Below are 277623 nucleotides of genomic sequence, written 5' to 3'. Positions count from 1 at the left end.
CAACAGCTTGCATTTATATAGCACCGTTAACATGTCCCAGAGCCTCACAGATGAAACAAACTACTTGCTCTGTTGTGCAAAATAATTGGTGGGGAAAGAGTGATGAAGACTCCCAATGCTGAAGTGATTGGATAAATGCATTCACTTCAGCAGCATCTTCCAAACCCTCGACCACTACCATCTAGAAGGACAAGGGCAGCAGATACCTGGGAACCCCACCACCTGGAGGTTCCCCTCCAAGTCACTCACCACCCTGACTTGGAAATATAATCGGCCGTTTCTTCCCTGTCGCTGGGTCAAAATGTGGAGCTCCCTCCCTAACAGCACAGTGGGTGTACCTAGACCACGTGGACTGCAGCGGCTCAAGATCACCTCTCAATCTTCTAAACTCCAGTGGGTATAGCCTCACCTTTTTCCATGGGAATAGCCCCTTCATGCCTGGAATTAGTTGAGTAAATCGTTGAGCTACTCCCAAGGCAATTATATCCCTTTTTGAATGCCCCCCGCCCACACTCATCTGCTACCCCCTGAACGAACCCACTCATTCTCGCCCGAGTCATATGCACCCTGTGCACCACCTTAAACTGTATCAGGCTCATCCTTGCACAAGAGGAGGTCCCGTTTACCCTTCGCAGTGCCTCACTCTATACTCCCCAATTGATCTCCATTCCCAACTCCGCTTCCCATTTCTCCTTGATCTTCACCACCCGCTCGCCTCCCTGCTCCCCCAGCCACTTACATATATCCCCAATTCCACATCCGGAAGCAGCAGTTGCTCCAGCAGGGTGTATCCTGGCAACCCAGGGAACCCCTTCCAGACCTTTGTGCAAAGTCCCTAACCTGTAGATACCTGAACTCACTACCCCTTGGCAGCTCTACCCTCTCCCTTAGCTCCTCCAGACTGGCGAACCCTTCCTCCAAATACAAATCCCTCACCTTGACCAGTCCCACTCCCTCCACCTCCTGTATACACTATCCATCCATCCCCCCCCCCCCGGTTCAAACCCATGATTCTCGCACAGCGACGTTAGCACCGACATCCCTTCCACCCTAAAATGCCTCCTCAGCTGATTCCATATCTTCACCGTGGACTGCACCACTGGGCTCCCTGAATACCTATTCGGAGCCATTGGCAATGCTGCCGTCACCATAGCCCTCAAACTAGACCTCTTACAAGATTCCTCCTCCATTCTAACCCACTCTACCCCTTCTCCTTCCCACCAACGCCACATCTTGTCCACATTCGCCGCCCAATAATAATGAAGCACGTTTGGCATCGCCAACCCCCCCTGCTGTCTCTGCCTCTGTAGCAGGGTCCTCCCCACCCTCGGCACCTTCCCCGCCCACACAAAGTCAGGGATGATTGTGTCCACTTTCCGAGAAAAGGCCCTTGGTATAAAGATTGGGAGAGCCTGAAAGATAAACAAGAATCTCGGCAGAATATTCATTTTCACCACTTGGACCCACACTGCCAACGTTAAGTGCAGTGCATCGCATCCCACCTCTTAAGATCCTTCCTGGCCTCCTCCCCCAGCTTCGTTAAGTTCCACTTATGGAGCCCCGTCCATTCCCTCGCTACTTAAATCCCCAAGTACCTAAACCTATCCCTCGCTACCATAAATGGCATCCCCCCCTAAATTAGCCCACTGTGCCAGCTCATTCAGCGGGAATACCTCGCTTTTCCCTACATTCAGCTTGTATCCCGAGAACCCTCCAAACCTCCCCAACAGCCCATAATCCTTCCCATACACTCCAACGGATCCGAAACCTACAGAAAGAGAGCAACACCCGATGCTCCCTCTGTCCCCTCATTATCCCCTGGCACTCTGCCAACCCCCTGAGAGCCATCGCCAATGGCTCTACGGCCAGTGCAAACAGCAGCAGCGACAGCGGGCACCCCTGCCTCGTACCCCTGTGTAAGTCAGAGCTCATATCATTTGTTCTCACCCTCGCTCTTGGCCCAACATACGGCAAGCGCACCCATGCCACAAATCTTGGCCCAGACCCGAACCTTCCCAAAACTTCGAACAAGTACCGCCACTCCACCAGATCAAATGCTTTCTCCGCGTCCATGGACACCACCACCTCCGGTACCAGAGCTCTCGACGGATTCATTACCACATTCATCAGCCGTCTTATATAACCCGCCAGCTGCCTGCCCTTCACGAAGCCTGTTTGATTGTCTGCAACCATCCCCAGGACCAAACGGGTCTTAATGACCCAGTTGCAACCACTTAGTGGGCCCGACATCCTAATCTCCGGCCCTCCGTGATTCTCCGGTTCCCTGGGCCGCGAGTCAGGTGGGTGGGGATTACTACGTGAGCCTGTTGTGGTGGTCCCCGCGGTGGGCCAAGGGGGTTTCTCCTCAAGGGAGTTGCCCCCAAAGTCCATCCAAGGACCACCCTTAACCCCGCCCCATAAAACATGACCTTCCCACCTCACCTCTATCAGAGACCCCCCCCCAACTTCACAACCCCCTCCAGAGACCCCCTAAGATGGGAGATCCACCCAAGAGACCCCTCAATAGGGAGACCCCCCAGGAACCCGCTACCTAAAGAAACCCCCCCCTCAGAGACCCCCTAACTAGAGAGACCCTCTTTGGGACCTCTTAAAACAAGAGACCCTCCCATAGACTCCCCAGGCGGGATTCTCTCAGGCACGTCTCCGTTGTGGCTTGGCCCGTGATTGGGGCCTACCGATCGGCGGGCTGGCCTCTTGGGCTGGAGGCCTCTCTTGCTCCGCACCTTGCCCCTGTAGCCCTACGCCATGTTGCGTCGGGGCCGGCGCGGAGAAGGGAGCCACTGCGCTGGTATCGGTATCAGTGCCGTGCTGGCCCCCTGTAGGGGTCAGAATCGCTGCTCCTGGGGCCAAGTTTATGCCGTCGTGAAACTCGACTGCATTTATGACGGCATCAACACTTAGCCTCAGGATCAGAGAATCCCGCCCCCTTAATGGGGAGACCCCCCCCCCCCCCCCCCATGGATTCCCAACTGAAGGAACCTCCCCACAGAGACCCTCCTTAAATAAAGGAACCCCCCCCCCCTCCCCCCGGGGACCTGCCACAGAGACCCCCTAACTAGAGGGACCCATCACAGAGACCCCCCTAACTAGAGGGACCCATCACACAGACCCCCTAGCTAGAGGGATCCCCCATATGGACCCCCCCAAAATAGAGAAAGCTGCCAACGCCACCCACCTGTAAGGAGAAATAAATATCTCGCTGCTATTTGCTAGCACTCTTGCCCGGGTCTGTTGAGTCGGGGGGTTCATGTCCTTCGCCACAGATCTGAGCACACAGTCCAAGCTGACAATCTCAGAGAGGTACTGAGGAGTGCTTCACTGCCATCATTTGGACGAGATGTTCAACTGCTTTCTCTGAGGTGGGCATAACTATTCGGGTCACTGTTCAAAGAAAAAGGCAGCTCTCCCCAGTGTTTGGCCAATATTTGTGCCTCAGTTAAAGCCTAAACACGTTGCCGGGTCCTTAATCTCTTGGCTGTTTGCTGGGATCCTGCTGTGCGCAAATTGGCCGCCGCCTTTCCAACATCGCAACAGCGACTGCACTTTGAAAGTATTTCATTTCCTTTGGCGGTTACGAGAGGCGCTATAGAAATGCAGGCCCTTTTATTTTATACCTCCCAGCTGCTGCAGATGTCGCTGTCACTGGTTTGAAGAGTTAGATGGTCTGATCAGTTTTTGCTCTCCCCACCCCACAGTACTTGATCGGCTGCGAAAAGATTCCGACTCTTCCCGTTATCACCTTCACGGTCGGAGGCAAAGGCTTCTCACTGACGGGGGAGCAGTATGTGTTGAAGGTAAAGCGGGCCTAGCGATTTAATTATCTGGGGCTTTGCGGTTTGATTTTAATTTGTTTTTTTGTTGAATTTTTTTCCCCCCAATTAAGGGGCAATTTAGCGTGGCAATCCACCTACCCTGCACCTCTTTGGGTTGTGGGGGGGGTGAATCCCACGCAGACACGGGGAGAATGTGCAAACTCCACGTGGGCAGTGACCCGGGACCTGGATCGAACCTGGGTCCTCGGCGCCGTGAGGCAGCAGTGCTAACCATGGCCCCACACGTACCTTCCTAGCCGCTCCGATTTTGGAAGGAACACTTGGTGCGTTTGAGTCCGCCTTATCTGTATTTCTGTTTTCACTTCCCTGCACAGACTACCCTGTGTTCTGGGCGAGGTGTTTTCAGAACCCCAAAATGTATCATGGAGTTCAACCAACCTCTCCCTTTAATGGATTTGTTGCTTTTCCGAGCACACGGCTTGTTCCCTAGGTGTGGGATTACAATTATGGACACGTGGGTTTTTAAACACAAAACACTGTTTATTCCATGAACTCAACTTAACATCTTAAATAAACATTGGATTTCTTAACACCCCTTACTTGCATGACACCTGTGACAATGGGATCGGCCCACTCACAGTTGAGCTTTGGGTGACCATTCCAGGGCCTTGACAACCCACAGAGATGCCCCCTTTCCATCCGCATGGGCTGAGTTGGAATCCAGAGTGAAATGTCAAAGTCGATGGCCCTTAGCCATCCTCGTCTGTACCCTCTCCAAGCCCCAAACTTTGATCAAATCACCCAGATCTCTGGGAGCTGACAAGGATGGGGTAGGTGAATTTCACCAGCCTGCGGTTACCTGAGCTGAGGTTTTGTTTTTTGGGGATTTGTTAACAGTAGTTACTATTTGTCCCTCGCACAGTGGGATCGATCCATGGTCAATCCCTCCCTTTTTTTCCCCCTAACCTTTTCCCTTCTATCTTTCCCCCCCCTCCCGCAGATCAGCAAGTTCGGGAAAACGATTTGCCTCAGTGGATTCCTGGGCATGGACATTCCTCCGCCCGCTGGGCCGCTCTGGATTTTGGGTGACGTGTTTATTGGCCGCTATTACACCGTCTTCGACCGCGCCAGCAACCGAGTGGGCTTTGCCGATGCTGTGTAGGGCCTTCTCCGATGCAAGGGACACCTCAACCCCTCCTCCGCAAAAATCGAGACCATGTCCCTTTCCCTTCCCCCTTTTATCAAATTTGCATGGGTCTGATTTAGATCGCGATAGAGTGAAATAACGAAGCTCGGTTCTTGCTGAAACTCAACCTGAACATCACCTCGCTACACTCCCGGCACCTTAACGTTGCTGAACACGCGCAACCTTGGTACATCTACGTGGTTAACCCTCAAGCGAAGCAGAGATCTAACCCTGTTTGTCAGCCATGCTAGATCATTCCGAGCAGTCGCCTATCGGATCCCGATACCTTTTATTATGGCAATGCAAATAACTCCCTGTGAACTGTAGCTTTTTCTTCAGGGACCCCCCACCCCCTTAACACGTCTTCCGAGACCCACCCCCCGTCCGCCAGTGGCTCCATTTTTATTTGTCCTGATGCCACCTGGTGGTGGGTCCTGCTCAGTGCGCCCTGGTCGCATTTCTTCGTGGATGCAAATCCATCGCCCCTGGCCGGTTTTAGCAGGCAATGTCTCATCGCCGTGGTTACTTTGCTCTCAACCGTTCACCATAAGGCGCTCCTCACATCGCCGCCCCTCAGCCGGGGGGCAGTGGTGAAGTAATTGCCATTTCTCTTCACGGCACAGTGGTTAGCACCGCTGCCTCTCAGCGCCGGGGACCCGGGTTCGATTCCGCCCTTGGGTCACTGTCTGTGCGGAGTCTGCACATTCTCCCCGTGTCTGCGTGGGTTTCCTCCGACAGTCCAAAGATGGTTAGGTGGATTGACCACCATAAATTGCCCCTTAGTGTGCAGGGATGTGCAGGTAGGGTTATGGCGATAGGGCGAGATAAGTGGGGAACTGGACCGGGGTAAGGTGCCCCTTCGGAGGGCTGGTGCAGAATGGGCTGAATAGCCTCCTTCTACACTGTGGGCGTTCTGTGATGCAATGATTCTGTTGTACTGAGCCAGAAGGTGTTTGCCCTCCGCAGTAGGCCCTGTAACGTTAGAGGGTCATCCTAAAGAGTTTCCACGCAGTTTGATAAAGCAAAGGGGGGGAAATTGTCTCTTTAATTTTAGATGAAAGTAAATTTTGTTTAATGGCTTATAGTTAAATGGATTAGCGTTGAATCCTCGCTGGACCCTGTCGTTTCACCACTCCACCGTAACATGGTGGAAACCTTTCTCTACTCCATTCAATCTTGTGGCTTCCTGGGGGGGGCAGTGGTTAGCACTGGGACTACAGCGCTGAGAATCCGGGTTCAAATCCCGGCTCTGGGTCACTGCAAACTCCACACGGACATTCTCTCCGTGTCTGCATGGGTTTCATCCCCACAACCCAAAGATGTGTAGGGTAGGCGGATTGGCCACGCTAAATTGCCCCTTGGGGAAAAAAAATAATTGGGTATTCTAAATTGATTTTAAAAAATCTTGTGGCTTCCAAAGCAAGTTGCCAATGGATTTAATTCTTGGTAGCACGGAACTTGAATGTTGGGTGGGAATTTCCTCGGAAATTCCTGCTCAGCATCAAGGAACCTTTTAACCGTCCATTAAATTGTCCCTCCCACCCGCTCCAGTTTCCAGGGTGGGTGGAAGTGGAGATTGAAATGAGAGCGATGTTGCTGAAGCTCTTCATCGTGCACCCATCAGGACAAACACAAGAATACCAAATTTCAAACAATCACAACAATTTATGGTGGGGAGAAAAGAGTGCTGATTGGTTGAACAGTCGATATGATCAACCAGTCGGGATGCCAACCAATCGGCCCCTTTTCCTCCTGTCGTATAAATTGTTATTGTTTGAAATTTGGTATTCTTGCATTTGTCTTGATTAGTGAAAGATGAGAAGCTTCGGAAACACGTCTCTCTCTCTGCAGCAATATTCAATTCTTAGAACCTCTCGTAGAGTGGCTCAGATAATGAATATCCCCCCCCCCCCTCTCGCTTGTCTCTCCCTCCCTCGTCAGTCGGCGGGTCAGCCGTTCTGATGAGGGGACCGCCTTCGGTCTATCAAGACACCAGCCTTGCGGGGTCTCCTGGTTGTCCAAGCTTCCTCATTCCTTGACAGAAGGTGATGAAGGGATAGTAGAGAGATGTCCTTCCCCCAGTCGGCCTGCAGATTGTGCCTCCCATTGCCTAGTCGTGGTTGGTGGCGACTGGGGCAGCCTCTCTGTCCGGACACCTCCGGACTCCGTATCAAAAAGGTTTACCCCAACCCCTCTTCCCCAATCAGCAAGTCAATGGGAGCTGGAGCAATTGTACCCGACTAAATGGAGTCATAGATTTTACAGCATGGAGACAGGCCATTCGGCCCAGCTTGTCCATACCGCCCAGTTTCTATCACACAGCTAATTTTACCCAAAAGTGCTCCTGTCATTGGGGCACCGCTGCATCCCGGCCTGTCGTTGCCGAGTTCTCCCTCTGGTTGCGGGCGGTTTCTCAATTTGCGTTCGGTTTGCCCTTGAGAGATGTGCTGTCTAACAAAGCTGCTTCTGGAGTATGGAGTAACGGGAGGGTCTCGAGATGAGGGCAGGAGGCAGGATTTAGCTCCTCGGTGTTGGGTCAAACCGAAATGCAGCAATACTCCATCCCTGCCACTAGAGGTCAGTCTACAAGCAGTTCCACAGACTCACCGGGCTTGATTTTAACTCTGTAACTCCTGCCGGCGCAAGATGGCTGCCCGTGGCATAGACGCTTGTCAGCGCCACGGGCAGAACCCAGCTACGTCATTCGCAGGAACCGCAAATCCACCCCCCCCCCCCCCCCCGGAAACGGCGGTAGCTTAACTTTCGGCAGTCTTCGAGCTTTTAATAATGAATCTTATTTCATTGTCCGTGTGGGCCCCCCCCCCAAAAAAAAGTGGTTTCTTCCGATAATTCACCTTTTAATAAATTTCTGAAAAGACGCCAACTTGGCGGGTTGGGGGCTGGGGGGGGGGGCGGTGGGAGGAGTGGGTCCCATTTTCCGCTTGCCCTTTGCAGCCCTGTCTGTGAGGTTTGGGGTGGGTGGAGGCGAACGGTTCCAAGTGTTGACTTGTTGGGTTCCAGCGCTGTAATATTTTCAATTGCGGGGCCTGTCGTGAGTGCCCCCCCCCGCACGGTAAAAATGGCAAAACGCAGCCGGGATTTAACCCATCGAATAACCCCACCCAGTGGCGGAGTCACAATTGGGCCCCGGAGTCTACAACAGGCCGAAGCGGTCCGTGGTGTCGTATATGCCCCATGTGAGAGTCCTCCTTCCGCCCGACAACATCCAGAACCTTCCAATTTTTCCTCCCTCGGGTAGTTGTCTAGGTTTCTCCAAATGCCTGTATGATGTTCACGCCAAATCCTCCTTGTGGTAGCGAGATTCCATTTCTGGGTGAAGATGTTTCTCCCGAATCCTCCCAACGGGAGGATTATCTTCTATCAGTGATTATCTATCAGTGATTATCTTCTATCAGTGATTATCTATCAGTGATTATCTTCTATTTATTGTCTCTTGTTTTGACCTTGACTACAAGTGGAAAAAACTTCTCTCTGAGTCAACTCTTATCAACCCCTTGCACCATCTTGTGGACCTCTATCGGGTTCCTGGGTAATGTAAGAGGCAGAGAAAAGAGAGTCACTTTATGACGCGGTTCAGGCTGTACTAATATTTCCCCTTGTTGACGTGTATTAAAAAAAAAAACAAATAAAATAATTGGATTGTGAATCTTTGGGAGGCCTGCAGGTTTGCTCCTGAACACCGTGTTGTCAGTGTGAAGAAGGTGTTACGGGGAAGGCGGGTAACGGGCGGGTGTGTGTTAGGCCAGCGGTCCTTTCCCAGAGAGAAATGGGCCTCCGGAATGTTCTGCGGGATGAGGTGGAGGGTGCTGACACCCTGCCTTCCAGAGGGAGTTGGACCAGTTCCTGATTGGGGTAGAGACTTCTGTTTCAGCGAAGAGGGGTGGTTGAGAGGTCTGCTACATTAGTGTGGTGGAGTGGTCACTGGACTAGTAATCCCGACTAATGAACTGGGGACGTAGGCCCAAATCCCACCACAGGGCTGGTGGCATTCAGATTCAATTCATAAAATCCGGAATATCAAGCCAGTCTCAGTAATGTTGACCATGAAACCGTTGTTGATTGTCGTAAAGCCCCATCTGGTTCACTAATGTCCTTTTAGAGGGGGAAATCTGCCGTCCTTACCCGGTCTGGCCTACATGTGACTCCAGACCCACAGCAATATGGTTGACTCTTAAAATGCTCTTGAAATAGCCTAGCGAGACACTAAAGTTTAATTTAGTGTTAATTAAGGATGGACACAAAATGGTGACCTTACCCAGCAACGTCCACATCCCATGAAAGACTAAATAAGGTGGGGGTGGGGGGTGGGGGGTGGGGGGTGGGGGGTGGGGGTCCACCTGTCAGCAGGACCGGAAGCTCCGGCTGACTGGGAAGGCCAGAAACCTTCGGCCATTTAGTGTGTTTCACCCGCCGAGAACAGTGGATCCAGAGAACAGAGCCTCTGACTTTCAAAGCTCTCCACCTCTGGACATACCTCGTGTTTCAGTTGTTGTAGATTCGTTGATAGACAATAATCACTGAGACTAGTCAATAACGTCATTATCATTGCACCACGCGACTGGCAGCGTGGAAGTGGGTGAACTAAATGGAACTTTGGCCTCGCTTCCATCCATAATTTGGCACAATCAATTTTATAACCGGTCTGTCCCAAAGTGCAAACTTCAAAAGGGAGTCGGAGGAGGAACATTAAAAAGGGTGGAACCATTGTTCTGGGCGAGGCGTTTTCAGAACCCCAAAATGTATCATGGAGTTCAACCAACCTCTCCCTTTAATGGATTTGTTGCTTTTCCGAGCACACGGCTTGTTCCCTAGGTGTGGGATTACAATTATGGACACGTGGGTTTTTAAACACAAAACACTGTTTATTCCATGAACTCAACTTAACATCTTAAATAAACATTGGATCTCTTGACACCCCTTACTTCAAAGATAACTCAGAAAATATTGCAACAGTAAATAATTCCTTAAAATGTTCCTTCAAATTTCCAAGAGACTTAACACCTTTAAACAGTATCACATCAGGTTAAAGGATATATATAGTTTCTGTAGAATGGCAGAGATATATTAGCTTGGTTGGCTTCAGCTCCAGCAAAACAGCCAGGCACTTTTAAACTGAAACTAAAAACCTGCAAATTGGCTCACCTAAAGCCCAGCCCCACCTACTCTCTGACATCACTGTTTTCTTAAAGGTACATTGCTTACACATCCATTTCTTAAAGGCACTCTTGAATGACACCATTAAGGCAGCTTTTTCCAGCTGCCAGATCGCCCTCTTGCAGTAGCATTGCTTTGACAACACATTTCAACCTCGTGACCTCTACCAGCTGGAAGGATAAGGGCCAGCGGGCACCTGGGAACACCAGCGACGTCAAGCTCACCTCCAAGCCACTCACCAAAATGACCCTGAACTATGATCGCCGTTCCTTCGCTGTCGCTGGGTCCAAATGCTGGAACTTCCTCCCTAACAGCACGGTGGGTGTACCTACACCACATGGACTGAAGCAGCTCAAGAAGGCGGCTTGCCACCACCTTCTCAAGGGGGCAATTAGGGGTGGGCAATAAATGCTTGGCCTATCCAGTGAAAGAATTTTTTAAAATTCTCAATCTGTCTGAGAGTAATGGGAAGGAATGTCTCGGGCCTTGACTGATACAGCAAGTCTGGTCTGCAAGTATGTCCAAGGTTATACTGGGTAGGGGTTTGCTACCCTAATGGCTCTGTCGCAAAGCCCATCCAGAGAGAGTGCAAATCCCATTGTGACAGTCTGAGGAATTGAATCCAGTTTTGAATGAAAATGACTGACCCAATTGGATTGTTGTATAAAAAAACCCATCGGGTTTCCTTGGGAAAGAAACCTGTGGTCCTTTGCTAATTGTGCCTAGGTGACTCCAGTCCCACACCAACGTGCTTGATTCTTAACTCCCCTCTGACATTGGCCAGAATATTCTTTACGCAGCACAAGGAAGTGCTGAGGGTTTTGGCAAAGGTTAGGGTTAGGGTTAGGGTACAGGCTTGGAGGGCCGAAGGGCCTGTTCCTGTGCTGTATTGGTCTTTGTTCTTTATTTTGGCCATTTCCGGCGGAAGCGTACCACCGTCCTCGGGTGGGGTGGTTTCAATTGGAAATCCAGCCCATTAATCAATACAGGCACATCCAGGATGTACCAATGACTTTGGGCATCAGAGGAGGGGATCGAGATACTCAGTGGAGGAAATGTCATCCGAAAAGGCGGACGACACAATCGTTAAAGGCCTCCGCAACCTGAAGCGCGCTGACCGACAGGCCATTGATTCCCCAATGGCCCGGGATTCCCAATCCGATTTCGCCACCGCCCAAAATCCCATCCCCTGGGGCGAGACTGGAGAATCCCGCCGGAGCGGACAGATGCAAATTCCGGCCAATGATCCGATGTTAGGGCAGCTCGGTGGCGCAGTGGTTAGCACTGCAGTCTCACGGCGCCGACGTCCCAGGTTCGATCCCGGCTCTGGGTCACTGTCCGTGTGGAGTTTGCACATTCTCCCCGTGTTTGCGTGGGTTTCGCCCCCACAACGCAAAGATGTGCAGGGTAGGTGGACTTGGCCACGCTGAATTGCCCCTTAATTGGAAAAAATGAATTGGGTACTCTAAATTTATAAATTTAAAAAAATGTTCTGATTTTAAAATTCTCACCTGGCTTTTAAACCCACCCATGCCCCCCCCCCCCGACGCTGCGGCCTCCTCCAGCCCTTACAATCCCCGTCCACTGCCGATTCCGGCCTCTTGACAATCTCTGATTTTAATGTCTCCGCAACCCGTGGCTGGGCCTTCAACTGGCTGGGCTCCCAGCTCTGCAATTCCCTCCTTAAATCTCTCCACCTCTTTCCCCCGCTTCTTCTTTAACACCCTACTCAGATCCTACCTGTTGAACAAACTGCCCGACACCCTCCTTATTTGGCTCCGTGCCAGGTGTTGTTTGGCTATTTGGACCCGTGAAGCGCTTTGGGGTTGGGTTAAAGGCGCTACATCAGTGCAAGTTGCTGGACGGGACGCAGGCACAGTACAGAGTGAACCCCCACCCCCTCCCCGAGTGGGCACGGTCACAGGATGTCCAACAACTGTTGCCTCGAGATGATGATGATATTCGAGCAGGGGCTCTATAATCGAGTTGTAATTCCCAGTGCAATAATATTGCATTAATTCAGCAGGTTCTCGTGAAAAAAATCAATTAAAACTGTGAAACTCGAAAGAATATTTTAGCAAAAGGCTCTGCCTATCCAGAATTCCCTGCTAAATATAACCCGTTGTGTACTATTTTGAAAATCCGTGATGCACCAGAGACCAGAATTGAAGGAGCGCAGAGATCTGCAGGTTTGGATGGCTGGAGGAGGCTGCGTGAATAGAGTGGTGGGGGGGGGGGGGGGGGGGGGCTTTGAACACCAGGGTGAGAATTCTAAAATAGTCACAGTGCCAGGTCAGATGTCAATCTGGGTCAGCGGGTTTGCAAGCATTTAGGGATTCCCGCACGGTAGCACAGTGGTTAGCACCATTGCTTCACGGCGCCAGGGCCCCGGGTTTGATTCCCGGCTTGGGTCACTGCCTGCGGGGAGTCTGCACGTTCTCCCCGTGTCTGCGTGGGTTTCCTCCGGGCGCTCCGGTTTCCCCCGACAAGTCCCGAAAGACGTGCTTGTTAGGTGAATTGGACATTCTGAATTCTCCCTCAGTGTACCCGAACAGGCGCCGGAATGTGGCGACTAGGGGCTTTTCACAGTAACTTCATTGCAGTGTTAATGTAAGCCTACTTGTGACACTAATTAAAATTATTATCATTAACTCCCCTGCTCTTCCAGATAGTGGCCACAGGGTCTATTATTCCACCTGCGAGATTAGGCGGAGCCTCAGTTTAACATCTCATCACCAAGGTAACACCCCTCGTGCCGCAGTTCCTCCCTCAGTTCTGCACTGGGGGGGGGGGGCATTTTAGATTTTGCCCTCAAGCCCTTGAGTGGGACACAAACGCACAACTTGTTGAGTCCGAGGTGAGAGTGCAGCCCACCGAATCACAGCCAACTAAGTTGAGGGGCTCCTCCGGTCGACTCCCCCTCACCAAGAAATGATTTCTGAACATCTGCTTGCGAGGAACTCTCATCGTTTCACATTCTGAGGAGCTGCCATCGCAGATCAGACAGAGGTAAATGATAACTGACTGAACTGGAAAAGGCTTACTGGACATAAGCAGTGAGGCAGCCCTGAGCTCAAACTGAACAGTGTTGGCAAAGGCCATATTTATTATAAATAGATGGAATGACTGACTGACAGTCGACTGACAGACTGACTGACCGACCGACAGGCTGGCCCACAGACAAGCCGATAGACGGACAGGTTGGCCCACAGACAGACAGACAGGCCGAGGGACAGACAGACCGTCAGTCTGTCAGACAGACCGGCAGACAGATACACAGATGCATTGACCGACAGGTGGATAGACAGACAGACAGATAGATAGATAAGCAGACAGGTAGAAAGATTGACAGATGGATAATTATATTATTGATAAATTATCATGGGAGTAAATACTGACTTGTGATGACAATACATACGAAAAAAAGTGATTATAATTTATGACAATCGTGAACAATTAAAAAAGTATAAAATATAAAAGAATTGTAGAATTATAATTCATTTACAGAACAGATATAGTGGTGACCTGCACTCTGTATTTATATTGATCTTTATAGCATACAACCGCTTACGTCACAACATCTCAAAGCACTTTGCAGACAATGAAATATCTTTGAACTTTAGTCACTGATGTAATGTAGGAAATGTGACAGCTAATTCTTGCACAGCAAGATCCCAGATACAGCTATTTCATATTGACCAGATCTTGCATTTTCTTTTAGTGATTTTGGTTGCGGGCTTAATATTAGAACCAAGAACAATAGAGCACAGGAACAGGCCCTTCAGCCCGCCAAGCCTGTACTGGATGGACATGATACCACCCTTGGCCAAATCCCTCAGTGTGATATGGTACGAATTAAGTAATGGCATGATGGGAAAACTGGTCAATGGGAAGACTGGTCAAAAGGTTTGAGACAATACCAGATAGACTGAAACTACTCATTCCAGCTCCCCAGGCCCAGGTAAAGAATGCTGCTCTAACCATTTTCAGAGCTGTATGGCCGTAGGCCAACTCTGCATAACTTGAAGTCTGAAAAGATCAGCGAAGGTTGAGCCATTCCAAAACACCGGACCTCGGCAACTCCTGATAAAACTAACTCGTCATAACCCAGGGCCGTAGGAATTTAAAACAAAGATAAGTTCAGGAAGAAACAAGTCTATTCTGACCTTTCAATGTTCCCTCCGAGGACTAAATAACGGTATGAGTGATGTGACCAAACATGGCCTGGTCTTTGCTTCCGTTTGTATTTCCGATCAAACTCCTGACCATACTGTTGTCACATAATCTTGATAAAGATAATGTATAAATATTGAACTAATTCTCTGCGAAAGCATGGAACTTGTGAAAGACTCAGCAGTTTTGTTGACTGCTCTCTGACTTCAAGTTTCAGCCATTACTGCAAGCAGTTGTTTTCGAAAACAAAGCTTGTTATTCTGTCTTAACGAGTGTGTTGTATCTTTCTACGACAGAAGCGGGAAAATATTGACTTTGACATCAGCACTTCCTAGTGATGTGTCCCTTGATACCCATCCTATCCATGTATTTGTCGAAATGCCTTTTGAACGCCGTTAATGTATCTGCTTCCACAACCTCCCCTGGCAACGCGTTCCAGGCACTCACCACCCTCTGTGTAAAAAATAAAGCCTGCCTCGCACATCTCCTCTAAACATTGCCACTGGGCACTGGGGAGAACACCTAACCTCCTCAGAAAGAGCAATCATGGGAATTTTGACTTCCACCTGAGAGGGTTGAAGTCTCATCCACAAGCCAACATCTCTGACTTGGCAACATCCCCTCAGTACGGTGCTAAAAGCGTCAGCTTAGAGCATGTGTTCAAATCTCAGGGGTGGGGCTTGAACCCCCAACCCTCCGAATCGGGCGCCGCCGCTAACCTTTGTTTGAGTCTACGAGGGGCCTGAAGCAAAGCTGGCTGTGGCCTGAGTGAGGACGCGGAGCCTGTCAAATCCAAAGAGGAGGCCCCATCAACAACTGACAGGTTTGGAGCAAGGCTTTTGCATCTTTGGAGACCCCTCCCCCAGCTCACCCCCGGCCCTACCCCTCCACACCCCTCGATCGCTGATGCTGACAGACGCAACCATCCCTTGTCATCGGAACTGGTTGCATTTCACAACAGCCCTGCCCCCGAGATCAGCTGGAGCGTTATCCAGAATTCCAACAAATCCGGGTGCTGGAATTTGACGTTCGCTGCAGGCTTATCGCTCTGGGAGTCCGGCTGCAAACAGGCCCTTCACATCGGCGACCAATGTACTTACTGGAGAAGAGAAAGATTTCAGGGTGTTGGAATTGAGCTGCTTAAGATGATAAAAGGATTTGGAGGGACACCATTTATTCTGGTGGGGGTTACCCAGAACAAGGGGGAATAAACTTAAATTAAGAACTAGGCCATTCAGGGGTCATACATCTCTTCAAACAGTGGAAATCTAGAACTTTCTGTCCAAACAAAGTGGGCAAGGGTAAGGTGCTCTTTCAGAGGGTCGGTGCAGACTCGATGGGCCAAATGGCCTCCTTCTGTACTGTAGGACTTCGAGGGTTCTATGGTAACAGATGGCATCCATAACAGTTTGGAGTCTTGCTCTGTAATTGTCAATTTTTGATCAGTATGAAGGGGGTGGGTGGGAGGGGGGGGGGGGCGGGGACTGGTTCCACTAATCAATTGGAACATGGCTGCTCTTGGTTTTTACTTCCACCTGTCCACCTTAGCTCCATAGAGCCCCTCAGTTACATTCCAAATTGTACCCGCAGTGCCAGGTGTCCATTATAAACCTCCCAAACTTCTCGATTGGATTTGAACCTGTAACTGACTCCCGGGTATCTGTTATTCTATATATAAACCACCCCGATACCCTTGAATAGATTCCAGTCAGTAGCTCATTCCTGGATATCTATTATTCCATGTAGAACCCCCCCCACCGAACCACGCGATTAGATTCCAGTCTGTATTCACTCCCGGGTATCAGGAACAAAGAACAAAGAAAAGTACAGCACAGGAACAGGCCCTTCGGCCCTCCAAGACTGCGCCGACCATGCTGCCTGTCTAAACTAAAATCTTCTGCACTTCCGGGGTCCATATCCCTCTATTCCCATCCTATTCATGTGTTTGTCAAGATGCCCCTTAAATGTCACTATCGTCGCTGCTTCCACCACCTCCTCCGGCAGCGAGTTCCAGGCACCCACTACCCTCTGTGTAAAAAACTTGCCTCGTACATCTCCTCTAAACCTTGCCCCTCGCACCTTAAACCTATGCCCCCTAGTAATTGACCCCTCTACCCTGGGAAAAAGCCTCTGACTATCCACTCTGTCTATGCCTCTCATAATGTTGTAGACCTCTATCAGGTCGCCCCTCAACCTCCAAATATAAACCATCTGTTATCTGGTATCTGTTATTCTGTATATAAACCACCCTGAACCCCTCGATTAGATTCCAGTCTGTAACTCACTCCCGGTTATCTGTTATTCTATATATAAACCACCCCGAACCCCTCGATTAGATTCCAGTCTGTAACTCATTCCCGGGTATCTGTTACTCTATATATAAACCACCCTGAACCCCTCGATTAGATTCCAGTCTGTATCTCACTCCCGGGTATCTGTTATTCTATATATAAACCACCCAGAACCCCTCGATTAGATTCCAGTCTGTAACTCACTCCCGGGTATCTGTTACTCTAAATATAAACCACTCCAAACCCCTCGATTAGATTCCAGTCTGTAACTCACTCCTGGGTATCTGTTATTCTAAATATAAACAACTCCAAACCCCTCGATTAGATTCCAGTCTGTAACTCACTCCTGGGTATCTGTTATTCTATATATAAACCACCCTTTACCCCTCGATTAGATTCCAGTCTGTATCTCACTCCCGGGTATCTGTTATTCTATATATAAACCACCCCGAACCCCTCGATTAGATTCCAGTCTGTAATTCACTCCCGGGTATCTGTTACTCTATGTATATATATATATATATATATATAAACCACCCTGAACCCCTCGATTAGATTCCAGTCTGTAACTCACTCCTGGGTATCTGATATTCTATATATAAACCATCCCGAACCCCTCGATTAGATTCCAGTCTGTATCTCACTCCCGGGTATCTGTTATTCTATATATAAACCACCCCGAACCCCTCGATTAGATTCCAGTCTGTAACTCACTCCCGGGTATCTGTTACTCTATATATAAACCATCCCGAACCCCTCGATTAGATTCCAGTCTGTATCTCACTCCCGGGTATCTGTTATTCTAAATATAAACCACCCCGGACCCCTCGATTAGATTCCAGTCTGTAACTCACTCCCGGGTATCTGTTATTCTATATATAAACCACCCTGAACCCCTCGATTAGATTCCAGTCTGTAACTCACTCCCGGGTATCTGTTATTCTAAATATAAACCACCCAGAACCCCTCGATTAGATTCCAGTCTGTAACTCACTCCCGGGTATCTGTTATTCTATATAAAAACCACCCTGTACCCCTCGATTAGATTCCAGTCTGTAACTCACTCCCGGGTATCTGTTATTCTATATATAAACCACCCTGAACCCCTCGATTAGATTCCAGTCTGTAACTCACTCCCGGGTATCTGTTATTCTATATATAAACCACCCTGAACCCCTCGATTAGATTCCAGTCTGTAACTCACTCCCGAGTATCTGTTATTCTATATATAAACCACCCTGAACCCCTCGATTAGATTCCAGTCTGTAACTCACTCCCGGGTATCTGTTATTCTATATATAAACCACCCTGAACCCCTCGATTAGATTCCAGTCTGTAACTCACTCCCGGGTATCTGTTATTCTATATATAAACCACCCTGAACCCCTCGATTAGATTCCAGTCTGTAACTCACTCCCGAGTATCTGTTATTCTATATATAAACCACCCAGAACCTCTCGATTAGATTCCAGTCTGTATCTCACTCCGGGGTATCTGTTATTCTGTGAGGTTGGCCCAACGCCTCTTTCAGTCCACCAGTTGCTCTGTCAGGTGAGCAATGTGGACTGTATAAATTCCACAGTTTGGAGCTTTCCTACAATTTCTTTCCCTCCCCGAGGTCTGCATTTTAGTGTCCAATATTCTATTTCAACCTGTAATTGATTGAAATCGTTCCCATACCAATTAGTTCCAAGGTGAACTCTGCTTTTGTTTCTCTGAGTTGCTCTGTTGTTTACACCCATTGTTACTGTAAAACTACAATTTGAGATACTTGGTGCTGTGGGCTCTGGGAGTAGAATTGCCTCGAAATGGAAGCCGGAGAGTCAGAATGAAATCTCTCTTCCCACAGGACTGGTCGAGTGAAATATCAGGACACAGGTTGGCCCATTCGAGCTGGGTGAGGAGTATGTCACAAAGACAGGTCGCGGCTAGGTCAGTCACAGCCTGATTGAAGGGCCGGCAGGGCGGACTTTGAAGGGCTGAGCGGCCTCCCCTCCTGTTCCTATGTCCCTTCACAAAGCCAGAGAAATAGGCCAATTGGTTCAACACGCCACGTTGCGTACACTCCTTCTGCCACTCCTTTTGAGCATCACCTCTTTCGATTACCTCTCTCCACCCTGCTGTACAATTTCTTTCTTGTTTAAGTCTGCATCCAACCTCCGTTTTAAATACGTCAATGTTTCAGCCACTCCATGTAGTCTTAACGTACGCTCAACTGCTGAGCTGCCTGATGTAAGGTTTGTTTTTTGGCAATCTTGGCTTTGTTGTTGAAAATGGCACTGCCTGTTGTTTTTCCTCCTTTGTTTTTTGGATTGCAAGATTATTTTTACACACTCCTTTTCCCAGAGCAGTCCTTCCGTGACAGCTGGGGTTTTTTGGGGACTTGAAGGAGGCACATTCCTCAATGTGAGAATTTCCCGGCGCGTTTCCGTGAAATGAAGGAAGGACCTGCATTTCGAGAGCACCTTTCCTGACCTGAGAATGTCCCGAGGTGCTTACCTGCCGGGGAAGTGCTTCTGGAAGGGCAGTCACTGTCGCAATAGTGGGGGGGGGGGGGGAGGCGGCACGGTGGCGCAGTGGTTAGCACCGCTGCCTCACGGCGCCGAGGACCCGGGTTCGATCCCGGCCCCGGGTCACTATCCGTGTGGAGTTTGCACATTCTCCCCGTGTCTGGGTGGGTCTCACCCCCACGACCCAAAAATGTGTGCAGGTTAAGTCGATTGGCCACACTAAGCTGCCCCTTAATACCTATCCCTGATCTCCTTGCCTACTTGCTCCTCCTCCCTTTCTTAACAGATAAAACCCCTCACACTTCCACCTCTTTCCAGTTCTGAAGAAGTGCCGTACAGACTGTTCCTCTCTGCACAATCGCTGCCAGGCGTGCTGGGGTTCCCCCAGCTTTTTCTGTTTTTGACCCCCATTTTTCTTCCTTTTTTCTTCCATATTTCGGATTTACTCTCGTTTCACTCTTACGTTTGCTTTCGGGCGACGGAATGAACATGCTGCTGCTATTCGCACCTCCTCTAGGCACATCTTTTGTTTCCTCGCTTGTCTCATTGCCACTCTCTTTGACCGCTCGCCACAAACTCCTGTGTCACTTATGCCGGAATATCCATTCCCACTGCTGCGATCGGGAATCCTGATCTCATTGGAGCTATTTCGCGTGTCATTGGCAGGCTTGACGCACCACCCACAAGCCAGGTGGGATGGTCCAGGGCCCCCCTCCCCCTGCAGCCAAGACTCTCGCTAGCGTGAATTGGTGCAAGTCTTGAAGAGCGTGGACCTAGCGGCTTGCAATCCGACAGTGGCAAGGTGATAGACAGTCCCCCAACAATTGCCATCAGGGTGCCGAGGGGGGTCCTTCTTGGGCGATGGGGGTCAGGGGGGCTTGTGCTGGGCTGGTGGGGCTCAGGTCGGGGGTCTTCCCTGGTTGGGGCTGCCCCCCATCGGCAGCCATTAAACCCATTCAGCAGTTAGCCAGTGTGTAAAAGTTAAAGTTTTCCCATAATAAAGTGAAAATGTTCTCCTCTGTACCCCTAAACCATTTAGACGATCACTCGTTTTCTTATAAATACACATCCCTAACAATGAAGTGAAAGTGTTCTTATCTGCACCCCTAAACCCTTTAAACAGTAAGTCAGTAGATAAGAAATAATGTTTTCTTATAATAAAGTGAAAGTGTTCCCATCTGTATCCCTAAACCCTTTAAAGGGTCTGTCAGTACGTCACGTTTAAAGGCCTGTGAGATGAAAGTGAAAGTTATGCCTTTAAAGTGGCGCAGACCTTTGAAGTGGTTTTCACACTGTCAATTTCATTGACTTTTGAAGTATTGAAATCAGTGTGTATGGCTAGGAGGCTGAATGCTTTGAACTGGATTGTTTACATTAAAATTGGCACTCCATTATCTGCGAAAAGCATTGTGATTGTCAGCTCACTGGAACTTCAAAGGGTAGAATCAGAATGTTTCTTTTTGTAGCTCTGCGGAAATCCATTACGTCAGTGTAGCTGCTGTTTCTCCAACTGCATTTATTTTAGGAGTCTGCCTCTTTGCCCTAGAGGAGAGGACAGCTGTAGGGGCTGACTTTCTATGAAGCACTCGAGAACAAAGAGGCAGACTCATAAATAAATTTGGACTGCAATGTGCCAGGCTGGCATTGCCATAGGGTGGGGCCTGAAGAGAGGAATGGAGGGGGGGGGGTGCAGAGGGGATCTGCGGGGGTGAGGGGGGCTGAATTGGTGGCCTGAGGGTACTGAAAGGGGGTTCTGAGGAGGGGGCCTTGCCAACGATGAGGGTGGGGTGGGGTGGGGGAGGATGCCCTGCCTGCATCCCGGACTTGGGTGGGGGTGGGGGGAGAGGCTGCAGCAGCTCATGGGAATCGGAGTGGGGGAGTCATGGATCTTTACAGCACAAGAAGAGGCCCTTCAGCCCATCATGTACGTGCTGAGCTCTTATCTATTCTAAATGCAGTTTACCAACACTTGGTCCATAGCCTTGTCTGCTGTGACATTTCAAGTGCTCATCGAAATGCTTCTTAAATGTGAGTTTTCCCTGCCAGGCAGCGAGTTCCAGACTCCCACCACTCTCTGGGTGAAAAAGATTTTCCTCAAATCCCCTCCAAATCACCTTCCCCTGAACTTAAATCTATGCCTCCTTGTTATTGACCCCTTGATTAAGAAGAACGTTTTCTTCCTCTCCGCCCTATCTACACCCCTCATAATTTTAAATACCTCGATCAAGTCCCTCCCCCTTCTCTGCTCCAAGGAGAACAGCCCCAGCCTCTCGCCACAGCTGAGACGCTCCAGCCCTGGCATCATCCTGGGCAGTCTCCTCTGCACCCTCTTTGGCGCAATCGCATCCTTCCTATATTGTGGGGACTATAACTGCACACAGTACTCGAGCTGTGGCCTAACGAGCGATTTATACAGCTCCATCGTAACCTCCCTGCTGTTATAGTCTATGCCTCGGCTGATAAAGTAAGAAGTCTTACAACACCAGGTTAAAGTCCAACAGGTTTGTTTCAAATCACTAGCTTTCGGAGCGCTGCTCCTTCCTCAGGTGAATGAAGAGGTGGGTTCCAGAAACATATATATAGACAAAGTCAAAGATGCAAGACGATACTTTGAATGCGAGCATTTGCAGATAATTAAGTCTTTACAGATCCAGAGAGAGGGGTAATCCCAGGTTAAAGAGGTGTGAATTGTCTCAAACCAGGACAGTTGGTAGGATTTTGCAAGCCCAGGCCAGATGGTGGGGGATGAATGTAATGCGACATGAATCCAAGGTCCCGGTTGAGGCCGCACTCATGTGTGCGGAACTTGTCTATAAGTTTCTGTTCGGCGATTCTGCGTTGTCGCGCGTCCTGAAGGCCGCCTTGGAGAACGCTTACCCGGAGATCAGAGGCTGAATGCCCTTGACTGCTGAACATAGAACATACAGTGCAGAAGGAGGCCATTTGGCCCATTGAGTCTGCACCAACCCACTTAAGCCCTCACTTCCACCCTATCCCTGTAACCCAATAACCCCTCCTACCCTTTTTGGTCACTGAGGGCAATTTATCATAGTCAATCCACCTAACCTGCACGTCTTTGGAGAAGGAGGAAACCGGAGCACCCGGAGGAAACCCACACAGACACGGGGAGAACGTGCAGACTCCGCACAGACAGTGACCCAGTGGGGAATCGAACCTGGGACCCTGGCGCTGTGAATCCACAGTGCTATCCACTTGTGCTACCGTGCTGCCCTAAAGTGAACATCTCAGCTAATAAAGGCAAGTATCCCATATGCCTTCTTAACCAATATTAAATACTTTTCCTTCTGTCTCCAGGGACCTATGGGTATGAACCCCAAGGTCTCTCTGTACTCCCTAGTGTGCAACCGTTCATTGTATATTCACTTGCCTGGTTGTTCCTCCCAAAAAGCATCACCTTTTCAGGGTTAAATTCCATTTGCCACTGTTCTGCCCATGTGGCCAACCCGTTTATATCAAATGTAATTTAAGACTTTCCTCCTTGCTGTTTGCCACATTCTTACTACAACTCCACAGGGCATTGGTGAGACCACATTTAGGGTATTATGTTCAGTTTTGGTAGCCTTTGTTCAACTCTGAAAGAACAATTTACCTAGGCCCATGCCCCAGCCCACCCCACCTATCCCGGTAACCTGACCTGCACATCCCTGGACACTAAGGGGCAATCCAGCATGGCCAATCCACCTAACCTGCACATCTTTGGACTGTGGGAGGAAACCGGAGCACCTGGAGGAAACCCACGCAGACACGGGGAGAACGCGCCGACTCCGCACAGACAGTGATCCAAGCTGGAATCGAACCTGGGACCCTGGCGCTACGAAACCATAGTGCTAACCACTGTGCTACCGTGTCTTTGAAAAATCTGGCCATGGCTCATCCATCTGGAACATTATGAAGGCTCGGACAATATTGACCTTGGAGGCTGTGACTTTCTTTACAGGTGTCTGTGGCCCTTTAAGAGCAAGCCGCAGGCATTTAAAGGGCCCGTGCTAATCCAGCCCCTCTGCATTGTGGTGCTCCCCATACAAGCTTTAATTGGTGAGCAAACCTGTTTAAAATCTATTAATCAGGTCAGTGTGCACAATTGCAAACATAAGCTGCTCTCTCCATCAGCATCCTGGGATTCCGGTGACACAATTGCTGAGATAGTTGGATCGGCTCCGATTCACCTTAAATCATTAATACAATTCCCACACCTAGCTCATTCCCAGATATCCATCATTCTATTTTTAAACCACCCAAGCCCCTAATTAGATTCTAGTCTACAACTCTCTTCCAGATAATGATTATGTTTTGTATATATAAATACATACAGGCGTCCCGGTTGGATTAGATTCAGGTTGCAGCCATAGTCCAGGTCGCTATTATTTTTCAAACAATCAGCAGTAACTCAGAGGGTAATACTCTCACATTGAGACGGACAGTCATGGCTTCAGGCTCCTCTACAGGGACTTGGGGTCATTACCTAGGCTGATGACTCCAGTACGGTAAGGTTGGAGGTGCCCCCTCTCATGTGATGACCATGGTCTACCTCTTGAATTGGTGTAAAAGGATCTGCTGCACTATCTTGAAGAGGTATCTTGAAGAGTCCCCCCCCCCCCTTCCCCCCGGCCACTATTCCTCCCTCAGCCAATGGGATGAGCTCGTCATTGTCACATTGCTGTTTGTGGGAGCTTGCTGTGCATAAATTGATTCCTGCCTGTCCTACAATAAGGAATACATTCCGGAGTACTTAACGATGCCCTGAGGGAGGGCAGCACGGCGGAGCAGTGGTTAGCACTGGGACTACGGCGCTGAGGACCCGGGTTCGAATCCCGGCCCTGCGTCACTGTCCGTGTGGTGTTTGCACATTCTCCCCGTGTCTGCGTGGGTTTCACCCCCACAACCCAAAGATGTGCTGGTTCGGTAGTTTGGCTAAATAAATTGCCCCTTAATTGGAAAAAAAATAATTGGGTATTCTAAATTTATTTTAAAAAAAGGATGTCCTGAGGCGCCAAATAAATGAAAGTCTTTTTTCTTTCCAAAATCCCGAAATCCCCCTCGATCAGATTCCAAACTCCAACTTGCTTAGAGTGCAGAGTAAGGAGCCTTCAATTCTTGTAATTAAACTTGTGCATGAATCATACTTGTACTGTAGGGTTTGGGCTGATGTTGAACAGGAGGGTACTTTCTCCCTGAGGCCCCATGGATTTAGCCTTTGGTTTGTGAACATCTGCTGCTCCGGCCTAGCTCAGGCTTGCTTCCTCTTCAGGCCCCTAGGCCCATTCTTGCTCTGCAGAAGGGGACATCAGTGAGTGACAAGAGTAACATTCAAATAGCTCTCACTGTGTGTCGGTGGACAGAGGTTGAAACTGCCCTCAGTGCCTCAGGATAGAGAAGGTGGAAAGTTAGTCAAGGTTTCCGATCTTGATCATTGTGCACTGCTGATTGAGAAATCAGCCAGAGCTCTCTCTCTCTCTCTCGCTCCTGTCCAACCAGTAACAGCTAATAATAATCATCATCTTTATTGTCACAAGTAAACTCACATTATTACAGCAATGAAGTTATTGTGAAAATCCCCTCGTTGCCACATTCCGGCACCTGTTTGGGTACACAGAGGGAGAATTCAGAATGTCCAATTCACCTAACAGCACGTCTTTCGGGACTTGTGGGAGGAAACCGGAGCAGCCGGAGGAAACCCACGCAGACACGGGGAGAACGTGCAGACTCCACACAGGCAGTGACCCAAGCCAGGATTCGAACCCGGGTTCCTGGCACTGTGAGGCAGCAGGACTAACCACCCAAGTTTCACATCTTTGGACTGTGGGAGGAAACGGGAGCACCCGGAGGAAACCCACGCAGACACAGGGAGAACGTGCAGACTCCACACAGGCAGTGACCCAAGCCAGGATTCGAACCTGGGACCCTGGTGCTGCGAAGCCATAGTGCTAACCACTATGCTACGTGCTGCCCTTGTGCAGTCTTTGAAAAATCTGGCAATGGTTCATCCATCTGGAACATTATGAAGCCTCGGACAATATTGACCTTGGAGGCTGTGATTTACTTTATAGGTTGCTGTGGCCCTTTAAGAGTGAGCCCTTCGCCCCCGGGAAATGCCTTTAGATATATGCAGGTGAGGGCTTTTGTGAGGTGACAGGTGAGGGAATTCCCGTTGCTCCCGGCACAAGAAGTTCAAGACAGGGTGATCTCGGGTGTATGGGTCGGGGAGGGCAAGGTGTCGGAAATACACCAGGAGTTGAAAGAAGAGGGGGAAGCGCTGGTAGAAGAGTTGAAGGGTAAATGGGAGGAGGAGCTGGGGGAGGAGATTGAGGAAGGTCTGTGGGCTGATGCCCTAGGTAGGGTTAATTCCGCCTCCTCATGTGCCAGGCTCAGCCTGATACAATTTAAGGTGGTCCACTTGACGGGGGCGAGGTTGAGTAGGTTCTTTGGGGTAGAGGACAGATGTGGAAGGTGCTCAGGGAGCCCAGCGAACCATGTCCATATGTTTTGGTCATGCCCGGCACTGGAGGGGTTCTGGAGAGGAGTGGCGGGAGCAATATCTCAGGTGGTGAAAGTCCGGGTCAAGCCAAGCTGGGGGCTAGCAATATTTGGAGTAGTGGACGAACCGGGAGTGCAGAAGGCGAAAGAGGCCGGCATTCTGGCCTTTGCGTCCCTAGTAGCCCGGCGAAGGATCTTGCTAATGTGGAAGGAGGCGAAGCCCCCCAGCCTGGAGGCCTGGATAAATGATATGGCTGGGTTCATAAAGTTGGAGAGGATTAAGTTCGCCTTGAGAGGGTCTGCGCAGGGGTTCTACAGGCGGTGGCAACCGTTCCTAGACTATCTCGTGGAGCGTTAGAGGAAGGTCGGTCAGCAGTAGCAGCAACCTTGGGGGGGGGGGCGTCCTGGGAGGGGGGGGGGGGAGGGAAAGGGGGGACTGCCTGGGAGGGTGGATGAGCAAGAGATAACATGAAGGGTTGGGGAAACTGGCACGTACGGGTGAGGGCCAGTGTACAAAGCTGTGTAAATATATCATTTTGCCATGTATATATCTTGCTCTGAGCGATTTCTCATTTTTTTTTGTTACGAAGGTGGGGGGTTATTGTTTGTAAGGGAGAAAAATTGTGTTAAAGAACTTTAATAAATATATTTTTTTTAAAAAGTGAGCCCTTCGGGACTTGTGCCCTTTCACCTGTTGGGAAAGTATGAATGTGTCAATGTCGGCTGAGGATAAGTGAGATTCGATGACGACGCTCCCCATATCTGAACATTCTTCAGGGGCAAAGGACTGGACCCAGACAAACCACACACACAAGGTGGCTAGCACTGTCGCTTCACAGCTCCAGGGTCCCAGGTTCCATTCCCGGCTCGGGTCACGGTCTGTGTGGACTTTCTCCCCGTGTCCACGTGGGTTTCCTCCGGGTGCTCCAGTTTCCTCCCACATTCCAAAGATGTGCAGTTTAGGTGGATTAGCCATGCTAAATTGTCCCTTAGTGTCCAAAAAGTGGGTAGGTGGGGTTACTGGGATAGGGTGGAGGTGTGGGCTTGGGTAGGATGCTCTTTCCAAGGGCCGGTACTGACTTGATGGGCTGAATGGCCTCCTTCTGTACTGTAAATACTATGAGGAAGAGGGGAAGTCACCTCTTGCAGCTCCCCAGGGAACACTGCTCAGTCAGGGACACAGGAAATTGACCTCAGCTGGTGGAATGGCGGTTGAGGCACATCCAGTGGCCCAGCCTAATGCTCTGGAGACATGAGTTCAAATCCCACCCCGGCAATTAAATTCAATTGATAAATCTTGAATATAAAGGTCAGTAATGCTGACCATTAAACTGATCGATTGTTGCTAAAATCCCACCTGGTTCACTAATAGGGAAGGAAATCTGCCCTCCTTACCTGGTCTGACCCACATGTGACTCCAGACCCACACTGAAGAAGGTTGACTTGTGACTGCCCTCTGAAATGGCCTGGCAAGCCCCTCAGTGCAATTGAGGATGGGCAATAAACTCTTGGCCTCGCCCAGTGACACCCGCAGCCCAGGAAAGAATAACGAATCTGGGCAGAATGGTAAAGAGGCAACTCAAGGCAGCAATTTAAGACCGGACGGAGATTCTTGCTGCTGATCGCTCCGTGTGTTGGAAATAGAATGAAAGAGAGGGAAAAAAAGGTGTATAATTCAGGTCAGTTATTAAATGTTTAATATTAAGTAATACACGAGATTTAATTTTCCTTCATCTCCTCCAAGGCAGGAGTGGAAATCGCCTCGGCGTCCACTCACATCAGACAATATTTGACTCCCTTCAATACCCCATCCCTCAGGCCTCACTCCATCGGGCAATTCAACTACGGCAGGCATCACAATTTGATCTCTGACTAGATCCACAACCCTAATTATCAGCGGTTGGTTTAGCACAGGGCTAAATAGCTGGCTTTGAAAGTAGACCAAGGCAGGCCACCAGCACGATGCAATTCCCGTACCAGCCTCCCCGAACAGGCGCCGGAATGTGGCGACTAGGGGCTTTTCACAGTAACTTCATTTGAAGCCTACTTGTGACAATAAGCCATTTTCATTTCGATTTGTAGGGGGGGGGGGGTGATTTGGGGGGGAGAGGTTACTAATTGAACTGAGCAGATCCATCCCCCCCCCCCCTCAAATAATTCCTGTCTGCAACGTGAGGATTAAAACTGAGAGCATCTTCCAGGGGCTAGCAGCTATTACTCAGCTCGGTGTGAAAGCAAGGGGCGATGAATCTGCAAAAAAAAAGAGCACCTTGAGTGGTTGTGACAGTGAAGAGTGAGCGAATGCATCCATCTTTTCATTCAACTGATTGCTCTTTTAATAATAAACCAGCCCACTTAAATCCTCCCTCTCTCCATCACCACGTTTACCAGGCACCTCAAAGCCCCCGGGAGTCTAGAGGAGGCTCCAGGTGGACCCCCCTCTCTCTCCCTGTGAATCAGGTACAAAGTGGTTGAATTGAACCCACTCCGGGTGAGCTAGCGTCCTGCATTGTCTTGTGGAGGAGCTGAGCACACAGGGTTGGGAAAGGGGGGAGTCTCCCAGTCTGCAACTGCCCACCCCACCGGGGAGAGGGAGGGCTCCTATTGATAAAACAAGGCAACTTGTGTCTGAAGCAAAAATCCATCCAGTTACGTCATGAAGAACTCTGCCGCAGAATTAGCAGCTCTAGATTTCAATTGCAGGCAACCTTCTCCCCAGTCTCTCTCACTGTGAGTTTGAACGGCAGAGTAAAGTATATGAGTGTGTGTGTGCGTTAAATATCTCTCTCTCTCTGGCCCTCTCTCTCTCTCTCTTTATCTATCTCTCTCTCTCTCTATATATATATATATAACCTTTTTTTAAAAACAAAAAGGAGGAATTGAGTTCAAGGACAAATCTTTTGGCTGTCAGATGAAAAGAGGCCTGTGAAATTATTTCCTGGGATTTTTTCACCCCCCCCCCCCCGCCAGTGTGTGAGTGGCGTGTCAGCGGTGTGTGTGTGTGTGTGAGAGAGAGAGAGTGAGAGATAGATAGAGTGAGTGAGAGAGATATAGAGAGAGATGCAGTGAGAGAGAGATAGAGAAAGGTACAGTGAGAGAGAGAGAGAGAGGGAGAGAGAGGAGACCAAATAGCGAGGAAAACCTTTTTTGTCACTTTCCTGAAGCTGTCGATTACAAGAGACCAAAGGAAGCAACATTTTTGGCTGAATTCTGGCAGTTTCAGTGAGTACCACTCTCTCTGTGCTTTTATATATTGAAGACCCTCTTCGGCATACATATATATATAGATATATATATTTAAATTTAAAACCGAGCTATGTTGTAATAGAATGCAACCCCCCCCCCCCCCCCCCGTCGCGGGGCAAGGAAGCAACCGCAATAAATAAATAAATAAAAGTGAATGTTGGAATAGAATATTATATAACTGGCTGGAGGCAAGGATTTTGCTAGCAGCCTTGCCCCTGACAGTGAGCATCTTCGAGGCAGCTGCTCCATTGATGTTGTGCTGCCGTTCTTGAGCCATAACCATCGATCGGTACCGTGTAGATCGCGGGTACACAAGATTATAAACAGGATATTTGCACCCCCCCCCCCCCCCACCCCACCACCACCATCTCCCTCTCCTGGCTGCAAACCTTTATTTCAAAACAAAATTTGCAATATTGTGCTTGCTGCAGCTACTGTAGTGCAGGGAGGCTGGCTTCATTGGGTTTTAGTGTTTGAATTGCGGTCCTTTTTGCATCTATTTTAATTTTGAAAATGTGTTTGCATTCAGTGTTTGCAAAGGCACCGATTACAGACCCCCCCACCACCACCTTCTGTTAACGTGACAGTCTGGAGCATTTATTGCAAAAACAAAATACAGGAGCAAACTCCAGCCCAGGTCAGTTTTACCCCCCTTCCCCCCCCCCCCCCCCCCCACCCCTTGTTGCAACATTCACAGGCGTCTGCATTTGAAAACAAAAGCAAAACCCCCAACACCCAGCGGCAGATATTGCCTCAGCTTCTGAGCACCCAAGCAATTGCTGCTCAGGGACTGATCTTGTCTGTCTTGACTACTTGTCTCTTTCCCCATCACTCTTATTTTACCCAGCCCTCTCCACCTTGTTGCCCAGTCTAACCTCCCCCCCCCCCTCAGTGTGTCTGCCTCATTCACCTATCCCACTTTCTCGCCCCCTGCCCCATCAGAGAGGGAACTGCACCGCCGCCACTGGCCGGAGAGTAAACTGCAGCGTGACGGGTTTACATAGGCAGTTTTCATTCTAGATGTCCACATGGCATCATTTCTGCTGCCCATGGGTCAGCCCCCCCTCCTCTTGCTCTGGCATCGGTCTCGATCTTTGCCCCTCTCTACCTGTAGTATTTCCCTATCTCTCCATCTTGCGCTGTAGAATCATCGAATTTGCAGTGCAGAAGGGGGCCATTCGGTCCATCATGTCTGCACTGGCCTTTTGAAAAATAAATTTAGCGTACCTAATTCATTTTTTTCCAATTAAGGGGCAATTTAGCATGGCCAATCCACCTAGCCTGCACATCTTTGGGTTGTGGGGGCGAAGCAAACACGGGGAGAATATGCAAACTTCTCACGGACAGTGGCCCAGAGCCGGGATCAAACCTGGTACCTCGGGGACTGTGTGAGGCAGCAATGCTAACCACTGCACCACCGTGCTGCCTGTAGAGCACCCTACTTAAGCCCGCATCTCCACCCCCTTAACCCCGTAACCCAGCCTAACCTTTTTGGACACTAAGGGGCAATTTAGCACGGCCAATCCAACTAACTGCACATCTTTGGACTGTGGGAGGAAACCGGAGCGCTGTCGATATTTCATATGGTGTCAGACTCAACAGCATTAGATGCAGGGGGATGAAATGTTAGGAATGACAAACCGTTAGTCTCAAGGAGGGGTTTAAATAAACCTGGAGAACAAATGTTACACAGGCAATTTGAGTCTTCAAATTCCCAGTTAAGAAAGGGCTGGTTTAGCACAGTGGGCTAAACAGCTGGCTTGTAAGGCAGAACAAAGCCAGCAGGTAGGTTCAATTCCCATATCAGCCTCCCTGAACAGGTGCTTGAATGTGGCGACTCAAGGCTTTTCACAGTAACTTCATTGAAGCCTACTTGTGACAATAAGCGATTATTATTATTAAATTTTGACTCCCCCCCCCCCCCACATTTTAGAATAGATACAGCATTCTTAACAATCAGATCTATATTCAAGAGTTAAAGTATGATTGAACAAGATTTAATTTAGTAATGTTGCCTGCATATAGCCACATCATCTTAAAATATCTTACATCTACTTTCTGTCAATTTTCATTACAAATTCCTATGTCAACCTTTTTCATGGAAAGTGCCTAAACTTGTCAAAATATTACACCCTCCTTCACAGCACTACCATTTACAGGAAGGAGTAATTATACCTTGATGAGTTTACATAGATTTCCATCATAAATATGGACATATGGATTTGTAATAGCAATTCTGATAGATAGATGGATAGATAGATGGATAGCTAGATAGATAGATAAAGGTTAGCACTGCTGCCTCTCCACATGTCTGTGTGGGTTTCATCCCCACAACCCAAAGATGTGCAGGCAGGTGGATTGGCCACGCTAAATTGCCCGTTAATTGGAAAAAAACTGGGTACTCTAAATTTATTAAAAAAAGATAGGTAGATCAGAATGTATCATTTAAATTGGAGACTGGGTTGGGACATTGACCTGCTACCCCCAGGCACCACAACATTGCATGTCTGCCTGGCCATCCTGTTAAATTCTCCTATCGTAAATTCACACCTCCTCATTTATAATCAAACCAGCCCTATGTAAGCATGTCACGCTGTAGTCACATCCTCCCACCGCCAGGAGCACCGTTTCAGATGATAAGTACAGACATAGGAATTTATAATTGAAGCAGCAAAAGCAAGGACAGGATGTTTGACTTTAAGATGGAGTTATCCTGGCCCTTTGGTTCAGCTTCACCAGATTTGGTCTTGATGCACGTAGCCTCTACAAAAGTAATGAGTTATCGAGAATTGAGCACTCTGTAAATCAGCTCTGTTCTTGAGCAGTAGGCCTTCCTTACCAAAGAGTTATCTGAAAAGTAAAAGAGGTTAAACCGAGATGACACCCATTATGCAGTGATCTCCTAGGCAAGTGCATTTGGTTGTTTTATGTTTAATGCATGTCTCTGAATGAGGAGATAGCCATTTAGATTCTTAGCAGAAATTAGCCAGAAGGAAATGTTGAGACACTAACATGGCATATACACACACACGTGTATACACACAATCAAAATTTAACGTATATATATAGATATACACACACACATACACACTGATGTATGCACACAGGCCATACACACAATCATACAGATCCTCATAAAGACATATAAATATATGTACACACAAAGATATACCCTAATATAATAATCTTTATTAGTGTCACAGGTAGGCTTACATTAACACTGCAATGAAGTTACTGTGAAAATCCCCTAGTCGCCACATTCCGGCGCCTGTTTGGGTACACAGAGGGAGAATTCAGAATGTCCAATTCACCTAACAAGCTTATACACACAGGCACACATACATGCCCTGATGTATGCACACACATTCATACGGATATTTCATATATATATACACAGAAATATATTTACACATACACATGCATACATACAATATGCGCACAAATAAAGATACACACTCATATACATACACAGATAGACACTAATATATGCACACAAGCATTAATACATGCCCTGATATACACACACAGCACAAACCAATTCAGATACTTACATATACACATAACACCCATATACATATTTATATACACATATATATGCACACATATACACTACTATATACACAGGCACACGCGTGCATATAGATACAAATGCACACACATGTTCACAGAGATGCACACATTGCTGACATATACACAGAGACATTATTTGATATGCACAAAAGCACACACATCGCTGACACACAAACAGATATATACAGGGTCACAAATACTCAAAAATAGATGCTGACTGTCACATACACATATACACATCTCCAAACGTATTCACAGGCTTACACACACAGATATACATATCGACACAAGCATACACTCACAGATATACACAGGCAGACACAGACGTTCACACACTCAAACTTACACATCTACTGCTGTACCAAACGAATCCATTCACTTGCACACCCACTCAGTCAGACCTCATGTGCCCAACATTCCGACAAAGTCACCAGCGGTCACACACTCAAATTCACTTCCTTACCTAATTGCGCCTGCACACAATTAAAGGCCCACGCTTGTACACCCAGAGATGTATGTACACACATATTCAGGAACTATCCGCACACTCCTACTTAATCGCAATCACACAGACACACTCACAGTCTCTCTCTCTCTCACTCACTCCAGTCACTCTCTGTAAGCCGACGGGACACTGACTGTCAATGAGAAAACGCTGATATTATCCCTAAAATCGTTTCCAATCGCCATTTAATTTGACTGGGGGGGGGGGGGGGTGTAGAAAACTATTCCCCCAGCGCTTGTTTCCTGAATAAGAAGCAGGGGCTGCTTTGCAAGGTCCAGTAATCCTCGCTACCCCCTCCTAACCCCAATGTGAAAACCTCCCCACTTCTAAAAGAAATTCCAAAATATCATCTAGTCACATTTCCAATTGCCAACATCAGGACTACACTGACCTGCAAACCACAGCACCGCCTGCACACACAAAACTGAATGGAGACCCAAAAAACTATTTTTGCACAGAAATTGGTCCTCGCCACTAAATTTTGACTAATTAATAAAAAAAAAGAGAAGGGACATGTTTAACTCAGCAGACTCTGCCAGTTCAAAAGGTTATCGAGGATTTAAGAAAAAAAATGTCAGTGGCCCGGGTGTGAATGTTTAAATAAAACATGTATTTGATGAAGCTATAATGCTCAAACCCTTTATAAAACGCAGCAATAAACGTCGACAATGCCAAATCGTCCAGACAAAATCGTTGGAAATTAATGCAAAATGAAAAACATTTTTTTTTAGTGTTGTTTTAAAAATGTGCTGCAGTGCTGCTTTTTGCTGGCTTTGCAGGTTTGTAAGTGCTGACGCGAGGGAACTGCAATCAGGTTCCCGGCGCTTATTCCCTCTTAGTCCCTTCTTCAGTTCTCCAAATTTCACCAAATGCAAAAACAACCCCCCTCCCCCCCCCCAAAATAAATAAATCAGAAGCCACGACATTGAAAAAAAACCGAATCAACTGATCTCTCCAGTGAGGGGTGAGGAGAGAGATCCCCTCCTCCCCCCCCCCCCCCCCCCCCCCCCCCCCCCCCCCCCCCCGCCTCCACCCCAGATCCCCTCTCCCTCCAGCCCCTATCACTGGCAACATTTACTGACAACATTGCAATTGACATTGTTTCGAGACTTGAAGCTTTGGAGATCTTTGCCATCTCCCCATCTGTCACAATGTGTGACTTTTTAGTTCAGCCCGTGCATGCAGAGATTGTAAATATAAATCAACCAATCCAGATTTGGACATACAGAGAGCCATTCACCCACTCTTGTCATAAAGGAATAAGATCTCACTCGAAATCAAATCAAGTTCACCTTTGTTTCCCCTTTTGTTGGCTGCAGGTTTTCAGGAGGAAAAAATAGAAGAGGCAAGAAGGTCCAGGAAACTTTTGCTTCGTGAACAGCAACCAAAAAGGACAAAGCACTTTAAGCATCCAACCTCCTCTTGTGTTGGTCAATCGCTCTCCTTCTCTCTCTCTCTCTCTCATTCCCCCCCCCCCAAAAAAAAAAACAGTTGACTTCAAGCTCTTAGCTGCAACGCAGATCCTCGCTATCCACAATCTCTCTCTCCCCAACACCCAAGTCTCATCTCTCAGCACACAGAGCGAGAAAGAGAGAGAGAGAGGAAAAGAGGGAGGGAGAGAGAAAGTGGAGAGGAGGGAGGGATAAATAAGGCAATGAGAAGGGACACCTGACTCCATCTGCATCTGCGATTCGAAGAGGGAACTCGTGCTTTGGTTGGGGGTTGGGAAGGGTGGGTGGGGGGGGGCGGGGGTGGGGGAGGGAAACTGACACCCAGGCAAAAAAAAATCCCATATGATAAGTTCAGTTTGCGTGTCCTCTTTCCGTGGGAGAAAGTCGGGAAGCAAACCTCCTTCCAAGTCATGTTTGAAAGGAGATATGGGCAGGAACGAGGAGAGCGACAAGATTGTCATCAATGTTGGAGGCATCAGGCATGAGACTTATAGGAGCACCCTGAAGACCTTACCGGGGACCAGACTCTCCTGGCTCACCGAGCCAGATGCCTTTAGCAACTTTGACTACGACCCCAAGACGGACGAGTTCTTCTTCGACAGGCACCCCTCGGTCTTCGCCTATGTGCTGAACTACTACAGGACGGGCAAGCTGCACTGCCCGGCCGACGTGTGCGGTCCCCTGTTCGAGGAAGAGTTGGCCTTCTGGGGCATCGACGAGACGGACGTGGAGGCATGTTGCTGGATGAACTACCGGCAGCACCGGGACGCCGAGGAGGCGCTGGACAGCTTCGAGAGCCCGGAGCCCGAGCCGGAGGAGGACGGTGACCTCAAGAGGCTGTGTCTTCAGGAGGACTCCAACAGGAAGCTGGGCTGGTGGAAAAAACTCCAGCCCAAGTTGTGGGCTCTCTTCGAGGACCCCTACTCTTCCAAAGCTGCCAGGGTAACGTGTGTGTGTGTGTTTGTGTGTGTGTCATTTCACAATGGGTTTCAATTCCCTGTTGTCTTTTCTTACTTATACTGAATAATCTTCGGTTCCCCCCCCCCCTTCTATTTTGGGGTCCTGTATTATCCCGGGGTCCTGGATTGGAGGGGAAGGAAGCTGTGAGAGAGGAAAAAAAGAGGAAAATGATGGAATAAGTCAGACCCAGAAAGAGGGGGGAAAAATAGACCCACTTGCTCTGCAGATCCAGAAATTAATGGCATTAACTGGGGAAGATTGTATCTGAGGTGTCCCCCATTAGGAGTGAAGATACAAGGGGAGGGAAGGAACGGGTTAAAAATTGGGCAGAATGAAAAGCAGGACGAGGAATTGTTTGTAGGCGTTAAAATGAATTAAACCTGAGAGGGCAGGGAGAGGAGGAGGTAAAATTGGGGAGAGCAGCAAATCTGGAATGGGGAAAGGTGGAATTGAGGTAAGCGGGATAAAGCCTCTCTCCAGGTAGAGCAAGCCAACCCCTGCAATTGCAGATGTAGATTGGATTTTTTTGGGGGGTGGGTTGCAGAAGACGCATTTCAATTCGGCCGCGGGCCGGCAGGGGGCAGGACTGCGCCGTTGCAGAGCGGGAGGTTGCGGCAAGAATTTTAGCAGCGGTAGCATTTCTGCCCCAGGATTATCACAGCGCCAGCAGATTTCGCCAACTGAGCTGGAGGAGAGGGGACAGATCCCTCACTCCTCACAGCATAATGCAGAGAGAGGGGGAGCTGCAGCCCCCTCCACCCCCAACCCCCGCACCAGGACAGGGGGCATCTCACTCACTCACTGAGTCACTCACTCACTCACTGATTAACCCACTCACTCACTCACTGAGCAACTCACTCACTCACTGAGTAACTCACTCACTCACTGAGCAACTCACTCACTCACTGAGTAACTCACTCACTCACTCACTGAGTAACTCACTCACTCACTGATTAATCCACTCATTCACTGAGTAACTCACTCACTCACTGAGTAACTCACTCACTCACTAACCCACTCACTGATTAACCCACTCACTCACTGAGTAACTCACTCACTCACTAACCCACTCACTCACTGTATAACTCACTCACTCACTGATTAACCCACTCACTCACTGAGTAACTCACTCACTCACTAACTCACTCACTCACTGAGTAACCCATTCACTCACTCACTGAGTCACTCACTCACTCACTGAGTCACTCACTCACTCACTGATTAACCCATTCACTCACTCACTGAGTAACTCACTCACTGAGCAACTCACTCACTGAATAACTCACTCACTCACTGAGTCACTCACTCACTGAGTCACTCACTCACTGAGTCACTCACTCACTGAGGCACTCACTCACTGAGTAACTCACTCACTGAGGCACTCACTCACTGAGGCACTCACTCACTGAGTAACTCACCCACTCACTAACCCACTCATTCACTAAGTGACTCACTCACTCACTGATTAACCCACTCACTCATTCACTCATTAACCCACTCACTCACTCATTAACCCACCAACTCACTCACTCACTCACTCATTAACACACCCACTCACTCACTGATTAACTCACTCATCAATTCACTCACTCACTCATTTAAATTTTTTTTTCGAGTATCCAATTCATTTTTTCCAATTAAGGGGCAAGTTAGCCTGTTCAATCCACCTACCCTGCACATCTTTGGGTTGTGGGGCCGAAACCCACACAGACACGGGGAGAATGTGCAAACTCCACACGGCCAGTGACCCAGAGCCGGGATCGAACCTGGGACCTCAGCGCTGTGAGGCAGCAGTGCTAACCACTGCGCCGTCATGCTGCCCCTTCTCACTCACTCATTCACCTACACACTCATTAACCCACTCACTCCTTCACTCACTCACTCACTTACTGATTAACTCAATCAGTCACTCACATTAACTCACTCACTGATTAACCTACTCACCCACTCACTCACTCATTAACCCACTCACTCACTCACTCATTAACCCACTCACCCATTAACCCATCACTCACCCATTAACCCATCACTCACTCACTCATTAACCCACTCACCCATTAACCCATCACTCACCCATTAACCCATCACTCACTCACTCATTAACCCACTCACTCATTAACCCACTCACTCACTCACTGATTAACTCAGTCAGTCACTCCCATTAACTCACTCACTCACTTATTAACCCACTCACTCATTAACCCACTCGCTCACTGATTAACTCAGTCAGTCACTCACATTCACTCACTCACTCACTCACTCACTTATTAACCCACTCACTCATTAACCCACTCACTCACTGATTAACTCAGTCAGTCACTCACATTAACTCACTCACTCATTCACTTACTCAATCACTTAGTAACCCACTCACTCATTAACCCACTAACTCACTGATTAACTCGCTCACTCACTCACTCATTAACCCACTCACTGATTAACTCAGTCAGTCACTCACTCGCACATTAACTCACTCACTCATTAACCCATTCACTCATTAACCCCTCACACATTAACTCACTCATTAACGCACACTCACTCACACTCACTCACTCATTAACTCACTCACTCATCAACTCACACTCACTGATCAACACTCACTCTTTCACTCACTCACTCACTCATTAACTCACTCACTCACTGATTAATCCGCTCACTCACCCACTCACTCACACACTAACTCACTCATTAACTCACTCGCTCACCTTTCCAATCCCATTGCCATCCCCACAGACAGGTTACCTGCCTCCACTTACAGATTGGCATGTAGTGGGGGGGGGGTAAATCCATTTTCCCACCGAATGAAAATGCCAGAGACCTGGGGGCCACCGTCCTTCAGCAGAGAGGACAAGGGCGACCCATTGGAGCTGCGTTAGAATCCAGGACGTCTGGGCACAGAGACAAAAACCTTTCTGCTGCTGGCGAAGCTGGTCAGAGAGACCCCGGGGTGGTCAATCTGTGTTAGTCACCGCTCTGTCCAACAGGGGTATCGACTCCGGGGGATCTTGTGCTCCAGAGAGTGGCGAGGACCTGGAACGCACTCCCGCAGGGAGTGAATGGAGACAAATAACATCGATGCATTTACAGGGTGGACAACAGCAGCCAGGGAGAAAGGAGAGAATTATTTCAATGGGTGAGATGAGGGGGGGGATGGTAAGGATAAGGCTGCCAGGGGTCACCGGCACTGGCACTCAGCAATGGCCTGATTCTGTCCACTCTGATTATACTTGTTCACAGAGTGGGCTAGCACTGTGGTATGGGGGGACCAGGGCAGAGTGGGCTCGCACTGTGGTATGGGGGGACCAGGGCAGAGTGGGCTAGTACTGTGGTATGGGGGACCGGGGCAGAGTGGGCTCGCACTGTGGTATGGGGGAGTAGGGCAGAGTGGGCCAGCACTGTGGTATGGGGGGACCAGGGCAGAGTGGGCTCGCACTGTGGTATGGGGGGACCAGGGCAGAGTGGGCTAGTACTGTGGTATGGGGGACCGGGGCAGAGTGGGCTCGCACTGTGGTATGGGGGGAACCAGGGCAGAGTGGGCTAGCACTGTGGTATGGGGGGACCAGGGCAGAGTGGGCTAGCACTGTGGTATGGGGGGACCAGGGCAGAGTGGGCCAGCACTGTGGTATGGGGGGACCGGGGCAGAGTGGGCTCGCACTGTGGTATGGGGGGACCAGGGCAGAGTGGGCCAGCACTGTGGTATGGGGGGACCAGGGCGAGTGGGCTCGCACTGTGGTATGGGGGGACCAGGGCAGAGTGGGCCAGCACTGTGGTATGGGGGGACCGGGGCAGAGTGGGCTCGCACTGTGGTATGGGGGGACCAGGGCAGAGTGGGCCAGCACTGTGGTATGGGGAGACCAGGGCAGAGTGGGCTCGCACTGTGGTATGGGGGGGCCAGGGCAGAGTGGGCTAGTACTGTGGTATGGGGGGACCGGGGCAGAGTGGGCTCGCACTGTGGTATGGGGGGACCAGGGCAGAGTGGGCCAGCACTGTGGTATGGGGGGACCAGGGCGAGTGGGCTAGCACTGTGGTATGGGGGGACCAGGGCAGAGTGGGCTAGCACTGTGGTATGGGGGGACCAGGGCAGAGTGGGCCAGCACTGTGGTATGGGGGGACCGGGGCAGAGTGGGCTCGCACTGTGGTATGGGGGGACCAGGGCAGGGTGGGCTAGCACTGTGGTATAGGGGGACCAGGGCAGAGTGGGCCAGCACTGTGGTATAGGGGGACCAGGGCAGAGTGGGCTCGCACTGTGGTATGGGGACCAGGGCAGAGTGGGCAAGCACTGTGGTATGGGGGGTCCAGGGCAGAGTGGGCTAGCACTGTGGTATAGGGGGACCAGGGCATAGAGGGCTCGCACTGTGGTATGGGGGGACCAGGGCAGAGTGGACTAGCACTGTGGTATAGGGGGACCAGGGCAGAGTGGGCTCGCACTGTGGTATGGGGACCAGGGCAGAGTGGGCTCGCACTGTGGTATGGGGGGACCAGGGCAGAGTGGGCACGCACTGTGGTATGCGGGGGACCAGGGCAGAGTGGGCCAGTACTGTGGTATGGGGGGACGAGGGCAGAGTGGGCTAGTACTGTGGTATGGGGGGACCAGGGCAGAATGGGCTCGCACTGTGGTATGGGGGACCAGGGCGAGTGGGCTCGCACTGTGGTATGGGGGGACCAGGGCAGAGTGGGCTAGCACTGTGGTATGGGGGACCAGGGCAGAGTGGGCTCGCACTGTGGTATGGGGGGACCAGGGCAGAGTGGGCTAGTACTGTGGTATGGGGGTCCAGGGCAGAGTGGCATGCACTGTGGTATGGGGGGACCAGGGCAGAGTGGGCCAGCACTGTGGTATGGGGGGACCAGGGCAGAGTGGGCTAGCACTGTGGTATGGGGGGACCAGGGCAGAGTGGGCACGCACTGTGGTATGCGGGGGACCAGGGTAGAGTGGGCTAGCACTGTGGTATGGGGGCACCAGGGCAGAGTGGGCTAGCACTGTGGTATGCGGGGGACCAGGGCGAGTGGGCTCGCACTGTGGTATGGGGGGACTAGGGCAGAGTGGGCTCGCACTGTGGTATGGGGGACTAGGGCAGAGTGGGCTAGCACTGTGGTATGGGGGACTAAGGCAGAGTGGGCTAGCACTGTGGTATGGGGGACTAGGGCAGAGTGGGCTCGCACTGTGGTATGGGGGTCCAGGGCCGAGTGGGCTAGCACCGTGGTATGGGGGTCCAGGGCAGAGTGGGCTAGCACTGTGGTATGCGGGGGTCCAGGGCAGAGTGGGCTAGCACTGTGGTATGCGGGGGTCCAGGGCAGAGTGGGCATGCACTGTGGTATGGGGGGACGAGGGCAGAGTGGGCTAGCACTGTGGTATGGGGGGACTAGGGCAGAGTGGGCTAGCACTGTGGTATGGGGGACCAGGGCAGAGTGGGCTAGCACTGTGGTATGGGGGACTAGGGCAGAGTGGGCTAGCACTGTGGTATGGGGGGACTAGGGCAGAGTGGGCTCGCACTGTGGTATGGGGGTCCAGGGCAGAGTGGCTCGCACTGTGGTATGGGGGACTAGGGCAGAGTGGGCCAGCACTGTGGTACGGGGGACTAGAGCAGAATGGGCTAGCACTGTGGTATAGGGGGAGCAGGGCAGAGTGGGCCAGTACTGTGGTATGGGGGACCAGGGCAGAGTGGGCTCGCACTGTGGTATTTGGGACGAGGGCAGAGTGGGCCAGCACTGTGGTATGGGGGGACCAGGGCAGAGTGGGCTAGCACTGTGGTATGGGGGGGACCAGGGCAGAGTGGGCTCTCACTGTGGTATGGGGGACCAGGGCAGAGTGGGCCAGCACTGTGGTATGGGGGGAACCAGGGCAGAGTGGGCTCGCACTGTGGTATGGGGGACTAGGGCAGAGTGGGCTCGCACTGTGGTATGGGGGGACCAGGGCAGTGTGGGCTAGCACTGTGGTATGGGGGACTAGGGCAGGGTGGGCTAGCACTGTGGTATGGGGGGACAAGGGCAGAGTGGGCTCGCACTGTGGTATGGGGGGACCAGGGCAGAGTGGGCTCGCACTGTGGTAAGGGGGGACTAGGGCAGAGTGGACAAGCACTGTGGTATGGGGGGACCAGGGCAGTGTGGGCTAGCACTGTGGTATGGGGGACTAGGGTAGGGTGGGCTAGCACTGTGGTATGGGGGGACAAGGGCAGAGTGGGCTCGCACTGTGGTATGGGGCACCAGGGCAGAGTGGGCCAGCACTGTGGTATGGGGGGACCAGGGCAGAGTGGGCCAGCACTGTGGTATGGGGGGACCAGGGCAGAGTGGCTCGCACTGTGGTATGGGGGGACCAGGGTAGAGTGGGCTAGCACTGTGGTATGGGGGACCAGGGCAGAGTGGGCCAGCACTGTGGTATGGGGGGACCAGGGCAGAGTGGGCCAGCACTGTGGTATGGGGGGACCAGGGCAGAGTGGGCTCGCACTGTGGTATGGGGGGACCAGGGCAGAGTGGGCTAGCACTGTGTTATGGGGGTCTAGGGCAGAGTGGGCTCGCACTGTGGTATGGGGGGACCAGGGCAGAGTGGGCTAGCACTGTGGTATGGGGGACGAGGGCAGAGTGGGCTCGCACTGTGGTATGGGGGGACCAGGGCAGAGTGGGCTCGCACTGTGGTATGGGGGGACCAGGGCAGAGTGGGCTAGCACCGTGGTATGGGGGGGACCAGGGCAGAGTGGGCTCGCACTGTGATATGGGGGGACCAGGGTAGAGTGGGCTAGCACTGTGGTATGCGGGGGACCAGGGCAGAGTGGGCTAGCACTGTGGTATGGGAGACTAGGGCAGAATGGGCTAGCGCTGTGGTATGGGGGGACCAGGGCAGAGTGGGCTAGCACTGTGGTATGGAGGGACCAGGGCAGAGTGGGCCAGCACTGTGGTATGGAGGGACCAGGGCAGAGTGGGCCAGCACTGTGGTATGGGGGGACCAGGGCAGAGTGGGCTAGTACTGTGGTATGGGGGTCCAGGGCAGAGTGGCATGCACTGTGGTATGGGGGGACCAGGGCAGTGTGGGCTAGCACTGTGGTATGGGGGGACCAGGGCAGTGTGGGCTAGCACTGTGGTATGGGGGTCCAGGGCGAGTTGGCTAGCACTGTGGTATGGAGGACTAGGGCAGAGTGGGCTAGCACTGTGGTATGGGGGACCAGGGCAGAGTGGGCTAGCACTGTGGTATGGGGGACTAGGGCAGAGTGGGCTAGCACTGTGGTATGGGGGGACTAGGGCAGAGTGGGCTCGCACTGTGGTATGGGGGTCCAGGGCAGAGTGGCTCGCACTGTGGTATTTGGGACTAGGGCAGAGTGGGCCAGCACTGTGGTATGGGGGGACCAGGGCAGAGTGGGCTAGCACTGTGGTATGGGGGGACCAGGGCAGAGTGGGCTCTCACTGTGGTATGGGGGACCAGGGCAGAGTGGGCCAGCACTGTGGTATGGGGGGAACCAGGGCAGAGTGGGCTCGCACTGTGGTATGGGGGACTAGGGCAGAGTGGGCTCGCACTGTGGTATGGGGGGACCAGGGCAGTGTGGGCTAGCACTGTGGTATGGGGGACTAGGGCAGGGTGGGCTAGCACTGTGGTATGGGGGGACAAGGGCAGAGTGGGCTCGCACTGTGGTATGGGGGGACCAGGGCAGAGTGGGCTCGCACTGTGGTAAGGGGGGACTAGGGCAGAGTGGACAAGCACTGTGGTATGGGGGGACCAGGGCAGTGTGGGCTAGCACTGTGGTATGGGGGACTAGGGTAGGGTGGGCTAGCACTGTGGTATGGGGGGACAAGGGCAGAGTTGGCTCGCACTGTGGTATGGGGGACCAGGGCAGAGTGGGCCAGCACTGTGGTATGGGGGGACCAGGGCAGAGTGGGCCAGCACTGTGGTATGGGGGGACCAGGGCAGAGTGGCTCGCACTGTGGTATGGGGGGACCAGGGTAGAGTGGGCTAGCACTGTGGTATGGGGGACCAGGGCAGAGTGGGCCAGCACTGTGGTATGGGGGGACCAGGGCAGAGTGGGCCAGCACTGTGGTATGGGGGGACCAGGGCAGAGTGGGCTCGCACTGTGGTATGGGGGGACCAGGGCAGAGTGGGCTAGCACTGTGTTATGGGGGTCTAGGGCAGAGTGGGCTCGCACTGTGGTATGGGGGGACCAGGGCAGAGTGGGCTAGCACTGTGGTATGGGGGACTAGGGCAGAGTGGGCTCGCACTGTGGTATGGGGGGACCAGGGCAGAGTCGGCTCGCACTGTGGTATGGGGGGACCAGGGCAGAGTGGGCTAGCACCGTGGTATGGGGGGGACCAGGGCAGATTGGGCTCGCACTGTGATATGGGGGGACCAGGGTAGAGTGGGCTAGCACTGTGGTATGCGGGGGACCAGGGCAGAGTGGGCTAGCACTGTGGTATGGGAGACTAGGGCAGAATGGGCTAGCGCTGTGGTATGGGGGGACCAGGGCAGAGTGGGCTAGCACTGTGGTATGGAGGGACCAGGGCAGAGTGGGCCAGCACTGTGGTATGGGGGGACCAGGGCAGAGTGGGCTAGTACTGTGGTATGGGGGTCCAGGGCAGAGTGGCATGCACTGTGGTATGGGGGGACCAGGGCAGTGTGGGCTAGCACTGTGGTATGGGGGGACCAGGGCAGTGTGGGCTAGCACTGTGGTATGGGGGGACCAGGGCAGTGTGGGCTAGCACTGTGGTATGGGGGTCCAGGGCGAGTTGGCTAGCACTGTGGTATGGGGGACTAGGGCAGAGTGGGCTAGGACTGTGGTATGGGGGACCAGGGCAGAGTGGGCTAGCACTGTGGTATGGGGGACTAGGGCAGAGTGGGCTAGCACTGTGGTATGGGGGGACTAGGGCAGAGTGGGCTCGCACTGTGGTATGGGGGTCCAGGGCAGAGTGGCTCGCACTGTGGTATGGGGGACTAGGGCAGAGTGGGCCAGCACTGTGGTACGGGGGACTAGAGCAGAATGGGCTAGCACTGTGGTATAGGGGGAGCAGGGCAGAGTGGGCCAGTACTGTGGTATGGGGGACCAGGGCAGAGTGGGCTCGCACTGTGGTATTTGGGACTAGGGCAGAGTGGGCCAGCACTGTGGTATGGGGGGACCAGGGCAGAGTGGGCTAGCACTGTGGTATGGGGGGACCAGGGCAGAGTGGGCTCTCACTGTGGTATGGGGGACCAGGGCAGAGTGGGCCAGCACTGTGGTATGGGGGGAACCAGGGCAGAGTGGGCTCGCACTGTGGTATGGGGGACTAGGGCAGAGTGGGCTCGCACTGTGGTATGGGGGGACCAGGGCAGTGTGGGCTAGCACTGTGGTATGGGGGACTAGGGCAGGGTGGGCTAGCACTGTGGTATGGGGGGACAAGGGCAGAGTGGGCTCGCACTGTGGTAAGGGGGGACTAGGGCAGAGTGGACAAGCACTGTGGTATGGGGGGACCAGGGCAGTGTGGGCTAGCACTGTGGTATGGGGGACTAGGGTAGGGTGGGCTAGCACTGTGGTATGGGGGGACAAGGGCAGAGTGGGCTCGCACTGTGGTATGGGGGACCAGGGCAGAGTGGGCCAGCACTGTGGTATGGGGGGACCAGGGCAGAGTGGGCCAGCACTGTGGTATGGGGGGACCAGGGCAGAGTGGGCCAGCACTGTGGTATGGGGGGACCAGGGCAGAGTGGCTCGCACTGTGGTATGGGGGGACCAGGGTAGAGTGGGCTAGCACTGTGGTATGGGGGACCAGGGCAGAGTGGGCCAGCACTGTGGTATGGGGGGACCAGGGCAGAGTGGGCCAGCACTGTGGTATGGGGGGACCAGGGCAGAGTGGGCTCGCACTGTGGTATGGGGGGACCAGGGCAGAGTGGGATAGCACTGTGTTATGGGGGTCTAGGGCAGAGTGGGCTCGCACTGTGGTATGGGGGGACCAGGGCAGAGTGGGCTAGCACTGTGGTATGGGGGACTAGGGCAGAGTGGGCTCGCACTGTGGTATGGGGGGACCAGGGCAGAGTGGGCTCGCACTGTGGTATGGGGGGACCAGGGCAGAGTGGGCTAGCACCGTGGTATGGGGGGGACCAGGGCAGAGTGGGCTCGCACTGTGATATGGGGGGACCAGGGTAGAGTGGGCTAGCACTGTGGTATGCGGGGGACCAGGGCAGAGTGGGCTAGCACTGTGGTATGGGAGACTAGGGCAGAATGGGCTAGCGCTGTGGTATGGGGGGACCAGGGCAGAGTGGGCTAGCACTGTGGTATGGAGGGACCAGGGCAGAGTGGGCCAGCACTGTGGTATGGGGGGACCAGGGCAGAGTGGGCCAGCACTGTGGTATGGGGGGACCAGGGCAGAGTGGGCCAGCACTGTGGTATGGGGGTCCAGGGCAGAGTGGGCTCGCACTGTGATATGGGGGGACCAGGGTAGAGTGGGCTAGCACTGTGGTATGCGGGGGACCAGGGCAGAGTGGGCTAGCACTGTGGTATGGGAGACTAGGGCAGAATGGGCTAGCGCTGTGGTATGGGGGGACCAGGGCAGAGTGGGCTAGCACTGTGGTATGGGGGTCGAGGGCAGAGTGGGCTAGCACTGTGGTATGGGGGTCCAGGGCAGAGTGGGCCAGCACTGTGGTATGGGAGACTAGGGCAGAATGGGCTAGCGCTGTGGTATGCGGGGGTCCAGAGCAGAGTGGGCTAGCACTGTGGTATGCGGGGGTCCAGGGCAGAGTGGGCTAGCACTGTGGTATGGGGGGACGAGGGCAGAGTGGGCTAGTACTGTGGTATGGGGGGAATTAGGGCAGAGTGGGCTCAACTGTGGTATGGGGGGACCAGGGCAGTGTGGGCTAGCACTGTGGTATGGGGGACTAGGGCAGAGTGGGCTAGCACTGTGGTATGGGGGGGGGTCCAGGGCAGTGTGGCATCGCACTGTTGTATGGGGGACAAGGGCAGAGTGGGCCAGCACTGTGGTACGGGGGACTAGAGCAGAATGGGCTAGCACTGTGGTATAGGGGGACCAGGGCAGAGTGGGCCAGTACTGTGGTATGGGGGACCAGGGCAGAGTGGGCTCGCACTGTGGTATTTGGGACTAGGGCAGAGTGGGCCAGCACTGTGGTATGGGGGGACCAGGGCAGAGTGGGCTAGCACTGTGGTATGGGGGACCAGGGCAGAGTGGGCTCTCACTGTGGTATGGGGGACCAGGGCAGAGTGGGCCAGCACTGTGGTATGGGGGGAACCAGGGCAGAGTGGGCTCGCACTGTGGTATGGGGGACTAGGGCAGAGTGGGCTCGCACTGTGGTATGGGGGGACCAGGGCAGTGTGGGCTAGCACTGTGGTATGGGGGACAAGGGCAGAGTGGGCTAGCACTGTGTTATGGGGGTCTAGGGCAGAGTGGGCTCGCACTGTGGTATGGGGGGACCAGGCCAGAGTGGGCTAGCACTGTGGTATGGGGGACTAGGGCAGAGTGGGCTCGCACTGTGGTATGGGGGGACCAGGGCAGAGTGGGCTCGCACTGTGGTAAGGGGGGACTAGGGCAGAGTGGGCTAGCACTGTGGTATGGGGGGGACCAGGGCAGAGTGGGCTAGCACTGTGGTATGGGGGGGACCAGGGCAGAGTGGGCTCGCACTGTGATATGGGGGGACCAGGGTAGAGTGGGCTAGCACTGTGGTATGCGGGGGACCAGGGCAGAGTGGGTAGCACTGTGGTATGGGAGACTAGGGCAGAATGGGCTAGCGCTGTGGTATGGGGGGACCAGGGCAGAGTGGGCTAGCACTGTGGTATGGGGGTCCAGGGCAGAGTGGGCTAGCGCTGTGGTATGGGGGAGTAGGGCAGAGTGGGCCAGCACTGTGGTATGGGGGTCCAGGGCAGAGTGGGCCAGCACTGTGGTATGGGGGTCCAGGGCAGAGTGGGCTAGCACTGTGGTATGGGGGTCCAGGGCAGAGTGGGCATGCACTGTGGTATGGGGGTCCAGGGCAGAGTGGGCCAGCACTGTGGTATGGGGGTCCAGGGCAGAGTGGGCATGCACTGTGGTATGGGGGTCCAGGGCAGAGTGGGCCAGCACTGTGGTATGGGGGTCCAGGGCAGAGTGGGCTAGCACTGTGGTATGGGAGACTAGGGCAGAATGGGCTAGCGCTGTGGTATGGGGGAGTAGGGCAGAGTGGGCTAGCACTGTGGTATGGGGGAGTAGGGCAGAGTGGGCCAGCACTGTGGTATGGGGGAGTAGGGCAGAGTGGGCTAGCACTGTGGTATGGGGGTCCAGGGCAGAGTGGGCTAGCACTGTGGTATGCGGGGGTCCAGGGCAGAGTGGGCTAGCACTGTGGTATGGGGGTCCAGGGCAGAGTGGGCTAGCACTGTGGTATGGGGGGACGAGGGCAGAGTGGGCTAGTACTGTGGTATGGGGGAATCAGGGCAGAGTGGGCTCAACTGTGGTATGGGGGACCAGGGCAGTGTGGGCTAGCACTGTGGTATGGGGGACTAGGGCAGAGTGGGCTAGCACTGTGGTATGGGGGGGGTCCAGGGCAGTGTGGCATCGCACTGTTGTATGGGGGACAATGGCAGAGTGGGCTAGCACTGTGGTAAGGGGGGACCAGGACAGAGTTGGCTAGTACTGTGGTATGGGGGGACCAGGGCAGAGTGGGCTAGCACTGTTGTATGGGGGGACTAGGGCAGAGTGGGCTAGTACTGTGGGAAGGGGACCAGGGCAGAGTGGGCTCGCACTGTGGTATGGGGGGACCAGGGCAGAGTGGGCTCGCACTGTGGTATGGGGGGACCAGGGCAGAGTGGGCTCGCACTGTGGTATGGGGGGACCAGGGCGAGTGGGCTAGCACTGTGGTATGAGGGGACCAGGGCAGAGTGGGCTTGCACTGTGGTATGAGGGGACCAGGGCAGAGTGGGCTCGCACTGTGGTATGGGGGGACCAGGGCGAGTGGGCTAGCACTGTGGTATGAGGGGACCAGGGCAGAGTGGGCTTGCACTGTGGTATGAGGGGACCAGGGCAGAGTGGGCCAGCACTGTTGTATGGGGGGACTAGGGCAGAGTGGGCTAGTACTGTGGTATGGGGGGACCAGGGCAGAGTGGGCTAGCACTGTCGCATGGGGGGAACCAGGGCAGAGTGGGCTCGCACTGTGGTATGGGGGACTAGGGCAGAGTGGGCTCGCACTGTGGTATGGGGGGAACCAGGGCAGAGTGGGCTAGCACTGTGGTATGGGGGACTAGAGCAGAATGGGCTAGCACTGTGGTATGAGGGGACCAGGGCAGAGTGGGCTAGCACTGTGGTATGGGGGACTAGGGCAGAGTGGGCCAGCACTGTGGTATGGGGGGACCAGGGCGAGTGGGCTCGCACTGTGGTATGGGGGGACGAGGGCAGCGTGGGCTAGCGCTGGGGTATGGGGGGACCAGGGCGAGTGGGCTCGCACTGTGGTATGGGGGGACCAGGGCAGAATGGGCTAGCACTGTGGTATGGGGGGACCAGGGCAGAATGGGCTAGCACTGTGGTATATGGGACTAGGGCAGAGTGGGCTAGTACTGTGGTATGGGGGGACGAGGGCAGAGTGGGCTAGCGCTGGGGTATGGGGGGACCAGGGCGAGTGGGCTCGCACTGTGGTATGGGGGGGACCAGGGCAGAGGGGTAATCACGGTGAAGGAATTTGCCACTTACTGTCTCTGACAAGTGTCCAGGATCCCATTGGCGTGCAGTGTGTATTAGTGAAGATAGCCTCACTCATTCAGCCTCAGCCATTCTCTCCGAGGTTTAATCCCGATAGTCTGAGCATATTCCCCCCCACCTCAAATTAAAATCCTGATTGACTGTGGGCCGGACCTGTCATATTATTATTTTGATTGGGGTACGTTGGTGTTACTCTCATTGACTGTGCCGTTAGAAAGAAACAAGAGAGACTCCGAGAGCTTGGGAAAGGCAGCCCCCCCCCCCTCCACTAACATTGGCTGCGACAATAGGGGATGACTCCCCTCTGCTCTTCTTCTGAGGAAGAACTGCAGCAAAGTCTTCCCTCTCTACCCGACCCCAGCAGATTTTGGGGGGGGGGGCTGAGGGGAGGATTCAGTTGAATGTTTCACCCTGATGGACAGCACCTCTGGTAGTGCAGCACTCCCTGGGCGCTGGAGTGTTAGCTCAGGTTGCAGACTCCGGTGACTCGAGCGGACCTCGATCCATTCACCGTCTAGCTCAGAAAGAATAGGTCAATGTGTGTGTGGGAGGGGGACTATGTGTAGGGTGGGGGGGGCTGTGTGTGTAGGGGTGGGGCTGTGTGTGTGGGGGCGCTGTGTGTGTGTGTGTGTGGGGGGGGTGGGGGGCTGTGTGTGTGTATGTGTGTGTGGGGGCTGTGTGTGTGCATGTGTGGCGGGGCTGTGTGTGTGTGGGGGTGGGGCTGTTTGTGTGTATGTGTGGGGGGGCTGTGTGTGGGGGGTGCTGTGTGTGTGGGAGGTGGGAGGGCTGTGTGTGTGTGTGGGGCTCTGTTGGGGGGCTGTGTGTGGGGGTAGGGCTGTTTGTGTAGGGGGGCTGTGTGTGTGAGGGTGGGGCTGTTTGTGTGTATGTGTGGGGGGCTGTGTATGCGGGGGGGCTGTGTATGCGGGGGGGGCTGTGTGTGTGTGGGTGGGGCTGTGTATGTGGGGGGGCTGTGTGTGTGTGAGGGTGGGGCTGTTTGTGTGTATGTGTGGGGGGGGCTGTGTGTGTGGGGGGGGCTGTGTGTGTGGGGGGGCTGTGTGTGTAGGGGTGGGGCTGTGTGTAGGGGTGGGGCTGTGTGTAGGGGTGGGGCTGTCTGTGTGTGGGGGGGGCTATGTGTGTAGGGGTGGGGCTGTTTGTGTGTGGGGGGCTGTGTGTGTGGGGGGGCTCTGTGTGTGGGAACGGGCTGTGTGTGTGTGGGGGGGGGGACTGTGTGTGTGTGGGGGGGGCTGTGTGTGTGTATGTGTGTGGGGGGGCTGTGTTTGGGGGGGCTGTGTGTGTGCATGTGTGGGGGGGCTGTGTGTGTGGGGGGGCTGTGTGTGTGTGGGGGGGGCTGTGTGTGTGTGGGGGGGCTGTGTGTGTGTGGGGGGGCTGTGTGTGTGTGGGGGGCTGTGTGTGTAGGGGTGGGGCTGTGTGTGTGTGGGGGGCTGTGTGTGTGTGTATGTGTGTGGGGGGGCTGTGTGTGGGGGGGGGCTGTGTGTGTGCATGTGTGGGGGGGCTGTGTGTGTGTGTGCATGTGTGGGGGGGCTGTGTGTGTGTGGGGCTGTTTGTGTGTATGTGTGGGGGCGCTGCGTGTGTGTGGGGCTGTTTGTGTAGGGGGCTGTGTGTGTGGGGGGTAGGGCTGTTTGTGTGTGTGGGGCTGTGTGTGGGGGGGGCTGGGAGTGAGTGTGTCGGTGGGGGCTGGGAGTGAGTGTGTGTGGGGGGCTGGGAGTGAGTGTGTGGGGGGTGCTGGGAGTGAGTGTGTGGGGGGGGGTTGCTGTGTGGGTGGGGGCTGGAGGTTTGTGTGTGTGGGGGGGTTGCTGTGTGTGGGTGGGGGGCTCGGAGTGAGTGTGTGTGTGGGGGGGTGCTGTGTGGGTGGGGGCTGGGGGTTTGTGTGTGTGGGGGGGTTGCTGTGTGTGGGTGGGGGGCTCGGAGTGTGTGTGGGGGGGTGCTGTGTGGGTGGGGGCTGGGGGTTTGTGTGTGGGGGGGGTTGCTGTGTGTGGGTGGGGGGCTCGGAGTGTGTGTGGGGGGGTGCTGTGTGGGTGGGGGCTGGGGGTTTGTGTGTGTGGGGGGTTGCTGTGTGTGGGTGGGGGGCTGGGAGTGAGTGTGTGTGTGTGGGGGGGTTGCCGTGTGTGGGTGGGGGGCTTGGAGTGAGTGTGTGGGGGGGTTGCTGTGTGTGGGTGGGGGGCTGGGAGTGAGTGTGTGTGTGTGGGGGGGGGGTTGCTGTGTGTGGGTGGAGGGCTGGGAGTGAGTGTGTGTGTGGGGGGGGGGTTGCTGTGTGTGGGTGGGGGGCTGGGAGTGAGTGTGTGTGGGTGGGGTGCTGTGTGTGGGTGGGGGGCTGGGAGTGAGTGTGTGTGTGGGGGGGGTGCTTTGTGGGTGGGGGCTGGGGGTTTGTGTGCCTGGTTACTGCGGTTGTGTTGTAGTTCCCCCTACCACCAACATCTTAAAAGAAAGTGTCACTTTCGGACCGAACTCCAATAATGAAATGGAGCGCAGTTATAGACTACTTCTCCCCAATGTTATGGCCAACTTTCATCCATCTGCCCAACATCACCTAAAAAAAAGTGCCCTGGTTATTATTACTTTGTGGTCTGTGGGATCTTGCTGTATACATTAATTAATTGGCTTTAAAGTGCTTTGTAATATCCTGAGGTCATGTGTGTTATGGAGATACAATTCTTACTTCAGTGAAACTCTCTTACTTCACAATCTGGATCGGCGCAGGCTGGTTGGGCCGAAGGGCCTGTTCCAGTGCTGTAATTTCCTTTGTTTCTTTGTTTATTTCACACTCCCTCTCGCCCAGACAGATTCTGTCCTCAATGCAGTTGGGCGCCTTTTCTGTCCGCTGGGAATCCAGTACAGAATATCTCTCTCTCTCTCTCTCTCCATCTCTCTCTCTCTCACTCCATCTCTCTCTCACTCTCCACCTCTTTCTCTCCATCTCTCTCCATCTTTTTCTCTCCGCCTCTTTCTCTCTCTCTGTCTCTCTCTCTCTCCATCTCTCTCTCACTCTCTCCATCTCTCTCTTTATCCGTCTCTCCCTCTCCATCTCTCTCTTTCTCTCCATCTCTCTCTCTCTCCACCTCTCTCCATCTCTCTCTCTCTCCATCTCCCTCTCTCCATCTCTCTCTCCCTCCATCTCTCTCTTGAAGTCTCTCTCTCTCTCCCTCCATCTCTCGCTCCATCTCACTCTCTTCATCTCCATCTCTCTCTCTCTCTCTCTCTCTCTCACTCCCCCCATCTCTTTGTCTCGCTCTCTATCTCTCTCTCTCCACCTCTCTCTCTTTCTCTCTCTCCATCTCTTTCTCTCTCTCTCCATCTCTCTCTCACTCTCTCCATCTCTCTCTCCATCTCTGTCTCTCTCTATCTCTCTCTCTCCACCTCTCTCTCTTTCTCTCTCTCCATCTCTTTCTCTCTCCATCTCTCTCTCACTCTCTCCATCTCACTCTCTTCATCTCCATCTCTCTCTCTCTCTCTCACTCCCTTCATCTCTCTCTCCATCTCTTTCTCTCTCTCTCTCCACCTCTCTCTCTTTCTCTCTCTCCATCTCTTTCTCTCTCTTGGAGTCTCTCTCTCACTCTCTCCATCTCTCTCTCTCTCCCTCTTTCTCTCTCTCTCTCCCTCCTCTGCAAATCCAGCAACTTGTAAAACTACAACATCCCTGACCATGTGAATCTATAACATCCTCCGCTCCCAGCCTCCTCCCTCACTGAGCTCAGCCTGGAGAACTCCACCGAAAAATAAATTATTCAGCTTGATAGCGTGGGGGTGGAAGTTATTCAGGGAACAGAATGCTATTAGACTTGTGACCCTGTGTTGCAGCAACACTGTCGTCTCGCCCCTGAGATCAGCGTGCGTTCTCTGATGATCACACCTCTCAAAGACCTTCTGATCCGCAATCACAGCGGTGTGCCCAGCCAGTGTTAGAAATAATCCTGCCCGTTCCTGTGTACAAGGGAATGTGTGCAGCAGCCCTTGGGTGTGTACAAGGAAATAACCGCTGTGTATATCATGAAGAGTAGAGTCCCCTATGTAAATGATGGAGAATAGCTCTCCTATTGGTGTACATTAAATGAGATTACAGGGCTGTGTTTCCTGGCATTTAGAAGAATCACGGTTGATCCCAACGTGGGGGCGTGCCGTTCGCTCGTGGTGGGATTCTATCTTCCCGCTGCTTGCCAATGGGATTCCCCATCAAAACCACCCCACGCCACCGCAAAACCAGAGGGGGGAGTGCGTTATCAGCAGGAAAAGTGAATTCCGACGATCAGAGATATCTGGCCCTGTAGCATTCTGAGGGGACTTGACAGTGTAGATCAGTGATGGGCAACCTCGGCGAGTGAGTGGGTCGCATGAGTGACCCTCTTCCATCTCAGTGGGCCGCAAGATTTAAATAGGGCTGCTTCGCTAACTATGACCCAACGGTTATGATTCAATGCAGTGAGGCAGCACGGTGGTACAGTGGTTCGATCCCGGCCCCGGGTCATTACCCGTGTGGAGTTTGCACATTCTCCCCGTATCTGCGTGGGTGTCACCCCCACAACCCAAAGATGTGCAGGGTAGGTGGATTAGCCACGCTAAATTGTCCCATAATTGGAATAAAAATAATTGGGTACTTAAAAAAAAAATTAAATACAGTGAATATTTCAATAAAAAAAAATAAATTGAGAGTATCCAATTATTTTTTTCCAATTAAGGGGCAATTTAGCGTGGCCAATCCACCTAATCTGCACATCTTTGGGTTGTGGGGGCGAAACCCACACAAACATGGGGAGAATGTGCAACCTCCACACGGACAGTGACCCAGAGCCGGGATTGAACCTGGGACCTCGGCGCCGTGAGGCAGCAGTGCTAACCACTGCGCCACCGTGCTACCTCACTGCATTGAAACTTACCGTTGGGTCATGGTTAGCGAACCAGCCCTATTTAAATCTTGCGGCCCACTGAGATGAAGGAGGGTCACTCATGCGGCCCACTCACTCGCCGAGGTTGCCCATCACTGATCTACACTGTCAAGTCCCCTCAGAATGCTACAGGGCCAGATATCTCCGATCGTCAGGATTCGCTTTTCCTGCTGATAACGCACTTCCGCCCGCAGGTTTTGCGGCGGCGTAGGGTGGTTATGGAACATTCTTAATCTTTACATATTAATAGAAGTGTCAACAACTTCAAATGGTAAAGCAAAATAAATCATCACACTTTGGACACAGAGGGAGCGCACGGCTCTCAGTCAATGTTGTGAGCAATCAGCACATTCCTTACTCCACTCGCCCTAGCTTTACGTGCGCATCACCTTACCTGTGGTAGGAGAAAAGCGAAATGGACAGAAACAAATGGAATGTGGCGACCCTGCGCATGGGCAACAGTCAACAAAATTTCGCGTGAGCCCCACTCAGAACCCAGATGGGCCACAAGCGACCCCCAGGCTGGAGATTGGCCACCTCTGGCGTAGACGTTAAGAGGCTTCTTCCCCCTGGCTCGAGAGTCCAGAATGTGGGCTCGCATGAGGGAGAAATCTCCCCACTCGGAATTCACTGCCCCAGAGGGCTGTGGGTGGTCAGTCATTGAGTATATTCAGATTCGAAGGGAATCGAAGGCTATGGGAATAGGGCGGGGAGAGTGGAGTTGAGCCCCGATCAGCCAAGATCTTACTGAATAGTAGAGAATTCTCGACGGGTAGAATGGCCTATTCTAGCTCTTACTCCTGAAAAACAAAAAGCAGCCCTGTGCCGGACCGGGGAGGCAGTGGGGTAGAGGTATTGTCACTGGTTTGTAATTCCGAGACCCGGGACGATACTCTGTGAACCTGTTCAAATCCCGACACAGCAGATGGTGAAATCTGAATTTAATAGAAACCTGGAATTAAAGGTCAAAAACTGAAACGATTGTTGTAAAAACCCATCTGGTTCACTAATGTCCTTTAGGGAAGGAAATCTGCCGTTCCTACCCGGTCTGGCCTACACGTGACTCCAGACCCACAGCAACGTGGTTGATTCTTAAATTCCCTCAAGGATGGGCATTAAATGCTGGCCCAGCAATGCCCACATCCCCTGAACAAATTGAAACAAATAAAATAAAACAATTAAGGGATACCAGCCAAAGCGTATGTCACAGGACACTATAGCACCTACAATAAGAAGCAGACATTATAAGATAAAGTCGCCATAGTCACAGTTGACTATAGGCTGCTTTCCCCTTTGAGGGGAGCGATGTTGGGTGGGGGTTTAACCTGTGGGTCCCTGTGGGTCATCCACAACTCAGGTGAGGGGCAAGGTTGAGAAGGCGGGACCTTTGTGAATAACCTTGGGTCTAAAAAGAATTACAGCTAAGTATACGTTCTAGAGAATAATAACTGGTCTGTATATTATGAGAAAATCACTCTGTACATTGTACGAAATGTAAGTCTCTGTGTATATTGATGATTATTGCAGTCCCCGTGCATGTTCTAAGGAATAGCGGCCCATGTGTATATGATAAGGTATCATACTGCAAACTGACATAATGGCTATTATAGGAAATATTCCCAGGGTGTATTTTAGATTTGTATCCTTATGAAGAATGTTGGTGTATGTGTTTGGACATGTACCTGTGGGGGTTACAATCATGTTTAAGAATTCATTCTGGCTGGGCCATAATTTAGTTCACCTCTCACTCTTCTGAACTGCAATGGGTCGAGGGCTACCTGCTCAATCATTGCACATAAGCCCACCCACCCCTTCCTCCCTGGAATCAGCCTAATGAACGTTCTCTGGGAAATGGGATTTCCCATTGAAGACACCCCGTGCCACCGGGAAACTGGGGCTGCGCTGCCGGCGACGGGAGAATTACAACCCTGAACTACCCCCGATCTAGGGGCAGCACGGTAGCACAAGTGGATAGCACGGTGGCTTCACAGTGCCAGGGACCCGGGTTCGATTCCCCGCTGGGTCACTGACTGTGCGGAGTCTGCACGTTCTCCCCGTGTCTGCGTGGGTTTCCTCCGGGTGCTCTGGTTTCCTTCCACAGTCCAAAAACGTGCAGGTTAGGTGGATTGGCCGTGATAAATTGCCCTGAGTGACCAAAAAAGGTTAGGAGGGGTTATTGGGTTACGGGGATAGGGTGGAAGTGAGGGCTTAAGTGGGTCGGTGCAGATTCGATGGGCCGAATGGCCTCCTTCTGCACTGTATGTTCTATGTTCCCCCACCCCTTACACAAGGAGACCAAAACTGTATGCATTATTCTGGGTGCAGTCTCACAAATACCCTGTTATTGAGGCAAAACCTCTCTACTTTTATGCTTCAAACCCCTTGCAGTAAAGACTAACAATGCTATTGCCTTCTTAATTACCAGCCGTATCGACATGCTAACTTCTGGATTTTAAGTACAAGGACGCCCAGAGCCGTCTGTACTGTTGCATTCTTAGGTCTGTCTCCAGATAATATTATGTTTTTCTATTCTTCCAGCTAAATGAACAACGTCACATTATCCCACATTGTATTCCATCTGGAAACTCTTTTCCCCTCTGATTCTACCTATCTATATCCCTTTCCCAGACTTGTTCCTGCCCGTCACACTTGCTTTCCCACCTATCATCTTTGGATCATTGTCAGAGGCGGCGGCGTAGTGGTATTGTCGCTGGACGAGTAAATGAAAGAGACCCAGGGAAATGCTCTGGGGACCTGGGGTCACCATTGCCGGTGGTGGAATTTGAATGCAATAAAAAAATCGGAATTGAAAGTCTACAGATGACCATGAAACCATTGTCATAAAAACCCACCGAGTTCACTAATGTCCTTCAGGGAAGGAAATCTGCCGTCCTTACCCGGCCTGGCCTACACGTGACTCCAGACCCACAGTGGTTGACTCTAAACTGCGCCCCCTCAAGGACAATTAGAGATGGGCAATAACTGCTGGCCAAACTTGCAACGCCCACAACACTGAACAAATAAAGTAAAAAGCAAACTTGGCTACAATATCATGAATGTAGATTGATCAATAGTTGAGGCCCCAGTGCTCACATCTGTGGCACTTCACTAATTGCAGTTTTCCAAATTGAAAATGACCCATTTATTTTCTGTTAGTTGACAAATCCTCTCTCTATCTGAACATATGTATCAGGGGCAGGAGGAGGCCATTCGGCCCCTCAAGCCTGCTCAGACCATTCAATAAGATCATGGCTGGTCTGATTGTAACCTCAACCCCACGTTCCAGTAGTCCCCCCCCCCCCCCCCCCCCCCCCCCCCCCACACACATCCGGCCCTCCCCCGGTAACCTTTCACCTCCTGGTCAATCAAGAATCTAACTAGCTCAGCCATAAAAATAGGGCAGCACGGTAGCATGGTGGTTAGCACAATTGCTTCACAGCTCCAGGGTCCCAGGTTCGATTCCTGGCTTGGGTCACTGTCTGTGCGGAGTCTGCACGTTCTCCCCGTGTGTGCGTGGGTTTCCTCCGGGTGCTCCGGTTTCCTCCCACAGTCCAAAGATGTGCAGGGTAGGTGGATTGGCCATGCTAAATTGCCCTTAGTGTCCAAAATTGCCCTTAGTGTTGGGTGGGGTTACTGGGTTATGGGGATAGGGTGGAGGTGTTGGCCTTGGGTAGGGTGCTCTTTCCAAGAGCCGGTGCAGACTCGATGGGCCAAATGGCCTCCTTCTGCGCTGTAAATTCTGTGATTCTGTGATCCAAAGACTGCTTCCACTACCTGTTGAGCAAGAGAGTTCCACAGACTCACCCCTCTCTGAGAGAAAGAATTTACAAAGCAGAGACACACAGATAATAACCTCCTGATTACTTCCTGAGAAATCGGTGACTCGCCAGAGGTTAAATAAGACCAGAGAGTTGAGTGCGCGTGGCTCAAAGACTGGTGTGGGGGAAAACGGGGACCTGGCACCGGCATTGGGGGAAAGGCGGAGCTGTTCCGCTGGGACAAGCTTCACCTCAATCGGATTTGGGACCAGTGTCCTGCTGAATCGTACAGCTAGGACTGTAGAGAGGGCTGGAGAATGACAGCATTGTAAATGATTCTCCAGGAAAGAGTGATCACCATGTGATAGAGGGCAGGACAGTATTTTTTGAACAGTGACCCCCTAGTTCTAGATTCTCCCAAAAGAGGAAACATTCTCTCCACATCCACCCCGTCAATACCCGTCAGGACCGTCGAGGTTACGATCAAGTTTCCTAATATAATACCCGTAACACCATGAGCTCCTATCGTGGGCAGTAACCTTATACGTGGTACCTTATCAAAAGCCATTTTAAAATCCAAATACACCACATCAATTGGTTCCCTTTGTGCGCTCTGCTTGTTCCATTCTCGAAGAATTCTAATTAATAAATTTGCCTTACACAGGATCCCTTTCATACAATGAAGCAGAGTTCATGTTGTTTTATAGTGAATGTCTAAATGTCCTGTTACTACTCCTTTTACAGTGGATTCCAGCATTTTCCCAGTAATAAAAATGTTGGGCAAACTGGTCTTTATTTTCCTGCTTCCCTTTCCCTCCTATTTCAAAAAGGGGTGACATGTGGTTGCCACTTTCCAACCAGCTTGGGGACCTTTTCAGGATCCACAGGTTAAAAACAATGGATCCACTTTCACTGAAGCCACTTCATTTCAGGCACGAGGATTCGGGTCCAGGGACTGGCCTGTTTTCCTTTCTGCCTTCATACCCATGCTATTGTCTTTAGTTAAATTTAAACACTAGTTTCAGACCCATGTTTCTCACTCGCAAACTGATTGTGAAATTCTGGCCGGGATTCCGCACCTCTGGGGGCTAGGCCGGCGCCGGAGTGGTTGGCGCCACGCCAACCGGGTCCGGGAGTGCCAGCGTGCTGTGGCACATGCGCAGAACCACTGGCGTGGTCCCAGCGCATACGCAGGGGGTTTCTTCTCCGCGTCGGCCATGGTGCAGCCTTAAGAGGCCGGCGCGGAGGGAAAGAGTGTTCCCGCGGCACAGGCCCGCCCGCAGGTCGATGGGCCCTGATCACGGGCCAGGCCACCATGAGGGCCCCCCCCCCCGCCGGATACCCCCTCCCGCGCCCCCCCCCGAGGACTCCGCAAGCCGCCCTCAGAGCCAGGTCCCGCCGGTATGGACCTTGTGTATTTCATGCTGGCGGGGCCGGCCGAAAACGGGCAGCCGCTCTGCCCATCGGGGCCCGGAGAAACGCCGGGGGGGGGCACTGGCAACGGCCCCCAACCAGCGCGATGTGATCCCCGCCCCCGCCTAAAAACAGCACTGGAGAATTCGGCAGCCGGCGTCATAGCGGCGGGGCGGGATTCACGCCGCCCCCCCCCCCCCCCCCCCACCCCGGCGATTCTCCGACCTGCGGGGGTCGGAGTGAATCCCGCCCTCTATCACATGGTGATCACTCTTCCCTGGAGAATCATTTACAATGCTGTCATTCTCCAGCCCTCTCTACAGTCCTAGCTGTACGATTCAGCAGGACACTGGTCCCAAATCCGATTGAGGTGAAGCTTGTCCCAGCGGAACAGCTCCGCCTTTCCCCCAATGCCGGTGCCAGGTCCCCGTTTTCCCCCACACCAGTCTTTGAGCCACGCGCACTCAACTCTCTGGTCTTATTTAACCTCTGACGATTCACCTATTTCTCAGGAAGTAATCGGGAGGTTATTATCTGTGTGTCTCTGCTTTGTAAAGCACAACATTTTGGAAAGGTTAGTGGCAGCCAATGAAAATATTAGGAACCAGCAAAGGATGATAAAAAGAAACAAGAGGGAAAATCGATTACTGGAGCAAAGCAGCAATAACTTGGCAAGTGGACCCTTCCCCTCCCACTCCAAGTTCCCCTCCAGCCATGTGGAGATGTCTATAAACCTTAAACCAGGTGGGCAACATTTTATAAAATTCATATACGGGATGTGGGCGTCGCTAGTTAGGACCAGTGTTTATTGCCCATCCCTAATTGCCCTTCAGTAGGTTGTGGTGAGCTGCCTTCTTGAACTACTGCAGTCCCTGAGGTGTAGGTACACCCACAGTGCTGTTAGGGAGGGAGTTCCAGGATGTTGCCCCAGTGACAGTGAAGGAACGGCCGATATGTTTCCAAGTCGGGGTGGTGGGTGACTTGGAGGGGAACCTCCAGGCGGTGGGGTTCCCAGGTATCTGCTGCCCTTGTCCTTCTAGATGGTAGAGGTCGTGGGTTTGGAAGGTGCTGTCTAAGGAGCCTTGGTGAGTTACTGCAGTGCATCTTGTCGATGGTACACACGGCTGCGTGTCGGTGGTGGAGGGTTCGAATGTTTGTGGGAGGGGGAGATTTTACCAAGGTAAACAAACGTTGCCAGTGGCAGAAATATCGTGAACCAGAGGGTGCAGAAAAGAGCCAGGGGGGGGCGATGAGGAAGAAAAATAATGGGCGGGATTCTCCGCCGGCGGGATTCTCTATCCGCTGGTAGTGCACCCGCGCCCATGGCTTTCCCGGCGGCGTGGGGGGGCCACAATGGCTGGTGGACGGAGAATCCCGTTCAATGTGTGCGGCGAGTAACGATGGTCTGACACTGCTATCTGAAATGGCGTTGGAAGCACATTCGGTGGTGACGTTAAAAATTGTATATTTTTCTCAAAAACATCTTTGTTTAACAATATAATGTAAAACAGGTGCTTCACATTACAATATAAAAAGAACACAATTAATCAGTTAGGAACACATCCCAAACCTAACCCCCCCCCCCAACAATAAACTCAAAACCCCCTTAACAACCAACGGTGAGGAAGTAACTCTTTGACAAAGGAAATGAATGGCTTTCATCTCGAGTCGAACCCCTCGACCAATCCCCGAGTGGCGCATCTGACCTTCTGCAAATGCAGAAACGCCATGAGGTCACCCAGCCAGGCCGAGGCCCTGGGTGGGGAAGGAGAACTCCACCCAAGCGGAACTCGCCTCCGGGCTATTAACGGGGCAAAGGCAAGGGTATTCTCCCAAGCCCCCTAAATTCAGCGGTAACTTTGATGAGGGAAAAGTGAAACCTTAAGGGGGTGATTCTCCGAGCCCCACTCCGGGCCGGAGAAACACCGCAACCGCGCCACGACGCCGGCGTGCGATCCACCCCCCCGGGCTTACTTTCCGGCGCGGCCGGCCCCCGAACACCGACCCCCATGTTGGGTCGGGGCCGGCGCACGTAAGAAGTTCCCCGCGCATGCGCAGGATGGCACGGCCCAACTGCGCATGCGCAGGATTGAGCTGGCCCAACTGCGCATGCGCGGGTTAGCGCGGCACTCATTTGGCGCCGCGTAAGGAGGCTGGAGCGGCGTGAACCGCTCCAGCGCCGCGCTGGCCCCCTGTGGGGGCCGGAATAGGTCGTGCCCGGGCCCTGTTCGCGCTGTCGTGAAACGCGACGGCGTTCACACGTGGCCTCCATATCGGCGAATCACCCCCTAAATGGGAAAAGAGCGGGAGAGTGGGACTCGTTGGATAGCTCTGGCCGAGAGCCAGGCCTGGCTGGATGGGCTGAAGGGCGTCCTGTATTGTACCGTTCTGCAGTTCTATCGTGGGACCTGTGTATATTATAGAACGCTAGCATTTATTTATGTACCATACGAACAAAGGCAGTCAGGTGAGACGACCTTCTGGCTCACCGGCTGTTCCAACACAATGGAGCACTTTGTGAATCGCAATAGAGACCCAATTCTAAAATCACCTTCTAAAAGCGGGTGATCTCCTGAGAGAGCCAATTAATAACCCCAGGCCAATTTGAGGTGACGATAAATTGGGAAATTTCTCTCCGGCATATCTACGTGGTCGACAATAGTTCAGGAAACCACTCTGGCCCTGAATTTCCTGGTTACAGATCTGACCTCGGCCAACCCCCGCGACCTCCAGGGCTTGTTCCTTGTAGGTGGTGAGGACTCTGATGCACCCCGCCGTCCCTCTGGGCTGCTCCCGCCTGTTGTAGGCCAACGTCTCTTGCGGATGGGGGCTTCGTTAGCCGCACGGGTCATTCATCGCGGGGTGGGAGGGCGGCCCTGTGCTCGACAGGGGGGGGGGGGATCTGATGAGGGGAAAATGGCCCATATGATGGGGGGGGGGGGGGAAATGGGGAGTATGGAGGGGGCATGGCGTGGTCGGCACTGATGGTCATGGATGGACAAGGAGCGGCGCTGGGCAGGGGCGATGCCAGGCGCATACTCATGGTGGTTTGGGGGGGGTGGTGGTTGGGGGTCCGGTGACAACTCAACCCTGCGGCCCAGTGGAGCGTTGATCTTGCAGCACTGGATGCCGGTCCTCCTGGTCAACCCCCGAGCTGACGGCCGCTGCCACTTCCTGGCATGCCCTGTGGCCGACCCGCCAAGACCCTCGGGGGAACAAGGCGTCCCATGTGACCTCGACCGCGTCCAGTAATCTGCCCTGGTTGGCCCCCCCGAATCGTGGGGTTTGCCTTTGCAGCGCTTTATAGCAATGAAGGTCTCGCCGAGCCAAGCATCGGGAAGCTCGCGACAGTTCCCGCTCGCTACCGCACTCAGAAATCTTTTGGTTAAATCGCGCCCAATATTTCAATTGAGGCCTGAACAAGATTTTGAACAAGGCCACAATAGTAAGCCTTGTCTTATAATCAATAGTCCTGGGAATGGACCCCAAAATCCTTTTCTTTCTCATCGTCGCTTCAGGGTATCGTTCATGAATGTTTGAAAGATCTGTAAACAAGAACGCCATGACCTCTTTTATTCTCAACCTTCTGTAACGCTTTTCCCCTGAAGGGCCTGTGAATGATAAGCCGAACACTGCACTTAACTAAATTAAACATTATTTTCCAGCTTTGAGCAGCATCTCCCAAAACATTGCAACCGACCCGAGGTTCTTGAGCACCGTCGATCTTCCAAACGCTCGCACAGATCTTAGTGTGAACTTGTCGATTGTGCCGCCAACACCGACATCACCAGCGTTATAAAAAATAGTAAAGAATAATACAAAAACGTAATAGGTGACTGGTTTCTCCGGCCACCCGGCCTTGTGTTTTGTAGCAGCGCGTTGTTCGCTGGTGGGTTGACACATGCCGCCCGGAAACCCACGGTGTGAGAATTCAGCTTCGCCGCAGTGAAGATGACCCCCGTTCCTTCCACAAAAAACAAATTGGCCCAGCCCTGACCCTGGCACGCACTGACCTCATGAGAATGTGGGGGCAGAGAGGAAATAGGCTGCCAGGAGAGACACCACGGATGCCCACTGGGAGAATGCCCCCAGACACCACTACCTAACGATACACTGTGTCCGTATTATCAGAGGTGCATCAAAGGCTGCCTTTAATGTGCCATTGTCTCCGAGTGTCTGCTGTATATATATATTGCTATGTGAGATACTGTCGGGAATAGCTGCTCCTGTGTACATTGTGGAGAATAGCGGCTCCTGTTTACATTGTGGGGAATAGCAGCTCCTGTGTACATTGTGGGGAATAGCTGCTCCTGTGTATATTGTGGGGAATAGCTGCCCCTGTGTATATTGTGCGGAATAGCTGCCCCTGTGTATACTGTGGGGAATAGCTGCTCCTGTGTATATTGTAGGGAATAGCTGCCCCTGTGTATATTGTGGGGAATAGCTGCCCCTGTGTATATTGTGGGGAATAGCGGCCCTGTGTATATTGTGGGAAATAGCTGCCCCAGTGTATATTGTGGAGAATATCTGGCCCTGTGTATATTGTGGGGAATAGCTGCTCCTGTGTACATTGTGGGGAATAGCTGCTCCTGTGTATATTGTTGGAAATAGCTGCCCTGTGTATATTGTGGGGAATGGCTGATTCTGTGTACATTGTGGGGAATAGCTGCCCCTGTGTATATTGTGGGAAATAGCTACTCCTGTGTATATTGTGGGGAATAGCTGCCCTGTGTATATTGTGGGGAATAGCTGCCCTGTGTATATTGTTGGAAATAGCTGATTCTGTGTATATTGTGGGGAATAGCTGCTCCTGTGTACATTGTTGGAAATAGCTGCTCCTGTGTATATTGTGGGGAATGGCTGATTCTGTGTATATTGTGGGGAATAGCTGCTCCTGTGTACATTGTGGGGAATAGCTGCCCTGTGTATATTGTTGGAAATAGCTGCTCCTGTGTATATTGTGGGGAATGGCTGATTCTGTGTATATTGTGGGGAATAGCTGCTCCTGTGTACATTGTGGGGAATAGCTGCTCCTGTGTATATTGTGGGGAATAGCTGCCCCTGTGTATATTGTGGGAAATAGCTGCCCCTGTGTATATTGTGGGGAATAGTTGCTCCTGTGTATATTGTGGGGAATAGCTGCCCCTGTGTATATTGTAGGGAAATAGCTGCTCCAGTGTATATTGTAGGGATTAGCTGCCTGTGTATATTGTGGGAAATAGCTGCTCCTGTGTACATTGTGGGGAATGGCTGCCCTGTGTATATTGTGGCGAACAGCTGCTCCTGTGTATATTGTGGAGAATAGCGGCACCTGTGTACATTGTGGGGGATAGCTGCTCCTGTGTATATTGTGGGGAATAGCTGCCCTGTGTACATTGTGGGGAATAGCTGCCCTGTGTATATTGTTGGAAATAGCTGCCCCTGTGTATATTGTGGGGAATAGTTGCTCCTGTGTATATTGTGGGGAATAGCTGCCCCTGTGTATATTGTGGGAAATAGCTGCTCCTGTGTATATTTTGCGGATTAGCTGATTCTGTGTACATTGTGGGGAATAGCTACGCCTGTGTATATTGTGGGTAATAGCTGTCCTGTGTATATTGTGGGTAATAGCTGCTCCTGTGTATATTGTGGGGAATAGCTACGCCTGTGTATATTGTGGGTAATAGCTGCTCCTGTGTATATTGTGGGGAATAGCAGCTCCTGTGTATATTGTGGGGAATAGCTGCCCTGTGTATATTGTGGGGAATCGCGGCTCCTGTGTATATTGTGATGAATAGCTGCCCTGTGTATATTGTGGGAAATAGCTGCTCCTGTGTATATTGTGGGGAATAGCTGCCCCTATGTATATTGTGGGGAATAGCTGCTCCTGTGTATATTGTGGGGAATAGCTGCCCTGTGTATATTGTGGGGAATAGCTGCTCCTGTGTATATTCTGGGGAATAGCTGCCCCTGTGTATATTGTATGGAATAGCTGCCCTGTGTATATTGTGGGAAATAGCTGCTCCTGTGTATATTGTGGGGAATAGCTGATTCTGTGTACATTGTGGGGAATAGCTACGCCTGTGTATATTGTGGGTAATAGTTGTCCTGTGTATATTGTGCGTAATAGCTGCTCCTGTGTATATTGTGGGGAATAGCAGCTCCTGTGTACATTGTGGGGAATAGCTGCTCCTGTGTATATTGTGGGGAACAGCTGCCCTGTGTATATTGTGGGGATTAGCGGCTCCTGTGTATATTGTGGGGAATAGCGGCTCCTGTGTACATTGTGGGGAATAGCTACTACTGTGTGTATTGTGGGTAATAGCTGCCCTGTGTATATTGTGGGGAATAGCTGCTCCTGTATATATTGTGGGGAATAGCTGCCCCTGTGTATATTGTGGGGAATAGCTGCTCCTGTGTATATTGTGGGGATAAGCTGCTCCTGTGTATGTTGTGGGGAATAGCTGCCCCTGTGTATATTGTGGGGAATAGCTGCCCTGTGTATATTGTGGGAAATAGCTGCCCCTGTGTATCTTGTGGGGATGAGCTGCCCTGTGTATATTGTGGGGAATAGCTGCCCTGTGTATATTGTGGGAAATAGTTGCACCTGTGTATCTTGTGGGGATGAGCTGCCCTGTGTATATTGTGGGGAATAGCTGCCCTGTGTATATTGTAGGGAATAGCTGTTCCTGTCTTTATTGTAGGGAATAGCTGCCCCGGTGTATATTGTGGTGATTAGCGGCTCCTGTGTACATTGTAGGGAATAGCGGCTCCTGCGCATATTGTGGGGAATAGCTGCCCTGTGTACATTGTGGGGAATTGCTGCCCCTGTATATATTGTGGGGAAACGCTGCCCTGTGTATATTGTGGGGAATAGTTGCCCCTGTGTATATTGTGGGGAATAGCGGCTCCTGTGTATATTGTGGGGAATAGCTGCCCTGTGTATATTGTGGGGAATCGCGACTCCTGTGTATATTGTGGGGAATAGCTGCCCAGTGTGTATTGTGGGAAATAGCTGCTCCTGTGTATATTGTGGGGAATAGCTGCCCTGCGTATATTGTGGGAAATAGCTGCTCCTGTGTATATTGTGGGGAATAGCTGCCCCTGTGTATATTGTGGGGAATAGCTGCTCCTGTGTATATTGTGGGGAATAGCTGCTCCTGTGCATATTGTGCGGAATTGCTGCCCTATGCATATTGTGGGGAATAGCTGCGCCTGTGTATATTGTGCAAATAGCTGATTCTGTGTATATTGTGTGGAATAGCTGTCCTGTGTATATTGTGGGAAATAGCTGCTCCTGTGTATATTGTGGGGAATAGCTGCCCCTGTGTATATTGTGGGGAATAGCTGCTCCTGTGTATATTGTGGGGAATAGCTGCTCCTGTGCATATTGTGCGGAATTGCTGCCCTATGCATATTGTGGGGAATAGCTGCGCCTGTGTATATTGTGCAAATAGCTGATTCTGTGTATATTGTGTGGAATAGCTGTCCTGTGTATATTGTGGGTAATAGCTGCTCCTGTATATATTGTGGGGAATAGCAGCTCCTGTGTACATTGTGGGGAATAGCGGCTCCTGTGTATATTGTGGGGAATAGTGGCTCCTGTGTACATTGTGGGGAATACCTACTACTGTGTATATTGTGTGTAATATCTGCCCTGGGAATATTGTGGGGAATAGCTGCCCCTGTGTATATTGTGGGGAATAGCTGCCCCTGTTTATATTGTGGGGAATAGCTATTCCTCTCTATATTGTAGGGAATAGCTGCTCCTGTGTATATTGTGCAAATAGCTGCCCCTGTGTATATTGTGGGAAATAGCTGCTCCTGTGTATATTGTGGACAATAGCTGCCCTGTGTATATTGTGGGAAATAGCTGCCCCTGTGTATATTGTGGGGAATAGCTGCCCCAATGCATATTGTGGGGAATAGCTGCCCCTGTGTATATTGTGGGGAATAGCTGCTCCTGTGTATATTGTGCAAATAGCTGCTCCTGTGTACATTGTCGGGAATAGCAGCTCCTGTGTACATTGTGGGGAATAGATGCCCCTGTGTATATTGGGGTGAACAGCTGCTCCTGTGTACATTGTCGGGAATAGCAGCTCCTGTGTATATTATGCAGAATAGCTGCCGTATGCATATTGTGTGGAATAGCTGATCCTGTGTATATTGTGCAAATAGCTGATTCTGTGCATATAGTGGGGAATAGCTGCTCCTGTGTACATTGTGGGGAATAGCTGCCCCTGTGTATATTGTGGGGAATAGCTGCTCCTGTGTATATTGTGGGGAAAAGCTGCCCTGTGTATATTGTGGGAAATAGCTGCTCCTGTGTATATTGTGGGGAATAGCTGCCCCTGTGTATATTGTGGGGAATAGCTGCTCCTGTGTATATTGTGGGGAATAGCTGCCCTGTGTATATTGTGGGGAATCGCGGCTCCTGTGTATATTGTGGAGAATAGCTGCCCTGCGTATATTGTGGGAAATAGCTGCTCCTGTGTATATTGTGGGGAATAGCTGATTCTGTGTACATTGTGGGGAATAGCTACGCCTGTGTATATTGTGGGTAATAGCTGCCCCTGTGTATATTGTATGGAATAGCTGCCCTGTGTATATTGTGGGAAATAGCTGCTCCTGTGTATATTGTGGGGAATAGCTGATTCTGTGTACATTGTGGGGAATAGCTACGCCTGTGTATATTGTGGGTAATAGCTGCTCCTGTGTATATTGTGGGGAATAGCAGCTCCTGTGTACATTGTGGGGAATAGCTGCTCCTGTGTATATTGCGGGGAACAGCTGCGCTGTGTATATTGTGGGGATTAGCGGCTCCTGTGTATATTGTGGGGAATAGCGGCTCCTGTGTACATTGTGGGGAATAGCTACTACTGTGTGTATTGTGGGTAATAGCTGCCCTGTGTATATTGTGGGGAATAGCTGCTCCTGTATATATTGTGGGGAATAGCTGCCACTGTGTATATTGTGGGGAATAGCTGCTCCTGTGTATATTGTGGGGAATAGCTGCCCCTGTGTATATTGTGGGGAATAGCGGCTCCTGTGCACATTGTGGGTAATAGCTGCCCTGTGTATATTGTGGGGAATAGCTGTTCCTGTCTATATTGTAGGGAATAGCTGCTCCTGTGTATATTGTGGGGAATAGCTGCTCCTGTGTCTGTTGTGGGGAATAGCTGCCCCTGTGTATATTGTGGGGAATAGCTGCCCTGTGTATATTGTGGGAAATAGCTGCCCCTGTGTATCTTGTGGGGATGAGCTGCCCTGTGTATATTGTGGGGAATAGCTGCCCTGTGTATATTGTGGGAAATAGCTGCCCCTGTGTATCTTGTGGGGATGAGCTGCCCTGTGTATATTGTGGGAATAGCTGCCCTGTGTATATTGTGGGTAATAGCTGTTCCTGTCTTTATTGTAGGGAATAGCTGCCCCTGTGTATATTGTGGGGAATAGCTATTCCTGTCTATATTGTTGGGAATAGCTGCCCCTGTGTATATTGTGCGGAATAGCTGATACTGCGTATATTCTGGGGAATAGATCCTCCTGTGTATATTGTGGGGAATACCTGCCCTGTGTACATTGTGGGGAATAGCTGCTCCTGTGTATATTGTGCGGAATAGCTGCTCCTGTGTATAGTGTGAGGATTACCTGCCCCGGTGTATATTGTGGTGATTAGCGGCTCCTGTGTACATTGTAGGGAATAGCGGCTCCTGCGCATATTGTGGGGAATAGCTGCCCTGTGTACATTGTGGGGAATTGCTGCCCCTGTATATATTGTGGGGAAACGCTGCCCTGTGTATATTGTGGGGAATAGTTGCCCCTGTGTATATTGTGGGGAATAGCGGCTCCCGTGTATATTGTGGGGAATAGCTGCCCTGTGTATATTGTGGGGAATCGCGACTCCTGTGTATATTGTGGGGAATAGCTGCCCAGTGTGTATTGTGGGAAATAGCTGCTCCTGTGTATATTGTGGGGAATAGCTGCCATGCGTATATTGTGGGAAATAGCTGCTCCTGTGTATATTGTGGGGAATAGCTGCCCCTGTGTATGTGGTGGGGAATAGCTGCTCCTGTGTATATTGTGGGGAATAGCTGCTCCTGTGCATATTGTGCGGAATTGCTGCCCTATGCATATTGTGGGGAATAGCTGCGCCTGTGTATATTGTGCAAATAGCTGATTCTGTGTATATTGTGTGGAATAGCTGTTCTGTGTATATTGTGGGTAATAGCTGCTCCTGTATATATTGTGGGGAATAGCAGCTCCTGTGTACATTGTGGGGAATAGCGGCTCCTGTGTATATTGTGGGGAATAGTTACTCCTGTGTACATTGTGGGGAATACCTACTACTGTGTATATTGTGTGTAATATCTGCCCTGGGAATATTGTGGGGAATAGCTGCCCCTGTGTATATTGTGGGGAATTGCTGCCCCTGTTTATATTGTGGGGAATAGCTATTCCTCTCTATATTGTAGGGAATAGCTGCCCCTGTGTATATTGTGCGGAATAACTGATACTGCGTATATTCTGGGGAATAGATCCTCCTGTGTATATTGTGGGGAATACCTGCCCTGTGTACATTGTGGGGATTAGCTGCTCCTGTGTGTATTGTGCAAATAGCTGCCCCTGTGTATATTGTGGGAAATAGCTGCTCCTGTGTATATTGTGGACAATAGCTGCCCTGTGTATATTGTGGGAAATAGCTGCCCCTGTGTATATTGTGGGGAATAGCTGCCCCAATGCATATTGTGGGGAATAGCTGCCCCTGTGTATATTGTGGGGAATAGCTGCTCCTGTGTATATTGTGCAAATAGCTGCTCCTGTGTACATTGTCGGGAATAGCAGCTCCTGTGTACATTGTGGGGAATAGATGCCCCTGTGTATATTGGGGTGAACAGCTGCTCCTGTGTACATTGTCGGGAATAGCAGCTCCTGTGTATATTATGCAGAATAGCTGCCGTATGCATATTGTGTGGAATAGCTGATCCTGTGTTTCTTGTGCAAATAGCTGATTCTGTGTATATTGTGGGGAATAGCTGCTCCTGTGTACATTGCGGGGAATAGCTGCCCCTGTGTATATTGTGGGGAATAGCTGCTCCTGTGTATATTGTGGGGAATAGCTGCCCTGTGTATATTGTGGGAAATAGCTGCTCCTGTGTATATTGTGGGGAATAGCTGCCCCTGTGTATATTGTGGGGAATAGCTGCTCCTGTGTATATTGTGGGGAATAGCTGCCCTGTGTATATTGTGGGGAATCGCGGCTCCTGTGTATATTGTGGAGAATAGCTGCCCTGCGTATATTGTGGGAAATAGCTGCTCCTGTGTATATTGTGGGGAATAGATGCCCCTGTGTATATTGGGGTGAACAGCTGCTCCTGTGTACATTGTTGGGAATTGCAGCTCCTGTGTATATTATGCAGAATAGCTGCCGTATGCATATTGTGTGGAATAGCTGATCCTGTGTATATTGTGGGGAATAGCTGCTCCTGTGTATATTGTGGGAAATAGGTGCTGCTGTGTATATTGTGGGGAATAGCTGCCCCTGTGTATATTGTGGGGAATAGCTGCCCTGTGTATACTGCGGGGAATCGCGGCTCCTGTGTATATTGTGGAGAATAGCTGCCCTGCATATATTGTGGGAAATAGCTGCTCCTGTGTATATTATGGGGAATAGCTGCCCCTGTGTATATTGTGGGGAATAGCTGATCCTGTGTATATTGTGGGGAAAAGCTGCCCTGTGTATATTGTGGGGAATAGCGGCTCCTGTGTATATTGTGGGGAATAGCTGCCCTGTGTACATTGTGAGAAATAGCTGCTCCTGTGTATATTGTGGGGAATAGTTGCCCTGTGTATATTGTGGGGAATAGCGGCTCCTGTGTATATTGTGGGGAATAGCTGCCCCGTGTATATTGTGGGAAATAGCTGCTCCTGTGTTTATTGGGGGGACTAGCTGCCCCTGTGTATATTGTGGGGAATAGCTGCTCCTGTGTATATTGTGGGCAAAAGCTGCCCTGTGTATATTGTGGGGAATAGCGGCTCATGTGTATACTGTGGGGAATAGCTGCCCTGTGTATATTGTGGGAAATAGCTGCTCCTGTGTATATTGTGGGGAATAGCTGCTCCTGTGTATATTGTGGGAAATAGGTGCTCCTCTGTATATTGTGGGGAATAGCTGCCCTGTGGATATTGTGGGAAATAGCTGCCCCTGTGTATATTGTGGGGAATAGCTGCCCCTCTGTATATTGTTGGGAATCACTGCTCCTGTGTATATTGAGCAAATAGCTGCTCCTGTGTACATTGTCGGGAATAGCAGCTCCTGTGTACTTTGTGGGGAATAGATGCCCCTGTGTATATTGCGGTGAACAGCTGCTCCTGTGTATATTGTGCAAATAGCTGATTCTGTGTATATTGTGGGGAACAGCTGCTCCTGTGTATATTGTGCAAATAGCTGATTCGGTGTATATTGTGGGGAATAGCTGCTCCTGTGTACATTGTGGGGAATAGCTGCCCCTGAGTATATTGTGGGAATAGCTGCTCCTGTGTATATTGTGCAAATAGCTGATTCTGTGTATATTGTGGAGAATAGCTGTTCCTGTGTATATTGTAGGGAATAGCTGCTCCTGTGTATATTGTAGGGAATAGCTGCTCCTGTGTATATTGTGCAAATAGGGGCTGTTTAGCACAGGGTTAAATCGCTGGCTATGAAAGCTGACCAAGGCAGGCCAGCGGCACGATTCAATTCCCGTAACAGCCTCCCCAAACAGGCACCGGAATGTGGCGACTAGGGGCTTTTCACAGTAACATCATTGAAGCCTACTTGTGACAATAAGCGATTTTCATTTTCATTTCATTTCATTTTCAATCGCTGATTCTGTGTATATTGTGGGGAATAGCTGCCCTGTGTATATTGTGGGGAATAGCTACCCTGTGTACATTGTGGGGAATAGCTGCTCCTGTGTCTATTGTGCAAATAGCCAAACCTGTGTATATTGTGGGGAATAGCTGTTGTGTACATTGTGTTGAATAGTTGCTCCTGTGTATATTGTGGGTAATATCTGCCCTGTGTATATTGTGGGGTATAGCGGCTCCTGTGTATATTGTGGGGAATAGCTGCCCTGCGTACATTGTGGGGAATAGCTGTTCCTGTCTATATTGTAGCGAATAGCGTCTCCTGTGTATAATGTGGGGATTAGCTGCCCTGTGTACTTTGTGGGGAATAGCTGCCCTGTGTATATTGTGGGGAATAGCTGTTCCTGTCTATATTGTAGGGAAATGCTGATACTGCGTATATTCTGGGGAATAGATCCTCCTGTGTATATTGTGGGGAATACCTGCTCTTTGTACATTGTGGGGGATAGCTGCTTCTGTGTATAGTGTGAGGAATACCTGCCCCTGTGTATATTGTGGTGATTAGCGGCTCCTGTGTAAATTGTGGGGAATAGCGGCTGCTGCACATATTGTGGGGAATAGCTACCCTGTGTATATTGTAGGGAATAGCTGCCCCTGTGTATATTTTGGGGAATAGCTGCTTGTGTATATTGTGGGGAATAGCTGCCCTGTGTATATTGTGGGGAATAGCTGCCCCTGTGTATATTGTGGGGAATAGCTGCTCCTATGTATATTGTGGGGAATAGCTGCCCCTGTGTATATTGTGGGGAATAGCTGCTCTGTGTATATTGTGGGAAATAGCTGCCCCTGTTTACATTGTGGGGAATAGCTGCGCCTGTGTATATTGTGGGGAATAGCTGCTCCTGTGTGTAATGTGGGGAATAGCTGCCCCTGTGTATATTGTGGGGAATAGCTGCCCTGTGTATATTATGGGAAATAGCTGCCCCTGTGTATATTGTGGGGAATAGCTGCCCTGTGTATATTGTGGGAAATAGCTGCTCCTGTGTATATTGTGGGGAATAGCTGCCTGTGTATATTGTGGGGAATAGCTGCCCCTGTGTATATTGTGGGGAATAGCTGCCCTGCGTATATTGTGGGGAATAGCTGCTCCTGTGTCTAATGTGGGGAATAGCTGCCCCTGTGTATATTGTGGGGAATAGTTGCCCTGTGTATATTGTGGGAAATAGCTGTCCCTGTGTATATTGTGGGGAATAGCTGCCCTGTGTATATTGTGCAAATAGCTGATTCTATGTATATTGTGGGGAATAGCTGTTCCTGTGTATATTGTGGGGAACAGCTGCTCCTGTGTATATTGTGCAAATAGCTGATTCTGTGGATATTGTGGGGAATATCTGTTCCTGTGTATATTGTGCTTTTTAGCACAGGGTTAAATCGCTGACTTTGAAAGCAGACCAAGGCAGGCCAGCAGCACGGTTCAATTACCGTAACAGCCTCCCCGAACAGGCGCCGGAATGTGGCGACTAGGGGCTTTTCACAGTAACTTCATTGAAGCCTATTTGTGACAATAAGCGATTTTCATTTCATTTTATTTCATTTCATTTTCAATAGCTGATTCTGTGTATATTGTGGGGAATAGCAGCCCTGTGTATTGTGGGGAATAGCTGCCCTGTGTATACTGTGGGGAATAGCTGCCCCTGTGTACATTGTGGGGAATAGTTGCCCGTGTGTATATTGTGGGAAATAGCTGCTCCTGTGTATATTGTGGGGAATAGCTGCCCTGTGTATATTGTGGGGAATAGCTGCCCCTGTGTATGTTGTGGGGAATAGCAGCTCCTGTGCGTATTGTGGGGAATAGCTGCTCCTGTGTATATTGTCGAAATAGCTGCCCCTGTGTATATTGTGGGGAATAGCTGCTCCTGTGTGTAATGTGGGGAATAGTTGCCCCTGTGGATATTGTGGGGAATAGCTGCCCTGTGTATGTTGTGGGAAATAGCTGCCACTGTGTATACTGCGGGGAATAGCTGCCCTGTGTATATTGTGGGAAATAGCTGCCCCTGTGTATATTGTGGGGAATAGCTCACCTGCGTATATTGTGGGGAATAGCTGCTCCTGTGTGTAATGTGGGGAATAGCTGCCCCTGTGTATAATGTGGGGAATAGTTGCCCTGTGTATATTGTGGGAAATAGCTGTCCCTGTGTACATTGTGGGGAATAGCTGCCCTGTGTATATTGTGGGAAATAGCTGCTCCTGTGTATATTGTGGGGAATAGGTGCCTGTGTATATTGTGGGAAATAGCTGCTCTTTTGTATATTGTGGGGAATAGCTGCTCCTGTGCATATTGTGGGGAATAGCTGCTCCTGTGTATATTATGCAGAATAGCTGCCCTATGCATATTGTGGGGAACAGCTGCTCCTGTGTATATTATGGGGAATAGCTGCTCCTGTGTATATTATGCAGAAGGGCTGCTCCTATGCATATTGTGGGGAATAGCTGCTCCTGTGTATATTGTGCAAATAGCTGTTCCTGTGTATATTGTGGGGAACAGCTGCTCCTGTGTATATTGTGCAAATAGCTGATTCTTTGTATATTGTGGGGAATAGCTGTTCCTGTGTATATTGTGGGGAATAGCTGCTCCTGTGTATATTGTGCAAATAGGGGCTGTTTAGCACAGGGTTAAATCGTTGGTTATGAAAGCAGACCAAGGCAGGCCAGCAGGACGGTTCAATTACCGTAACAGCCTCCCCGAACAGGTGCCGGACTGTGGCGACTAGGGGCTTTTCACGGTAACTTCATTAAGCCAATTTGTGACAATAAGCGATTTTCATTTTCATTTCATTTTATTTCATTTCATTTTCATTTCATTTTCAATAGCTGATTCTGTGTATGTTGTGGGGAATAGCAGCTCCTGTGTATATTGTGGGGAATAGCTGCTCCTGTGTATATTGTGGGGAATAGCTGCCCTGTGAATATTGTGGGAAATAGCTGCTCCAGTGTATATTGTGGGGAATAGCTGCCTGTGTATATTGTGGGGAATAGCTGCCCCTGTGTATATTGTGGGGAATAGCTGCCCTGCGTATATTGTGGGAAATAGCTGCCCCTGTGTATATTGTGAGGAATAGCTGCCCCTGTGTATATTGTGGGGAATAGCTGCCCTGTGTATATTGTGGGGAAAACAGCTCCTGTGTACATTGTGGGGAATAGCTGCCCCTGTGTATATTGTGGGGAGTAGCTGCCCTGTGTATATTGTGGGAAATAGCTGCCCTGTGTATATTGTGGGGAATAGCTGCTCCTGTGTATATTGTGGGAAATAGCTGCTCCTGTGTATATTGTGGGAAATAGCTGCTCCTGTGTACATTGTGGGGAGTAGCTGCCCTGTGTATATTGTGGGGAATAGTTGCTCCTGTGTATATTGTGGGGAATAGCTGCTCCTGTGTACATTGTGGGGAGTAGCTGCCCCTGTGTATATTGTGGGGAATAGCTGCTCCTGTGACTATTGTGGGGAATAGCTGCCTTGTGTATATTGTGGGGAATAGCTGCTCCTGTGTATATTGTGGGAAATAGCTGCTCCTGTGTATATTGTGGGAAATAGCTGCTCCTGTGTACATTGTGGGGAGTAGCTGCCCTGTGTATATTGTGGGGAATAGCAGCTCCTGTGTATATTGTGGGGAATAGCAGCTCCTGTGTATATTGTGGGGAGTAGCTGCCCTGTATACATTGTGGGGAATAGCTGCCCTGTGTATATTGTGGGGAATAGCTGCCCCTGTGTATATTGTGGGGAATAGCTGCCCCTGTGTATATTGTGGGGAATAGCTGCTCCTGTGTATATTGTGGGGAATCGTGGCTCCTGTGTACATTGTGGGGAATAGCTGCCCTGTGTATATTGTGGGGAATAGCTGCCCTGTGTATATTGTGGGGAATAGTTGCTCCTGTGTATATTGTGGGGAATAGCTGCCCTGTGTATATTGTGGGGAATAACGACTCCTGTGTACATTGTGGGGAATAGCAGCTCCTGTGTACATTGTGGGGAATAGCTGCCCTGTGTATATTGTGGGGAATAGCTGCCCTGTGTATATTGTGGGTAATAGTTGGCTCCTGTGTATATTGTGGGGAATAGCTGCCCCTGTGTATATTTTGGGGAATAGCTGCCCCTGTGTATATTGTGGGGAAAACAGCTCCTGTGTACATTGTGGGGAATAGCTGCCCTGTGTATATTGTGGGGAATAGCTGCCCCTGTGTATATTGTGGGGAATAGCTGCCCCTGTGTATATTGTGGGGAATAGCTGCTCCTGTGTACATTGTGGTGAATAGCTGCCCCTCTGTATATTGTGGCGTACAGTTGCTCCTGTGTATATTGTTGGGAATAGCTGCCCTGTGTGTACTGTGGGGAGTATCTACCCCTGTGTTTCTTGTGGGGAATAGCTGCCCTGAGCATATTGTGGGGAGTAGCTGCCCTGTGTATATTGTGTGAAATAGCTGCTCCTGTGTATATTGTGGGAAATAGCTGCTCCTGTGTATATTGTGGGGAATAGCTGCCCTGTGTATATTGTGGGGAATAGCTGCCCCTGTGTATATTGTGGGGAGTAGCTGCCCCTGTGTATATTGTGGGGAATAGCTGCTTCTGTGTATATTGTGGGGAATAGCTGCTCCTGTGACTATTGTGGGGAATAGCTGCTCCTGTGTATATTGTGGGGAATAGCTGCTCCTGTGTATATTGTGGGAAATAGCTACTCCTGTGTACATTGTGGGGAGTAGCTGCCCTGTGTATATTGTGGGGAATAGCTGCTCCTGTGTATATTGTGGGGAATAGCTGCTCCTGTGTATATTGTGGTAAATAGTTGCTCCTGTGTATATTGTGGGGAATAGCTGCTTCTGTGTATATTGTGGGGAATAGCTGCCCCTGTGACTATTGTGGGGAATAGCTGCCCTGTGTATATTGTGGGGAATAGCTGCTCCTGTGTATATTGTGGGGAATAGCTGCCCTGTGTATATTGTGGGGAATAGCTGCTCCTGTGTATATTGTGGGGAATAGCTGCCCTGTGTATATTGTGGGGAATAGCTGCTCCTGTGACTATTGTGGGGAATAGCTGCCCTGTGTATATTGTGGGGAATAGCAGCTCCTGTGTATATTGTGGGGAGTAGCTGCCCTGTGTACATTGTGGGGAATAGCTGCCTGTGTATATTGTGGGGAATAGCTGCCCCTGTGTATATTGTGGGGAATAGCTGCCCCTGTGTATATTGTGGGGAATAGCTGCCCCTGTGTATATTGTGGGGAATCGTGGCTCCTGTGTACATTGTGGGGAATAGCTGCCCTGTGTATATTGTGGGGAATAGCTGCTCTGTGTATATTGTGGGGAATAGTTGCTCCTGTGTATATTGTGGGGAATAGCTGCCCTGTGTATATTGTGGGGAATAATGACTCCTGTGTACATTGTGGGGAATAGCAGCTCCTGTGTACATTGTGGGGAATAGCTGCCCTGTGTATATTGTGGGGAATAGCAGCCCTGTGTATATTGTGGGGAATAGTTGCTCCTGTGTATATTGTGGGGAATAGCTGCCCCTGTGTATATTGTGGGGAATAGCTGCCCCTGTGTATATTGTGGGGAATAGCAGCTCCTGTGTACATTGTGGGGAATAGCTGCCCTGTGTATATTGTGGGGAATAGCTGCCCCTGTGTATATTGTGGGGAATAGCTGCCCCTGTGTATATTGTGGGGAATAGCAGCTCCTGTGTACATTGTGGGGAATAGCTGCCCCTCTGTATATTGTCGGGAACAGTTGCTCCTGTGTATATTGTTGGGAATAGCTGCCCTGTGTGTACTGTGGCGAGTATCTACCCCTGTGTTTCTTGTGGGGAATAGCTGCCCTGAGCATATTGTGGGGAGTAGCTGCCCCTGTGTATATTGTGGGGAATAGCTGCTCCTGTGTATATTGTGGGGAATAGCTGCCCCTGTGTATATTGTGGGAAATAGCTGCCCCTGTGTATATTGTGGGGAATAGCTGCCCCTGTGTATATTGTGGGGAATAGCTGTTCCTGTGTATATTGTGGGGAATAGCTGCTCCTGTGTACATTGTGGGGAAGAGCGGCTCCTGTGTACATTGTGGGGAATAGCGGCTCCTGTGTACATTGTGGGGAATAGCGGCTCCTGTGTACATTATGGGGAATAGCGGCTCCTGTGTACATTGTGGGGAATAGCTGCCCTGTGTATATTGTGGGGAATAGCTGCCCCTGTGTATTTTGTGGGAAATAGCTGCCCCTGTGTATATTGTGGGGAATAGCTGCCCCTCTGTATATTGTGGGGAATAGCTGTTCCTGTGTATATTGTGGGGAATAGCTGCTCCTGTGTACATTGTGGGGGATAGCGGCTCCTGTGTACATTGTGGGGAATAGCGGCTCCTGTGTACATTGTGGGGAATAGCGGCCCCTGTGTACATTGTGGGGAATAGCGGCTCCTGTGTACATTGTGTGGAGTAGCTGCTCCTGTGTATATTGTGGGTAATAGCTACCCTGTGTATATTGTGGGGAATAGCTGCCCCTGTGTATACTGTGGGGAATAGCTGCCCCTGTGTATACTGTGGGGAATAACGGCTCCTGTGTATAATGTGGGGAATAGCTGCCCTGTGTATATTGTGGGGAATAGCTGCCCCTGTGTATACTGTGGGGAATAGCTGCCCCTCTGTATATTGTGGGGAACAGTTGCTCCTGTGTATAATGTGGGGAATAGCTGCCCTGTGTATATTGTGGGGAATAGCTGCCCCTCTGTATATTGTAGGGAATAGCTGCCCTGTGTATATTGTGGGGAGTAGCTGCCCTGTGTATATTGTGGGGAATAGCTGCCCTGTGTATATTGTGGGGAATAGCTGCCCTGTGTCTTTTGTGGGGAATAGCTGCCCTGTGTACATTGTGGGGAATAGCTGCCCCTCTGTATATTGTGGGGAATAGCGGCCATGTGTATATTGTGGGGAATAGCAGCTCCTGTGTACATTGTGGGGAATAGGTGCCCTGTGTATATTATGGGGAATAGCTGCCCTGTGTATATTGTGGGGAATAGCTGCCCCTGTGTATATTGTGGGGAATAGCTGCCCCTGTGTATATTGTGGGGAATAGCTGCTCCTGTGTATATTGTGGGGAATCGTGGCTCCTGTGTACATTGTGGGGAATAGCTGCCCTGTGTATATTGTCGGGAATAGCTGCCCTGTGTATATTGTGGGGAATAGTTGCTCCTGTGTATATTGTGGGGAATAGCTGCCCTGTGTATATTGTGGGGAATAACGACTCCTGTGTACATTGTGGGGAATAGCAGCTCCTGTGTACATTGTGGGGAATAGCTGCCCTGTGTATATTGTGGGGAATAGCTGCCCTGTGTATATTGTGGGTAATAGTTGGCTCCTGTGTATATTGTGGGGAATAGCTGCCCCTCTGTATATTTTGGGGAATAGCTGCCCCTGTGTATATTGTGGGGAAAACAGCTCCTGTGTACATTGTGGGGAATAGCTGCCCTGTGTATATTGTGGGGAATAGCTGCCCCTGTGTATATTGTGGGGAATAGCTGCCCCTGTGTATATTGTGGGGAATAGCTGCTCCTGTGTATATTGTGGGGAATCGTGGCTCCTGTGTACATTGTGGTGAATAGCTGCCCCTCTGTATATTGTGGCGAACAGTTGCTCCTGTGTATATTGTTGGGAATAGCTGCCCTGTGTGTACTGTGGGGAGTATCTACCCCTGTGTTTCTTGTGGGGAATAGCTGCCCTGAGCATATTGTGGGGAGTAGCTGCCCTGTGTATATTGTGTGAAATAGCTGCTCCTGTGTATATTGTGGGAAATAGCTGCTCCTGTGTATATTGTGGGGAATAGCTGCCCTGTGTATATTGTGGGGAATAGCTGCCCTGTGTATATTGTGGGGAGTAGCTGCCCCTGTGTATATTGTGGGGAATAGCTGCTTCTGTGTATATTGTGGGGAATAGCTGCTCCTGTGACTATTGTGGGGAATAGCTGCCCTGTGTATATTGTGGGGAATAGCTGCTCCTGTGTATATTGTGGGGAATAGCTGCTCCTGTGTATATTGTGGGAAATAGCTACTCCTGTGTACATTGTGGGGAGTAGCTGCCCTGTGTATATTGTGGGGAATAGCTGCTCCTGTGTATATTGTGGGGAATAGCTGCTCCTGTGTATATTGTGGTAAATAGTTGCTCCTGTGTATATTGTGGGGAATAGCTGCTTCTGTGTATATTGTGGGGAATAGCTGCCCCTGTGACTATTGTGGGGAATAGCTGCCCTGTGTATATTGTGGGGAATAGCTGCTCCTGTGTACATTGTGGGGAATAGCTGCCCTGTGTATATTGTGGGGAATAGCTGCTCCTGTGTATATTGTGGGGAATAGCTGCCCTGTGTATATTGTGGGGAATAGCTGCTCCTGTGACTATTGTGGGGAATAACTGCCCTGTGTATATTGTGGGGAATAGCTGCTCCTGTGTATATTGTGGGGAATAGCTGCCCTGTGTATATTGTGGGGAATAGCAGCTCCTGTGTATATTGTGGGGAGTAGCTGCCCTGTGTACATTGTGGGGAATAGCTCCCCTGTGTATATTGTGGGGAATAGCTGCCCCTGTGTATATTGTGGGGAATAGCTGCCCCTGTGTATATTGTGGGGAATAGCTGCCCCTGTGTATATTGTGGGGAATCGTGGCTCCTGTGTACATTGTGGGGAATAGCTGCCCTGTGTATATTGTGGGGAATAGCTGCTCTGTGTATATTGTGGGGAATAGTTGCTCCTGTGTATATTGTGGGGAATAGCTGCCCTGTGTATATTGTGGGGAATAATGACTCCTGTGTACATTGTGGGGAATAGCAGCTCCTGTGTACATTGTGGGGAATAGCTGCCCTGTGTATATTGTGGGGAATAGCAGCCCTGTGTATATTGTGGGGAATAGTTGCTCCTGTGTATATTGTGGGGAATAGCTGCCCCTGTGTATATTGTGGGGAATAGCTGCCCCTGTGTATATTGTGGGGAATAGCAGCTCCTGTGTACATTGTGGGGAATAGCTGCCCTGTGTATATTGTGGGGAATAGCTGCCCCTGTGTATATTGTGGGGAATAGCTGCCCCTGTGTATATTGTGGGGAATAGCAGCTCCTGTGTACATTGTGGGGAATAGCTGCCCCTCTGTATATTGTCGGGAACAGTTGCTCCTGTGTATATTGTTGGGAATAGCTGCCCTGTGTGTACTGTGGCGAGTATCTACCCCTGTGTTTCTTGTGGGGAATAGCTGCCCTGAGCATATTGTGGGGAGTAGCTGCCCCTGTGTATATTGTGGGGAATAGCTGCTCCTGTGTATATTGTGGGGAATAGCTGCCCCTGTGTATATTGTGGGAAATAGCTGCCCCTGTGTATATTGTGGGGAATAGCTGCCCCTGTGTATATTGTGGGGAATAGCTGTTCCTGTGTATATTGTGGGGAATAGCTGCTCCTGTGTACATTGTGGGGAATAGCGGCTCCTGTGTACATTGTGGGGAATAGCGGCTCCTGTGTACATTGTGGGGAATAGCGGCTCCTGTGTACATTATGGGGAATAGCGGCTCCTGTGTACATTATGGGGAATAGCGGCTCCTGTGTACATTGTGGGGAATAGCTGCCCTGTGTATATTGTGGGGAATAGCTGCCCCTGTGTATTTTGTGGGAAATAGCTGCCCCTGTGTATATTGTGGGGAATAGCTGCCCCTCTGTATATTGTGGGGAATAGCTGTTCCTGTGTATATTGTGGGGAATAGCTGCTCCTGTGTACATTGTGGGGGATAGCGGCTCCTGTGTACATTGTGGGGAATAGCGGCTCCTGTGTACATTGTGGGGAATAGCGGCCCCTGTGTACATTGTGGGGAATAGCGGCTCCTGTGTACATTGTGGGGAGTAGCTGCTCCTGTGTATATTGTGGGTAATAGCTACCCTGTGTATATTGTGGGGAATAGCTGCCCCTGTGTATACTGTGGGGAATAGCTGCCCCTGTGTATACTGTGGGGAATAACGGCTCCTGTGTATAATGTGGGGAATAGCTGCCCTGTGTATATTGTGGGGAATAGCTGACCCTGTGTATACTGTGGGGAATAGCTGCCCCTCTGTATATTGTGGGGAACAGTTGCTCCTGTGTATAATGTGGGGAATAGCTGCCCTGTGTATATTGTGGGGAATAGCTGCCCCTCTGTATATTGTAGGGAATAGCTGCCCTGTGTATATTGTGGGGAGTAGCTGCCCTGTGTATATTGTGGGGAATAGCTGCCCTGTGTATATTGTGGGGAATAGCTGCCCTGTGTCTTTTGTGGGGAATAGCTGCCCTGTGTACATTGTGGGGAATAGCTGCCCCTCTGTATATTGTGGGGAATAGCGGCCATGTGTATATTGTGGGGAATAGCAGCTCCTGTGTACATTGTGGGGAATAGGTGCCCTGTGTATATTATGGGGAATAGCTGCCCTGTGTCTTTTGTGGGGAATAGCTGCCCTGCGTATATTGTGGGGAATATCTGCTCCTGTGTACATTGTGAGGAATAGCTGCTCCTGTGTATATTATGGGGAATAGCTGCACTGTGTATATTGTGGGGAATAGCTGCTCCTGTGTATATTGTGGGGAATAGCGGCTCCTGTATATAGTTTGGAGAATGACTGCCGCTGTGTATATTGTGGGGAAAGCGACTCCCGGTGTGTATTTTGGAGAATGTCCCCCCCTGTGAATAGGGTCCCTGTGTTCTTGAGAATGAGATTTTAACACATGGAGAGTCCATACCGAGTAAGGTAAAGAACAGAGATGTGTTTACAATACGGTGTATAAACGGCCTGGTAGATCCTGACCGGATTACTCTGCAGGGTTGGTGCCTTACTGCCTGATCCTTTATACAACTGTTAATAGAGTTCCTCCAGTTGGGGAGCCCATCCTCTGCAAAGATCACGGGGAAGACAATCATTCCCATTCTGTGAGCCGTGTGCCGGATGTTACACTCTCCTACCCCCAAAGTCCGAAGAGCATCTAGACAAACGATGAGGAGGAGAAGGAGGAGCCATTGGAGGATGCCGGACTCCCTGTGGTTCCGACTTATTGTTGTGTACCTGACGTGCCGGATCAGTCGGCGTATACCTCACTGGTCAACATCGTCTGCGGCAAGGGCGCCGGTGGTGGACGATCGGCAGGCGGCGGCTGAACCTTCGGATGGTCGAACGAGCCCCCAGATGTCCGCGTCTCCATTTCGCAGTCGGGAGATGTGACGTCGGGCACGCTGGTGTCGGGATAGGCTGGAGGCGTCGCCGCGGGCTGGCTTGGCAATGGAGTTGGAGGATCCAGGACTGGTTTCCGCCGAAGAGCCTCAAGAGGGAGCAACCTCTCTGAGCGAACGTGATCCAAATTCAGCAACGCCCTTGCAAATCTTGGTTACGGCCCAACTTTGCGACAATGTCAGGGGGAAGCAAACTCAGTTGGGTCCGAAGCCTACGACCCATTAACATCTCAGCTGGGCCAACTCAGTTGCGTGTGGTGCTGGATGAGAATAAAAACCATGGTGTCCACTGCGCCCGAAGTCTGCTTCTTTACCCACCGTTTAACCATCCGCACTGCCCTCTTTGCCCAGCCACCCCATGGTGGATGGGATGAGGTAGTGCAGACATGCACTGAAAAAATGTTCCCTGATGGTGGAGGAGTCCAGAACTAGGGGTCATAGTTTGAGGACAAGGGGTAAACCTTTATGGACTGAGGAGAAATTTCTCCACCCAGAGAGTGGTGAATCTGTGGAATTCCCTCCCACAGAAAGTCGTTGAGGCCAAAACGTTGTGTAATTTCAAGAAGGAATTAGATACAGCTCTTGGGGCTAAAGGAATCAAGGGATACGGGGGGAAGGCGGACACAGGATATTGGACTAGATGATCAGCCATGATTATAATGAATGACGAGCAAACCCGAGGGGCCGAATGGCCTCCTCCTGCTTCTACTTTCAATGTCTGTTTCTATGTTTGCCCAATTCCATTGCTTTTCACAAAAGCTGCAAACTCTTCAAAGAACAAAGAACAAAGAAATGTACAGCACAGGAACAGGCCCTTCGGCCCTCCAAGCCCGTGCCGACCATACTGCCCGACTAAACTACAATCTTCTACACTTCCTGGGTCCGTATCCTTCTATTCCCATCCTATTCATATATTTGTCAAGATGCCCCTTAAATGTCCCTATCGTCCCTGCCTCCACTACCTCCTCCGGTAGTGAGTTCCAGGCACCCACTACCCTCTGCGTAAAAAACTTGCCTCGTACATCTACTCTAAACTTTGCCCCTCTCACCTTAAACCTATGCCCCCTAGTAATTGACCCCTCTACCCTGGGGAAAAGCCTCTGACTATCCACTCTGTCTATGCCCCTCATAATTTTCTTCATTCGTGGAAGCGGCCCTGTTATCGGTTATGAGCACCCCAGGGATTCCCCGGGTGGGAAAAGGCAAAAGCAATCGCTCGATGGTCTCCCCGGGAGGTGATCGGCGCCATCTTGTGGACATCCAGCTACTTGGAGTGGGCGCCCACCAGGACGCGAAGCATCAAACCCAAGAACGGACCGGCGAAATTGGCGTGTTCGCGAGCCCAAGGGAGCTCCAGCCACACCCAAGGGTGTAGGGGTGTTACCGTGGGCAGCCTCTGGCGCTCTTGACAGATGGAGCGCTGTCGGGCTAACGTCTCGATATCCATGTCCAAACCCAGTCACCAGACGTATCGCCAGCATCTCCACTTTGGACACTCCGGGTTGCCTGGTGTGAAGGTCCCTGAACACGATTGCCTGGCCCCTTCGCCATAACAACAACCATGTGTCCCACAGGAGGGTACCGTCTTCTACGATCAGCTGCGAGAACTTTGAGGGAGAAAGTCTTCAACTCTCCTGGTAGCTGTCGATGCTGTCACCGTATGTCGCACCTTGGCCAGTACAGGGTCGGTTTGCACCCAGTCTCGGACACATGACGCAGTGACGCACAAGGAACCCACGCAGTGTGGTGGGGGGGGAGGTTGCGGAGTCAGTCAGCATGCGCAATCTGGGTCCCTGGGTGGTGCCCTAAAGAGTATTCGCAATGCACAGCGCTGAATCCTTGTGGATCCTAGGTGGGATCGCCTTGTCTTCACGGAAGAGGCCCCGCAACGGCTTGTGATCCGTGATGATAAAGAAATGGCGGCCATTGACGCACTGCTGAAACCGCTTTACACCAAATACAACCACCAGTCCTTCTTTTTCGATTTGGCCGTATTCTCTCTCAGCCGTAGCCAGCGTCCGGGAGGCAACGGCGACTGGACGGTCACGGCCATCGCTCTACCGATGAGACAGGACTGCCCCAATCCCTTACGACAAAGGTTCAAAATGCATGAACTCTCCTGAAGCGGACAAGTGCTGGTTCACCTTCCGAAACGCCTCATCCTGGGCTTTGCTCCATTCGCGAGGGTGGGGCTCCTTGAGGAGCAAGTGGAGGTCATTTGCCAAATTCGGAATGAACCTGCCATAATAATTGACCATTCCGAGAAAAGGGGGAAGCTCGGTGGCATCTCGTGGGCTGCCAGACACTGCCCACGGTAACACCCCTACACCCTTGGGTGTGGCCGCAGGTGGACCCCATACTCTGAAAAATGTTTCAGCACCGCCTCAAGGTTCTGCAAATGTTCTTGTTCCGTGGTGACTGTGACTAGCATAGTGCCTAAATAAACCGCAACGCACGGGGATCCGTGCAGGATGTTCTCTATGACTCGCGGAAAGACTGCACAGGCCGAGGATACCCCAAATGGGAGCCTGGTGTACTCATTGCGTCCCATTTGCGTACTGATCATGATGTACGTCTGTGATGAGTTATCAAGCACCAGCTGTAGATAAGCGTTGCTCGTGTCCAATTTCGTCAATGTCCAGCCACCGACCAACGAAGCATAAAGATCCTCGATGCGCGGTAAAGGATAACAGTCGAAGTTGTAGTCACCGCTAATTTATAGTCACCGCAGAGGCGGACTGTCTTAACCTGCTTCATGACGGGGATCACCGGCGTCGCCCAATAGCACAGGTCCAATGATGCCCAAACACTCCCAAGCGGCGAAGTTCGGTTCTCGACTTCCTCCACTACAGCGTAAGGAACCGGGCGGGCATGTGAATATCGGGGCTGCGCCTACGGGCCCACCTGGATCTTGGCTGCGGCCTCTTTATTGTGCCCAATCCTGGCTCGAAACCTCGGGGAACTTGCTCAGAACTTGCTCAGATAGCAGCATCGACAGTCGAACCAACTTACTCCTCATCGCCGGTTTAATAAGGACAAGGGAAGTCTACATGGAGATAATTAAAGAACGAAGACTTATTTGCAAGACGGTATATACAGTCCGGTAGATCCTGACCGGGTTCCTCTCTGCAGGTCGATGCCTTATTGGCCGATGTTTTATCCAATGGTTGGAGTTCACCCAGCCCTACCTGTAGAGCGGCGCGGCCACTGCCTGCCGCCGTGCGCATGCGCGACCAGGGACCCGGCAATCCTCCGGGGAAGCTGGGAGCTCAACGCTGCCTTCCGGCTAGGCCCCCGGCAAAACGAGGATCGGTGGCCGATTTACGCCTGTGTCCGGCGACGCCACAGTCGGGCGGGAGCCGTGCTGCTGGCCGGGGGGGGGGGGGGGGGGATTCGGCGAGGGTTGGGGTGACCGGTGGCGGGTGTCCAGGGGGTGGCGGGGTGGGGGTGGGGCTGTGTGACGGGGGAGGTGGGGGTGCCCAGGGGACACTATTTGGCCGGCCGGGTCCGCGTGCGGCAGTCACCGTGTTGTACGGCGTGACCGCTGCAGGTCGCGGTGCGCATGCGAGGCCACGGACCCGTCAATTCTCTGGCTGGTTATGTCGGGAACGCCGGGAGGTTTACGTGGAGCGGCTGCTCGCCCCTCACCCGGCCGCCATTTTCATTGTAAAACTAGACCCTTCCCCCAGACATAGCTTCAAAATCGGAGGATCCAGCCCCCTGTGTTTATGATGGAGAATTCCTGCCCTTGTGTTTATGGAGAATAGCTGCCCCACACAGAATCATAGAATGGTTACAGCACAGGACGAGGTCATTCCTGTATAATATGGTGAGGTGTTCAGATATTCTTCCCTGTTTCGATTGCTCTGTGCAGAGTTAGAGCAGTTCACTGCTGGTGGAAATGTTGCTGCAGTATGGAGATCTGCTGACGCACACACTTCACATGCTCGAGCTCATTGTGATCTCTCAGCTCATTAAACCAGGCAGCTCTCTCTGCTCAATCCCACCTGCCGACAGCGTCGCGCTAGGGCTGCTTGAGTCAGTTTCTGCAAATAGAGCAGATCTTGCCACGATTGTCTCGGGAGTGTCGCCTGGTCAATGATCAGAAAGCTGAATGGGATGTCGAGTGGGGACGCTTGCCTAGTTAGCGTTCCAGCTTCCTGCTGCGGCGTCTCTGATGGAGGCTGTTACGTTGAACCACGGAACAAAGCCAAGAGAGACCTACATTTTCTCAGCTCTGATCACAACCCTCCAAGACCAACAAGCGCTTTGCAGGCTCTGTTGTAATCTGGGAGGCTCACAGCAAGATGTTGCTGACATCAGTGTGATGGGGACTAGAGGACAGGGTGGATACTTCATTGCTCGACACCACGATCGGGATTCACGCTTGGGCGGAGAACGGAGCAACCCCTGAAAAAAGGGTATGGTGCCCGCCCCCCCTCCCCCATTATGCATCGCCCCCCCCCCACGATAAAATCCACCAGATGGTACCAATGTGCCCAGGCGTGACCCCGACACCGTGGGTTCCGAAGGTTTGTCAAAGGGGTCAGTGCATAACTGAGCTGCCCTCCCAAATCCCATCGGATGGTCCCCCTCCCCCCCCCCACATTGCAAATCCGCCCCCCCCCCCACCCCCACCTGACAAGTAGAGTCATCTTCACACCCCCACCATGGGAATAACCGGCCACATCCCCCACCCACACCAGGCATGCAGCAAAGTGCTTTCTACTGTGAATAAGAAGAAGTGAGATGACTTGTGATGTGGTGGGGAGCTGTCAATCATAGCAAGAGAGTTTATGAACATTGTGGTTAGCATAAAAACAGATTAACTAAGATGCATTCAAGTGTGATGGGAAAGATAGATAACCAATCCACTGAGCACCTGCCTCTGGACCAATAATACTGTCAATCATTGCGTAATGGCTGTGTAAAATTGAATGGAAGATTTGCATTTCAAAGGCTGCCGGGGGGATTTGAAGGCCTTTCAAGTGTTTTCGACGAAGCCTCTGACACTTGTCACAGCTGCTGCTTTAAACAGTTGTCTGAGGCAGCAGCTGTTAGGGAAGGGTAAGTGAAAATGCAGTGACCTTTCAGTGTACTGCCTGGACGGCTCTGCAGCTTTAAGGCAGGGGTGACTGATGGGGGTCTCTGATGGGGTGACTGATGGAGGGTTCGGTGGGGGGATCGATGGGGAGGGAGCCGGGTCACCCTCATGCATTTTGCTGTTGGTGACGATGACCCATTACTTCCCGTGGTGGGGGTGGGGGTGGGAATTGCCCCTCCTTATTAACCGGGCAGTGGGGGGGGGGGGGGGGGGGGGGGGGCCGGCTGCCAGACCTCAGGAACGGGCCCCCACACCAAATGACGGCCCAATCCTGGGATTCCGACGGAGAGGCGGGAGAGCTACCTGCAGCTGACATCAGAGTGAGAGAGCGAGGGGCTTTAAATTCTTCCAACTGGCTGAGGTTCGAACACATATTTTAGAACTCAGAAGGCATTCGGAGTAATCCATGGCCTGGCATCGCATGTTACACCGTGGAGGGCGGTAGCAGAGTGGTAACACCAGTAGACTAGTAAATCCAGAGATATGGGGTGGGATGCGAATCGCTGTTCCTGCCACAGTCAATGGGAATTCCCATTGAAGCCACCCCGCGCAGCCGGGAATCCCTCGGATGGGAGAGCGCTGCCGGCGGAACCAGAGAATCCCGCCTCCAGCGAACGGTCGGAGAATTCCGGCCCAAGAGTTGAAATCCCACCGTGGCAGCGGCAGGAAATTTAAATTCAGTGCATGCACCCTGTTAGTGCGCCAGCTACGCGGTGCACCGCAACAACTCATCGAGGCTCCTTCGACACCGCCTACCTAACCCGCGGCCTCGACCATCTAGGAGGACGAGGGCAGCGGACACATGGGAACCCTCACCCCTTGGAGGTCCCCCTCCGAGTCACTCACCCTCCTGACTTATTAGAAATTATAAATCTGGGATAAAAAGTTATTGCCGTCACTGGTAATCATGAAAATATCCCCGGTTGTTGTAAAAACCCATCTGGTTCACTCATGTCCTTTAGAGTGGGAAATCTGCCGCCTTTACCTGGTCCGGCCTACTTTATTGAAAGGTACAAAATCCTGAGGGGGTATTTTCGGGGGTGGATGTGGAGAGGATGTTTCCTCCTGTGGGAGAATCTTGAACGAGGGGTTTAAAAAAGTAAGGGGTCGTCCATTTAAGAGGCGGACGAGGAGATTTTTTCCTCCCAGAGAGTCGCGTCTCTGGGACTCTCTCAAATGGTGGTGGAATCAGAGTCTTTGAATAATTTTACGGCGGAGCTGGATTGAATCTTGATTAACGAAGGGGCAAAAGGTCATCGGGGGGGGGCGGGGTGGGGTGGGGGGGGCGGGGTGGGGTGGGGGGGGCGGGGTGGGGTGGGGGGGGCGGGGTGGGGTGGGGGGGGCGGGGTGGGGGGGGGGGAGGGGGGGGGCGGTGTCAGCAGGAATGTGGCATAAGACTGACCTACAGGGCAATCGGAGGATATTGGGGCCACAATCAGACCAACCACGATCATACTGAACGGAGGAGCAGACTCGAGGGGCTGAATGGCCTCCCCCTGCTCCTAACTCGTACGTTTGAACGTTTACATGCTCCTCGAAACCTGACCAGGTTTCTGGCCATCAGCCCGAACATCTTCTGTAACTAGTGTCTAATTTTGCTTTATAATGCTGCTGTAAAGGGGTTTGAGACATTGTAACGCCCCAAAGGTTGCTGTTATCCTCATGTCTGCAAACTATCGCAGCGATCGCTGGATGGAGATTAGGACGAGGAGCGCTGGTTTAATAAGGACACGGAGAGTCCATACTGAGTGAAGTAAGAAACAGGGGGCGGGATTTTCCATTGCCGACGCCGACGGGAATGGCGATCGAGTGGAGAATGGCGGCCGAGGTTGAAATCACGGCAGGCGCTGGTTTGACGGCAGGCCTCGAAGCTCCGCCCCCTCCAAATCGGTGTCACCGAGACGCGGTCGTGCGCCGTCGCACCCCCGTCAGGATGTCATTACCGGGCCCGCCCGCGGGGCTCCGCCTCCGATGGGCAGAGTTCCCGACGGCGTGGGCCACGTCTGGTCTCAGCGGTTGTGAGCCTGGCGTGGCGGAGAGAGAGAGAGAGGGAGGGCGTGTGGACCGCCACACTCAGCCGAGAGCCATGCCGCTGCTGGCCGGGGGGGGGGAGCTTCCGCCAGGGCTGCGGGGAGTAGTGGGGGGAGGCCGGGAGGTGGGCAGTGGGGTTAGTATGGGCGGGTACGCGGTCCAGCACAAGCTGTGCCGTCCTTTCCAGCGCGGTTGGTGTGTGCGCCGGGGGTGTAGGCGTCCGCGTGGCTGCAGCTTGTCCGCCTTGCGCGTGTCCAACACGGACCCGGCGATTCCCGCACCGTTTTCCGCGAGGTCCGCGGGTGTTTCACGCGGTGCCAGCCCCTCAACGGGAGCGGAATCGGCGCGGGTGCGGCGCCGATTTTCCCGTCATGAACCACCCCGGATCCTCCGTTGACGCCAGGAACGGAGAGCTCAGCCCAACGTTTTATTTACACAAACGATACGCACGCTTTCCGGGAGATCCCAACCGGGTTCCTCCTGGGCGGTACCTTACTGGCTGGCCTTTTATACACTGGGTAATTGAGACACCCGCCCGTGTGCGGGGGAGCTCGTACTCCGCAAGGAGCACGGGGAAGACGAGCGTTCCCATTCCGCAGGCCCTCTGTGGGATGTCACACCTCGACCCACCACTCAAAAGTGCAATGAAATTGAGGCCAATTGTCGCGGAGCTCTAGGCTGAGGTCCGTCCGCAGCCAGGCCAGAAACTGGATCGGGAGGCCCGCTCCCCCTTCGCTGACTCAGTTCGGATCAGTGCTCTCGCCATCGGGGTCGCAACGTCGCGGGTTCAATCCCCACTCCAAAGTAGAGGATCCAGGCCGACATTCCAAAGAGCGAGTGCCAAGGGACGTGCTGCGTTGTCAGAGGTCCTTTAGGTGAAACATTAAAACCCTCTCAGCTGGGTGTAGGAAATCTCATTTCAAAGAAGAAAAGACTCTGCACCCCCCCCCCCCCCCCCCCCGAGGCGCTGGTCAAAGCTTGTCCATTAATCAATACTGCTCAAAAAAAAAACCAGGTTATCTGCTCATTATCCCATTGCTGTTTGCGGGATCTTGCTGTGCACAAAATGGCCACGTCATAACATTTCAGCAACTTACATCCTAAGGTCAGGAAAGGTGCTATATAAATGAAAGACTTTCAAAACAGCCATTGGACCCAATCACAGGGCTAAATCACTGGCTTTTAAAGCAGACCAAGGCAGGCCAGCAGCATGGTTAAATTCCCGAACCAGCCTCCCCGAACAGGCGCCGGAATGTGGCGACTAGGGGCTTTTCACAGTAACTTCATTGAAGCCTACTTGTGACAATAAGCGATTTTCATTTCACTTCATTTCAGAGAGAGAGAGAGAACTTTGGGACCAGTTCCCTCCTGGTGGGCCGCACAAGGTCAACCCATTTGGAGCTCTGGTGTCCTCTTGTGTCTCAATCAGGTATTGCAGCAAAAATAGCAAAATGCCGTAAAATCTCAGCCGGTCTGACAGCATCTGGGGAGGGAGAAGGGAGCCAGCGCTCCGAGTCTGGATGACGCAGGGTCCTCCGGACCTGGAACGTCGGCTCCGTCCCGCTCTCCGCACAAGCTGTCGGACCTGCTGAGATTTTCCAACATTTTTGTGTTTTGTTTCGGATTCCAGCATCCGCGGTAATTTGCTGTTATCCACGCATTGCCACTTCCTGGTAAGGGGGTTATACTGAGGATGCAGATTGTACCCTCGGACAATCGAGTCCCACTGTTCCGCCCGGATGTTCTGCAGCCCTGTGTCAGGTCGGAAGTATGAGGACAGCTACCATAGACGCAGCTTGTCTTCCCTTGGGTATAGGAAGGCCGGAGGTTCATCAGATTGAGGCTTTCGTAGTGTTAAAAGGATTTGATTACTGAGAAACTATTGCCTCCGAGGTTGTTATGGACCAGGGTTTAGAGAACCCCAAAGTGTATCATGGAGTTCACCTGACCCACAACTTTTCCTAGATTGTGGTATGGGCAGTCACGGCCCACTCTACAGTGGTACAGCTGAAATGGAAAAGTATTTTTTAAAGCAAAATAATGTTTATTCTATGAACTCAAGTTAACCTTTTTAAAACGTACAGTGAACAGCTTAGCAACCATTAATTCAAATACAACTCCCAAAGAATACAACACTAAGTAATTCATAAGCTGTCCTTTTAACATCCAGAAGACTTAAAACACCTTTTACCAGAAGCACATCAGGTTAAAGTCACTACTGTTATTAGTTTTAAATCCCCAGGATCAATTTACAGTCTTTAGATTACAGAGAGAGATTCATACACCTTCTGGCTGTGACTGCAGCTATCCAGCTCTGAAAATTAAACTAAAACACACCCTTCAGCAAACGGCCTAAAATGAAAGTAAAAAGCTGACAGACAGCCCAGCTCCACCCACACTCTGACATCACTGATAAACACCCATTTCTTAACGGTAGTCTCACATGACAAGGGGGAAATCAAGAACAAGAGGGCATAATCTTTAAACTGGAGTCAAGGTATTTAGGAGAGAATCTGAAAACACATTTTCACTCAATAAGTAGCAAAGATCTGGAAGTCACTTCGCCCTGTTGATTCTGGATCAATTGTGTGGTGTGTTGGCTTTCATTAACAGTTTAAGAGTCGCGAGGTTTTGCTGCAGCTTTATATAACCCTGGTTAGACCACACTTGGAATATTGTGTCCAGTTCTGGTCGTCTCATTATAGGAAGGATGTGGATGCTTTGGAGAGGGTACAGAGGAGATTTACCCGGATGCTGCCTGGACTGGAGGGCATGTCTTATGAAGAAAGGTTGAAGGAGCGAGGGCTTTTCTCATTGGAGCGAAGAAGGCAGAGTGGTGACTTGATAGAGGTGTACAAGGTGATGTGAGGCATGGATCGAGTGGACAGCCAGAGACTTTTCCCCAGGGAGGAAATGGCTGTCACGAGAGGACATAATTTTAAGGTGATTGGAGGAAGGTATAGGGGAGATAACAAAGAACAAAGAACAAAGAAATGTACAGCACGGGAACAGGCCCTTCGGCCCTCCAAGCCCGTGCCAACCATACTGCCCGACTCAACTACAATCTTCTACACTTCCTGGGTCCGTATCCTTCTATTCCCATCCTATTCATATATTTGTCAAGATGCCCCTTAAATGTCCCTATCGTCCCTGCTTCCACTACCTCCTCTGGTAGCGAGTTCCAGGCACCCACTACCCTCTGCGTAAAAAACTTGCCTCGTACATCTACTCTAAACCTTGCCCCTCTCACCTTAAACCTATGCCCCCTAGTAATTGACCCCTCTACCCTGGGGAAAAGCCTGGGGAAAAGATGTCAGAGGTCGGTTCTTTACACAGAGAGTGGTGGGTGTGTGGAACGCACTGCCAGCAGAGGTGGTGGAGTCAGAGTCATTAGGGACATTTAAGCAACTCTTAGACAGGCACATGGACAGGAGTAATTTGAAGGGGTGTAGGCTAGGTTGATCTTATATTAGGATAAACGGTCGGCACAACATTGTGGGCCTGTACTGTGCTGTACCGTTCTATGTTCTATGTGCTAATTAAAATTTTCAAATCTGATAGATTTTTGCAAGAGTGAGGGATGATGGATCTGAGCATTTAGGTTGGCGGAGGCTTGGGAACAAACCCCATCTACTCCAGCAGCCCACGGCCACATTACGCAGGGGCGGGGGGGGGGGGGGGGGGGGGGGGGGGCGAGGGGCCGAATTGCCTCCTCCAAGCAGGTCAGTAAGCGTATGCAGAGAGAAAGAGGGCCAACATCTTGGTTTTTATTGTCAGAGTTGGGAAAGGTTAGAGAGGCTTTGAGCAAGATTGCGGACGCATGGAAGGTGGGGGAGGCTAGGGGCCAGAATGAATGTGGAGGCCCGTGGATACGGTGGAAGGGGGAGGGGGATGATGGTGCCAGGCAAAAGGGAGCAGCAGTGGGACAAGTAGACCAATGAAAGATGGGAAGGTAACGGTCACAAGCAGCATTCGTTCTTGGACCAGCGTCTGAGGAAGTGGGGGCGGATCTGAATCTGCTGAACTCCGCGATGGGTGTGGGAGCTTGCTGTGTGCCAAGGGGCCACTGTGTCTGCAATTGAAAAACTAATGAATTGGCTGACGATCGCTTTGGCATTTCCTGAGGTTGCGTTGGGTGCTTTCCTGATGGGCCGAGTGGCCTTATTTCATTCTTGTCCTAGATGGTTTAAATCAGCCTTGATGAATCATGGGGGGGGGGGGGGGGGGGGGAATGGGAAGAAGGACTTGGTGATGAGTGAAGCTGTAATCGGCAATTATTGCATTTACTACATTGGCGACGAGGAAAAATAACCGATTCAGAGCGCACAAAGAAAGAATTTTGGAAAGCAAGTTCGGATGCAAAAGTTGCAGAGCATGTCCAATCAGGTCCAGCCGGATAAACAAGCAAAACGTCGTCATGTCACTCTTTGGAAAATTCGAAGCTTTCAATGCTGCTACAGAAGACTGAAAATGTGGAGCATTTAGATGATTTTTTTCCAGGCAAATGAAATAGAGGAGGATATGAAGAAAGTTATATTGCTGACTGCATATGTAACCCAGGCGTATAACTCGATCTGAAGTTTAATATCCCTGGACCTTCCCGACAAGAAGAGCTCATTGAGCTATCAATGGGGCATTACCATCCGAACAATATTACAAAGGTGCGAATGTAACTCCACAGGAAGAAGCACAGCGGAGACCATTGCACCCTTTCTAGCAAGGTTAAGACAAATCGTGGAGCATTGCGATTTTGGGTCAGCATTGAATGACATGTTGAGAGACTGATTGGTGTGTGGTGTAAACTGTGCAGCTATGCAGAGAAAATTGTCAGCTGAATTGGAGTTAACCTTTAAAAAGGTGCTGGAAGTGGCAGTAGCGATAGAAAGCGGTGAGAAGGGTACCCACTAGCTGCAAAGATCACAGAGTGATGAGGTCCACCAGTTAGGGCGGGAAGCTGTGAGCAGCAATGGCGCCAGGAGTGAAGGTGCTACTTTAAGTAGAGAGAATAAGGCAGAAGCCAGAAGAGCCACAACGTAGAGAAGATCTAAAGAACAGTCAAGGAAGGAATAATGAATGCCATTGGTGCGGGGGAAGTCACTCCCCAGGAACGTGTAGGTTTAGAGAAGTGGAGTGCTTTGTGATTGAGGCTCAAGTGTAAAAATGAGCAGGGCCTACCCAGTACCAGCAGAGTAAATAATTCAGCCCTGGTGCGTAGCATGGAGGATTGCCCAACGGGTGAATGGAACACTTTGGTGTTGAATATTGTGAGACCAAGCAAGGTAGCCCCCATCAAGGTAGCTTCCTACGGGCGGCACGGTAGCACAGTGGTTATCACTGTGGCGTCACAGCGCCAGGGTTCCAGGTTCGATTCCCCGCAGGGTCACTGTCTGTGCGGAGTCTGCGCGTTCTCCCCGTGTCTGCGTGGGTTTCCTCCGGGTGCTCTGGTTTCCTCCCACAGTCCAAAGACGTGCAGGTTAGGTGGATTGGCCATGCTAAATTGCCCTTAGTGTCCAAAAAAGGTTAGGACGGGTTATTGGGTTATGGGGATAGGGTGGAAGTGAGGGCTTAAGGGGGTCGGTGCAGACTCGAAGAGTCAAATGGCCTCCTTCTGCACTGTATGTTCTATGTCTATGTTCTATCACAGCGGTGCTCTCAGTGAATGGCCAGCCACTGAAGATGGAAGTTGACATTGGGGAGAGGGGGGGGTGGGGGGCATCAGCTACTGTCATGAGCAAACACATCAACTGGTATCTCCAAGAAGGGGTTCAACCCCTGTGGTTGACGAGTACTACAGCTAGACTGAAATCATAGGGGTGACCATGACTTCAGCCAAGTGCACAGTTACCATTGATAGGGGTATTGGGCCAGGGATCGGGTTTAATGGGGAGCGATTGGCTCCAAGGGATCACATTGAACTGGCTGGAAATGTTTTAATTGAAAGAGGGGGTGCCTGCACAAAGTTATTTAAAAAATGTCTAGATGTGTCCTGGGAGGAAGTAGGAAAGATCAAAGGATTGCAGGTAGGAAAATCCATGTGGACCCGGAAGACACCCAAGATTTTTTAGAGCAAGATCTATGCCCTGGGCATTAATAGAGAACTAAAATGACTGGAAGACTTTGGCATCATTAGACCCATACAATTCGTAGAGTGGGCAGCACCCATTGTGCCAGTAGTCAAGCCAGACAAGACCATTCGCATTTGCAGAGGTTACAAGCTGACGGTAAATCAGGCCACAAAACTAGATAGGTATCTCGCCCTCTAAATAGAGGATCTTTACACCAAGTTGGACATGAGCCACGCTTACCAACAGTTGGAACTGAATGATGCATCAAGAGGATATGCCACCAGAAATACTCATGAGGGTTATACCAATTTGCACGTCTGCCATTTGGGGTTTCTTCGGCTTGTGCCATCTTCCAGTGAACTATGGAGATTTTGCTTTGCGAAATTTCATGGTTTGCCCAGGGTTGTCATTTATTTGGACAACATTTTGATAACAGGATCCACTGAAGGAGAGGAACATCCAGCCAATTTGGACAAGGTTTTGAGGAAATTTCAGGAGGAGGGAGTGGGTTTGAAAAGAGATGAGTGCACCTTCCAAGCAAACAAGGTGGTTCATCCTGGTTAGCGGGCGGATACGCCGAGGTTACATCCCGAAGATGACAAAGCGAGAGCGATTAAGGAGGCACCGACCTCTAGGGACACCTCAGAACTCGGGGGCGAAATTCTCCCCCAACGGCGCGATGTCCGCCGACTGGCGCCAAACACGGCTCCAATCAGATGGGCATCGCGCCGGCCCAAAGGTGCGGAATGCTCCGCATCTTTGGCGGCCTAGCCCCAACATTGAGGGGCTAGGCCGACGCCGGAGGGATTTCCGCCCCGCCAGCTGGCGGAAACGGCGTTTGTTGCCCCGCCAGCTGGCGCGGAAATGCGGCGCATGCGCGGGAGCGTCAGCGGCCGCTGACAGTTTCCCGGCGCATGCGCGGGAGCGTCAGCGGCCGCTGTCAGTTTCCCGCGCATGCGCAGTGGGGAGAGTCTTCTGCCTCCGCCATGGTGGAGACCGTGGCGGAGGCGGAAGGGAAAGAGTGCCCCCATGGCACAGGCCCGCCCGCGGATCGGTGGGCCCCGATCGCGGGCCAGGCCACCGTGGGGGCACCCCACTGGGTCAGATCGCCCCGCGCCCCCCCCAGGACCCCGGAGCCCGCCCACGGCGCCTGGTCCCACCGGTAAATACCAGGTTTGATTTACGCCGGGGGGACAGGCAATTTCTGGGCGGGACTTCGGCCCATCCGGGCCGGAGAATCCAGCGGGGGGTCCCGCCAACTGGCGCGGCCCGATTCCCGCCCCTGCCCAATCTCCGGTACCGGAGACTTCGGCGGGGGCGGGATTCACGGCGGCCTACGGCCATTCTCCGACCTGGCGGGGGGTCGGAGAATGATGCCCCTGATCTTTCCTTGTGATGGTCAACTATTATGGGAGACTCATAGAAACATAGAAAATAAAAGCAGGAGGGGGCCATTCGGCCCTTCGAGCCTGCTCTGCCATTTATTATGATCATGGCTGATCATCAAGTTCAATACCCTGATCCCACCTTGGCCCATATGCCTTGATCCCTTTAGCCCTGAGAGCTATATCTAATTCCGTCTTGACATTATTCAAAGTTTTGACCTCAACTACCTTCTGTGGGAGTGAATTCCACAGATTCACCGCTCTCTGGGTGAAGAAATTTCTCCTCACCTCAGTCCTAAAAGGTTTACCCCCTTATCCTCAAACTACGCCCCCCTAGTGCTGGACTCCCCCACCATCCGGAACATTCTTTCTGAATCTACCCTGTCTAATCCTGTTAGAATTCTATGAGTTTCTATGAGATCCCCTCTCACTCTTCTAAACTCCATTGAATATAATCCTAACCGATTTAGTCTCTCCTCATATGACAGTCCCGCCATCCCAGGATTCAGCCTGATAAACCTTCGCTGCCCTCCCTCCATAGCAAGAACATCCTTCCTCAGATAAGGACACCAAAACTGCCCACAATACTCCAGGTGTGGCCTCACCAACGCCCTGTACAACATCCCTATTCCTAGCCTCAAATCCCCTCGCTATGAAAGCCAACATACCATTTGCCTTCTTTACTGCCGGCTGCACCTGCCTCCCTATTCCTCCCCAATCGATCCACATTGCTGGCGCTGTTGCATGTGCTGTCAAAGAAGGGCCAGAGATGAGGTTGGAAAGCACCACTGGAAGAGGCTTTTAATCAAGTTAAACAGGCGCTTCAATCTTCATGCTTTTTGCTACATTACAACCCTTGTTAGAAGATAGTACGTACATGCGATGCATCACCGTACGGCGTAGGGGCTGTGTTATCCCAGGCAATGGGGGACGGATCCGAGAGACCCATTGGGGACTTATCAAGAAGCCTAACAGACAGAGGAGTAAGAGGAGGCTCCCAAATAGTAAAAGGAGGCCTGGTTATTATCCACGTCATCAAGACGTTTTATGTGCATATACGGGAGGCATTTTACTCTCATCATCGACCACAAGCCACTTTTAGGGCGCTTCAAGGCTATTCCACCATTTGTTTCTGCTGGGAGACAGCGCTGCCGCTTTTCTTACCGGCTGACGAATATACCTTCGGACATCGGTCAGGAACTCCCACAGTCAATGCAGACGTCTTAAGTCGCCTTCCGTTACCAGAAAGCACACCACCCCCTCTAGTACCGCAAGAGATGGTAATAAACTTTCTGGACTCTTTACCTGGGACAAGGCAGCACGGTAGCATTGTGGATAGCACAATTGCTTCACAGCTCCAGGGTCCCAGGTTCGATTCCCGGCTTGGGTCACTGTCTGTGCGGAGTCTGCACATCCTCCCCGTGTGTGCGTGGGTTTCCTCCGGGTGCTCCGGTTTCCTCCCACAGTCCAAAGATGTGCGGGGTAGGTGGATTGGCCTTGATAAATTGCCCTTAATGTCCAAAATTGCCCTTAGTGGGGTTACTGGGTTATGGGGATAGGGTGGAGGTGTTGACCTTTGGTAGGGTGCTCTTTCAAGAGCTGGTGCAGACTCGATGGGCCGAATGGCCTCCTTCTGCACTGTAAATTCTATGATCTATGATCTATGAAGGCAGCTAATTAAGTGCTGGACTAATAGAGGCTTATCGGAGGTTAAACATATCGATACTCCATGGATGGTGGAATGAGAAAGCTTCGGAGGAAATGAAGCCCTATCAGCTCAGGAAAGGTGAGCTTAGTTGCGAGGATGGTGTCACCGTTTGGGGGACGAGAGTGGTCGCCTTCATATCAGGAAGAGAATTACTGCTTGCAGAATTGCATAGCGCCCGTTTGGGTGTATCCAAAAGGCAAATGCTAGCGAGAAGCCACGTTTGGTGGCCTGGCATTAAAGCTGATTTAGAAAGGGTTGTGAAACAATGTGACCAGTGCCAGTTAGACCAGAGGTTGACAGCTGCAGCTCCCTTGCACCCTTAGGGAATGGCCGGGTGGACCATTGGGTGACCATGTTGGCCCATTCACGGGCGTTATGCTCCTGTTGCTCGTGGATGCCCATTCAGAGGGCATTTGAAATGAAGTCCACACCTTCATCCGTCACAGTTGAGAAACTGAGCCAATGTTTCGTCACCCACGGCGTACCAGAAGCACTTATCTCGGCCAATGGGACGGCGTTCAGAAGTGCGCTATTTCAGCCGTTCATGACTGTAATGGAATAAAACATATTCGGACCGTACTATTTAACCCCCATCAAATGTGTTGGCTGAACGCGCTGTTCAGATGTTCAAGGCAGGTCTGAAGAAGTAAAGGGAGGCAGTGCCGCAGTGGTATTGTCACCAGGGCAGTTGGTGGGATTTGAATTCAATTAAAAATAGGTGTAATGACAACCATGAAACCATTGTCAATGGTCGTTACAACCCATCTGGTTCACTAATGCCCTTTAGGGAAGGAAATCCGCCACCCTTACCTGGCCTGGCCTATATGTGACTCCAGACGCACAGCAATGCTGTGTTTAGCACGGGGGGCTGGTTTAGCACAATGGGCTAAACAGCTGGCTTGTAGTGCAGAACAAGGCTGGCAGTGTGGGTTCAATTCCCATACCAGCCTCCCTGAACAGGCGCCAGAATGTGGCGACTAGGGGCTTTTCACAGTAACTTCATTGAAGCTTACTTGTGACAATAAGGGATTATTATTATTATTATGTGGTTGACTCCAGGGATGGGCAATAAATGCATCACAAGGAACCAAGATATCACGGCTCCTGTGGCCTCCAGAACAACCCCAAATACCACTGCTGGCGTGGATGCAGCTGAGCTGCTAATGGGTCGACGCTTGAGAACCAGGTTGAGACGGGCAGTTCCAAATTTGGTGGAGATGAGGCGGAGTTCCCAGAAAAGGAACGGCGATTGGACAAGTGCTGGAAGAACATTTGAGATAGACGCTCCGGTTTTTGTGAAGAATTTTGGACGCGGACCAAGTTGGGTCCCGGGACTTGCAGTGGCCAAGACGGGGCCAACGTCCTATGAAGTGAAAGCGGGGGGGGCACGTTTTCGAAGAAAGACATAGATCGCTTGCGGAGATGGGAGCAGTGCTGCTGGCGGATCCAATTGTGCCAGTGAGTCGGAGAGAGGCGGCCAATCAGCCAATGGCAGGTCAAAGTGCTGCTACCGGTGAAACCGTGAGAATATTGGAAAGTGGTGTGCTGCTACCGAGAGAGAGTTCCAGTGAAGCAGGTCCAACCAAAACCAACTCGACAGCAGAACCTCAACCAAGGTTGAGCAACATCGAGCCCAGAGAAAGAGAAAGCCCCCGCGGGGAAGGGCTGCGTTTCTGACTAACCGTGTCAGAATTTGCTCATTATTGTTGATGATTTGGAAGTTGTATATGTTGATGATTTGGAAGTTGTATATGTTGATGATTTGAAAGTTGTATATGTTGATGATTTGGAAGTTGTATATGTTGATGATTTGAAAGTTGTATATGTTGATGATTTGAAAGTTGTATATGTTGATGATTTGGAAGTTGTATATGTTGATGATTTGGAAGTTGTATATGTTGATGATTTGAAAGTTGTATATGTTGATGATTTGGAAGTTGTATATGTTGATGATTTGGAAGTTGTCTATGTTGATGATTTGGAAGTTGGATATGTTGATGATTTGGAAGTTGTATATGTTGATGATTTGAAAGTTGTATATGTTGATGATTTGGAAGTTGTATATGTTGATGATTTGGAAGTTGTATATGTTGATGATTTGGAAGTTGTATATGTTGATGATTTGGAAGTTGTATATGTTGATGATTTGGAAGTTGTATATGTTGATGATTTGAAAGTTGTATATGTTGCTGATTTGAAAGTTGTATATGTTGATGATTTGAAAGTTGTATATGTTGATGATTTGAAAGTTGTCTATGTTGATGATTTGGAAGTTGTCTATGTTGATGATTTGGAAGTTGTATATGTTGATGATTTGAAAGTTGTATATGTTGATGATTTGGAAGTTGTATATGTTGATGATTTGGAAGTTGTATATGTTGATGATTTGAAAGTTGTATATGTTGATGATTTGAAAGTTGTCTATGTTGATGATTTGGAAGTTGTCTATGTTGATGATTTGGAAGTTGTATATGTTGATGATTTGAAAGTTGTATATGTTGATGATTTGGAAGTTGTATATGTTGATGATTTGGAAGTTGTATATGTTGATGATTTGGAAGTTGTATATGTTGATGATTTGAAAGTTGTATATGTTGATGATTTGAAAGTTGTATATGTTGATGATTTGGAAGTTGTATATGTTGATGATTTGAAAGTTGTATATGTTGATGATTTGAAAGTTGTATATGTTGATGATTTGAAAGTTGTATACGTTGATGATTTGGAAGTTGTATACGTTGATGATTTGGAAGTTGTATATGTTGATGATTTGGAAGTTGTATATGTTGATGATTTGAAAGTTGTATATGTTGATGATTTGGAAGTTGTATATGTTGATGATTTGAAAGTTGTATATGTTGATGATTTGGAAGTTGTATATGTTGATGATTTGAAAGTTGTATAAGTTATCAGTGCTCAATGTAACAAGGGATTTAAAGGGGGTGGGATGTTGTCGCTCGCCCCTTTGAGGGGGCATGCATTTGAAGGGTCATGTGACCCGAATGGCCAATGGGGAAGGAACGTGGGGGGTGGGGGGGTTCTTGGTGTGGAGAGCTAGGCCGGAATTCTCCAATCCCACGGCCAAGTTCTGACGCCGGCATGAAAAACGGTGCGAGCCACTCCGGCGCCAACGGGCCTCCAGGCCCAGGTATTCACCCCTTCCTCGGGGGCTAGTACGGCACCGGAGTGGTGTCAGCTGCTCCGGTGCTCGAAAGCCGGAGCACCATGGCCGGCGTGAGTCCGCGCATGCCCGTGGGTTCCCGTCCCCGCGCCGGCCCCCGGGTAATATGGCGGAGCGCTACTGGGGCCCGGCGCAGACGAACATGGGCCCCTCCACGGAATTAGCCCGCCCGCTGATCGGTAGGCCCCGATTGCGGGCCAGGCCACCGTGGAGGCCCCCCCCCGGGGTTGGATCTCCCCGCCCCCCCCCCCCTCTAAGACGGCCCCCGCAGCCTGAACTCCGAGGTCCCGCCGGGTGGGACCATACGTAGCCCACGCCGGCGGGAATCGGCCGAAATCGGCGGAGAATCGCCGGGGGGGGGGGGGGGGGGCGCTTTCAACAGCCCCCAACCGGCACGCCGGAGATCCCGCGGGTGCCCGAGAATCGGCATTGTAGAATTGGCGGGCAGGCATCGGAGCAGCGTGGCGTGATTGTCACGCCCCCCCCCCTCCCGGCGATTCTCCGACCCGGCGCGGGGTCAGAGAATGCTAGCCCTGGCTCCTGCAGCCAGTTGTGATACTCGTGCTGAGAATGAAGACATGGGTTATATTTGGTTTTATAATAAAGCCTTCATTGTTGGTTAGATAACTGGTGGCGCCAATTGTTGCATTTACCACAGAAGCAGGGACAAGACAAGATGCCAAACGGGCTTGGAATTAGCTGAAGGTCCAGTAGTCAGTGGTAGGGAAATTACTGGAGAGAATTCTTCGAGACAGGATCTACTCCCATTTGGAAGCAAATGGATGTATTAGTGAGAGGCAGCATGGTTTTGTGAAGGGGAGGTCGTGTCTCACTAACTTGATAGAGTTTTTCGAAGAGGTCACAAAGATGATTGATGCAGGTAGGGCAGTGGATGTTGTCTATATGGACTTCAGTAAGGCCTTTGACAAGGTCCCTCATGGTAAACTAATACAAAAGGTGAAGTCACACGGGATTAGGGGTGAGCTGGCAAGGTGGATACAGAACTGGCTAGGTCATAGAAGGCAGAGAGTAGCAATGGAAGGATGCTTTTCTAATTGGAGGGCTGTGACTAGTGGTGTTCCGCAGGGATCAGTGCTGGGACCTTTGCTGTTTGTAGTATATATAAATGATTTGGAGGAAAATGCAACTGGTCTGATTAGTAAGTTTGCAGACGACACAAAGGTTGGTGGAATTGCAGATAGCGATGTGGACTGTCAGAGGATACAGCAGGATTTAGATTGTTTGGAGACTTGGGCGGAGAGATGGCAGATGGAGTTTAATCTGGACAAATGTGAGGTAATGCATTTTGGAAGGTCTAATCCAGTAGGGAATATACAGTGAATGGTAGAACCCTCAAGAGTTTTGAAAGTCAGAGAGATCTAGGTGTACAGGTCCACAGGTCACTGAAAGGGGCAACACAGGTGGAGAAGGTAGTCAAGAAGGCATACGGCATGCTTGCCTTCATTGTCTGGGGCATTGAGTATAAGAATTGGCAAGTGATGTTGCAGCTGTATAGAACCTTAGTCAGGCCACACTTGGAGTATAGTGTTCAACTCTGGTCGCCACACTACCAGAAGGATGTGGAGGCTTTAGAGAGGGTGCAGAAGAGATTTACCAGAATGTTGCCTGGTATGGAGGGCATTAACTATGAGGAGCGGTTGAATAAACTTGGTTTGTTCTCACTGGAACGACGGAATTTGAGGGGCGACCTGATAGAGGTCTACATAATTATGAGGGGCATAGACAGAGTGGATAGTCAGAGGCTTTTCCTAGGGTAGTGGCGTCAATTACTAGGGGGCATAGGTTTAAGGTGCGAGGGGCAAGGTTTAGAGTAGATGTACGAGGCAAGTGTTTTACGCAGAGGGTAGTGGGTGCCTGGAACTCGCTGCCGGAGGAGGTGGTGGAAGCAGCGACGATAGTGACATTTAAGGGGCATCTTGACAAATACATGAATAGGATGGGAATAGAGGGATACGGACCCAGGAAGTGTAGAAGATTGTAGTTTAGTCGGGCAGCATGGTCGGCATGGGCTGGGAGGGCCGAAGGGCCTGTTCCTGTGCTGTACTTTCCTTTGTTCTTTTGTCCTAGTCGTTCCAATATCTCACTTTATACCATTTCTGCCACAGGTTCAGGTGAAGGAAAGTTGGATATTTCAGTCGAGTGCATTACCCCCTCGAGGCAGTTTCACATTTGTCATGCGCGCCCTTGTCTGTGAACAGCAAGTAATTACAGACAATTTGCAAATTCCTGGCCCACTCTCTCAACACAAACAACGGAAAACAAGGAACAAAAACACAGATTACACCTAGGTGTGATTAGACTGCTAAAGAGGCTTCTCTGGCACAGGGTGGAAAGGGAACAGACTGTGCCTAATGGGGAAGAATCCAGACGACTTCCGAGTTGGCGAGAATTCACAGATTTGGAGCAGTCGACATTTTGGTTCCATTTGTGCGACTTGAGTTTGAATCAGTCTGAGGCAGCTACGCTAAATTGGACAAAGAGAAGATCGGATCCAGAGCCAGTTCGTGTCTTCTTTTTGCCGGCCTTTTGTGTTTGAGAATAAATTCAGCCTGTAAGAGTGTGGCTGGCACTCTGTAGCTGGCGGGTGCTGCGTAACCCAGATTCAAAAAATGTACATTTAAATTGGGACCCGATTGTTTGACTAAGTTGGTGAAAACTAATTTCTAATAGGACAATGGGCTGCACGGTGGCACAGTGGTTAGCACTTCTGCCTCACAGCGCCAGGGTCCTGGGATCAATTCTGGCCTTGGGTGACTGTGCGGAGTCTGCATGTTCTCCCCGTGTGTGCGTGGGTTTCCTCCGGGCGCTCCTGCTTCCTCGCACAGTCCAAAGATGTGCAGGTTAGGTGGGGTTACGGGGATAGGGCGGGGGAGCGGGCCTAGATAAGGTGCTCTTTCAGAGGGTCGGTGTAGACTCGATGGGCCAAATGGCCGCCTTCTGCACTGTAGAAATTCTATATTCTATCCTTGCAAATGAATGAGTGGCAATTTAGCTAATTGGGGTCCAAACCACGAAAGCAATTAGAAAGACTATGGGCACTTTGAATTTCTCTGCAAGAGAATTGGGCGGCACGGTGGCACAGTGGTTAGCACTACTGCCTCACAGCACCAGGGACCTAGGTTAAATTCCGGCCTCGGGTGACCGTCTGTGCGGAGTCTGCACATTCTCCCCGTGTGTGCGTGGGTTTCCTCCGGGTGCTCCCACAGTCCAAAGATGTGCCGGTTAGGCGGATTGGCCAAGATAAATTGCCCCTTCGTGTCCAAAAGGTTAGGTGGGATTACTGGGTTACGGGGATAGTTAAGGTGCTCTTTTCAGAGTGTCGGTGCAGACTCGATGGGCCGAATGGCCTCCTGCTGCACTGTAGTGATTCTATGATTCGATGAATTGATTAAGAAGCGCTTTGATCAATTGGGATTTTAAACAATGGTGGTGAATGAGAAGAGATTTGGGCCATTCATATATCATGGAAGAGATTAGGAAGATGTTTGCTCCATTGGCACGCTATCTAATGGGCATGGGTATGGAAGGTTGGGTACCATTGACATTTTAAACAGTGGAAGTGAATAGAAAGTGGACGGATAAAAGTGAATCGCGGCGGGATGCTGGAATCTGAAACAGAAAATGCTGGACACTCTCAGCAGGTCGGACAGCGTCCATGCAGCGAGAACGGAGCCAACGTTTCCAGTCTGGGCGCCTCTTTGTCAAAGGGTTGGATGGAGTCCATTGGGATTCCATGAACGTGAGCAGGACTTTAGTCCTTTGGAATTCTAGCTTGGCAATAGACAACCTCAGCGAGCGAGTGGGCCGCACGCGAGACCCTCCCTCACCCCAATGGGCTTCAAGATTGAAATCGGGGCCTGTTCACTAACCACAACCTCGTGGATAAGATTAAACTCATTTAATACACACCAAATATTTCATAACGAGTTGTAGAAAATGCTTAATCATTTACATTTTAATAGAACTGTCGTCAACTTCAAATGGTAAAAACTAAAGAAATATTTACATTTTGAAGACAGAGAGGGCAATCAGCACGCTCCTCACTTCACTCGCCCTCCCTTTACGCGCGAATCACCTCAGTCATACCGGTGGGGAAAAAACTACACGGACGGAGATCAGCGGAATGAGTTGAGGGTCTCTGCCTCCATCACCAATCCGGGTAGCAAATCCCAGACACCCACCACCTGCTGAATGGAAAAAGCTTTTCCTAATATTCCCTCTAATCTTTCTCCCCACCGGGCTGGATATTTCGGCCCCGCCCGCCACGAGCTTGCCACAGACGGGGACCACGTAAAGGTCCGTTGATCTCGAGCGGGGGCGTCCGAGAAATCCCACCCCTCATCTTAAATCTGGGCTTGCCGGTAATTGACCTCACTGCCGGGGGGTGGGGGGGGGGGGGGGGGGGAGAGACAAGTCCGGCTCTAACTCCTCTAACCAGGCCTCTCGCCATTTCGTACGCCCCAATCAAGTCAGCCGCCAGCTAACCCTAACCTTTCCCCATGGCTGCAGTTTTGCTACCCCTGCAACATTGCGGTAAACCTGCTGATGGGAATGAATGGGACAATCTCTCTCTCACTGGTATCACTCCGCAGTGGGAATAAATAGGAGAGAGGTTAACTTTTTTGGGTTCTGTAAAACGGAATGGGGGTGTTGGTGAGGGACGTGTCCAAAATGTGTCACTGCTCAACGTCCTAATGTTTTGGAAAAAGGAGATCACGTCCGTATTGCACTCTTATGGCCTTCACAAACATCCCAAAGTGCGATAAATTGCAGCCCCCCACCCCCCCCCCACTTGTTTTTAAGGTCCCCCCTGTAAGTCAGAACCGATAGCAGTCAATCATCCAGGGTGCAGTGAGGTACGGCACGTTTGCCTGCCCTGTAACCAAAGACTGGAAACAACCTGATTCAAAATTCCAGACTTCTCTTTTAAATGCTTCCGAAGGAATTGACTCCCCCTCACAGGGAGGTGATAGCTTACAAGTGGCGGGCATTTTCATACCAGGACTTTGGTCGAAGCTTGTAGGGGAGTATGGAAGGTGAAACAACATAGAGAAGATGGCTTACTGAACGACATGGATTTTTCTACAAAACAAACCCCTTTTGAACCAGCCCGATGTGTAAACGAGCACTGGTCATGTGATAGCCACGTCATAGTCTTGTGGTAGCCATGGCTAAGAGTTGGTAGCCATCTTGCCTCAAGTCCCACCTAGAATCATAGAAAGGTTTCAGTGCAGAAGGAGGCCCATCTTGTCCATGCCAGCCCGAGAACACCCAAGCGCCCTTTCTAGCCCCACCTTCCTGCACCCTGACCGTAGCCCTGTAGCTTACAGCACTTAAGATGCAGATCCAGGTACCTTTTAAATGAGTTTAGGGTCTCTGCCTCCACCACCAACTCGGGCAGCGAGTTCCAGACTCCCACTGCCCTCTGCGTAAAAAAGGTTCTTCCTCACGTCCCCTCGACACCTTCTGCCACTTGTCTTGAATCTATGGCCCCTGGTTCTAGAATTCTCCACCAAGGGAAACAATTGTATCCTGTCCACCCGATCTCTTCCCCTCATAATTTTGTCCACCTCAATTAAGTCACCCCTCAGCCTTCTTTGTTCAAAGGAAAATAACCCCAACCTCTCCAATCTCTCCTCGTAGCTACACTTTTCTAGCCCTGGCAACGTTCTTGTAAACCTCCTCTGCACTCTGTCCACAGCAATAACATCCTTCCTGTAATGTGGTGACCAGAACTGCACACAATACTCCAGTTGTGGCCTCACCAGTGTTTTATACAATTCCAACATTATATCCTTACTTTTATATTCTATAGCGACACGGTAGCACAGTGGTTAGCACTGTTGCTTCACAGCGCCAGAGTCCCGGGCTAGATTCCCAGCTGGGTCACTGTCTGTGGAGTCTGCACGTTCTCCCCGTGTCTGCGTGGGTTTCCTCCGGACACTCCGGTTTCCTCCCACAAGCCCTGAAAGTTAGGTGAAATGGCGCCGAACAGGCGCCGCAGTGTGGCGACTAGGGATTTTCACAGTAACTTCATTGCAGTGTTAATGTAAGCCTACTTGTGACAATTAAGGGGAGCATTCCATTTGCTTTCTTAACATAGAACATAGAACGGTACAGCGCAGTACAGGCCCTTCGGCCCACGATGTTGCACCGAAACAAAAGCCATCTAACCTACACTATACCATTATCATCCATATGTTTATCCAATAAACTTTTAAATGCCCTCAATGTTGGCGAGTTCACTACTGTAGCAGTTAGGGCATTCCACGGCCTCACTACTCTATGCGTAAAGAACCTACCCCTGACCTCTGTCCTATATCTATTACCCCTCAGTTTAAGGCTATGTCCCCTCGTGCTAGCCATTTCCATCCGCGGGCGAAGGCTCTCACTGTCCACCCTATCTAACCCTCTGATCATTTTGTATGCCTCTATTAAGTCTCCTCTTAACCTTCTTCTCTCTAACGAAAACAACCTCAAGTCCATCAGCCTTTCCTCATAAGATTTTCCCTCCATACCAGGCAACATCCTGGTAAATCTCCTCTGCACCCGTTCCAAAGCCTCCACGTCCTTCCTATAATGCGGTGACCAGAACTGTACGCAATACTCCAAATGCGGCCGTACCAGAGTTCTGTACAGCTGCAACATGACCTCCTGACTCCGGAACTCAATCCCACTACCAATAAAGGCCAACACTCCATAGGCCTTCTTCACCACCCTATCAACCTGGGTGGCAACTTTCAGGGATCTATGTACATGGACACCTAGATCCCTCTGCTCATCCACACTTTCAAGAACTTTTCCATTAGCCAAATATTCCACATTCCTGTTTTTCCTTCCAAAGTGAATCACCTCACACTTCTCTACATTAAACTCCATTTGCCACCTCTCAGCCCAGCACTGCAGCTTATCTATATCCCTCTGTAACCTGCTACTTCCTTCCACACTATCGACAACACCACCGACTTTAGTATCGTCTGCAAATTTACTCACCCACCCTTCTGCGCCTTCCTCTAGGTCATTGATAAAAATGACAAACAGCAACGGCCCCAGAACAGATCCTTGTGGTACTCCACTTGTGACAGAACTCCATTCTGAACATTTCCCATCAAACACCACCCTCTGTCTTCTTTCAGCTAGCCAATTTCTGATCCACATCTCTAAATCACCCTCAATCCCCAGCCTCCGTATTTTCTGCAATAGCTTACCGTGGGGAACCTTATCAAACGCTTTGCTGAAATCCATATACACCACATCAACTGCTCTACCCTCGTCTACCTGTTCAGTCACCTTCTCAAAGAACTCAATAAGGTTTGTGAGGCATGACCTACCCTTCACAAAGCCATGGTGACTATCCCTGATCATATTATTCCTATCTAGATGATTATAAATCTTGTCTCTTATAATCCCCTCCAAGACTTTACCCACTACAGACGTGAGGCTCACCGGTCTATAGTTGCCGGGGTTGTCTCTGCTCCCCTTTTTGAACAAAGGGACCACATTTGCTATCCTCCAGTCCTCTGGCACTATTCCTGTATCCAATGATGACATAAAAATCAAAGCCAATGGTCCAGCAATCTCTTCCCTGGCCTCCCAGAGAATCCTAGGATAAATCCCATCAGGTCCCGGGGACTTATCTATTTATTAATATTATCTTATGTATTAACAACCTTGTCTACCTTGAACTGCTGTCTTTAGGGACCTGTGTACCTGTACGGCAAGATCTCTCACTTCATCCACCCCTCTTAGTATATTCCCATTTATTATGTACTCCCTATAACTGTTCGACCTCCCTAAATGCTGACCTCACACCTCTCGGTGTTAAATGCCATCTGCCATTTTATTGCCACTCCACCAACCCACCTATATCATTTTGGAGATTATAGCTATCCTCTACACTGTCCAAAACTCGGCCAATCTTTGTGTCGTCTGCAAATTTCCCAATCGTGCCCCCCACCTTCACATCCAAATAATTAATATGTAGCACAAACAGTGAGGGTCCCAACACCAAATTCTGGGAAACACCCAACTTTCCAATTGCATCGACCGTTACCCTGTGTTTCCTGAGGCAACTTTCTATCCAGTTTGCCACGGTGCCCTGTATCCCAATGGGCTTTCGCTATCTTGACCAATCTGGGACTTTGTCAGACGCCTTGCTAAAATCCACTTCAGAGACTTGAGCACATAATCCAGGTGTGTACTCCCGGTCCAGGTATCGTCTGTTTTTGAGCTGCTGTACCGAGGCCCTCTCAACTCTCCCAGGTGATATAAAAGATCCCACGGCCCCTATTTCGAAGAAGAGCAGGGGAGTTCTCACAGGTGTCCTGGGCCATTATTTATTACCCAATAAGATCACAAAGATTTCTGCTTGTGGGAACTTGCTTTGTGCAAATTGGCTGCCGTGTTCCCTACAGGGACTGGAAAAGTATTCCATCGGCTGTGAAGCACTTTGGGCCATCCTGGGATCCTTGTTCAGTCACCCCGCACAGTAAAGGGGAGGCGGTGGGATAGTGGTGCTATGTCACTGGAGACCCAGGGTAATGATCTGGATTCAAATCCCACCCATGGTAGACGGTGAAATTTTGAATTCAAATTTTAAAAAATGCCGAAATCAAAAATCAAACGATGATTATAAAACGATTGCCGACTTAGGGAAGGAAATCTGCTGCCCTCACCTGGTCTGGCCTACATGTGATTAGCGACCCACAGCACTGCGATTGTTAGGCCATACACGCCTCCCAGATCAAGGGCATTTAAGGATGGGTAATCAACGCTGACTTTGCCAATCAATTTTGATGATGCCATCTAACCTTGACACCAATTCTCTTCTTTCAGGTAATGCCAGTATCAAAGCTCTAAAACAAACGCACCCAGATTCAAATTGGATTTGTAATTATACAGGTGCACACGCCAACTCCTCTGATATCTCTCCTCTATCGCGCCATCCACGTTGATAGGATGTCCCGAAGCACGTCGCCACCAACGAAATGCTTCCAAAGCAAAGTCGTTCCTGTGACGTAAGAAACGTGGCGACAAAAGACAGAAATGTGATTGCCTATTTCAGTGACGTTGCTTTCTTTTTGCTCTTCCAATGGGGTGTGGGCAGCACTGGTATTTATTTTCCAATTCCAATTCTCTTCCCACACCTGGCGGTGCACTAAGGCAGACTTTTGTCTGTTTCCGTAGCGGGTAATTCCAAGAACAGGTCGCTAATCTGTCGCCAGGGAGCTTATGGCTTGAGGGGCGCCACTCCGCACCAAGTGTGGTTGACCAGGTGTCTCTCCCACTCTTACCGCCATTGGCGTGTTCGGAAGGACTTTGCAGGTTGACGCTCCACCTGTTTTGGCCGCGTTAGGAACGCACCTTCCTTGGCAATCGAATCCTGGGGCGGGACTCAAACCCGAAGCTTCCAGCTCAGAGGCAGGGAGGCTAACCCACTGCCTCACGAGACCCCCCCAGTGTTTATTACCCGTCCCCAATTGTTAAAACTGAGTGTCTCGCTCGGGCCATTCCAGAGGGCAGTTAAGAGTCAACCACATTGCTGTGGGTCTGGAGTCACATGTCGGCCAGACCGGGTAAGGACGGCAGATTTCCTTCCCTAAAGGATAATAGTGACCAGATGGGTTTTAAAAAAATTAGAATCACTGATGCATTTGCAGTCAGCGTGACAGAGACGACTCCAGATTTTTAATTAATTAGTTGACGTTAAATTCCCCCAGCTGCCATGATGTGTCTGACCTTCAATTCAAACTGGCTTCCTTCAGCCTCCCGGACCCACTCCTCGCTAAACATGCCCCTTGATAGCTAACTTTCTGACAAAGCTTTATGTGGCCTGATATTTTCCCTTTGCACATTGGTATCAAATTATGTTTGGTAATCGCTCCAATGAAGCACCTTGCATTGTTTGACCACGTGAAAGGTGCTTTATAAATGCAAGTTGTTGTTGTATGGCATATGATTTCGCCAGCACTTGCTGAGGTGGAGTCCAGAAGTGAACAGGCAAAATCGCCAATGCCGGCGGTGAAAGAGGACACCTCCGCCACGTGTCCCCAGTTAGCAGAAAGCAAGCCCTCAAATAGATCCACTTGTAAGTTGTAAGTTCCACTTGTAAGTTCCACTTTGTAAAGCTGGGAAATGAAAGGGGTCAGGCCGCTATAATAGCTCGCGGGTCACATGGGGGTGACCAACGAAACCCTTTCACACCGACCCAGTTATCCCCGTGCATCTTATGGAGCACCAAGTCACTCGGGGCCCTTCGACAGCGCCTTCCAAACTCTCAACCTTCGAAACTATTTACTCGTGGGGATGTGGGCGATGCTAGCTACGCCGTCCCTGATTGCCCCTTGAGTAGGTGGTGGTGAGCCGCCTTCTTGAACCGCTGCAGCCCATGTGTTGTAGGTACACCCGCCGTGCTGTGAGGGAGGGGAGCTCCAGGATTGTGACCCAGCGAAGGGTCAAGGGCAGCAGGTCCGCGGGGACACCGCCACTTGCAAGTTACCCATCCAAGCCATACGCCACCCCGACTTGGAACTATATCGGCGTTCCTCCACTGTCGTTGGGCCCAGCTCTCGGAACTCCCACCCTAACAGCACTGTGGGTGCACCTACGCAACGCGTTGATTGCAGCGGTCCAAGAAGCTCACCACCACCATCTCAAGGGGCAAATAGGGATGGGCAACAAACGCTGGCCTTGCCAGCGACGTCCACGCCTCAGAATGAATTAAACAAAGCAGGCCAGAACCGCTGCAAACTGCTATCGATAGCAAGGGCTGCCAACTAACGTTGGATTGTATACTGGGGGGGCGGGGGGGGGGCTCATCTCAAAATTGCCATCTCCAAGAAAACACCTAAACCCCCTCCCCCCTGGTTAATTGCTCAATTAATGCTATTAATTACTCAACATGTCAACCAGTCAATGGCGGTTGCGATACCCAGAATTCCCTTGGGCTGCCAGAAACCGCTCGATCTAACCTGTGGTTTGACGGGAAGGCTCAGGGATTGGCGTCCAAACTCCAGACTCTCTGGAATTCTCGTCCTCAAAAGGCGGCGGAAGCAGAGCCTTTGAATGTTCTCAGGGCCGAGCCGGACAGATCTTTGAGAAGCGGCACGGTGGCACAGTGGTTAGCGCCGCTGCCTCGCAGCACCAGGGTTCCAGGCTCAGTTTGGGCCTTGTGTGAACGTCCGTGTGGAGTTTTCACCTTCTTCCCCGTGGCTGCGTGGGTTTCCTCCGGGCGCTCCGGTTTCCTCCCACAGTCCAAAGGTGCGCAGGTTAGGTGGACTGGCCACGCTAAATTGCCTCTTAAGTGAACAAATATGTGCAGGTTGGGGGGGGGGGGGTTATGAGGATAGGGTGGGGGGAGTGGGCCTGAAAAGGGTGCTCTTTCAGAGGGTCAGTGCAAACTCGATGGGCCGAATGGCCTCCTTCTGCACTGTAGGAGTTCTATGGTTCTAAGCAAAGGGTGGAGGTGGGGGGGGGGGGGGTGGAGGTGGGGGGGGGGGGGGGTGAAAGGTTACTGGGGGGTCGGCTGGAATGTGGGGTTGAGGTCCCAATCAGAGCAGCCATAATCTTATCCTGAGTGGAAAAGGCTCAAGGGGCCCATTGGTTTGGTTTGTCTGTTTGTATTTCTCCTCTTCTCAGCCCCTATTGACGAGCCCTTGATCCCGAGACTGCGATCCGTGTTCCAGATTCCCAAGGCAGAGGAAGCCACCGCCAGGTATCTACAGCCAAGCCACTTGGGAATGGTGTATGCTTCAATGGGGTCTCTTGTCTTTCGAAACACCACAGAGTATCGGCCAGCACCCAGCCATTAACCCAAGAGTGAGCTCGGGACTCCTGTAATTTGAATATTATTTCAATGGTGAGATGGTTCCTGAGAACACATTAGCTACCTCATTCCAAAAGGGACTTGCAAAAACCACCGTCGCCGTGTAATCTTTCCTTCGAATTGACTTTGAGATCTCGATTGACATCTTCCCTTGGGCAAGTAGCTTCTGATATGAGGAAAAGTGGACATTGGTGATGGAGATACCTGGGGCGGGATTCTCCTTTCCGGGGACTAAGTCCCCACGCCGGCGGGAAAACCGGCGCAACTCACTCCGGCGTCGACAGCCCCCGAAAGTGTGGAATTCGGAGAGGTTGGCACCGCGCCAGCCGGCGCTGAAGAGACTGCGCCGAAGGGCTGGCGTGATCCCTACGAGAGATCCTCTCTTCTCCGCGCCGGCCATGCTGGATCCCTCCAAGGGCCGGCGTGGAAGGAAGAAGTGCCCCCACGGCACAGGCCCGCCCGCAGTTCGGTGGGCCCCGAGTACGGGCCAGACCACCGTGGGGGCTCCCACCGGGGTCGGATCCCCCCCGTGCCCCCCCCCCCCCCCCTCCGAGGACCGCCCCCAGCTGACTTCCCTGCCAGGTCCCGCCGTGTGGGACCATGTCTAACCCACGCCTGCGGGACTGGTGAAAAACCGACGGCCGCTCGGCCCATCAGGGCCCGGAGAATTGCCGGGGGGGGGGGGGGGGGGGTGGCGCTGGCAGCGGCCGCCGACCGGTGTGGCGTGAACCCCGCCCGAAAAACGGCGCTGGAGAATACGGCGGCGGCGGGGCGGGATTCGCGCCATCCCCCGGGGATTCTCCGTCCCGGCGTGGGGGTCGGAGAATCCCGCTGCTGAAGTGTAATTTCCCCTTGAGTGATGTTAAAAAACCCGGCAATTTAAAACTTGGAGCAAAGGGAGTTCAGGGGAGAATTCCTGTCTGGAATTATGGAGGGTGTTGACAGAGTAGTTCGGGAGAGACTGTTTTCTCTGGCAGGAAGGTTGCTCGGCAGTGGACTCAGGTTCAGGACAGTTGGTAAATTGGACGGGAAGGTGGGTTTTGTTTCGTATAACGTGAGTTACCACAATCTGGAGCATTCTATCTGAAAGGTAGGTGGATGTAGAATCAACTTTCTTTTCAGAAAGGAATTGAATACATATTTAAACGGGAACGATTCACAGGGCTAGGTGGAAAAGGCTGGGGACTCATAGAGTCAGAGATGCTTACAGCATGGAAACAGGCCCTTCGGCCCGGCTGGTCCATGCCGTCCACTTTCTATCACTAAGCTAGTCCCACTTGCCCGCATTTGGCTCCTATCCCTCTATACCCACCCTGCCCATGTAACTGTCTAAATGTTTTAAAGGACAAAATTGTACCCGCCTCTACCACTGCCTCTGGCAGCTCGTTCCAGACACTCACCACCCTCTGTGTGAAGACATTTCCCCTCTGGTCTTTTTTGTATCTCTCCCCTCGCACCTTAAACCTTTGCCCTTTTGGAAAAGATGTCGACTCTCTACCTTATCGATGCTCCTCATTATTTTATAGACTCTATAAGATCACCCCTAAGCCTCCTACACTCAAGGGAAAAAAGTCCCGGCCTATCCAGCCTCTCCTTATAACTCAGACCATCAAGTCCTGGTAGCATCCTCGTCAATCTCTTCCGCACTCTTTCTAGTTTAACAATGTCCTTCCTACAATAGGGTGACCAGCACTGAACACAGTGTTCCAAGTGTGGTCTTACCAATGTCTTGTACAACTTCAACAAGACGTCCCAACTCCTGTATTCAATATTCTGACCAATGAAACCTAGCATGCCGAATGCCTTCTTCATCACCCTGTCCACCTGCGACTCCACCTTCAAGGGGCTATGAACCTGTGCTCCGAGATACTTTGTTCTGAAATTCTCCCCAACTCCCTACGATTGACTGAGTAGGTCCTGCCCTGATTTGATCTACCAAAATGCATCCCCTCCTGTTTATCCAAATCAAACTCCACCTGCCATTCGTCAGCCCTCTGGCCCAATTGGTCAAGAGCCTGTTGCAATCTTATATAACCCTCTTCATCATCCACTGTGCCACCAATCTTGGTGTCATTGGCCAGTGCAGGCACAATGCCCTCCTTCAGCGCTGTACAACTCTTTGCCGGTTTAGCTGAGTGGGCTGGACAGCTGGTTGGTGATGCAGAGCGAGGCCAGCAGCGTGGGTTCAATCCCCGCACCGGCTGAGGGTACCCATGAAGGCCCCGCCCTCTCTGCCTCGCCCCCTCGCCGGAGGTGTGGTGACCCTCAGGTTAAATCACCCCCAGCCAGCTCTCCCCCGCTCGAAGGGGAAAGCGGCCTATGGTCACCTATCACCACCATAATTCAAACTATAGTGGCAAACCTAGCCCTATAAATTGTTCCCCAGAGGTCCAAGTGCTCAGTGTTGCCGTGGTGATGCGTTGGTGCTCTTGGTTCTGTTTTTTTTATAACTCCTCTCTATTGTTGTTTGCTTATTTCTTACAGTACGTGGCGTTTGCTTCACTGTTCTTCATCTTGATCTCCATCACCACGTTTTGCCTTGAGACCCACGAAGCATTCAACCATCTGGTCAACAGGACCGAGACTGTCACCACGGGGAACGTCACCAATGTGGTGGAGGATGTGGAGATTGAGACTGAGGCGTTCCTCACCTACGTGGAGGGCATGTGTGTCATCTGGTTCACCTTTGAGTTCCTGATGCGCATCTTGTTCTGTCCGGACAAGAAGGAGTTCATCAAGAACACCCTCAACATCATTGACTTTGTGGCCATCCTCCCTTTTTACCTGGAGGTTGGTCTGAGCGGACTCTCATCCAAGGCCGCGAAGGATGTCCTGGGCTTCCTGCGTGTTGTGCGTTTCGTCCGCATCCTCCGCATCTTCAAGCTCACCCGCCACTTCATCGGGCTGAGAGTCCTGGGCCACACGCTGAGGGCAAGTACAAACGAGTTCCTCCTGCTGATCATCTTCCTGGCTCTCGGGGTCCTGATCTTCGCCACCATGATCTACTACGCGGAGAGGATAGGGGCCGACCCTGAAGACATTACGGGCAGCAAGCATACCACCTTCAAAAACATCCCCATTGGCTTCTGGTGGGCGGTGGTCACCATGACAACCCTGGGCTACGGGGATATGTATCCTGCGACCTGGTCTGGGATGTTGGTGGGGGCTCTCTGTGCTTTGTCTGGTGTGTTGACCATCGCCATGCCCGTACCTGTTATTGTCAATAACTTTGGCATGTACTATTCCTTGGCCATGGCCAAGCAGAAGCTACCAAAGAAGAAGAACAAACACATCCCTCGGGCTCCCCAGCCGGGTTCTCCGAACTACTGCAAGCCTGACATCAAGTCCCCCCAGAGGAGTTCCCAGGGTGATTCCTGCCCATTAGCTCAGGAGGAGATCATCGAAATAAACAGGGCAGGTAGGCCTTCCGCTGTGGGCAAAGGCCCCAGGCTCAAACTGCTTCAGAACTCGGTTGAAATAGCCGACGGGCAAAGACTACTGATGGTTCAGTGAACTCAGCCACTGGGTTATTGGAGCCGACACGGTCCTGGGCTCAGTCTGTTTTTGGGTTAACGGATCTGTGCCGGGGTGGAGGCCTCGGCTAGCCTCAGAACCCTGCCGGGTAAGAGCAGGGAAAACCCCGGAGCTCCTGCTACCTGGTGACCTTAGTTGGAGGCTCACGTGTCAGGGATTGGTAGTGAGGAAAATGAAATGAAAAATGAAATGAAATGAAAAGTAGGCTTCAAATGAAGTTACTGTGAAAAAAACCCTAGTCGCCACATTCTGGCGCCTGTTCGGGGTGGCTGGTACGGGAATTGAACTGTGCTGCTGGCTTGCCTTGGTCTGCTTGCAAAGCCAGCGATTTAGCCCTGTGGGGACAGGTCTGGTTTAGTTTGGTGCTCGATTGTTGTGTATTTGTCACACTCTGCCACGGGCTGCCCATGAGCTCTGGACACTCGGTCCAAAGTAGCTGAGGATGGTCTCCATCGTCAAACAACCCTCTGAAACTCAGTAGCTGAGCTGCCCTTGGGTGCATCGCTGGAGAGGAGCTGGTGCCTGAGGAAGGGTGTCCTGTCAACAATAGGCAGACAAGCAAATGCTCGATAATCTCCAGAAATGCCCGGCGTAGAAAATAAGGGAAATGTGTGTTTTTTTTTCTAGCTTTGGATGAACTTCTGCTTAATAAGCTCTCGCACAAACTACACTGGATGTCGAGATTCAGTCAGAAATAGACTCAACTTCATGCAAGTCACCCAGTCGACCAACCTATGATTAAATGTTACTTTATAAATAAGCATGGAATCCTTTAACCTGTTGTGTAGGGTATAAGCTACCATCATAATAGGAGCAGAGGAACTTTATTGGACTGGCCAGTGCTTTATACCTTTGTTAACTGGCCAGTGTTACACATGGGTCCCGGATGAACGAGGCAAGATTTTCTTAATGAGTAACACAGGGGTCTGTGGTCTAAATGTATATTTTGAAGAGTTAATATAAGTGGCCAATGTGGGAGCGTCTATGGATGTTATCCTTCCAGAAGGCTCTTGATAAAGTGCATCTTAAGAGGCTGTTAGCCAAAGTTGCATCTCCTGGGGGTCAATCAAACTATTAACCCTGGTTAGGAAATTGATCGAGCGGGGGAGGCGGAGAGCAGGGAGAATGGGAAGGCAATCTAATTGGCAGGATGTGATTAGCGGTCACCTTCAAGGACCTGTGTCGAGGCACCACTCTATTCATGAACAACTTTGATGATGGGACTGAAAGCAAGGCAGCCGCGTGGTTAAAAACGGATTGGTGGTACTGTAAGCAGCACAGATGGAAATACAACATCTCAAAGTGTTATTAGTCGATGAAGTAAATCCTCACAAATGTGGCGAGTGGGTTTCAACAGACGCAGAGGTGAGGTCACCCACATCCCAACCTAAAAAGAATAGAACCGGGTACTTTCCAAGTGGCAGGAAGCAAGAAATGGGGAAGGCCACGGGGAGACTTGGGGTCCAGGTAGATGGGGCATGAAAATACCATTGCCCAAGGCAGCAAATAATTGAAAACAGCTCATGGACTGCTGGAGGACTACAATATAATGGGAAGTTGTAGAAGTTGTGCTTCAGCTGCACAAGGCCCAGATTAATCCGTTGCTGGAGTTGAGGTGAGCAGCCCCGGGCAGTGGGCCTCAGGACAAATAGATTGGTGATAATTCGGGGAGGCTGGTACGGGAATTGAACCGTGCTGCTGGCAATTGTGAGGCCGCACTGCCTAAATTTGGGTTCGGTTCCCTGAAATTGAGAAGGTTAAGGAGTGATTTGCGCCACATGTTCAAGAGGGGGAAAGACAGGCGCGATAGGGACAAACTATTTTTGACGGGGTGGGAAAGCCGGGACTAGAGACTATTGTGTAAAACTCCGAGCCGTACCTGACAGCAGTGAAATCAGGAAAGGCTTCAACACACCGAGGGAGGCACAGGTTTGGTAGTTATTGCGAGATCATTTTAAAATCAGATGTTGATAATTATTTGTATACCAAAGGTAGAATGGGGTATGGAGGGAAGGCAGACGGAGGTGTGGCTGAGTGAGTGGAGGAACCAGGTTAGAGAGGGAAAAAGGCCTTCTCCTTTGCTAAGATTGGACATTGGGAGGTGCATGGACAGGTCATTGGGTTACAGAGGGGTCTGCACAAAATGGAGAGAGTGTTACCAAGGTACTGTATGCACCGGGCAGTGTGTTGCACAGCAAGGAGGTATATCTACTGGACAGTGTGTTACACAGCAAGGGGGTATATCTACTGGACAGTGCGTTACACAGCAAGGGGTATATCGACTGGACAGTGTGTTGCACAGCAAGGAGGTGTATGTACTGGACAGTGTGTTACACAGCAAGGAGGTGTATGTACTGGACAGTGTGTTACACAGCAAGGGGGTATATCGACTGGACAGTGTGTTGCACAGCAAGGGGGTATATGTACTGGACAGTGTGTTGCACAGCAAGGAGGTGTATGTACTGGACAGTGTGTTACACAGCAAGGGGGTATATCTACTGGACAGTGTGTTACACAGCAAAGGGGTATATGTACTGGACAGTGTGTTGCACAGCAAGGGGGTATATGTACTGGACAGTGTGTTACACAGCAAGGGGGTATATGTACTGGACAGTGTGTTACACAGCAAGGGGGTATATGTACTGGACAGTGTGTTACACAGCAAGGGATATATCTGCTGGACAGTATGTTACACAGCCAGGGGGTATATCTACTGGACAGTGTGTTACACAGCAAGGGGGTATGTCTACTGGACAGTGTGTTACACAGCAAGGGGGGTATATCTACTGGACAGTGTGTTACACAGCAAGGCGGTATATCTACTGGACATTGTGTTACATAGCAAGGGGGTATATGTACTGGACAGAGTGTTACACAGCAAGGGGGTATATCTACTGGACAGTGTGTTACATAGCAAGGGGGTATATCTACTGGACAGTGTGTTACACAGCAAGGGGGTATATCTACTGGACAGTGTGTTACATAACAAGGAGGTGTATGTACTGGACAGTGTTACACAGCAAGGAGGTGTATGTACTGGACAGTGTGTTACACAGTAAGGAGGTGTATGTACTGGACAGTGTGTTACACAGCAAGGGGGTGTATGTACTGGACAGTGTGTTACACAGCAAGGAGGTGTATGTACTGGACAGTGTGTTACACAGTAAGGAGGTGTATGTACTGGACAGTGTGTTACACAGCAAGGGGGTGTATGTACTGGACAGTGTGTTACACAGCAAGGAGGTGTATGTACTGGACAGTGTGTTACACAGCAAGTGGGTGTATGTACTGGACAGTGTGTTACACAGCAAGGAGGTGTATGTACTGGACAGTGTGTTACACAGTAAGGAGGTGTATGTACTGGACAGTGTGTTACAGACCAAGTGGGTATATGTACTGGACAGAGTGTTACACAGCAAGCGGGTGTATGTACTAGACAGTGTGTTACACAGCAAGGGGGTATATGTACTGGACAGTGTGTTGCACAGCAAGGGGGTGTATGTACTGGACAGCGTGTTACACAGCAAGGGGGTATATGTACTGGACAGTGTGTTGCACAGCAAGGGGGTGTATGTACTGGACAGCGTGTTACACAGCAAGGGGGTATATGTACTGGACAGTGTGTTGCACAGCAAGGAGGTGTATGTACTGGACAGTGTGTTACACAGTAAGGAGGTGTATGTACTGGACAGTGCGTTACACAGCAAGGAGGTGTATGTACTGGACAGTGTGTTACACAGCAAGTGGGTACTTGTACTGGACAGTGCGTTACACAGCAAGGGGGTATATGTACCGGACAGTGTGTAACACTGCAAGGAGGAGTACGTACTGGACAGTGTGTTACACAGCAAGGAGGTGTATGTACTGGACAGTGTGTGACACAGCAAGGAGGTGTATGTACTGGACAGTGTGTTACACAGCAAGGAGGTGTATGTACTGGACAGTGTGTTACACAGCAAGGAGGTGTATGTACTGGACAGTGTGTTACACAGCAAGGAGGTGTATGTACTGGACAGTGTGTTACACAGCAAGGGGGTATATGTACTGGACAGTGTGTTACACAGCAAGGAGGTGTATGTACTGGACAGTGTGTTACACAGCAAGGGGGTATATGTACTGGACAGTGTGTTGCACACCAAGGGGGTATATGTACTGGACAGTGTGTTACACAGCAAGGGGCTATATCTACTGGACAGTGTGTTACACAGCAAGGGGGTATATGTACTGGACAGTGTGTTGCACAGCAAGGAGGTGTATGTACTGGACAGTGTGTCAAATAGCAAGGAGGTGTATGTACTGGACAGTGTGTTACACAGCAAGGAGGTGTATGTACTGGACAGTGTGTTGCACAGCAAGGGGGTGTATGTACTGGACAGCGTGTTACACAGCAAGGGGGTATATGTACTGGACAGTGTGTTGCACAGCAAGGGGGTGTATGTACTGGACAGCGTGTTACACAGCAAGGGGGTATATGTACTGGACAGTGTGTTGCACAGCAAGGAGGTGTATGTACTGGACAGTGTGTTACACAGTAAGGAGGTGTATGTACTGGACAGTGCGTTACACAGCAAGGAGGTGTATGTACTGGACAGTGTGTTACACAGCAAGTGGGTACTTGTACTGGACAGTGCGTTACACAGCAAGGGGGTATATGTACCGGACAGTGTGTAACACTGCAAGGAGGAGTACGTACTGGACAGTGTGTTACACAGCAAGGAGGTGTATGTACTGGACAGTGTGTGACACAGCAAGGAGGTGTATGTACTGGACAGTGTGTTACACAGCAAGGAGGTGTATGTACTGGACAGTGTGTTACACAGCAAGGAGGTGTATGTACTGGACAGTGTGTTACACAGCAAGGAGGTGTATGTACTGGACAGTGTGTTACACAGCAAGGGGGTATATGTACTGGACAGTGTGTTACACAGCAAGGAGGTGTATGTACTGGACAGTGTGTTACACAGCAAGGGGGTATATGTACTGGACAGTGTGTTGCACACCAAGGGGGTATATGTACTGGACAGTGTGTTACACAGCAAGGGGCTATATCTACTGGACAGTGTGTTACACAGCAAGGGGGTATATGTACTGGACAGTGTGTTGCACAGCAAGGAGGTGTATGTACTGGACAGTGTGTCAAATAGCAAGGAGGTGTATGTACTGGACAGTGTGTTACACAGCAAGGAGGTGTATGTACTGGACAGTGTGTTACACAGCAAGGAGGTGTATGTACTGGACAGTGTGTTACACAGCAAGGAAGTATATGTACTGGACAGTGTGTTGCACAGCAAGGAGGTGTATGTACTGGACAGTGTGTTGCACAGCAAGGAGGTATATGTACTGGTCAGTGTGTTACACAGCAAGGGGGTATATGTACTGGACAGTGTGTTGCACAGCAAGGAGGTGTATGTACTGGACAGTGTGTTGCACAGCAAGGAGGTGTATGTACTGGACAGTGTGTTACACAGCAAGGAGGTGTATGTACTGGTCAGTGTGTTACACAGCAAGGGGGTATATGTACTGGACAGTGTGTTGCACAGCAAGGAGGTGTATGTACCGGACAGTGTGTTACACAGCAAGGGGGTATATGTACTGGACAGTGTGTTACACAGCAAGGAGGTGTATGTACTGGACAGTGTGTTACACAGCTAGGGGGTATATGTACTGGTCAGTGTGTTACACAGCAAGGGATATATGTACTGGACAGTGTGTTACACAGCAAGGGGGTATATGTACTGGTCAGTGTGTTACACAGCATGTAGGTGTATGTACTGGACAGTGTGTTACACAGCAAGGGGGTATATCTACTGGACAGTGTGTTACATAGCAAGGGGGTATATCTACTGGACAGTGTGTTACACAGCAAGGGGGGTATATGTACTGGACAGTGTGTTGCACAGCAAGGAGGTATATCTACTGGACATTGTGTTACACAGCAAGGGGGTTATATGTACTGGACAGTGTGTTACACAGTAAGGAGGTGTATGTACTGGACAGTGTGTTACACAGCAAGGGGGTGTAAGTACTGGACAGTGTGTTACACAGCAAGGAGGTGTATGGACTGGACAGTGTGTTACACAGCAAGGGGGTGTAAGTACTGGACAGTGTGTTACACAGTAAGGAGGTGTATGTACTGGACAGTGTGTTACACAGTAAGGAGGTGTATGTACTGGACAGTGTGTTACACAGCAAGGGGGTGTATGTACTGGACAGTGTGTTACACAGCAAGGAGGTGTATGTACTGGACAGTGTGTTACACAGCAAGGAGGTGTATGTACTGGACAGTGTGTTACACAGTAAGGAGGTGTATGTACTGGACAGTGTGTTACACAGCAAGGGGGTGTATGTACTGGACAGTGTGTTACACAGCAAGGAGGTGTATGTACTGGACAGTGTGTTACACAGCAAGTGGGTGTATGTACTGGACAGTGTGTTACACAGCAAGGAGGTGTATGTACTGGACAGTGTGTTACACAGTAAGGAGGTGTATGTACTGGACAGTGTGTTACACAGCATGTAGGTGTATGTACTGGACAGTGTGTTACACAGCAAGGGGGTATATGTATTGGACAGTGTGTTGCACAGCAAGGGGGTATATGTACTGGACAGTGTGTTACACAGCAATGGGGTATATGTACTGGACAGTGTGTTGCACAGCAAGGGGGTATATGTACTGGACAGTGTATTACACAGCAAGGAGGTATATCTACTGGACATTGTGTTACATAGCAAGGGGGTATATGTACTGGACAGAGTGTTACACAGCAAGGGGGTATATCTACTGGACAGTGTGTTACATAGCAAGGGGGTATATCTATTGGACAGTGTGTTACACAGCAAGGGGGTATATCTTGTATCTACTGGACAGTGTGTTACATAGCAAGGGGGTATATCTACTGGACAGTGTGTTACACAGTAAGGGGGGTATATGTACTGGACAGTGTGTTGCACAGCAAGGAGGTATATCTACTGGACAGTGTGTTACACAGCAAGGGGGTTATATGTACTGGACATTGTGTTACACAGTAAGGAGGTGTATGTACTGGACAGTGTGTTACACAGGAAGGGGGTGTAAGTACTGGACAGTGTGTTACACAGCAAGGAGGTGTATGGACTGGACAGTGTGTTACACAGCAAGGAGGTGTGTGTACTGGACAGTGTGTTACACAGCAAGGGGGTATATTTTATATCTACTGGACAGTGTGTTACATAGCAAGGGGGTATATCTACTGGACAGTGTGTTACACAGCAAGGGGGGTATATGTACTGGACAGTGTGTTGCACAGCAAGGAGGTATATCTACTGGACAGTGTGTTACACAGCAAGGGGGTTATATGTACTGGACATTGTGTTACACAGTAAGGAGGTGTATGTACTGGACAGTGTGTTACACAGGAAGGGGGTGTAAGTACTGGACAGTGTGTTACACAGCAAGGAGGTGTATGTACTGGACAGTGTGTTACACAGCAAGGGGGTATATGTACTGGACAGTGTGTTGCACACCAAGGGGGTATATGTACTGGACAGTGTGTTACACAGCAAGGGGCTATATCTACTGGACAGTGTGTTACACAGCAAGGGGGTATATGTACTGGACAGTGTGTTGCACAGCAAGGAGGTGTATGTACTGGACAGTGTGTCAAATAGCAAGGAGGTGTATGTACTGGACAGTGTGTTACACAGCAAGGAGGTGTATGTACTGGACAGTGTGTAACACAGCAAGGGGGTATATGTACTGGACAGTGTGTTACACAGCAAGGAGGTGTATGTACTGGACAGTGTGTTACACAGCAAGGAGGTGTATGTACTGGACAGTGTGTTACACAGCAAGGAGGTATATGTACTGGACAGTGTGTTGCACAGCAAGGAGGTGTATGTACTGGTCAGTGTGTTGCACAGCAAGGAGGTATATGTACTGGTCAGTGTGTTACACAGCAAGGGGGTATATGTACTGGACAGTGTGTTGCACAGCAAGGAGGTGTATGTACTGGACAGTGTGTTGCACAGCAAGGAGGTGTATGTACTGGACAGTGTGTTACACAGCAAGGAGGTGTATGTACTGGTCAGTGTGTTACACAGCAAGGGGCATATGTACTGGACAGTGTGTTGCACAGCAAGGAGGTGTATGTACCGGACAGTGTGTTACACAGCAAGGAGGAGTACGTACTGGACAGTGTGTTACACAGCAAGGGGGTATATGTACTGGTCAGTGTGTTACACAGCAAGGAGGTGTATGTACTGGACAGTGTGTTACACAGCAAGGGGGTATATGTACTGGACAGTGTGTTACACAGCAAGGAGGTGTATGTACTGGACACTGTGTTACACAGCAAGGGGGTATATGTACTGGTCAGTGTGTTACACAGCAAGGGATATATGTACTGGACAGTGTGTTACACAGCAAGGGGGTATATGTACTGGTCAGTGTGTTTCACAGCATGTAGGTGTATGTACTGGACAGTGTGTTACACAGCAAGGGGGTATATGTACTGGACAGTGTGTTACACAGCAAGGGGGTGTATGTACTGGACAGTGTGTTACACAGCAAGGGGGTATATGTACTGGCCAGTGTCTTACACAGCAAGGAGGTATACCTACTGGATAGTGTGTTGCACAGCAAGGAGGTGTACGTACTGGACAGTGTGTTACACAGTAAGGAGGTGTATGTACTGGACAGTGTGTTACACAGCAAGGAGGTATATGTACTGGACAGTGTGTTACACAGCAAGGGAGTATATGTACTGGACAGTGTGTTACACAGCAAGTTGGTATATGTACTGGACAGTGTGTTACACAGCAAGGGGGTATATCTACTGGACAGTGTGTTACATAGCAAGGAGGTATATGTACTGGACAGTGTGTTACACAGCAAGGGGGTATATCTACTGGACAGTGTGTTACACAGCAAGGAGGTATATGTACTGGACAGTGTGTTATACAGCAAGGGGGTATATGTACTGGACAGTGTGTTACACAGCAAGGGGGTATATCTACTGGACAGTGTGTTACACAGAAAGGAGGTATATGTACTGGACAGTGTGTTACATAGCAAGGGGGTATATGTACTGGACAGAGTGTTACACAGCAAGGGGGTATATCTACTGGACAGTGTGTTACATAGCAAGGGGGTATATCTACTGGACAGTGTGTTACACAGCAAGGGGGTATATCTACTGGACAGTGTGTTACATAGCAAGGGGGTATATCTACTGGACAGTGTGTTACACAGCAAGGGGGGTATATGTACTGGACAGTGTGTTGCACAACAAGGAGGTATATCTACTGGACAGTGTGTTACACAGCAAGGGGGTTATATGTACTGGACAGTGTGTTACACAGTAAGGAGGTGTATGTACTGGACAGTGTGTTACACAGCAAGTGGGTGTATGTACTGGACAGTGTGTTACACAGCAAGGAGGTGTATGGACTGGACAGTGTGTTACACAGCAAGGAGGTGTATGTACTGGACAGTGTGTTACACAGTAAGGAGGTATATGTACTGGACAGTGTGTTACACAGCAAGGGGGTGTATGTACTGGACAGTGTGTTACACAGCAAGGAGGTGTATGTACTGGACAGTGTGTTACACAGCAAGGAGGTGTATGTACTGGACAGTGTGTTCCACAGTAAGGAGGTGTATGTACTGGACAGTGTGTTACACAGCAAGGGGGTGTATGTACTGGACAGTGTGTTACACAGCAAGGAGGTGTATGTACTGGACAGTGTGTTACACAGCAAGGAGGTGTATGTACTGGACAGTGTGTTACACAGTAAGGAGACGTATGTACTGGACAGTGTGTTACACAGCAAGTGGGTATATGTACTGGACAGTGTGTTACACAGCAAGGAGGTGTATGTACCGGACGGTGTGTTACACAGCAAGGAGGTGTATGTACTGGACAGTGTGTTACACAGCAAGGGGGTATATGTACTGGACAGTGTGTTGCACAGCAAGGAGGTCTATGTACTGGACAGTGTGTTGCACAGCAAGGGGATATATGTACTGGACAGTGTGTTACACAGCAAGGAGGTGTATGTACTGGACAGTGTGTCACACAGCAAGGAGGTGTATGTACTGGACAGTGTGTTGCACAGCAAGGCGGTATATGTACTGGACAGTGTGTTACACAGTAAGAAGGTCTATGTACTGGACAGTGTGTTGCACAGCAAGGGGGTATATGTACTGGACGGTGTGTTACACAGCAAGGAGGTGTATGTACTGGACAGTGTGTCACACAGAAAGGAGGTGTATGTACTGGACAGTGTGTCACACAGCAAGGGGGCATATGTACTGGACAGTGTGTTGCACAGCAAGGAGGTGTATGTACTGGACAGTGTGTTGCACAGCAAGGGGGTGTATGTACTGGACAGCGTGTTACACAGCAAGGGGGTATATGTACTGGACAGTGTGTTGCACAGCAAGGGGGTGTATATACTGGATAGCGTGTTACACAGCAAGGGGGTACATGTACTGGACAGTGTGTTGCACAGCAAGGAGGTGTATGTACTGGACAGTGTGTTACACAGTAAGGAGGTGTATGTACTGGACAGTGTGTTGCACAGCAAGGAGGTGTATGTACTGGACAGTGTGTTACACAGCAAGGAGGTGTATGTACTGGACAGTGTGTTACACAGCAAGGAGGTGTATGTACTGGACAGTGTGTTGCACAGCAAGGAGGTGTATGTACTGGACAGTGTGTTACACAGCAAGGAGGTGTATGTACTGGACAGTGTGTTGCACAGCAAGGAGGTGTATGTACTGGACAGTGTGTTACACAGCAAGGAGGTGTATGTACTGGACAGTGTGTTAGACAGCAAGGGGGTATATGTACTGGACAGTGTGTTACACAGCAAGGAGGTGTATGTACTGGACAGTGTGTTACACAGCAAGGGGGTGTATGTACTGGACAGCGTGTTAGACAGCAAGGGGGTATATGTACTGGACAGTGTGTTACACAGCAAGGAGGTATGTCTACTGGACAGTGTGTTGCACAGCAAGGAGGTGTATGTACTGGACAGTGTGTTGCACAGCAAGGAGGTGTATGTACTGGACATTGTGTTACACAGCAAGGGGGTATATGTACTGGACAGTGTCTTACACAGCAAGGTGGTAAACCTACTGGATAGTGTGTTGCACAGCAAGGAGGTGTATGTACTGGACAGTGTGTTACACAGTAAGGAGGTGTATGTACTGGACAGTGTGTTGCACAGCAAGGAGGTATATGTACTGGACAGTGTGTCACACAGCAAGGAGGTGTATGTACTAGACAGTGTGTTGCACAGCAAGGAGGTGTATGTACTGGACAGTGTGTTGCACAGCAAGGAGGTGTATGTACTGGACAGTGTGTTGCACAGCAAGGAGGTGTATGTACTGGACAGTGTGTTACACAGCAAGTGGGTATATGTACTGGACAGTGTGTTACACAGCAAGTGGGTATATGTGCTGGACAGTGTGTTACACAGCAAGGGGGTATATGTACTCACAGTGTGTTACACAGCAAGTGGGTATATGTACTGGACAGTGTGTTACACAGCAAGGGGGTGTATGTACTGGACAGTGTGTTACACAGCAAGGGGGTATATGTACTGGCCAGTGTCTTACACAGCAAGGAGGTATACCTACTGGATAGTGTGTTGCACAGCAAGGAGGTGTACGTACTGGACAGTGTGTTACACAGTAAGGAGGTGTATGTACTGGACAGTGTGTTACACAGCAAGTTGGTATATGTACTGGACAGTGTGTTACACAGCAAGGGGGTATATCTACTGGACAGTGTGTTACATAGCAAGGAGGTATATGTACTGGACAGTGTGTTACACAGCAAGGGGGTATATCTACTGGACAGTGTGTTACACAGCAAGGAGGTATATGTACTGGACAGTGTGTTATACAGCAAGGGGGTATATGTACTGGACAGTGTGTTACACAGCAAGGGGGTATATCTACTGGACAGTGTGTTACACAGAAAGGAGGTATATGTACTGGACAGTGTGTTACATAGCAAGGGGGTATATGTACTGGACAGAGTGTTACACAGCAAGGGGGTATATCTACTGGACAGTGTGTTACATAGCAAGGGGGTATATCTACTGGACAGTGTGTTACACAGCAAGGGGGTATATCTACTGGACAGTGTGTTACATAGCAAGGGGGTATATCTACTGGACAGTGTGTTACACAGCAAGGGGGGTATATGTACTGGACAGTGTGTTGCACAACAAGGAGGTATATCTACTGGACAGTGTGTTACACAGCAAGGGGGTTATATGTACTGGACAGTGTGTTACACAGTAAGGAGGTGTATGTACTGGACAGTGTGTTACACAGCAAGGGGGTGTATGTACTGGACAGTGTGTTACACAGCAAGGAGGTGTATGGACTGGACAGTGTGTTACACAGCAAGGAGGTGTATGTACTGGACAGTGTGTTACACAGTAAGGAGGTATATGTACTGGACAGTGTGTTACACAGCAAGGGGGTGTATGTACTGGACAGTGTGTTACACAGCAAGGAGGTGTATGTACTGGACAATGTGTTACACAGCAAGGAGGTGTATGTACTGGACAGTGTGTTCCACAGTAAGGAGGTGTATGTACTGGACAGTGTGTTACACAGCAAGGGGGTGTATGTACTGGACAGTGTGTTACACAGCAAGGAGGTGTATGTACTGGACAGTGTGTTACACAGCAAGGAGGTGTATGTACTGGACAGTGTGTTACACAGCAAGGGGGTATATGTACTGGACAGTGTGTTGCACAGCAAGGAGGTCTATGTACTGGACAGTGTGTTGCACAGCAAGGGGATATATGTACTGGACAGTGTGTTACACAGCAAGGAGGTGTATGTACTGGACAGTGTGTCACACAGCAAGGAGGTGTATGTACTGGACAGTGTGTTGCACAGCAAGGGGGTATATGTACTGGACAGTGCGTTACACAGTAAGAAGGTCTATGTACTGGACAGTGTGTTGCACAGCAAGGGGGTATATGTACTGGACGGTGTGTTACACAGCAAGGAGGTGTATGTACTGGACAGTGTGTCACACAGAAAGGAGGTGTATGTACTGGACAGTGTGTCACACAGCAAGGGGGCATATGTACTGGACAGTGTGTTGCACAGCAAGGAGGTGTATGTACTGGACAGTGTGTTGCACAGCAAGGGGGTGTATGTACTGGACAGCGTGTTACACAGCAAGGGGGTATATGTACTGGACAGTGTGTTGCACAGCAAGGGGGTGTATATACTGGATAGCGTGTTACACAGCAAGGGGGTACATGTACTGGACAGTGTGTTGCACAGCAAGGAGGTGTATGTACTGGACAGTGTGTTACACAGCAAGGAGGTGTATGTACTGGACAGTGTGTTGCACAGCAAGGAGGTGTATGTACTGGACAGTGTGTTACACAGCAAGGAGGTGTATGTACTGGACAGTGTGTTAGACAGCAAGGGGGTATATGTACTGGACAGTGTGTTACACAGCAAGGAGGTGTATGTACTGGACAGTGTGTTACACAGCAAGGGGGTGTATGTACTGGACAGCGTGTTAGACAGCAAGGGGGTATATGTACTGGACAGTGTGTTACACAGCAAGGAGGTGTATGTACTGGACAGTGTGTCACACAGCAAGGAGGTGTATGTACTGGACAGTGTGTTGCACAGCAAGGGGGTGTATGTACTGGACATCGTGTTACACAGCAAGGGGGTATATGTACTGGACAGTGTGTTGCACAGCAAGGGGGTGTATGTACTGGACAACGTGTTACACAGCAAGGGGGTACATGTACTGGACAGTGTGTTGCACAGCAAGGAGGTGTATGTACTGGTCAGTGTGTTACACAGTAAGGAGGTGTATGTACTGGACAGTGCGTTACACAGCAAGTGGGTATATGTACTGGACAGTGCGTTACACAGCAAGGGGGTATATGTACCGGACAGTGTGTTACACTGCAAGGAGGAGTACGTACTGGACAGTGTGTTACACACCAAGGGGGTATATGTACTGGACAGTGTGTTACACAGCAAGGGGCTATATCTACTGGACAGTATGTTACACAGCAAGGGGGTATATGTACTGGACAGTGTGTTGCACAGCAAGGAGGTGTATGTACTGGACAGTGTGTTGCACAGCAAGGGGGGATATGTACTGGACAGTGTGTAGCACAGCAAGAAGGTGTATGTACCGGACAGTGTGTTACACAGCATGGGTGTATATGTACTGGACAGTGTTTTACACAGCAAGGGGGTATATCTACTGGACAGTGTGTTAAATAGCAAGGAGGTGTATGTACTGGACAGTGTGTTACACAGCAAGGAGGTGTATGTACTGGACATTGTGTTACACAGCAAGGGGGTATATGTACTGGACAGTGTGTTGCACAGCAAGGAGGTGTATGTACTGGACAGTGTGTTACACAGCAAGGAGGTGTATGTACTGGTCAGTGTGTTACACAGCAAGGGGGAATATGTACTGGACAGTGTGTTGCACAGCAAGAAGGTGTATGTACCGGACAGTGTGTTACACAGCATGGGGGTATATGTACTGGACAGTGTTTTACACAGCAAGGAGGTGTATGTACTGGACAGTGTGTTGCCCATCAAGGAGGTGTATGTACTGGACAGTGTGTTGCACATCAAGGAGGTGTATGTACTGGACAGTGTGTTGCACAGCAAGGAGGTATATGTACTGGACAGTGTGTCACACAGCAAGGAGGTGTATGTACCGGACAATGTGTCACACAGCAAGGGGTATATGTACTGGACAGTGTGTTGCACAGCAAGGGGTATATGTACTGGACAGTGTGTTGGACAGCAAGGAGGTGTATGTACTGGACAGTGTGTTACACAACAAGGGGTATCTGTACTGGACAGTGTGTTGCACAGCAAGGGGTATATGTACTGGACAGTGTGTTGCACAGCAAGGAGGTGTCTGTACTGGACAGTGTGTTGCACAGCAAGGAGGTGTATGTACTGGACAGTGTGTTGCACAGCAAGGAGGTGTATGTACTGGACAGTGTGTTGCACAGCAAGGAGGTGTATGTACTGGACAGTGTGTTACACAGCAAGTGGGTATATGTACTGGACAGTGTGTTACACAGCAAGTGGGTATATGTGCTGGACAGTGTGTTACACAGCAAGGGGGTATATGTACTGGACAGTGTGTTACACAGCAAGGGGGTATATGTACTGGACAGTGTGTTACACAGCAAGGGGGTATATCTACTGGACAGTGTGTTGCACAGCAAGGAGGTGTATGTACTGGACAGTGTGTTACACAGCAAGGGGGTATATGTACTGGCCAGTGTCTTACACAGCAAGGAGGTATACCTACTGGATAGTGTGTTGCACAGCAAGGAGGTGTACGTACTGGACAGTGTGTTACACAGTAAGGAGGTGTATGTACTGGACAGTGTGTTACACAGCAAGGAGGTATATGTACTGGACAGTGTGTTACACAGCAAGTTGGTATATGTACTGGACAGTGTGTTACACAGCAAGGGGGTATATCTACTGGGCAGTGTGTTACATAGCAAGGAGGTATATGTACTGGACAGTGTGTTACATAGCAAGGAGGTATATGTACTGGACAGTGTGTTACACAGCAAGGGGCTATATCTACTGGACAGTGTGTTGCACAGCAAGGAGGTATATCTACTGGACATTGTGTTACATAGCAAGGGGGTATATGTACTGGACAGAGTGTTACACAGCAAGGGGGTATATCTACTGGACAGTGTGTTACATAGCAAGGGGGTATATCTACTGGACAGTGTGTTACACAGCAAGGGGGTATATCTACTGGACAGTGTGTTACATAGCAAGTGGGTATATCTACTGGACAGTGTGTTACACAGCAAGGGGGTGTATGTACTAGACAGTGTGTTGCACAGCAAGGAGGTGTATGTACTGGACAGTGTGTTGCACAGCAAGGAGGTGTATGTACTGGACAGTGTGTTGCACAGCAAGGAGGTGTATGTACTGGACAGTGTGTTACACAGCAAGTGGGTATATGTACTGGACAGTGTGTTACATAGCAAGGTGGTGTATGTACTGGACAGTGTGTTGCACAGCAAGGCGGTATATGTACTGGACAGTGTGTTACACAGTAAGAAGGTCTATGTACTGGACAGTGTGTTGCACAGCAAGGGGGTATATGTACTGGACGGTGTGTTACACAGCAAGGAGGTGTATGTACTGGACAGTGTGTCACACAGAAAGGAGGTGTATGTACTGGACAGTGTGTCACACAGCAAGGGGGCATATGTACTGGACAGTGTGTTGCACAGCAAGGAGGTGTATGTACTGGACAGTGTGTTGCACAGCAAGGGGGTGTATGTACTGGACAGCGTGTTACACAGCAAGGGGGTATATGTACTGGACAGTGTGTTGCACAGCAAGGGGGTGTATATACTGGATAGCGTGTTACACAGCAAGGGGGTACATGTACTGGACAGTGTGTTGCACAGCAAGGAGGTGTATGTACTGGACAGTGTGTTACACAGTAAGGAGGTGTATGTACTGGACAGTGTGTTGCACAGCAAGGAGGTGTATGTACTGGACAGTGTGTTACACAGCAAGGAGGTGTATGTACTGGACAGTGTGTTACACAGCAAGGAGGTGTATGTACTGGACAGTGTGTTGCACAGCAAGGAGGTGTATGTACTGGACAGTGTGTTACACAGCAAGGAGGTGTATGTACTGGACAGTGTGTTGCACAGCAAGGAGGTGTATGTACTGGACAGTGTGTTACACAGCAAGGAGGTGTATGTACTGGACAGTGTGTTAGACAGCAAGGGGGTATATGTACTGGACAGTGTGTTACACAGCAAGGAGGTGTATGTACTGGACAGTGTGTTACACAGCAAGGGGGTGTATGTACTGGACAGCGTGTTAGACAGCAAGGGGGTATATGTACTGGACAGTGTGTTACACAGCAAGGAGGTATGTCTACTGGACAGTGTGTTGCACAGCAAGGAGGTGTATGTACTGGACAGTGTGTTGCACAGCAAGGAGGTGTATGTACTGGACATTGTGTTACACAGCAAGGGGGTATATGTACTGGACAGTGTCTTACACAGCAAGGTGGTAAACCTACTGGATAGTGTGTTGCACAGCAAGGAGGTGTATGTACTGGACAGTGTGTTACACAGTAAGGAGGTGTATGTACTGGACAGTGTGTTGCACAGCAAGGAGGTATATGTACTGGACAGTGTGTCACACAGCAAGGAGGTGTATGTACTAGACAGTGTGTTGCACAGCAAGGAGGTGTATGTACTGGACAGTGTGTTGCACAGCAAGGAGGTGTATGTACTGGACAGTGTGTTGCACAGCAAGGAGGTGTATGTACTGGACAGTGTGTTACACAGCAAGTGGGTATATGTACTGGACAGTGTGTTACACAGCAAGGGGGTATATCTACTGGACAGTGTGTTACACAGCAAGGGGGTATATCTACTGGACAGTGTGTTACATAGCAAGTGGGTATATCTACTGGACAGTGTGTTACACAGCAAGGGGGTGTATGTACTAGACAGTGTGTTGCACAGCAAGGAGGTGTATGTACTGGACAGTGTGTTGCACAGCAAGGAGGTGTATGTACTGGACAGTGTGTTGCACAGCAAGGAGGTGTATGTACTGGACAGTGTGTTACACAGCAAGTGGGTATATGTACTGGACAGTGTGTTACATAGCAAGGTGGTGTATGTACTGGACAGTGTGTTGCACAGCAAGGCGGTATATGTACTGGACAGTGTGTTACACAGTAAGAAGGTCTATGTACTGGACAGTGTGTTGCACAGCAAGGGGGTATATGTACTGGACGGTGTGTTACACAGCAAGGAGGTGTATGTACTGGACAGTGTGTCACACAGAAAGGAGGTGTATGTACTGGACAGTGTGTCACACAGCAAGGGGGCATATGTACTGGACAGTGTGTTGCACAGCAAGGAGGTGTATGTACTGGACAGTGTGTTGCACAGCAAGGGGGTGTATGTACTGGACAGCGTGTTACACAGCAAGGGGGTATATGTACTGGACAGTGTGTTGCACAGCAAGGGGGTGTATATACTGGATAGCGTGTTACACAGCAAGGGGGTACATGTACTGGACAGTGTGTTGCACAGCAAGGAGGTGTATGTACTGGACAGTGTGTTACACAGTAAGGAGGTGTATGTACTGGACAGTGTGTTGCACAGCAAGGAGGTGTATGTACTGGACAGTGTGTTACACAGCAAGGAGGTGTATGTACTGGACAGTGTGTTACACAGCAAGGAGGTGTATGTACTGGACAGTGTGTTGCACAGCAAGGAGGTGTATGTACTGGACAGTGTGTTACACAGCAAGGAGGTGTATGTACTGGACAGTGTGTTGCACAGCAAGGAGGTGTATGTACTGGACAGTGTGTTACACAGCAAGGAGGTGTATGTACTGGACAGTGTGTTAGACAGCAAGGGGGTATATGTACTGGACAGTGTGTTACACAGCAAGGAGGTGTATGTACTGGACAGTGTGTTACACAGCAAGGGGGTGTATGTACTGGACAGCGTGTTAGACAGCAAGGGGGTATATGTACTGGACAGTGTGTTACACAGCAAGGAGGTATGTCTACTGGACAGTGTGTTGCACAGCAAGGAGGTGTATGTACTGGACAGTGTGTTGCACAGCAAGGAGGTGTATGTACTGGACATTGTGTTACACAGCAAGGGGGTATATGTACTGGACAGTGTCTTACACAGCAAGGTGGTAAACCTACTGGATAGTGTGTTGCACAGCAAGGAGGTGTATGTACTGGACAGTGTGTTACACAGTAAGGAGGTGTATGTACTGGACAGTGTGTTGCACAGCAAGGAGGTATATGTACTGGACAGTGTGTCACACAGCAAGGAGGTGTATGTACTAGACAGTGTGTTGCACAGCAAGGAGGTGTATGTACTGGACAGTGTGTTGCACAGCAAGGAGGTGTATGTACTGGACAGTGTGTTGCACAGCAAGGAGGTGTATGTACTGGACAGTGTGTTACACAGCAAGTGGGTATATGTACTGGACAGTGTGTTACACAGCAAGTGGGTATATGTGCTGGACAGTGTGTTACACAGCAAGGGGGTATATGTACTCACAGTGTGTTACACAGCAAGGGGGTATATGTACTGGACAGTGTGTTACACAGCAAGGGGGTGTATGTACTGGACAGTGTGTTACACAGCAAGGGGGTATATGTACTGGCCAGTGTCTTACACAGCAAGGAGGTATACCTACTGGATAGTGTGTTGCACAGCAAGGAGGTGTACGTACTGGACAGTGTGTTACACAGTAAGGAGGTGTATGTACTGGACAGTGTGTTACACAGCAAGTTGGTATATGTACTGGACAGTGTGTTACACAGCAAGGGGGTATATCTACTGGACAGTGTGTTACATAGCAAGGAGGTATATGTACTGGACAGTGTGTTACACAGCAAGGGGGTATATCTACTGGACAATGTGTTACACAGCAAGGAGGTATATGTACTGGACAGTGTGTTATACAGCAAGGGGGTATATGTACTGGACAGTGTGTTACACAGCAAGGGGGTATATCTACTGGACAGTGTGTTACACAGAAAGGAGGTATATGTACTGGACAGTGTGTTACATAGCAAGGGGGTATATGTACTGGACAGAGTGTTACACAGCAAGGGGGTATATCTACTGGACAGTGTGTTACATAGCAAGGGGGTATATCTACTGGACAGTGTGTTACACAGCAAGGGGGTATATCTACTGGACAGTGTGTTACATAGCAAGGGGGTATATCTACTGGACAGTGTGTTACACAGCAAGGGGGGTATATGTACTGGACAGTGTGTTGCACAACAAGGAGGTATATCTACTGGACAGTGCGTTACACAGCAAGGGGGTTATATGTACTGGACAGTGTGTTACACAGTAAGGAGGTGTATGTACTGGACAGTGTGTTACACAGCAAGGGGGTGTATGTACTGGACAGTGTGTTACACAGCAAGGAGGTGTATGGACTGGACAGTGTGTTACACAGCAAGGAGGTGTATGTACTGGACAGTGTGTTACACAGTAAGGAGGTATATGTACTGGACAGTGTGTTACACAGCAAGGGGGTGTATGTACTGGACAGTGTGTTACACAGCAAGGAGGTGTATGTACTGGACAATGTGTTACACAGCAAGGAGGTGTATGTACTGGACAGTGTGTTCCACAGTAAGGAGGTGTATGTACTGGACAGTGTGTTACACAGCAAGGGGGTGTATGTACTGGACAGTGTGTTACACAGCAAGGAGGTGTATGTACTGGACAGTGTGTTACACAGCAAGGAGGTGTATGTACTGGACAGTGTGTTACACAGCAAGGGGGTATATGTACTGGACAGTGTGTTGCACAGCAAGAAGGTCTATGTACTGGACAGTGTGTTGCACAGCAAGGGGATATATGTACTGGACAGTGTGTTACACAGCAAGGAGGTGTATGTACTGGACAGTGTGTCACACAGCAAGGAGGTGTATGTACTGGACAGTGTGTTGCACAGCAAGGGGGTATATGTACTGGACAGTGTGTTACACAGTAAGAAGGTCTATGTACTGGACAGTGTGTTGCACAGCAAGGGGGTATATGTACTGGACGGTGTGTTACACAGCAAGGAGGTGTATGTACTGGACAGTGTGTCACACAGAAAGGAGGTGTATGTACTGGACAGTGTGTCACACAGCAAGGGGGCATATGTACTGGACAGTGTGTTGCACAGCAAGGAGGTGTATGTACTGGACAGTGTGTTGCACAGCAAGGGGGTGTATGTACTGGACAGCGTGTTACACAGCAAGGGGGTATATGTACTGGACAGTGTGTTGCACAGCAAGGGGGTGTATATACTGGATAGCGTGTTACACAGCAAGGGGGTACATGTACTGGACAGTGTGTTGCACAGCAAGGAGGTGTATGTACTGGACAGTGTGTTACACAGCAAGGAGGTGTATGTACTGGACAGTGTGTTGCACAGCAAGGAGGTGTATGTACTGGACAGTGTGTTACACAGCAAGGAGGTGTATGTACTGGACAGTGTGTTAGACAGCAAGGGGGTATATGTACTGGACAGTGTGTTACACAGCAAGGAGGTGTATGTACTGGACAGTGTGTTACACAGCAAGGGGGTGTATGTACTGGACAGCGTGTTAGACAGCAAGGGGGTATATGTACTGGACAGTGTGTTACACAGCAAGGAGGTGTATGTACTGGACAGTGTGTCACACAGCAAGGAGGTGTATGTACTGGACAGTGTGTTGCACAGCAAGGGGGTGTATGTACTGGACATCGTGTTACACAGCAAGGGGGTATATGTACTGGACAGTGTGTTGCACAGCAAGGGGGTGTATGTACTGGACAACGTGTTACACAGCAAGGGGGTACATGTACTGGACAGTGTGTTGCACAGCAAGGAGGTGTATGTACTGGTCAGTGTGTTACACAGTAAGGAGGTGTATGTACTGGACAGTGCGTTACACAGCAAGTGGGTATATGTACTGGACAGTGCGTTACACAGCAAGGGGGTATATGTACCAGACAGTGTGTTACACTGCAAGGAGGAGTACGTACTGGACAGTGTGTTACACACCAAGGGGGTATATGTACTGGACAGTGTGTTACACAGCAAGGGGCTATATCTACTGGACAGTATGTTACACAGCAAGGGGGTATATGTACTGGACAGTGTGTTGCACAGCAAGGAGGTGTATGTACTGGACAGTGTGTTGCACAGCAAGGGGGGATATGTACTGGACAGTGTGTAGCACAGCAAGAAGGTGTATGTACCGGACAGTGTGTTACACAGCATGGGTGTATATGTACTGGACAGTGTTTTACACAGCAAGGGGGTATATCTACTGGACAGTGTGTTAAATAGCAAGGAGGTGTATGTACTGGACAGTGTGTTACACAGCAAGGAGGTGTATGTACTGGACATTGTGTTACACAGCAAGGGGGTATATGTACTGGACAGTGTGTTGCACAGCAAGGAGGTGTATGTACTGGACAGTGTGTTACACAGCAAGGAGGTGTATGTACTGGTCAGTGTGTTACACAGCAAGGGGGAATATGTACTGGACAGTGTGTTGCACAGCAAGAAGGTGTATGTACCGGACAGTGTGTTACACAGCATGGGGGTATATGTACTGGACAGTGTTTTACACAGCAAGGAGGTGTATGTACTGGACAGTGTGTTGCACATCAAGGAGGTGTATGTACTGGACAGTGTGTTGCACATCAAGGAGGTGTATGTACTGGACAGTGTGTTGCACAGCAAGGAGGTATATGTACTGGACAGTGTGTCACACAGCAAGGAGGTGTATGTACCGGACAATGTGTCACACAGCAAGGGGTATATGTACTGGACAGTGTGTTGCACAGCAAGGGGTATATGTACTGGACAGTGTGTTGGACAGCAAGGAGGTGTATGTACTGGACAGTGTGTTACACAACAAGGGGTATCTGTACTGGACAGTGTGTTGCACAGCAAGGGGTATATGTACTGGACAGTGTGTTGCACAGCAAGGAGGTGTCTGTACTGGACAGTGTGTTGCACAGCAAGGAGGTGTATGTACTGGACAGTGTGTTGCACAGCAAGGAGGTGTATGTACTGGACAGTGTGTTGCACAGCAAGGAGGTGTATGAACTGGACAGTGTGTTACACAGCAAGTGGGTATATGTACTGGACAGTGTGTTACACAGCAAGTGGGTATATGTGCTGGACAGTGTGTTACACAGCAAGGGGGTATATGTACTGGACAGTGTGTTACACAGCAAGGGGGTATATGTACTGGACAGTGTGTTACACAGCAAGGGGGTATATCTACTGGACAGTGTGTTGCACAGCAAGGAGGTGTATGTACTGGACAGTGTGTTACACAGCAAGGGGGTATATGTACTGGCCAGTGTCTTACACAGCAAGGAGGTATACCTACTGGATAGTGTGTTGCACAGCAAGGAGGTGTACGTACTGGACAGTGTGTTACACAGTAAGGAGGTGTATGTACTGGACAGTGTGTTACACAGCAAGGAGGTATATGTACTGGACAGTGTGTTACACAGCAAGTTGGTATATGTACTGGACAGTGTGTTACACAGCAAGGGGGTATATCTACTGGGCAGTGTGTTACATAGCAAGGAGGTATATGTACTGGACAGTGTGTTACATAGCAAGGAGGTATATGTACTGGACAGTGTGTTACACAGCAAGGGGCTATATCTACTGGACAGTGTGTTGCACAGCAAGGAGGTATATCTACTGGACATTGTGTTACATAGCAAGGGGGTATATGTACTGGACAGAGTGTTACACAGCAAGGGGGTATATCTACTGGACAGTGTGTTACATAGCAAGGGGGTATATCTACTGGACAGTGTGTTACACAGCAAGGGGGTATATCTACTGGACAGTGTGTTACATAGCAAGTGGGTATATCTACTGGACAGTGTGTTACACAGCAAGGGGGTGTAAGTACTGGACAGTGTGTTACACAGCAAGGAGGTGTATGGACTGGACAGTGTGTTACACAGCAAGGAGGTGTATGTACTGGACTGTGTGTTACACAGTAAGGAGGTATATGTACTGGACAGTGTGTTACACAGCAAGGGGGTGTATGTACTGGACAGTGTGTTACACAGCAAGGAGGTGTATGTACTGGACAGTGTGTTACACAGCAAGGAGGTGTATGTACTGGACAGTGTGTTCCACAGCAAGGAGGTGTATGTACTGGACAGTGTGTTACACAGCAAGGGGGTGTATGTACTGGACAGTGTGTTACACAGCAAGGAGGTGTATGTACTGGACAGTGTGTTACACAGCAAGGAGGTGTATGTACTGGACAGTGTGTTACACAGTAAGGAGGTGTATGTACTGGACAGTGTGTTACACAGCAAGTGTGTATATGTACTGGACAGTGTGATACACAGCAAGGAGGTGTATGTACCGGACGGTGTGTTACACAGCAAGGAGGTGTATGTACTGGACAGTGTGTTACACAGCAAGGGGGTATATGTACTGGACAATGTGTTGCACAGCAAGGAGGTCTATGTACTGGACAGTGTGTTGCACAGCAAGTGGATATATGTACTGGACAGTGTGTCACACAGCAAGGAGGTGGATGTACTGGACAGTGTGTTGCACAGCAAGGGGGTATATGTACTGGACAGTGTGTTACACAGTAAGGAGTTCTATGTACTGGACAGTGTGTTGCACAGCAAGGGGGTATATGTACTGGACAGTGTGTTACACAGCAAGGAGGTGTATGTACTGGACAGTGTGTCACACAGAAAGGAGGTGTATGTACTGGACAGTGTGTCACACAGCAAGGGGGTATATGTACTGGACAGTGTGTTGCACAGCAAGGAGGTGTATGTACTGGACAGTGTGTCGCACAGCAAGGGGGTGTATGTACTGGACAGCGTGTTACACAGCAAGGGGGTATATGTACTGGACAGTGTGTTGCACAGCAAGGGGGTGTATATACTGGATAGCGTGTTACACAGCAAGGGGGTACATGTACTGGACAGTGTGTTGCACAGCAAGTGGGTATATGTACTGGACAGTGCGTTACACAGCAAGGGGGTATATGTACTGGACAGTGTGTTACACAGCAAGGAGGTGTATGTACTGGACAGTGTGTCACACAGCAAGGAGGTGTATGTACTGGACAGTGTGTCACACAGCAAGGAGGTGTATGTACTGGACAGTGTGTTAGACAGCAAGGGGGTATATGTACTGGACAGTGTGTTACACAGCAAGGAGGTGTATGTACTGGACAGTGTGTTACACAGCAAGGAGGTGTATGTACTGGACAGTGTGTTACACAGCAAGGAGGTGTATGTACTGGACAGTGCGTTACACAGCAAGGGGGTATATGTACTGGACAGTGTGTTACACAGCAAGGAGGTGTATGTACTGGACAGTGTGTTAGACAGCAAGGGGGTATATGTACTGGACAGTGTGTTACACAGCAAGGAGGTGTATGTACTGGACAGTGTGTTACACAGCAAGGGGGTGTATGTACTGGACAGCGTGTTAGACAGCAAGGGGGTATATGTACTGGACAGTGTGTTACACAGCAAGGAGGTGTATGTACTGGACAGTGTGTCACACAGCAAGGAGGTGTATGTATTGGACAGTGTGTTGCACAGCAAGGGGGTGTATGTACTGGACATCGTGTTACACAGCAAGGAGGTGTATGTACTGGACAGTGTGTTGCACAGCAAGGGGCTATATCTACTGGACAGTATGTTACACAGCAAGGGGGTATATGTACTGGACAGTGTGTTGCACAGCAAGGAGGTGTATGTACTGGACAGTGTGTTACACAGCAAGGAGGTGTATGTACTGGACAGTGTGTTACACAGCAAGGGGGGATATGTACTGGACAGTGTGTTGCACAGCAAGGGGGGATATGTACTGGACAGTGTGTTACACAGCAAGAAGGTGTATGTACCGGACAGTGTGTTACACAGCATGGGTGTATATGTACTGGACAGTGTTTTACACAGCAAGGAGGTATATCTACTGGACAGTGTGTTAAATAGCAAGGAGGTGTATGTACTGGACAGTGTGTTACACAGCAAGGGGGGATATGTACTGGACAGTGTGTTGCACAGCAAGAAGGTGTATCTACTGGACAGTGTTTTACACAGCAAGGGGGTATATCTACTGGACAGTGTGTTAAATAGCAAGGAGGTGTATGTACTGGACAGTGTGTTACACAGCAAGGAGGTGTATGTACTGGACATTGTGTTACACAGCAAGCGGGTATATGTACTGGACAGTGTGTTGCACAGCAAGGAGGTGTATGTACTGGACAGTGTGTTGCACAGCAAGGAGGTGTATGTACTGGACAGTGTGTTACACAGCAAGCAGGTGTATGTACTGGTCAGTGTGTTGCACAGCAAGGGGGTATATGTACTGGACAGTGTGTTGCACAGCAAGAAGGTGTATGTACCGGACAGTGTGTTACACAGCATGGGTGTATATGTACTGGACAGTGTGTTGCACAGCAAGGAGGTGTATGTACTGGACAGTGTGTTACACAGCAAGCAGGTGTATGTACTGGTCAGTGTGTTACACAGCAAGGGGGTATATGTACTGGACAGTGTGTTGCACAGCAAGAAGGTGTATGTACCGGACAGTGTGTTACACAGCATGGGGGTATATGTACTGGACAGTGTTTTACACAGCAAGGAGGTGTATGTACTGGACAGTGTGTTACACAGCAAGGGGTATATGTACTGGACAGTGTGTTGCACAGCATGGGGGTATATGTACTGGACAGTGTGTTGCACAGCAAGGAGGTATATGTACTGGACAGTGTGTCACACAGCAAGGAGGTGTATGTACCGGACAATGTGTCACACAGCAAGGGGTATATGTACTGGACAGTGTGTTGCACAGCAAGGGGTATATGTACTGGACAGTGTGTTGGACAGCAAGGAGGTGTATGTACTGGACAGTGTGTTACACAGCAAGGGGTATATGTACTGGACAGTGTATTGGACAGCAAGGAGGTGTATGTACTGGACAGTGTGTTACACAGCAAGGGGTATATGTACTGGACTGTGTGTTGCACAGCAAGGGGTATATGTACTGGACAGGTTTTGCACTGAGTGCTGAATTTGGTGCATTTGAGTGCGATAGTGAGAGTTTGGTGACCGAGGGAGCATAAGGCTTCATTTTTATCTAAAGTTTAGTCTTTCTTTTATTTAGTTAATTAACTTACAAGTTGCTGTTTGGTTTAGAAGAAGGTGAATTTTCAGTAAGCTTTAAACAGGCTTCTACTTCTAGGCACTTGCAGCTGGAGCTTGTTAATTAGTTAATTGGATTAGGCCAGTTTTCAGAGGCTAGATTCACAGTATAAAAGTGATCCCCTACAGTGCAGACTTTGTTTGCACTGAGTGCTGAATTTGGTGCATTTGAGTGCGATAGTGAGAGTTTGGGGACTGAGGGAGTGCTGAATTTGGTGCATTTGAGTGCGATAGTGAGAGTTTGGTGACCGAGGGAGTGCTGAATTTGGTGCATTTGAGTGCGATAGTGAGAGTTTGGTGACCGAGGGAGTGCTGAATTTGGTGCATTTGAGTGCGATAGTGAGAGTTTGGTGACCGAGGGAGTTAGGTGAGGAGGGAGTAAGGTGCTCCTTTCATTTTGTTTCCGACATTTCCGCAAAGAGTGCGAAGAGAGCCAGGAGTTTACAGAAAGTGTAGCTGACTGGGAGCAGGGTCGGAGGGCGGAGATCCAGTTAGTCCACAGGGCAGCTATATTCTGTCAGGTAAGAGGGGATGGAGGCTTGGCCAGTTACATGCTCCTCCTGTAGGATGTGGGTGGTGAGGGATACCACCGGTGTCCCCACTGACTATACCTGCGGGAAGTGCACCCAACTTCAGCTCCTCAAAGACCGTGTTAGGGAACTGGAGCTGAAGCTGGATGAACTTCGGATCATCCGGGAGGCAGAGGGGGTGATTGAGAAGAGTTACAAGGAGGTAACCACACCCAAGGTCCAGGACAAGAATAGCTGGGTTACAGTCAGGGGGAAAAAAACAAACAGGCAGACAGTGCAGGGATCCCTTGTGGCCGTTCCCCTTCAAAACAAGTATACCATTTTGGATGCTGTTGGGGGGGATGACCTACTGGGGGAAGGCCCTAGTGGCCAGGTCTCTGGCACTGAGTCTGGCTCTGGGGCTCAGAAGGGAAGGGGGGAGAATAGAAAAGCAATAGTTGTAGGAGATTCAATGGTTAGGGGAATAGATAGGAGATTCTGTGGTCGCGAGCGAGACTACCGGAAGGTATGTTGCCTCCCGGGTGCCAGGGCCAGGGATGTCTCTGATCGTGTCTTCAGGATCCTTAAGGGGAGGGGGAGCAGCCAGAAGTTGTGGTGCACATTGGTACCAACGACATAGGTAGGAAAAGGGGTGTGGAGGTAATAAACAAGTTTAGGGAGTTAGGCTGGAAGTTAAATGCCAGGACAGACAGAGTTGTCATCTCTGGTTTGTTGCTGGTGCCACGTGATAGCGAGGCTAGGAATAGGGAGAGAGTGCAGTTGAACACGTGGCTGCAGGAATGGTGTAGGAGGGAGGGCTTCAGGTATTTGGATAATTGGAGCGCATTCTGGGGAAGGTGGGACCTGTACAAGCAGGACGGGTTGCATCTGAACCAGAGGGGCACCAATATCCTGGGAGGGAGGTTTTCTAGTACTCTTCGGGAGGGTTTAAACTAATTTGGCAGGGGAATGGGAACCGGATTTGTAGTCCAGCAACTAAGGTAGCCGATATTCAGGACGCCAAAGCGTGTCATGAGGCAGTGGGGAAGGGAACACTGACAAAGGAGAGTACTTGCAGGCACGGAGATGGGTTGAAGTGTGTATACTTCAACGCAAGAAGCATCAGGAATAAGGTGGGTGAACTTAAGGCATGGATCGGTACTTGGGACTACGATGTGGTGGCCATCACGGAAACTTGGATAGAAGAGGGGCAGAAATGGTTGTTGGAGGTCCCTGGTTATAGATGTTTCAATAAGATTAGGGAGGGTGGTAAAAGAGGTGGGGGGGGGGTGGCATTATTAATTAGAGATAGTATAACAGCTGCAGAAAGGCAGTTCGAGGAGTATCAGCCTACTGAGGTAGTATGGGTTGAAGTCAGAAATAGGAAAGGAGCAGTCACCTTGTTAGGAGTTTTCTATAGGCCCCCCAATAGTAGCAGAGATGTGGAGGAACAGATTGGGAAACAGATTTTGGAAAGGTGCAGAAGTCATAGGGTAGTAGTCATGGGCGACTTTAACTTCCCAAATATTGAGTGGAAACTCTTTAGATCAAATAGTTTGGATGGGGTGGTGTTTGTGCAGTGTGTCCAGGAAGCTTTTCTAACACAGTATGTAGATTGTCCGACCAGAGGAGGGGCAATATTGGATTTAGTACTGGGTAATGAGCCAGGGCAAGTGATAGATTTGTTAGTGGGGGAGCATTTTGGAGATAGTGACCACAATTCTGTGACTTTCACTTTAGTAATGGAGAGGGATAGGTATGTGCAACAGGGCAAGGTTTACAATTGGGGAAAGGGTAACTACGATGTTGTCAGACAAGAATTGAAGTGCATAAGTTGGGAACATAGGCTGGCAGGGAAGGACACAAGTGAAATGTGGAACTTGTTCAAGGAACAGGTGCTACGTGTCCTTGATATGTATGTCCCTGTCAGGCAGGGAAGTGATGGTCGAGTGAGGGAACCATGGTTGACAAGAGAGGTTGAATGTCTTGTTAAGAGGAAAAAGGTGACTTATGTAAGGCTGAGGAAACAAGGTTCAGACAGGGCATTGGAGGGATACAAGATAGCCAGGAGGGAACTGAAGAAAGGGATTAGGAGAGCTAAGAGAGGGCATGAACAATCTTTGGCGGGTAGGATCAAGGAAAACCCCAAGGCCTTTTACACATATGTGAGAAATATGAGAATGACTAGAGCGAGGGTAGGTCCGATCAAGGACAGTAGCGGGAGATTGTGTATTGAGTCTGAAGAGATAGGAGAGGTCTTGAACGAGTACCTTTCTTCTGTATTTACAAATGAGAGGGGCGATATTGTTGGAGAGGACAGTGTGAAACAGATTGGTAAGCTCGAGGAAATACTTGTTAGGAAGGAAGATGTGTTGGGCATTTTGAAAAACTTGAGGATAGACAAGTCCCCCGGGCCTGACGGGATATATCCAAGGATTCTATGGGAAGCAAGAGATGAAATTGCAGGGCCGTTGGCAATGATCTTTTTGTCCTCACTGTCAACAGGGGTGGTACCAGGGGATTGGAGAGTGGCGAATGTCGTGCCCCTGTTCAAAAAAGGGACTAGGGATAACCCTGGGAATTACAGGCCAGTTAGTCTTACTTCGGTGGTAGGCAAAGTAATGGAAAGGGTACTGAAGGATAGGATTTCTGAGCATCTAGAAAGACACTGCTTGATTAGGGATAGTCAGCACGGATTTGTGAGGGGTAGGTCTTGCCTTACAAATCTTATTGAATTCTTTGAGGAGGTGACCAAGCATGTGGATGAAGGTAAAGCAGTGGATGTAGTGTACATGGATTTTAGTAAGGCATTTGATAAAGTTCCCCATGGTAGGCTTATGCAGAAAGTAAGGAGGCATGGGATAGTGGGAAATTTGGCCAGTTGGATAACGAACTGGCTAACCGATAGAAGTCAGAGAGTGGTGGTGGATGGCAAATATTCAGTCTGGATCCCAGTTACCAGTGGCGTACCGCAGGGATCAGTTCTGGGTCCTCTGCTGTTTGTGATTTTCATTAATGACTTGGATGAGGGAGTTGAAGGGTGGGTCAGTAAATTTGCAGACGATACGAAGATTGGTGGAGTTGTGGATAGTAAGGAGGGCTGTTGTCGGCTGCAAAGAGACATAGATAGGATGCAGAGCTGGGTTGAGAAGTGGCAGATGGAGTTTAACCCTGAAAAGTGTGAGGTTGTCCATTTTGGAAGGACAAATATGAATGCGGAATACAGGGTTAACGGTAGAGTTCTTGGCAATGTGGAGGAGCAGAGAGATCTTGGGGTCTATGTTCATACATCTTTGAAAGTTGCCACTCAAGTGGATAGAGCTGTGAAGAAGGCCTATGGTGTGCTCGCGTTCATTAACAGAGGGATTGAATTTAAGAGCCGTGAGGTGATGATGCAGCTGTACAAAACTTTGGTAAGGCCACATTTGGAGTACTGTGTACAGTTCTGGTCGCCTCATTTTAGGAAGGATGTGGAAGCTCTGGAAAAGGTGCAAAGAAGATTTACCAGGATGTTGCCTGGAATGGAGAGTAGGTCTTACGAGGAAAGGTTGAGGGTGCTAGGCCTTTTCTCATTAGAACGGAGAAGGATGAGGGGCGACTTGATAGAGGTTTATAAGATGATCAGGGGAATAGATAGAGTAGACAGTCAGAGACTTTTTCCCCGGGGGGAATAAACCATTACAAGGGGACATTAATTTAAGGTGAAAGGTGGAAAATATCGGAGGGATATCAGAGGTAGGTTCTTTACCCAGAGAGTAGTGGGGGCATGGAATGCACTGCCTGTGGAAGTAATTGAGTCGGAAACATTAGGGACCTTCAAGCAGCTATTGGATAGGTACATGGATTACGGTAAAATGATATAGTGTAGATTTATTTGTTCTCAAGGGCAGCACGGTAGCATTGTGGATAGCACAATTGCTTCACAGCTCCAGGGTCCCAGGTTCGATTCCGGCTTGGGTCACTGTCTGTGCGGAGTCTGCACGTCCTCCCCGTGTCTGCGTGGGTTTCCTCCGGGTGCTCCGGTTTCCTCCCACAGTCCAAAGATGTGCGGGTTAGGTGAATTTGCCAATGATAAATTGCACTTAATGTCCAAATTGCCCTTGGTGTTGGGTGGCGGTGTTGAGTTTGGGTAGGGTGCTCTTTCCAAGAGCCGGTGCAGACTCAAAGGGCCGAATGGCCTCCTTCTGCACTGTAAATTCAATGATAATCTATGATTAATCTAGGACAAAGGTTCGGCACAACATCGTGGGCCGAAGGGCCTGTTCTGTGCTGTATTTTCTATGTTTTATGTTCTATGTGTGTCACACAGCAAGGGGTATATGTACTGGACAGTGTGTTACACAGCAAGTGGGTATATGTACTGGACTGTGTGTTACACAGTAAGGAGGTGTATGTACTGGACAGTGTGTTGGACAGCAAGGAGGTGTATGTACTGGACAGTGTGTTGCACAGCAAGGAGGTGGATGTACTGGACAGTGTGTCACACAGCAAGAGGTGTATGTACTGGACAGTTTGTTACACAGCAAGTGTGTATATGTACTGGACAGTGTGTTGGACAGCAAGGAGGTGTATGTACTAGACAGTGTGTTGCACAGCAAGGGTGTGTATGTGCTGGACAGTGTGTCGCACAGCAGGGAGGTGTATGTACTGGACAGTGTGTCACACAGCAAGGAGGTGTATGTACTGGACAGTGTGTCACACAGCAAGGGGGTGTATGTACTGGACAGTGTGTTGCACAGCAAGGGGGTGTATGTACTGGACAGTGTGTTACACAGCAAGGAGGTGTATGTACTGGACAGTGTGTTGCACAGCAAGGGGTATATGTATTGGACAGTGTGTCACACAGCAAGGAGGTGTATGTACAGGACAGTGTGTTGCACAGCAAGGGGGTATATGTACTGGACAGTGTGTTACACAGCAAGGAGGTGTATGTACTGGACAGTGCGTTACACAGCAAGGAGGTGTATGAACTGGACAGTGTGTTACACAGTAAGGAGGTGTATGTACTGGACAGTGTGTTACACAGCAAGTGGGTATATGTAATGGACAGTGCGTTACACAGTAAGGAGGTGTATGTAATGGACAGTGTGTTACACAGCAAGGAGGTGTATGTACTGGACAGAGTGTTACACAGCAAGGGGGTATATCTACTGGACAGTGTGTTACGCAGCAAGGAGGTGTATGTACTGGACAGTGCGTTACACAGCAAGGAGGTGTATGTACTGGACAGTGTGTTACACAGTAAGGAGGTGTATGTAATGGACAGTGTGTTACACAGCAAGGAGGTGTATGTACTGGACAGTGCGTTACACAGCAAGGAGGTGTATGTACTGGACAGTGTGTTACACAGTAAGGAGGTGTATGTACTGGACAGTGTGTTACACAGCAAGGAGGTGTATGTAATGGACAGTGCGTTACACAGTAAGGAGGTGTATGTACTGGACAGTGTGTTACACAGCAAGTGGGTATATGTAATGGACAGTGCGTTACACAGTAAGGAGGTGTATGTAATGGACAGTGTGTTACACAGCAAGGAGGTGTATGTAATGGACAGTGCGTTACACAGCAAGGAGGTGTATGTACTGGACAGTGTGTTACACAGCAAGGAGGTGTATGTAATGGACAGTGTGTTACACAGCAAGGAGGTGTATGTAATGGACAGTGTGTTACACAGCAAGGAGGTGTATGTACTGGACAGTGTGTTACACAGCAAGGAGGTGTATGTACTGGACAGTGTGTTACACAGCAAGGAGGTGTATGTAATGGACAGTGCGTTACACAGTAAGGAGGTGTATGTACTGGACAGTGTGTTACACAGCAAGTGGGTATATGTAATGGACAGTGCGTTACACAGTAAGGAGGTGTATGTAATGGACAGTGTGTTACACAGCAAGGAGGTGTATGTAATGGACAGTGTGTTGCACAGCAAGGGGGTGTATGTACTGGACAGTGCGTTACACAGCAAGGAGGTGTATGTACTGGACAGTGTGTTGCACAGCAAGGGGGTGTATGTACTGGACAGTGCGTTACACAGCAAGGAGGTGTATGTACTGGACAGTGTGTTGCACAGCAAGGGGGTGTATGTACTGGACAGTGCGTTACACAGCAAGGAGGTGTATGTACTGGACAGTGTGTTGCACAGCAAGGGGGTGTATGTACTGGACAGTGCGTTACACAGCAGGGAGGTGTATGTACTGGACAGTGTGTTACACAGTAAGGAGGTGTATGTACTGGACAGTGTGTTACACAGTAAGGAGGTGTATCTACTGGACAGTGTGTTACACAGTAAGGAGGTGTATGTACTGGACAGTGTGTTACACAGTAAGGAGGTGTATCTACTGGACAGTGTGTTACACAGCAAGGAGGTGTATGTACTGGACAGTGTGTTACACAGCAAGAGGTGTATGTAATGGACAGTGCGTTACACAGTAAGGAGGTGTATGTACTGGACAGTGTGTTACACAGCAAGAGGGTATATGTAATGGACAGTGCGTTACACAGTAAGGAGGTGTATGTAATGGACAGTGTGTTACACAGCAAGGAGGTGTATGTAATGGACAGTGCGTTACACAGCAAGGAGGTGTATGTACTGGACAGTGCGTTACACAGCAAGGAGGTGTATGTACTGGACAGTGTGTTACACAGTAAGGAGGTGTATGTACTGGACAGTGTGTTACACAGCAAGGAGGTGTATGTAATGGACAGTGCGTTACACAGTAAGGAGGTGTATGTACTGGACAGTGTGTTACACAGCAAGTGGGTATATGTAATGGACAGTGCGTTACACAGTAAGGAGGTGTATGTAATGGACAGTGTGTTACACAGCAAGGAGGTGTATGTACTGGACAGTGTGTTACACAGCAAGGAGGTGTATGTACTGGACAGTGTGTTACACAGCAAGGAGGTGTATGTAATGGACAGTGCGTTACACAGTAAGGAGGTGTATGTACAGGACAGTGTGTTACACAGCAAGTGGGTATATGTAATGGACAGTGCGTTACACAGTAAGGAGGTGTATGTAATGGACAGTGTGTTACACAGCAAGGAGGTGTATGTAATGGACAGTGCGTTACACAGCAAGGAGGTGTATGTACTGGACAGTGTGTTACACAGTAAGGAGGTGTATGTACTGGACAGTGTGTTACACAGCAAGGAGGTGTATGTAATGGACAGTGCGTTACACAGTAAGGAGGTGTATGTACTGGACAGTGTGTTACACAGCAAGGAGGTGTATGTAATGGACAGTGCGTTACACAGTAAGGAGGTGTATGTACTGGACAGTGTGTTACACAGCAAGTGGGTATATGTAATGGACAGTGCGTTACACAGTAAGGAGGTGTATGTAATGGATAGTGTGTTACACAGCAAGGAGGTGTATGTAATGGACAGTGCGTTACACAGCAAGGAGGTGTATGTACTGGACAGTGCGTTACACAGCAAGGAGGTATATGTACTGGACAGTGTGTTACACAGTAAGGAGGTGTATGTACTGGACAGTGTGTTACACAGTAAGGAGGTGTATGTACTGGACAGTGTGTTACACAGCAAGGAGGTGTATGTACTGGACAGTGTGTTGCACAGCAAGGGGTATATGTACTGGACAGTGTGTCACACAGCAAGGAGGTGTATGTACTGGACAGTGTGTTACACAGTCAGGAGGTGTATGTACTGGACAGTGTGTTACACAGCAAGGGGGAGTATGTACTGGACAGTGTGTTGCACAGCAAGGGGTATATGTACTGGACAGTGTGTCACACAGCAAGGAGGTGTATGTACTGGACAGTGTGTTGCACAGCAAGGGGTATATGTACTGGACAGTGTGTTACACAGCAAGGGGGTGTATTTACTGGACAGTGTGTTACACAGCAAGGGGGTATATGTACTGGACAGTGTGTTACACAGCAAGGAGGTGTATGTACTGGACAGTGCGTTACACAGCAAGGGGGTATATGTACTGGACAGTGTGTTACACAGCAAGGAGGTGTATCTATTGGACAGTGTGTTACACAGCAAGGGGGTATATGTACTGGACAGTGTGTTACACAGGAAGTGGGTATATGTACTGAACAGTGCGTTACACTGCAAGGGGGTGTATGTACTGGACAGTGTGTTGCACAGCAAGGGGGTGTATGTACTGGACAGTTTGTTACACAGTAAGGAGGTGTATGTACTGGACAGTGTGTTACACAGCAAGGGGGTGTATGTACCGGACAGTGTGTTACGCAGCAAGGGGGTATATCTACTGGACAGTGTGTTGCACAGCAAGGAGTTGTATGTACTGGACAGTTTGTTACACAGTAAGGAGGTGTATGTACTGGACAGTGTGTTACACAGCAAGGGGGTATATGCACTGGACAGTGTGTTACACAGCAAGGAGGTGTATGTACTGGACAGTGCGTTACACAGCAAGGAGGTGTATGTACTGAACAGTGCGTTACACAGCAAGGGGGTATATGTACTGGACAGTGTGTTACACAGTAAGGAGGTGTATGTACTGGACAGTGTGTTACACAGCAAGGGGGAGTATGTACTGGACAGTGTGTTGCACAGCAAGGGGTATATGTACTGGACAGTGTGTCACACAGCAAGGAGGTGTATGTACTGGACAGTGTGTTGCACAGCAAGGGGTATATGTACTGGACAGTGTGTTACACAGCAAGGGGGTGTATTTACTGGACAGTGTGTTACACAGCAAGGGGGTATATGTACTGGACAGTGTGTTACACAGCAAGGAGGTGTATGTACTGGACAGTGCGTTACACAGCAAGGGGGTATATGTACTGGACAGTGTTTTCACAGCAAGGAGGTGTATGTATTGGACAGTGTGTTACACAGCAAGTGGGTATATGTACTGAACAGTGCGTTACATAGCAAGGGGGTGTATGTGCTGGACAGTGTGTTGCACAGCAAGGAGGTGTATGTACTGGACAGTGTGGCACACAGCAAGGAGGTGTATGTACAGGACAGTGTGTTGCACAGCAAGGGGGTATATGTACTGGACAGTGTGTTACACAGCAAGGAGGTGTATGTACTGGACAGTGCGTTACACAGCAAGGAGGTGTATGTACTGGACAGTGTGTTACACAGCAAGTGGGTATATGTACTGGACAGTGTGTTACACGGCAAGGAGGTGTATGTACTGGACAGTGCGTTACACAGCAAGGAGGTGGATGTACTGGACAGTGTGTTACACAGTAAGGAGGTGTATGTACTGGACAGTGTGTTGCACAGCAAGGGGTATATGTACTGGACAGTTTGTTGCACAGCAAGGCGGGTATATGTACTGGACAGTGTGTTACACAGCAAGGAGGTATATGTACTGGACAGTGTGTTACACAGCAAGGGGGTGTATGTACCGGACAGTGTGTTACACAGCAAGGGGGTATATCTACTGGACAGTGTGTTGCACACAAGGGTGTATACTGGACAGTGTGTTGCACAGCAAGGAGGTGTATGTACTGGACAGTGTGTTGCACAGCAAGGAGGTGTATGTACTGGCCAGTTTGTTACACAGTAAGGAGGTGTATGTACTGGACAGTGTGTTACACAGCAAGTGGGTATATGTACTGGACAGTGTGTTACACAGCAAGGGGGTATATGTACTGGACAGTGTGTTACACAGCAAGTAGGTATATCTACTGGACAGTGTGTTGCACAGCAAGGGGGTATATCTACTGGACAGTGTGTTGCACACAAGGGTGTATATCTACTGGACAGTGTGTTGCACAGCAAGGGGGTATATCTACTGGACAGTGTGTTGCACAGCAAGTGGGTATATGTGCTGGACAGTGTGTCACACAGCAAAGGGATGTATGTACTGGACAGTGTGTTACACAGCAAGGGGATGTATGTGCTGGACAGTGTGTTACACAACAAGGGGATGTATGTGCTGGACAGCGTGTTACACAGCAAGGGGATGTATGTGCTGGACAGTGTGTTACACAACAAGGGGATGTATGTACTGGACAGTGTGTTACACAGCAAGGAGGTGTATGTACTGGACAGTGTGTTCCACAACAAGGGTGTGTATGTAATGGACAGTGTGTTACACAGCAAGGAGATGTATGTGCTGGACAGCGTGTTACACAGCAAGGAGGTGTGTGTACTGAACAGTGTGTTATACAGCGAGGGGGTGTATGCACTGGACAGTATGTCACACAGTAATGAGATGTTTGTACTGGACAGTGTGTCACACAGCAACGAGACGTATGTACTGGACGGTGTGTTACACAGCAGGGAGGTATATTTTACAGCAAAATATAAATAGATTGGAGAGTTGGACAGAGAAATGGCAGAAGGAGTTCAATCCAGGCAAATGCGAGGTGATGCATTTTGGAAGATCTAATTCAAGAGCGGACTATACGGTCAATGGAAGAGTCCTGGGGAAAATTGATGTACAGAGAGATCTGGGAGTTCAGGTCCATTGTACCCTGAAGGTGGCAACGCAGGTCGATAGAGTGGTCAAGAAGGCATACAGCATGCTTGCCTTCATCGGACGGGGTATTGAGTACAAGAGTCGGCAGGTCATGTTACAGTTGTATAGGACTTTGGTTAGGCCACATTTGGAATACTGCGTGCAGTTCTGGTCACCACATTCCCAGAAGGATGTGGATGCTTTAGAGAGGGTGCAGAGGAGGTTCACCAGGATGTTGCCTGGTATGGAGGGTGCTAGCTATGAAGAAAGGTTGAGTAGATTAGGATTATTTTCATTGGAAAGACGGAGGTTGAGGGGGGACCTGATTGAGGTCTACAAAATTGTGAGAGGTATGGACAGGGTGGATAGCAACAAGCTTTTTCAAAGAGTGGGGGTTTCAATTACAAGCGGGTCACGATTTCAAGGTGAGAGGGGAAAGTTTAAGGGAGATGTGCGTGGATGGTTTTTTACGCAGACGGTGGTGGGTGCCTGGAACGCTTTGCCAGCGGAGGTGGTAGAGGCGGGCACGATGGCATCATTTAAGATGCATCTAGACAGATGTATGAACGGGCGGGGAACAGAGGGAAGTAGATCCTTGGAAAATAGGCGACAGGTTTAGATAAAGGATCTGGATCGGCGCAGGCTGGGAGGGCCGAAGGGCCTGTTTTTCTGCTGTAATTTTCTTTGTTCTTTGTATATGTGCTGTATCATGTGATACACATCAAGGAAGTGTGTGTACTGGACAGTGTGTTACACATCAAGGTGTATGTACTAGACAGTGTGTTACACAGCAAGGGGGTGTATGTACTGGACAGTGTGTTACACAGCAAGGGGGTGTATGTACTGGACAGTGTGTTACACAGCAAGGGGGTGTATGTACTGGACAGTGTGTTACACAGCAAGGAGGTGTGTGTACTGGACAGTGTGTTACACAGCAAGGAGGTATATGTACTGGACAGTGTGTTACACAGCAAGGAGATGTGTGTACTGGACAGTGTGTTACACAGCAAGGAGGTATATGTACTGCACAGTGTGTCACACAGCAAGGAGGTGTATGTACTGGACAGTGTGTTACACAGCAAGGAGGTGTGTGTACTGGACAGTGTGTTACACAGCAAGGAGGTATATGTACTGCACAGTGTGTCACACAGCAAGGAGGTGTATGTACTGGACAGTGTGTTACACAGCAAGGAGGTGTGTGTACTGGACAGTGTGTTACACAGCAAGGAGGTATATGTACTGCACAGTGTGTCACACAGCAAGGAGGTGTATGTACTGGACAGTGTGTTACACAGCAAGGAGGTGTGTGTACTGGACAGTGTGTTACACAGTAAGGAGGTGTATGTACTGGACAGTGTGTTACACAGCAAGGAGGTGTATGTACTGGACAGTGTGTTACACAGCAAGGAGGTGTATGTACTGCACAGTGTGTCACACAGCAAGGAGGTGTATGTACTGGACAGTGTGTTACACAGCAAGGAGGTGTGTGTACTGGACAGTGTGTTACACAGCAAGGAGGTATATGTACTGCACAGTGTGTCACACAGCAAGGAGGTGTATGTACTGGACAGTGTGTTACACAGCAAGGAGGTATATGTACTGCACAGTGTGTCACACAGCAAGGGGGTGTATGTACTGGACAGTGTGTCACACAGCAAGGAGGTGTGTGTACTGGACAGTGTGTTACACAGCAAGGAGGTGTGTGTACTGGACAGTGTGTTACACAGCAAGGAGGTATATGTACTGCACAGTGTGTCACACAGCAAGGGGGTGTATGTACTGGACAGTGTGTCACACAGCAAGGAGGTGTATGTACTGGACAGTGTGTTACACAGCAAGGAGGTGTGTGTACTGGACAGTGTGTTACACAGCAAGGGGGTGTGTGTACTGGACAGTGTGTTACACAGCAAGGAGGTATATGTACTGCACAGTGTGTCACACAGCAAGGAGGTGTATGTACTGGACAGTGTGTTACACAGCAAGGAGGTGTGTGTACTGGACAGTGTGTTACACAGCAAGGAGGTATATGTACTGGACAGTGTGTCACACAGCAAGGAGGTGTATGTACTGGACAGTGTGTTACACAGCAAGGAGGTGTGTGTACTGGACAGTGTGTTACACAGCAAGGAGGTATATGTACTGCACAGTGTGTCACACAGCAAGGGGGTGTATGTACTGGACAGTGTGTCACACAGCAAGGAGGTGTATGTACTGTACAGTGTGTTACACAGCAAGGAGGTGTGTGTACTGGACAGTGTGTTACACAGCAAGGGGGTGTATGTACTGGACAGTGTGTCACACAGCAAGGAGGTGTATGTACTGGACAGTGTGTTACACAGCAAGGAGGTGTGTGTACTGGACAGTGTGTCACACAGCAAGGGGGTATATGTACTGGACAGTGTGTCACACAGCAAGGAGGTGTATGTACTGGACAGTGTGTCACACAGCAAGGGGGTATATGTACTGGACAGTTTGTTCCACAGTAAGTAGGTGTATGTACTGGACAGTGTGTTACATAGCAAGGGGGTGTATGTACTGGACAGCGTGTCACACAGCAAGGGGGTATATGTACTGGACTGTTTGTTACACAGTAAGGAGGTGTATGTACTGGACAGTGTGTTACGCAGCAAGGGGGTATATGTACTGGACAGTGTGTTACACAGCAAGGGGGTATATGTACTGGACAGTGTGTCACACAGCAAGGAGATGTGTGTACTGGACAGTGTGTCACACAGCAAGGAGGTGTATGTACTGGACAGTGTGTCACACAGCATGGAGATGTGTGTAATGGACAGTGTGTCACACAGGAAGGAGGTGTATGGACTGGACAGTGTGTCACACAGCAAGGAGGTATATGTACTGGATAATGTGATACACATCAAGGCGGTGTATGTACTGGCCAGTCTGAAACACGTCAAGGATGTGAATGCACTGGACAGTGTGTTACTCAGCATGGGGTGCATGTACTGGACCGTCTGTTGCACAGCAAGGAAGTGTAGAACATAGAACATTACAGCGCAGTACAGGCCCTTTGGCCCTCGATGTTGCGCCGACCTGTGAAACCACTCTGAAGCCCATCTACACTATTCCCTTATCGTCCATATGTCTATCCAATGACCATTTGATACCCTTAGTGTTGGCGAGTCCACTACTGTTGCAGGCAGGGCATTCCATGCCCTTACTACTCTCTGAGTAAAGAACCTACCTCTGACATCTGTCTTATATCTATCTCCCCTCAATTTAAAGCTATGTCCCCTAGTGCTAGATATCACCATCCAAGGAAAAAGGCTCTCACTGTCCACACTATCCAATCCTCTGATCATCTTGTATGCCTCAATTAAGTCACCTCTTAACCTTCTTCTCTCTAACGAAAACAGCCTCAAGTCCCTCAGCCTTTCCTACTGGACATTTTGTTACACAGCAAGGAGGTGTGTGTACTGGACAATATGTCACAGAGCAAGGAGGCGCATGTAGAGGACAGTGTGTTACACAGCAAGGAGGCGTGTGTACTGGACAGTGTGATACACGTCAAGGATGTGAATGTTCTGGACAGTGTGTCACACAGTAAGGAGGTGTATGTACTGGACAGTGTGTTACAGAGCAAGGGGGTGTATGTACTGGACAGTGTGTTACAGAGCAAGGAGGTATATGTACTGGACAGAGTGTTACTGTGGTAAACCACTGTTGCACCTGTGTTCGGTGATGTACGGTAGGACCTGTACTACAGGTTCGCCGGTAGTCCCTGCCTGTATAAATATGTGTCCTCCAGCCAGCAGCCATTTTCGCCAGATGCTGTGGGAGGCCACATATCTGATAGCAATAAATTGAGGCACGATCAATTGGACAAAGACGATAGTTGAACCCAACTGATGCTTTATTGTTGTCAGAGAATGGGACGGTATGGAGCGCCGTCCAGCTGGCCCTACGGTCCAGAAATCTCCCGGCCTCCTGCTGGCAGGAGGTCCTCCCTGATGCACTCCACTCCAGTCACTCATTACTCTGCACTGCCACGAACAATACACCCCATGAACGTCTTTTTTGCCTTCCCCAGGAAGTCCACAGGGTGTCGCTCCCGACTTTGCTCACAGCTCCGGGAACCGTACTTCTCCGTAAGCACGTCCGACTCCACAAGGCGGACCCGTTGGTGGAGAGGGTGCACTTGCTCCACGCAAACCCCCAGTACGCCTACGTGGCGTTCCCCGACGTCCGCCAGGATGCTGTCTCCCTCAGGGACCTGGCACCAGCAGGTTCTACCCCCATACTCCGGCGCCACCGTCCCCTCTCCCGTCGCTCACAACAGCACCCCCCCCCCCACTAGGACCATCCGTCCCCCCCTGCCCTCGCCCAAAGATGAAGAGGATTTCGGCACTCTCCCGGAGTCACCATTGGCCAGATCAGCACCAACATCGCCGACACCACAGCGTCGCTCCCAGAGGAACATCAAGGCCCCGGACCGGCTAAACCTCTGACCGGTCCACCGGACATCTAAGGACATTTGTTTGCTCAAATCGTGTAAATATTAATTCATTGCTGTATATAGTTATCCACCACCCCCGCTGGACTCAATTTTTAACAGGGGGCGAATGTGGTAAACCACTGTTGCACCTGTATTAGGTGATGTACGGTAGGACCTGTACTACAGGTTCGCCGGGGATCCCTGCCTGTATAAATATGCGTGTCCTCCAGCTCGCAGCCATTTCGCCAGCTGCTGTGGGAGGCCACAGATCTGATACCAATAAAGCCTCAGTTGAATTCAACTATCGTCTTTGTCCAATTGATCATGCCTCAGTTACACAGCAAGGGGGTATATGTACTGGACAGTGTGTTGCACAGCAAGGAGGTGTATGTACTGGTCAGTGTGTCACACAGTAAGGAGGTGTATGTACTTTACAGTGCATTACACAGCAAGGAGGTGCGTGTACTGGACAGTATGTTACACAGCAAGGAGATGTATGCACTGGACAGTGTGTTACACAGCAATGAGGTGTGTGTACTGTACAGTGTGGTAGACAGCAAGGAGGCATGTGTACTGGACAGTGTGTCACACAGCAGGAGGTTTATGTACTGGACAGTGTGATACACGTCAAGGCGGAATAGGTACTGGACAGTGGGTCACATAGCAAGGGGCTGCATGTACTGGACAGTGCATTACACAGCAAGGAGATGTATGCACTGGAGAGTGTGTTACACAGCAAGGAATCTTTGTACCGGACAGTGTGTTAGACAGCAAGGAGGCATATGTACTGGACTGTGTGTCACACAGCAAGGAGGTGTATGTACTGGACAGTGTGTTACACAGCAAGAAGGTGTATGTACTGGACAGTGTGTTACACAGCAAGGAGGCGTGTGTACTGGAGTGTGTGTTACAGAACAAGGAGATGTATGTACTGGACAGTGTGTTACATAGCAAGAGGCTGTATGTACTGGACAATGTGATACACATCAAGGACGTGTATGTATTGGACAGTGGGAAACACGTCAAGGAGGTGTGTACTGGACAGTGTCACACAGCAAGGAGGTTTACGCACTGGACAGTGTGTTGCACAGCAAGGGGGTATATGTACTGGACAGTGTGTTACACAGCAAGGAGATGTATGTACTGGACAGTGTCACACAGCAAGGGGGTGTATGTACTGGACAGTGTGTTACACAGCAAGGAGGTGTGTGTACTGGACAGTGTGTTACACAGCAAGGGGGTATATGTACTGGACAGTGTGTTACACAGCAAGGAGATGTATGTACTGGACAGTGTCACACAGCAAGGGGGTATATGTACTGGACAGTGTGTTACACAGCAATGAGGTGTATGTACTGGACAGTGTGTTACACAGCAAGGAGATGTATGTACTGGACAGTGCATTACACAGCAAGGAGGTGCGTGTACTGGACAGTGTGTTACACAGCAAGGGGGTGTATGTACTGGATAATGTGTCACACAGCAAGGAGATGTATATATTAGGTGATTTGTGGTAAGGCCCTGTACTACAGGTACGGGGGTAGTTCCCTGCCTGCTGGCTCCGCCGAGTAGACGGAGTATAAATATGTGTGCTCCCCATACAGCAGCCATTTCACCAGCTGCTGTAGGAGGCCACACATCTTAGTGTAATAAAGCCTCAGTTGCATTCAACTCTCGCCTTTGTGTAATTGATGGTGCATCAATTTATTACACTATGTTTTCAGAAGATGGACCTCCGCATCAAGCCGGATCGCCTGCAGCTGGATCCGCAATCAGGCAGCGCCAAAAAGGACTTTGAACATTGGCTCGCCTGTTTCGAAGCTTGCGTCAGGTCTGCACCAGACCCAATTCCGTAAGCTCAGAAGATTCAGATCCTCTACACGCGGCTGAGCTCCAACTTCTTTCCGCTTATCCAGGACGCGCCAAACTACGACGAAGCCATAGCGCAACTGAAAGAAAACTACGCTCAGCGGACTAACACGCTTTACGCCAGACACATCCTCTCCACGCGCAGTCAACTCCTTGGTGAGTCAGTAGAAGACTTCTGGCGTGCTCTAATTCTCCTAGTCAGAGACTGTGACTGTCAGGCCGTCACGGCCACGGAACACTCGAACCTGCTTATGAGAGACACTTTTGTTACGGGGATAGGGTCAGATTACATCCGCCAGCGCCTTTTAGAAGGGACCACGCTCAACCTCGCGGCAACCAAAAAGCTTGCGCTCTCGCTGACGGTTGCCTCGCGCAACATCCAGGCCTACACCCCCGGCCGAGCGGCCCACCCCTCCTACGCACCGTGGACTCCGCAGACGGCCGCCCCATCGGGGACCCCACTCAGCCAACCCCACCTCTGCGCAGCGCGGCAGCTAACCAACCCCGGGGGCCCCAAATGTTACTTCTGTGGGCAGCCAAAACACCCCTGACAACGCTGCCCGGCCCGGAGCGCCCTTTGCAAGGCCTGCGGCAAGAAGGGGCGCTTCGCGGCGGTGTGCCAGGCCCGTTCAGTCGCCGCTATTGTTCCGACGCCCCCCCCCCCCCCCCCCGTACGGCCAGTGGGCGCCGCCATCTTCCCCTCCTTGGACCACGTGCGGCCCGTGGGCGCCGCCATCTTGTCCTCCCCAGGAACATCAAGCGCTGCCATCTTGTCTCCCCCACGGCACGTGCGGCCCGTGGGCGCCGCCATCTTACCGGTACCCATGCCCCCCGGGCACCCCATCGTCTGCCACCATCGACGATCAGCCACGTCTCGCCTCGGTCACGATTGACCAGTCTCGCCCACACAACCTAGCAACCGCCTCTACAAACGTGAAAATCGATGGGCACGAGATCTCCTGCCTGCTGGACTCCGGGAGCACCGAAAGCTTAATTCATCCCGATACGGTAAGGCGTTGCTCCCTCGCGGTACACCCCGCCAATCAGAGAATCTCCCTTGCCTCCGGGTCCCACTCCGTGGCGATCCGGGGGTACTGCATAGCCACTCTCACTGTCCAGGGCGTGGAGTTTACCGGCTTCCGCCTCTACGTCCTCCCCAACCTCTGCGCTGCCTTACTACTCGGCCTGGACTTCCAGTGCAACCTCCAGAGCCTAACATTGAAATTCGGCGGGCCCCTACCACCCCTTACTGTGTGCGGCCTCGCGACCCTAAAGGTCGACCCACCTTCCCTATTCGCAAACCTAACCCCGGATTGCAAACCCGTCGCCACCAGGAGCAGACGGTACAGCGCCCACGACAGGACTCATCAGGTCCGAAGTCCAGCGACTGCTTCGGGAAGGCATCATCGAGGCCAGCAACAGGCCCTGCAGAGCCCAAGTGGCAATTGTGAAAACTGGGGAGAAACACAGAATGGTCGTGGACTACAGCCAGACCATCAATAGGTACACGCAGCTCGACGCGTACCCCCTCCCACGGATATCTGATATGGTCAATCAGATTGCACAGTACCGGGTCTTCTCAACTGTGGACCTTAAATCCGCCTACCACCAGCTCCCCATCCGTAAGGCGGACCGCCCATACACTGTCTTCAAGGCAGATCTAGGGGCTGTTTAGCACAGGGCTAAATCGCTGGCTTTGAAAGCAGACCAAGGCAGGCCAGCAGCACTGTTCAATTCCCGTAACAGCCTCCCCGAACAGGCACCGGAATGTGGCGACTAGGGGCTTTTCACAGTAACTTCATTTGAAGCCTACTTGTGACAATAAGCGATTTTCATTTCATTTAATTTCAGGTGGCCGCCTTTACCACTTTCTTAGGGTTCCTTTCGGCGTCACCAACGGGGTCTCGGTTTTCCAACGGGAAATGGACCGAATGGTCGACCGGTACTGGCTGCGGGCCACTTTCCCGTACCTTGACAATGTCACCATCTGCGGCCACGATCAGCAGGATCATGACGCCAACCTTGCCAAATTTCTCCACACCGCCACTCTCCTCAACCTCACTTACAACAAGAAGTGTGTGTTCAGCACGAACCGCTTAGCCATCCTCGGCTATGTGGTCCAGAACGGAGATCTGGGGCTCGATCCCGACTGCATGCGCCCCCTCATGGAACTCCCCCTCCCCCACTGCCCCAAAGCCCTCAAACGCTGCCTGGGGTTCTTTTCTTACTGCGCAGTGGGTCCCAAACTATGCGGACAAGGCCCGCCCACTCTTCCAGTCAACTCTTTTTCCCCTAACGGCCAAGGCTCACCAGACCTTCAACCGTATTAAGGCCGAAATTGCCAAGGCCGCGATGCATGCAGTCGATGAGACGCTCCCCTTCCAAGTCGAGAGCGATGCATCAGACGTCGCTCTGGCCGCCACCCTCAACCAGGCAGGCAGGCCCGTGGCATTCTTTTCACGAACCCTTCATGCCTCCGAAATTCGGTACTCCTCCATCGAAAAAGGGGCCCAAGCCATCTTTGAAGCTGTGCGGCATTGGAGGCAGTACCTGGCCGGCAGGAGATTCACTCTCCTCACTGACCAACGGTCTGTAGCCTTCATGTTTAACAACATACAGCGGGGCAAGATCAAAAACGATAAAATCTTGAGGTGGAGGATCGAGCTCTCCACCTACAACTATGAGATTTTGTATCGCCCCGGTAAGCACAACGAGCCCCCCGATGCCCTATCCCGAGGTACATGTGCCAGCGCACAGGACCGATTCCGGACTCTGCATGACAACCTTTGTCACCCGGGAGTCGCACGTTTGTACCATTTCATCAAGGCCTGCAATCTGCCCTACTCCGTCGAGGAAGTACGGACAATCACCAAGGACTGCCAGGTCTGTGCGGAGTGCAAACCGCACTTCTACCAGCCAGACCGTGCACGCCTGGTGAAGGCCTCCCGCCCCTTTGAATGCCTCAGCGTGGACTTCAAAGGGCCCCTCCCCTCCACCGACCGTAACACGTACTTTGTCAGTGTCATTGATGAATACTCCAGATTCCCCTTCGCCATCCCATGCCCTGATATGACGTCTGCCACCGTCATCAAAGCCCTCAACACCATCTTCGCTCTGTTCTGCTTCCCTGCCTACGTCCACAGCGACCGGGGATCCTCATTCATGAGCGATGAGCTGCACCAGTTCCTGCTGAGCAGGGGTATCGCCTCCAGCAGGACGACCAGCTATAACCCCCGGGAATTGGGCAGGTGGAGTGGGAGAATGGGACTGTCTGGAGGGCCGTCCAGCTGGCCCTACGGTCCAGAAATCTCCCGGCCTCCCGCTGGCAGGAAGTCCTCCCCGACGCACTTCACTCCATTCGGTCGCTCCTATACACTGTGACCAATGACACACCCCATGAACGTCTCTTTGCCTTCCCCAGGAAGTCCACCTCTAGGGTGTTGCTCCCGGCTTGGCTCGCAGCTCCGGGACCCGTACTCCTCCGTAAGCACGTCCGACTCCGCAAGGCGGACCCGTTGGTTGAGAGAGTACAGCTACTCCACGCCAACCCGCAGTACGCCTACGTAGCGTACCCCGACGTCCGCCAAGATACCGTCTCCCTCAGGGACCTGGCACCAGCTGGTTCCACACACACACACCTCCGACCCGGCGCCACCCTCCCCTTCCCCGGCACGTCCCACCGCAGCCCCCCATCCCAGGACAGTCCGGCCTCCCCCTGCTAACACCCAAGAATGACGAGGATTTTGGCATGTTCCCGGAGTCACCGAGGACCAGACCGACACCGGAATCGCCGCCACCACTGCGGCGCTCCCAACGGCTCCGGACCGACTGAACCTGTAACTTGATCGGGACTCCATTTTTTCTCTGTGGTTAAAACGTACTTGTATATAGTTCTCCATTACCCTCGTCGGACTCAATTTTAACAGGGGGTGAATGTGGTAGTCACCACTGATGTATATATTCGGTGATTTGTGGTAAGGCCCTGTACTACAGGTACGGGGGTAGTTCCCTGCCTGCTGGCTCCGCCCAGTAGACGGAGTATAAATATGTGTGCTCCCCATACAGCAGCCATTTCGCCAGCTGCTGTAGGAGGCCACACATCTTAGTGCAATAAAGCCTCAGTTGCATTCAACTCTCGTCTTTGTGTAATTGATCGTGCATCAATGTACTGGACAGTGTGATGCACGTCAAGGAGGAATAGGTACTGGACAGTGGGTCACGCAGCAAGGCGGTGTATGTACTGGACAGTGTGTTACACAGCAAGATGTTTTATGTACTGGACAGTGTGTGACACAGCAAGGAGGTGTATGTACTGGACAGTGTGTTACACAGCAAGGAGGTATATGTACTGGACAGTGTGTTACACAGCAAGGAGGTGCATGTGCTGCACAGTGCGTCACACAGCAAGGAGGTATACGTACTGGATGGAGTATTACACAGCAAAGAGGTGCATGTGCTGCACAGTGTGTCACACAGCAAGGAGATTTATGCACTGGACAGTGTGTTACACAGCAAAGACTGTTCGGGGAGGCTGGTACAGGAATTGAACCGTGCTGCTGGCCTGCCTTGGTCTGCATTCAAAGCCAGCTCTATAGCCCAGTGTGCTAAACCAGGAGGTGTATTTACTGGACTGTGTATTATGAAGCAAGCAGGTGTATGTAATGGGCAGTGTGTTACACAGCAAGGAGGTGTATGTACTGGACAGTGTGTCACACAGCAAGGGGGTATATGTGCTGGACAGTGTGTTACACAGCAAGGGGGTATATGTACAGGACAGTATGTTACACTGCAAGGAGGTGTATGTACTGGACAGTGTGTCACACAGCAAGGGGCTGTATGTATTGGACAGTGTGTCACACAGCAAGGAGATGTGTGTACTGGACAGTGTGTTACACAGCAAGGAGGTGTATGTACTGGACAGTGTGTTACACAGCAAGGAGATGTATGTACTAGACAGTGTGTTACACAGCAAGGGGCTGTATGTACTGGACAGTGTGTCACACAGCAAGGAGATGTGTGTACTGGACAGTGTGTTACACAGCAAGGAGGTGTATGCACTGGACAGTGTGTTACACAGCAAGGGGGTATATGTACTGGACAATGCGATACACATCAAGGACGTGTATGTTTTGGACAATGGGAAACACGTCAAGGAGGTGTGTACTGGACAGTCTGTTACACAGCAAGGAGGTGCATGTACTGAACAGTGCATCACACAGCAAGGGGGTATATCTACTGGACAGTGTGTTACACAGCAAGGAGATGTATGTACTGGACAGTGCATTACACAGCAAGGAGGTGTATGTACTGGACAGTGCGTTACACAGCAAGGAGGTGTATGTACTGGACAGTGTGTTACACAGCAAGGAGGTGTATGTACTGGACAGTGTATTACACAGCAAGGCGATGTATGTACTGGACAGTGCATTACACAGCAAGGAGGTGTATGTACTGGACAGTGCGTTACACAGCAAGGAGGTGTATGTACTGGACAGTGTGTTACACAGCAAGGAGGTGTATGTACTGGACAGTGTGTTACACAGCAAGAAGGCGTGTGTACTGGACAGTGTGTTACACAGTAAGGAGGTGTATGTACTGGACAGTGTGTTACACAGCAAGGAGGCGTGTGTACTGGACAGTATTACACAGCAAGGAGGTATATGTACTGGACAGTGTGTTACACAGCAAGAAGGCGTGTGTACTGGACAGTGTATTACACAGCAAGGTGGTGTATGTACTGGACAGTGTGTTACACAGCAAGAAGGCGTGTGTACTGGACAGTGTATTACACAGCAAGGAGGTATATGTACTGGACCGTGTGCACAGCAAGGAGGCGTGTGTACTGGACAGTGTGTTACACAGCAAGGAGGTATGTGTACAGGACAGTGTGTTACACAGCAAGGAGGCGTGTGTACTGGACAGTGTGTTACACAGCAAGGAGGTATGTGTACAGGACAGTGTGTTACACAGCAAGGAAGTATATGTACTGGACAGTGTGTTACACAGCAAGGAGTTTCATGTACTGGACAGTGTGTTACACAGCAAGGAGGTGTATGTACTGGACAGTGTGTTACACAGCAAGGAGGTGTATGTACTGGACAGTGTGTTACACAGCAAAGTGGTGTATGTACTGGACAGTGTGTTACACAGCAAGGAGGCGTATGTACTGGACAGTGTGTTACATAACAAGAAGGTGTATCTATTGGACACTGATACATAGCAAGGAGGTACATGTACTGGACAGTGCATTACACAGCAAGGAGGCGTGTGTACTGGACAGTGTGTTACACAGCAAGGAGGTGTATGTACTGGACAGTGTGTTACACAGCAAGGAGGTGTATGTACTGGACAGTGTGATACACAGCAAGGAGGTGTATTTCCTGGACAGTGTGCTACACAGCAAAGACGTGTATGTACTGGACAACGTGTCACACAGTAATGTGTGTACTGGACAGTGTGTCACAAGGAGGTGTACGTACTGGAAGCCTGTTACATAGCAGGGAGGTGTACGTACAGGACCGTGTGTTACACATTAATGAAAATGAAAATGGCTTATTGTCACAACTAGGCTTCAATGAAATTGTTGTGAAAAGCCCGTAGTCGCCATATTCCGGCACCTGTTCAAGGAAGTTGGTACAGGAATTGAACCGTGCTGCTTGCCTGCCTTGGACTGCTTTAAAAGCCAGCGATTTAGCCCAGTGTGCTAAACCAGGAGGTGTATTTACTGGACTGTGTATTATGAAGCAAGGAGGTGTATGTGATGGGCAGTGTGTTACTCAGCAAGGAGATGTATGTACTGGACAGTGTGTTACACAGCAAGGAGATGTATGTACTGGACAGTGTGTTACACAGCAAGGAGATGTATGTACTGGACAGTGTGTTACACAGCATGGAGGTGTATGTACTGGACAGTGTGTTGCACAGCAAGGAGGTATATGTACTGGTCAGTGTGTTACACAGCAAGGAGGTGTATGTACTGGACAGTGTGTTGCACAGCAAGGAGGTATATGTACTGGTCAGTGTGTTACACAGCAAGGAGGTGTATGTACTGGACAGTGTGTTACACAACAAGGAGGTGTATGTACTGGACAGTGTGTTACATAACAAGAAGGTGTATCTATTGGACACTGTTACACAGTAAGGAGGTATATGTACTGGTCAGTGTGTTACACAGCAAGGAGATGTATGTAATGGGCAGTGTGTTACACAGCAAGGAGGTGTATGTACTGGACAGTGTGTTACACAGCAAGGAGGTATATGTACTGGTCAGTGTGTTACACAGCAAGGAGGTGTATGTACTGGACAGTGTGTTACACAACAAGGAGGTGTATGTACTGGACAGTGTGTTACACAGCAAGGAGATGTATGTAATGGGCAGTGTGTTACACAGCAAGGAGGTGTATGTCCTGGAAAGTGTGTTACACAGGAAGGAGATGTATGTACTGGACAGTGTGTTACACAGCAAGGAGATGTGTGTACTGGACCATGTGTTACACAGCAAGGAGGTGTATGTACTGGACCATGTGTTACACAGCAAGGAGGTGTATGTACTGGACAGTGTGTCACACAGCAAGGAGATGTGTGTACTGGACAGTGTGTTACACAGCAAGGGGGTGTATGTACTGGACAGTGTGTTACACAGCAAGGGGGTGTATGTACTGGACAGTGTGTCACACAGTTAGCAGGTGTATGTACTGGACAGTGTGTTACACAGCAAAGGGGTGTATGTACTCGACAGTGTGTTACACAGCACGGGGATGTATGTACTGGACAGTGTGTCCCACAGCAAGGAGGTGTATGAACTGGACAGTGTGTCACACAGCAAGGAGGTGTATGTACTGGTCAGTGTGTTACACAGCAAGGGGGTATATGTACTGGACAGTGTGTTACACAGCCAGGAGGTGTGTGTACTGGACAGTGTGTTACACAGCAAGGAGGTGTATGTATTAGACCGTGTGTCGCACAGCAAGTAGACGTATGTACTGGACAGTGTGTTACATAACAAGATGGTGTATCTATTGGACACTGATACACAGCAAGGAGGTATATGTACTGGACAGTGTGTCACACAGTTTGGAGGTGTGTGTACTGGACTGTGTTACAGAGCAAGGAGATGTATGTACTGGACAGTGCATTACACAGCAAGGAGGCATGTGTACTGGACAGTGTGTTACACAGCAAGGAGGTGTATGCACTGGACAGTGTGTCACACAGCAAGGACGTGTATGTACTGGACAGTGTGTCACACAGCAAGGAGATGTGTGTACTGGACAGTGTGATACATGGTAAGGTGAATAAGTACTGGACAGTGTGTTACACAGCAAGGAGGTGTACGTACAGGACAGTGTGTTACACATCAATGAAAATGAAAGTGGCTTATTGTCACAACTTGGCTTCAATGAAATTGTTGTGAAAAGCCCGTAGTCGCCATATTCCGGCGCGTGTTCAAGGAGGTTGGTACAGGAATTGAACCGTGCTGCTGGCCTGCCTTGGACCGCTTTAAAAGCCAGTGATTTAGCCCAGTGTGCTAAACCAGGAGGTGTATTTACTGGACTGTGTATTATGAAGCAAGGAGGTGTATGTAATGGGCAGTGTGTTACACAGCAAGGAGGTGTATGTACTGGACAGTGTTACACAGCAAGGAGATGTGTGTACTGGACAGTGTGTTACACAGCAAGGAGGTGTATGTCCTGGAAAGTGTGTTACACAGCAAGGAGGTGTATGTACTGGACAGTGTGTTGCACAGCAAGGAGGTGTATGTACTGGACAGTGTGTTACACAACAAGGAGGTGTATGTACTGGACAGTGTGTTACACAGCAAGTAGGTATATGTACTGGACAGTCTGTTGCACAGCAAGGAGGTGTATGTACTGGACAGTGTGTTACACAACAAGGAGGTGTATGCACTGGACAGTGTGTTACATAACAAGAAGGTGTATCTATTGGACACTGTTACACAGCAAGGAGGTATATTTACTGGTCAGTGTGTTACACAGCAAGGAGGTGTATGTATTGGACAGTGCATTGCACAGCAAGGAGGTGTGTGTACTGGACCGTCTGTTGCACAGCAAGGAGGTGTATGTACTGGACAGTGTGTCACACAGTAAGGGGATGTCTGTACTGGACAGTGTGTTACACAGTTAGGAGGCGTGTGTATTGGACAGTGTGTTACACAGTTAGGAGGCGTGTGTACTGGACAGTGTGATAGACAGCAAGAGGTGTATTTACTGTACAGTGTGTTACACAGAAAGGGGGTTTGGAAATCCAAACATCAAACAGAAGAGGCTGGAAACACTCAACTGGCCTGGCATCCGCTGTGGAGAGGGAAACCAAATTTGCATTTCTTCGGAACTGGGAAAAGTTGGAGATCCAGCCAGATTGTAAGCAGGTCCAGGGCCGGAAAATACAGGGATATCAATATTCAATGTCAATTTTACTTTATCATCCGCGTGGAAAGTCATTTCATTGCTTTTGTGCTAAAATCTTATATATAAATCAATATTTGCAATAAAATATAGAAAATGACCCAATCACAAAGAGGTCTGACTTTGATCTAATGTGTGTTTAAAAACTGTTCCAATGCATGAAAACACTGAATCAGTGATTCACAGCCCGAGCTCATATTCTCTTTCATGGATCAGACTCTGGTTGAAAATTATTCTCGCAAAGTCGATAATAATTTTGGAACCCATTTGCCCTGTGTCTGAGGGATTGGCCCTTTTGTTTGGGTGCAACCAAGAGTCACACTGGGGCTAGTTTAGCACACTGGGCTAAATCACTGGCTTTGAAAGCAGACCAAGGCAGGCCAGCAGCACGGTTCGATTCCCGTACAACCTCCGCGAACAGGCGCCGGAATGTGGCGACTTGGGGATTTTCACAGTAACTTCATTGAAGCCTACTTGTGACGATAAACAATTTTAATTTTTTTTCCCCACTGAGACAAGGGCTGATTCCCATCTTTTGTGACACTCTTTGGGCTGCATTCTCATGTCCCCCCGCCGTCGTAAAAACTGTGGACTTTCATGCCAGAAAGACTGGCATGAAACTGGCATGACATATTCCTCGTCCTGCAGGGGGCTAGCAGGGACCCGGCGTAAAACCAGCAGATACGGACCCCCGCACATCCGGGCCGCGTCGTGCTCCATGGCGGACCCCGACCGCTGAGTTGGAGATTAAAAATAGACTCCCTGATCGGCCGCGCGCCCGACCCTGCCCCCGCGCCCAAACATTGCCTGGCTGCGTATAAGGCATGCCCCATGCCCTCCGATCGGCCCGCCCCCGACCAAGGCGGCCCCGGACTGAGTCCGTCCCCCCGCCGTACAATCTTCCCTCTAATTCAATCTTTGGGGCTGAATTCCCCCCCCCCCCCCCCCCCGCCTCTCCGCCCCCCCCCGCAGTCGCGGGTTTCTCAGCACCGAGACGTTTGCTGCCGACGGGATTCTCTGCTCCCATTGAAGCCACCCCACGTCGCTGGGAAACCCCCGTGCGGGGGCGCGCTCCCAGCGAGATCAGGGAACGCCGCCACTTGCGAACGGTCGCAAATTTCCGGCCATCATCTACTTTTACATCTGCATACCTGTAGTGAGGGACTATTGAAATGTCCACGTCACAGGGAAAACATCACTGACGTTTTTTCCCCCCCGAAATTCTGTGACTAGTTCTTAAGTCGTGTTTTTGATCCCTTTAAGAGATTTGGTGTCGGCCGATTTTTACGAACATCTCTACCGTGTTCCTGTAGCCTCCTTCGCCAGCCCTTAGGAGACCCCACAGGTGCTGTATCTCCAGCCTACCTCAGGGTCGTTACGTCCTCACACCCTGATCGACAATCATTCGTACAGAAGACGGAATGTAAAGGTGTCCGTACACGGCCCTGAGGAGATTGAGGATTCATTAACATGCCAGCAACTAGGGAAGGTCTGTGATAGAGTGGGAGACAGGAGCGATGAGGTGACAAAAGAGACGACGGGGCAAGGTGAAAGGGGGATGGTAACGAAACGAGTAAAGAGACTAAAGCTGCAGGGCCAGAGGAGATGTAAAGAATGAAAAACAAAATAATCAACCCAACAGCTGCGGCCCAAAGCTGAACAAAATAAGTCAATGGAGGCAAACGTTATGATCTGAAACGGTTGAACTCACCGTTGAATCTTGCAAGGTTGGATTAGATCCTATGGAAGGAATGGTCCCCATGGAAGGCTGAGAGGATGGTTTTGGAGGTGATGTCTGCTGGAGTTGGTGGCAATGTTGTGGTGGGGGATGGGTGGTGTGGGGGAAGGAATGGGAGAAGAAGACTAGGAAATGGAGTGGGCAAGGTCAGTTGGGGTAAATCTTCGGTTGAGTAGCCTTCCACCTCCCTGCAGTCTGGTTGACCTCGTCCATTCCTGACTAACCCGTAACATCTCTCCCCCTTCCCACCGCAGCTTTAAATGCAAGCACAGGAGGTGCAACACTTACTCTCCTAGCCCCGTCGGGCATGGGAACAAAAGCAGGCCATTCGGCCCATCGAGACTGCTCCACCATTCAATGAGGACATGGCTGATCTAATATAATCTTCAACCCCACTTTCCTGCCTTAACCTCGTAACCCTTACTGATTAAATATCTGTCCATCACAGATAGCCTTGAACATACTTAACGGCCCAGCCTCTACAGCTCCCTGCGGTAAAGAATTCCACAGATTCACTACCCTCTGAGAGAAGAAATTCCTCCTCATCTCTGTCTCAAATGGACGACTCCTCACTCGGAGATTGTGCCCTCTGGTTCTAGACTCTCCCACAAGGGGAAACAACCTCTCAGCATCGACCCTGTCAAACCCCCTGAGAATCCGATATGTCTCAATAAGGCCGCCTCTCATTCTTCTAAACACCATTGAGTACAGGCCCAACCTACCCAATCTCTCTGTGGTGATCTTTGTGTTGCTGATTCAGGATGGTTGGCGTAGTGCTCACAAAGACCACCGTATAGCTTTCACTTAAACAAAGCTATGATTTTATTTACACTACTTAACTGGGTTTCAACACTTTTAGTATACATAATTGATCAATAACATCTAACTACACTCATTTACTGCTAATCTCACTAATGGGATAAACTATAATCTAACCTTCTCACACTATCTGCTCTATGACCATCACTAGCTATCTCCTGCGTGCACGCCTCCCCTAAGGTTTAGTGTCACTGCCTGATATAGTTGTATCTGCAGCTCCCTCCAGTGGCTATTCACGGTACTACATTAAGCTTTGTCATGCTGATAGTTATGATAATAACACACTCTCCTCACTCCCCTCCACACTCAGGATCAACTGAGTGAACCTTCTCTGGACTGCCTCCAATGCCAGTATATCTTTTTTTGACCCAAGGCCCCAAAATACCTCTTTCAGGTAAAACAGTGATGTAGCTCCATGTCTTTCAACTCAGTGTACTGTGCTCAAAGTTCACAATGCGGCCTCCTCTATTCTGGGGAGACCAAACGCAAATTGAACGATTGCTTTTCTGGACAACTCCGTTCGATCATTTTAACACTCTGACCAACTCCCAGCCTGTCCATCTTCTGGGTTCAATTCCGGCCTCGGGTCACTGCCTGTGCGGAGTCTGCACGTTCTCCTCCGTGTGTGCGTGGGTTTCCTCCGGCTGCTCCGGTTTCCTCCCACAGTCCCAAAGATGTGCAGGTTAGGTGGATTGGCCGTGAACAATTGCCCGTCGGTGTCCAAAAAGGTTAGGTTGGGCCACGGGGATTGGGTAGGGCTGTGGGGCTAGGTAGGGTGCTCCTTCCAAGAGTTGGTGCAGGCTCGATGGGCCGAATGGTGCCCTTCTGCACTGTAGGGACGCTGTTCTACGATTTGGTGATGGTTCTGTGTTTCATGTCGCACCTTCTCCCGACACGTCTTCCGGTTCTTGTCTCAATAACCACATTTCTGCCCTGCAGCACCGTTCCCACAGTCCCCGCAGTCTCCCGTCTTTCGCCCTAGCGCAGACCTTCCCCTCCTGCTCTTTCTTCCACACTCCCTCCACCCAGCCCCCGCTGCCTGCCTCCGGACTCGCTTAAAACATGCTGCATCTCTAACTTTTTCCAGTTCCGATGGTAAACGCGCCGATGGCGAACTCCCGCTGCGGGTTGTCCGGCAGCTGAGGGTGTGAACGATTATAGAGGATCCCTCCACATTTATAGAGGATCCCTCCACAGGCCAAAACACACCTCGGGGGCGGAGGGGTTGGGGGATGGTTAGACCCACCCTTTAACTGTGGTCACTCTTTCCCCATAGAAGCTGTTCGAGCAGCTGAGTGTTTTCCATTTATTACTGTATATGTTGTGAACAGCATCTTAAATATCAGTGCTATAAGGACTGGATAGTTTTGTCACACAGGGATGTGTATGGACTGGGCAGCGTGTTCCACAGTGTTCTACCTGGTATCTATCGGGCAGCACGGTAGCACAAGTGGTTAGCACTGTAGCTTCACAGCGCCAGGGTCCCGGGTTCGATTCCCGGCTTGGGTCACTGTCTGTGCGGAGTCTGCACGCTCTCCCCGGGGCTAGCGGCTTGGTTGGGTGACCTGTACAATTTCCTGCGGTTAGAGAAGATAAAGTATGAGTTCAGGGGGGTTTGAGAAAAGGCGGGGGATGTTTGTGACCGTGTTTGAGGGGCTGTTCGTCGTGGGGAGGGGTGGGGCTAAAAAAGGGGGGAAATCTGTACAGACTGCAGTTGATTGTTGGGAAGTATGTTTCCCGGGGTGTTTATTCGCTGTAACCTGTTTTGATGCATGTTTGTAATAAAATACATTTTTTTTTAAAATCCATCTGGTTCACTAATGTCCTTTAGGGAAGGAAATCTGTCACCCTTATCTGGTCCGGCCTACCTGTGACCCCCAGACCCACAACAATGTGGTTGACTCTTGGTTCGATTCCCGGCTTGGGTCACTGTCTGTGCGGAGTCTGCACGTTCTCCCCGTGTCTGCGTGGGTTTCCTCCGGGTGCTCCGGTTTCCTCCCACAAGTCCCGAAAGACGTGCTGTTTGGTGAATTGGACATTCTGAATTCTCCCTCAGTGTCCCTGGACAGGCGTCGGAATGTGGCGACTAGGGGATTTTCACAGTAACTTCATTGCAGTGTTAATGTAAGCCTATCATAGAATTTACAGTGCAGAAGTCTACTTGTGACAATAATAAAGATTATTATTACGATTCATCTTCCCTCTGAAACAACCTAGCCAGCCACTCAGTTCAAATGCAATTAGGGATGGACAACAAATGCTGGCCTTAAAGGGGATGCCCAACCCCATGAAAGAATAAATGATCAAGTTCTGCCATGTATATTTGCGAATATGGGACGCCACTACTTAATGAAAATCTACTCAGCACCTTATAGTTCGAGGTAATCCTTGTGATTTTAATGAATGATGGTTCTGTGTGTGTTTCAATTTTTCGTTTTGTCTGTCTGCCTACAAGATCCCAAGCAGAACGGCGACGCTGCCAATGCTGCTTTGGCCAACGAGGATTGTCCGACCATCGACCAGGCCTTGTCACCAGAGGAGAACCAGCCCATCACCCCCGGAGGGAGGGAGAAATACGCCCGGGACAGAGCATGCTTCCTGCTGACCACCGGAGACTTCGAGCACTCTCCCGATGGAAGTATCCACAAAGGTAGCACATGACGCCCCCCGGTCCCAAATGGAAAAGGGATACAAGCAGGTCCATAGTCTGAATACAGATCGGGGGAGGGGGGGGGGGGGGAGGAATGCAATGGGATCCTTTGGTTAACCTCCGTGGGGTCCTTGAGGTGATCCACAGTGGGATTCTTTCCAATTTCCCCTGGGCTCGGAATGGTCTCTCAGCGGAGCAGTGTTCTGAAGGTCCAGCGGCTGTGGACTAACAATCCAGGGAGCGCAGACTCAAAATTCACCCCCCTCTCAATCTGAATTGGGTTTCGGAAAGCAAAATCTGGAAATTAAAATGGCGAAGGTAAAACCACCTGGTTCACTCCCACCTCTTTCGGGAAGGAAATCTGTCCAGGTCTGGACTTACATGTGACTCCAGTTCATAAAAAGGATAGTGGTGGCCTGTTAACTGTGGTGGCCTAGGGCAGCAGGGTGGCGCAGTGGGTTAGCACTGCTGCCTCACGGCGCCGAGGTCCCAGGTTCGATCCCGGCTCCGGGTCACTGTCTGTGTGGAGTTTGCACATTCTCCCCGTGTCTGCGTGGGTTTCGCCCCCACAACCCAAAGATGTGCCGGGTAGGTGGATTGGCCGCGCTAAATTGCCCCTTAATTGGAAAAAATGAATTGGGTACTCTAAATTCAAAAACAAAAACTGTGGTGACCTACTCACCTGTGTGGGCAACTAGGGATGGGCAGCAAATCGAGGCCCACCCCCCTCCCAGAAATAAAACGCAAGATGATTCCTGTGAGACTGTCTAGTAGCTCAACGAGACAGGCTTGTGTTACTGAAATCTGAACTTCGGCCCCAATCATTGGCCCTCTGCCACCATATCACTCAATTTCATTCAAGATCACTGGTCTCTGAAACAGAAGTTACAATTGGCACTGGCACAGAGCTGAAATTAATACGCAATCTCTTAAAATAAGATTAGCGCAATGTTAGTGGCCAATCTGGCCCTCAGAAACTCGCTGGGGACCTGGTTTGGGGGGATAATATAACGCTTGAATTTTCCTTTTTTGACCGTACAGAGAAAGGATTTGAAACGTTACACCACTCTGTAAAGAAATGATACAGGATGTTGTTATGGCTGTTTAAGGGGAGGCTGGGTACGCGAGGGACGTATATGGGACCTTCAGTCCGGATCACCACAGAGGACCTTCACGGAGGTTAAATAGCCAAAGATGAGCAAGATAGGTAGAGGCTATCAGCACGTGAGCTGGACTGAAAGAAAGCTTTGACTCCCACTGCACAACCCCGTCTTTCACATAATCATTCACCGCTTCTTGTTTTCAATGTGTTCTACCTGCCCCTTTCCTTGGATTGGCGGGGGAGGGGGGGGGGCGGATAGGATGGACAGAGAGAAGGGGAAAGGGAGGAGGGCATGTCTATCTATTAAGGGCAGCACAAGTGGCTAGCACTGTGGCTTCACAGCGCCAGGGTCCCAGGTTCGATTCCCCGTTGGGTCACCGTCTGTGCGGAGTCTGCACGTTCTTCCAGTGTCTGCGTGGGTTTCCTCCGGGTTCTCTGGTTTCCTCCCAGAGTCCAAAGACATGCAGGTTAGGTGGATTGGCCGTGCTAAATTGCCCCTTAGTGTCCAAAAAAGGTTAGGAGGGGTTATTGGGTTACGGGGATAGGGTGGAAGTGAGGGCTTAAGTGGGTCGGTGCAGATTTGATGGGCCGAATGGCCTCCTTCTGCACTGTATGTTCTACATTCTATTTGGCGAATAGTCACCGTAAAGACCAGAAGAGCTGAGATAGCTATGGTCAGCTGGCAAACAGCGACGGATACAATAGAATGTTAACCAGGAGAATCGGAGATTAATTTAGGTTTCCCTCACAGAGCACAATCCAGAGGCACCTCTGGTTGGCGTCAGATCGCGGGCTGACATTCCTTCTTCATTTTTCCCACCCCCACTTGTTTAGCCGATGAACACCATTCCAGAAAGCTCAATCTCTGGGGCACCACCCAACCACCAGCCAACCCCTGGTTCGAATTAGCATCTAAACTTGACCTTTGACGGGGCCGGGAGCAACCTTTTTGGGGCCTCACTCAAGTACTTACTTTTTAAACCGTACACAGTGAGTTTCAGCCGGGCATTTGTCTACGTAGGGCATCGCAGACATCACAGGTATTCCTGCTTTCGCCGACCACAGAAATGATCCCTTTCATTCTGGTGCATTCTCCATGGCAACCACTTGCCAACCAATCAGCACTCTCTTCTCATATAGTATGAATTGCCGTTGATCTGATGAGTACAAGATGGAAAACTTTGACAAAAGGGTCTTTTTTCCCCAGCGATAATCCAAAGGAACTGAGACCAATATTCGTGTCTCCAACTGTTGCAGGATATCAGCATGGGCCAGGGGTACATCTCTTGACTTAAGTTAATGGGCGGGATTTATTGACCAACCTGCCACGTGCTTTTCGGCGGCAGAAGCAGGATTTACTGCCCCCGCCGTTTTCCCGGTGACTGCGCCCCTCATCGGCGGGAAACCCCCGTGACGGTGCGGGGTCGGAATATCCCGCCAGTATGAACAGACGGTGGATCACGCCCAATATTTCTTTAGCAAATCCATGATTTGGGACTTGTGTATTTCAATGGAGGAAGTTTGGGGGGGGGGGGGGGGGGAGTCATTGCAACTCGCACCATCATCGAACCTGTTTCCAATTGGTTTGGTAATGACCAACTAAGACAGATGCCCAGGATCAGTCAGGTTGAGGCGAGACCTCATTTACTTGAAGCAATTAGAATTAAAATTAAAAATTGAATGAATGATTATGACCCATATAAATTGTCAGGGGCTGTTATCTCTCTGGAAGCTGCGAGGGTGGTTTTCCGGCCGGTGGGAGGGGAGGGGAGGGGACGGGAGGGGAGGGGGGTTCTTTCAGAAGGTGACAGCGACTGGAGTTGTATCTACCGCCTGAGACCCTGTGCACCACACCTGGACTCTCTCCGAGGCGGTTATGGTCAAATGTACGGAGGCCGACGTTTGTGTTGACACACGTTATGATCATGATCAATTCCTAGAACATAGGAGAGGCTGTACGATGTCATGTATGTACTGGTCAAGTGTCACATGTGATAATCTCATCAACATGTGGCAATGTTTCATCGTTTGAGGCCATGACATCATATGCCATAGTCCGTGAGCCTCCAACCCAACTCCTCACCTTTTCGGCATTCACCGCCCAATAATAGTACAGAGAGCAACCCCACCCCCCCTCCGCCCACCATCGCCTGCCCGTGGGTGAGGGTTTGCTTCACTGGGAAATCCTATTACCGAGTAACAGGCGGATGAAGGACCAGTGAATCCCATCCAATGCCCCCATATGTGATTTGGAATCATATCTTACCGTACCTTCTTGCCCACAAGCGGAAACACCTCCCATTTGACCCGGAGATGTGCCTCTGAGCTCATAATCAGGCCATCACTAAATTAATTTTCTGTGGGATGTGGGCGTTGCTGGCTAGGCCAGCATTTGTTTCCCATCCCTAGTTGCCCTCGAGAAGTGGGGTGAGCTGCCTTCTTGAGCCGCAGCAGTCCTTGATGTGTAGGTACACCCACAGTGCTGTTAGGGAGGGACTTTGACCCAGCAACAGTGAAGGAGCAGCCTATATATTTCCAAGTCGGGATGGTGAGTGACTTGGAGGGGAACCTCCAGGCGGTGGGGTTCCAGGTGTCTGCTGCCCTCGTACTTTTAGATGGTAGAGGTTGTGAGTTTGCAAGGTGCTGTCTAAGGAGCCTTGGTGAGTTACTGCAGTGCATCTTGTAGATGGTACACACGGCTGCCATTGTGTGTTGGTGGTCGACGGAGTGAATGTTTATGGAAGGGCGCCAATCAAGCGGGGCTGCTTTGTCCTGGATGGTGTCGAGCTTCTTGAGTGTTGTTGGAGCTGAACTTATCGAGGCAAGTGGAGAGTATTCCATCACACTCCTGACTTGTGCCTTGTAGATGGTGGACAGGCTTTGGGGGGGGTCAGGAGGTGAGTTACTCACCACAGGATTAATTTAAAAAAAAAAAAATTTATTAAAGTTTTTTAACACAATTTTTCTCCCTTACAAACAATAACCCCCCCACCACCCCCCCCCCCGTAACGAGAAATCGCGCAGAGCAAGATATATACATGGCAAAATGATATATTTACACAGCCTTGTACACTGGCCCTCACCCGTACGTGCCAGTTTCCCCAACCCTTCATGTTATCTCTTGCTCATCCACCCTCCCAGGCAGTCCCCCCTCTCCCCCCCCCCCTCCCAGGACGCCCCCCCCCCCCCCCCCCCCCAAGGTTGCTGCTGCTGACCGACCTTCCTCTAACGCTCCGCGAGATAGTCTTGGAACGGTTGCCACCGCCTGTAGAACCCCTGCGCAGACCCTCTCAAGGCGAACTTAATCCTCTCCAACTTTATGAACCCAGCCATATCATTTATCCAGGCCTCCAGGCTGGGGGGCTTTGCCTCCTTCCACATTAGCAAGATCCTTCGCTGGGCTACTAGGGACGCAAAGGCCAGAATACCGGCCTCTTTCGCCTCCTGCACTCCCGGTTCGTCCACTACTCCAAATATTGCTAGCCCCCAGCTTGGCTTGACCCGGACTTTCACCACCTGAGATATTGCTCCCGCCACTCCTCTCCAGAACCCCCCCAGTGCCGGGCATGACCAAAGCATATGGACATGGTTCGCCGGGCTCCCTGAACACCTTCCACATCTGTCCTCTACCCCAAAGAACCAATCAACCTCGCCCCCGTCAAGTGCGCTCTGTGGACCACCTTAAATTGTATCAGGCTGAGCCTGGCACACGAGGAGGAGGAATTAACCCTACCCAGGGCATCAGCCCACAGACCTTCCTCGATCTCCTCCCCCAGCTCCTCCTCCCATTTACCCTTCAACTCTTCTACCAGCGCTTCCCCCTCTTCTTTCAACTCCTGGTGAATTTCCGACACCTTGCCCTCCCCGACCCATACACCCGAGATCACCCTATCTTGAACTTCTTGTGCCGGGAGCAACGGGAATTCCCTCACCCTTCGCCTCACAAAAGCCCTCACCTGCATATATCTAAAGGCATTTCCCGGGGGTTGCCGCAGGATTCATAGCCTTTCAACTGCCCTGGTAGCCACAGTATTAATGTGGCTGGGTCCAGTTTCGGTTCTGGTCAATGGTAACCCCAGGATGTTGATAGTGTGGGATTCAGTGATGGTAATGCCATTTAAGGTTTCATAGAATGAAACATGATTTCTCAATTCATCACCTTGTAATATTTCTTTCTGGCCCATTCATGGGAATGAAATTCCTAATTATTAAGTAAACGTGGATTAAAAATGAGAAAATCCCACTTTGCACGGTAGCACAGTGGTTGGCACAGTTGCTTCACGGCTCCAGGGTCCCAGGTTCGATTCCCGCCTTGGGTCACTGTCTGTGCGGAGTCTGCGCGTTCTCCCCGTGTCTGCGTGGGTTTCCTCCGGGTGCTCCGGTTTCCTCCCACAGTCCAAAGATGTGCAGGTTGGCTGGGTTGGCCATGATAAATTGCCCTTGGTGTCCAAAAAAGGTTCGGTGGGGTTACTGGGTTATGGGGATAGGATGGAGCTGTGGGTTTAATTAGGGTGCCTTTTCCAGGGGCCGTTGCAGACTCGATGGGCCGAATGGCCTTTTTCTGCACTGTAGATTCTATGAAAGTCATGGGGCCATGGTTTGATTCTCTTTTATTGGAGATGGTCATTGCCTAGCACTTGTGTGGTGCGAATGGCTACCTAATCCCACCTAGAATTATAGAATCATAGAAAGATTACAGCACAGAATGAGGCCATTCGGCCAATCTTGTCCATGCCAGCCCAAGGACACCTTGGTGCCCTTTCTAATCCCACCTTCCTGTGCCCGGTACATAGCCCTGTAGCTTAGGTGCAGATCCAGGTACTTTTTAAGAGAGTTTAGGGTCTCTGCCTTCACTACCAACTCGGGCAGAGAATTCCACACTCCCACCACCCTCTGCGTAAAAAAAATGTCCTCACGTCCCTTCTACCTCTTATCAAATGAAGGGGCATCCAGATTTGAACTGGAGACCTCTTGATCTGCAGTCAAATGCTCTACCACTGAGCTATACCCCCATCTCTGTGAGTTCACCCCTTATCTGAGCTCACCTGGTATTGAGGTTCTCATTTGTGTCTTCATTTGACTATTCCAGTGCACTGCAGGCTAGTCTCCCCTCTGTAAATCTGTGGCCCATAGAATTCCTACAACGCAGAAGGTCCCATTGAGTCTCCACCGTTCCTCCGAAAGAAGACCTTACCGAGGCCCACTCCCCCTACCTGTCCTCGTAACCCCACCTAACCTGCACATCTGTGAACATTAAGGGGCAATTTTTTAGCAGGGCTAATCCATCCAACCGACACATTTTTTGGACCATGGGAGGAAACCGGAGCACCCGGAGGAAACCCACGCAGACACGGGGAGAACGTGCAGACTCCACACAGACAGTCACCCAAGGCCGGAAGCGAACCCGGGTCCCTGGCCCGGTGAGGCAGCGGTGCTAACCACTGTGCCACCGTGCCGCCTTTACCTCACGATTAGTGCCGTTCCTCTACCCCCCACCCTGTGCTCGCTGACCTACAGTTGATAACAAAGGCCCTGCTTTAGGCCTATAGTGATCAAGATGTGGTATCATTGCTCTACTGTAAATGATACCATGGTTACAACAGTGCAATTGCCTCTACTTCAATCATCAGGGCAGCAGGTGGCATGGAGGAAGAGATAAGTGGCTCATGTGTTATGGTAGCTGAATGGGTGTTTGTTATTTTGTCAAAAGCAGCATTTAAGAAGGAATGCATTAAACTGAGTAAGTGGAGTAAAGGACCTCTCTTGTTCCTCCACACTGTGGTGTGTCACAATGGTCGTTCCCTGTCACAGTTTAAGAGGTAAATCAAATTCAGATCGCCATTGATTTTTAACGGGATCTCTCTACATTGAGTAAGAGTTTTAGATGCCATTTTGACGCAAAGATCCACCAACTCTTCTTCCTGTGACAAAGTGACCAATGGAGAAGGGACTTTGCCTGAAAGCGGCACAATATTTGTAAATCACTCATTGATAACGAAGGGCCGATTTGTCAGCTTTGGGAGGTGACCAGAATTTGCATATTGAAAACAAAAGGAGGGGAAACCATCAGAAATTTGAAACATGACAGGTTTGTCAACCAAATTTAATTGGACACAAGTTTGCTTGTATCTCTGAATATGGTAATTTAAGGTGTTCAGTGTTATGCATGAAGTATGCTCATATCAATCGTAAGTAAAGTTGCCGCAGTCCCAGATGACCACAGGCTGCTTTCCCCTTTGAGGGGGAGAGAGCTGACTGGTGGTGGTTTAACCCGAGGGTCACCACACCTCAGGCGAGGGGCGAGGTTGAGAGGGCGGGGCCTTCATGGATAACCTCAGCCGGTACGGGGATTGAACCCACGCTGCATGACCTCGTTCTGCATCACGAACCAGCCGTCCAGCCAACTTGGCTAAATCGACCCCAAATCATAGCAATACTAATAGTTACTAGATAGTGGGATTTAACTCCAGGGGTGGGAATTTCCATCCTTCCAGCCCCGTTTTCCGGTGCGCCCCCGCCAGCAGCGGGATTCTCCGTCCCGGCAGCCGGTCAATGGGGTTTCCCATTGAGGGCCACCCCCACGCTGTCGGGAAACACGCGGGAGCACTGCCGGCGAAACAGAGAATCCAGCAGCGTATATCTCAGATCTTGATACAAACCTCGAGAGCTCTCACCCGTTCCGAAAAGCACAGCTGTTGAAAATGCCCTTGGTTTCAGACCCAGGACCCAAGTGTTAAATCGGTGACTTGCATCCAAAAAGTTTCCCCCAAGGAAAAGCAAATAGAATATTGCAGCGCCCTCGTTGTGACATTCGGTTTTGACTGGTGGAGCTGCTTAATGCATCTCTGCAAGGTTTGCACTAACCCCCAGTGTAAAATGCAAGTTCCAACTGTGACCGAGCACTAAAACGCAGTAGATTTATCTCCTTCAATACAAACTCCTCGCCAGCTTCCTGGGAGCAGCGAGATGTCAAGAAAAGTAATTTAACCTTTGTAATTAACGGGTCACGCCCAGTAGGTTGTCTGTTAAACGCAAGGACATGCTCTGCTGTGGAGGAATTAACCAGCAGCAAAGAGCTCATCATTGAAAAGAATGGCGGAACGTTGTCCCCAGTTGTCAGATGCGTCCCATGTGATGTTTGCTGCTTTATTTTTATTTGGCTGGTGGTGTCCTTTGTGTGTTCCCAATGGGAACTTTAGTGCCTTTCAGCAGGAATGGCGAAGTAGTCAAGGGTGGGGCTTACTGGGCCCTTTTTAGGGTTGCAGTTCCCTAATTGACAAGGCAAGGCTCGAGTTAATTATTCCTCCACATTGAGGATTGTTCCTCAACCACTCTGCCTCATCAAAGTCATTCCGTTGCATGAACTGCTATCTCAACGATTCCATAATGCACCATTGTCACCATCTCATCAGTGCCGTACCATCGCACTTCCACTCTCCCTTGGGTGGCTTATCAGGCTGGATTATACTATTCCTTATTATTGCTTCACCAATTCTCCACTATTTCAGTGTCCACAGGGTACACCAATACAACGGATTACCCGAAACAGGCCACGGGGTTGCCCGGTGATTCAGTGTCAAAGGTCGATGGCAGGGATGTTTCAGAACTGGTTCCCTTAGTTTGTACCCCGTGGGGCAGAACAGCGAGGTCACAGAGTCAATGGGCAGATGATGAGTCATGTTGAATAGATTTTTGTTTCGTTTGTGAAACACCAAAGTGGAGGAGTCCATCCAGGGGAAACGGGTTCCCGCCCTGACTTGAAATGACATTCACATTCGGGCTTCCCCCTCAGATGGGTGGGGGGGGGGGGGGGCTTTCACTCCTCAGGTGCCGGGGGGGGGGGGGGGGGGGCATCTTGACTATGCACTCGGCGATAATGGGAGACTACTTTGGTAGAAAAGGATGGGAGCCTCTAACTTTGGGACTGAGGGGAGGGAACACTAAGAAAATGAGGTCACAAGATGTTTAAGAAAATGCTTGCGTCTTATCAGAATTTAGTTGTTCATGTGCCTACGCCTTTTCTGTATCAAAGAAAATGCAGAGCTGTTATGTAAGCATGAATGCATGAAATAGAAGATCACTGATGTTGCCATGACTGACTCTGAGACATCTTAACTCTCTGGTAGAAGTCTCCTCAGTTTCTCATTGAATTTACAAGGGAGTCCCTCTCTGGTCAGGTGCCTTAGGCGACATCTTTCGTTGCAAGGGTCGGTGATGGGGGGCGGGGGGTGAAGGGGGGTGGGGGGGGCCTCTTCTTTTCCTCCCCTGCCAAAAATGACCTTGCACAGTCATATAGCATGTGGACAGGGATCACCAACATGTAATCCTCCCAGAGACACTGGGTACAAACTTATAGAGATTGCCCGCAGTTAACCGTCCATGGGTCATTGGAGAGATTGTGCAGAAGAGAGTATGTCATTCGCCCAGAGCTTCGATACCTATCAGTCTCTCAATGGCATTTCAGAGAGAATCTCACCACACGTCAGGGTGGTTGTGTTTTCCCTGTAGTGGGTTAGGTGGGACAATTAGATGGAATATTGTCCCTTCATTTCAGGATCTGGGTTGAATCCAGCCCAGAAAATATGGATGAATGATTGGTGGATGACGAGATACGACACTCCAAAAAGGGTATGTGACAACCTTAGCTAAAGGGTGTGATTCTGCACAATTGCCACTGACATTGCAAAGAGATACGGCAAAGATGGTTGTGCCACTCAAAGGTATTACTGCAGATGCGGGAATTTGAAACGAGAACAGAGAATGTTGGAATAACTCAGGAGGTCTGGCAGTATCTGGAAGGAGAAAGCAGAGTTAACATTTCGAGTCCTTCGGCTTTTCGTCAGAGCTGAAAGAGGGGTGGCGAATGTGTTAGAGCAGTGAGAGTTTGCAACAGAAAGTAGCAACGTGGCCTGGAGTGGGAGGGAGGGTATTGCAATAGTTCAGCAACTCTTCTGACATTGAGGTTAAGGCACATTGTTGAGTCTCAGTAAAGGGAGCTTGAGTTTGACCTGGGAGTGCTCTGTGCGGGCGGCGAAGAGGTTTGGCTCCCAATCACACACCTGATGAGCTTGACGGGACACAGGTTAGAGGGAACTTTACCCACCGTCTAACCCACAGTATACCTGCCCTGAGAGTGCTTGGCGGGAGAGTTGAGAGGGAGCTTTACTCTGAATTGAACCAATGGTTTGTTTGTGATGTAACTGCTGGATCTGGTCATGACTAAAATAAGTGGTGAATATTCTATTGCCCAGAGCTAGTCTCTCTGACCCCATATAAACCAAATTCATGGATATTTAATTATTTTTGTGAGGAGATACTACCCACTTCATTTTGTCTTATTTTGTGCTTTCTTGCCCCTACTGCCCCTCTTTTATGTGTCATTTCAATGATAAATGAGTAGATGGCTGCACGGTGGGTTAGCACTGCTGCCCACGGCGCTGAGGACCCGGGTTCGATCCCGGCTCTGGGTCACTGTCCGTGTGGGGTTTGCACATTCTCCCCGTGTCTGCGTGGGTTTCACCCCCACAACCCAAAGACGTGCAAGTTAGGTGGATTGGCCACGCTAAATTGCCCCTTAATTGGAAAAAAAAATTGGGTACCCTAAATTTATAATTTAAAAAAAAAAAAAATTAAATGAGTAGATTATGCTGTTCCACGATATGGTGACCAGGAATCATGTTTAGTGGATCTGGGCTGATCGAAACAATCTTCCCCCCCCAACTAAAGTAAAATGGTTCTCCTCCCGTCCAGCAATGGCTAGTGATCCAAGTAGGTTTTCATGTAAACCCTTGGAGTTCCCAGCATTTGTCCCCACAGCCCGCCTACTCAGCCAGCGAGGGTGGCGTTCCGTCTGAATCTTGAAAGGAAATTTAAATGATCAGCCATTTTGAAATTTGTGTGGTGGGTGAGTGAATGGACGTTGGCTTTTCAAGTTTGGACTTTGTACCTGGTTTGTTGGCGAGAGATGGGTTGGATGGTCTGCCATCAGGGTTAGTTAATGTCCTAGAGTTTGGAATCATCTAGAAAGCCAGTCCAATGGAGACCACCACCCCCCCCCCCCCAAAAAAAAATAGAAAAGTCCATTCGTAGAGAACCCACCCCCAGCAGTGAAGACCAGTGGAGGAATGAGACCTGGTATATCATTTTTAAATTTTTGACTGTGGGTCTATGTTAATGTTGCCAAATGTGATTGAATGAAGGCCTACCTGGAGCTTTCATCACATGATTTATGTCCCCCCCCGTCCCCCGACCCCCGTCCCCCCAGGCGATTCCTTGGCCAACACATCATCCTTGTGACCCATGGCCTTCCCACACCAATTGGAAAACAAAGACTCATTTCCTCAATCTTTTTTTAAAATGCACCGACAATTGTTCTCCAGGGCCGGGCGCGCACAGCAGCGTGCTAGACATCGGTGGCCTTCAACCCCCCCCCCCCCCCCCGAGACTCCAGGGCACCCGGTCACCCTTAGCCTGGGTAAGGTTTGTGCCCAGAGAGTTAGGCCTTGTCTCAGAGTCTGGCTCGCTCATTCATTCTTTCGTAAATGTGCAAACAAAATTGCTTTCTTCTCTCTTTTTGAAACCCAAGGTTATGAAAAGTCGAGGAGCCTAAACAACATTTCTGGCATGAGTGGAAATGCGCTCCGGCTGTCGCCTATCACCTCGCCCTTCAACTCGCCATGTCCGCTAAGGCGACCAAAATCACCCATTCCATCCATTCTGTAGCTTGGACTCAAAGAGTGGGAAATATTTTTCTATAGAACTATATCTCTGTCTGTGTATGTATCTATATCTATATAGGTATATATAGATATATTTATGTATATATCTAGGTATATATAGATATATTTATATATATATCTAGGACTATTAAAATCATTAAAAGAAAATACACAAACAAAGGAGACCATTGCTTGAACAATAGGCTGCGTATACCAAATGACAGAAGAATCTGCTTTCTACCAATGGAATGGAAAATTGAAGTGGTTAAATTTGTGACAATTGTTGGCTCATTTCGAGGAACAGACCCTCCCCCAGCTAACCTCACCCCCCCTCCCCCCCGCCTCCCTCCCCCCACAATCCCCTCGTGGACAGCGAGTTGGATCTTTCTTTACCTATGTTCGAAACAACAGGTTACTCCCACCCTCGCAGCCCATTTCCCCCCGAGGGTCGGGAGAGGAAAAAAAATCAGAAACTTTAAAAAGAGGAGTTGACTCTTCGAGGAGCGATGGACGCTTTAACGTAGGGAAGCCGCAGATTTCTCTTCTTTCTTTTTTCTCTCTCTCTCTCCCCGGACCACATTGTATATTCTCCGTCGCGACTCTTGGATTTAAACGAAATTAAAGTGTGCACTCAGGATTAACGGGCCATGCGGACAAAGGGAAGGACCACCCACAGCGACGACACGACAGGCGCGCACACACACACACACACACACACAAAGGTGGGGGAAACCAGTGGAAATGACTTTCTGATCCAGAGTGGAGGGGGATTTCTCATCCCCCTCGCCCTCACCCCTTTCTCCCGCATTCTAATGCATGGAACTCCATTGCAAGCAATAAGCAAATGAATACGTTTGCCTTGGTGCATGTTGAATAATTTACAACAAAATCGAAAAAAAAAACTGTTTCCTTTTTTTTAAGAAAACAATAGTTCTGTCTGAAGCGGAGTGTTTGTCTTCGCCCTGATGCATGGTTGTGATGCAAGAGCGAGGTGAGATCAGAGATGTCCCCTGAGCCATTTTTTTGCTCTCTTCCCTACTCACAGATAATTATAAGGACAGTCCAGTGATTTCTAGATACATGCAACTGGAGACCGTCACGGTCAACTAGTGACACCCCCCCACGCCCCAATCCTCCTCCCCTCTTTTCCTTCCACAGTATCTCTTTCCCCGCCTCCTCTGAAACTTCTTCATCCTCCTGCTGTCTCACCTCACCCCAACGCCCACCCACCGATCCCCCCCCCAACCTCCCTCTACCCCTTCCATCTCCTTGCCGAGGCCTCCTCCTTCCTCCTACGACCTCCACCCACCCTGCTGGATTTCCATCGGCACGTCCTCCTCTGAACCTTCCCCCCCCCCCCGCCCCCTCCAAAGAACAATATATAATAATAATAATCGCTTATTGTCACAAGTAGGCTTCAGTGAAGTTACTGTGAAAAGCCCCTAGTCGCCACATTCCGGCACCTGTTCTGGGGGTTGGGGGGGGGGGTGGGGGGGGGGGGCAGTACGGGAATTGTTCTGCATTACAAGCCTGCTATTTAGCCCACTGTGCTAAACCAGCCCCAGCCCCAAAACAGCTGCAGGAAACAGGCCCTTCGGCCCCCTCAAAGCCTGTGCCGGCTACCATACCCCACCCTTGGCCCCAAAACCCTGGCCAACAAAGAACCTTCCATTCCTTCCCTTCCGCCTCGGATTCCCCCCCCCCCCCCCCCCCTTTTTTCCCGCTCACCCACGTTTGCCCTCCCTTCACTCTCACGCAGGGAAACCCTTTAAAAGAAAAACAACAACAACAAAAAAAAATCCCCCCCCCAACCCCACCCCCCCCCCCCCAACCCCACCACCCCCCCCCCCCAAACCAACACACAAAAACAAAAGGCCGACGACAGCGGCGAGGGACGCAAAAGGAGGAGGACAAACGGCACGGAAAATGTTGTTGCCACCAGGAACCCCCCCCCGGAAAAAAATAAAAGGAACGCCGAGGACCAATCAAAAGGGCGACGACGGCTGGTGGAATGGGGGGTGGAGTGAGAAATCTGGAAAAAGAGGGGGGGGGGAAAAAGGTCGCCCTGTGACCCGGGGGGTGGGGGGGGGGGGGGAAATCGAAAAAAAAAAGTATTATATATTTAAAAGGTGCATTTTTCTCAACCTCAGCATGAACTTGCATGATGTACTGTAAGGATATTTATCATCATATGCAAAAAAAAATTATATTTTCCTTCCAGATTGCAAAACTCGATGAAAAATACGTGAAAAAAAAATTTAATCGATCATATAAAACAGTATTATTAAAAGGATGCAGCACTTTTTTTTCTATTTTTTAATCAGAATTAATATTAAAAGGCTTGTATATAAGAAAGGTACATTACTCGGTCATATTGACTGCATTTTTCCCATTGTTTTTCTCTCTCTCTCTCGCTCTCTGTCTGTCTTGCTCTGTTCCTCTCGCTGGCACGCTAATTCAAGAAATGCAGAGACAAAAGATATGTTCAGTGTTACGTTGCAGATCCCCCGTGATGTCTGGATTTGGAGCCCACGGCTTCGCCCCCCCCCCCCCCCCCCCCCCCACCCCGAGGAGCTTGCAACCCGGATGTCCGTGCATCATGCCAGCCCCCATTCTTTGAGCAATCAGAAGTGTCAGATGCATCTCAGGTCAATAACCTGGCATCCCCTCCCCAACCCCCAACCACACAACCCTCCCCAAACTCTCACTTTGCCAACTCTTAACCTTTGATGCTAATGCTCCAGGATCTCACAAGTGAAATCAAATGCCCGGTGCTGTCCAGCACAATAAAGCCTCTATCACTGTGCTACTACTCAGCTACTCAAGAAGTCAACGCCTCACTGCCCTTGCCATCAGGCAGGGCGTTGTAGACATACAGGGTGGCAGTGTAACGTCATTGGGCCGGTCAATGGGATGATTGTCAAGTATGTTCTCATGTTCAAGAGAACTGAATTAGAATTCAGGAAGAAAGCTGTCTTCCTCTTGCATTCCCGTACCAGCCCCCCCACGAACAGGCCTCGGAGTGTGGCGAGTAGGGACTTTTCACAGTAACTTCATTTGAAGAATACTTGTGACAATAAGCGACTTTCATTCAATAAGTGATTTTCATTGGGCCGGGTGGCGAAGGGGTGGGGGGGGGGGTGCGTGGAGCAAGGAGTGTTGGCAATAGTGGCCATGCCGCCCGAGTTTGCACCCGCAGTAGTGAGTTTACACCCACCTCTCTCTCCAAGGCCCTTCAATCCCCACACGATACAAAACCTCTTGCGCACACACACACATTCAGCTTCCTTGTCCTGTGCCAAACTCCAGTCGATGGAACATATTCAGGGGAATGCATTGCCTTTCAATTGAACCATTAAAGATCAATTTTACTGTGCGGAGTTGCATGGATTAATAAATGAAAGTTGTGAGGCATCCAGGAAGCTGTCACTCTCAGGTGGGGCCGGGATATTATTGTGGGAATACATCAGCTCCCTCTGAACCACTAGCAACTTGCATTTTCACTGAACGTTGCAGTTAAAGCTGCCCCTTCACCTGGAGCAGTACATACCTCACATGCAGACAGCACACCCACACAAACATATGAATACATACATGCACCATATGCACATACACGTCAATACATGCACATACTCACAAACACGTGTACACATGCCCACAAACATGTACACACAAATACAAATCATGTATATTATTTAAAAAGACAATTTCCCATTTGAATCTACCAATAAGGACAAATCCAAAAACTCTATTATGTCCTCCAGCTGGTTATACAAACCAGGGAACAGCATCATCAGGCCGGGCAGAGCTATATTTAACGCAGTCAAGTGGCATTTGTTTGCTATTATTTTAACCTGTTCATATTATAGGCTATTTCAAATATTTATTTGAGATAGCAATAGGACAGATGTCAGAGGTAGGTTCTTTACTCAGAGAGTAATAATAGGGAATGCCCAGCCTGCAACAGTAGTGGACTCGCCAACACTAAGCGCATTCAAATGGTCATTGGATAGACATATGGACGATAAGGGAATAGTGTAGATGGGCTTTAGAGTGGTTTCACAGGTCGGCACAACATCGAGGGCCGAAGGGCCTGTACTGCGCTGTAATGTTCAATGTTCAATCGCCTAATCGGATATTTGTTTATAATTCTATTCGATACGATTGGCTGTGATGAGCTCCTACATTCATTGACAAACAAATGGGAATGCGTTGACCCTTGACATGAAGCAGGCCCTCTCTCTGGCAGCATTACTGGCTCAGGGAAGTCGACATGCCGGAGGCCCACCCTGCAAATTTTTCCCTATCCCTCTGCATCCTCAACGGAAAACCTATCGGACCATCTCCCGCTCAAACACAATCTTTGCCAGGACCTTGAAACTGGAATGCCTTCACCTCTCTCAATTTTCACCTGCAACCTTCTCGTTTCCCAAACCCAAACCTGGGGCCCATGTTGTGCTTTAGGCCCATGGGAGCTCCAATGTGTGTTCACCAAGCCCCATAAACGGTAGGTTGACCCAACCCTCTGCTGGAGGCCCAAAGTGCAACCAAGCAGGCCAGCTAAGGAACGAAGGATATTCTCTGAGAGGGTGAGACACTTCAGTGGCGGAGTAGAGTTTTACACCTTCTTTAAAAATATGGAAAAGAACTTCGTGTTCAATTATTAATTTGGTCAAGTAACCAATAGTCCTGATAAGTTCAAAGAAATGATCCTGGTTTTCAATAGACGAACAAGAAAGGGCGTTGTAGTATTTAGCTTCAGCCAACAGCTGCCACCAGCTCATTGGACACCATGATGCACCATTTTCTTGTTAGCAAGCACGCTAGAGACATCTAGGGGTGGAAAGGCAGTACTCCGCCTTGAATCGATGTTGAAACATCTGAAAGTTGGGTTGGGCGTGTGAACAGATTTATGGTAAATCTAACTATTCTCTCACACTCCCTCCACAAAGTCTATGTGATTGGTGTTGACACATGTTTCTGTGTGAATGCTTAGGCCCATTGGTCGCAAAGGGTCTTGGTAAAATACCAAAAAGTGCAATTCATTCCTTGAGGCTTAAATGCAACTTGGATTGAAGCTCTGCCATCCAGTAATGTAAGGCGAGCTCGGAATACCCATTACAGGCTCTGCTTCAGCTGTTAAAGCAAAGCTTCAAACAGGTAATTCTGCCGTTGTGCCCGTGATGTTACCAGAAATTTGCCCCATCAAATGTCTTCTCGGCCATGTTACCTCAGAACAGCTCGGTGCCATTTCGGCCATCTTGTTTTCAAACCGTGCCAATGCCCCACCCACCAAACAGAGTCGGCTCCAGTCATACATTCTCAAATATACTCCTTGCTCCTCTGCTGAACCGCCCTCACACTTCTTCCTTGTTGTAGGCCTAAACCTCTGTCACAACACCGAGGCCTTCTGGCTATCTCTATCCTTGAACCCCTTCTGACTTGAAATAAAATGAAAATCGCTTATTGTCACAAGTAGGCTTCGAAGGAAGTTAGTGTGAAAAGCCCCTAGTCGCCACATTCCGGCGCCTGTTCGGGCAGGCTGGTACGGGAATTGAACCCGCGCTGCTAGCCTGCCTGGGTCTGCTTTAATAGCCAGCTATTGAGCCCTGTACTAAACCAGACTTGCTCCCCTTCGAAGAACACCTCAAAAACACAAGAGATAGGAGCAGGAGCAGACCATTCGGCCCATCGAGCCTGTCAGCCGCTCGGCCTTGCCTTTGGTCTCTCTCCCCTTCCCACCACCTGTCCTTTCACAGGCTAATTTCCTAAGCCCCCCCCCCTGAGAAGTTTCCCTTTCCTGCTGCGTTGGGACACACAGTGGCGTTCAGACACAGAGGCCGGGAATGAAGAGAGAGACAGCCAAAGGCCTCCACTCTAGGAGGATCTGTGCAAAACATCCCCAGATGCATGAATTAACCTGGTCCCTTGCCACCGTCACGGTCGCACGTTGCGAGAACTTGCAAATGGACCTGACAGTTCTGATTCACCAAAACACTGAAACACATCACCAGCAACGGATCTGCTGTAACACTCAACCAGTTTTGGTCTTGCCGAATTTTACTCTGAAGTATTTATGCATTTTGAATCTTTTTAATCCCTTTTTTTGAATGTTTTTCCTTTAAGCATGCCTGTGATTGGTCAGATCCGTCCTGCCCTTTGAACCTACTGAGATCTAAAAACAATAAGGAAGAAAAAAAAAATGATTCAATTGAATTGTCTGAAAGCATTTTTGTTCTTTTCCCCCCCGTGGCGTTTTCTCACAATGGTTGTGGAAAGCGTTGTAAATGTGTACTGAGGGGGAAGCTGGGCACCAGAGATACCAGGTCCCTTGCTGGATGGGGCATTGGTGCTTGAATCCTAGTGGAGGAGGCAAAAGATGTGCTGGCGGTGGAGATAAGGTGGGCCACCCAGCGAGCCCAATCCCTCACCAGGCTCTCTTTAACCTGGTCTGGGGGAGAAAGCGTGAGGGAACCAAAGGTGATGCCTACATCATGTGGAAACTAGGCTGGAGGGTCGACATTTCTGCCTGGTGCTGCAGTATGGCGCAACCCCGACCAGATTGGCGATCGACGCCCATTAAACCCTCTCCCCCCCCCCCCCCCCCCCCAATGCTGCCCTCCTTACCCTCCTACCCCGTCACCCCTGCCACCTCTCATTCCTTGCAATTGCTCACTTTGACAGGCCAGCTCTGGGAAGTTAGAACTCCCAGGTTCCCACTGCAGATTGGAGGAAATATTTGAGGGTGGAGTTGGAGGGTTGGGGAGGGGGGAATGGGGGCGACTCTTGACAGTGGCTCACCCTCCATCGCCTGCTCAGTAGCAGCATCAGGGACGTGGGTTCAGCTTCCCCGACCACTTGGATGCAGCTGGGAGGGGGGGCGGGGAGGGGAAGAGCGAAGTGGGGGTTAAAGCAAAGAAGGCAGTGGGAGTTAAACCAAATCATACTGGCAGCCAACAGCTGCAAAAGGGGCCTGCAACCCAAGAGCAATTTAATTTTTGAAAGTTGAAGATGTTGAATTTCCTATTAAACGTTAATGTTGATGGGGTTGTTAGATCATTAAAGGCCAATTTGCCTCTTTTGCGATGTTGCAACCAAGCTGCATTCGCCATAGGGTCATTGCAGGATATTGGTGATCTTCAAGAGGAAAAAGCCTGGGGGAGAACTAGGGGAGGGTGTGGAGGAGAGCTAGGCGAGGGTGTGGGGGAGAGCTAGGCGAGGGTGTGGGGGAGAGCTAGGCGAGGGTGTGGGGGAGAGCTCGGCGAGGGTGTGGGGGAGAGCTAGGCGAGGGTGTGGGGCAGAGCTTGGCGAGGGTGTGGGGGAGAGCTAGGCGAGGGTTTGGGGGAGAGCTAGGCGAGGGTGTGGGGGAGCGGTAGGGGAGGGTGTAGGGGAGAGCTAGGGGAGGGTGTGGGGGAGAGCTAGGCGAGTGTGTGGGGGAGAGCTAGGGGAGGGTGTGGGGGAGAGCTAGGCGACGGTGTGGGGGAGAGCTAGGCGAGGGTGTGGAGGAGAGCTAGGGGAGGGTGTGGGGGAGAGCTAGGCGAGGGTGTGGGGGAGAGCTAGGCGAGGGTGTGGAGGAGAGCTAGGGGAGGGTGTGGAGGAGAGCTAGGCGAGGGTGTGGGGGAGAGCTAGGGCAGGATGTGGAGGAGAGCTAGGCGAGGGTGTGGGGGAGAGCTAGGGTAAGGTGTGGGGGAGAGCTAGGCGAGGGTGTAGGGGAGAGCTAGGCGAGGGTGTGGGGGAGAGCTAGGGAAGGGAGTGGGGGAGAGCTAGGCGAGGGTGTGGGGGAGAGCTAGGGGAGGGTGTGGGGGAGAGCTAGGCGAGGGTGTGGAGGAGAGCTAGGCGAGGGTGTGGGGGAGAGCTAGGCGAGGGTGTGGAGGAGAGCTAGGAGAGGGTGTGGAGGAGAGCTTGGCGAGGGTGTGGGGGAGAGCTAGGCGAGGGTGTGGAGGAGAGCTAGGCGAGGGTGTGGGGGAGAGCTAGGCGAGGGTGTAGGGGAGAGCTAGGCGAGGGTGTAGGGGAGAGCTAGGCGAGGGTGTGGGGGAGAGCTAGGCGAGGGTGTGGCGGAGAGCTAGGGGAGGGTGTGGAGGAGAGCTAGGCGAGGGTGTAGGGGAGAGCTAGGCGAGGGTGTGGGGGAGAGCTAGGCGAGGGTGTAGGGGAGAGCTAGGCGAGGGTGTGGGGGAGAGCTAGGCGAGGGTTTGGGGGAGAGCTAGGGGAGGGTGTGGAGGAGAGCTAGGCGAGGGTGCGGAGGAGAGCTAGGCGAGGATGTGGGGTAGAGCTAGGGCAGGGTGTGGAGGAGTGCTAGGCGAGGGTGTGGGGGAGAGCTAGGGGAGGGTGTGGAGGAGAGCTAGGCGAGGATGTGGGGGAGAGCTAGGGGAGGGTGTGGAGGAGAGCTAGGCGAGGATGTGGGGTAGAGCTAGGGCAGGGTGTGGAGGAGTGCTAGGCGAGGGTGTGGGGGAGAGCTAGGCGAGGGTGTGGGGGAGAGCTAGGCGAGGATGTGGGGGAGAGCTAGGCGAGGGTGTGGGGGGAGAGCTAGGCGAGGGTGTGGGGGAGAGCTAGGGGAGGGTGTGGGGCAGAGCTAGGCGAGGGTGTAGGGGAGAGCTAGGCGAGGGTGTGGGGCAGAGCTTGGCGAGGGTGTGGGGCAGAGCTTGGCGAGGGTGTGGGGGAGAGCTAGGCGAGGGTGTGGAGGAGAGCTAGGCGAGGGTGCGGAGGAGAGCTAGGGGAGGGTGTGGGGGAGAGCTAGGCGAGGGTGTGGGGGAGAGCTAGGCGAGGGTGTGGGGCAGAGCTTGGCGAGGGTGTGGGGGAGAGCTAGGCGAGGGTGTGGGGGAGAGCTAGGCGAGTGTGTGGGGGAGCGGTAGGGGAGGGTGTAGGGGAGAGCTAGGCGAGAGTGTGGGGGAGAGCTAGGGAAGGGAGTGGGGGAGAGCTAGGCGAGGGTGTGGGGGAGAGCTAGGGAAGGGAGTGGGGGAGAGCTAGGCGAGGGTGTGGGGGAGAGCTAGGGAAGGGAGTGGGGGAGAGCTAGGCGAGGGTGTGGGGGAGAGCTAGGGGAGGGTGTGGGGGAGAGCTGTGGTGAGTATGGGGGAGGGGGGGTGGTCTCAGTTAGACATTAGGGATTTCAGAGGCAGATTTTCTCCATAAGTCATTCCTAGTGGGTTGCTAAAACTAAGCAAGAGCGACATGGGTGTGAATCTCCGTTCCCACAGCCGTGTGTTCCTTGGCGGAGCGCCCTTTCTGTCTTCCTGTCACTTGGCAACGGCATTTCCCAGTGAAGCCACCCCACGCGCGCCGGGGAACCCACGGGACAGGGAATTCCAACCCACAACTTCCTGCCGGGTTTCTTAGAGGACATCCCTCCCTCCCTTTCCCACTTCCCAATCCCTTCCTGTGCTACTCTTCCCACCCCTCTGCACTCCTGCCCAACCCCCGCACTCCCCATAGCCTTGACCCCACTCTGCACCACCTTTCCCCCTCCACATTTTCTTCTCCCCTCAGCATACCCCTCGCCTCCCCCCTTACTCCCCTTTCCCCATCTCCTCCCCACTCTTGTTGATCCAGAGGGGCCCCACCCATGGCTTCTTGCCCGTCAGCGGTGCGAGCTGCGCCTCACCGCCACACACTGCCAGCCCTCCATCTGGACCTGTGGACTGAGCGAGCCCCCAAGTGTTTGGATGCCGAGGTTCACTGGAGCCCAGAGCCCTCATTGTTTTGTGTCTGTGATTTCAAATTTCACCTCGACTGATATTTACGTGATATCTGTGTTGATATTTATGCAAACATTTTTAACGGAAAGGTTATGCGCAATAAAAACAAGAACATTTACAGGAAAAAATGTACAAAGTATTTGTGCAATATTTTTGGGTGACATTTTATCATACAGGAAAATTTAAAAAAATGCCAGAGTATATTAACACGAGAAGCATTGCAGGGTGGTCAACGTGTCTCTGCAGAGATTAAAGGAATATTGGTGTTTTTTAGGTACATGTTGGGGTAAACTTTACAGGAATCTGTTTGAGAACATCTTTAGAATCCTCGGAAGGATTCCAGCTTTGTTGTGTCCTGTAAAAATGTTTCAAATCTTCTGCCTTCCCCACGCCCTCTCAGTATGCATCTCCGGGACTATGAGGGCTTCAAGCAGAGGGGGAGGTGTGGGGTGGGTCAGGGAGGGAAGTGCAGTCCCTCTGGGCCCGAGCTCGCAGTAAAACAATCTGTCCTTGGTTTAAGAGTGTTCGGAGATATTCCTGCCCAGTAGGTATAAACACTCGGGGGTTCATCAGCTCTCAGTTCACGAAGAAATGGGCTGGGAGTCAGTGAGGATTATGATATGATAATAGCGAATTGGGAGATGAAGTGTAGAAGGAGCGTTACTCTGTATCTAACCCCATGCTGTCCCTGTATTGGGAGAGTTAGATGGGGATGTTGTAGAGGGAGCTTTACTCTGTATCTAACCCCGTGCTGCACCTGTCCTGGGAGAGTTAGATGGGGATGTTGTAGAGGGAGCTTTACTCTGTATCTAACCCCGTGCTGCACCTGTCCTGGGAGTGTTTGATGGGGACAGTGTAGAGGGAGCTTTACTCTGTATCTAACCCCGGGCTGCACCTGTCCTGGGAGTGTTTGATGGGGACGGACTAGAGGGAGCTTTACTCTGTATCTAACCCCGCGCTGTACCTGTCCTGGGAGTGTTTGATGGGGACAGTGTAGAGGGAGCTTTATTCTGCATCTAACCCCGTGCTGCACCTGTCCTCGGAGAGTTTGATGGGGACAGTGCAGAGGGAGCTTTACTCTATATCTAACCCCGTGCTGTACCTGTCCTGGGAGTGTTTGATGGGGACAGTGTAGAGAGAGCTTTATTCTGCATCTAACCCTGTGCTGCACCTGTCCTCGGAGAGTTTGATGGGGACAGTGCAGAGGGAGCTTAACTCTATATCTAACCCCGTGCTGTACCTGTCCTGGGAGTATTTGATGGGGACAGTGTAGAGGGAGCTTTACTCTGTATCTAACCCCGTGCTGTACCTGTCCTGGGAGTGTTTAATGGGACAGTGTAGAGGGAGCTTTACTCTATATCTAACCCCGTGCTGTACCTGTCCTGGGATTGTTTGATGGGGACAGTGTAGAGGGAGCTTTACTCTGTATCTAACCCAGTGCTGTACCTGTCCTGGGATTGTTTGATGGGGACAGTGTAGAGGGAGCTTTACTCTGTATCTAACCCAGTGCTGTACCTGTCCTAGGACTGTTTGATGGGGACAGTGTAGAGGGAGCTTTGCTCTGTATCTAACCCCATGCTGTCCCTGTATTGGGAGTGTTAGATGGGGGTGGTGTAGAGGGAGCTTTACTCTGTACCTAACCCCGTGCTGTACCTGTCCTGGGAGTGTTTGATGGAGACAGTGTAGAGGGGGCTTTACTCTGTATCTAACCCCGTGCTGCACCTGTCCTGGGAGTGTTTGATGGGGACAGTGTAGAGGGAGCTTTACTCTGTACCTAACCCCGTGCTGTACCTGTCCTGGGAGTGTTTGATGGGGACAGTGTAGAGGGAGCTTTACTCTGTATCTAACCCCGTGCTGCACCTGTCCTGGGAGTGTTTGATGGGGACAGTGTAGAGGGAGCTTTACTCTGTTTCTAACCCCGTGCTGTACCTGTCCTGGGAGTGTTTGATGGGGACAGTGTAGAGGGAGCTTTACTCTGTATCTAACCCCGTGCTGTACCTGTCCTGGGAGTGTTTGATGGAGACAGTGTAGAGGGAGTTTTACTCTGTACCTAACCCCATGCTGCACCTGTCCAGGGAGTGTTTGATGGAGACAGTGTAGAAGGAGCTTTACTCTGTACCTAACCCCATGCTGGGCCTGTCCTGGGAGTGTTTAATGGGACAGTGTAGAGGGAGCTTTACTCTGTATCTAACCCCGTGCTGTACCTGTCCTGGGAGTGTTTGATTGGGACAGTGTAGAGGGAGCTTTACTCTGTATCTAACCCCGTGCTGTACCTGTCCTGGGAGTGTTTAATGAGGACAGTGTAGAGGGAGCTTTACTCTGTATCTAACCCCATGCTGGGCCTGTCCTGGGAGTGTTTAATGGGACAGTGTATAGGGAGCTTTACTCTGTATTTAACCCCGTGCTGCACCTGTCCTAGGAGTGTTTGATGGGGACAGTGTAGAGGGAGCTCTACTCTGTATCTAACCCGTGCTGTACCTGTCCTGGGAGTGTTTGATGGGGACAGTGTAGAGGGAGCTTTACTCTGTATCTAACCCTGTGCTGTATCTGCCTCCTTGAGCCCCTGCTGACACTGACTGTAGAGAAATCACCAAGTTATATATTGAAAAAAGGCTGCCTGATGGGTGGTTGTCCCACATCCCCAACAAAGCTGAGAGTGGCACATCCTGTCTCTGTACAGCGGGGGTGGGAGGAAAGAACAGGTCTATTTCGAGGTGATCAGGGAAATTTACAAGATGATCTGCAATTTCTTTTTGTATTAATTTGTCGAGAGATTGTCAGACATCTCGAAAAATCTGATGAATCAAAAACTTGCCAAAAGAAAAACAAGACAAAATAAAAACACAGGTATGAATCTTTTGAGTATGGACTGTTACTTACAGCTCTTAAAATCTGTGCATGCTTTTGATTGTTCAAACATCTGCAGAACAAAAAAAAACCCAGTACGAATGCCTATAAATTGAGTAGAGTTAGAGAAATGTACAGAACTGTAAAACATTTCTTAATCACACTATTCTCTGAATAAATGGGGAAAAAAAAAACATACCTTGTGAAGTCTTTATTGATACTTTTGAGGCACTTTCATCTGTTACATCTGTTAATGACTCCACATCCTATCTTCCAGTCTTAATGGAGGTGGAGTTTGACTTGCAATGGTTTCTTTTTCACTTCCGCACATAGCTATTCCTGGGCCCTCTCCTGTCCCTTAGCGACATGCTGCCGCCCCCCCCCCCCCCCCCCAATGCTATGTGTCGCGCCCCGTGACCACTCCCCCACCCACCACGCCCAAACACCCTCCTCCCCTGCCCAGGTGTTTCCCAGTGGTGTGAGGCGGCTTCAATGGGAAATTCCATTGACCCCAGCTGGAGCAGGAGGATCCCGCCGCCAGGGAACGGGAACCCTGCCCCACCGTGCCAGTTCTCACATGCCACTGATGACACCCGGGTCCTGAGCACCCTATTCCCCATTGCCAACTACTGCGCCCCTTAAAGGTTGAATTGCTTTATAAAATGAGTGGTGTGAGTGGCGTTATTTAGACTGGAGTTACCTTTACATCAGTAGCAGGTCACAGCAGGAGAACGCTAACGCAACCCTTTCCCGCATTCATAGAATTTACAGAGCAGAAGGAGGCCTTTCAGCCCATCGAGTCTGCACCGACCCTTGGAAAGAGCACCCTACCCAAGGTCAACACCTCCACCCTATTCCCATAACCCAGTAACCCCATCCAACACTAAGGGCAATTTTGGACACTAAGGGCAATTTATCATGGCCAATCCACCTAACCTGCACATCTTTGGACTGTGGGAGGAAACCGGAGCACCCGGAGGAAACCCACGCAGACACGGGGAGAACGTGCAGACTCTGCACAGACAGTGACCCAAGCCGGAATCGAACCCGGGTCCATGGCACTGTGAGGCAGCAGTGCTAACCACCGTGCCACCCTTGATCAATGTCACTTGGAGATTGGGCGTTGGTGACGCTATTATATCTTTACCCTCTTCCCTTGAAGAATAGGGTAATGTGTGAAGATTTGCAGGCTGATTAACAGAGCAACAGGACTTGACATGGCCATTACCTTCTTTGTGCCCACCAATAAGTGTTCAGCCTCAGTTAGTGGGAGGATCGATGGGCTTCCACAACCATATGATGAAGGGGAAGGTCAGATTAGATGGGAGGTTCCCCCGGAGATCAACCCCAGAGTCTAGGACTGGTGATTCAGTCCCAACTCACCAGGCTATCTGGAATGAGGCTCCCAGAACCTCTGCGACCCATGGGTAGAAGTTCCAGTGATGCAATGCTCAACGATAGGGTAGAGGGAGTTTTGCTGCTCCTGCCAAGCGGTATGAGGCTTGGTTTCAAGAATGCAGAGTCAGCGCGGTCCCATTCGGACACCCCGCTTTCTGGCTCAAATCCCGATTGGTGACAGAAGTAGGAATGAGTTCCAATTTCAGCAAAGCAATGTATCCTCGAGCCGCGCGCACCTTCAGCACAGGGACATCCCGGGCGGTTTTGCCAATCTCTCTGGCATCACTCCTTCGGCTTTGCAAACGCAACAGGGGCTCGTAGCCAAATTATTCACTACTCTCTGGCAAAAGATGCACTGTCTAACGCCCTGTCCGCTCCCCCTCTGTCATAATTTAAACTCCTGGTCCTCTCTAATCTGTCAAACAGGAATAATTTAACAACACCAGCCAGCCGCTATTTTATAAGCCTCAATCAGGTGCCCGCTAAATGCACACTATGCAATGATTCATAATCTGTTCTTATGCACAACACCTCTCATCATTAAGAGTTTTTGTTTAAGTATAAGGATTTAAATATAAGCATCTTCTGGCAATGTGGAAAATTGCCCAGGTGTGTCCTGTGCACAAGAAACAGGGAAATCCAACCCAGCCAATTACCACCCCATCAGTCTACTCTCGACCATCAATAAAGTAATGGAAGGGACAATATCAAGGTTTAGGATGACAAGTGGGAGGTAACAATTGCCAGAAAATTACCATCTCCAACAAGAGAGGATCGAACCATCATCGCTTGACATTTAATGGCATTACCATCGCTGAATCCGCCACAACATCCTGGGGGGTGACCATTGATCAGAAGCTGAACTGGACGAGCCATATAAATACATGAGTAGGTCAGAGGCTGGGAATCCTGCGGTAATTAACTCACCTCCTAATTCCCTATCGACCATCGAGAGTGCAGCTCCAACAACACTCAAGAAGTGCGACACCATCAAGTAAAACATCCCACTTGATTGGTATCCTTTCCACAAATATTTGTTCCCTCCACCACAGATGAACGCTGGCAGCCGTGTGTACCATCTACAAGATGCACTGCAGGAGAGGCGGCGCAGTGGTTAGCACTGCTCTCTCACGGCACCAGGACCCGGGTTTAATCCCAACCCCGGGTCACTGTCCGTGTGGAGTTTGCACATTCTCCCCGTATCTGCGTGGGTCTCACCCCCGCAACTCAAAGATGTGCAGGGTAGGTGGATTGGCTACGCTAAATTGCCCCTTCATTGGAAAAAAAGAATTGTATGCTCTAGATTTATTTTTTAAAAAGATGCACTGCACCAACTCACAAAGGCTTCTTCAACACCACCTTCCAAACCCACGACCTGTACCATCTAGAAGGACAAGGGCAGCAGATACCTGGGAACCCCACCACCTGGAGGTTCCCCTCCAAGTCACTCACCACCCTGACTTGGAAACTTATCGGCCGCTCCTTCACTGTCGCTGGGTCAAAATCCTGGAACTCCCTCCCTAACAGCATGGTGGGTATACCTATATCACAGGGACTGCAGCAGTTCAAGAAGGCAGCTCACCACCACCTTCTTGAGGGCAACTAGGGATGGGCAATAAATGCTGGTTTGCCAGCGATGGCCACGTCCCATAAATTAATTTTTAAAATGTTTCACTGGTCTTGATATTTGGGCAGAATAGAAGTGTCTGGTTCTGCCAGAATGGAAACACTTTGCAATTCTCCTCATGGCGGGTTAATGGCGGCTCGGTCTTCCCGTTGGCTGGTGGCGTGAAGGCTGTTTGCATTTATTTGCACCTCGTGCATGTCCATTAAAACAGCTGCCTGCCGGTGTCCCGTCAGGCCTTCCAACGATCCGGACAAGACGATCGCGAGAGACATGGAGGTGAGTGCAGCTGCCGTGTAGCCCCGCTGCTCCCGGCGCGCCGTCCACTACTCTGCCGGGGTCGCCCGGTTCCTGCTCTCCATACCCATGCCGAGCCGGTCTTGATGGACAGCAGCGACGAAGACACGGGTGTGCAACGTGGAAGGTGGGTTGTGCAAGGAGTTGGGGGGGGGGGTGTTGAGGGCGAGGGCTCATGATAGCAGGCAGAGGGAGTGAGGAGGTGGATGAAGAGGCTGAAAATGGAAAGCAGAGGGAAGCTGGGGTGGGAGTGGGTGAGGGGGGGTGTAGGGTTGAGGGAGTGGGGTGGGAGGAGGGCGAGGGAAGCTGGACTGTGACAAAGCTGCACAAACAGCTCACAAGCAAGGCGGTCAAAGGGATACCATGTCGTTTACTGGAAGGGGATGCACGATGACTCCAGGTTATGGGGTGAGGGCCTGTTAGTGTGGCACATGAGGGATAGTTGACACAGACACTAAACAGGTCCTTGTGAATGTTGATATTGTCCATAGTCCTCTTTGGAAACAGCAATTATGTCAAAAGCTTCAGTTTAAATTCAGGAGTTGTCAGACAGGAGACACAGAGGGCAGGGATTCCGGATCGAAAGGGACAGGAGTCACAGGAGATTGGCAGTCCAGGGTCTATGTGGACCTCAATGTGAAGGCAGAGATAGGAGATGGTGCAGAAGAGCAGCAGGGACACAGCAGGTACACGGTGTACCCCAGCGGCCAGGAGGGGCAAGGGCTTCAAAGGAAAAATGCACAGCTTGGTCTGCAGGGCTGTCCTACAGTCAATGCCCCTGGGTGTGGTGGGCTCTGTGTTGGGCTGTACAGGGCATGGTGATGCTCACAGAGGGCATCAGCAGCCTATATATAGGAAACACATGGGCGGGGGGGGGGGGGGGAGATATGTGAAACTCGCATGGAGTGAGAGTGGGGAAACCCTGTAAGAGATGGTGCACATGGCATCCAGATGCAATGGGGAATGGGTACAGGTCCACGTGTAGCATGGACGCCTCGTGGGTGATAGGCTCAGAGGGGAGGGTGGGAATGTCCAGCACCTCATCCGTATTATTGGGGGAGGCTGGAGGATAACAGGGTGGAATCTCCACATCATGAGGTTCCAGGGAAATCGAACGCACGATTCACCAAAGAGAAGGAATTGGTAGATGTTGAGTCTGGAGAAGGGGGTGTAGATAGCCTGGGTCACATTGTGATCCAAAAAGATGAGGTGTTGGGTGTCTTAAAAAATATTAAGGTAGATAAGTCCCCAGGGCCGGATGGGATCTACCCCAGAATACTGAAGGAGGCTGGAGAGGAAATTGCTGAGGCCTTGACAGAAATCTTTGGATCCTCGCTGTCTTCAGGGGATGTCCCGGAGGACTGGAGAATAGCCAATGTTGTTCCTCTGTTTAAGAAGGGTGGCAGGGATAATCCCGGGAACTACAGGCCGGTGAGCCTTACTTCAGTGGTAGGGAAATTACTGGAGAGAATTCTTCGAGACAGGATCTACTCCCATTTGGAAGCAAATGGACGTATTAGTGAGAGGCAGCACGGTTTTGTGAAGGGGAGGTCGTGTCTCACTAACTTGATCGAGTTTTTCGAGGAGGTCACTAAGATGATTGATGCAGGTAGGGCAGTAGATGTTGTCTATATGGACTTCAGTAAGGCCTTTGACAAGGTCCCTCATGGTAGACTAGTACAAAAGGTGAAGTCACACGGGATCAGGGGTGAACTGGCAAGGTGGATACAGAACTGGCTAGGCCATAGAAGGCAGAGGGTAGCAATGGAGGGATGCTTTTCTAATTGGAGGGCTGTGACCAGTGGTGTTCCACAGGGATCAGTGCTGGGACCTTTGCTCTTTGTAGTATATATAAATGATTTGGAGGAAAATGTAACTGGTCTGATTAGTAAGTTTGCAGACGACACAAAGGTTGGTGGAATTGCGGATAGCGATGAGGACTGTCTGAGGATACAGCAGGATTTAGATTGTCTGGAGACTTGGGCGGAGAGATGGCAGATGGAGTTTAACCTGGACAAATGTGAGGTAATGCATTTTGGAAGGGCTAATGCAGGTAGGGAATATACAGTGAATGGTAGAACCCTCAAGAGTATTGAAAGTCAAAGAGATCTAGGAGTACAGGTCCACAGATCACTGAAAGGGGCTACACAGGTGGAGAAGGTAGTCAAGAAGGCATACGGCATGCTTGCCTTCATTGGCCGGGGCATTGAGTATAAGAATTGGCAAGTCATGTTGCAGCTGTATAGAACCTTAGTTAGGCCACACTTGGAGTATAGTGTTCAATTCTGGTCGCCACACTACCAGAAGGATGTGGAGGCTTTAGAGAGGGTGCAGAAGAGATTTACCAGAATGTTGCCTGGTATGGAGGGCATAAGCTATGAGGAGCGATTGAATAAACTCGGTTTGTTCTCACTGGAACGAAGGAGGTTGAGGGGCGACCTGATAGAGGTATACAAAATTATGAGGGGCATAGACAGAGTGGATAGTCAGAGGCTTTTCCCCAGGGTAGAGGGGTCAATTACTAGGGGGCATAGGTTTAAGGTGAGAGGGGCAAAGTTTAGAGTAGATGTACGAGGCAAGTTTTTTACGCAGAGGGTAGTGGGTGCCTGGAACTCACTACCGGAGGAGGTAGTGGAGGCAGGGACGATAGGGACATTTAAGGGGCATCTTGACAAATATATGAATAGGATGGGAATAGAAGGATACGGACCCAGGAAGTGTAGAAGATTGTAGTTTAGTCGGGCAGTATGGTCGGCACGGGCTTGGAGGGCCGAAGGGCCTGTTCCTGTGCTGTACATTTCTTTGTTCTTTGTTCTTTGTTCACGCGGACAGCGAGGGAGGGAGCGTCAAACTCCGTCCTGTCTTGGAGGTGTAGGACCACCATCTCGACACAATGGTAAAATGGCGCCTTCCAAAAATCGGACGCAAGATCAGTTGTGTCTGGGAAGGGTGATGGTGAACTGTGGGAGGAACACTAAGCTGGGGTCTGGGGCTCTTTCTTGGAATGCATGCTCACTTGTTGGTGTCACTACAGTAGACAGGGTCCAGGGCAATTACCCAGGCCGCACACCCCATTGCCCAGGAATAGGCACAACTCAATAGCTTCACGCCAAAGTTTCAAAAGCGACGTAGCGGAAGGCAGGAATGCAGAGTGAAGGCTATAGTGATGGGACACAGCTGTATTAATGCTGCCATCCCAACAGCAAAGGGGAGTCATGGCTCAACAATTAATGTCCGTCATCAGTGGCCAAATAGATTCTCATCATTCGCCATGAACAACAGAAAGCTCAAAGTTATGTTTAATAATAATTTTTATTAGTGCCACAGTCGGCTTACATTAACACTGCAATTAAGCTACTGTGAATATCCCCTGGTCGCCACACTCCGGCGCCTGTCCGGGCACACAGAGGGAGAATTCAGAATGTCCAATTCACCTAATTGGACTTGTGGGAGGAAGCCGGAGCGCCCGGAGGAAACCCACACAGACACGGGGAGAAGGTGCAGACTCGGCACAGACAGTGACCCAAGCCGGGAATCGAACCTACCACCCTGGCGCTGTGAGGCAACCACTGTGCTACCATGCCGCCCATGAAAAATAAATGTTTAAATCAAAGAGTGTAGTTCAGAACCACATTGGTTCGGTGGTGGCTTTTTATTTTAGAAATATTTTTATTCAAATTTTCACATGTTTTCAACAAACCTTACAGAAAAAAGAAAAACAAAGAACACATAAATAAACATCTTACACCTACATCACGAATTCCCCCAATATACAAACCCCCCATTAATCAGTAATAAACACAGTAGAAAACACAAAGTACACCCCCCCCCCCCTCTGGGTTGCTGCTGCTGCTGACCCCCTCTTAACGTCCCGCTAGAAAGTCTAGGAAATATCTTGCTGATTATTGTGTATTGTTGACGGATGTAAATGTGGGAGAAAATGTGAAAAAGGAGGAGAATTAAAAAAAAGAAAGTTTAGGAACGGTTGCCACCGCCTGAAGAACCCTTGCACAGACACTCTGAAGGCAAATTTTACCCTCTCCAATTTAATGAATCCTGCCATGTCGCTGACCCAGCCTTCCACCCTTGGGGGCCTCGCATCCTTCCACTGTAGCAGAATCCTCCGCCGGGCTACCAGGGACGCAAAGGCCAGAATACCGGCCTCTTTCACCTCCTGCACTCCCGGCTCGTCCGATACCCCAAATAATGCTAATCCCCAACTCGGCTTATCCCAGGTGTTCATCACCTTAGACACCGTCCTCGCAATACCCCTCCAGAACCCATCCAGCGCCGGGCACGCCCAGAACATGTGGGTGTGATTTGCTGGGCTCCCCGAGCACCTCCCACATCTGTCTTCCACCCCATAGAACCTGCTCAGCCTTGCCCCTGTCATATGCGCTCTGTGAAGAACCTTAAATTGTATCAGGCTAAGCCTGGCGCAAGAGGAGGAAGAATTAACACTACCCAGGGGGTCCGCCCACGCACCCGCGTCTATCTCCTCCCCAAGCTTCTCCTCCCATTTACCCCTTAGCTCCTCCACCGAGGTCTCCTCCTCTTCCTGCATCTCCTGGTAGATCGCCGAGACCTTGCCTTCTCCAACCCACACCCCCGAGAGCACCCTATCCTGGATCCTATGTGCTGGAAGCAGCGGGAACTCCCTCACCTGCCGTCTTACAAACGCCCTTACCTGCATGTACCTGAAGGCATTTCCGGGGGGAAGCCCAAATTTTTCCTCCAGCGCCCCAAGGCTCGCAAACGTCCCATCTAAAAACAGGTCCCCCATCCTTCTAATTCCTGCCCTGTGCCAGCTCAGGAACCCTCCATCCATTCTCCCTGGGACAAACCGATGGTTCTCCCGGATCGGGGACCAAACCGAAGCCTCTACCTCACCCCTGTGGCGTTCCCACTGCCCCCAAATTTTCAAAGTCGCCGCCACCACCGGACTCGTGGTGTACCCAGTCGGCGGGAGCGGCAGCGGTGCTGTCACCAACACTCCCAGACTCGTGCCCACACAGAACGCCATCTCCAGCCTCTTCCACGCCGCCCCTCCCCCTCCATTACCTATTTGCATATCATCGCCACATTGGCAGCCCAGTAATACCCACCCAAATTAGGTAACTTTTGTAAGGGCCACGAAGAATCCAGCACGAGTTTTAAGGATACAAAATAATAACATTTATTTACTATAACATATATACATAACAGTAGCAGTAACTCCCCTTGCTACACACTCCTTCCTCTGGTTCCTGAACTGGCCAGCTTTATTTATACTAGGAGTTTACTAATGGTTTCCCCGCCCCCCTCATTGGGGAAGCTCATACTCCCACAGGATTGTGGGATAGTCATTAGTCCCCAGCCAATGGTAAGTAGGCAGGTTATAACAGTAACGCTAACCCTCCTCTGTCCCTACTCCGCTCCAGAAACACCCTTCTCACCCTCGAGGTCTTTTTCGCCCACACAAATCCCATGATGCCCCTGCTGGGTTCGGCGGTGGCTTGAGAAACGCTCTGGCTGCTTCCAGTGTTAACAAAGGGGTTCATTAATGAAGGGCAAAAGCTGGCGTATGTACAGGTACAGAACACAATCCTGTCTCTTCAGCTCTGGGGCCTACACTGATCGGGCCTCTGCTCTCAGGGCCTCGCTCTAACTTACTATTGGCCAGGATTCACATTCTTCCGTGCGATTGGCCACGAGTTGGTCATGTGGGCTGCCTGGCCCACCCCTTAAAGGAGCCGCGCTACCACATCCCCCCCCCCCCCTGGCCTAAGTCCCTTATTACATTTTACACAATAACTATGAGCAGTTTCTTTTTTCATGGCTAAAGACATCAGGGAAGAGAGAGTTCACCAAAGAGCCAGTCTGCCCGGGGACCTTTGAGTCCTCCCGGACCACTGTAGCCCTCCCGCAGGCTCAACACCCTTCAAGGCATTGGCCGGTGGTAGTTCAGGAAGCACTGTCACCCGGGTGGAGGAACTGGCCTACCCGACTTCCAATGGTACAGCTGACTGGGTCGACTCTGGAATTCTCAGCTCCCTCTGCTCAGGAACGTTCTCAGGAATGCCGGCAACACCAGTGGACCTCATCTGGGGAGACAACACCAGAGGTGATCAGAGGAATCCCATCGTCGTCGCCAGTATTGTGAGGGCCACGAAGAATCCAGCAGGAGTTTGTAGAGTCAAAACAAATAACTTTATTTACAATTAGACATATACAGTAGTCATACTCCACCACAGCTCTCTCCTCTAGCTAGTACCACACTGGCCAGCTCTATTTATGCAGGTGAAACTGCTAATGATTTCTCCGCCCCCCTCATTGGGGGAGCTCATACTCAGGATACCCAATAGGCCCCAGCCACCAGTATTCAGGCAGGTTACAACAGCCTCCTTCAGGGCGGCACGTGACGCAGTGGCCAACACCGGAACTACGGCGCCGAGGTCCCAGGTTCGAACCCCGGCCCTGGGCCACTGTCCGTGTGGAGTTTGCACATTCTCCCCGGGTCTGCGTGGGTCTCACCCCCACAACCCAAAGACGTGCAGGCTAGGTGGATTGGCCGCGCTAAATTGCTCCTTAATTGGAAAGAAAATAATTGGGTTCTCTAAATTTATATGAAAAAAAATAACAGCCTCCTTCTGCAGTTTAAAGGTTCTGAGATTCTCTGACACGATAGAATTCCAACTGATACCCGGACTGCGATCGGCCAGCATGAACAAGATAGGCCGAATGGCCTCCTTCTGTGCTGTAACTAGTCAAAGATTGAATGAACACATACAAGAGGCTCAACGACTGCTGGTCTAACAGTCCACACGGCGTATTCTCTTTATGAGTTACAAGTGCAGCTTCATTTCTAATACCAAGACGACACATTAAAATAAGATTGACAGATTATTGAACCTATGAAATCTCAGATTATTGGAGTGGACATAGGAACACAAGAATTAGGGACAGGAGTCAGCCAATCCACCCCTCGAGCCTGCTCCGCCATTTAATAAGACCATGACTGATCTGATTGGCATCTCAACCCCACATTCCACCTACCCCCCCAAAATCCTTTGACTCCTTGTGGGTCAAAAATCTGTCAAATTCAGTCTTGAATGTGTTCACCGGCCCGGTCTCCAATACTCTCTGTGATAGTGAATCTCAAAGATCCACACCTCATCTTCATCTTAAGTTCACCTTTAATGGGAGACCCCAGGTTCTAGGTCCACCCACAAGGGGGAAACATCTTCAGCATCTACCTGGGCAATCTGGGATGTTTCAATAAGAAATGAAGTGTTGGATGCTCTGAGGTACAGACGAACCAACACGGTTGCGATTGGTACCCCACGCAGTTTTATTCCATTTAACTATTTATATATCAGACTTGGTACTCAGCACGTTGTGACGGTGTGAGTGTCTTGCTATGAGGTCCTGGCCCTGTGCTGTCTCCAGATGGACTGCCCAGGAAGTGTCGTGTTTCTTGTCTTATACTGTGTCTGCTCTTGTCTGTGATTGGCTGTCATGTTATACATAGAACATAGAACATAGAAAATACAGCACAGAACAGGCCCTTCGGCCCACGATGTTGTGCCGAACCTTTGTCCTAGATTAATCATAGATTATCATTGAATTTACAGTGCAGAAGGAGGCCATTCGGCCCTTTGAGTCTGCACCAGCTCTTGGAAAGAGCACCCTACCCAAACTCAACACCTCCACCCAACACCAAGGGCAATTTGGACATTAAGGGCAATTTATCATTGGCCAATTCACCTAACCCGCACATCTTTGGACTGTGGGAGGAAACCGGAGCACCCGGAGGAAACCCACGCAGACACGGGGGGAGGACGTGCAGACTCCGCACAGACAATGACCCAAGCCGGAATCGAACCTGGGACCATGGAGCTGTGAAGCAATTGCGCTATCCACAATGCTACCGTGCTGCCCTTAAGAACAAATAAATCTACACTATATAATTTTACCGTCATCCATGTACCTATCCAATAGCTGCTTGAAGGTCCCTAATGTTTCCGACATGTGTGCTAATTGGTCCGATTGGTCTGTCTATCATTATGTATGTGTTATGATGTATGTTTGAATATCATGACATCCCCCCCTTTTTTACAAGATTACGTGCATACGTGGTTATTAAATATAAATGTGTCCTGAGTGCAGCTAAAGGTGTGTGTTGTGTGCGTAATATTTACATCATGTACATGGGGCTTAACTATATACAAGGGGCGATGTCAGGTGTGACATGCTAACGAGGTTGTACCATAACAAAAGAAGAACAACGTGGAAATTTGGAACGATCAAACGAGGCCTGTAACGATAAAACAGTGACATGTTATAAAACAGTGGTTGCAAAAGTTTGACGTGTGTGAACAGTCTCATAAGTCCAGTCTAGTAGGTGGGCGACGAATTTGGGTTGACCGTTAGGGTGGCACTCCATTCATCGCCCGGATTGATGGCGTTGACCCGGTTCGCATCAATGACCACAACCCGGAAGGCGTCTTGGTCATCTGTGTCGTCGGTTTGGATGTCGTGATGTGGAGGCTGGATGGTCCGCACGTGTCTGCGAGGTTGTCGGAGATGTGGAAGATCCACAGGTTGAGCCGCTCGACAGTAGGCAGCGTAGTGGCCCATCTTGTCACAGCGTAGGCATTGTCGGGTTTTTGCAGGACATTGCCCTTTTAAATGTGCAGCTCCACAGTTGCCGCACGTCATGACGTCATGGCGTTCGTTACGCCACTGCGCATGCGCAGTTCGGTCTTGCCTAGGGCGCGCCTGCGCAGCACGTCCCTCAGTGTTGCCGTAGGTTTTGGCGCGCACAAACGTGGGAGGCCTTAAAAAGCGCGCGAAACGGCCGCCCTCATCCGGGCCGCGGGCTGGGAGAAACTCGATTGCCTGGACGCGTTCGGCCTCGTGGGTGGCCTGGCTTGCCGATTCGATCGCGTGGGACTCCCTCCGTGCCGATTCGGTCGCCTGAAATTGGGCATAGCGGCTGGTCGCATTCTCATGTAGGACACAGGCTTCCACCGCAGATGCTAAGGTCAGGCCTTTAATTTTTAGAAGCTGCTGGCGTAGGCCACTGGAGGCAACGCCAAAAACTATCTGGTCCCGGATCATGGACTCTGAGGTGGTGTCGTAGCCGCAGGACTGCGCGAGTATGCGGAGGTGCGTCAGGAAGGACTGAAAGAGCTCATCCTTACCTTGCAGGCGCTGCTGAAAGACATACCTCTCAAAGCTTTTGTTGACCTCAACGTTGAAGTGCTTGTCGAGCTTGAGGAGGACCGTGTCATACTTAGCTTTGTTCTCGCCTTCCGCGAACACCAAGGAGCTGTATACATCGATGGCGTGCTGACCTGCGGTAGTGAGGAGCATGGCAATCTTTGTTTCGTCCGAGGCGCCCTGTTTTTCATTGGCTTGCATGAAGAGTTCGAAGCGCTGCTTGAAGAGCTTCCAATTTGTGCCCAGGTTCCCAGCGACTTGCAACGGCTGCGGTTTGTTGCGGGTGTCCATGGCTCAGGATGGCAGATTTGCCGGTAGGTACGATTCACTCCTGGTATCATGTGGTGTTGGGTGCTCTGAGGTACAGACGAACCAACACGGTTGTGATTGGTACCACGCAGTTTTATTCCATTTAACTATTTATACATCAGACTTGGTACTCAGCACGTTGTGACGGTGTGAGTGTCTTGCTATGAGGTCCTGGCCCTGTGCTGTCTCCAGATGGACTGCCCAGGAAGTGTCGTGTTTCTTGTCTTATACTGTGTCTGCTCTTGTCTGTGATTGGCTGTCGTGTTATGTGTGCTAATTGGTCCGTTGGTCTGTCTATCATTATGTATGTGTTATGATGTTATGAGGGCAGCACGGTAGCCTTGTGGATAGCACAATTGCTTCACAGCTCCAGGGTCCTAGGTTCGATTGCAGCTTGGGTCACTGTCTGTGCGGAGTCTGCACATCCTCCCCGTGTGTGCGTGGGTTTCCTCCGGGTGCTCCGGTTTCCTCCCATAGTCCAAAGATGTGCGGGTTAGGTGGATTGGCCATGCTAAATTGCCCATAGTGTACAAAATTGCCCTTAGTGTTGGGTGGGGTTACTGGGTTCTGGGGATAGGGTGGAGGTGTTGACCTTGGGTAGGGTGCTCTTTCCAAGAGCCGGTGCAGACTCGATGGGCCGAATGGCCTCCTGCACTGTAAATTCTATGATAATCTATGATATGTATGTTTGAATATCATGACAAGAAACACCTCTCATTCTTCTGAATGCTGGTTTAGCACACTGGGCTAAATCGCTGGCTTTGGAAGCAGACCCAGGCCCTTTGAGAGGGGCAGTTAACAGTCAACCACATTGCTGTGGGTCTGGAGTCACATGTAGGCCAGGCCGGGTAAGGACAGCAGATTTCCCTCCTCAATGGATTTCGTGAACTGGATGGGTTTTTACAACACTGGCTTCGTGGCCATCATTAGGTTTTCCATTCCAGGTTTTTATTGATTTCAAATTTCACCACTCGCTGTGGTGGGCCCGGGTCCCCAGAGCATTGCCTAGGATGTCTGGATCACCAGTCCAGTGACAATACCACTACGTCATCCACCCTTCCCTCATAAGACAATCACATCGTCATGGGAATCGGCCTGGTGAGCCTTCTCTGAGCTACTTTCAATGCAAGTATTTTCCACCTTAAATGGAGGGACTAGAATTGGAAAAGGTGCACCACCTCCTCAAAGCCCTCCACAGGTGTAACAAGGGTTTTATACTCCGTCCCCCTTGCAATAAAGGCTAGACGTCTGCAGTGTATTGTCATGTCTTTAGTTAGGAGTGGTGGTGGGGGGGAGGTTAACATCAATACCGCCCCTTCCATGTGTTGAAGGATCGCAAGACAGGAGCAACAAAAGCAGGGAGGTCTTGTTGGAGTTGTATAGAACTTTGGTGAGGCCACAGCTGGAGCACTGTGTGCAGTTCTGGTCACCACATTATAGGAAGGATGTGATTGCACTGGAGGGGGTGCAGAGGAGATTCACCAGGATGTCGCCTGGGATGGAGCATTTACGTTATGAAGAGAGGTTGGATAGGCTTGGGTTGTTTTCGCTGGAGCAGAGAAGACTGAGGGGCGACCTGATCGAGGTGGACAGGATTATGAGGGGAATGGACAGGGTGGATAGAGAGCAGCTGTTCCCCTTTGTTGAAGAATCAGTTACGAAGGGGACACAAGTTCAAGGTGAGGGGGAAGGAAGTTTAGCAGGTGAAGGGGGGGGGGGGGGGGGGGGGGGGCGGATTTGAGGAAAGGCTTTTCTACCCAGAGGGTGCTGACGGTCTGGAACACACTGCCTAGGAGGGTGGTAGAGGCGGGTTGCCTCACATCCTTAAAAAGGTACTTGGGGAGGGCAGCACGGTGGCGCAGTGGGTTAGCCCTGTTGCCTCACGGCGCTGAGGTCCCAGGTTTGATCCTGGCTCTGGGTCACTGTCCGCGTGGAGTTTGCACATTCTCCCCGTGCTTGCGTGGGTTTCGCCCCCACAACCCAAAGATGTGCAGGCCACAATAATTGGCCACGCTAAATTGCCCCTTAATTGGAAAAAATTAATTGGGTACTCGAAATTTAATAAAAAAGAGACCTTGGCACATCAAAACATTCAAGGCTCTGGGCCAAGTACTGGCAAATGGGATCAGGTGGGCAAGTCAGGTGTTTCTCATGCGTCGGCGCAGACTCGATGGGCCCAATGGCCTCGTCTGTGCTGTATTATTCTGTGATTCTGTAATTCTGCGATATTACCAAGACCGGAGCGACACCGCTGGGAGTTGAATATCAGTTACTGCGATCGTGGACGGTGGCCAGGACTAAATGTTGCCGAAGCTGAGCTCTGATGTTTATTATTCAGGCAGAAATGGAAAGCTGGATCAGGGCCAGGTTAAGTTCTCATTGAGCTGCAGAGAAGGAAAGTGATTTCAATGACTTGATAGTGTTGCTGATTTTTTGTTTTTGCGGAGCGGGGGGAGGGAGGGGGGGGTGGGGGGGGGGGGGGGGGGGGGGGAGAGAAGGCGATTTCCATAAGTGAGACTTTCATCGGGTCAAACTCCAACAAGGCATGACGTAGCTAAGGACTCTTTAGTCAGGCTGAACGGGTTACGGATGCGCTCTTCAGGTTTAATTTAAAGAGGGCTCGAGAGTCGTGCTAAGTGAGGCCAGAAGGAGCAGCCCGTCATTCAGAGTGTGGTAGGACACCGAGCACGTCGCATGTTTTAGTCGCTGAGTCACAAGACCAAGAAGGTCGCAGGTTGAATTCTGCTGACGGAATCTATGCTGAGCCCGGGGCAAAATGGGTTTCCTTCCCCGGTTCTAACGCACTTGACCAACACAAAACAGTCATGTGATAATGCAACAGTTCTCAAGGTAAACCTTCCACAGAGTGTGGGCTCAGATAACTCAACCTTGAAGGCGACATGAACATCCTTTCCATCTACTTTATGTGGACAGGACAGAGTGGGACATGGACACCTAAAGATGCCATTGCCTGCTCATGGAACCATAGAAGCTATGAAATGGAGACAGGCTCTTCGGCCCAAACGGGTCCATGCCAACCTTGTTGGAGAAGGAATTCAAGTGAATGTGTTAATGGCACAGTGGAATGGGTACACATTTTGATGACCAGAAGCACTAGCAACGAAAAAAGATGACCTCACGCCGTTCATGATTCCAGCTGCCCTAAAGTGCTTTACATCTGATGAAGTATCAGCCCATCGAGTCCACTCCACCATTCAATCATGGCTGATTTCAACTCCATTTACCCGCTCTCTCTCCATAGACCTTAATTCCTCGAGAAATCAAGAATTTATCAACTTCTGTCTTAAAGACATTCAACGTCCCGGCCTCCACCGCCTTCTGTGGCAATGAATTCCACAGACCCACCACTCTCTGGCTGAAGAAATTTCTCCTCATCTCTGTTCTAAAGTGACTCCCTTTTATTCTAAGGCTGTGCCCCCGGGTCCCAGTCTCTCCTGCTAATGGAAACAACTTCCCTACGTCCACCCTATCTAAGTCATTCATTATCTTGTAAGTTTCTAATAGATCTCCCCCTATTGGACCTTAAAACATTTTCCCAACAAAAATCTTTCAATCTTAATGACATTTTTATAATAATAATCTTTATTAGTTCACAAGTAGGCTTACATTCACACTGCAATGAGGTTACTGTGAAAAGCCCCAAGTCGCCACACTCCGGCGCCTGCTCGGGTACACAGAGGGAGAAGTCAGAATGTCCAAATTACCTAACAAGCACGTCTTTCGGGACTTGTAGGAGGAAACTGGAGCACCCGGAGGAAACCCACGCAGACACAGGGAGAACAGACAGTGACCCAAGCTGGGGCCCTGGCGCTGTGAAGCAACAGTGCTAACCACTGTGAGCCTTGATGGGTGTTTTAGGGGAGAGAAATTTCCAAATTTTCATTATCCTTTGAGCGAAGGAGTGATTCCTGGCATCACCTTCGAATGGCCTCGCTCTGATTTCTGACCTGTTGTTCTAGACTGCTCCATCGGAAGAAGTGATATCTCTCTATCTATCCTTTCAAATCCTTTAATCATCTTCAAAATCTCTATTAGATCACCCGTGCATCTTCTATAGTCAAGGAATACAAGACTAGCCCATGCAACCCATTCTCCTAATTGTATCATTCTGGGTGTTGCTCGCCCGATACCAGGTGAGGTGTCCAGAATGGAACGCAACGCCCTGGATCTTATTGTGCTGGAAATGATTGCAATGTGTCTGTTTGCAAGAGAGAGAGAGAGGGAAATAGAGAGAGACACCTTTCAGGTGGTAGATTCTAATGAGACTGCAGGATAATTAGCCAGTAATAATGTCCTTCTGTGGGTAAAGAGAGAAATGCCAAATAAATTGCAAATTCATTTTGAAATGATATAAAATGAACCATTCTCTCCTCCAGTTTCACTTCAAGCAACCAGACAATATTGTTAATGTAATTTATCCTTTGTTTAGTTCCAGTATTTGCTTAGCATGGCAGCTTTCAGAGTTATTTTTACTCTGTTGCTGTTTTCTGGAATATATATTGAATCATTTCAGCTACACAAGCAGTATTTATATATCTATATATATATATATATATAGAGAGAGAGAGAGAGACTACCTTGCCAGTTCTTTAAAAATAAATAGCAGTAATATCAACAAAACGTCCCCCAGAGGATTTCTATAATACAAGGCACTTACTGATCCAGGGCTGGTTCCCAAGTCATGGTTAGATTTTTCCTTGGAGGCAATGCAACTTTCCCATCATCTTATCTCCGTACTGTAGTAGGTTGTCCAGATAGTCCAGATGAAAATGAAATTCTTCCAACACGGCCCTTGTAAAGGGTGAAGGGCTGTTTTCGAAGGATAAGGGGTGTTTGACCGAAGTCTCAAGGTATGAAAGGTAGATATTCCCGCTAGTTGAGGAGTCACGTGGCCTGGGGCAGGTAAAGCCAGACGTTGGTGGACTGTCATTAGGGGGCACCTCTACAAACAATGGAATTTAATCCCCTTCCCGAGGTGAGTTTGGTGGTGAAGGGGCATTTAGTTGGGTGGAATGAGCCGGATGAGGACCCTGTCACCTGCCCACCTCCCGTCTCGATTAAATCTGGGATGGGAAGGTTCGTGAATGTCCTTCTCGTCGGCGCCCCTTAAGGACCTCAGCCGCATTTGCTGGTATTCGACCGAAAGCAGGCGTGGCCATTCAGGGAGCCTGATAGATCAAATGCTGGTGTGTTTGTTTGTGTGTAGGAATGTGGTAGTGGGGAGCGGGGAGGTGGGTGGTGGGGGGAAGGAAGTGAGAGAGACAGAGAGAGAGAGAGAGAGACTGATGTTGTCAGCTGCTCACTGATCTTGGGAGTTGGTTGGGTCCATTGTCAACAGCTGCCACTGCAACCCCCCTCCCCCCCATGACGCTGATAGCAAAGACGGCTGGTGAGCTTCAGTGGGGGAGGCTGCACGTGGCAACAAGTCTAACAAGTCCCTTTTGTGCACACTACAGTCTTTTGCCATTCTTCGCTGGGATGTGTTCCCTTCCGAACAACACAGTGGCTGTACTTATACCACACGGACTGCAGCGGTTCAAGAAGATGGTTCACCGTCTGAAGGACAATTAGGGATGGGCAATAAATGGTGGTCGAGAGGACAGTGCCCACATTCTGTGAAGGGATAGTGAAAAAATCTTGGATACTTCCTGTTACCAAGTGATCACTCTTGCTAAGTTGTTTGGAAGCATGGGGGCACAGTGATTAGCACTCGCGCTAGGGACCTGGGTTCGGTTCCGACCTTGGGTGACTGTCTGTGCGGAGTCTGCACGTTCTCCCCGTGTCTGTCCGGGTTTCCTCCGGGTGCTCCAGTTTCCCACCACAGAACGAAGATGTGCAGGTTCGGTGGATTGGCCGTGCTAAATTGCCCCTTAGTGTCCAGGGATGTGCAGGTTAGGTTACATTGTAGCTGAGACACTCTTACCCGTTGGGAAGACCCTTGTCCTCCACTGCTCCTCGCAAATATGGGCTGATGGGAATTTCCGTCCTGGACAGGGGCAGCTAGTCAGACTCTGATTGCCCCAGCCAGAACTGGAGTTAGATCAGAATCTCATCGCTGCCCTCCAAAACGTTGCTCTCAGGTGAGGCGTTAGGGTGTTGGTTTAGCTCAGTGGGCTAGGCAGCTGGTTTCTGATGCAGAACTATCACATGGGTTCAATTCCGGTACCAGCTGAGAATTCTCCCTCTGTTTGAGGGGGATGGGGGGGGGAAGTGAGGGCTTAAGTGGGTCGGTGCAAACTTGATGGGCCGAATGGCCTCCTTCTGCACTGTATGTTCTATGTGTACCTGAACAGGCGCCGGAATTTGGCGACGAGGGGCTTTTCACAGTAGCTTTATTGCAGTGTTAATGTAAGCCTACTTGTGACAATAAAAAGATTATTATTATTATAGACCTGCTCTCTCTCTCTCGGTTGCGCCTAAGAGCCCCCCATGGCCACTATCCGGAGGAAAAACCCACCTGCTGCCTCGGCCAATGTTTACCCCTCCATCAGCGATGCTTAAAAAAAATAAAATCTAAATATCTGGGTCGTTGCTACATTGCTGTTCGTGGGATCTTGCTGTGGAAAGATTGGCCGCCGTCGGCTGTGAAATATTTTGGGACGTCCTGGAGTGGTGCAAAACGCTTCAGAAAAGCAAATGATATTGTTTTCAGTCTTTTAAACCTTATCGTTCCCCCCCCACCACCACCATTTAAATCCTGGATCGTCAAGAGCCTCGACAGAGATTGAAGATTTTTTTAAAAGACACCTCTTGCTGAAACGTTACCTCCGCTCCGCATCACAGCACAGAGCTGCGGATTGAATCATGTCCCCAACAACCTGAATGACACTCATTGGGACATTGCGGACATTAAGGCAGCCAATCGGTTTGAGCTCTATGCTGTTGACATGGTAACGTCCCCCCCCCCCCCCCCCCCCCCCAACTTGGCACTTCAATATGTCTTTAACTCTTTGCTTGAAGAAGAGAATTGAAAAGGGAGAGAGGTAGAGAGTGGGCAAGAGGGTGGGAGGTGGGGAGGGGTGCGTGGGGTGGTAGAGCGTTTGGGGTAGGGGGTTGCAAGCGTACGGGGGTCTCAGTGATCCCAGCCGGGATGTGTCTCTCGGTATTTCTTGGACCTGGCCTGTTCTCACAACGTTGTGTGCAGCTTTGCTGAGCTGGGCAGTGTAAATGCCTTGGCTCACGGTTCACCGTGACGGCTGTTTCATTGCTGCCTTCTAAATTTAAACACAAAGGCCTCCCTGTGGATACAGAAAATGATTAAACATCTCACACAGTTCAACCTCTGAGCCAACATGCTCCTGCTTCCAGGGATTAGCTCCCGGGTGGGCGCTGGGGTAGGAAGCGGGGGAGAATGTGCTCAGGAAGGGGTAAAGCTCTTGGGTGCAGCCAACCCATCTTTGATGGGTACCCCCACCAGATGCAGGGAGGCAGAGGGCAATACAGGCCACACCCGCAGTGAGGGACTCTCAAGCGGCCATTTTCAATCGGCCATTAACCCGGGGCCACAGGAGATCTCGCAACTGGTGATGGTGGAATTCGCAATTGCTTCGGTGCACAACTAGCTGCATGTGCCTCAGGCACTGGCCTGCCAGTTCAGAGCTATGGACCTTAGAGACATCTTTGCTGCGGCATGGTGGGCAGCACCACTTATCTTGCTGGCAGAAGGCAACAACAAGTTGTCTCTCCCGATGCTCCATTGTTGGCAGTGCTGACCTTTGGTTGAGCCATTAAACTGAAGCCCCTTCTCCCCTCTTGTGGGGATGTATAAGATCCCAGGCCATTTTTAAAGAAAAGCAATGGATTCTTCCTGCTGCTTTGACTAACATGCCAAGAATTGTACGGACATAAAGGAAGATGGTTGTTGGGGGGGTCAATCATCTCAGTCCTGACCTGAAACTGAACTGCAGGAGATCCTCAGGATAGTGTCCCAGGCCCAACCATCTTCAGCTGCTTCATCAATGGCCTTCTTTCCATCGTAAGGTCAGAAGTGGGGATGTTCGCGGATGACTGCACCATTCGCGACTCCTCAGATACTGAAGCAGTCCCCGTCCAAATGCAGCAAGACCCGGACAACAGGCATGGGTGATAAATGGCAAGTTACATTCATGCCACACAAATGCCAGGTAGTGACCATCTCCCACAAGAGAGAATCTTTTCACCTGCCCCTGACATTCAATGGCATTATCTGCTGAAACCCCCACTATCAGTCACGAGATTTGAGTGTCGCTGGCTAGGTCATCCTTAATTGGCCTTGAGGAGGTGGTAGTGAGCCATCATTTGGACCGCAGGAGATCTCGCAACTGGTGATGGGGAATTCGCAATTGAACATCCTGTGGGGGTTACCATTGATCAGAAATATAACTGGACTAGCCATATAAATACTGTGGCAACAAGAGCAGGTCAGAGGTTGGGAATTCTGTGGCGAGTAACTCACCTCTTGACTCCCCAAAGTCCGCCTACCGTCTACAAGGCACAAGTCAGGGGAGTGATGGAATGCTCTCCACTTGCCTGGATGAGCGCAGCTCCAACAACACTCTCGAAGCTCGACACCATCCAGGACAAATTAGCCCCGCTTGATTGACACCCCACCCACAAACATTCACTCCCTCCCCCGCAAACGCACAGGAGCAGTACCATCTACAAGATGCACTGCAGTAACTCATCAAGGCTTCTTCAACAGAACCTTCCAAACTCATGACCACTACCTTCTCGAAGGACGAGCGGAGCAGACACATGGGGACACCGCCGCCTGGAGGCTCCCCTCCAAGTCACTCACCCTCCTGACTCGGAAATATATCGGCCGTTCCTTCACTGTCGCTGGGTCAAAATCCTGGAACTCCCTCCCTAACAGCACGGTGGGTGTACCTACACCACATGGACTGTTGCGGTCCAAATGATGGCTCACCAACACCTCCTCAAGGCCAATTAAGGATGACCTAGCCAGCGACACCCAAATCTCGTCAATGAATAAATAAATAAAAATAACCAATTTAAGTTTATCAATTGAGCTTACAATGCGGGTCACTTTTGCTTGTTACAAACTTCACATATTCATACACAGGGACTTGTCCTGTGCAGTCAAAATGAGCATGTCTAGGAATTGTGCCTTTTTAAAAATGCATGGGGATAATAGTTCCTTGGTGCATTCTGGCGGCACGGTACCACAGTGGTTAGCACTGATGCTTCACAGCGCCAGGGACTCGGGTTCGATTCCCAGCTTGGGTCACCGTCTGTGCGGAGTCTGCACATTCTCCCCGTGTCTGCGTGAGTTTCTCCGGGAGCTCCAGTTTCCTCCCACAAGTCCCGAAAGACGTGCTGTTAGGTGAATTGGACATTCTGAATTCTCCTCTGTGTACCCAAACAGGCGCCGGAGTGTGGCGACCAGGGGCTTTTTGCAGTAACTTCATTGCAGTGTTAATGTATGCCTACTTAAGGCACTAATAAAGATTATTATCGATGATAATAATAGTAATAATAATCAAACTTTATTTTCCATGCAAAGTGGAAATTTATCTATGGCTTAACCTCCAGTATAAAAACAGTGAAGAACATGCATCCGTGGTTTGCAAACATAACACAATGCAATATTAAAGCACTTACTCCAGTTGAATAAACAAAAGAAGTAAAAATAGTGGGTTTAGTTTGCATTATGTTATTTAGTAAGCTTACGGCACTGGTTACAAAAGACCTCTTGACCAGATATACATTTGCATTTCACTCCCAATTTACCAAACCGGGACTAACATATTGAATGTTAGGATGCTCTCTACCAGACTTTTGCACACCCTCGCTAAAATATCTCGACTCACTCCAAATCCTTTCAATTTTCCAATTGAAAGCAGATGCTGGCTAGCCTTTTTCAAAGTACAGTCGATGTTCTCTGTGAGCTTCTGGTCTAGATTCTACCAGATTCGGCTCACCTCCTGTAGGGCAGAGGATCGCTACACTTAGCGGTCCGATGATGCCGTCGTTAAACTCTCCAGGTTTTATGACGGCGTCAACACTCTGCTATCAGATGGGAGAATCCCGCCCCATGTCTCTTTTTCCAACCATAATTTATCACTTAGCCAACATGATGAAAAAAAGGCAGGTGACCTGGTTAGGATCACAATCCTGTTTGTGGTAGCTTGCTGTGCGCAATTGGCTGCCATCGTTGTCCACAACGCAACAACGGCAGCCCTTCAGAAGCACTTTGCCCTTTGGGACATCCTGAGATCCTTAGCGCCGCCACAGAAATCCAAGACTTTCTTCCCAGTTTAAATGCTTTCTAATGGAAATAAATCGTTTTTATTCCCAGGTGCATTTAGCTCTACTCTATCTCGTTGAAACAGCTCCAACTTTCCAACAGCCCGGAATGTAAATCTGAACTTCTCAATTATCCACAGATTTCCACACACACTCCTTGTCAGCTCATATTGCAATTGGGCCTGTGACAGATGATAAAGGCTAATTCCTCCTTTGCAGTTCTATCTGAACGGGCCTCTAAGTTCTCTCAGTCACCCCTCGCCCCCCCCCCTCCCCGATCTACAGCGGAAATCGGCATTTCCAATCTGGAGTGTAAAGAAAATACTGACTGGCAATCGATTTGAAAGACAAATTTAGATTTGTTAAGATTGTCACAAGTAGGCTTACATTGCAATGAAGTTACTGTGTAAAGCCCCTAGTTGCCACACTCCGGCGCCTGTTCGGGTACACAGAGGGAGAATTCAGAATGTCCAATTCATCCAACAAGCATGTCTTTCGGGACTAGTGGGAGGAAACCGGAGCGCCCGGAGGAAACCCACGCAGACACGGGGAGAACATGCAGACTCCGCACAGACAGTGACCCAAGCTGGGAATCGAACCTGGGACCCTGGTGCTGTGAGACCATAGTGCTAACCACTGTACTACTGTGCTGCCCTATGGGATGTGGGTGTCCCCAGCTGGACCAGCATTTGTTGCCCATCCCTAATTGCCCTTGCGCTGAGCGACCTGTTTGGCCATTTCAGAGCCAGTCACATCGCTGTGGGTCTGGAGTTTCGTGTAGGCCATACCGGTTAAGGGCAAAAGATTCCTTTCCCTAATACGGACGTTAGTGAACTAGATAGGGTTCTTTTAACCACAGTCAATTGTCATAATATACACCAGTATATTATGGTGCAGACACACACACACACTGATGGACATGCAGTGGGATCAATCAGCATGCACAACACCGCAGCCAATCACCAGTGAGAGCACACGCAATATAAAGACAGGGGACAGGAGAGTTCCTGCTCATTCTAGTAGCAGCCAGCTCGGAGCACAGAGCTCACAGCCTGCAACACAGACATTCACCAGTGCTGAGTGCATCACCTGGTTAGGACTAGGCAAGGGTCAACAGTTAAAGCTGGTATTGCATTGACCCACAGTTCAAGTATGTTAATATAGTTAACCTTATAATAAAATAGAGTTGCACCACTTCCAGTGTTGGTGACCTGTTTGTGATCCAGAACACCCAACACATCATCAATGATACTTGTCACGGCCACCATTTTATACTCCAGATTTTCAATTAAATGAATTTAAATTTTGCCAGCTGCCCTGGTGGGATTTGAACCTGTGTCCCCGAAGCACATTTGGGCCTCTGGCATGCTGATCACCATCTCCCTTTCAGGATGAAAACCTCCCTTCCTATTCCAGTCTGGACTCTAAGCTAGTGTGGTTGACTCTTAACTTAAGGCGGCACAGTGGTTAGCACGGTTGCTTCACAGCTCCAGGGTCTCAGGTTCGATTCCCGGCTTGGGTCACTGTGTGTCCGGAATCTGCGCGTTCTCCCCGTGTCTGCGTGGGTTTCCTCCGGGTGCTCCGGTTTCCTCCCACAGTCCAAAGATGTGCAGGTTAGGTGGATTGGCCACGCCAAATTGCCCCTTAGTGTCCAAAAAGGTTCGGTGGGGTTACTGGGTTACCGGGATGTGGGCTTAGGTAGGGTGCAGACTCGATGGGCCAAATGGCCTCCTTCTGCACTGTAAATGCTATGATTCTATGATCCTGCCCACTGAAGTGGCCCAGCAAGCCACTCTGTTGGGTAACACCGCCCCCTAAGGTTCAAGAAGAACAACGGGCTTCTCATCACCTCCTTCAAAGTTGACCAATTTGCAGCCTCACTTCCAATTGCAAACTAATCGCATCAACTGATCAATCTCTCAATAGCTCTCCCACCCATCTTTCAGAGAGAGAGAGATGGCTATCCCCTGGCCCAGGCTCAAATTGATGGGAGAGGTACAAGTCTATGGTCACGGAGATCTTGCACCTTGCCGCTCACCCAGGACTGTACAAAGAAGCGATGGGATGGATTGCGATGTTGTGGGGTGGGGGTCGCTCACTAACCTTTGACACCTGCGCATTGCAGGTGAGCTTCCCAACGACCTATCAACCACCCAGAGTCAAAGACTAGAAGCATGGCCCGGTACAGCACAGAAAGAGGCTCTTCGGCCCATCATACCGGTGCTGGCCCTTTCAGGAAGATCGTTCCTCGGTGACCCGTCCAATATTTGCCCCTCCGCCCCCCACCGTTTGGCCGATATCCCATTGGGAGTTGCAGGGAACAAGCTGTGCCGACCGATTGGCAGCCGTGTTTCCTACATCACAGCAGTCCCTGCACTTGACGTTACTTGATTGGGCGATTTGGGAATGTAGGGAGGTTGTGAAAGTTGGGACATGAATGAAACCCTTCCTCCCAATTTCAGGCGACATCAGGGACACCAGCCATGGGCATGACTGTGACTCTCATCTCGCTTGATCAATGTCGGGTGCAAAGGACAAGAAAACGCTCAACGATCCATAAAAAATACTGAAATATCTGCCCTGTGTTTTATTTCTCTTGTTTTGTTTTTTGCTGTGATTTACTGGCTAGCTTTGGACAAGGTTGGTGCTATGTTAGTCACTTGACATGATGTCCTGCGTTGATTGGGCAACATAGCTGTGGGCATGCAATCCCCTGCAGTCACGTGACGGGACGCAAGACTTTCAATTGGTTAAGGATGTCTCCGCTGTGTCGATTAAGTGGTTACATTATAAATCTCAGCCATTCCACCTTTCCTCCGAGCTTGTCGGACACATCGTGTAGCGAAAACAACCAGCCCTGGGCAACTTGTTAAGGCCTCACGGTTGAAACGCTTGTTAAATAATTTTCATGCCCTTGCCAGTCTGGTTTAGCTAAAGGCCCTTGCAGATTTATAAAGTGCTTCGCACTCATTTCCGCGCCTCCTGTTCGAGGGGCCTGGAACAACAGATTCACTCACCATCCATCTGGAGAGAAATGGAGCCTGATGACAAGCAGTGATGTAGTGCTAGGATGCAGCAACACTGCAGTAACATCCAGTCCCTGCCTCATTGAAATGCTGCTCAAACACCATTTTCATTACAGCATCATTACTCACGTAGCCTGGGGATGTGGCTGTGCACTTCAAAACCTGCAGTTGTAATAGATTACGGGGACACGAGCAGCTCAGCTCGCGAGGCAGAATTGCCGGCCCTTCCGATTATTATTTTTTTGGTCTCACTGTCGCAATACAGCGTACCGTTATTTCGACTGGCCACATAGCAATGAAGGACAACCTTCCTGCTCTGACAGTCAAATGCTATCCTTCCATTGCCAAACCTGGAGTCAACACCTGAGAATGACTCGCTACTTTCTTCTCTCTTTCTCTCACTCCTTCCTTCTTCTCTCCTTTTTTCCTTCTCCACTTTCGTTCCTCCTCTTTTATCCTCCTCTCTCTCATCTCCGTAACAACAGTGGTTTTACTTGAAAAGCACTTAATTGACTGTAAGGCTGGGAATCCTGCGGTGGGTAACTCACCTCCTGACTCCCCAAAGCTTGTCCACCATCTACAAGGTCCAAGTCAGGAGTGCGATGGAATGCTCTCCACTTGCCTGGATGAGCGCGGCTCCAACAACACTCAAGAAGCTCGACACCATCCAGAAACAAGCAGTCCATTTGATTGGTACCCCTTGCACCAACATTCACTCCCTCCACCACCGACACACAGCGGCAGCCGTGTGTACCATCTACAAGTCGCACTGCAGGAACTCACCAAGGCTCCTTCGACAGTCCAAACCCATGACCGCTACCATCTAGAAGGACAAGGGCAGCAGGTACCTGGGAACCCCACCGCCTGGAGGTTCCCCTCCAAGTCACTCACCGCCCTGACTTGGAAATATACCGGCCGTTCCTTCACTGTCGCTGGGGCAACAGCCTGGAACTCCCTCCCTAACAGCACAGTGGATGTACCTACACCCAGGAACTGCAAAGATTCAAGAAAGCAGCTCACCGCCATCTTTTTGAGGGAAAATAGGGATGGACAATAAATGCAGGCCTAAGGGCAGCACAGTGGCACAGTGGTTAGCACTGCTGCCTCACGGCACCGAGATCCCAGGTTCTATCCCGGCTCTGGGCCACTGTCCGTGTGGAGTTTGCACATTCACCCCGTGTTTGCGGGTGTTTCGCCCCCACAACCCAAAGATAGAATTTCATAGAATTTACAGTGCAGAAGGAGGCCATTCGGCCCATCGAGTCTACACCGGCTCTTGGAAAGAGCACCCTACCGAAGCCCACACCTCCACCCTATCCCCATAACCCAGCAACCCCACCCAACACTAAGGACAATTTTGGACACTAAGGACAATTTAGCATGGCCAATCCACCTAACCTGCACATCTTTGGGCTGTGGGAGGAAACCGGAGCACCCGGAGGAAACCCACGCACACACGGGGAGAATGTGCAAACTCCACACACAGACAGTGACCCAAGCCGGGAATCGAACCTGGGACCCTGGAGCTGTGAGGCAATTGTGCTAACCACTATGATACCGTGCTGCATGGTAGGTGGATTGGCCACGCTAAATTACCTCTTAATTGGAAAACATTAATTGGGTACTCTAAATTAATAAAAATAAATAAAAGCCGGCCTAGCGAGCGGCGCCTACATCCCGTACAGGAATAAAGAAAATGCTCTTTGAAAAGTCTATAGGTCACGAAAAGCGAATCTAATTGAAAGTCTTTTGCTCTGTTCCCTTGTGTTCTCTCTCAGACTGGAATTACTCCCCCTCTCAATCGCTTTTTCAGTCCATCGTTTTATACGCATGTGGGGCGGGATTCTCCCAACGGGCGGCTAAGTACCGACGCCGCAGTAAAAACGGCCGTGTTTTACTCCGGCATCAGCGCCCGTTCCAGGACCCCATTCTGCAGCCCACAGGGGGCTAGGACGGCGCGGGAGCGACCCACGCTGCCCCAGCTGCCGATCCCGGCCTGAACCCGGGGTCCGCACACGTGCAGCTGGGCCGGCGGTAACTAGCGCATGCGCAGTGGCCTCCTTCCCCGTGGCGGCCCCGGCGCCAAATGGCGCAGGGCTACAGGAGCCGGCGTGGAGGAAAGGAGGCCGGGGGGGGGGGGGGGGGGGGCAGAGAGGCCGGCCTGACGATTGGTGGGCCCCGATCGCGGGCCAGGCCACTACGGAGGCCCCCCCTGGGGTCAGACTCGGCTTTTTCTTGACGGCCGCTCGGCCCACCCAGGGCGGAGACTTGGCGCAGACCCCGGCCGGCTCCGCGCTGACCACGTCCCTGCACTGTGGAGAATTGGGTCCCGGCGTCGGGGCGGCGTGGCATGATTCGTGCGGCGTCGCGCCGATTCTCCGACCCAGCGGGGGGGTTAAGTTGTCTCTCGAACTCTTTCTTTACATTGAATTCAGAATATTGATGCTGATGTTTACCTTCCTCGTGAATCCCCTGCCGGAGGGGTTACCGTGTCTGTCTCAGCCCCTGGGGGCACACGTCCACTGGGGCAGCAATAGGACGTCATTGCACCTGTTTCATGGGTGTGAAGCAGCTGCAACGAGGGGCAATTTTGGGGCTTCAATGATCCAGGGCCAAATGTGAAAGACACCTGGGTTGATTATGGCTCTGGGGTCCTGTGGTTGTCCCTGGAGGCTGTTGTGTTTTTAGTGCCTCGGGGATTGGCAGAGACGACGCATGGGGAAGAATCCTCGTGAGGTGTTGGGCGTCTCGCCTGTTGGCTGGAGGGCCGAGGAGTGACCCCTGCTGCCTCTTCCAGAGGAAGTCGCGTGGAACCATAGGCCAATCAGGAAGCGGCGAGGCCAGGGGCCGGCCTGCAATTAAGACCCTGGGGGCAGTACTGAGAGAGTGCCGCACTGTCAGAGTGTCAGTACTGAGGGAGTGCTGCACTGTCAGAGGGTCAGTACTGAGGGAGTGCTGCACTGTCAGAGGGTCAGTACTGAGGGAGTGCCGCACTGTCAGAGGGTCAGTACTGAGGGAGTGCTGCACTGTCAGAGGGTCAGTACTGAGAGAGTGCTGCACTGTCAGAGCGTCAGTACTGAGGGAGTGCCGCACTGTCAGAGGGTCAGTACTGAGGGAGTGCTGCACTGTCAGAGGGTCAGTACTGAGAGAGTGCTGCACTGTCAGAGCGTCAGTACTGAGGGAGTGCTGCACTGTCAGAGGGTCAGTACTGAGGGAGTGCCGCACTGTCAGAGGGTCAGTACTGAGAGAGTGCTGTACTGTCAGAGGGTCAGTACTGAGGGAGTGCCGCACTGTCAGAGGGTCAGTACTGAGGGAGTGCCACACAGTCAGAGGGTCAATACTGAGGGAGTGCCGCACTGTCAGAGGGTCAGTACTGAGGGAGTGCTGCACTGTCAGAGGGTCAGTACTGAGGGAGTGCTGTACTGTCAGAGGGTCAGTACTGAGGGAGTGCCACATTGTCAGAGGGTCAGTACTGAGGGAGTGCTGCACTGTCAGAGGGTCAGTACTGAGGGAGTGCTGCACTGTCAGAGGGTCAGTACTGAGGGAGTGCTGTACTGTCAGAGGGTCAGTACTGAGGGAGTGCTGCACTGTCAGAGGGTCAGTAGTGAGGGAGTGCCACATTGTCAGAGGGTCAGTACTGAGGGAGTGCTGCACTGTCAGAGGGTCAGTACTGAGGGAGTGCTGCACTGTCAGAGGGTCAGTACTGAGGGAGTGCTGCACTGTCAGAGGGTCAGTACTGAGGGAGTGCCGAACTGTCAGAGGGTCAGTACTGAGGGAGTGCTGCACTGTCAGAGGGTCAGTACTGAGAGAGTGCTGTACTGTCAGAGGGTCAGTACTGAGGGAGTGCCACACAGTCAGAGGGTCAGTACTGAGGGAGTGCTGCACTGTCAGAGGGTCAGTACTGAAGGAGTGCTGCACTGTCAGATGGTCAGCGCTGAGGGAGTGCCGCACTGTCAGAGGGTCAGTACTGAGGGAGTGCTGCACTGTCAGAGGGTCAGTACTGAGGGTGTGCCGAACTGTCAGATGGTCAGTACTGAGGGAGTGCTGCACTGTCAGAAGGTCAGTACTGAGGGGGTGCCGCACCCTCAAGAGTGTCAGTGCTGAGGGCGTGCTGCACTGTCAGAGGGTCAGTACTGAGGGAGTGCCGCATTGTCAGAGGATCAGTAGTGAGGGAGTGCCGCATTGTCAGAGGGTCAGTTGAGAGGGAGCCCACCACTGTCAGTAGTGAGGGAGTGCTGCACTGTCAGAGGGTCAGTGCTCAGGAAGCGCCGCACTGTCAGAGGGTCAGTACTGAGGGTGTGCCGCACTGTCAGATGGTCAGTATTGAGGGAGTGCTGCACTGTAAGAAAGTCAGGACTGAGGGAGTGCCGCACTGTCACAGCGTCAGTACTGAGGGAGTGCTGCACTGTCAGAGGGTCCGTGCTGAGGGAGTGCTGCACTGTCAGAGGGTCAGTACTGAGGGAGTGCCGAACTGTCAGAGGGTCAGTACTGAGAGAGTGCTGTACTGTCAGAAGGTCAGTACTGAGTGAGTGCTGCACTGTCAGAGGGTCAGTACTGAAGGAGTGCTGCACTGTCAGACGGTCAGTGCTGAGGGAGTGCCGCACTGTCAGAGGGTCAGTACTGAGGGAGTGCTGCACTGTCAGAGGGTCAGTACTGAGGGAGTGCCGCACTGTCAGAGGGTCAGTACTGAGGGAGTGCTGCACTGTCAGAAGGTCGGTACTGAGGGGGTGCCGCACTCTCAAGAGGGTCAGTGCTGAGGGCGTGCTGCACTGTCAGAGGGTCAGTACTGAGGGAGTGCCGCATTGTCAGATGATCAGCAGTGAGGGAGTGCCGCATTGTCAGAGGGTCAGTTGTGAGGGAGCCCACCACTGTCAGAGGGTCAGTACTGAGGGAGTGCCGCATTGTCAGAGGATCAGTAGTGAGGGAGCCCACCACTGTCAGAGGGTCAGTACTGAGGGAGTGCCGCATTGTCAGAGGGTCAGTTGTGAGGGAGCCCACCTCTGTCAGAGGGTCAGTACTGAGGGAGTGCTGCATTATCAGAGGGTCAGTACTGAGGGAGTGCCGCACTGTCAGAGGATCAGTACTGAGGGAGCGCTGCACTGTTAGAGAGTCAGTACTGAGCGAGTGCCGCACTGTCAGAGGATAAGTACTGAGGGAGTGCCGCACTGTCAGAGGGTCAGTAGTGAGGGAGTGCCGCATTGTCAGAGGGTCAGTAGTGAGGGAGTGCCGCATTGTCAGAGGCTCAGTACTGAGGGAGCCCCGCACTGTCAGAGGGTCAGTACTGAAGGAGTTCTGCACAGTCAGAGGGTCAGTATTGAGGGAGTGCTGCACTGTCAGAGGGTCAGTGCTGAGGGAGCGCTGCACTGTCAGAGGGTCAGTACTGAGGGAGTGCTGCACTGTCAGAGAGTCAGTACTGAGGGAGTGCCGCACCATCAGAGGATCAGTACTGAGGGAATGCTGCACTGTCAGAGGGTCAGTACTGAGGGAGTGCTGCACTGTCAGAGGGTCAGTACTGAGGGAGTGCCGAACTGTCAGAGGGTCAGTACTGAGAGAGTGCTGTACTGTCAGAAGGTCAGTACTGAGTGAGTGCTGCACTGTCAGAGGGTCAGTACTGAAGGAGTGCTGCACTGTCAGACGGTCAGTGCTGAGGGAGTGCCGCACTGTCAGAGGGTCAGTACTGAGGGAGTGCTGCACTGTCAGAGGGTCAGTACTGAGGGAGTGCCGCACTGTCAGAGGGTCAGTACTGAGGGAGTGCTGCACTGTCAGAAGGTCAGCACTGAGGGGGTGCCGCACTCTCAAGAGGGTCAGTGCTGAGGGCGTGCTGCACTGTCAGAGGGTCAGTACTGAGGGAGTGCCGCATTGTCAGATGATCAGCAGTGAGGGAGTGCCGCATTGTCAGAGGGTCAGTTGTGAGGGAGCCCACCACTGTCAGAGGGTCAGTACTGAGGGAGTGCCGCATTGTCAGAGGATCAGTAGTGAGGGAGTGCCGCATTGTCAGAGGGTCAGTTGTGAGGGAGCCCACCTCTGTCAGAGGGTCGATACTGAGGGAGTGCCGCATTATCAGAGGGTCAGTACTGAGGGAGTGCCGCACTGTCAGAGGATCAGTACTGAGGGAGCGCTGCACTGTTAGAGAGTCAGTACTGAGCGAGTGCCGCACTGTCAGAGGATAAGTACTGAGGGAGTGCCGCACTGTCAGAGGGTCAGTAGTGAGGGAGTGCCGCATTGTCAGAGGGTCAGTAGTGAGGGAGTGCCGCATTGTCAGAGGCTCAGTACTGAGGGAGCCCCGCACTGTCAGAGGGTCAGTACTGAAGGAGTTCTGCACAGTCAGAGGGTCAGTATTGAGGGAGTGCTGCACTGTCAGAGGGTCAGTGCTGAGGGAGCGCTGCACTGTCAGAGGGTCAGTACTGAGGGAGTGCTGCACTGTCAGAGAGTCAGTACTGAGGGAGTGCCGCACCATCAGAGGGTCAGTACTGAGGGAGTGCTGCACTATCAGAGGGTCAGTTCTGAGGGAGTGCTGCACTGTCAGAGGGTCAGTACTGAGGGAGTGCTGCACAGTCAGAGGGTCAGTACTGAGGGAGTGCTGCACTGTCAGAGGTTCAGTACTGAAGGAGCGCTGCACTGTCAGAGGGTCAGCGCTGAGGGAGTGCCGCACTGTCAGAGGGTCAGTATTGAGGGAGTGCCGAACTGTCAGAGGGTCAGTACTGAGAGAGTGCTGCACTGTCAGAGGGTGAGTACTGAGTGAGTGCTGCACTGTCAGAGGGTCAGTACTGAAGGAGTGCTGCACTGTCAGATGGTCAGCGCTGAGGGAGTGCCGCACTGTCAGAGGGTCAGTACTGAGGGAGTGCTGCACTGTCAGAAGGTCAGTACTGAGTGGGTGCCGCACTCTCAAGAGGGTCAGTGCTGAGGGCGTGCTGCACTGTCAGAGGGTCAGTACTGAGGGAGTGCCGCATTGTCAGAGGATCAGCAGTGAGGGAGTGCCGCATTGTCAGAGGGTCAGTTGTGAGGGAGTGCCGCATTGCCAGAGGGTCAGTTGTGAGGGAGCCCACCTCTGTCAGAGGGTCAGTACTGAGGGAGTGCCGCATTATCAGAGGGTCAGTACTGAGGGAGTGCCGAACTGTCAGAGGGTCAGTACTGAGAGAGTGCTGTACTGTCAGAAGGTCAGTACTGAGTGAGTGCTGCACTGTCAGAGGGTCAGTACTGAAGGAGTGCTGCACTGTCAGACGGTCAGTGCTGAGGGAGTGCCGCACTGTCACAGCGTCAGTACTGAGGGAGTGCTGCACTGTCAGAGGGTCCGTGCTGAGGGAGTGCTGCACTGTCAGAGGGTCAGTACTGAGGGAGTGCCGAACTGTCAGAGGGTCAGTACTGAGAGAGTGCTGTACTGTCAGAAGGTCAGTACTGAGTGAGTGCTGCACTGTCAGAGGGTCAGTACTGAAGGAGTGCTGCACTGTCAGACGGTCAGTGCTGAGGGAGTGCCGCACTGTCAGAGGGTCAGTACTGAGGGAGTGCTGCACTGTCAGAGGGTCAGTACTGAGGGAGTGTCGCACTGTCAGAGGGTCAGTACTGAGGGAGTGCTGCACTGTCAGAAGGTCAGTACTGAGGGGGTGCCGCACTCTCAAGAGGGTCAGTGCTGAGGGCGTGCTGCACTGTCAGAGGGTCAGTACTGAGGGAGTGCCGCATTGTCAGAGGATCAGCAGTGAGGGAGTGCCGCATTGTCAGAGGGTCAGTTGTGAGGGAGTGCCGCATTGCCAGAGGGTCAGTTGTGAGGGAGCCCACCACTGTCAGATGGTCAGTACTGAGGGAGTGCCGCATTGTCAGAGGATCAGTAGTGAGGGAGTGCCGCATTGTCAGAGGGTCAGTTGTGAGGGAGCGCACCTCTGTCAGAGGGTCAGTACTGAGGGAGTGCCGCATTATCAGAGGGTCAGTACTGAGGGAGTGCCGAACTGTCAGAGGGTCAGTACTGAGAGAGTGCTGTACTGTCAGAAGGTCAGTACTGAGTGAGTGCTGCACTGTCAGAGGGTCAGTACTGAAGGAGTGCTGCACTGTCAGACGGTCAGTACTGAGGGAGTTCTGCACAGTCAGAGGGTCAGTACTGAGGGAGTGCTGCACTGTCAGAGAGTCAGTACTGAGGGAGTGCCGCACCATCAGAGGATCAGTACTGAGGGAGTGCTGCACTGTCAGAGGGTCGGTGCTGAGGGAGCGCTGCACTGTCAGAGGGTCAGTGCTGAGCGAGTGCTGCACTGTTAGAGAGTCAGTACTGAGCGAGTGCCGCACTGTCAGAGGATAAGTACTGAGGGAGTGCCGCACTGTCAGAGGGTCAGTAGTGAGGGAGTGCCGCATTGTCAGAGGGTCAGTAGTGAGGGAGTGCCGCATTGTCAGAGGCTCAGTACTGAGGGAGCCCCGCACTGTCAGAGTGTCAGTACTGAAGGAGTTCTGCACAGTCAGAGGGTCAGTATTGAGGGAGTGCTGCACTGTCAGAGGGTCAGTGCTGAGGGAGCGCTGCACTGTCAGAGGGTCAGTACTGAGGGAGTGCTGCACTGTCAGAGAGTCAGTACTGAGGGAGTGCTGCACCATCAGAGGATCAGTACTGAGGGAATGCTGCACTGTCAGAGGGTCAGTACTGAGGGAGTTCTGCACTATCAGAGGGTCAGTTCTGAGGGAGTGCTGCACTGTCAGAGGTTCAGTACTGAAGGAGCGCTGCACTGTCAGAGGGTCAGTATTGAGGGAGTGCTGCACTGTCAGAGGGTCAGTGCTGAGGGAGCGCTGCACTGTCAGAGGGTGAGTACTGAGGGAATGCTGCACTGTCAGAGGGTCAGTACTGAGGGAGTGCCGAACTGTCAGAGGGTCAGTACTGAGAGAGTGCTGCACTGTCAGAAGATCAGTACTGAGTGAGTGCTGCACTGTCAGAGGGTCAGTACTGAAGGAGTGCTGCACTGTCAGATGGTCAGTACTGAGAGAGTGCTGTACTGTCAGAAGGTCAGTACTGAGTGAGTGCTGCACTGTCAGAGGGTCAGTACTGAAGGAGTGCTGCACTGTCAGACGGTCAGTGCTGATGGAGTGCCGCACTGTCAGAGGGTCAGTACTGAGGGAGTGCTGCACTGTCAGAGGGTCTGTACTGAGGGAGTGCCGCACTGTCAGAGGGTCAGTTGAGAGGGAGCCCACCACTGTCAGTAGTGAGGGAGTGCTGCACTGTCAGAGGGTCAGTGCTCAGGAAGCGCCGCACTGTCAGAGGGTCAGTACTGAGGGTGTGCCGCACTGTCAGATGGTCAGTATTGAGGGAGTGCTGCACTGTAAGAAAGTCAGGACTGAGGGAGTGCCGCACTGTCACAGCGTCAGTACTGAGGGAGTGCTGCACTGTCAGAGGGTCAGTACTGAGGGAGTGCCGAACTGTCAGAGGGTCAGTACTGAGAGAGTGCTGTACTGTCAGAAGGTCAGTACTGAGTGAGTGCTGCACTGTCAGAGGGTCAGTACTGAAGGAGTGCTGCACTGTCAGACGGTCAGTGCTGAGGGAGTGCCGCACTGTCAGAGGGTCAGTACTGAGGGAGTGCTGCACTGTCAGAGGGTCAGTACTGAGGGAGTGCCGCACTGTCAGAGGGTCAGTACTGAGGGAGTGCTGCACTGTCAGAAGGTCAGTACTGAGGGGGTGCCGCACTCTCAAGAGGGTCAGTGCTGAGGGCGTGCTGCACTGTCAGAGGGTCAGTACTGAGGGAGTGCCGCATTGTCAGATGATCAGCAGTGAGGGAGTGCCGCATTGTCAGAGGGTCAGTTGTGAGGGAGTGCCGCATTGCCAGAGGGTCAGTTGTGAGGGAGCCCACCACTGTCAGAGGGTCAGTACTGAGGGAGTGCCGCATTGTCAGAGGATCAGTAGTGAGGGAGTGCCGCATTGTCAGAGGGTCAGTTGTGAGGGAGCCCACCTCTGTCAGAGGGTCAGTACTGAGGGAGTGCCGCATTATCAGAGGGTCAGTACTGAGGGAGTGCCGCACTGTCAGAGGATCAGTACTGAGGGAGCGCTGCACTGTTAGAGAGTCAGTACTGAGCGAGTGCCGCACTGTCAGAGGATAAGTACTGAGGGAGTGCCGCACTGTCAGAGGGTCAGTAGTGAGGGAGTGCCGCATTGTCAGAGGGTCAGTAGTGAGGGAGTGCCGCATTGTCAGAGGCTCAGTACTGAGGGAGCCCCGCACTGTCAGAGGGTCAGTACTGAAGGAGTTCTGCACAGTCAGAGGGTCAGTATTGAGGGAGTGCTGCACTGTCAGAGGGTCAGTGCTGAGGGAGCGCTGCACCGTCAGAGGGTCAGTACTGAGGGAGTGCTGCACTGTCAGAGAGTCAGTACTGAGGGAGTGCCGCACCATCAGAGGATCAGTACTGAGGGAATGCTGCACTGTCAGAGGGTCAGTACTGAGGGAGTGCTGCACTATCAGAGGGTCAGTTCTGAGGGAGTGCCGCACTGTCAGAGGGTCAGTACTGAGGGAGTGCTGCACTGTCAGAGGTTCAGTACTGAAGGAGCGCTGCACTGTCAGAGGGTCAGTATTGAGGGAGTGCTGCACTGTCAGAGGGTCAGTGCTGAGGGAGCGCTGCACTGTCAGAGGGTGAGTACTGAGGGAATGCTGCACTGTCAGAGGGTCAGTCCTGAGGGAGTGCCGAACTGTCAGAGGGTCAGTACTGAGAGAGTGCTGCACTGTCAGAAGATCAGTACTGAGTGAGTGCTGCACTGTCAGAGGGTCAGTACTGAGGGAGTGCTGCACTGTCAGATGGTCAGCGCTGAGGGAGTGCCGCACTGTCAGAGGGTCAGTACTGAGGGAGTGCTGCACTGTCAGAAGGTCGGTACTGAGGGGGTGCCGCACTCTCAAGAGGGTCAGTGCTGAGGGCGTGCTGCACTGTCAGAAGGTCAGTACTGAGGGGGTGCCGCACTCTCAAGAGGGTCAGTGCTGAGGGCGTGCTGCACTGTCAGAGGGTCAGTACTAAGGGAGTGCCGCATTGTCAGAGGATCAGCAGTGAGGGAGTGCCGCATTGTCAGAGTGTCAGTTGTGAGGGAGTGCCGCATTGCCAGAGGGTCAGTTGTGAGGGAGCCCACCTCTGTCAGAGGGTCAGTACTGAGGGAGTGCCGCATTATCAGAGGGTCAGTACTGAGGGAGTGCCGAACAGTCAGAGGGTCAGTACTGAGAGAGTGCTGTACTGTCAGAAGGTCAGTACTGAGTGAGTGCTGCACTGTCAGAGGGTCAGTACTGAAGGAGTGCTGCACTGTCAGACGGTCAGTGCTGAGGGAGTGCCGCACTGTCACAGCGTCAGTACTGAGGGAGTGCTGCACTGTCAGAGGGTCCGTGCTGAGGGAGTGCTGCACTGTCAGAGGGTCAGTACTGAGGGAGTGCCGAACTGTCAGACGTCAGTGCTGAGGGAGTGCCGCACTGTCAGAGGGTCAGTACTGAGGGAGTGCTGCACTGTCAGAGGGTCAGTACTGAGGGAGTGCCGCACTGTCAGAGGGTCAGTACTGAGGGAGTGCTGCACTGTCAGAAGGTCAGTACTGAGGGGGTGCCGCACTCTCAAGAGGGTCAGTGCTGAGGGCGTGCTGCACTGTCAGAGGGTCAGTACTGAGGGAGTGCCGCATTGTCAGAGGATCAGCAGTGAGGGAGTGCCGCATTGTCAGAGGGTCAGTTGTGAGGGAGTGCCGCATTGCCAGAGGGTCAGTTGTGAGGGAGCCCACCACTGTCAGATGGTCAGTACTGAGGGAGTGCCGCATTGTCAGAGGATCAGAAGTGAGGGAGTGCCGCATTGTCAGAGGGTCAGTTGTGAGGGAGTGCCGCATTGCCAGAGGGTCAGTTGTGAGGGAGCCCACCTCTGTCAGAGGGTCAGTACTGAGGGAGTGCCGCATTATCAGAGGGTCAGTACTGAGAGAGTGCCGAACTGTCAGAGGGTCAGTACTGAGAGAGTGCTGTACTGTCAGAATGTCAGTACTGAGGGAGTGCTGCACTGTCAGACGGTCAGTGCTGAGGGAGTGCCGCACTGTCAGAGGGTCAGTACTGAGGGAGCCCCACACTGTCAGAGGGTCAGTACTGAGGGACTTCTGCACAGTCAGAGGGTCAGTACTGAGGGAGTGCTGCACTGTCAGAGAGTCAGTACTGAGGGAGTGCCGCACCATCAGAGGATCAGTACTGAGGGAGTGCTGCACTGTCAGAGGGTCGGTGCTGAGGGAGCGCTGCACTGTCAGAGGGTCAGTACTGAGGGAGTGCTGCACTGTCAGAGGGTCAGTGCTGAGCGAGTGCTGCACTGTCAGAGAGTCAGTACTGAGTGAGTGCTGCACTATCAGAGGGTTATTTCTGAGAGTGCTGCACTGTCAGAGGTTCAGTACTGAGGGAGTGCTGCACTGTCAGAGGGTCAGTATTGAGGGAGTGCTGCACTGTCAGAGGGTCAGTACTGAGCGAGTGCTGCACTGTCAGAGGGTCAGTGCTGAGGGAGTGCCGCATTATCAGAGGGTCAGTACTGAGGGAGTGCCGAACTGTCAGAGGGTCAGTACTGAGAGAGTGCTGTACTGTCAGAAGGTCAGCACTGAGTGAGTGCTGCACTGTCAGAGGGTCAGTACTGAAGGAGTGCTGCACTGTCAGACGGTCAGTGCTGAGAGAGTGCCGCACTGTCAGAGGGTCAGTAGTGAGGGAGTGCCGCATTGTCAGAGGCTCAGTACTGAGGGAGCCCCGCACTGTCAGAGGGTCAGTACTGAGGGAGTTCTGCACAGTCAGAGGGTCAGAACTGAGGGAGTGCTGCACTGTCAGAGAGTCAGTACTGAGGGAGTGCCGCACCATCAGAGGATCAGTACTGAGGGAGTGCTGCACTGTCAGAGGGTCGGTGCTGAGGGAGCGCTGCACTGTCAGAGGGTCAGTGCTGAGCGAGTGCTGCACTGTTAGAGAGTCAGTACTGAGCGAGTGCCGCACTGTCAGAGGATAAGTACTGAGGGAGTGCCGCACTGTCAGAGGGTCAGTAGTGAGGGAGTGCCGCATTGTCAGAGGGTCAGTAGTGAGGGAGTGCCGCATTGTCAGAGGCTCAGTACTGAGGGAGCCCCGCACTGTCAGAGGGTCAGTACTGAAGGAGTTCTGCACAGTCAGAGGGTCAGTATTGAGGGAGTGCTGCACTGTCAGAGGGTCAGTGCTGAGGGAGCGCTGCACTGTCAGAGGGTCAGTACTGAGGGAGTGCTGCACTGTCAGAGAGTCAGTACTGAGGGAGTGCTGCACCGTCAGAGGATCAGTACTGAGGGAATGCTGCACTGTCAGAGGGTCAGTACTGAGGGAGTGCTGCACTATCAGAGGGTCAGTTCTGAGGGAGTGCTGCACTGTCAGAGGTTCAGTACTGAAGGAGCGCTGCACTGTCAGAGGGTCAGTATTGAGGGAGTGCTGCACTGTCAGAGGGTCAGTGCTGAGGGAGCGCTGCACTGTCAGAGGGTGAGTACTGAGGGAATGCTGCACTGTCAGAGGGTCAGTACTGAGGGAGTGCCGAACTGTCAGAGGGTCAGTACTGAAGGAGTGCTGCACTGTCAGATGGTCAGTACTGAGAGAGTGCTGTACTGTCAGAAGGTCAGTACTGAGTGAGTGCTGCATTGTCAGAGGGTCAGTACTGAAGGAGTGCTGCACTGTCAGACGGTCAGTGCTGAGGGAATGCCGCACTGTCAGAGGGTCAGTACTGAGGGAGTGCCACACTGTCAGAGGGTCAGTTGAGAGGGAGCCCACCACTGTCAGTAGTGAGGGAGTGCTGCACTGTCAGAGGGTCAGTGCTCAGGAAGCGCCGCACTGTCAGAGGGTCAGTACTGAGGGTGTGCCGCACTGTCAGATCGTCAGTATTGAGGGAGTGCTGCACTGTAAGAAAGTCAGGACTGAGGGAGTGCCGCACTGTCACAGCGTCAGTACTGAGGGAGTGCTGCACTGTCAGAGGGTCAGTACTGAGGGAGTGTCGAACTGTCAGAGGGTCAGTACTGAGAGAGTGCTGTACTGTCAGAAGGTCAGTACTGAGTGAGTGCTGCACTGTCAGAGGGTCAGTACTGAAGGAGTGCTGCACTGTCAGACGGTCAGTGCTGAGGGAGTGCCGCACTGTCAGAGGGTCAGTACTGAGGGAGTGCTGCACTGTCAGAGGGTCAGTACTGAGGGAGTGCCGCACTGTCAGAGGGTCAGTACTGAGGGAGTGCTGCACTGTCAGAAGGTCAGTACTGAGGGGGTGCCGCACTCTCAAGAGGGTAAGTGCTGAGGGCGTGCTGCACTGTCAGAGGGTCAGTACTGAGGGAGTGCCGCATTGTCAGATGATCAGCAGTGAGGGAGTGCCGCATTGTCAGAGGGTCAGTTGTGAGGGAGTGCCGCATTGGCAGAGGGTCAGTTGTGAGGGAGCCCACCTCTGTCAGAGGGTCAGTACTGAGGGAGCGCGCATTATCAGAGGGTCAGTACTGAGGGAGTGCCGCACTGTCCGAGGGTCAGTACTGAGAGATTGCTGTACTGTCAGAAGGTCAGTACTGAGTGAGTGCTGCACTGTCAGAGGATAAGTACTGAGGGAGTGCCGCACTGTCAGAGGGTCAGTAGTGAGGGAGTGCCGCATTGTCAGAGGGTCAGTAGTGAGGGAGTGCCGCATTGTCAGAGGCTCAGTACTGAGGGAGCCCCGCACTGTCAGAGGGTCAGTACTGAAGGAGTTCTGCACAGTCAGAGGGTCAGTATTGAGGGAGTGCTGCACTGTCAGAGGGTCAGTGCTGAGGGAGCGCTGCATTGTCAGAGGGTCAGTACTGAGGGAGTGCTGCACTGTCAGAGAGTCAGTACTGAGGGAGTGCCGCACCATCAGAGGATCAGTACTGAGGGAATGCTGCACTGTCAGAGGGTCGGTGCTGAGGGAGCGCTGCACTGTCAGAGGGTCAGTACTGAGGGAGTGCTGCACTGTCAGAGGGTCAGTGCTGAGGGAGTGCTGCACTGTCAGAGGTTCAGTACTGAAGGAGCGCTGCACTGTCAGAGGGTCAGTATTGAGGGAGTGCTGCACTGTCAGAGGGTCAGTGCTGAGGGAGCGCTGCACTGTCAGAGGGTGAGTACTGAGGGAATGCTGCACTGTCAGAGGGTCAGTACTGAGGGAGTGCCGAACTGTCAGAGGGTCAGTACTGAGAGAGTGCTGCACTGTCAGAAGATCAGTACTGAGTGAGTGCTGCACTGTCAGAGGGTCAGTACTGAAGGAGTGCTGCACTGTCAGATGGTCAGCGCTGAGGGAGTGCCGCACTGTCAGAGGGTCAGTACTGAGGGAGTGCTGCACTGTCAGAAGGTCAGTACTGAGGGGGTGCCGCACTCTCAAGAGGGTCAGTGCTGAGGGCGTGCTGCACTGTCAGAGGGTCAGTACTGAGGGAGTGCCGCATTGTCAGAGGATCAGCAGTGAGGGAGTGCCGCATTGTCAGAGGGTCAGTTGTGAGGGAGTGCCGCATTGCCAGAGGGTCAGTTGTGAGGGAGCCCACCTCTGTCAGAGGGTCAGTACTGAGGGAGTGCCGCATTATCAGAGGGTCAGTACTGAGGGAGTGCGGAACTGTCAGAGGGTCAGTACTGAGAGAGTGCTGTACTGTCAGAAGGTCAGTACTGAGTGAGTGCTGCACTGTCAGAGGGTCAGTACTGAAGTAGTGCTGCACTGTCAGACGGTCAGTGCTGAGGGAGTGCCGCACTGTCACAGCGTCAGTACTGAGGGAGTGCTGCACTGTCAGAGGGTCCGTGCTGAGGGAATGCTGCACTGTCAGAGGGTCAGTACTGTGGGAGTGCCGAACTGTCAGAGGGTCAGTACTGAGAGAGTGCTGTACTGTCAGAAGGTCAGTACTGAGTGAGTGCTGCACTGTTCGAGGGTCAGTACTGAAGGAGTGCTGCACTGTCAGACGGTCAGTGCTGAGGGAGTGCCGCACTGTCAGAGGGTCAGTACTGAGGGAGTGCTGCACTGTCAGAGGGTCAGTACTGAGGGAGTGCCGCACTGTCAGAGGGTCAGTACTGAGGGAGTGCTGCACTGTCAGAAGGTCAGTACTGAGGGGGTGCCGCACTCTCAAGAGGGTCAGTGCTGAGGGCGTGCTGCACTGTCAGAGGGTCAGTACTGAGGGAGTGCCGCATTGTCAGAGGATCAGCAGTGAGGGAGTGCCGCATTGTCAGAGGGTCAGTTGTGAGGGAGTGCCGCATTGCCAGAGGGTCAGTTGTGAGGGAGCCCACCACTGTCAGATGGTCAGTGCTGAGGGAGTGCCGCATTGTCAGAGGATCAGTAGTGAGGGAGTGCCGCATTGTCAGAGGGTCAGTTGTGAGGGAGCCCACCTCTGTCAGAGGGTCAGTACTGAGGGAGTGCCGCATTATCAGAGGGTCAGTACTGAGAGAGTGCCGAACTGTCAGAGGGTCAGTACTGAGAGATTGCTGTACTGTCAGAAGGTCAGTACTGAGTGAGTGCTGCACTGTCAGAGGGTCAGTACTGAAGGAGTGCTGCACTGTCAGACGGTCAGTGCTGAGGGAGTGCCGCACTGTCAGAGGGTCAGTAGTGAGGGAGTGCCACATTGTCAGAGGCTCAGTACTGAGGGAGCCCCGCACTGTCAGAGGGTCAGTGCTGAGGGAGTTCTGCACAGTCAGAGGGTCAGTACTGAGGGAGTGCTGCACTGTCAGAGAGTCAGTACTGAGGGAGTGCCGCACCATCAGAGGATCAGTACTGAGGGAGTGCTGCACTGTCAGAGGGTCGGTGCTGAGGGAGCGCTGCACTGTCAGAGGGTCAGTACTGAGGGAGTGCTGCACTGTCAGAGGGTCAGTGCTGAGCGAGTGCTGCACTGTCAGAGAGTCAGTACTGAGTGAGTGCTGCACTATCAGAGGGTTATTTCTGAGAGTGCTGCACTGTCAGAGGTTCAGTACTGAGGGAGTGCTGCACTGTCAGAGGGTCAGTATTGAGGGAGTGCTGCACTGTCCGAAGTTCAGTACTGAGGGAGTGCTGCACTGTCAGAGGGTCAGTACTGAGCGAGTGCTGCACTGTCAGAGGGTCAGTGCTGAGGGAGTGCTGCACTGTCAGAGGGTTAGTATTGAGGGAGTGCTGCACTGTTGGAGATCCTTTCTGGGGGAGATTCAACTGAAGTCCATTATTCTCTCTCGGAAGGGTGGGGGGGCGGGGGGGGGGGGGGGGGGGGGCGGGGTAGCGGGGTGGGTGGGGGGGGGGGGGGGGTGTTTGTGACAAATCGTCCCGCACTGTTTCATAGCAGAATGGGGGAGTGTTCCTTGGCGTCCTGGAGCCAATACTTATTCTTCAGTCAATATCACAAAATCAGCGTGCTGTACTTGGGAGTTTGCTATGTGCAAATTGGCAGTCCCGGTTCCAACTTTGTAACCGTGACTTCATGTCACTCTGCGACATCCTGCGGTCGTGAAAGGCGATCGAGAAATCAGAGGTCTTTCGTGTTCTCTACCCCTCTCTCCTTCTCTTTCTCGCTCTGATGGAGGAGCCGGTTGAATAATTCATTAAAAAACCTGGTTAAAAACAACTCTCTGTTTATCTGCGTTTCTTTATTTGGCGGAGAAGAAAGGCTGCTGAGGAAGTTTATTATCTCACAGGGTTTAACGAGCACAGACTTGGCGAAAAGTGACAAGAAGCTCCAGTTAATATCAGCGCAGGCACCGAATGAAACCTTGAAAGATCCTCCAAACAGGCAGGAGAATTCACTGACAAAGCGGATCACTGTGGAACGACTGAGAAAGGTAGCAGCGGAGAAATAAAGAGATAAGCCCTCGCATGACTCACCTGAGCTGCTGTTCATGGGGGAAGACCTGTGCCTGTGCACAGAGAGAATATGTCTGCTCACAGTAATAGGTTTGCCACCATTATGAATCACAGAATTCTAACAGAATTGTGCTCATGCCTCGATTGGAGCTGCCTCCGCCGCACCCGCTTAACTTTTTGTCGAACTGTGGTCCGTGTTGTTTTGTGGGCAAATGCATTCATGAGGTAATGAAGGCCCGGTTGATCTATTCTGTCAGTGTTATCCGAAAGAAGGAAACACTTGCATTTGCATTGCGCCTTTCGTACACTGGGGCATCCAAATGCAATTTACATCCAATTTAGTAATTTTTTTGAATATACTATGATAATCTATGATTAATCTGGGACAAAGGTTCGGCACAACATCGTGGGCCGAAGGGCCTGTTCTGTGAGGTATCTTTCTATACTTGCTGTGCACAGCAGCCAATTTGGGCACAGGATGCCCCCACAAACAATGCTGTGATAATGATCAGATAATCTTTTTTTTTCAGTGATGTTTGCTGTGTAATATATGTTGACCCGTGTCTCAGGGACATCTCCTCTGTTCATGTCTGAATATGAGTACTTTACGTTTACCTGAAACAACAGATAGGGCCTCAGTTTAACGTTTCATCTGAAAGGTAGCACCTCCAACACAGCAGCACCCCCTCAGTACTGACGCTCTGATAGTGCAGCGCTCCCTCAATACTGACCCTCTGACATCCTTACCTAGTCTGGCCTACACGAGACTCCAGACCCACAGCAATGACTCTTACCTGTCCTCGGAAATGGCCGAGCGAGACACTCAGTTCAAGGAATTCACAAATCCACATCCCTTGAACGGATAAAGGAGAAAGATTGATGGCCCCTCGTTGAGCTTCACCCCACAAGAGGTAAAGGGCTCGTTGGCCTGTTGGTCGGGGGGAGGAATACTTGGGCCAGTCACCTGCACAATTCCACTTCCGACAGAAGGATGGGAATGGTGAAATCAAGCAGGACCAGCCAATGGAGCCTTGGATGAACATTGCACCTGCATGGGCTTGCCAACTGTGATAGCCCTCACCAGGACCACGAGGGGCCTGTGGAGTCCGGGTTCCCATGGTAACGGTGGAGGCCTGTCCAGCCGGGACTCATTATTGAGCCTTTTAAACACCGTCCCAGGCGAAGAGTCCCGGGCTGGGACACCAATGTTCTTTGCCGTGGGTACGGCTTTACTTCTGAGCTCAGAATAAATTAGATTTAACCTTTATCTTCGTGTCTCCTGGACTTTTGCACCAACCCTCCAGGAGTCTCCAGAGATTAAAAATTAATCTCCAGGATGCCACTGGGAGAAACACTCAGGAGAAAGATCATACGGAGCTTAAAATATTGCCCTTTCTTTCATTTCCTCTGATCACATTTGTTATTACTAACTGAGGGGAAAGGACTATTTGACTGGACATCCAGTTGGGTCATGGGAAGGCTATTTATGTTCTGATTGGCTGTGAGAAGGTGGAGGTCTGCGGGGAGGGACCGGTTGGGCGACCAATGGGATGAGGGTGGGGGCGGGCCAGTGGAGGCAGGCGATCATGTGACGAATCCTCCAGGAATACGTCCAACCAGAGTTGGCTACCCTGGGCTGGATTCTCTGATCCTGAGGCTAAGTGTTGACTCCATCGTAAACGCCGTCGCGTTTTACAACGGCGACAACAGGCCCCCAGTATCAGCGATCCTGCTCCTCACAGGGGGCCAGCACGGCACTGGAGCGACTCACGCAGCTCCAGCTGCCGATGCCGGCGTCAAACGGGCTCCGCGGATCTGCGCATGCGCGCTGCAGCCGGGGCAAATTTGTGCATGCGCAATACGACCGGCGCGAACTCGCGCATGCGCGCCAGTTGCCTTCTCCGCGCCGGCCCCAACGCAACATGGCGGAGAGCTACAGGGGCACGGCGCGGAGGAAAATAGGCCCACACCAGGAGACGCCGGCCCGCCGATTGGTAGTGCCCGATCGCTGGCCAGGCATCGGCGGAGGCCCCCCCCCAAGGGTCGGATCCCCCCTCCCCCCCCACCAGGCCGCCCCCCGCAGGATAAACGCTGAGGTCCCGCTGAGTAGGACCACACGTTAACGGCGCTGGCAGGACTCGGCCTACCTTGGCGGCCACTCGGCCCAACGCACGCGGAGAATTGCCGGGGGGGGGGCACTCTCCCGCCGCCGTGCCGACTGCGCCGGCGCCAATGGCGCCGATTCTCCTGCGACCGGAGATTTGGCGGACCGGCGTCGGAGCGGCGCCGTGTGAATCGCATGTCCCCCCCCCCCCCCCCCCCCCCCCCCCCACCCCCCCCGCCGATTCTCCGACCCGGCCCGTGGTAGGAGAAGCCCGCCCAATAACACTTCCTTCATTTCTGTATCAGCGGCTGTCGGCCCAGGTTAAGTCTTGGAGAGGGGAACCCGGAGGGCATAGACCGAGTAGGGGCAAGAGCGCTGGATGACGCAGCTGACCGTGGGGGGGGGGGGGGGGGGGGGGGAATGTGTGGCCTGGCATGTGATGATGCCAAGGGGAGGCAGCGAAAGGGCAGTGTGCTGCAGTCAGTGGCTTCCGGGGAGAAGGGGAGCGATAGAAGGCAGAGGTAGAGCTCTTAAACAATCTCCCCTGTGCAATGCCCTTACCCCGAACATGTGCGTGTATAAAATGAGCGTCTCACTTTTTTAAACCACCTCTCCGAACGCAGTCTCACGATGTTGGAGAGAGGAGGACTTGCAGACCTTGCATGAAATAATTGATACAACCTTCCCCCAGCGTCCCTCGCACCCTCAGAACATCCCACTTCTGCATTCAGTGAATTACTGGATGACCTTCAGGCATTGTTATTTTGTAGGAAAGTCTGTTGGCACCAGATTGTGACCCAATTAATCTATTCTGATAGCGCTGTTCGAAACAAAGAACTGGCAGTTTTAAAGCACTTTTTCACCACCTCAGGACCTCCTGCCGATTGAGAACTTCGCAACGTGTGGCCGCTGTTGCAACGTTGGATGCACCTCAGCACACTGGTGCTCGGTAAGCTCCCACAAACATCAACGAGAGGATGATTTGATGTTGGCGGAGGGATTGAACGCTGACCCTGAAGGCCAGGGGGAGTTCACATCATCCTCTTTGAAATATTGGGCTGGATTCTCCGATTTCCAGGCTATGTCTTGACACCGTCGTGGGAACGGTGGCGTTTTACGACTGAAAACTCGGCGTAAAATGGCCACCGATCCTCCGTTTGGCTGGGGGCGAGCATGACGGCAGTGTAGAGCAGCCGGCTCTAGCTGCCGATACGGCTGGAGAATTGCCGGGTCCGTGGCCACGCACGTGCACGGCGGCGGCCTACAGTGGCCGCGGCGTGCAACATGGGGGCGGCCGTTCGCGGAACCACCCTGCAAAATAGTGCCCCCCCTTTGGCTGGCTTGCGGGCTCCGGGCCACCCCCCAACAGTGCCCCCAGCCCCTGCCAAAGTCCCCACTGCCCACGGATCGGTCCTCCCCCGACTGTGGCGGCACTGGACTGAGCCCGCAGCCGCCAGGCCGTGTTCCCGACGGATGATAGCACACGCGACCGACGCCGTCGGGAAAATCGGCCGGTCGGGGGCGGAGCATCGGAGGGTGCGCCTCAGGCAATGTCCTGACGCCGTCGATACGGTGCGCGGCACACTCTGCGGGTACACCACTTTGGAGGGGGTGGAGCATCCATGACAGTATCGGTAGGAGTGACCACCATTGTGGAGATGAAATGAAAATGAAAATCACTTATTGTCACAAGTAGGCTTCAAATGAAGTTAGTGTGAAAAGCCCCTAGTCGCCACATTCCGGCGCCTGTTCGGGGAGGCTGGTACGGGAATTGAACCGTGCTGCTGGCCTGCCTTGGTCTGCTTTCAAAGCCAGCGATTTAGCCCTGTGCTAAACAGCCCCAGATGAAGCTAACAGATGAAGACCCATCTTCAAACTGAGGATACCCTCGATCGTCTGGTGTGGCACTCCCACCGTGCTAAATGGGATAGACTTCGAACAGATCTAGTAACTCAAGACTGGGCATCCAACAGCAGCAGAATTGTACTCAGCCACAATCTGCAACCTCCTGGCCCGGCATATCCCCCACTCCACCATTACCACCCAGCCAGGGGGTCAACCCTGGTTCAATGAAGAGTGCAGGAGTGCATGCCGGGAGCAACTCCGGGCAGACCGAAAAATGAGGTGTCAGTCTGGTGAAGCTACAACACAGGACCACTTGTGCGACAGACAGCATTAGCAGCAAGTAATAGACAGAGCTAAATGATTCCACAACCAATCTGCTGTCCTTCCACACCAGTCGTGAATGGTAGAGGACAATGCCTCACTGGGGGAGGGGGCTCGACAATTATCCCCATCCTCAGTGATGGAGGAGCCCAGCACATCAGTGCAAAAGATAAGACTGAGGCATTGGCAACAATCTTCAGCCAGAAGTGCCGAGTGGATGATCCATCTCGGTCTCCTCTGGAGGTCCCCAGCATCACTGATGTCAGTCTTCAGCCAATACGATTCACCCCACATGATATCAAGAAATGGCTGAAGGCACTGGATACTGCACAGGCTATGGGCCCTGACAATATTCCAGCAATAGTACTGAAGACTTGTGCTCCAGAACTTGCCGCGCCCCTAGCCAGGCTGTTCCAGTACAGCTACAACACTGGCGTCTACCCGGCAATGTGGAAAATTGCCCAGGTGTGTCCTGTACACAAGAAACAGGACAAATCCAACCCAGCCAATTACTGCCCTATCAGTCTACTCTCCATCATCAGCAAAGTGATGGAAGGAGTCATCAACAGTGCTATCAAGCGGCACTTACTCAGCAATAACCTGCTCACGGACGCTCAGTTTGGGTTCCGCCCAGGGTCACTCAGCTCCTGACCTCATTACAGCCTTGGTTCAAACATGGACAAAAGAGCTGACTGCCAGAGGTGAGGTGAGAGTGACTGCCCTCGACATCAAGGCAGCGTTTGACCGAGTCTGGAATAAAGGAGCCCGAGCTAAACTGGAGTCAGTGGGAATCGGGGGAAAACTCTCCGCTGGTTGGAGTCATACCCGGCACAAAGGGAGATGGTTGTGGTGGTTGGAGTCAGTCCAGAGACATCACTGCAGGAGTTCCTCAGGTGCTTCACCAATGACCTTAATTCATAAGGTCAGAAGAGGGGATGTTTGCAAATGACTGCACAATGTTCAGCACCATTTGCAACTCCTCAGATACTGAATCAGTCCACGTGCAAATGCAGCAAGACCTGGACAATATCCAGGCTTGGGCTGACAAGTTACATTCGCGCCACACAAGTGCCAGACGATGACCATCTCCAAACAAAGACGATCTAACCACCGCCCCTTGACATTCAATGGCATTGCCATCACTGAATCCCCACAGTCAATATCCTGGGGGTTACCACTGATCAGAAACTGAACTGGACTAGCCATATGAACACTGTCGCTACAAGACCAGGTCAGAGGCTAGGAATCCTGTGGCTATTAACTCACCTCCTGACTTCCCAAATCCGGTTCACAAGATATAAATCAGGAGTGTGATGGAATACCCCCTACTGCCTTGATGAGTGCAGCTCCAACAACACCCAAGAAGCTCGACGCCAACCAGAAAAAAGCAGCCCCGCTTGATTGGCACCCCTTCCACAAACATTCATTCCCTCAATCACTGTAGCAACAATGTGTACCATCTACAAGATGCACTGCAGGAACTCACCAAGGCTCCTTCAGAGCAGACTCGACGGGCTGAATGCCCTAATTCTGCTCCTATATCTTATAGTCGTATGGTCTTAAGCAATACCTTCCAAACCCACGCCAAGCACCATATAGAAAGGCAAGGGCACCATCACATGAAAGTTCCCCTCCAAGTCACTCACCATCATGACTTGGAAATATATCGGCCGTTCCATCACTGTCGCTGGGTCAAAATCCTGGAACTCCCTCCCTAACAGCACAGTGGGTGTACCTACACCACACACCTGCAGCGGGTTCAAGAAGGCAGCTCACCACCACCTTCTCAAGGGGCAATTAGGAATAGGTAACAAATGCTGGCCTGTCCAGCGACGCTCACATCCCGCAAAAATTATTTTTTAAAAAACGTAATGCGTTGCTTAACCTTCCGTTTCGGTATTGGTTGTGTTGGCATCAGAGACTGGTATCTCTGCCAACATTTGTGAACGAAACAGCAGTGAATGACGAGGTCCTAGAACCATGGAATTCCTACAGTGTAGAGGGAGGTCATTTGGCTCATCAAGTTTGCACCAACCCTCTGAAAGAGCACCTTTCCCGCTCCCCCGCTTTATCCCCATAATTCCACCGAACCCGCACGTCTTTGGACTGTGGGAGGAAACCGGAGCACCCGGAGGAAACCCACGCAGACACGGAGGAGAACGTGCAGACTCCGCACAGACAGTGACCCAGGGCCGGATTTGAACCCAGGACCCTGGCTCTGTGAGGCTGCAGTGCTAACCACTGGGCCACCACGCTGCCCCCTAATCTGTTCTTCAATTCATCTGTTCTTCTTTGATGGGATGATGGTTGAGGGACAAGGGATTGGCTGGGACTCTGGGAAGAACCGCCCTACTCTTCAAAATCCCACAGGATCTTCCACACTCACAGGAGTAGTGATGAACGCAAATGCTTTCTCCCTGAGGAAGGCCCGGGTAGTGTCTTGACACATAGCAACGGGAGAAGGCCACTCGGCCCCTCGAGGGTGACCTACGTGCTGGACCGTCAAACAGGCTGCAATCGAACTTTAGCTTTGTTATTCCCTGTGCAATACGTCAAGGATGCTCCATCTCTCTCTTTCTATCTCTTTCCCTCGTCTGAAAGACGGTCTGCAGATTCTGAGACTCTGTTTAATGACTCTGATCATTAAAGCTGGATGTTGAAAGGAATAAATTAACAACGAAGCCATTTGAAGTCCCATAAAGTATTCTGACATTTCAGTGGCAATCCCGCTCAGGGAGAGAAAACGAAAGAGACAAAAGGTTTTTGTTGGGTAATGATATCAAAGATTTGAAGAAAATGGAATTAAGCTACAGAGCTATCATAATCTGCCTACATGGCAGAACAGGCCCCAGAGGCCTGATTGACCATCCTACGCAACAATATTTACTGGTTCTCACATAACTCATTGTGAAAGAGGGGCCAGGTACAAAATAACTGGTCTCTCTCTCCCATCATTTGCAAGAAACAGTACTTTTCACTGTCTACTAATACATGTGACAATAATAAATCAGATCAAATCTACACTGCACAGAACAGCCGCCTGGCCGTAATGGAACCGTTAGCGCTCGGCAGTTCCGCTTTGGGGTGAAATAATAAACTGAGGCCCCCTCTACCTGCACAGACAGATCCGAATGATCTTACGGTCGCTATTCAAAGAAGATCAAGGCAGTTCTTCCCAGTGTCCTGGTCAGTATTTATTCCCTTGACCATCATCGCTATCGGGAGGCGGTGGGCGTAGTGGCATTCTCACTGGATAAGGAATCCAGAAACCCAGGGTGATTCTCTGGGGGCCTGGGTTTGAATCTCACCCCAGGGCGGATGTCAAAATTTAAAATTCAATAAAAATCTGGAAGAAAAATCGAATGGTTCCCAAGGAAATGCAGATTGGGTGGATTGGCCATGCTAAATTGCCCCTTGGTGTCCAAAGATGTTCTGGTTCGGTAGGGTTGCAGGGCTGGTGCAGGGGAGTGGGCCGAGGTAGGTGTAGATTTGATGGGCCGCCCTTCTTCTGCACTGTAGGGGTTCTGTGGGTGTCTATGGAACCACATTACGTTTTGTCATTAAAAAAAAACCCATCTGGTTCACTGTTGTCATTTAGGACATCAAATCCTTTAATGGACACTGAACCTTTCCTTTAGGGAAGGAAATCTGCCGTCCTTACCCGGTCTGGCCTACGTGTGACTCCAGACCCACAGCAACGTGGGTGACCTTTAACCGCCCCTCTGTAATGGCCGAGCGAGACACTCAGTTGAAGGGGCAACTCAGGGAGGGAAACAAATGCTGGGCAACGCCCACACCCCATGAAAGGATTTTAAAAAGCAAAAGCACAGATTATCGGTTCAGTTTTCTCATTGCTGAGAGCGGCATCTCGTTTTGCGCAAAGTGGCCCATTACATTTCCCACTTTGCACCAGTGTATTCAAAGCAACCTCATTGGTTGTGACGCGCTCTGGGGACAGACTGCGTTGTCAGGAAAGACGCGACGGAAATAATGCAAGGCTTCAATTTAACGTCTTTTAAAGAAAAAGAGAATAGAGATTCATGCGGGGCGCGTTGACCTTTGACACCATGAACAGCCTCCCTTGAAAAACCGACAAATGAAAGAGGGGTAGAGAGAAACAGAAGTAGAGAGGAGTGGAGGGAGATTCCTCTCCTCCAGCCTCATTAATCTCTCGGCCCGGGTTACAGTGTTTATTTACTCAATGTGACAATCCGAGTCGCAATGCTGATTGAATCTGAATGAGGGCTGTGGAAAATTAGCAGCTTGTACATGTGCGTTAATTGGTTCTGCTGGGATTTTGCTGTCACAGAAGTATCAGCAGGCAGGCAAACAGCATTAGCTCGTTCAAAGGGCGAGAGGCGCTTGCCATGGGATCTGCTATTGACCCCAGTGAGCTAATCACCTTTGAACTTAACTCTTTCAAAAGTCGAACCCTGAACTCAGCCCGTCTTTTATTCAATCTTAAATTCACAATTATGAGGATCAATGGAACTTTCCTTATTGTCCCATCAAACACTCCCAGGACAGGTACAGCATGGGATTAGATACAGAGTAAAGCTCCCTCTACACTGTCCCCATCAAACACTCCCAGGACAGGTACAGCACGGGGTTAGATACAGAGTAAAGCTCCCTCTACACTGTCCCCATCAAACACTCCCAGGACAGGTACAGCACGGGGTTCGATACAGAGTAAAGCTCCCTCCACACTGACCCATCAAACACTCCCAGGACAGGTACAGCACGGGGTTAGATACAGAGTAAAGCTTCCTCTACACTGTCCCCAGCAAACACTCCCAGGACAGGTACAGCACGGGGTTAGATACAGAGTAAAGCTCCCTCTACACTGTCCCCATCAAACACTCCCAGGACAGGTACAGCACGGGGTTAGATACAGAGTAAAGCTCCCTCTACACTGTCCCCATCAAACACTCCCAGGACAGGTACAGCACGGGGTTAGATACAGAGTAAAGCTCCCTCTACACTGTCCCCATCAAACACTCCCAGGACAGGTACAGCGTGGGGTTAGATACAGAGTAAAGCTCCCTCTACACTGTCCCCATCAAACACTCCCAGGACAGGTACAGCACGGGGTTAGATACAGAGTAAAGCTCCCTCTACACTGTCCCATTAAACACTCCCAGGACAGGTACAGCACGGGGTTAGATACAGAGTAAAGCTCCCTCTACACTGTCCCCATCAAACACTCCCAGGACAGGTACAGCACGGGGTTAGATACAGAGTAAAGCTCCCTCTACACTGTCCCCATCAAACACTCCCAGGACGGGTACAGCACGGGGTTAGATACAGAGTAAAGCTCCCTCTACACTGTCCCCATCAAACACTCCCAGGACGGGTACAGCACGGGGTTAGATACAGAGTAAAGCTCCCTCTACACTGTCCCCATCAAACACTCCCAGGACAGGTACAGCACGGGGTTAGATACAGAGTAAAGCTCCCTCTACACTGTCCCCATCAAACACTCCCAGGACAGGGACAGCATGGGGTTAGATACAGAGTAAAGCTCCCTCTACACTGCCCCATCAAACACTCCCTGGACAGGTACAGCACGGGGTTAGATACAGAGTAAAGCTCCCTCTACACTGTCCCCATCAAACACTCCCAGGACAGGTACAGCACGGGGTTAGATACAGAGTAAAGCTCCCTCTACACTGCCCCATCAAACACTCCCTGGACAGGTACAGCACGGGGTTAGATACAGAGTAAAGCTCCCTCTACACTGTCCCCATCAAACACTCCCAGGACAGGTACAGCACGGGGTTAGATACAGAGTAAAGCCCCCTCTACACTGTCCCCATCAAACACTCCCAGGACAGGTACAGCACGGGGTTAGATACAGAGTAAAGCTCCCTCTACACTGTCCCCATCAAACACTCCCAGGACAGGTACAGCACGGGTTAGATACAGAGTAAAGCTCCCTCTACACTGTCCCCATCAAACACTCCCAGGACAGGTACAGCACCTCTCCTCTCGTTTCTGTCTGCCAATCACGCAAATAGCGCTGAATGCGGGCTCCATCGTTCTGGTGGCCTCCTCTCTGCAACAAAAAGGAGAAACACCCAGGAGTCAGAACTCGCCTGCAATACTAATCTTTCCACCACTGACTGGTGAGCGAGGGTGGTTTCACGGCCCTCGATCCCTTCTTGCTAAATGCTTGTCTCATAAACGGTCTACACTGCGATGCGCCGTCCCGGGTGCCCCACCCCCCACCTCCGGCAAGTTGTGAGCTTCTGGGATGAGACAGGTTTGGCCAGGTTCCTGGACGTGCTGATTTCAGGTCAGGTGCTGTTATCCTCATGCGCTACACTGTAAGACCAGGGTGTTTGGAGTATTCAGGAGCATTAATCTCCACACAGGCTCTTTGAGGGTTGCCTGAGGCAAGTTCTCTTTGAACCGTCCGGCGGCACGAACGCAACATGTCTCAAAAGCTTATGTGGCCGCTGAATTGCACTTATCGTGATCATCGAGAAATAGCACAGTGAGGTCACGGGGTTAAACCGAAGATATTGATTTGTGGCACTTTGCGTGATTACTGCTGCTTGAATTTACATCGCTGCTTCAGTTTGGTGATTTCCATGGAATCCGTAGAATTCTTAAGAGTGCAGGAGGAAGCCAATCGGGCCATCGAGTCTGCACCGGCCCTCTGAACGAGCAGTCCACCCAGGCCCGCTCCCCGCCCTATCCCCGTAACCCCACCGATCTGCACATCTCTGGACACAAAGGGGCAATTTTAGCGTGGCCAATCCACCGAACCTGCATATCTTTGGACTATGATTGGAAACCAGAGCACCCGGACGAAACCGGGCCGGGGGGGGGGGTGGGGGGGGTGAATCGTACAAACTCCACGTAGATAGGCATTTCCCGCAACGCCACAGAGATACCGCTAATACCACTCACCTGTGCTGGTCTGCTCACGTGGGGAAGCACAGCTCGATTGGGTGGCCCCTTACTCGCCAACCCTCCATCGCTACACCCCCCACCCGGCCCCCCCCCCCCCCCCCACCCCACACACACACACACCTCCCCCCCTCAACCTCATCGAAGTCATCTGGCATCAAGGCACCTACAGAGTCCCCAGAGGCCAGGAGTTATACTGATTACACTAGTGTGCTAGCAATGTGGTGGTGGGGAGCTTTCACTGCCAGGCCAGTCTGGACCCTCCCTGTGTGAGGCAAGCAACCCCCTCCCCCCACCCACTTTAAGTTTACCCTCCCTCATAGACCTCTCACTGCTCCCCCTACATCCCTCGATCCCATTCCTCTTCTGGCGCTTAACCATTCGTCAGCGCTTGGACATTCTGAGGTGGGCGGGCCTGTTTCCACCTCAGCCCTCAACATTGTGAGGCCCCCCCCCGGCACCCCGCATTCTCCCCTTTACCAAGCCAGCGCTGCCCCTGTTTGGTCCTTCGAGACAGATCTCCTGAAGGCGCCTCCACCGAAGCCTGACACTGAATCACGCGAAGACGGCCGTAGATCAGATAGATGAATGACTCTATAAGACCGCAAGACCATAAGACATAGGAGCAGAATTAGGCCACTCGGCCCATTGAGGCTGCTCTTCCATTCAATCATGGCTGATATTTTCTCATCCCCATTCTCCTGCCTTCTCCCCATAACCCTTGATCCCCTTATTAATCAAGAACCTATCTATCTCTGTCTTAAAGACACTCAGTGACTTGGCCTCCACAGCCTTCTGCGGCAAAGAGTTCCACAGATTCACCACCCTCTGGCTGAAGAAATTCCTCCCCATCTCTGTTTTAAAGGATCGTCCCTTTATTCTGAGAGGGTGTCCTCTGCTTCTAGTTTTACCTACAAATGGAAACATCCTCTCCACGTCCACTTTATCCAGGCCACGCACTATCCTGTAAGTTTCAATAAGAACCCCTCTCATCCTTCTAAACTCCATCGAGTACAGACCCAGAGTCCTCAACCGTTCCTCATACGACAAGCTCTTCACTCCGGGGATCATTCTTGCGAACCTCCTCTGAACCCTTTCCAAGGCCGGCACATCCTTCCTTAGATACAGGGCCCAAAACTGCTCACAATATTCCAAATGGTGTCTGACCAGAGCCATAACGGTACATCGCTGCTCTTGTATTCTAGCCCTCTCTACATGAATGCTCACGTTTCATTTGCCTTCCTAATTGCCGACTGAACCTGCACGTTAACCTTAAGAGAATCGTGATCTGATTTCCGAATCCTTTTCCCATTTCGAAAATGGTCTATGCCTCCATTCCTCCTCCCAAAGTGCATAACCTCACACTTTTCCACATTGTATTCCATCTGCCACTTCTTTGCCCACTCTCCGAGCCTGTCCAGCTCCTTCTCCAGCCTCTCTGCTTCCTCAACACAACCTGTCCCTCTGCATATCTTTGTGCAACATCTGCAACAGTGACCTCAGTTCCTTGTTCCAGATTGTTAATGTTCATCGTTGTGTTCCAACACCGACCCCTGCGGAACACCACTCGTCATCGGCTGCCATTCTGTAAAGGACCCCATTATCCCCACTCTCTGCCTTCTGCCAGTCAGCCAATCCTCTATCCACGCCAATACCTTGCCCCTGACACCATGGGTTCTTCTCTTATTTAGCAGCCTCCTGTACGTCACCTTGTCAAAGGATTGGAGGGAATGCAGGACGGAAGTGACCGCTGCTTATTGCTTATTGACCGGCGAGACCTCATGATCCAGTACGACCCAGGGAATGATTCTGGCGAGCCGGTGTCACCACTGAACGGAAATGGCGGCCCCGGGGTTCAGGAGCGGGGAACGCCGCCCCGCCACCTTGCGGCAGAGAAGGCTGAGGGGGGGGGGGGGGGCTGGTTGAGGTGTGTAAAATTGTGAGGGACAGAGATAGGGTGGAGAGGAAGAAACGTTTCCCCTTCGCAGAGGGGTCAATAACCAAGGGGCAGAGATTTAAGGTAAGGGATAGGAGATCTAGAGGGGATTTGAGGAATATCTTTCACCCAGAGGGGGGGGGTGGGAATCTGGAACTCGCTGCCTGAAAGAGTGGAAGAGGCGGGAACCCTCACAACATTTTAGAAGTATTTAGATGAGCACTTGAAACGTCATATCATACAAGGCTATGGACCAAGGGCTGTAAAATGGGATTAGAATAAATAGGTGTTTGATGACCAGCACAGACATGATAGGTCAAAGATCCTCTTCCTGTGCAGTAAACACTCTATGGCAGCTTTACTCTGTAACATCTGACACTGAACCCAAGGAGGAGACATTAGGGCAGAAGCACAGTTTTCAGAGCGTCTTACAAAGGAGGGAGGGGTAGGGAGACAGGAAGGTTTGGGGAGGGGGGTGGATTCTAGAGCTTACGGCACTAGGAAGACACAGCCACCAATCCTGGGATGCAGGAGGCCGGGCTTGATCAAGAGACCAGAATTGGAGGCGGGCTGAGGTGGAGGTTCCAGAGGTAGTGAGGGGTGAGGGCATGGAGGGGTTTTAACACCAGGAAGAGATTTTTAAAATCGACACAACGGCGGACCGGGAGCTGATACAGGTCGGTGCACATGGAGGCGTTGGGGTGAATGGGATTTCGTGCGATTTAGGGTATGGGCAGCAGAGTTTGAATGAGCTTGAGTTTACAGATGTCACACAAAAGGGGCTGGTTTAGCACACTGGGCTAAATCGCTGGCTTTGAAAGCAGACCAAGGCAGGCCAGCAGCACGGTTCAATTCCCGTACCAGCCTCCCCGAACAGGCGCCGGAATGTGGCGACTAGGGGCTTTTCACAGTAACTTCATTGAAGCCCGCTTGTGACAATAAGCCATTTTCATTTCATTTCATTTTTCAAAGGAGATTCCCCAGGAGTCAAGAGGTGACAAAGGCTTGGATGAGGGTTCCACGTGGGATGCAATCAGATGATGTTCCTGAGGCCGAAGATAAAGGGTCACCTGGACTCGAAACGTTCGCTCTTTCCTCTCCCGGCAGACGCTGCCAGACCTGCTGAGATTTTCCAGCGTTTTCTCTTCGGAGGCCGACGTTGGGTTTCGTGTTTTCATGGCTGTGCGTCTGGAAGCTCATCTCGGGGTCAAGAATGATACCGAGGTGGGGTTTGGGACTGTTGCCAAGCAGTGGGATGGAATGAGTAGCTATGGAATTGAGTTTCTAGCAGGGAACGAAGATCATGGTCCATAAGAGGAAAGTTAGATCGGACCTTTGGCAAACACAACTGAGCGAGAGAGCTGGTGATGAGGTTGAACATCAGTGTTTTCATAGTCATAGAATTTACAGTGCAGAAGGAGGCCATTCGGCCCATCGAGTCTGCACCGGCTCTTGGAAAGAGCACCCTACCCAAGGTCAACACCTCCACCCTATCCCCATAACCCAGTAACCCCACCCAACACTAAGGGCAATTTTGGACACTAAGGGCAATTTATCATGGCCAATCCACCTAACCTGCACATCTTTGGACTGTGGGAGGAAACCGGAGCACCCGGAGGAAACCCACACACACACACACACGGGGAGGACGTGCAGACTCCGCACAGACAGTGGCCCAAGCCGGAATTGAACCTGGGACCCTGGAGCTGTGAATTGTGCTATCCACAATGCTACCGTGCTGCCCACTGTTTTTGTGGACTCTGACCCCATGTTAGGTGACCTCTGTCGGGTGAATTGGACGTTCTGAATTCTCCCTCCGTGTACCCGAACAGGCGCCGGAATGTGGCGACTAGGGGATTCTCACAGTAACTTCATTGCAGTGTTAATGTTAGCCTACTTGTGACAACAATAAAGATTATTATTATTATGGTTATTGATGATGTCACTGAGATGTAGCTAAGAAGCAAGCGGGGGCCAAGGACAGATCCTGGCTGGAGCACTAGCGGTGACGGCGCAGGATCAGAAAGATAAGTCATTACAATCGATTCCATTGCAACGACCAATCAGAAATCTCTGCCTCTCTTGCCACCTATGGGTTGAGAGGATTTGCAGGTTGATGCTCCGTATGTTTGGCCGTGTTATGGACGCTCCTTCCCTGGCAGTCAACCCCTGAAGCGGGACCCGAACCCAGAGCATCTGCCTCGGAGGCAAGAACGCCCCCCCCCCCCCCCCCCACCCCCCCCCGCTGACTGCGGTGCAAGACCTCACCCCTGCCTTATCTAAGGGGGCCAAAACTACCCCCAGTACTCCAGGAGGGTCCTCACTCAGGCCCCTGTATAATCCCGGTAAGGCTCCTTTAATCTTCTGCACCAATCCCTTTGTAACAAAAGCTAACAGGCTGCTTGCCATCCACGGGTAGCACAGTGGTTAGCACTGTGGCTTCACAGCGCCAGGGTCCCAGGTTCGATTCCCGGCTTGGGTCACTGTCTGTGCCGAGTCTGCACGTTCTCCCCGTGTGTGCGTGGGTTTCCTCCGGGTGCTCCGGTTTCCTCCCACAGTCCAAAGACGTGCAGGTTAGGTGGATTGGCCGTGATAAATTGCCCTTAGTGACCAAAAAGGTTAGGAGGGGTTATTGGGTGACGGGGAAGGGGTGGAAGTGAGGGCTTAAGTGGGTCGGTGCAGACACGATGGGCCGAATGGCCTCCTTCTGCACTGTATGGTCTATGCTTAATTACTTGCTGTACCAGCATGCAACTAAAATGACCCTGGGACCGGTCCATAAATCTGAAAGAGGGAGCGAACACTCCTGCAGCTCATTCATGTTTTTACTGCACTTTGCAACTTAATGACTCACAAGTGCCTCATGCAGGGATTTTGGGAGACGGCACTGACAGTTAATTAAGGATCAATTGTTTTCTGCAAACTACTTGCATGATACGAGCGGATAAATCCTTATAATGACTTTCCTCTGTCTTAACGTTAATGGGGCATAAACCCATTTTTAGACAAAGCCTTGCCCTTAACTTTAATTCCAGGCTGGGCGATGTTAGTTGGGGGGTGGGGTTGAGGGTTGGTGGGGGTGGGGGTTGGGGGTGGGGGGGATTAGGGGAGGTGTCGAGGGATGAGTTATAAATTTTTCATCCACCGTAGATAACAGGCCGGGAGCCTCAACGACGCACCATTAACGGTTCGACCTTTCCCACCCTCCCTCATTCCCCCCACTCCCGCCCCCCCCAACACACATACATGCACAAAGAAAATGCGGGGGGGGGGGGGGAAACTAGAGACGATCGGCGCCTCTTCAGGATTGGCTTGGAGCCTCCAGGAATTGAGGATAGACCTCCGGGACACCGCTGTGCGCGCGGCCATGGGGGGAATAAAAATCGTCGCGGCATTAAAAAAGATTGAGTTTTGTTTTGTCATTTCCTTCGAAGCTTTCTCTCTCCCTGCTATAAACATATTGAAAATGGGACATAGAGGATATTTGGCCAACAGCCCAATTGGGTAATGAGCCTTCCTGCTCTCCGATTGGCGTAGGAAGGACGTGCGTCACGGGGATGGATGTGTTGGCCGGCTAGTGGCTGGAGCCGGCGGGGAGGGGGGGGTGAGAGATGTGATGAAAACTCCGGGATTACGCTCAATCAGAGTTGGCAACCCTAGAAGGAGAAGGCTGCTCATTTTCTACATCGCAAGCTGGGCTAAAAGTGCCGCATTGTGACAGCTGCTTGACACAGGCTAGGTTTATATTGCCTCGAGCGTAGTAGATCAAAGGATGTTTGACTTGAGGTAATTAAGATGATTGAGCACGGGGTCGTCAGGGGGAGAACTATTTCCCCCGAGGGGCCAGAGTAAAGAACATAGGGGTACACCCCTTAAAATTAGGGCTGAACATATTCACCCCCCCCCTCCCAGGGTAGTGGGAATCTGGAATACCCCACCCCCCCAAAAAAAAATAGCTGCCGAGGCTGGACGTCAATTGAAAAATATCCAAAACTCAGATTGAAATTGAGATTGGGTTAAAGACGCGAAAGGTTACAGAACCAAGCTGGGGTAGGGGTGGGGGGGGGGGGGGGGGGGGGGGGGGCATAGCTTGATGATCAGACATGGTCTAAATGAGTGCCGGGACAGGGTTGAAGGGCTGAAGGGCCTCGTCCTGTTCCCCGTGCTCCTTCGATGGTTTGGTACTCAGCAAGACTAGATTAATAGGCAATCATGACATTCTGCAATAAAAATCCTTTAATTCTTCCCAAGAGGCTTTTGATTGACCGAAGCAGCATAAATCTCCCGACGTTTATCAATCCAGGTGTGGAGTGGTACAGATGTGGTGCAGCAGACAACGGAGAACAAGTAGGGACGGCAGGCATCAGATCTCCCGCAGAGCTGTACATTCTGACAGAGTATATTCTGGCCTCTGCGTCAGAATATTGTGCACACATGTTCTTATTCCCGAGGCTCCAGAGCAGAAAACAAACATTGAATGTGATGCTGACAGTGCAGCGCTGAGGAGGTGCTGCACTGTCGGAGGTGCTGTCTTTCTGACCCTAATCCAGGCATTTTCAAAGTGGGAGCCGCGACCCCGTCTGCCGCGGCGTTCCCGATCGTGGGAATTCATGCGCAACAGCCGCAGTAGCCGGCTTTCAACAATGCCGGCTGCGAGCGGCTTTGAAAATGACGGCCGCGACCATATAAAAAAATGCGGCCGCACGGCGCATGCGTGCCCGCTCATTGGTGCGCGCAGAACCAAGCGAGAAGCACCGCCTCCTCCTGACGTCAGCGCGCTGACACAGGAGAAGGTTTTTAAAAAATTCATTGTAATCTTCCTGCCTGAAGCGAGGCAGAGAGCAGGTCACGCGCCCCGAAAGCTGGCATCACGTGTTTTGGGCGCACACCATCGATGTATACAGCTCCTTGGTGTTCGCTGAAGGCGAGAACAAAGCTAAGTATGACACAGTCCTCCTCAAGCTCGACAAGCACTTCAACGTTGAGGTCAACAAAAGGTATGTCTTTCAGCAGCGCCTGCAAGGTAAGGATGAGCTCTTTCAGTCCTTCCTGACGCACCTCCGCATACTCGCGCAGTCCTGTGGTTACGGCACCACCTCAGGGTCCATGATCCAGGACCAGATCGATTTTGGGGTTGCCTCCAGTGGCCTACGCCAGCAGCTTCTAAAAATTAAAGGCCTGACCTTAGCATCTGCAGTTGAAGCCTGTGTCCTGCATGAGAATGCGACCAGCCGTTATGCCCAATTTCAGGCGACCGAATCGCCACGGAGGGGGTCCCACGCGATCGAATCGGCAAGCCAGGCCGCCCACGAGGCCGAATGCATCCAGGCAATCGAGTTTCTTCCGGCCAGCAGCCCGGACGAGGGCGGCCGTTTCGCGCGCTTTTTAAGGCCTCCCGCGTTTGTGTGCGCCAAAACCTACGGCAACACTGAGGGACGTGCTGCGCAGGCGCACCCTAGGCAAGACCGAACTGCGCATGCGCAGTGGTGTAACGAACGCCATGACGTGCGGCAACTGTGGAGCTGCACATTTAAAAGGGCAATGTCCTGCAAAAACCCGGCAATGCCTACGCTGTGGCAAGATGGGCCACTACGCTGCCTACTGTCGAGCGGCTCAACCTGTGGATCTTCCACATCTCCGACAACCTCGCAAACACGTGCGGACCATCCAGCCTCCACATCACAACATCCAAACCGACGACACAGATGACCAAGACGCCTTCCGGGTTGCGGTCATTGATGTGAACCGGGTCAACACCATCAATCCGGCCGATGAATGGAGCGCCACCCTGACGGTCAACCAATCGCCGATCACTTTCCGCCTGGACACTGGCGCCTCCGCCAAACTCATAGCATGGTCAGCATTCCATGCCATGAAGGTCAGACCATCAATCCGGCCATCCCGGTGTAAGATGGTCGATTACAACGGGAACGTTATCCCGGCCATGGGATCCTGCCAGCTCCAGGTGACACACAAAACACACATGGCCACACTCTCATTCGAGATAGTTGGCTCATCGAAGGACTCCCTGCTGGGCGCACAGGCATGCAAGGCTCTCCACCTTGTGCAACGAATCCTCTCTCTCTCTCCAGACGGCACGCCTGACTTCCCGGATGCAGAGTTCTACGCACAGCTCCAATTGCTCCTCGCCCACAACCAGGAGGCATTCGAGGGCATGGGAACACTGCCATACACCTACCGAATTCGCCTCAAACCGGACGCCATCCCGGTCGTTCACGCACCTCGCAGGGTTCCTGCGCCACTTTAAGACCGTCTCAGGCAGCAGCTGCAGGATCTCCAGGACCAAGGGGTCCTATCCAGGGTCACGGAGCCCACGCCATGGGTCAGCTCCATGGTGTGTGTCAAGGAGCCCTCTGGCGAGCTCCGCATCTGTATTGACCCCAAAGACCTCAATAATAACATTATGCGGGAACATTATCCCATACCCAAACGGGAGGAGATCACCAGTGAAATGGCCCAAGCGAAGATATTCACGAAACTGGATGCTTCTAAAGGATTTTGGCAGATCCAACTGGACCCGTCCAGCCGAAAGCTATGTACCTTCAACACCCCTTTCGGCAGGTTCTGCTACAACCGGATGCCATTTGGCATCATCTCGGCATCCGAGGTCTTCCATAGAATCATGGAGCAGATGATGGAAGGCATCGAAGGGGTGCGCGTATACGTGGACGACGTCATCATTTGGTCCACCACACCGCAGGAGCACATACATCGTCTCCAACGCGTTTTTGCCCACATACGGGAAAACGGCCTGCGCCTCAACCGAGCCAAGTGCTCCTTTGGCCAGACCGAGTTGAAGTTCCTGGGGGACCATATCTCCCGGTCAGGGGTCCGTCCGGATGCAGACAAGGTGAGCGCCATCACAACCATGCCGCAGCCGGCCGACAAGAAGGCTGTCCTACGTCTCCTTGGCATGGTCAACTTCCTGGGGAAGTTCATTCCCAACCGTGCCTCCCACACGACGACTCTGCGCCACCTCGTCAGAAAATCCACAGAGTTCCAGTGGCAACACACACACCAGCTGGAATGGGAGGAGCTCAAACTCAAGCTCACCACTGCCCCGGTATTGGTGTTCTTTGACACGTCTCGCGCCACCAAAATCTCGACTGATGCCAGCCAATCCGGCATTGGGGCAGTGCTCCTGCAGCGGGATGACACGGCATCATGGGCCCCAGTTGCCTATGCATCGCGGGCCATGACCCCCACAGAGCAGCGCTACGCACAAATCGAAAAAGAATGCCTGGGCTTGCTAACCGGTTTAGACAAGTTCCACGAGTACGTCTATGGTCTTCCACGGTTCACGGTCGAAACTGACCACCGCCCCCTGGTCAGCATAATAAACAAGGACCTGAACGAGATGACCCCTCGCCTCCAGCGCATCCTACTTAAACTCAGGAGGTACGACTTCCAACTGGTCTACACTCCAGGGAAGGACCTCATCGTGGCAGATGCCCTATCCAGAGCAGTGAGCACGCCGCCAGATTCGGAGGGGTTCGTATGTCAGGTCGAAGCGCAGGTGGCCTTCACATCGGCAAATCTGCCAGCTGACGACTCCAGTCTGGCCCGTATTCGCCGAGAGACAGCGGCCGACCCCCTTTTACAGCGAGTGATGCGCCACATGACGGGAGGGTGGCTCAAGGGGCAGTGCCCGCAGTTCTATAATGTACGAGACGACCTAGCCATCATTGATGGTGTCCTTCTGAAGCTGGACCGGATTGTGATTCCGCACAGTATGCGCCAGCTGGTTCTCGACCAACTACACGAAGGCCACTTGGGGGTCGAGAAGTGCAGACGGAGGGCTCGAGAGGCGGTATACTGGCTGGGCATCAGTGACGATATTGCCAACATGGTGCTCAACTGTACAACCTGCCAAAGGTTTCAGCCGGCGCAACCTCCTGAGACGCTTCTGCCCCATGAGCCGGTGACGTCCCCCTGGGCGAAGGTGGGTGTCGACCTATTTCACGCGCTTGGCATGGACTATGTCATCATAGTTGACTACTTCTCAAACTACCCAGAAGTCATACGCCTGCACGATTTGACGTCGTCTGCTGTCATCAGGGCCTGCAAAGACACCTTTGCTCGCCACGGCATTCCGATGACTGTCATGTCGGACAATGGGCCCTGTTTTGCCAGCCAGGAATGGTCGTCCTTTGCTGCTTCGTATGGCTTCACACACGTGACGTCCAGCCCTCTGCACCCCCAGTCCAATGGAAAGGCGGAGAAGGGCATTCACATTGCCAAGCGGCTCCTCTGCAAGGCTGCTGCTGCCGGGTCGGACTTCTACCTCGCCCTGCTGGCCTATCGCTCGGCCCCACTAGCCACTGGTCTCTCACCAGCACAGCTGCTGATGGGTCGCGCCCTCAGAACCACTGTGACTTCCATCCTGGCACCAACAATAGACGATGCTCCGGTACTGCATAGGATGCAACTGCAGCGCTGTCGCCAGAAGAGGTCGTACGACATACGGGCAACTGATCTTCCCTCCCTGGCCCCTGGAGACAACGTCCGCATCCACCTACCAGACGGTGGCTGGTCAGCACCTGCCGAAGTTCTCCGACGTGTGGCTCCCCGCTCGTTCCTGGTACGCATGCCGGATGGATCCGTGCGTAGGCGCAATCGCCGAGCCCTTCGCCTACTTCCACGCTCGCAACGGAACCACACACAGACGCCGTGTCCTCCACTGGTTCCTGATAGCGACTTCGTGGAGCTGCCATATACCATGCCCCTTCTGTCGCCGCCCGTGGCCAGGCTCGCACCTCAGCCGGTGGTTCTCGACCCACCCTTGAGGCGGTCAACCCGAATTCGTCGCCCACCTACTAGACTGGACTTATGAGACTGTTCACACGTCAATCTTTTGCAACCAATGTTTTATAACATGTCACTGTTTTATCGTTCCAGGCCTCGTTTGATCGTTCCAAATTTCCACGTTGTTCTTCTTTTGTTATGGTACAACCTCGTTAGCATGTCACACCTGACATCGCCCCTTGTATATAGTTAAGCCCCATGTACATGATGTAAATATTACACACACACCTTTAGCTGCACTCAGGACACATTTATATTTATAACCACGTAGGCACATAATCTTGTAAAAAAGGGGGATGTCATGATATTCAAACATACATCAGAACACATACATAATGATAGACAGACCAACGGACCAATTAGCACACATAACACGACAGCCAATCACAGACAAGAGCAGACACAGTATAAGACAAGAAACACGACACTTCCTGGGCAGTCCATCTGGAGACAGCACAGGGCCAGGACCTCATAGCAAGACACTCACACCGTCACAACGTGCTGAGTACCAAGTCTGATGTATAAATAGTTCAATGGAATAAAACTGCGTTGTACCAATCGCAACCGTGTTGGTTCGTCTGTACCTCAGAGCACCCAACACTTCACTTGCCACTGTTTTAAAGACGAGCAGGAGATTCACCCCAGGCCAGTAGTTATCACACAAGTAACATCACACGTACAGAAAAAGGCAGGCGATCAGGTCATCGCCACATTGTCGTTGTTTGTGGATCTTGCTGTGCACAGACTGGTTGCCGTGTTTCTACAGTACAACAGCGACCACACCTCAAAAGGTACCTCATTGGCTTCAAATACATTTGAAATGTCCTAAGGTCGAGAAGAAAGGCCGCTGGCTCTGCCGTATCAGTGTACGAAAGCTGATGACTCGTTTACTGATGACAAGAAACAAAGAACAAAAAGTACAGCACAGGAACAGGCCCTTCGGCCCTCCAAGCCTGTGCCGACCATGCTGCCTGGCTAAACTACAATCTTCTACACTTCCTGGGTCCGTATCCCTCTATTCCCATCCTATTCATGTATTTGTCAAGATGCCCCTTAAACGTCACTATCGTCGCTGCTTCCACCACCTCTTCCGGCAGCGAGTTCCAGGCACATACCCTCTGTGTAAAAAACTTGCCTCGCACAACTCCGCTAAACCTTGCCCCTCGCACCTTAAACCTATGCCCCCTAGTAATTGACCCCTCTACCCCAGGGAAAAGCCTCTGACTATCCACTCTGTCTATGCCCCTCATAATTTTGTAGACCTCTATCAGGTCGCCCCTCAACCTCCTTCGTTCCAGTGAGAACAAACCGAGTTTATTCAACCGCTCCTCGTAGCTAATGCCCTCCATACCAGGCAACAATCTGGTAAATCTCTTCTGCACCCTCTCTAAAGCCTCCACATCCTTCTGGTAGTGTGGCGACCAGAATTGAACACTATACTCCAAGTGTGGCCTAACTAAGGTTCTATACAGCTGCAACATCACTTGCCAATTCTTATACTCAATGCCCCGGCCAATGAAGGCAAGCATGCCGTATGCCTTCTTGACTACCTTCTCCACCTGTGTTGTCCCTTTCAGTGACCTGTGGACCTGTACACCTAGATCTCTTTGACTTTCAATACTCTTGAGGGTTCTACCATTCACTGTATATTCCCTACCTGCATTAGACCTTCCAAAATGCATTACCTCACATTTGTCCGGATTAAACTCCACTTGCCATCTCTCCGCCCAAGTCTGCAAACAATCTATATCCTGCTGTATCCTCTGACAGTCCTCATCGCTATCTGCAATTCCACCAACCTTTGTGTCGCCTGCAAACTTACTGATTAGACCAGTTACATTTTCCTCCAAATCATTTATATATACTACAAACAGCAAAGGTCCCAGCACTGACCCCTGCGGAACACCACTAGTCACAGCCCTCCAATTAGAAAAGCACCCTTCCATTGCTACTCTCTGCCTTCTATGGCCTAGCCAGTTCTGTATCCACCTTGCCAGCTCACCCCTGATCCTGTGTGACTTCACCTTATGTACTAGTCTACCATGAGGGACCTTGTCAAAGGCCTTACTGAAGTCCATATAGACAACAAACACTGGCCTACCTGCATCAATCATCTTTGTGACCTCTTCGAAAAACTCTATCAAGTTAGTGACACACGACCTCCCCTTCACAAAACCATGCTGCCTCTCACTAATACGTCCATTTGCTTCCAAATGGGAGTAGATCCTGTCTCGAAAAATTCTCTCCAGTAATTTCCCTACCACTGACGTAAGGCTCACTGGCCTGTAGTTCCCTGGATTATCCTTGCTACCCTTTTTAAACAGAGGAACAACATTGGCTATCAGCAATTTCCTCTCTAGCCTCCTTCAGTATTCTGGGGTCGATCCCACCAGGCCCTGGGGACTTATCTACTTTAATATTTTTCAAGACGCCCAACACCTCGTCTTTTTGGATCGCAATGTGACCCAGGCTATCTACACACCCTTCTCCAGACTCAACATCCACCAATTCCTTCTCTTTGGTGAATACTGATGCAAAATATTCATTTAGTACCTCGCCCATTTCCTCTGGCTCCACACATGGATTCCCTTGCCTATCCTTCAGTCGGCCAACCCTTTCCCTGGCTATCCTCTTGCTTTTTATGTACATGTAAAAAGCCTTGGGATTTTCCTTAACCCTATTTGCCAATGACTTTTTGTGACCCCTTCTAGCCCTCCTGACTCCTTGCTTAAGTTCCTTCCTACTTTCCTTATATTCCACACAGGCTTTGTCTGATCCCAGCCTTCTAGCCCTGACAAATGCATCCTTTTTCTTTTTGACGAGGCCTACAATATCTCTCATTATCCAAGGTTCCCGAAAATTGCCGTATTTATTCTTCTTCCTCACAGGAACATGCCGGTTCTCAATTCCTTTCAACTGACACTTGAAAGCCTCCCACATGTCAGATGTTGATTTACCCTCAAACATCCGCCCCCAATCTATGTTCTTCAGTTCCCGCCTAATATTGTTATAATTAGCCTTCCCCCAATTTCGCACATTCACCCTAGGACCACTCTTATCCTTGTCCACCAGCACTTTAAAACTTACTGAATTGTGGTCACTGTTCCCGAAATGCTCCCCCACTGAAACTTCTACCACTTGGCCGTGCTCATTCCCCAATACCAGGTCCAATACAGCCCCTCCCCTAGTTGGACTGTCTACATATTGTATTAAGAAGCCTTCCTGGATACTCCTTACAAACTCTGCCCCGTCTAAGCCCCTGGCACTCAGTGAGTCCCAGTCAATATTGGGGAAGTTGAAGTCTCCCATCACCACAACCTTGTTGTTTTTACTCTTTTCCAAAATCTGTCCACCTATCTGTTCCTCTATCTCCCGCTGGCTGTTGGGAGGCCTGTAGTAAACCCCCAACATTGTGACTGCACCCTTCTTATTCCTGATCTCTACCCATATAGCCTCACTGCCCTCTGAGGTGTCCTCCCGTAGTACAGCTGTGATATTCTCCCTAACCAGTAGCGCAACTCCGCCACCCCTTTTACATCCCCCTCGATCCCGCCTGAAACATCTAAATCCTGGAACGTTTAGCTGCCAATCCTGCCCTTCCCTCAACCAGGTTTCTGTAATGGCAACAACATCATAGTTCCAAGTACTAATCCAAGCTCTAAGTTCATCTGCCTTACCCGTAATACTTCTTGCATTAAAACATATGCACTTCAGGCCACCAGACCCGCTGTGTTCAGCAACTTCTCCCTGTCTGCTCTGCCTCAGAGCCACACTGTCCCTATTCCCTAGTTCTCCCTCAATGCTCTCACCTTCTGACCTATTGCTCCCGTGCCCACCCCCCTGCCATACTAGTTTAAACCTTCCCGTGTGACACTAGCAAACCTCGCGGCCAGGTTATTTATGCCTCTCCAGTTTAGATGCAACCCGTCCTTCTTATACAGGTCACACCTGCCCCGGAGGAGCTCCCAGTGGTCCAGATATCGGAAACCCTCCCTCCTACACCAGCTGTTTAGCCACGTGTTTAGCTGCTCTATCTTCCTATTTCTAGCCTCACTGGCACGTGGCACAGGGAGTAATCCCGAGATTACAACCCTAGAGGTCCTGTCTTTTAACTTTCTGCCTAGCTCCCTGAACTCCTGCTGCAGGACCTCATGCCCCTTCTTGCCTATGTCGTTAGTACCAATATGTACAATGACCTCTGCCTGTTTGCCCTCCCCCTTCAGGATGCCCGCTACCCGTTCGGAGACATCCTGGACCCTGGCACCAGGGAGGCAACATACCATCCTGGAGTCTCTTTCACGTCCACAAAAGCGCCTATCTGTGCCCCTGACTATAGAGTCCCCTATGACTATTGCTCTTCTGCACTTTGACCCTCCCTTCTGAACATCAGAGCCAGCCGTGGTGCCACTGCTCTGGCTGCTGCTGTTGTTTTCCCCTGATAGGCTGTCCCCCACGATAGTATCCAAAGGGGTATACCTGTTCGAGAGGGAGACAACCACAGAGGATTCCTGCACTGACTGCCTGCCCTTTCTGGTGGTCACCCATTCCTCTGCCTGCACCTTGGGTGTGACCACATTTACATAACTGCGATCTATGACGCTTTCCGCCACCTGCATGCTCCTAAGTGCATCCAACTGCTGCTCCAACCGAACCATGCGGTCTGTGAGGAGCTCCAGTTGGGTGCACTTTCCGCAGATGAAGCCATCCGGGACGCTGGAAGCCTCCCGGACCTGACACATCTCACAGTCAGAGCACAGCACCCCTGTAATTGACATTGTGTCAATTAATTGGTAAATTAAATTTAAAAGTTAAAAAAAAAGGTTACTGTTAACTATATGTTACCTAGCACTAGATTTCTGCTATAAATGTGAAAGCTAAATACTGTACTCTCCGATCGTGTCCCCCCCCCCACACACACAATTTGAAAAGGTAATAAAAGTAAAAATGAGTAAAAATCACTTACTTACCTTCCGAGGGTCTCAGATGCTCTCTGGTTCTCTCCCTGCAGATTAAACATTACAGGCCAGAAGAAAGAGAGAGAACAAAACAGTAGGGAAAAAGCACCTTCTCCCACTCTGCACCGAATTACCTCACTGCACCAAATTACCAAGTTCCAAATTCCCACTCAAGGCTTTGTACAGTGGAGTGTAGCAGAGCCTTAATGGATTGTCGTTTAAAGTAGCTCTTTCTGCCACACAGCAAAAGATGACAACGGAAGGCCAAATCTCTTAACTGGAGCTGCCTTACTACCCCTGAAGCAGGGCAATAGCCATTGCACTACCTTCAACAATCGTACATCAAATTTCTGGGGATGGGAAGGTCACCATTTTAACCCAAACCTGGCCAGACAGGGACATGATTGCACGCTTAAAAAATCACCTCTGAGACATTACTGCCTGTAATGATCTCTATATGTGCATGTGCACAAGGGGTTAATGTGTAATCAATAGCACCATATGATCACTAGAGGGCAGCACCAACAGGGGTATAAAAGGCAACCAGATTGGGTTTCTGGCTCTCTCGGGGGTGCACTGTGACCAGGGCAATAGCAGACTAGTTCAGATGGCTAGTGAAATTACGTATAGTTACTGTAGTTAGATCTTGTTAACCTTATCACTAGTATCAAAGTTAAAGTAAAGAACTCATGCAATTATTGTTATAGTTACTCAATAAACCTTTTGTTACCACTGGATGAGTTTGAGTCTTCTTCATCGAGATTCAGAAGACCTCTTCATTAGCCAAGGATTGAGTAGCACATGTTACCTACCACACAGGTAACAAAACACTGCCCACTGTCAACGTCAACCGAACCCTTTTTAATTTGAAGTGGCTGAGGTGCTTTCTTGTTACAAACAAGAGCCTGGCTAATCACACTGGGATCATAGAATTAGATTGAATTTACAGAGTGGAACGAGTCCATTATTTCCAATTGATTGTTTATGCTCAACTCCCCACCCACTTCCTCTTACCCCATCAGCAGACCCTTTCTCCCTCACGTAATTACCCCGCGTGGTGATTGTTCCTTTGAGGGCAACACAGCAGAGTAAGGGTCACCTGACCCGGGTGACCAATCGGGGACGCAGAGTGTGGATTCACCCCATGGTGAGAGGGGCTCCTGGGCAGAGACATTTATGGAGCTAGCTCCAGCCCGTGCGGCTGCTTTACAATTCTTATTAATAAATGCCTTTTATGTTCATGGATGAAATCTGTGAAAGGTGTTATGGGCCAGCGCTTAGAAACTCCAAAGTGTGTTGTGACCTATAACTTTTATGTTGAATTTGGCTGGGATGAGCACAAGAGCCTTCACTTCAGGTGTGATTCATCAGACTTCCTAGACACTTTTATCAAAACAAAGTTTATTATTAGAATGTCGTTAACATATATAAAACACAGAAAGAATTTGTTATTAATTACAAACATGAAAAAACACACAACAGCTACAGTAATCTGTGTATATAACTTTTAATGTATCCCCCTTAACTGTTCCAATTCAATACAAAATCCAATAAACCAAAACCCCTTTCAAGGGCTTGGCCCAGCACACTGTAATCTCACTTGAATGGGACTGATCCTTTCCCTGAGATCCAGCCTCCAACCAGCAGATTCAAAACTCCTTCCGGAAAGCAGCTCTATCTTTAAAGTTCCCAAGGCAGTTTCCACACCCAATGTGCTTTCAGTCCCCGGGAACAGCTTTAAAATAAAAACAGAGAAAACAGGGAAACGCTGCTTCTCTCTTCTGCAGTCAAAAGCAGCAAACCAAAACTGAAACTGAGGGAGGGGGGGGGGGGGGGGGGGGAGAGTGGGTGGGGATGTAGCATCGAGAGGGTCTCCTGAGGGCAGGGGTGTTTGAGATGAGGGTATTGGAAGCAAAACTGTTATTGGTTGGTGGGCGCAGGGAAGGTGGTGGGGGATGTTGGTGGTTGGGTGGGTAAGAGTTGACTGACTGACGAGAGGGGACTGTGTGCAGGTTGAGGAGGAAGGCGTAGGGGTAGATGTTCCTGTCCGGCCCACCGGAGGAATCGTCACGGGCGGGACGGGTAATTTGACATCCCAGCGAAAGCTACATTGACCTCGGGCAGGAACCTCCAGTCCCGGGGGTGGTTGGTTAGGACTGGAACTTCCCGCTTGTAGCGTGGGAGCTACAGTGTGGGGTCAGGAGCTGAATAGGATGATGGGTGGGGAGTGGGTGGGGGGGGGGATCAGAGGTGTGGGATCTTGCTGTGCGAAATCTTGCTTCTGCATTTTCCTTCAGTGGTGATCCGGAACCTCACTGGCCATGATGCCCTTCGGGGTGTTCTGGGGGTATGCAAGGTGCTACCCCAATGCGGGTTCTACCTCTTCGGTATTGTGATGAATGGTTACTGTGTTACTGTACCCTTATCATCATGTAAGGTAATGTCCCCTTTAAGACCGGGCTTGGAACCCTGGGGAACTCCGCCTCCGGCTCTGCCTCTGGCTCCACCCACCAGTGAGTCGTATATAAGGGGCCGCTCTGTAGGTGGCACCCAGTAAGCACCCGTCTCGGCATCAGGCTAGTTCTCAGCTTATTAAAGCCTTCTTTACCGTTCTACTCTCTTGCGTCATTATTGAGAGTACTACAATTTAATAAGCTGAACTACGTTAGGATGGATGCAGGTCTCAAACCAGAGAAGCTCAACCTGGAAGCATGGACACCAGAGGCAAAATAAATTTTTAAGTACTGGCTCCGTTGCTTCGAGGCCTACCTAGACTCCTCGGAGACTCCCGTCCTAGGGCCACGCAAGCTGCGCCTACTCCACGCCCGGGTGAGTCACAGAATCTCCGCCATGATCGAGAAGGCGACTACTTACGATGAGGCGGTCGAGATCCTACGCAAGCGGCTCGTCAAACCCATAAACGAGGTACATGCCCGGCATCTGCTCTCTACCTGCAGACAGCGCTCAGGGGAAACGCTAGACAAATTCATGGAAAAGCCCACCGTGCTCGCCAGGAACTGCAATCATCAGGATTAGACGGGGAAGTCCATATGAACTGCACATCCGAGATTCTTTCGTGCCCGGCATCCGTTCGACCTATATCCGGCAGCGACTCCTCGAAAATGGAGCAAAAGACCTCCAGGACACGGTAACGCTTGCCACCTCGCTGGAAGTGGCCCGCCACAATCTAGGCAGGTACCTCGCGGACCCTGCGAGCCTCCCTCGGACTTCCCCAGACTCGGCCACGCTACGGGCCTGCGCCGCGTGCCGATCCGCCCAGACCGGGAGCACACCGTGCTATTTCTGTGGGCAGGGCCAGCACCCACGTCCACGCTGCCCAGCCCGCTCTGCCATCTGCAGCGGCTGCAGGAAGAAGGGGCATTTCGCGAGGGTCTGCCTGACCAGGCCCAAGGCCCAGAAACAAAAAGATCATCAGGCCCGAAAATCAGGCTCACAGGCCCGCAGGCCTCGCAACGCGGCTGCGCACCGACCGGACACGCACCCTTCTGACGCGTCATCTGCCTCGTGCGAATAATGACGGTGGCCATCTTGGCGGCGGCCATCTTCTCGACCCGACACGTGCAACCGATGGCGGCGGCCATTTTGTGAATCCGACTGGGCTGAGGACTCGGACTACCCGCAACTGGGAGCGATCACCCTCGAGCAAACGCGGCCAAAGCACCTGCAGAATCCCATGATGCAGGTCCAGGTCAACGGGTGCGACACTGAATGCCTCTTCGACTCTGGGAGCACGGAGAGCTTTATTCATCCACAAATGGTAAGGCGCTGCTCCTTGCGCACCCATCCCGCGTCCCAAACCATAGCCCTCGCATTCGGGTCCCACTCGGTACAAATCAAGGGGTATTGTATTGCGGATCTCTCGATCCAGGGCATCGAATACGCTCATTTCAAAATTTATATCCTCCCTCACCTCTGTGCCCCCCTGCTGCTCGGGCTGGATTTCCAGTGCAGCCACCGAAGCCTGACACTGAAGTTCGGCGGACCCTTGCCCCCCCTCACGGTATGCAGCCTCGCGACACTGAAAGTCGCACCCCCCTCTCTCTTCGCGAACTTCACTCCCGACTGTAAGCCCGTCGCCACCAGGAGCCGCGGTACAGTGCCCAAGACATGATTTTTATCAAGTCAGAGGTCCAACGTTCACTGGGAGAGGGGGTCATCGAGGACAGCAACAGCACCTGGAGAGCACAAGTGGTGGTAGTCTGGTCCGGGGAAAAGAAACGGATGGTCGTGGATTATAGCCAGACCATAAACCGCATCACGCAGCTCGATGCGTACCCCCTTCCTCGCATAGCAGAAATGGCCAATCGGATCGCTCTATATCGGGTATTTTCTACTGTCGATCTCAAATCTGCCTACCACCAGCTCCCTATCCGACCGAAAGTCCGCCCCTATACTGCCTTCGAAGCAGCCGGCCGGCTCTTCCACTTCCTCAGGGTCCCCTTCGGTGTCACAAATGGTGTCTCCGTCTTCCAGAGGGCGATGGACCAAATGGTGGACCAGTACGGTTTGCGAGCTACATACCCGTACTTGGACAATGTCACCATCTGCGGCCATGATCAGCAGGACCATGACGCTAACCTTGAAAAGTTCCTCAGACCGCCCGAGCCCTCGACCTGACCTATAACAAGGGAAAATGCGTTTTCCACACAACCCGACTAGCTATCCTCGGCTATGTCGTGGAAAACAGGGTCCTAGGTCCCAACCACGACCGCATGCACCCCCTTAAGGAACTTCCCCTCCCCTGTAGCCTCAAGGCCCTCAAACGGTGCTTGGGGTTTTTCTCCTATTACGCCCAGTGGGTCCCCAAATATGCGGACAAAGCCCGCCCACTCATAAAGACCACGGCATTTCCCCTGACGGCTGAGGCCCGGTCGGCTTTCAGCCGTATCAAGGCCGACATCACCAAGGCCGCTATGCACGCGGTGGACGAAACCATCCCTTTCCAGGTAGAGAGCGATGCGTCAGACATCGCCCTGTGCTACCCTCAATCAAGGAGGCAGGCCAGTAGCTTTCTTCTCCCGGACCCTCACCCACCTCCTCCGAGGTTCGACACTTTGCAGTCGAAAAGGAGGCACAAGCCATTGTGGAGGCCGTGCGGCACTGGAGGTACTACCTAGCCGGTAGGAGGTTCACCCTCATCACCGACCGACGGTCAGTAGCCTTCATGTTTGATAACACGCAACGGGGCAAAATTAAACATGATAAAATCTTGAGGTGGAGGGTCAAACTCTCCACCTACACGTACGATATCAAGTATCATCCAGAGGAGCTCAACGAGCCCCCAGGTGCCCTGTCCTGCGGCACGTGCGCCAACGTGCGCCATCCACAATTACCTCTGCCACCCGGGGGTTACCCGGCTCATCCATTTCATCAAGTCCCGCAACCTACCTTACTCCACCAAGGAGGTCAAGGCCATGACCAGGGCCTGCCAGATCTGTGCGGAGTGCAAACTGCACTTTTACCGGCCAGACAAGGCTCGGCTCGTGAAGGCCTCGGGGCCCTTTGAGCAACTAAGCGTGGACTTCAAAGGTCCCCTCCCATCCACCAACTGCAATACCTACTTCCTAACCGTCATTGACGAGTTCTCCCGCTTCCCATTCGCCGTCCCCTGTCCCAACATGACCTCTGCCACCGTGATTAAGGCACTGCACAGCATCTTCACCATGTTTGGTTTCCCCGCTTATATCCACAGCGACCGGGGTACATCGTTCATGAGTATCTGCTCAGCAAAGGCATCGCCTCGAGCAGAACGACCAGTTATAACCCGCGGTGAAACGGGCAGGTGGAGAGGGAGAACGTGACAGTGTGGAAGGCTGTCCTCCTGGCCCTACGGTTGAGAAGTCTCCCAACCACCCGCTGGCAGGAGGTCCTACCTGATG

The 277623-nt window shown here is 51.0% G+C and overlaps 2 protein-coding genes and 1 non-coding gene across 4 annotated transcripts in view; 2 read left to right on the top strand and 1 right to left on the bottom strand.

Moving 5' to 3' along the window:
- LOC140404032 (cathepsin D-like) overlaps positions 1–8647 on the top strand; it is a 27356-nt gene extending 18709 nt beyond the window's left edge. Inside the window, exons 8-9 of the mRNA XM_072492378.1 lie at positions 3717–3815; positions 4795–8647. Coding sequence (XP_072348479.1) covers positions 3717–3815; positions 4795–4956 — 261 coding nt within the window. The 3' untranslated portion in view covers positions 4957–8647. The remainder of the gene's footprint in view (positions 1–3716; positions 3816–4794) is intronic.
- A 26065-nt stretch (positions 8648–34712) lies between these two features.
- On the top strand, positions 34713–190159 carry LOC140404031 (voltage-gated potassium channel KCNC1-like). 2 transcript variants are annotated; one of them, XM_072492377.1, is made up of 4 exons: positions 34713–35338; positions 116922–117855; positions 176438–176632; positions 189498–190159. In XM_072492377.1, the coding sequence occupies exons 1-4, from the start codon at positions 34739–34741 to the stop codon at positions 189560–189562; spliced, it is 1794 nt and encodes a 597-aa protein (XP_072348478.1). In that variant the 5' UTR covers positions 34713–34738; the 3' UTR covers positions 189563–190159. The 2 variants fall into 2 exon arrangements, with proteins under 2 accessions (XP_072348478.1, XP_072348477.1); XM_072492376.1 differs by having other exon boundaries at positions 188320–190159.
- Positions 182675–182746, bottom strand: trnac-gca (transfer RNA cysteine (anticodon GCA)). The gene has a single exon. It is a non-coding gene; the product is annotated as a tRNA-Cys (tRNA).
- Positions 190160–277623: the final 87464 nt, after the last annotated feature.

Source organism: Scyliorhinus torazame, chromosome 29 (assembly GCF_047496885.1).
Source record: "Scyliorhinus torazame isolate Kashiwa2021f chromosome 29, sScyTor2.1, whole genome shotgun sequence".
Lineage (NCBI taxonomy): Eukaryota > Metazoa > Chordata > Chondrichthyes > Carcharhiniformes > Scyliorhinidae > Scyliorhinus > Scyliorhinus torazame.
Note: the sequence above shows the minus strand (reverse complement) of the source record. Positions and strands in the feature narration are given on the sequence as shown.

Bases quoted from the DNA above. Each gene is read 5' to 3' on its own strand.
- LOC140404031 (XM_072492376.1), top strand. From the start codon at position 34,739: ATGATAAGTTCAGTTTGCGTGTCCTCTTTCCGTGGGAGAAAGTCGGGA. The intron at 117,856-176,437 runs GTAGGCCTTCCG...TCTGCCTACAAG, and splicing joins CATCGAAATAAACAGGGCAG to ATCCCAAGCAGAACGGCGAC. The intron at 176,633-188,319 runs GTAGCACATGAC...TTGAAACCCAAG, and splicing joins CGATGGAAGTATCCACAAAG to GTTATGAAAAGTCGAGGAGC.